At 45.5% G+C, this 243,793-nt stretch overlaps 3 protein-coding genes across 6 annotated transcripts; 2 read left to right on the top strand and 1 right to left on the bottom strand.

The window, feature by feature from the left end:
• Positions 1–2,155: 2,155 nt before the first annotated feature.
• Positions 2,156–11,855, bottom strand: YBEY (ybeY metalloendoribonuclease). 3 transcript variants are annotated; one of them, XM_069733266.1, is made up of 5 exons: positions 11,819–11,855; positions 8,110–8,323; positions 6,654–6,785; positions 5,078–5,146; positions 2,156–3,383 (listed from the first exon to the last, which is right to left on the bottom strand). In XM_069733266.1, the coding sequence occupies exons 2-5, from the start codon at positions 8,317–8,319 to the stop codon at positions 3,288–3,290; spliced, it is 507 nt and encodes a 168-aa protein (XP_069589367.1). In that variant the 5' UTR covers positions 8,320–8,323; positions 11,819–11,855; the 3' UTR covers positions 2,156–3,287. The 3 variants fall into 3 exon arrangements, with proteins under 3 accessions (XP_069589367.1, XP_069589366.1, XP_069589368.1); XM_069733265.1 differs by having other exon boundaries at positions 11,793–11,846; XM_069733267.1 differs by lacking the exon at positions 6,654–6,785 and having other exon boundaries at positions 3,160–3,383; positions 11,793–11,846.
• Positions 11,856–11,858: 3 nt separating this feature from the next.
• Positions 11,859–121,975, top strand: MCM3AP (minichromosome maintenance complex component 3 associated protein). Of its 2 annotated transcripts, XM_069733264.1 has the most exons (29): positions 11,918–11,993; positions 15,830–17,567; positions 17,658–18,302; positions 25,098–25,321; positions 40,912–40,990; positions 41,223–41,337; positions 41,421–41,611; positions 41,752–41,891; positions 42,072–42,269; positions 54,280–54,548; positions 56,085–56,247; positions 56,338–56,498; positions 56,572–56,789; positions 67,973–68,124; positions 68,465–68,565; positions 75,222–75,356; positions 75,453–75,566; positions 92,087–92,239; positions 92,322–92,516; positions 92,723–92,791; positions 101,473–101,601; positions 101,687–101,834; positions 103,445–103,682; positions 106,978–107,075; positions 112,239–112,629; positions 112,806–113,057; positions 120,693–120,813; positions 120,944–121,117; positions 121,256–121,975. In XM_069733264.1, exons 2-29 carry the CDS (start codon positions 15,866–15,868, stop codon positions 121,596–121,598), a joined length of 6,918 nt encoding a protein of 2,305 aa, XP_069589365.1. In that variant the 5' UTR covers positions 11,918–11,993; positions 15,830–15,865; the 3' UTR covers positions 121,599–121,975. The 2 variants fall into 2 exon arrangements, with proteins under 2 accessions (XP_069589364.1, XP_069589365.1); XM_069733263.1 differs by having other exon boundaries at positions 11,859–11,993; positions 15,830–18,302.
• Positions 121,976–159,872: 37,897 nt separating this feature from the next.
• On the top strand, positions 159,873–184,230 carry FTCD (formimidoyltransferase cyclodeaminase). Its single transcript, XM_069735360.1, has 15 exons — positions 159,873–159,894; positions 160,353–160,483; positions 161,424–161,607; positions 162,426–162,554; positions 166,662–166,750; positions 167,634–167,813; positions 168,448–168,585; positions 168,666–168,797; positions 169,271–169,332; positions 169,430–169,556; positions 171,000–171,161; positions 171,275–171,318; positions 172,251–172,389; positions 172,632–172,727; positions 184,116–184,230. Exons 2-15 carry the CDS (start codon positions 160,430–160,432, stop codon positions 184,197–184,199), a joined length of 1,620 nt encoding a protein of 539 aa, XP_069591461.1. The 5' UTR covers positions 159,873–159,894; positions 160,353–160,429; the 3' UTR covers positions 184,200–184,230.
• Positions 184,231–243,793: the final 59,563 nt, after the last annotated feature.

Genomic DNA, 243,793 nt, shown 5'->3' with positions numbered 1-243,793 from the left:
TGTAACTCTCTACTAATCGGTCTCCCTCTTGCAAAACTCTCCCCGCTCCAATCTGTCCTGAATGCTGCAGCCAGGATCATATTCCTCACCAACCGTTACACCGATGCCTCTACCCTGTGCCAGTCATTACACTGGCTACCCATCCACTCCAGAATCCAGTACAAAACTACTACCCTCATCCACAAAGCACTCCATGGCTCAGCACCACCCTACATCTCCTCCCTGGTATCAGTCTACCACCCTACCCGTGCCCTCCGCTCCGCTAATGACCTCAGGTTAGCATCCTCAATAATCAGAACCTCCCACTCCCGTCTCCAAGACTTTACACGTGCTGCGCCGATTCTTTGGAATGCACTACCTAGGTTAATACGATTAATCCCCAATCCCCACAGTTTTAAGCGTGCCCTAAAAACTCATTTGTTCAGACTGGCCTACCGCCTCAATGCATTAACCTAACGATCCCTGTGTGGCCTATTTATAATAAAAAAAAAAAAAAAAAGGTTCCTCGCATCATGTTCTCATACACTTTATGCAGTATTAGCCCTCTGTGTCTGTACTGCTACATACTTAGGCAGTGAACTGGTTCATGCAGCTTTACATGAACACCTGAGCCTTACACTATGGCTGGTCCGAATAACTAAAGCAATTGTTACCATCCACCTCTCGTGTCTCCCCTTTTCCCCATAGTTTGTAAGCTTGCGAGCAGGGCCCTCACTCCTCCTGGTATCTGTTTTGAACTGTATTTCTGTTATGCTGTAATGTCTATTGTCTGTACAAGTCCCCTCTATAATTTGTAAAGCGCTGCGGAATATGTTGGCGCTATATAAATAAAATTATTATTATTATTATTATAAATAGGCTGGGACATTCTCCAGAACACCTGGAGAAAGTCCCGCACCTCCTAATCACAGATTGGACAGCTGACCTGTCAATCAATACACTGACACTTCAGCAATAATAATCTTTATTTTTATATAGCGCTAACATATTCCGTGGCGCTTTACAGTTTTGACACAGTATCCATCAGACAGCATAGAAATCACTCACTGAGTGGAGGAATTGTGACAGCTTTTTGAAGATTGATCACAGATTCTCAATTTCTGCAGTTTCCTGGCCATTGGCACAAAATTTCAATGTTTTGTTCCCCGAGTCTCTTAGTTTCTCTTTGTGAAATGCTGGGAAAAGCATTGTTCATCACCTAAATGCCACCTGGATCATTGGGAAAACTTGCTCTTGGAGGATGTCTACCATTCATTATTCATAGCAGTGTTCTAAGGCAAAACTCCTGTTCGCTCGCCTTTTCTTCTCCAATCATTCTTCTAGATGTCCCAAACAGTCTGAAGGGGGCTTCATCAGAGAAAATAACTTTACCCCAGTCTTCTGCAGTCCAACCACTGTACTTCCTGCAAAGTTACTTTCTCTGATGAAGGCCTTTTTGGATTATTTAAATGGAATCTGTCACCCCCAAAATCGCGGGTGAGGTAAGCCCACCGGCATCAGGGGCTTATCTACAGCATTCTGGAATGCTGTAGTTAAGCCCACGATGTATCCTAAAAGATGAGAAAAAGACGTTAGATTATACTCACCCAGGGGCAGTCCCGCTGTTGGTCCGGGTCCGGCGCCTCCCATCTTCATCAGATGACGTCCTCTTCTGGTCTTCACGCTGCGGCTCCAGCGCAGGCGTACTTTGTCTGCCCTGTTGAGGGCAGAGCAAAGTACTGCAGTGCGCAGGCGCCGGGAAAGGTCAGAAAGGCCGGCTCCTGCGCACTGCAGTACTTTGCTCTGCCCTCAACAGGGCAGACAAAGTACACCTGCGCTGGAGCCGCAGCGTGAAGACCAGAAGAGGACGTCATCTGATGAAGATGGGAGGTGCCGGACCCGGACCAACAGCGGGAACACCCCTGGGCGAGTATAATCTAACCTCTTTTTCTCATCTTTTATGATACATCGGGAGCTTATCTACAGCATTTCAGAATGCTGTAGATAAGCCCCTGATGCCGGTGGACTTAGCTCATCTTCGATTTTGGGGGTGACAGGTTCCCTTTAAGAAATCTACAAGAATGATTGTCCTGTAAAAGTAAAAAAGTGCAACATTTTGTATGAAGCCGAATTGAAAAAGTGATTTTTAACCTCAAATAAAAAAAACAACAACATTGACCACAGAGGTGAACAACCCCATTAAATTATTTTTTTATCAAGTTATCAAGGTGATGAGTTATTTGTCAAGTTAGACTTGGATACATCTCTAGTCTGATGCTGATTGAAGAATAATTTTAGCAGGTAGAGAGACTTTTCTGCCCAGTAAGTCAAAGACCTCCATACCCAAAAGATATGATCAGTAATGTCATTGTTGTCACAAATTTGGGGCTATTCAGGTGATAGAGTGTCCGTGTGAAAAACAAATTAAAGAATTAACTATTTTCTTCCAAGACTCCATTTGTCTCCTATGTAAGTCTATGGGTGTGTAAAAAAATTGGATCCTATACAAAACATCCGTATTTCACCTGACTTTTTTTAACCTAGGAAACGGTATCTGATCATATACATTTTTGAATGTAAATGTCTGAAAAAAGATCGCACATGGATGTAAAAATGGGACACAAGGAAAATCATCTGCGTTTTCTGGATGAAAACCGAACGATTATTCATACACTTGTGACACTCCTGCCTAAGTCTTATTGCTCCCAGGACAATATTTTGTATTTTTACTATTCTTTCTCTTCCTTTCTGATTTTCATAAACTCTGGTCCAAGTTTACTTAGAGCCTGTATCTCATTTTTGCCTGTGTCGTATCTCAGGACAACAAGCTACCACAGTGCGTAGAATTGTTTTTCAATGTAAAGTAAGGCCTCCATAAGATTTGCAAAGATGATAACTTACAGTCAGGACATTATCAAAATCCGCCTTTGTTGTTCGTACTGTTAATAAAGGAACACATCTCAAGGGTAATGCTTCCAGTATTGCATTCAACTAGTAGTGATGGATTAGGCAATCATCTGGGACACAAATTGTGGAAGTATACAAGTACAGGATCAGCGAGTTAGCTCATACCATCATGTCCTATAATTACACAGCCGATTAATTATCACAGCACTTTACAGACATTATCATCGCTGTCCCCATTGGGGCTCACAATCTATATTCCCTATCAGGATGTCTTTGGAGTGTGGGAGGAAACCGGAGAAAAAGGAGAAAACTCCGGGAGGACATATAAACAAATATAATTGCAAATATTCCATTTCAGCTTTCTCTGCCATCCGTGCACCTCATGACATGGAAGTGATAGATTATTCTCGGTCATAATGCTCTGAAGTCAGTGGCGTAAGTGCAGATCCAGTAACTCGGTTTATCTCCATTAGAACTTCACTTTCCTTCTCAAACATCTGTTAAAGTCAACAAATGATATGAAAACATTTAGCATTTATTAACATAGATTAATCCTAAATATCTGAATCATTGGGTCAACTTTTATATTAGTGTTCCTTTATAAAAACAAACAAACCATAATATACAGGTCACAGAGACTACAGGTATCCCCAATGGCCAGAAGACCTTGCTACTACAGTTCAACAATAAAAGCAGCATTATAACGGCCACGTATATGTGGATCAGCTGCAAACATTTTCTTTAGTGGACAGGATGGAATGGGAAATATATAATATAACAGGCCATATGAAAACCTGCTGCATGACCTCAAATCTAGAGCAGAAATATCAAATACTACTACTAGCAAAAAAATCAATTACCATACTTATGAAGACATTATTTGTGGCTGCAATGCTAGTGATCGCCTAAATGTGCGAGCGCATCTTCTGCCTGCCGGGGCGCACCGCTTCTCTGCCTCCTGCTTGCCTTGTGTAATGGTGTGCTCACGAAGGCTGACAGTTCACTGGCATGTTTGCATCACTGGTCTGAACTTTGCTCTCTCCCGTGCTGTTAGTAAAGGCAGGTTTGCCTCTGCAGCATGGTATGGCAGGGACACCAAAGCTGCCCAGATCCAGCAATCCTGCCAACTTCAGAGTGGTGCTTGCTAGCAAGTTGTATAACTAAATATTCACCCGTTCTTGATATCGGAGAATAAGACTTACATTGCAAAGTTTCTTGTTTTTACAAGCACTTTGCAGTTTTGACCATTATCAAACATGAGACGTCTTTAAAGGTCCATTCTCTTTATTAATGGGTAAAGTTGTAAAAACCATCAACATTGCAAAGAGGATTTTTCATTTTTTTGTTTACTGCTTGTTGCCTAGTTTACTGACCACCGACGCAATCTAGCAACGGTGGCCGAGCATGTGCAGTGGTTACAACCTCTTTCTAATGGCTCCGGGTCCCAGAAGTTTCAGTGTAACTACGTCCTTCAAATGGTACGGCGGCAAAGCTGCTTCTGCTTGCAGCATTGGAGCACACAGTTTGGGCCAATTACAGGACTATACCACTAGTCTGTACTGTCAATCATGCAGTAGCACACTGCCCCTATCAAGCAGGAAGCCAGGGGCCAAGGGAGCGGTGCGCTCCCCCAAAACGCACATGAAACAACACCTTATGTCTGGAGCCACTGGAGATCTGTAAAAAGAGTTCAAGCCAGTGGTTTTCCTTTACAGAAGAACTGACACTAGATTCATACTGCTTGAACTACGAGCAGTAAGAATCAGATGCTGGCTGCACATGTATCTTTAACTGTGAAATGCTGGGACGTTTTAGTGAAAACATAGTTTTAAAAGCTGGCCGGGGAGTATAGAGAGAAAGCTAGCTGATCAGGTGCTGTTCCTGTTCTGTTCTTGTTGATTTTCAGGTCTCTCCATGTATGTCTATTAGGAACAGACCTGGCAGTAGATGACTCACGTTTCTACAGCCTTTTAAACTATGTTTTCTCTGAAACGGAGGAGTGTCTCAAAATAAAAACAAACCTGGCTGTAATTGCACAGCAGGAACTAATTTATCCTGATTGTAGCAGATTTCCTATAATAAAATAACACTGCCTGCAAATATAAGCAATTACTATATACTCAGGTAAAGCTAAAAGCCTTGTAATATCAGCACACTCTTAATTTAAAAAGAAAAATCGCACAAAACTAACCTTTCTCCAGTCTTCTGGGCTATGATGAGTATAACCAAGCAGGTGACATAAGCCATGCACTGCCGTCACCTGCGAGAAAAGTAATTTATATTTGAGTTTCCGTCAGTAGAAACACATTATAAATATTCACTGGAAGGAACAAGAACATAAAATGTGACCAACCAGACTTAGGGCAGATTCACTTACTACACGTACTCACTTGTGGAGCAGATACTAGCAAGGGTAGTTATGTTTCACCAGTAGATCTACCCCTGAATGTTAGGTGCTACTCTCAGTGAGGACACAACTCTTAACACATTCCTGAAGTATCAGTACAAGTAATAAATCCTTTGCTTCTCTACTTTTTTTTACTTTTTACCAAATCTTCTACAAGTCCTTATCCAACTCAGCTCAGATCCATTTTCCTGTCGTACCTCGCAGCAACCAACGTTTGAGCTACAAAGAATTTGTCATGGGTTTACCGTGACAGATAAGAGCCAGAAGATCGCATTGTCTGATTTCTCCTACTCCTGCACTGTTTAGAAGCACTTCACCTTCATATTAAGCGGTACAAGTTTCTTTTAGCAGTGCAGAGGATAGTCTGCTCAGTTGAGAGTTCTTAGGGTATGTGTCCACTTTCAGGATGGCAGGCGGTATCGTCGGAGCGGCTTTGCCGCTCTGCGCTAAGCCCCGCCCCCTTCTGGGACGCGATGATGCCGGATGTGTTCATAGCACACATCCGGCATCATCGCACCCATCGCATAGGGCCATGTGCTATATCTTGCGGCGCCGCAGCATCGTCGCAAGATATACGGACATGCTGAAAAGACGCGCAGCATGTCCGGAGTCGCAGGGCCGCCGCGTGCGTGTTACCACGCATAGTGGAGACGGGATTTCATTCAATCCCCTCCACTATGCTGTAACATCTGGACGCTGCGTGTCTGACGCTGCGGCTCTATGCAGCGTCAGACACGCAGCGTTTCCTGCACGTGGAAACATACCCTTAGAAGGTTTCCTGCATTAAGGCTCTCAGCTGTTCACTGGTAGCCACTCCCCTCTCCAATATATTCTGGGCCCTGTCAAGCACTCATTGCCAGAGATAGCTTATGCTGCATGGTTAGGAGATGGTGGTTTCTTGGGGTTGTTTGAGAAGTTTAGTGGATTTAACCGGACACTGTTGCTAGGTTTTGGTTGTGTGATAATTCCCTTCCTTCCCTTACTTTGTTTTTTTCCCCCATCCTCTATTCCCCGGTGTTTACCTCTGTTGTTTGTGTGAGTATATTTGTATGACTGGTATGTTCCTTTACCCCTGTTTTTATTACCTACCTTGTTAGATTGGTTGGTGTATTATGGTACACTACTACTCTCCTCTTCCCTGGGTGGGGAAATGGTACAGACTGAGAGCGGATTCAGGAAATAAAGCAAAGTATGTGGTGCCGGCATCTTCACCATAAGAAGTAATTCGGTGAATAGGGCGAGATAAGGCGCTCCTAGCATTAGGGACAGGAAAGGAGCCCCTGGTCCCGGGACACCCGACAACAGAGTCATGACAAAATTGTTGTTGATAGCATGATAACACCATTACTCCAAAACTTACAGTCAAGACACTGTTAAAATCCTCCTGCTTTTCCTCACACTGGTGATATATAAACTCTACTCCAAGGTAAACGTCTCCTAAATTGTATTCATCTGGGAATGCTGGATCGGGCAATAATCCGGGACACAAATTCTGGAAGTATACATGGAATACACACTGTCAGATGCAGCTAACACATATCTAATATATAATTGCCTAGAATACTACTTCCTGCAATTTGTGCCAACTTCTGTGGCTTTGTCCGGAGCTAATGTCCGGAGCTAATGTCCGGAGCTAATGTCCGGAGATAAGTGACGTCAACAGTGTCCAGTGTCTGATTGGTTGCCGCCTGCTGCGAGCGACCAATCAGAAACGTGCCGTACTGTGACACACTCCGCCCGCCATTTTGGTGTGATTTTTGAATTTTTACCTCACAGCAAGTTTCTACTGCGTGGAGGCGGGCCCAGTGACGTTGCTCTTCAAGCTCCTGCCGAATTTCGTCAAAAAAATGATACCATTTACCAAAACTATATACAGTATATTTAGTTGTGAAGTGGTTCAGTGACATTTTCACACCAATTTTGAACTTTTGTTTGGTGTTTTCTCCATATACTGCCTATTATTCACTGACTGTTATACTGAGAGCCTGCCGTTTATTAACCTCTTCTTTGCCACATTGGGTATATTGCTCTATTATTTGCCACATAAGGACATTGTCCATTATTGCCCAGCAATTTCTCTGCAATATAAACTGCCTATTTATTAATATCTGCATTCCTGCAAAGAACTATTGCCTATTATTAACTGGCTATTTTACCTGACACTGCCTCTTATTAACCTGTTGTTTGCCACCACCACGCTTAAAGCGGTTTAGCTTAGCCAACATGAGCTCTAATAGTAAGGATACTAATGACACAGAGCTAACAAGAATTGTCAAGAGCTGATGAGTGCAGCCATTTTTTGTTCTTTCTTACTATTATTTATTAATTGTATTATTCTTACATTTGAATAAATAAAGTATATATGGATTCTAGACTCCCGATTCTTTAGAATCGGGCTGCCATCTAGTTGTATATAAGTGCAATTACTTAAAGAGGAGCTATCACCAGGGCAAAAGTTGCTTGTATTTAGTTTTTTTTTAAAAATCTGCCATATGATTCCAAATATATTTGGTCATTTTTTTTATCTAATATTAATTTTAATGTTTACAAGGGTGCATGGCTCACAAGAGAGGATCCTCAGGGGCGTGTCTTTAGGCTGCTCTGAATTATTACTTTGAGCCACACCCCCTTGTAAAGACTATAAAAATTAGCACTGAATAAAGAAGCCCATTTCTCTGGAACGGTATAGCAATTTAAAAAAAGCAAAAAACAGAGTACTCAGGGGAGTGACAGGAATGAAACCAGAGCCAAAAGTGGTGACTTTTTACATGGTGACAGGTTCCCTTTAAAAACAACCTGCTCTACTATTTGTGTACCTCATGAAATGGAAATGATAACACGTCTGTAGCTTTGTCTTGTCGTCTATAAAGTTTGTTCAGTTGTCGGATCTTGGTATCATTTATACATATTACTCCAACATCAAACCTCTTCACACCGAGACAGCTTCTGGTAATTTCTAGATTCTTGCGTAAATGGGCTCTGCGAAGAGGGATCACATGCTGCAGGTTCCGTATAAGAAGAGACATTACCCTGCAGGGACAAATAATACATAGAGACTTGGGGTACAGGTGTTGTCTGCTTTGGACGATGTCTGCATGTTAGAAGGGCTCTTGAACATTAAGATGACCACAAAGTTTTCCATCTCCAGGACCGTCAACTGTATTCAGAGGGATAACCAGGCAGCAAATGATTTGTTTCCCTAGAGCTCTACCACAAGGAAAATTAAAGGGGTTCTGTGAGACAAAACTGATGACCTGCTGTATCTGTAGGATAGGGCATGGTCATGAGATCGGGGGTGGTCCAACACTTGGCACCTGGGACAATCAGCTGAAATCAGCCCCAACAGTTACCAGATACCAGCAATGTGCAAGGTGAAGCACAGCAGCCCGTACTATGCTAGTGAGTATGACACGCCGCTGGCATTTTCCTGAAGAATCTTCGGCTTCAAAAAGTATGCAGATATGCTGGCCTTTATAATATGCTGCTTTGGGTGACTTTTTTGATGTTGGATATTTTTCCTGAGTCCCAAATGCAGTATCTTACAGGACCATTAGTGATGACCGACCGTGCTTGGATAAGGTGTTATCTGAGCATGGTCGGGTGCTAAAAGTGTATTCGGAGAGCTGGAATAATATGTTTGAGTTCCTGCATGTCTCACAGCTGTTCAACAACTGCAACACATGCAGTCAGGCAATCCCCACAGGTGTTGCAGCTGTCTAATAGCGAGACATGCAGGAGCTGGGACATATTTTTTCGAGCACGCCAGAGTAAGGCCGGGTTCACATTTGCAGTCAGGGGCTTTGCGGAGGGCTGCGTACATCCTCGGTTAAGCCTCGCCTACTTCTGCATGCGTCCTGCGTACCTATCTTTAACATTGGGGTACACAGGACATGCGGATGTATCGTTTTGACGCACCCACCATCCGCACAAAACACAACTTGTTGCGTTCCCGTGCGGTCAGTGGGTGCATCAAAACAATGCATCCGCATGTCCTGCGTATCCCAATGTTAAAGATAGGTACGCAGGACGCATGTAGAAATATGTGAAAGTAGGCGGAGCTTAACGGAGGAAGTACGCAGTCCTCCGCAACACCCTCGAACGCTAATGTAAACTTAGCCTAACTCAGCACACTAGCACGTTCCCTCAACACTAGGTACCAGCAAAGTGGATAGGATTTATAGAAATCTCATGCCTACCGGGACACGCACTAAAAACGCAGGTAATCTCCACATGACTGTATCAGTAAAGTTTTGTCAAAGCCAAATACCAGGAATTATCAAGAACAAAGCAGCTTTATTTAAAGCACGACACAGTGTATACAGCAAGGAGAAAATAAAACTTAATAATAAACAGATAAAAAGGAACATTCATTAAAATGCACCTTCCCACTTGTTAGATTGAACGTGGCCGAAGGATAACTCCCAGAATCACAAGTTATTCCCTGTCAGATGACCCGCTGATCGGTGGCGGTCTGAGCAGCAGGACCACAGACCAGGCAGAGCAGAGATTGACCACATGCACTTCTGCGCCACTGAAGACAGCTACATCTTGGGTTGCAGAGCCAGGTTCCTGTGATCATTTGGGGTCTCAGCAGCCGGACCCCAGTGATCAGCAAGTTTTCCCCATTCTTATAGGGAATAGGATAACTTCCAGTTCTGGGATCACCCTTCTAAAAAGTCATGTAAAAGTAACTAATATGTGATGTGAGGTCAGACTGGACAGGCTGCACATGGATGACATCTATCCTCCTCAGTATGAGCCACTGCTGCTACATGACACAGCCTCAGCCATACTGGTGGGTTGGGGCGCAGGCTCAGCCATACAGGTGGGTTGGGGAGAGGCAGCCTCAGCCATACTGGTGGGTTGGGGAGAGGCACCTCAGCCATACTGGTGGGTTGGGGAGAGGCAGCCTCAGCCATACTGGTGGGTTGGGGAGGTGCAGCCTCAGCCATACTGGTGGGTTGTGGTGCAGCCTCAGACAATACTGGTGGGTTGGGGTGCAGCCTCAGACAATACTGGTGGGTTGTGGTGCAGCCTTAGACAATACTGGTGGGCTGGGGTGCAGCCTCAGCCATACTGGTGCAGCCTCAGCCATAGTGGTGGGTTGGGGTGCAGCCTCAGCCATAGTGGTGGGTTGGGGTGCAGCCTCAGCCATACTGGTGCAGCCTCAGCCATAGTGGTGGGTTGGGGAGCAGCCTCAGCCATAGTGGTGGGTTGGGGTGCAGCCTCAGCCATAGTGGTGGGTTGGGGTGCAGCCTCAGCCATACTGGTGCAGCCTCAGCCATAGTGGTGGGTTGGGGAGCAGCCTCAGCCATAGTGGTGGGTTGGGGTGCAGCCTCAGCCATAGTGGTGGGTTGTGGTGCAGCCTCAGCCATACTGGTGCAGCCTCAGCCATAGTGGTGGGTTGGGGAGCAGCCTCAGCCATAGTGGTGGGTTGGGGAGCAGCCTCAGCCATAGTAGTGTGTGGTGGTGCAGCCTCAGCCATAGTAATGGGTTGGGGTGCAGCCTCAGCCATACTGGTGCAGCCTCAGCCATAGTGGTGGGTTGGGGTGCAGCCTCAGCCATACTGGTGCAGCCTCAGCCATAGTGGTGGGTTGGGGTGCAGCCTCAGCCATACTGGTGCAGCCTCAGCCATAGTAGTGGGTTGGGGTGCAGCCTCAGACAATCCTGGTGGGTTGGGGTGCAGCCTCAGCCATACTGGTGCAGCCTCAGCCATAGTGGTGGGTTGGGGTGCAGCCTCAGCCATAGTGGTGGGTTGGGGTGCAGCCTCAGCCATACTGGTGCAGCCTCAGCCATAGTGGTGGGTTGGGGAGCAGCCTCAGCCATAGTGGTGGGTTGTGGTGCAGCCTCAGCCATACTGGTGCAGCCTCAGCCATAGTGGTGGGTTGGGGAGCAGCCTCAGCCATAGTGGTGGGTTGGGGAGCAGCCTCAGCCATAGTGGTGGGTTGGGGAGCAGCCTCAGCCATAGTAGTGTGTGGTGGTGCAGCCTCAGCCATAGTAATGGGTTGGGGTGCAGCCTCAGCCATACTGGTGCAGCCTCAGCCATAGTGGTGGGTTGGGGTGCAGCCTCAGCCATACTGGTGCAGCCTCAGCCATAGTGGTGGGTTGGGGTGCAGCCTCAGCCATACTGGTGCAGCCTCAGCCATAGTGGTGGGTTGGGGTGCAGCCTCAGACAATCCTGGTGGGTTGGGGAGCAGCCTCAGCCATACTGGTGCAGCCTCAGCCATAGTAGTGGGTTGGGGTGCAGCCTCAGACAATCCTGGTGGGTTGGGGAGCAGCCTCAGCCATACTGGTGCAGCCTCAGCCATAGTGGTGGGTTGGGGTGCAGCCTCAGCCATAGTGGTGGGTTGGGGTGCAGCCTCAGACAATCCTGGTGGGTTGGGGAGCAGCCTCAGCTCTATAGTGTGCACTGAGTGTCACAGCCCAAGTGCTGCCAGCCATGGACTTTATGCGTTAAAATTAAACTATCACGTGATGAGAGCCGAGTCCAATCACCTACCGCATGTACGAGCTTGGGAACCTCACCTGGACTCTGCTCGAAAGCGGAACTTTCATTGCTGGATAAGGGGGGATAATATTTCTGATGAACCGAGAATGCACACACCGGAAGTAATCCAGTTTACACCGGAAGTTGGCGATTCTTTTTTCTGGTGTATGTTTCTCTCGTAGAAGTGGCGCGCCCGCTCGTCCTGCAGTGAATGTGAGTACCGGTGTGTGCTGCCCGGGCTCCGCCGCTTTGTAGGTCTCCTGTGTCAGCTTAGCTCACCTCTGGCTCATGGTCACCCATTTGTTGTGATATCACACAAGTAGTATATGTAGCTCTCACTCACAGGGAATGCTGAAGCTTGTAGTTCCTCTGGTCACATGACTTGTCAGCGATCTTCCTCTGTTACATTGTAAGTGAAGTATGGAGCGCTGAGTGTCGCTTTCTGCTTTGGGGTGATCTATATAGCAGCAGCTTCAGCAGCAGGAGAGTCTTTAACCCCTTAACCCCCAGAGCTTTTTTCGGTTTTGCGTTTTCGTTTTTCGCTCCCCTCTTTACCAGAGTCATAACTTTTTATTTTTCCATCAATTTGGCCATGCGAGGGCTTATTTTTTGCGGGACGAGTTGTACTTTTGAACGACATCATTGGTTTTACCATGTCTTGTACTCGAAAATGGGAAAAAAATTCTAAGTGCAGTGAAATTGCAAAAAACATGCAATCCCACACTGGTTTTTTGTTTGGCTTTTTTGCTAGGTTCACTAAATGCTAAAACTGACCTGCCATTATGATTCTCCAGGTCATTACGAGTTCATATTTTTCAAAAACCTGACCGGCACATCCAAACATAGACTAAGTGTGAACAGGTGCTGAACCTAGAGTCGCCAACTCGTACATAGTAAAGTAAATAAGGCAGCACACTGCAGCGCTGAAACATGCAAACTTGAAACACGAAATTTGAACTGCATTACTGCACTAGAAATATGAAAAATGATAGCGTTTAGCGCATAAAAATGGCCAATTTTATATGTACCTGGTAGCCCCTTTACGGCATCTCTCTTATACCAGGTCCTACACTTGCCTAACCTCGCTGAGAATAAACGTCTCCATCTGAATGGGTACATGTGAAAACCTCTTACTAGACTAAAATTCTCTCTCTCTGTGGAGGGGTATTGGACCTGCTGTAATTAAAACACCTGTGGCTAGGAGGCGGAGTGCACGATCAGAAGGCTAAAGAATACATTTCAAAAACCTGACCGGCACATCCAAACATAGACTAAGTGTGAACAGGTGCTGAACCTAGAGTCGCCAACTCGTACATAGTAAAGTAAATAAGGCAGCACACTGCAGCGCTGAAACATGCAAACTTGAAACACGAAATTTGAACTGCATTACTGCACTAGAAATATGAAAAATGAGAGCGTTTAGCGCATAAAAATGGCCAATTTTATGTGTACCTGGTAGCCCCTTTACGGCATCTCTCTTATACCAGGTCCTACACTTGCCTAACCTCGCTGAGAATAAACGTCTCCATCTGAATGGGTACATGTGAAACCTCTTCTTAGACTAAAACAGAGAGAGAGAATTTTAGTCTAAGAAGAGGTTTCACATGTACCTATTCAGATGGAGACATTTATTCTCAGCGAGGTTAGGCAAGTGTAGGACCTGGTATAAGAGAGATGCCGTAAAGGGGCTACCAGGTACACATAAAATTGGCCATTTTTATGCACTAAACGCTCTCATTTTTCATATTTCTAGTGCAGTAATGCAGTTCAAATTTCGTGTTTCAAGTTTGCATGTTTCAGCGCTGCAGTGTGCTGCCTTATTGACTTTACTAATTACGAGTTCATAGACACCAAACATGTCTAGGTTCTTTTTTTGTCTAAGTGGTGAAAATAAAAATCCAAAGTTTGCTTTAAAAAAAGAATTGTTACATTTTCCGATACCATAGCGTCTCCATTTTTCGTGATCTCGGGTCTGGTGAGGGCTTATTTTTCGCTTGCCAAGCAGATGTTTTTAATGATACCACCTTTGTGCAGATACGTTCTTTTGATCGCCCGTTATTGTATTTTAATGCAATGTTGCGCCCACCAAAAAAATGAAATTCTGGTGTTTTGATTTTATTTCTTGCCACGCCGTTTAGCAATCTGGTTAATCCTTTTTTTTTATTGATAGAGCAGGCGATTCTGAACGCGGTGATACCAAATATGTGTAATTTGATTTTTTTTTTTTTTTATTTTGAATGGGGCGAAAGGGAGTGATTTAAACTTATTTTTTTTTATATTTTTAAAACTATTTTTCTTTAAGTTTTGGCATGCTTCAATAGCCTCCATAGGAGGCTAGAAGCTGGCATAGCCTGATCGGCTCTGCTGCATAGAGGCGATGCTCAATCACTCCTATGTAGCAAAATTACTGCATTGCTATGAGCGCCGACTACAGGGTGGCTCTCATAGCAATCCGGCATCAACAACCATAGAGGTCTCAAGGAGACCCCTGGTTATGCCAACGAACTGATGACCCCTTATCACGTCACGGGGTCAGCGGTGCGCGTATTTCCAGCCTGATGGATGGAAGCTTGTGTTAAATGCCGCTGTCAGAGTTTGATAGTAGCATTTAACTAGTTAATAGGTGCGGGCGGATCGCGATTCCGCCCACGCCTATTGCGGGCACATGTCAACTGTTCAAAAGAGCTGACATGTCCCAGCTTTGATGCAGGCTCACCGCCGGAGCCCACATCAAAGCGGGGGTTCTGCCATCGGACGTACTATTCAGTCCAATTGCAGTAAGGGGTTAATCTCTGAGATTTACCCATCTCACTTTTTAAACCAAGGTGGAGGGAACTACTTAAAGGCAATATGTCATCAGGTTTTTTTCTCTCCTATCTGAGAGCAGCGTAATGTGGGGACAGAGACCCTGATTCCAGCAGTTTCACTTACTCCGCTGCTTGCTGTAGTTTTGATTAAATCCCTGTTTTATGTGATGCACGTTTATCAGAGCTCTGAATGCTGAGCTTTGTATGACCCCCGCCCCCACCACTGATTGGCAGCTTTCTGCCTATGCACAGTGTACACAGAGCTGATGAACATGGAGGACTATCTGGTAGCAGGCTTACTAGTCCTCTAGTGATAAACCCTTGCTGATAGACCAGTAAGTGACACATCTCAGAAATCAGGGTCTCTTTCGTTATTTTATTCTGACAGATTCTGTCTTTGGCCTCTTTCACACTTCAGTTGTTTGGCGTCAGTCTAAAACCGCCATTTTCCTCAAATAACGGATCCGTCAATTTTTTTTGACGGATCCGTTATTTTCCCATAGACTTGCATTAGCGACGGATGGTCGTCCGTTCCATCCGCCATGCGACGGATCCGTCAAAATTTGGCGGACGTTTTCTGAAAATAGACGGACATTGAAACGTTTTTTGTCAACGCCGAAATGGCGGATCGCGACAGATCCGTCGCGTCCGCCATTCCATAGAATGGCCGCCTGTGGGCGACGGATCCGCGCAACCTTTTTTTCGGCGGATCCGTCGCCCCAATCCGTTTTTTCAATTGCGCATGCTCCAAAAAGTAGATACTTTTCCCAGACAACCCCCAAGTAACAGATCCGTCAAAAAAACGGATCCGTTACAATTGTTGAGAAAACGGTTCTGACGGATCCGTCAATCTGTCACTATGTCGGTAGTGACTGACGCAAAACAACTGAAGTGTGAAAGAGGCCTTTGGTGACAGATTCCCTTTAAAGAGTTTATCCAAGAATTAAAGATTGCATATCTTTGAGGCCAATGTGATTATTTTATTTTTACTTAAATGCATACATTTTTAGCTAAAAACCACTTGAAGTTTATCACTCCTAAAGTTCCAGTATGCCTGGCAGACGTGATTTTAATGCTCTTTATCTGCAGGTTACCAATATATCTGCAGTGATAAATGGAGTTTTAGTAGGCAATAAGTTCCCTTTAATGCTGTTAAATTGATAACTGTCGGACTACAATATTGTATAGCTAAAATCATCATTTTTTGTGATTTTAATCTTGCTTTTCTATGTGTTTCAATAGGTTTTGAAGGCACGAGTTTTGTGACACCACCAAACGATGAATAGTAACAATTATTTTAGTGGACAGCAAACCTCAAACCCCAATTCACAAAATCAGAATGCAATTATGTTTGGGCAGACAACGTTATTTGGCCAAAATGCAACTGTACAGCCTGCCCCTGCATTTGGACAGCAATCTAGTGGCCAGTCAGCCCCTGTGTTTGGACAACTCGGTAACAGCCAATCTTCCACAGTTTTTGGGCAGAATACTTTAAACCAATCTTCTATCTTTGGACAACCTAATTCAGCACAAACCACTCCAGCATTTGGTCAGACAAGTGGTGGACTGTTGGCTCCTACATTTGGACAGCATTCTTCTTCAGGGCCACTCTTTGGTCAAGCTTCTTCTGGCCAGTCTAGTTCTATATTTGGGCAGTCCACCTCTGGGCAGGCGGCTCCTACGTTTGGACAAGCAGCTAATACTTCAGTGTTTGGACTACCCACATCTGGACAGACTGCTCCGCTGTTTGGACAGTCCAATTCAGGGCAGTCTGTGCCTTCATTTGGGCAGGCCACTGGTCAGTCAGCACCTGCTTTTGGACAAGGCACTTCTTCACAGTTTACCCCAGTATTTGGACAGGGCACTTCTAGTCAGTCTACACTCTTATTTGGACAGGCCACATCTGCTCCTGCATTTGGGCAGGTTTCTTCTCCGTCTTCTCCAGCCTTTGGACAGGCTACAACAGGACACTCTGGCTTTGCCTTTGGACAGGCTGCTAATAATCAGTCTGCTACTGCTTTTGCACAACAATCTTTGGGACAAACTGGTTCTGCCTTTGGGCTGACAACTACCGGGCAGCCCTCTTCCATATTTGGAAATCCAACCAATACAAATTCAGTACCTGCATTTGGACAGACTTCTACTGGGCAAACCGGTCCAACATTCGGACAAAGCGGTACCAGTCAATCCTCTATGTTTGGACAAACTGCTCCCAGCAAAAATGCATCTCCTTTTGCTCAAGTACCAACTAGCCAATCTACATCTGTCTTTGCCCAGGCGACTACCAACCAGTCTGCATCTTTCTTTACACAGCCTACAACTAGCCAGTCAACCCCAGCCTTTGGAAGCAATACTTCGATATTTGCCCAGGCAACATCTGAGTCATCTCAGGCATCCAGACCATCCGAAGATGGCTCAAATCAGGGTCCACAATTTGGACAACAATCCCCTAACAGATTTTTGTTTGGCCAGACACCCTCAAACCAGACAGCTATGTTTGCGCAGAACGTGACTGGGCAAGGTTTTAGTCAGACAAGCTCCACCCAATCTGGGGCAAATGGTAATAGTCAAATGTCTGCATTTGGACAGGTAAACAGTGGGCAAAGTAATATTTTTGGTCAGTCACCTGGCTTCCAGCCTTCATTTAGTAAGCAGGAATCTGGTACTGTCAGTGCACAACCTGCACAAGCATCTTCTGCATTTGGAATCGCTCAATCAACACAAATTAGCAAGGTGGCATCAACTGAGAAAATGTCAGTTTTTGGTCAGTCATCAAATATTTCCACTGGGCAGACTGGAAGTGTGTTTGGTGCCACCACACAGATAAGTACCAGTTCTAGTGCCGTGGACTCCACATTTACACAGGTGGCATCTAATTCTGAGCACAGTTTCAAACCTCCCGCTTATACAACTTTCAAGCCCATCCTAACAGGAGCAACTAAATCGGATGAAACTTCTGCACCTTCTTTTAGCATGTCAGGTAAAAACGAGTCAAAAGATCAACCCCTCTTTGGAGCTTCTACGTCGTCCTCTACATCTGGGAACCTCAACTTATTTTCTATGTCTTCAGATAAGAAAAGCAAAGGAGAAGCAGGAACACCCAGACCTTCCTTTGCAAGTGCGAATAGTAGTTTCACTAGTTTTACTGAAGAGCCAAGAAGAGAAGAGGGACAAAAAGGAGTAAAAAGAAAAGAAGAGTATGATCGCTCACCACGTAGAAATGATGCAGCTATCTCAGGTGAAGCTTCTTCAGATCCCCATAGCGAACATCTACCCATTAAGAGGTCTAGTCGGTTGAACCGGGATTTAAAAGGAGGTGCTAACATCTATGTTAGGAGCTTGTTTGATGTTGTGAAAAGTCAAATGAAAACGCAGCGTGGAAGAGAAATTAAAAAAGGCGATAACGTTTCTCCACAGCCCAAAGTGACAGATGCCAATTCTCCATCCAAAAATCAACCAACTATCAGACCTCTTTTAGGTCCCAGTCAAACTGAATCTGTTAAAACAATCTCAGCCGGTTTATCAAGTCAAGTAAATTTTAATAAGTCCCAAATGACAAGTGTAGGTCATGCAACACCTACCAGAATGGTTTCATTTCTGGGGCCAAACCAGCAAGGATCTCCTAGAGAAAATTCTTCAGGTGGACCTAGTGAATTGAAATCTGGAAGAATTCGACCCTTGCTGGAAGAAGGAGAGCTACTGCCTGAAATTGAACGTAAGAGCACTTTTTTCCCTAAGTTTACTTTACCGTTCTACAATGTCCGTAAAGATGTGTGTATGTATATATGTGTATATGTATGTGTGTGTGTGTGTATGTGTATATATATATATATATATATATATATATATATATATATATATATACACGCACACGCACACTGTATATAATATTATATATATGTATGTGATATATAATATATATCTGTTCTGTAGATTTGTTTGATAAGGCTGCGTGTTCTCTGACACTGTACACCGCTTAGTCATGTAAAATGTTAGTGGTTTATCAGGAATTTCCGTTTTAACATTTTTTTTCTCCTATGCCTCGTTGGGGGATACAGGACCATGGGTGTATGCTGCTGCCACTAGGACACAAAGTAATGCAGAAAGAATGGCTCCTTCCCTGCAGTATACACCCTCCTGCTGGCTCCAAGTGAACCAGTTCTTGCTTAGTGTCTGTAGGAGGCACTTGGGTCTGCTTTCAGACCCCACCGTTTCTATTTTAATTTTTTACTTTTTATTCTATTTTTTCCCTTAACGGAGCGAATGGCAGCGACGGATCCTTTCTAGGTTCTGATCTCCCCCGAATCATCAACAGGCAAGTACGTGGAGCGTTCCTCCCGGATCCTTTCCTGCAACGTTGGATGCAAGCCCTGAGCTCACCTTGCGAGCGACGGTTCCTTCGCGTTCCGATCCCTCCCCCCCACCCCCCATAGCAGACGACCACATGGAGTAGCCCTCCATCTACCACTCCTGGAGCCAGGTGCATAGCCGGACATGATATATATGGCGTCCGTGCAGCCCCCCACTGCATCACCACTGTTATAGAGGATGACGCAAGGCGGCAGAAGCTCTCCACCCCCTCCCTGACTATGGCGACAGTGGATTGAGCACCGGCCCACCGCATCTCCCGTGAGTACACTGCGGGGGCCGAGGCGCTGGGGGGTCCTGGTCCCCCGGAGTATGGGAGGTCCACACCTTAAAGCCCGGGTCCGTGGGTGGTCCGCAGTGCGGAAATTCATTCAGGGAGTGTGGCTTAAGAATGGTGCTAATAGCAGTCGCGGCGCTGCAGGCCGCAACCAAAGGTTTAAAATTTAGGCCCCAGCTTTTCCCCTTCATACAGGCCGGAGTTTTGACACACCCACCAGCAGTTGCCACCACCCACTCTTTCTGGCGCTTCTCGTTCCCTGAGAGACACTCTCACTTCCTGATCTCGGCGGACATCTTGGTTCACCCACTGGGCTGATGCTGCAGCGCTGCTCCAGACTTTTCAAGCACAGCCTTCAGGACTAGCGATTCCTGTTCATAACTCCCGTGGCATCACACTGTGGACCTCCCCTGGGGACTCAAGACACAGGACCTGGGTAAACTCCAGAAACATGTCTTAACCCTTCCCCTGTTACTAAGCTCTCTCCTCAAGGCTATGCTATGCCTCAATCAAAGCCTCAAAAAGTCTGGCAAAACCCACACTGTTTTTTGCGGCATGTACCGCTCGTAAGGTGTCATTACCCCGGGGTCACAATACTGCATTATGCACAGCTTGTGAACCGGTGACTGCTCAGGAACCACCTGTTACTGATACCGAACCCAGTGAGCCTAGTCCCCCTGAGTGGGCTACCTCCCTTATCCGGTCTATGGCATCTTTGGCAAAAGCGTTAGAATCGTTCCGAGACCCTTCCTCTAACCAGGGCACTTTTTTGGACGACGCTTCCGATGATCAGAACCCCTTGTACTCCAGGGGTCATACCTTGCCAAGGAGCTCTCGCTCTTCCAGGAACAGGACTCATGCCATATCCTCAGACCATCACCGCGATTCGGGTCCTGAGAGCTCCATTTCTCGCTCCCCTTCCATTGGGGCTAATAGAGAACCTGTTTCAGAGGATGATTCTGATACGTCCCTAGATCAGGAATTTCATCACGATCAGGAGACTCTCGACTCTCTCATTGAGTCAGTGAATAAGGCTTTGAAGCTTGAGGAGGAACCTTTATCTAAAACGGATCATGCCGTGTCCTTTAAGAGGACCAGTCGAGCTCACAGAGTATTCGCCACTCATCCCGAATTTAAGGGAATTGTTGAATCTCACAAGATCCGTCCAGATAAACGATTCACAGGGCAGAAGCCCATGGAGTCAAAATCCAAGAAAAGATTGGTCGCAGTCTTCCCCGATTGCGCCTGGCTACTAAATCTGTTTTATCCTCTTCGGAGGTGCCTGTATTAAAAAAAACTCAACCAATCGTCAGATTGACAATATGGCGCGTTCAGCCTTTGAAGCCTCAGCAGCCGCACTTTTCTCATCTTTTGACGCTACATGGGTGGCTAAGGCTATGACCCACTGGACTGAGTGAGGTCTTGTCTTCAGCGGTGCTGGATACCAATCTACCCTTCCGGGATACCAGGCCTTGCTACTCAGCCAGAGTTGGAGATTTCGTAGTAACCGCGTCCCTGGATGCCGCTAACTGCGCTTCTCAAGCAGCAAACGCCATCACCATCCGGAGGTCCTTATGGCTCAGGGACTGGCGTGCGGATTTTGCTTCCAAAAAGTCACTGACTTCTCTACCATATCAGAGTGGTCGCCTTTTTTGGCGAAAAGCTCGACCAATTGATTACCGACGCCACTGGAGGGAAGAGTAAATTTCCACAACCACGGGCTCGGTCCCGATTTTTTTCGTTACAGCTCAAACTGGTCCTCTACTTCCACATCTCCCGGTCCCGGCCGGGCACAACGTGCAGACAGAGGTTCCCAGGCCTCTTATACACCTTTCCCTTGATGGAATGGCAGGGTTAGGCAGTCGGGATCCAGAGGCTCCAGAACGGGCAGATCTTCCACACAATGAGCCCTGTGGTATCCGGGGGACACCCTCATAGTAGGAGGCTGCCTGCTCTCCTTCAGTGCCGCGTGGCTCTCGGTCGTTCACGACGAGTGGATCCGCGACTTAGTGTTCTCCGTATACAAGATAGACTTCTTACCTCGTCCTCCCAGGGCAAAAGCTTCAGAAAAAGAAAAAGATTGTTCCAGCTTTTGATAAAATATGAAACTTTAATCCATCATGATTAAAATCAAAATTACTCCTGGGACATCACCATGGCACTAGTGAGGAAAGCGACGCGTTTCGACCGACACAGCGGTCTTTGTCACAGCTGTGACAAAGACCGCTGTGTCGGTCGAAACGCGTCGCTTTCCTCACTAGTGCCATAGTGATGTCCCAGGATTAATTTTGATTTTAATCATGATGGATTAAAGTTTCATATTTTATCAGAAGCTGGAACAATCTTTTTCTGTTCGCAGAGTCTTCACTATGTCTCATCAGGACGGAGTTTCGGGCTTCTCCTATTAATCGGTGAGCTGGCTTTTTCGCCTTTTTGTGTATTCAAAAGCTTCAGAGTTCTTCCAAGCTATATGCTCTCTGAGTAAAGACGGACTTATTATTCCGGTCCCTCAAAGCGAACGGTTTTAAGGTTTTTATTCAAACCTCTTCATGGTTCCAAAGAAGGACACTACAGTACGGCCCATACTGGATCTAAGACTGCTGAACACGTTCGTCAGGGTGCGACGGTTCCAGATGGAATCGCTTCATTCTGTCATCGCCACCATGGGAAAAGGCGAGTTCCTGGCGTTTATAGACATCCAGGACGCGTACCTCCACATTCCTATTTTACCTTCCCACTAAAGGTTTCTTCGCTTCGCAGTTCATTAACAACAGCTTTGCCCTTCGGCCTCGCCATCAACCCCAGGGTACTCACAAAGGTCATGGCGGCTGCCGTGGCCATTCTCCGCTCTCGAGGAGTGGTAGTGCTACCGTATCTTGACCTATATCCTCATCAAAGGCCCCTCTTTCCGCACCTTCAAGGAGGCCATGAACATCACAAAACTTCAAAAAATCTTCCCCAGTACCGGCTCAGCGAATTTCCTTTCTAGGAATGATACTGGACTCGTCCCAGGGGTTGGTGCTTCTTCCCCCGGAAAAGATCTCAGCCTTACAGCGGGGAGCTCTCTCAACCTTGCACTCACTCTCTGCACTCAGTATGAGCGTCCTCGGCAGGATGGTAGCAGCCTTGGAGGCGGTTTCATTTGCCCAAATACACCTCCGTCCCTTACAGCATTCCCTCCTGGCCGTTTGGGACAGGAACCCGTTCTCCCTCGACCATCGGTTCTTCTTTCCCGAGTGAGTCAGACAGTTTCTCAGGTGGTGGACATTAAAGTCCTCCCTGAATCAGGGGAAGTTTTTTTCTTCCAGTACATTGGCCAGTTGTGACAACAGATGCCAGTCTTCTGGGCTGGGGAGCCGTGTTCTTACATCACACTGCTCCGGGGAGCCGGTCACTTCAGGAATCATGCCTTCTGATCAACATCTTAGAAATTCGGGCACTCAGGTTAGCTCTTCTCCAATTCCATCCCTTCCTGGCGAGTCGTCCCATCAGGATTCAGTCCGACAATGCCACTGCAGTGGCATACATCAACCGACAAGGGGGAGCCTGCAGCATGGCAGCCATGAACGAGGTAGGCTACATTCTCAGTTGGGCTGAGGAAAACCGCTCAATGATTTCAGCGGTTCACATCCCGGGAGTGGACAATTGGGAGGCAGATTTCCTAAGTCTTCAAGGCCTCGACTCCAGGCAGTGGTCTCTCCATCCGGAGATTTTCCACCAGATCTGCTGTCATTGGGGCTCCCCCGACGTGGATCTGATGGCATCACGGCTAAATTCCAATGTTCCCGGTTTCATAGCTCGGTCCCACGATCCAGCAGCAATCGGGGTAGATGCACTCGTGCGCCCGTGGCATCATTTTTGGCTTCCGTACGTATATCCCCCGCTCCGCTTACTGCCGAGAGTCATCAGGAAGATCAGAGCGGAGGGAGTACCGGTAATCCTGATTGCGCCAGATTGGCGTGCCGGGCGTGGTACGCGGAACTAATTCAACTAGTCGCCGATGTTCCCTGGCAATTACCGAATCGCGCAGACCTGCTATCATAGGGCCCCATTTACTACCAGAACTCCGAGGCCCTGTGTTTGACGGCATGGCCGTTGAGTCCTGGGTTCCAACCCAGGCAGGTTTCTCTCCGGAAGTCATCTCTACCATGATCAGCGCTAGACAACCTAGTCTATGCACGTTTATCATCGCACTTGGAAAACCTTCTTTTCCTGGTGCAATGACCGGGGACGTTCTCCTCCTCGAATTTTCCATTCCTTCCATCCTCAAATTTTTACAAACGGTTTGGACTTGGGTCTCGCCCTTAGTTCTCTCAAGGGGCAGTTTTCAGCCCTGTCCGTTCTGTTCCAACGCAGGATTGCTAACAGATTACAAGACGAAGATGTTTCATTCAGGGAGTCTCCCATAGTGTGCCGCCCTATAAGATGCCGTTGAAACCATGGGACCTTAATCTGGTCCTCGGAGTCTTGCAAGAAGCTCTTTTTGAACCTCTGCAGGAGGATTCCCTGTTTTTTCTGTCAAGGAAGGTTGCCTTCTTGGTTGCATTAGACGAGTCTCAGAGCTGGCGACTCTGTCTTGTCAAGTTTCCGTTCCTGAATTTTCATCAGGATAGGGTGGTTTTGAGAACCTCCCCGTCCTTTTTGCCAAAGGTTGTCTCATCCTTTCATCTCAATCAGGAGATTGTGTTACCGTCTCTCTGTCCGGCACCAGTACATCGCATCAAGAAGGCCCTCCACACACTGGATTTAGTGAGAGTTCTCAAGAGATATGTCTCGCGGATGACGTCCTTCCGCAGGTCGTATGCCCTGTTTGTGCTCCAGGAAGGGCCAAGGAAAGGGTTTCCCGCTTCCAAGGTGACAATAGCAAAATGGATTCTTTCAGCTATTCAGGAATCCTACCGAGTCAGAGGTCATTCTGTCCCAGCAGGGATTAAGGCTCGTTCCACTCGTCAGTGGATGCGTCTGGGGCCATCCGGCACCAAGCTTCGGTAGCACATGTTTGCAGAGCTGCGACCTGGTCCAGTCTGCATACGTTTACAAAACATTGCAATATTCATTCTCAGGCCTCGGCAGATGTGACCGTCGGCAGTTGAATTTTGCAGGCTGCTGTGACGCATCTGTAACCTGTGGGTACAAGGAGCAATTACAGTTAATTGTTCCCCACCCAGGGACTGCTTTAGGATGTCCCACGGTCCTGTGTCCCCCAATGAGGTGTAGGAGAAATAGGGATTTTTGTGTACTCACCGTAAAATCCTTTTCTCCGAGCCAATCATTGGGGGACACAGCACCCACCCTGTTAGCCTAACGGCTTTGGTTTTCTGTGTTGCCTTGGTTTTGACATAGTTCATCCTGGCTAATTGTTAAGCTCCTACTGCTTTGTTACTGAACTGGTTCACTTGGAGTCAGCAGGAGGGTGTATACTGCAGGGGTGGAGCTATTCTTTCTGTATTACTTAGTGTCCTCCTAGTGGCAGCAGCATAACACCCATGGTCCTGTGTCCCCCAATGATTGGCTCGGAGAAAAGAATTTTACGGTGAGTACACAAAAATCCCTACTTTTTTTTTTGTGTCCATAGGCATGCATTAGTAAAAAATAAAATGTATTGCTCACTGTCCACCTGTCCAGATGATCTTTTTTTGATAGGCAGCAGCGCTGATGTCATAACTACAGCGAATATGATGGCTACAGCCAATCACTGGGCTCGGCAGCTTTTTACGTGTTTATGAGCATCACCGCTGAACGCAGTGATTGGCAGCATCGGTCCCGTATGGTGTTGTGATGTCACGGTTGTAGATTGGGGCAGAGGGGAATGACTTTTATAAATCTTTTTTTTTTTTTTCTCTAACTTCTCACTTTTTTATCCAGCTCCTTCCTCAAACTTAGCAGCAAGTAGAGGAGAACGTTCTGATGGTGGTGAACACTTGGTCCCGGTCTCCCCCAGTGATCTAGCTACTTTTTTAATAAGGAATGTGCCTAATAATTTGAACAAAAAAAACATCATGGAGGATCACTTTAAGAAGTATGGCAAAATTCTGCGTATAAACTGCAGGGTAAAGCAAAAAATGGCCATCATTCAGTTTAATAACCATGTGAGTAAAAAAAAAAATAGTAATGTGCTTATACTTTTGATTTCGGGATCATTGGTAAAAGGGGTAATCTGGTTTCATATTGGGATGTTGGTGAAGCTGGTGACGTCACTTCAAAATATCTCACAGCTTGAGAGTGAAGGATGGGTATCGTGTGCCCTTTTTGTTCATTTGGTGTAGAGCAGGTACACAATACCATGATAGTCGTGCAGAATTGTGATTTGATTGGCACCTATGAGTACATTTACTTACCAAACTATGGTAGTTTCTTCCTCTTCAGCAGGTAAAATATATGTATACATCTTTATAAATAAGGGTATGTTCACATCTTGTTTTTTTCTCCTTCGCCTAATTGGGGGACACAGGACCATGGGTGTTATACTGCTGCCACTAGGAGGACACTAAGCAAATAGACAAAAAGAGTTAACTCCTCCTCCGCAGTATACACCCTCTGCTGCCTCTGTCATGAACCAGTTCTTGCTTAGTCTCTGTAGGAGGCACTAGGGTCTGGTTTGAGACCCTGATTTTGTTATTTTATTTTTTATTCCTTTTTTTTTTATTCGGATTCCAGGAGCGACTGGGCTTTGTAAGTTCTTTATCTCCCAATATCATCAACAGGCGGGAACGCGGAGTGTTGCCTCCCCGTACCCCCTCCGGCAACCTCTGCGCCTGCCTGGGCTCTCATAGGGCGACAAATCCTTTAATGGGTCTGCTCTCCCCACACTAACAACGGACGGGAACATGAGGTGTCGCCCTCACGTACCCCCTTCCGGAGCCAGGCCTTCCCCCTGAAAAGCTGACCGCGGCCCCTCATGCCCGGCTTCCTATGAAGTTACTTCAGCGGAGGCTCCCTTGCAGCATCTATGTGCCACTGCACCACCACTGTCAGAAAGCGGCTGGTGCCAGGAGGCAAGCGGGCCCTCTCCACCTCCCTATCAATGGGATGGTGGATTGAGGAAGAATGGAGTGGCACAGACCTTTCCCTTGTGGACAGCAGCCGACTCTGCTATACCGTGAGTACCTGGAGGCGGGGGATTGCACCTCCGCTGCCATCACCGCCGCCTCTGCTGTGCTCGTTTCCGCTGCCACGGCCGTCACTGTTGGCCGTGGCAACTAGTTTTGTCCCCGGCTTCGGTAGGCCCAACAACGCCTATGGTCTCCGCCAGCTCCGCCCCCTCACGATGACTCTGCCCCCTTTCCGAGTGCTTCTGGCCGGGTCTGTACAGTGTGGACGGGGACTCGCTCTGCATATTCTTCCTGGCCTCCCCTGCCTTTTCTCAGCCCACTGTCTCTGGCGCTTCTTGCAGTTCACGAGGAGCCCTAATTCTCCTATCGGACCTTACTTCCTGGTGCATCCTAGGCAGGAAGCTTGTGGGGGACGCCATTACCCTCTTCAGATCCGCGGCACAAGCACTTCTCTGGGGGCACTCAGGACCTGGGAAAGATAGCCACACACCGCTGCAGGTGCACGCTGCTTAACCCCTCCGCTGCAGGCATTAACCCCTCCGCTGCAGGTTCACATAATCCATATGCTACAGGCACATCCCTGCAGCCTTTCAACAGCCTTTTGCAGCTTCCTTCTGAACTTTCAGTATGTCTCAGTCAACAACCTTTTCAAATCACTGCTCTGCCCTTTGGGCTTGCCACCGCCCCCAGAATATTCACAAAAGTCATGGCAGCCGTCATGTGTAGTCTACACTCCCGGGGCGTGGTGATTCTACCCTAGCTGGACGATCTTCTCATCAAAGGTCCGTCCTATTGGGCTTGCGCAGAGAGCGTTACTCTCGCCATCGACACTCTGTCTCGTCTAGGTTGGCTAGTGAGCATGGAGAACCATCTTTCTTGCCTGAAGTCGTCTCGGCTTTTCATCTTAATGAAGACATAATCCTGCCCTCATTCTGTACGGCTCCAGTCCATAGTACTGAGAAAGCTCTTCACACTTTAGACCTGGTGAGGGCTCTCAGAAAGTACATTTCTAGAACAGGGTCTTTCCGCAAATCTGATGCTCTTTTTGTGCTTCCAGACCTGGTGAGGGCTCTCAGAAAGTACATTTCTAGAACAGCGTCTTTCCGCAAATCTGATGCTCTTTTTGTGCTTCCAGAGAGACACAGAAAAGGTTTGCCTGCCTCTAAGGCCACGATAGCCAGATGGATTCGTTCGGCAGTCCAAGAAGCTTACCGTGTCAAAGGTCAGCCTATCCCCTTGGGGATTAAGGCACACTCCACTCAGTCATTCGGCACCAGGCATCCGCACAGCAAGTGCGTAAGGCTGCGATTTGGTCCAGTCTTTACACGTTCGCTAAACATTACAACATTCATTCTCAAGCCTCTTCAGATGCGGCCCTCGGCAGACAGATTCTGCAATCGGCAGTTTCCCATCTGTAGGCTTTATTTAATCACTTAATCCTTTAAGCATTGGGTGCGCGAGGTTTCACCTGTTATGTTTTCTCACCCAGGGATTGTTTTAGGATGTCTGTTATGGCTGGCAATCAGGCAACACAGCGTGCAGTAATCAGCGCACATACAGAGATCTGGCAATAACCAAAAACAATAGGACGAGCTCTGAGACGTGGAATCTCTGTAGACTGCAGTACCTGATCTATTCTCACACAACTATAAGCAGCAGTGGATTGCGCCTATCACTACCTATGCAACTCGGCACTGCCTGAGGAGCTGACTAGCCTGAAGATAGAAATACAAGCCTGACTTACCTCAGAGAAATACCCCAAAGGAATAGGCAGCCCCCCACATATAATGACTGTTAGCAAGATGAAAAGACAAACGTAGGAATGAAATAGATTCAGCAAAGTGAGGCCCGATATTCTAGACAGAGCGAGGATAGCAAAGAGAACTATGCAGTCTACAAAAAACCCTAAAACGAAAACCACGCAAAGGGGCAAAAAGACCCACCGTGCCGAACTAACAGCACGGCGGTGCACCCCTTTGCTTCTCAGAGCTTCCAGCAAAAGTTAATAGCAAGCTGGACAGAAAAAACAGAAAACAAACTAGAAGCACTTATCTAGCAGAGCAGCAGGCCCAAGGAAAGATGCAGTAGCTCAGATCCAACACTGGAACATTGACAAGGAGCAAGGAAGACAGACTCAGGTGGAGCTAAATAGCAAGGCAGCCAACGAGCTCACCAAAACACCTGAGGGAGGAAGCCCAGAGACTGCAATACCACTTGTGACCACAGAAGTGAACTCAGCCACAGAATTCACAACAGTACCCCCCCCTTGAGGAGGGGTCACCGAACCCTCACCAGAACCCCCAGGCCGACCAGGATGAGCCACATGAAAGGCACGAACAAGATCTGGGGCATGGACATCAGAGGCAAAAACCCAGGAATTATCTTCCTGAGCATAACCCTTCCATTTGACCAGATACTGGAGTTTCCGTCTAGAGACACGAGAATCCAAAATCTTCTCCACAATATACTCCAATTCCCCCTCCACCAAAACAGGGGCAGAAGGCTCCACAGATGGAACCATAGGTGCCACGTATCTCCTCAACAACGACCTATGGAATACATTATGTATGGAAAAGGAGTCTGGGAGGGTCAGACGAAAAGACACCGGATTGAGAATCTCAGAAATCCTATACGGACCAATAAAACGAGGTTTAAATTTAGGAGAGGAAACCTTCATAGGAATATGACGAGAAGATAACCAAACCAGATCCCCAACACGAAGTCGGGGTCCAACACGGCGTCTGCGATTAGCGAAAAGCTGAGCCTTCTCCTGGGACAAGGTCAAATTGTCCACTACCTGAGTCCAGATCTGCTGCAACCTGTCCACCACAGAATCCACACCAGGACAGTCCGAAGACTCAACCTGTCCTGAAGAGAAACGAGGATGGAACCCAGAATTGCAGAAAAATGGAGAGACCAAGGTAGCCGAGCTGGCCCGATTATTAAGGGCGAACTCAGCCAACGGCAAAAATGACACCCAATCATCCTGGTCAGCGGAAACAAAACATCTCAGATATGTTTCCAAGGTCTGATTGGTTTGTTCGGTCTGGCCATTAGTCTGAGGATGGAAGGCCGAGGAGAAAGATAGGTCAATGCCCATCCTACCACAAAAGGCTCGCCAGAACCTCGAGACAAACTGGGAACCTCTGTCAGAAACAATATTCTCAGGAATGCCATGTAAACGAACCACATGCTGGAAGAACAAAGGCACCAAATCAAAGGAGGAAGGCAATTTAACCAAGGGCACCAGATGGACCATTTTAGAAAAGCGATCACAGACCACCCAAATGACCGACATTTTTTGAGAAACGGGAAGGTCAGAAATGAAATCCATCGAAATATGTGTCCAAGGCCTCTTCGGGATCGGCAAGGGCAAAAGCAAACCACTGGCACGTGAACAGCAGGGCTTAGCCCTAGCACAAATTCCACAGGACTGCACAAAAGCACGCACATCCCGTGACAGAGATGGCCACCAGAAGGATCTAGCAACCAACTCCCTGATACCAAAGATTCCTGGATGACCGGCCAGCACCGAACAATGAAGTTCAGAGATAACTTTACTAGTCCACCTATCAGGGACGAACAGTTTCTCGGCCGGACAACGATCAGGTTTATTAGCCTGAAATTTCTGCAACACTCTCCGCAAATCAGGGGAGATGGCAGACACAATGACTCCTTCCTTGAGGATACTCGCCGGCTCAGATAACCCCGGAGAGTCGGGCACAAAACTCCTAGACAGAGCATCCGCCTTCACATTTTTAGAGCCCGGAAGGTATGAAATCACAAAATCAAAACGAGCAAAAAATAACGACCAACGGGCCTGTCTAGGATTCAAGCGCTTGGCAGACTCAAGATAAGTAAGGTTCTTATGATCAGTCAAAACCACCACGCGATGCTTAGCACCCTCAAGCCAATGACGCCACTCCTCGAATGCCCACTTCATGGCCAGCAACTCTCGGTTGCCCACATCATAATTACGCTCAGCAGCAGAAAATTTCCTGGAAAAGAAAGCACATGGTTTGAACACTGAGCAACCAGAACCTCTCTGTGACAAAACCGCCCCTGCACCAATCTCAGAAGCATCAACCTCGACCTGGAACGGAAGAGAAACATCAGGTTGACACAACACAGGGGCACAGCAAAAACGACGCTTCAACTCCTGAAAAGCTTCCACGGCAGCAGAAGACCAATTAACCAAATCAGCACCCTTCTTGGTCAAATCGGTCAATGGTCTGGCAATGCTAGAAAAATTACAGATGAAGCGACGATAAAAATTAGCAAAGCCCAGGAATTTCTGCAGACTTTTTAGAGATGTCGGCTGAGTCCAATCCTGGATGGCCTGAACCTTAACCGGATCCATCTCGATAGTAGAAGGGGAAAAGATGAACCCCAAAAATGAAACTTTCTGCACACCGAAGAGACACTTTGATCCCTTCACGAACAAGGAATTAGCACGCAGTACCTGGAAAACCATTCTGACTTGCTTCACATGAGACTCCCAATCATCTGAGAAGATCAAAATGTCATCCAAGTAAACAATCAAGAATTTATCCAGATACTCACGGAAAATGTCATGCATAAAAGACTGAAAAACAGATGGAGCATTGGCAAGTCCGAACGGCATCACCAGATACTCAAAATGACCCTCGGGCGTATTAAATGCCGTTTTCCATTCATCTCCCTGCCTGATTCTCACCAGATTATACGCACCACGAAGATCAATCTTAGTAAACCAACTAGCCCCCTTAATCCGAGCAAACAAGTCAGAAATCAATGGCAAGGGATACTGAAACTTAACAGTGATCTTATTAAGAAGGCGGTAATCAATACACGGTCTTAGCGAACCATCCTTCTTGGCTACAAAAAAGAACCCTGCTCCCAATGGTGACGACGATGGGCGAATATGTCCCTTCTCCAGGGACTCCTTCACATAACTGCGCATAGCGGTGTGTTCAGGTACGGACCAATTAAATAAACGACCCTTAGGGAATTTACTACCAGGAATCAAATCGATAGCACAATCACAATTCCTATGCGGAGGTAGGGCATCAGACTTGGACTCTTCAAATACATCCTGAAAGTCCGACAAGAACTCTGGGATGTCAGAAGGAATGGATGACGAAATAGACAAAAATGGAACATCACCATGTACTCCCTGACAACCCCAGCTGGTTACCGACATAGAGTTCCAATCCAATACTGGATTATGGGTTTGTAGCCATGGCAACCCCAACACGACCACATCATGCAAATTATGCAGTACCAGAAAGCGAATAACTTCCTGATGTGCAGGAGCCATGCACATGGTCAGCTGGGCCCAGTACTGAGGCTTATTCTTGGCCAAAGGTGTAGCATCAATTCCTCTCAACGGAATAGGACACCGCAAAGGCTCCAAGAAAAATCCACAACGTTTAGCATAATCCAAATCCATCAGATTCAGGGCAGCGCCTGAATCCACAAACGCCATGACAGAATACGATGACAAAGAGCACATTAAGGTAATGGACAAAAGGAATTTGGACTGTACAGTACCAATAACGGCAGAGCTATCGAACCGCCTAGTGCGTTTAGGACAATTAGAAATAGCATGAGTAGAATCACCACAATAGAAACACAGTCTGTTCAGACGTCTGTGTTCTTGCCGTTCTACTTTAGTCATAGTCCTGTCGCACTGCATAGGCTCAGGTTTACTCTCAGACAATACCGCCAGATGGTGCACAGATTTACGCTCGCGCAAGCGACGACCGATCTGAATGGCCAAGGACATAGACTCATTCAAACCAGCAGGCATAGGAAATCCCACCATTACATCCTTAAGAGCTTCAGAGAGACCCTTTCTGAACAAAGCCGCTAGTGCAGATTCATTCCACAGAGTGAGTACTGACCACTTCCTAAATTTCTGACAATATACTTCTACATCATCCTGACCCTGGCATAAAGCCAGCAGATTTTTCTCAGCCTGATCCACTGAATTAGGCTCATCGTAAAGCAATCCCAGCGCCTGGAAAAATGCATCAACATTACTCAATGCAGAATCTCCTGGTGCAAGAGAAAACGCCCAGTCCTGTGGGTCGCCGCGCAAAAAAGAAATAATAATCAAAACCTGTTGAATAGGATTACCAGAAGAATGAGGTTTCAAGGCCAAAAATAGCTTACAATTATTTCTGAAGCTCAGGAACTTAGTTCTGTCACCAAAAAACAAATCCGGAATCGGAATTCTTGGTTCTAGCATCGATTTCTGATCAATAGTATCTTGAATCTTTTGTACATTTACAACGAGATTATCCATTGAGGAGCACAGAGCCTGAATATCCATGTCCACAGCTGTGTCCTGAAGCACTCTAATGTCTAGGGGAAAAAAAAGACTGAAGACAGAGCTAAGAAAAAAAAATGATGTCAGGATTTCTTTTTTCCCTCTATTGGGAATCATTGGTGAGGCTCCTTGTACTGTTATGGCTGGCAATCAGGCAACACAGCGTGCAGTAATCAGCGCACATACAGAGATCTGGCAATAACCAAAAACAATAGGACGAGCTCTGAGACGTGGAATCTCTGTAGACTGCAGTACCTGATCTATCCTCACACAACTATAAGCAGCAGTGGATTGCGCCTATCACTACCTATGCAACTCGGCACTGCCTGAGGAGCTGACTAGCCTGAAGATAGAAATACAAGCCTGACTTACCTCAGAGAAATACCCCAAAGGAATAGGCAGCCCCCCACATATAATGACTGTTAGCAAGATGAAAAGACAAACGTAGGAATGAAATAGATTCAGCAAAGTGAGGCCCGATATTCTAGACAGAGCGAGGATAGCAAAGAGAACTATGCAGTCTACAAAAAACCCTAAAACGAAAACCACGCAAAGGGGCAAAAAGACCCACCGTGCCAAACTAACAGCACGGCGGTGCACCCCTTTGCTTCTCAGAGCTTCCAGCAAAAGTTAATAGCAAGCTGGACAGAAAAAACAGAAAACAAACTAGAAGCACTTATCTAGCAGAGCAGCAGGCCCAAGGAAAGATGCAGTAGCTCAGATCCAACACTGGAACATTGACAAGGAGCAAGGAAGACAGACTCAGGTGGAGCTAAAATAGCAAGGCAGCCAACGAGCTCACCAAAACACCTGAGGGAGGAAGCCCAGAGACTGCAATACCACTTGTGACCACAGAAGTGAACTCAGCCACAGAATTCACAACAGATGTCCCATGGTCCTGTGTCCCCCAATGAGGCGAAGGAGAAACAGGGATTTGTGTGTACTCACCGTAAAATCCTTTTCTCCAAGCCAATAATTGGAGGACACAGCACCCGCCCTCTTAGCCCGTTGGCTTGTTGTCTGTGTTGGTTTTGACATATTGCAATTCTGTTTGTGAGCTCCTACTGCTTTGGCATTGAACTGGTTCATGAGAGAGCCAGCAGAGGGTGTATACTGCGGAGGAGGAGTTAACTTTTTTGTGTATTTGCTTAGTGTCTTCCTAGTGGCAACCGCATAACACCCATGGTCCTGTGTCTCCCAATGATTGACTCGGAGAAAAGGATTTTACGGTGAGTACACACAAAAATCCCTGTTTTTCCCGTGGTTTTTGATCAGATTCTTTAAAAAAAAAATGCATGAAAAGGTGCTCCAAAGAATCTTCCTATTAATTTCTGTGTAAAAACGACACTTTTCATGTGTCTGGAGTTTTGAGCCTCTTCTAAAAACACCAAGTGGTTAAAATAAGTGAGCTTGACCGTTCTTCAGGCATTTTCTACTAGATAGTCACTCCATACTTGTCAATAGGAAGGCTTAAAAACACTTGGAAGAAGCCTGGGTGTTTTTTTTTTTTTTTGTTCTCTTCCAAAATTCTGAGTGTTTTTCTCCTTCGCCACATTGGGGGACACAAACCCATGGGGTGTTATGCTGCTGTTGCTAGGAGGCTGACACTAAGTTGAAACAAAAAAAAGCTAGCTCCTCCCCTGCAGTATACACCCTCGTGCTGGCTTCCAGAGACCCTTTTCAAGCTTAGTGTCCGTAGAAGGCACACAGGTCTTCTTTTTAGACCAGAACTTTTACCCTTTGGATTTAACCTTTCTACCGGGACGAAGGGGTGACAGAACCTTTCAAGGCTCCGATCTCCCCGAACCTACAACAGGCGAACACAGAAGTGTTACCTCTCCGTATCCTCTCCTGCGACGTGGGATGCCACTGCCTGAGCTGATTCTAGGGGCGACGGGCCCCTTCAAGGGCTCCGATCTCCCCTCCTCCCTTAACAGATGAGCACTGGAGTGTCACCTCCACGTATCCTCTTCTGCAGCCAGGTCTATTGCCGGGCATCTTGCTCTGCCCACCAGGTCTGACCCTTGGATGTTCCAAGGCACTCTACATTGTGGTGTCCGTGCAGCCCCCACTGCATCACCACTGAAAAGAGCGGATGATGGAAGGAAGCAGACGGTTCCTCTCCACCCCCATTTCTAGGGGATGGTGGATGGAGGCTCCCCCAACCCTGCACCGTCCTATCCACCCCGGGCACAGCTCTGACCTGCGGCGTCTGCCATCCTCTTCATATCATGATAAGTGCCACCCGGGAGGGGTCGTTTTCCGGCAGGCTTAGGAGGGCTCCATAGCGGCAGGGTCCCCGCAGGGCTCCGCGGCTTTTTCTCAGCGGTCCGTGGGTGCGCGCCGGTCGTAGCCAGAAATTTAGTCCCCGGCTTAGGCTTTTGTGTAGACCGCATCCCGATAGGCTCCCCCCCACCGATCACATCATTCCAGTGGCTCCGCCCACAGACCTGGCGCTTCCTGCTCTATGCGAGACCAACCCCCAAATCTCGGCAGCTATCTTCCCTGCAACACCACTGTTCTGGCTGCCCTTAAGGTACCGTCACACTAAGCGACGCTGCAGCGATACCGACAACGATGTCGATTGCTGCAGCGTCGCTGTTTGGTCGCTGGAGAGCTGTCACACAGACAGCTCTCCAGCGACCAACGATCCCGAAGTCCCCTGGTAACCAGGGTAAACATCGGGTTACTAAGCGCAGGGCCGCGCTTAGTAACCCGATGTTTACCCTGGTTACCAGCGTAAACGTAAAAAAAAAAAAAACACTACACACTTACATTCCGTGTCTGTCCCCCGGCGCTGTGCTTCTCTGCACTGACAGTGAGCGCCAGCCGGAAAGCACAGCGGTGACATCACCGCTGTGCTCTGCTTTCCTGCCGGCGTTTACACAGTGCAGAGAAGCACAGCGCCGGGGGACACACAGAATGTAAGTATGTAGTTTTTTTTTTTTTTTATGTTTACGCTGGTAACCAGGGTAAACATTGGGTTACTAAGTGCGGCCCTGCGCTTAGTAACCCGATGTTTACCCTGGTTACCAGTGAAGACATCGCTGAATCTGCGTCACACATGCCGTTTCAGCGATGTCTGCGGGAGTCCAGCGACGAAATAAAGTTCTGGACTTTCTGCGCCGACCAACGATGGCACAGCAGGATCCTGATCGCTGCTGCCTGTCAAACTCAACGATATCGCTAGCCAGGACGCTGCAACGTCACGGATCGCTAGCGATATCTTTAAGTGTGACGGTACCTTTAGTCTGCACGTGTCAAGCCCTGGAAGCAGGTCGTCTCCCCTACTCAGTGTGCCGCCTCATCTGATTGCGGTAAACTCAGCACACACCAATTAGTTGCAGTGAAATAAAGGGGGGGTTTATTAAATGAGGTTGAGTACATACAGTAGACGTTTTGGTCTAATCAATAGACCTTCATCAATGTACTGAAACAGAATATGACAAAATATAAGTAAACAAAGTATATACAAAAAATTGGAGGGTCACTTCATAATCGTAGATATAGAACAATGTTTTACAACTAGAATTGCCGGTATATAAGCAAGGTAGAAAACATCAAAATATTGCAGCAGCAAGGAATAAGGCCATGAGGACATACAACAGAATGGCCCAGATAGATATATTAATAATCAATTTATACAATATGTCAACTTATGTTTGCTTAAGAGAAAATTGAACCGCACCTACCCTCACTCAGTTTGTAAATAGGGTGCCCCAATGCATGTGGTGGACAAGAAGTCCTAAAAGAGAGGAGGAGGGAAGATGTGGTATGTGTTCCCTGCATGGACTAAAGTGAAAAGTACTTCCGTGGGATCGTAGACATAGGGGAAGTTTACACATACCCTGTTATGGAGGAATAGCTCCTGAAGGTTGAGAGGGAGCAGACCGCTGTAAGATTAAAGAGAGCGTTATGGTAAATAAAGCATCTGTCAGTGCCGACTAAGTGACGTGGGAGCTGGACGTGAGCTCAGGTGGACTTACCAAAGTGGGAGGAGACCTGTGTCTTCGGACCGTGGACGCAGTATCCACCGCTTGTCCTGTCTACGTTTACACTTAATATTATCATCTAATTGCAGGACACAGGCCCTGGGTAAGGAGACTGCACTAGGTGCTTCCCTGCAGCTTTACCCCTCATAGCTTCCACTAGCAGCATTTTTACTTATATTGGGGTACATCATGTTGCAGTCAAGGGCTAAAAAGGCTACAAAGGTACATACCACCTGCAAGGCTCCTCTCCCTCGGCCTCAAAGCTCTCCTCTCTGTCCATCCTGTGATTTCCAATGTGCCCAGGAGCCCTCCGTCGCTTTCGACCCCAGTGTATCTAGCCCCCCTGAGTGGGCCGCGTCACTGTCACAATCCATGGCTTCGCTGGCCAACGCGATTGAATCCCTTCATGATCCCTCTGAGGAGCAGGGCACTCGTTTACCTGGGTTAAGAGACCCCTCCCTTACAGGGGAATCATCAGCCAGCAGGGGCCGCTCTCACCTGAAGGAGGTACGGTCATCCAAAAAATGGATCCGCACTACCTCTGCTGAGCATTCACCTCTCCAGGGTTTCGCAGCGATCATGACTCTGAGTATGAGTCTGAGGCGTTCTTGGACCCGGATTCTCCGGAGTTTCAATCGACTGTGGATTCCCTCATTGAAGCTGTCAATCATGCGCTAAAGGTTGATGATGACCCTAATTCGGCTCCGGATCATACGGTATCTTTTACAAGAACCAAGCCATCCCATAAGGTGTTCGCCTCTCATCCGGATTTCTTAGATATAGTCCGGCGACACAGGGAGCGACCGGATAAACTCTTTACGGGTAAAAAGGCCCTGGGATTGAAGGATCCCTTTTCCGCAGATCTTGTCATTGGACGGATGTTGCCATACTTAGGACGGACCTTTGATCAGGAGGTCGTCTATCACGCCTGCGAAGCAAGTGTCCGCATTACCTTGGATACCCTTTCACGCCTGGGCTGACTGATCAACTTGGACAAGTCCTCCCCCGTTCCAGCCCGACGGATCTCCTTCCTAGGCATGATCCTGGACACGTCCAAGGGGCTGGTCCTGCTTCCTCGGTCCAGGGCCTAAGCACTTCAGCGGCGAGCCCGGACGCTTTGTCGTCCCTTTCCTCATTCCATTCGATTTGCCATGAGGATCCTGGGAAAAAGTGGTGGCCGCAGTGGAAGCGGTTCCCTTCGCTAAACTCCATCTCCGCCCCTTACAACAGGCCCTGCTGGACAACTGGGACAGGAGACCCTTATCCTTCGAACGGCCATGTTCTCTGCCCCGCGGATCAGGCAAGCGCTCAAATGGTGGACTTTGGAATCATCCCTCAGCCAGGGGAGGTCCTTTCTCCCAACCTACTGGCTGGTCTTGACTACCAACGCCAGCCTCCTCTGTTGTGGAGCGGTATTTCGCCACCACACTGCCCAGGGGCGTTGGACCATTCGGGAGTCGAGACTTCCGATAAACATCTTGGAGATTTGAGCGATCAGATTTGCCCTGAGACGTTTCCACTTCCTCCTCGCGGGTCACCCAATTTGGATTCAATCAGACAACGTCACAGCTGTGGCATACATAAACCATCAGAGGGGGACACGCAGCACTGCGGCGATGCGGTAGGTCTCCAACATTCTCCGTTGGGCCGAGAACAACCGCTCCATCATTTCCGCAGTGCACATTCCAGGTGTCGAAAACTGGGCGGCGGACTTTCTCAGCCGCCAGGGTCTCTCCTCGGGAGAGTGGGAACTCCATCCGGAGGTCTTCCAGCAGATTTGCCTTCGCTGGGGGACTCCGGACGTGGATCTGATGGTGTCCAGACTGAACGCAAAAGTTCCCAACTTCATAGCACGTTCTCGGGGTCCCCAGGCCATTGGAGTGGACGCGCTGATATCCCCATGGCACCGGTTCCACTTCCCAGGCGTGTTTCCTCCGCTTCCCTTACTACCGAAGGTAATCCGAAAAATCAAGATGGAAGGGGTTCCTTTGATTCTAGTCGCCCCGGATTGGCCTCGTTGCGCGTGGTACGCGGAGTTCGTTCAACTCGTGGCCGACGTTCCCTGGCGGTTACGATACCGCCAGTTCTGCTTTGCCAAGGGCCGATCTACCACCAGAGCTCAGGGGCCCTACGTTTAACGGCTTGGCTGTTGAAACCTGGATTCTAACTCAAGCTGGTTTCTCCCAGCAAGTCATTGCCACCATAAGCGCTCGCAAGACGTCTTGCACTCGCATCTTTCACCGCACTTGGAAAGCCTTCTTCTCATGGTGCAGGCTCTGTGGACATCCTCCTCTTGTTTTTTTTCAATTCCCTCCATTTTGGAATTTCTCCAGTCCGGCTTGGATTCTGGTCTGGCGCTCAGTTCTCTCAATGGTCAGATCTCGGCATTATCCGTGTTGTTCCAATGCAAGATTGCTACTGACTTGCAAGTCAGGACTTTTGTTCAGGGGGTTTCCCATGTCGTACCCCCCCTATAGAATGCCCTTAGAGACTTGGGATCTCAATTTGGTCCTGGGTGTCCTTCAGGAGCCCCCTTTTGAACCTCTGCAGGATGTCTCGCTGATTGTTCTCTCCTGGAAGGTCGCCTTCCTTGTGGCTATAACCTCTATCCGGCGAGTCTCAGAGTTGGCCGCCCTGTCCTGCCGGGCGCCCTTCCTTTCCTTCCACTAGGACAATGTAGTCCAACGTCCACCTCCAGCTTTTCTTCCCACGGTGGTTTCATCCTTCCACTTTAATGAAGATATCGTTCTTCCCTCCTTCTGCCCGCAGCCTAGACATCGGGTTGAAAAGGCCCTTCACACCTTGCACGTGGTGAGGGCCCTCAGGAGGTACATTTCTGGGACTGCCCCCCTTCCCCAAATCGGACTCCCTCTTTGTGCTCCCGGAGGGTCACAAAAAGGGTTTAGCCGCTTCTAAAGCCACCATAGCCAGATGGATCCGATCAGCTATTCAAGAATCTTATCGGGTCAGAGGCAGACCTATCCCGGCGGGGATTAGGGCACACTGAACTCTGTCAGTGGGTGCTTCCTGGGCCATTCGGCACCAGGCCTCAGCAGAGCAGGTTTGCAAGGCCGCAACATGGTCCAGCCTGCATACTTTCACGAAGGACTACAACGTTCACACTCCATCTTCTGCGGAAGCGGCCCTTGGCAGGCGTATTCTGCAGGCGGCCGTTGCGCATTTATAGTCAGTTGGTACACGGATTTATTTGGTTGTATTGTTCCCCACCAAGGGACTGCTTTGGGACGTCCCATGGTTCTGTGTCCCCCAATGTGGCAAAGGAGAAATAGGGATTTTTGTGTACTCACCGTAAAATCCTTTTCTCCGAGCCACTCACTTTTCTCTCGAGTCCCCCAACACAGCACCCACCCTGTTAGCCTTATGGCTCGTTCCTTTTTTGGTTCTTGACTTACTCTATGTTGTACTCTAATATTATGTAAGATGTTGTTACTGATCTCCTACTGCTTTTACACTGAACTGGGCCTCTGGAAGCCAGCACAAGGGTGTATACTGCAGGGGAGGAGCTAACTTTTTTGTCTCAACTTAAGGTACCGTCACACTCAGCAACTGTGCAACGAGAACGACAACAATCCGTGACGTTGCAGCGTCCTGGATAGCGATCTCGTTGTGTTTGACACGCAGCAGCGATCTGGATCCCGCTGTGCCATCGCTGGTCAGAGCTAGAATTCCAGAACTTTATTTCGTCGCCAGGTCGGCGTGTATCGTCATGTTTGACATCAAAAGCAACGATGCCAGCAACGTTTTACATGGAGCTAACAACCAGCGAGAACGATAAGTGAGTCGCCGTTACGTCACTGGATCGCTCCTGCATCGTTCTGGAGTTGCTGTGTTTGACGTTTCTACAGCGACCTAAACAGCGACGCTCCAGCGATCTAGTTTAGGTCGGCTCGTTGTCTATATCGCGGCAGCGTCGCTGAGTGTGACGGTACCTTTAGTGTCAGCCTTCTATTGACAGCATCATAACACCCCATGGTTCTGTGTCCCCTAATGAGTGGCTCGGAGAAAAGGATTTTACGGTGAGTACACAAAAATCCCTATATTCATTCCTTAATAGATTTTAAAATCTGCTTAAAAAAAATAAAACAGTAATAAACATTTAAAGAAAATGGCAACAATAACCATCAACAAGTTGCTTTAAAAAATAAAATGGTAATGAAAACTTTTTTTTCTTTTCTTGATGTGTTATCTACTAGAAAATCTTGTCTTTTTCGCGTTCCTGAAACAAATGTATGAACATACCCCTACTGTATTGATTTGGGAAAAATAGACTCACAATTGGGATACTGTTTTTGCTTTTACAGAACTCTGCGGCAGCGGCAAAGAAATCAGTAAAAAAACTGCACAAAGACATTATTGCTTTTTGGCAACGGAAAAAAACAAGTAAGTGATTTATGTCTCATTTTGCATTACAAGCCCCTCTTTACTGAGCCACATTATTAAGATGTTCTCTTAGAAAAGCAATGCTTGCTTTGGAGAATGTCTTAAATAAAATGGCATCCGATTGGGCAGATTTGATTGCATGATATTGGAGACATACATATGGGTGCCATATTGTAGCTCCAGTGTTCTCCGAGCCTTGATACACCTGTGTGTGGGCTCTTGTCTTTTTCAGGTCCTGCAAAGAAGAAAGAGGCTCAAATAGCAGAGAGAGAAATCAGACAAAATGAGCAGAAAGGCATTTCGCCCATCACGCCTGTATGCAAACCTCTTCTCCGAGGACTAAAGGGGTAATTGTAAAACACTCATGGTAGTTTAGAATTATTTATTTATTTTTCTTAAACACTAGAATATTTTTTTTCTCTCTTTTTAGATCTTCTCTTAAAAAGACCACATTTCCCAAAAATCTTCAATTTAGTGTTCAAAATACTGACAGCTCATCACCTTCTTCTGACACCTCATTGTCTTTACCTCCTTCACTGTCTCATCTTGTGGGAACAGTAGCTGAGACCTCAGAGGAGAAGTATCGTCTTCTAGACCAGAGGGACAAGCTAATGAGACAAGGTATTCAAAGAATCTGTCAATGTTTTGCAATTATTTAGGTAGCTAGAAAAGTAAATGTGTCATTTTGGGAAACTAACCAAAAAAGAAATGGATAAGTCTCCTAATACATTTTCCAATCACTTTCTTCCTTTTTTTTGTAGCTAGAGTTAAACGAACAGGGTTAGATCAAGCCAAAGTTTTTGCTGGAAACTGTCCTGACATGTGCCCTGAAAAGGAGAGATACATGAGAGATACTCGCAATCAACTTAGCCTCTATGAGTTCCTTCCAGGAACAGACAAGGTAATAGAATCCATTACATTCTTACCTCCAAATGTTTTGAGCATGTCTGGTATATCCCCCCCTCCCCAAAAAAAAATCAAAAAAAAAAATCTGTAATTTGTAGCATTTTTCATGTTCTGTTTACCTTGACTTTCTACATTTTGGTCTGATCATGACTTGCATAATCCTTTCCTTTCAAAGTTGGACCATGCAGCTGCAATAAAGGAGTACAGTCGCTCTTCAGCAGATCAAGAAGAGCCCCTGCCACACGAATTGCGCCCATTACCAGTGCTGTGTATGACAATGGATTACATGGTGACCAACATCATGGATCAGGGAGAGGAGAATTACAGAGAATGGTATGACTTTGTTTGGAACCGAACACGTGGAATTCGGAAGGTGAGATCTGCCTGAGATGCTCTACTGAAAGATATGTCTATATTGAAATATCGAATAGTTTTTTTCTACAATTTGCAGAATTCAATAAACTTTTATGTCTCCAGAAAAAAAAACATTATATTAAAATTAGTGATGAGCTAACATGCTCAAATAAGGTGTTATCTGAGCATGCTCATGTGCTAAGTATCTTTGGCGTGTTCAAATAATATGTTTGAGGTCCCGCAGCTGCATGTCTCTCAGCTGTTTGACAGCTGCAACACATGCAGGTATAGCCTAACAAACTGGCAATCCCCTGCATGTGTTGCAGCTGTCGAAAAGCCGCGAGACATGCAAGTGTGGGGACTTGAACGTAATTTGCGAGCACGCCGGAGACTCTCTGAAAGCACCCGAGCATTCTCAGATAACACCTTAACTGAGCACGTTCGCTCATCACTAATCAAAATGTTTGAGCTGAAATGATTTGTGGTTCAAATTACAGGGATTGTAAGAGATTGTTCTAAATGTACTTAATTCCATAAAATACACATTTTTTACCTGTTGAAGATTTTGCTGCTCTAGCGCCATCTCTCCACTGCTCCCTGCCGCTGCTTGTTTGCACAGCTGCAGTGGTGACGTCCTGTCTAAACTACTCGATTGTTACATTACAGGTACTGTTGTTGCCATGTGCCTCACTATTACTGCTGAAGGAGGCAGTGATTGTCTACAGTGGTTACATTTTGTAAACCGTATATTGCCTAGTTGAACTGCACAATATTGCTGAAGACAGTGATTGACTGCAGTGGTCTTGTGTTGTAGACTGGATCCATATAAACAAATATCAGTAAGGAGTAGTTAAGAGGTGGCGTTGGAAAAGCAGGTGCATGAACAGGTAATAATGCTCTTTTTTTTTAATTATTTTTAACCCCCACCCTACATCTACCATACATATGCGTAACCAGTTGAGCCTCAGGTGTGTTCTATATACCTGTTGCTACTGTCTAGCCTCTTAGATGCTGCTGTCAATCACTGATAGCTGCATTTAAGTGGAGCAGTGTGAAAGGGTGGGGGGTTGTGCCTTAACTCATTTCTTGCCCCCTTTTCCAACGGCTCCTGAAGACCCTGGCACTTCCATGTTTGTATTGTGCACTTGAAATAGATCAGTAATTTGATTGACAGTGTATTGTGTGTAGTGTATTATATAAGTGATCAAGCGATTGCCGGTTCTCTTGCATAAAAGAAGAATGAGTATATGGTTTAAATCATTCCCATCCTTCTTACTGCAAAAAAACAAAACAAAAAAACTGTTCTTTGGATAAATAATTTTATATTTCTCCTTCGCCTCATTGAGGGACGCAGGACCTTGGGTGTTATGCTGCTGCCACTAGGAAGCTCACACTAAGTGAATATAACAAAACTAGCGCCTCCTCTAAAGTATACACCTACCACTGGCTCCAGCCCGAACCAGTTCTTGCTTGGTGTCTGTAGGAGGCACATGGGTCTGCTATTCAGACCATTATTTATTGCTTTCAGTTTTTTTAATTTTTACTTTTCAATCTTTATTCCTTTTAATGGATTACGGGGCGACCGAGCCCTTCAGGGTTCCGATCTCCCCAAACCAAGAACAGGCAGGGGCAGGAACGTGGAGTGTTGCCTCCATGTACCCCCTCCTGCACCGTGAAAAGTTATGCCTGAGCTTTTTCAGGGGCGACTGTTCCCTTCAGGGCTCCGATCTCCCCACACATCAACGGACTAAAACATGGTGTTGCCTCCATGTACCCTCTTCAGAGCCAGGCTTAATTCTGCCGGACCAACAGCCCTGCTCCATTCTAAGGCAGTCAACCCCGAGGATGTCCTAAGGCACGTATGGTGTCCGTGCGGCCCCCACTGTATCACCACTGACGAACAGCGGCGATGGGAGGTGGTGGACGGTCAATCTCCACCTTGCGGACAATGGGATGTTGGATGGAGGGTTCCTGCCACCGTCCCCATTGTAACAACGCTGAAGCCCACTCATCAGCGGCGGCGCCATGCCGAGATGCACACCGCTGGTAAGAGAATCCAGGTCGACAGTGAGATTAAAGATTTTTCTGTGGGGCGTGGCTTGAGTCCATGTGAGCGGACGTGCGGCTGTGAGCTCCCGCCGCTGTACATTCTAAAATCCTGCAGAGCCGCTGCTGTTTGGTCCCTGCGGGGGCTTACCGGCTGCGGGGAGACTTGGAGGGTCCGGCGGTGCTGAGCGGTGGTGCTGGAGCTGGCGAACATGACCAGGAGACAGCAGAAGGACGCGGGAGCCGGGGATGCAGGCGCAATCCAAGATGGCGCAGACAAGGAGAACGCCGCATGTAGAAAGCGCATGGAGGTAGCGGCAAAGCTCCAGCAGTTTGCGAGAGCGGAGGCCGCAGAGGAGAGAGCCGGAGCTGATACCGAAGAAGAGGAGGAGGAGGAGGAGAGCCCAGCAGGAGAACATGAGGTACAACAGGGGAGAAAGGAGAGTAAAATGGCGGTGGCAGAAGGGGGACCCGAGGAAATGGCGCCAGAAGCTGAGCCTACCCTAAGAGACGTTTTTGCGCTAGTCTCTTCATGTAAACAGTCTCTGACCTTACAGATACAGGAGGTTAAGGGAGACACAGCCCAGATAAACGCAGCCATGTAGAAGATTGACAAACGTGTGGGGGAGGTAGAGGAGAGAGTGAGCACTGTAGAAGACCATATAGTGCAGCTGCAAAAAGCAGAGAAAAAGTTCACTCAAGCAATAGCTGAATTGGCTGCGAAAAATGAGGACCTTGAGAACAGGTCCAGAAGAAACAATATTCGCATAGTGGGCATCCCTGAAAAAGCTGAAGGGAGGAATCCAACGCAATATATTGAAAAATGGCTGTTAGAAACATTTGGAGATATGGCGCTAACAAAAGTGTTCGCGGTAGAAAGAGCGCATAGGGTCCCGCCGAAACCACCTGTCCCTGGAGCGAATCCCCGTACCATGCTCGCCAAAATTCTAAATTATAGAGACAGAGACATTATCCTGAGGAAGGCCAGAGACATGACGGATCTGACAGTTAAAGGCCAAAAGATTGCTATATACCCAGACTATTCTACTTTGGTGCAGAGACAACGGATGATGTTCACGGGTATCAAGAGACGGCTGAGGGAGTTGGGAGTACAGTACTCCATGATGTTTCCAGCAAGACTGAGGGTGGTGGCGTTTGATAAAATTCATTTTTTTCAGAAGCCGGAGGACGCTACCCAGTGGATCGATATTAATGCTAAAAAGCTTAAAGGAAAAGGAGACTGAAACTGTGGGAAGAGTCTGATCTTGTTTACTTATCTGTCAGTTGGCAAAGAGTCATGTGATTGACAAACTAGGGGGTATGGGGGGTGAAGAAGGGAGCTGGATTGTATTCAGTTAAAGTTAAAGGGATGGTGTAATGGTTGCTGGGAAAGGGGGAGGAAGGGTATGCGGCATATTTTAAGTGTATGCAGGTTTCTTGCGTGTGTAAATAATTCTACGTTAAAATGTTTTGAGATACGTTATTTTTCAAAATGTCTGAAATCCTGTTATGTACAGTGGTGGGAGGAGGGTTGGGAAGGTAATGCCAAACGGAGTGTTCGCTATGGGCGATGATGCCCCACTCTTGAAAAGAGGTGGAATGGTTAGATGTGAGGGGGGAAGGGTGGGAGGGGGAGTTGGGAGGGGGGGGGGGAGGGCAGTTAGACAGCTTGGGCTCAAAATTGACGAAACTTATAGTGAAGATGAGCCAAGTGATGGGGACCCGTTTTAAGATTTTGTGCTGGAATGTGAGAGGCCTAGGGGAGAAATCTAGACGTGCCGCGTGTTTGCAATATGCAAGAGACCAACGGGCCTCAATGATATGCTTGCTGGAGACGCATTTGGTAAGGGAAAAGGTGGATGTTCTGAATAGAAGGTGGATCCAGAAGGGTTATCATTCTACCTTCTCCACGTATGCAAGAGGAGTCTCAATCTTGGTTCCAGCGGGAGTTCAGTATGAGGAGGTGAAGGTATGTGTGGATGTGGATGGGCAGTACGTACTAATACGGTGTATACTGTATGGAGTGATGTTGTGTGTTGCAGCGATGTATATTCCGCCTCCCTACTCTAGCAGGAAAATTAGAGAAGTAATGGAGCGAGTGGAAAGATGGGGGCCGGCACCGTTAATAATTATCGGGGATCTAAACAATATCTGTGATGAATATTGGGATAAAAATAAAAATACTCAGAATAGGTCGGAGGGACACATAACAACATTTGGCACCTATATACAGGAGATAGGTTTGATTGATCTTTGGAGGGTTAGACATATTGGGGAGAGAGGGTACTCATGTTATTCACCGGCGCATGCCACGCTCTCTAGGATTGATATGGCTCTGGGTAACAGGATTTTGGACACATTGGTTGGGGAGGTGAGATATCTGCCAAGGGCCTTGTCGGACCATAGTCCAATTGAAGTAGAGATTAGATTGGAGGGGGCTCACTCGCTAAGTGGGAGAGAATGGAAGATTCATCCTAATTGGTTACAGAGTATTGAGTTGGAAAGTATAGAACGGGAGGTAGCGGAATTCGTTCTCTTAAATGATGGAAGTACTGACGCTCTTACGATTTGGGATGCAATGAAGGCGTATCTGAGGGGACTACTGTTTAGGGACATTAGTAGGTGTAAGCGGAGGACGAGAGAGGCAGAAAAAGTGGCAGTTGAGGAGTTGAAGGATGCAGAAGACGGGATGGCTACACTGGGAACCCCTGAGGCAGAGAGAAGGATGAAAAATGCACAAAATTATTTGGAAAAAATTCTGTTAGGCAAAGCCGAGAGGAAGCGGGATTTCCAAAGGGTATTGTTCTATCAGGAGGGAGAAACAGTGGGACATATGCTGTCGGTAGTGGCTGCTGCTCAGAGAGGTTCTTCATATATACATTCTTTGGACTCTGCTAGTGGAGGTAAAATAACGGAAATGCCTGAAATCTTGAGAGCCTTCGCGGACTTCTATGCAGATTTGTATTCCTCTCGGGTTGGTGAATCGGTCGAGGACACACTGACTTTCTTGGAAGGTCTGGATCTGCCGAGACTGAGTGAGGCAGATAGGGAGAGCCTTGAGGCCCCTATCACTGAGGAGGAATTGAGTCGGGCATTGATGTCTATGGCTAATGGGAAGGCGCCTGGGGTTGATGGGCTACCCGCTGAGATCTATAAAGGGTTGGCAGAAGTGTTGATTCCTAGATTAAAAATGGTATTGGAGGAAGCTAGGTCCTGTGGGCGCTTGCCAGCCTCTATGAGAGAGGCCATAATAGTGGTCATTCCAAAGGAGGATAAGGACTTGGGGAAACCGGAGTCGTACCGCCCAATTTCTTTACTAACTATTGATGTCAAGCTTCTGGCCAAGGTGTCGGCTCTCCGCCTCTCTAGTGTTATTGCGAGTCTGGTGCATTCGGACCAATCTGGCTTTATGCCGGATAGATCAACGGCGATCAATTTGTGGAGGTTATATGTAAATTTGCAGGTAGAGTCTGACAACTGTGGTCGAAGAGTGATTGTATCGCTAGATGCACATAAGGCGTTTGACAGTGTCGAATGGGGATACCTCTGGCAGGTGCTGGAACGTATGGGGTTTGGTCCGCAGTTTGTGGCCTGGATACAGTTGTTGTACTCATTACCGTCCGCTAGAATTAGAGTAAACGGGGAGCTATCTCGACCTATAGGGCTGGCTAGGGGTACTAGGCAGGGATGCCCGCTTTCACCCCTCCTGTTCGCGTTGGCTGTAGAACCTCTTGCTGCTAAGATTCGCCAGTCGGATGGGGTCCCTGGGTTTAGGTATGGGAAAGTAGAGGAAAAAATAGCGTTATACGCGGATGATGTTTTGCTGTTCCTGGCGGATCCAGACAATTCACTAAGAGGGGCCGTTGAAATTGTTGAGAGATTTGGTACTGTGTCGGGACTAACAATTAATTGGGATAAGACGGTTCTTTTTAGAGTGGATGACGTAGGAGAGAATGTGAGTGAGGATGTTGGGGATGAGAGGCTGAAGGTGGTTTCCCAATTTAAATACCTTGGAATATGGATTTCGGTGCCAATTGCGGAGTTCCTGCAAAGAAATTTGACTCCTGTTATGGGGGTACTCAAGGCAAAGGTAGATGCCTGGAATAAGCTACATCTATCGGTCGTCGGTAGGGTAAACCTTATTAAAATGGTCCTGATGCCTAAAATTCTTTATGTTCTACATAACGCACCAATTTGGATCCCGCGGGGGAAGTTCAGGCAGATTAACGCCCTTTTTAGAAGTTTGATATGGGGAAGACAATATCCACGTATTAGCCTGGAGACGCTTCAGCGACCCAAGGAAGATGGTGGTTTGGCTTTGCCCAACCCGGAAATATACTTCCTTGCGGCCCAGAGCCAGCATTTGAAGGGCTGGGTGCGAGGGGCGACATCCAGTGCAGTACAACAGCTAATGGAAGAGGTGACGGACCGACAACCGATGGCCAGGTGTTTGGAAGATGGCTCTTTGAGCGCTCTGGGGAAAGTATACCCAACCCTGTTCCTGATTCGTAAATTGTGGAATAGACTAAGGCAGATTCGTGGGGTTAAAGGGTTGACTAAATTCACACCGATATGGTCTAACCACGATTTAAAGGAATTTGAGGCCTTGGGAGGACTATTGGAATGGCAGAATAAGGGAATTTGCTTTGTTCACCAGATAATCCAGCGACAGGAGCTGAAGTCCTTCTCCCAATTGCAGGAAGAATTTGGTTTGCGATCCACAGGGGAATATCAGTATGCGCAGATGAGACATGCCTTTAGAGCTCAGCATAAGAAGGCTGATATCAGGGTTCAAGATGATATAGTGTTGGAGTATGTGTGTGGTGACGGAACTACAAGGGGAGTTATTTCCACTCTGTATAAGGACCTTATGCACACGTTCCTGCTAGATTTCCCTATAAAGGCGAGAGCTAAGTGGGAGAGAGAAGTGGGACCGATGGAAAATGAAACCTGGGAATCGGTGATGGAGTGGGTTCCGCGACTATCCTTGAGTGGACCATATAGGCTCTCGCAGCTATACATTCTGCATAGGGTATATAAATCTCCGGAAGTGCTATACAAAGCGGGATTGCGTGCCAATTCTGAGTGTCCGAGGTGTGCGAGTGAGAATGCAGGAATATATCACATGATGTGGACGTGTCCGAGACTGGCTGCCTTTTGGGTGGTGGTTTTGAGCCGAGTTGAAGCAGCGTATAAGTGCAGAGTTCTTAGAGACCCGATAGTATGCGTGCTGGGATATGTGGAAGAAATTGGAGTTGACAATACTTGGAAGATTGCAATCGCTAGGCTACTCTACATGGCCAGGAAAGTAATAGCACGAAATTGGATAAATGCGGAACCACCTGTGAGAAGGGAATTTCTCCAATATGTTCAACATGGTCTAAAATTGGAAAAGGGGGTGTACAAAAAAAGGGGGAAAATAGAAATGTTTAATAAAATATGGTCTCCTTGGCTTGACTTGGATTGAGGAGTATAGTCGTCGAGTTTCCTAAGACCTGGATGAGGATAAATTACACGAGGCAGAGAAGGCCTCAGTGGGGTGAAGATTGAGACTGAGCTGTCGTAAGGGGGAGGGGGGTAGTTGGGGTAATGTTGGGGTTTATTAAAATAAGAAAATGTGTATGTGATATAATGCAATGTAAATGGCATTCTGATGTTCCTCTTTATATTGTTAATAAAAATCTATTTAAATCAAAAAAAAAAAAAAAAAAAAAAAAAAAAGATTTTTCTGTATTTTTATGACTATGAAAATTGTACATTCACACTGAAGGCATCAAAACTATGAATTAACACATATGGAATTATATACTTAACAAAAAAGTGTGAAACAACTGAAATTATGTCTTATGTTCTAGGTTCTTCAAAGTAGCCACCTTTTGCTTTGATGACTGCTTTGCACACTCTTGGCATTCTCTTGATGAGATTCAAGAGGTAGTCACCCGGAATGGTTTTCACTTCACAGGTGTGCCCTGTCAGGTTTAATAAGTGGTATTTCTTGCCTTATAAATGGGGTTGGGACCATCAGTTGTGTTGTGCAGAAGTCTGGTGGATACACAGCTGATAGTCCGACTGAATAGACTGTTAGAATTTGTATTATGGCAAGAAAAAAACAGCTAAGTAAAGAAAAGCAATGACTTCCTCTTCCTTGCTTCCTGTCGTGGCTCCTGCGCAGGCGTACTATATTTGCCCTTGAGGGCAGCGTAAAGTACTGCAGTGCGCATACGCTTTGCTTCTCGGACCTTTCCCGCCACCTGCGTACTGCAGTACTTTGCTCTGCCCTCAACAGGGCAGATAAAGTACACCTGCGCATGAGCCGAGACAGAAACAAGGAAATGGATGTCATCGCATGAATGCTGTAGATAAGCCCCTGATTGACGGTGGCTAAAGCTTATATACGAAAAAGTAGGTGACAGATTCCCTTTAACCTCCTTGGATGTCCAGAGGTTTTTACGTCCGTGCAACCTCCTTTCCATCGGTGCCGATAAACAGCGGTGGTGGCAGGGAGATGGTGGTCCTTCTACCCTCTTCTGACTCGGAGTGGGTAGATGGAAGGCTAGGATATACCGTAGCTTGCTGGCACGGAGAGCAACTGGACATACGATTCACAAGTCAGAAGCTTACAGAGGCAAGATACTCTTTTCCCAGATTGCGAAAGAAATGGAATGAATCCCCTCCGGTTGATCCGCCTGTCACCGCTTGACCTCAAAATCCCTTTGGTCTTTGCCAGATGGTTTCTCAATGAAAGCCCCCACAGACCGGCAGATAGACAACCCGGGCTGTTCGTATTTTTTCCTGGCTTCGGGTTCTACACTCCCCCCTTTTTGCCATGGTATGGGTATCTAATGCTAAGATCTCTTGGGCCAATACCCTGAGCAGGGCCATGCAGGACACTGATCTTCCTCTGGAAGCAGCAGAACTATCCAATCAGGTTTCCTTGACCAGGGAATATCTCTTGTATGCGTCCCTGCACTCTGCCCTATGCTGTGCTTACAGCCACAACTGCCATCACCTTCCAACGGACACTGTGATTCAGGGATGGCGAAGGGACACTGCATCCAAAAAAACAAAGTCCCTCAAGTCTCTGCCCTGCCAGATCGGGTGCTTATTCGGCAAGAAGCCGTATTAGCTTATCTAGGACACTACAGGAGAAAACAAAATTCCCTCCGTAGCAAAAGTCTAGGCGTCCTTTATCGTCAACAGGAACATTTCCGGTCCTTTTGTAGGCGGACGTCTATTTCTGTCTTGTCATATCTGGCTCTCCGTCTTTCATGACGAATGAGCCAGTCTCCTGGTGTCTTTCATTCAAGACAGTGTTTCCTTCCGGTCTACAGCACGGTTTGTCCCTAGAGAAAGAAGGACGGAGCGGTATGGCCCATCCTGGACCTGAAGCTATTCAACGTAGAAGAGGGAGTTTACTAGCATCCATCGACATACGGGATGCTTACCTTCATATATTTTTGACTCAAAGGTTTCTGCATTTCGCCGTCTGAGAAGATCACTTCCAATTTAAAGTTTAGCCCTTCGTCCTCACTGCCGATCCCAGGGCGTTCACAAAGGTCATGACGGTTGTCGTATTCATTCTGCATGCTCAGGGTGGGGTCGTCCTGTCATACCTAGCATCCTCCTGATCAAGGGGCAGTCTTTCCATGCCTACGAGTAGGCGCCCATACCCCTTTGGACACTCTTTTCCCGCCTGGGCTAGTGGATAGACTTACACAAATCTTTACCTGTCCTGGCTCAGCAGGTATTCCTTTTAGGTATGACCCTACACACCTCCCGAGGATTGATGATTTTTCTGCGAGACAGGGTAATAGCCCTTCAACAGGGGACTCGGGCTCCTTGTCGCCCTTTGCCTCACTATCGGCTGGGACAGGAATCCATTCTCTTTCCACTGTCTATGCCGCTTGTCTCCGAACTCACGGCCCAGGGGCTCTAGTCACATCAAGAATCGCCCCTTTCGATCATCGGCTTGGAGACCTGGGCGACCCAGTTGTCACTTAGGCGGTTCCATCACCCCTGGTGGGTCGCCCCATCTGAATATATCATTTATCACGGAATCATCCGCAGCAGGGCAGCAAGGCGTGAGGTAGAACGCATTCTCCGCTGGGTCAAGATGTCACACTCGGTCATCTCAGCAGTTCACATCCTTAGAGTGGGAAGCTGGGCACCAGACTTCCTCAGCCATCAGGGTCTTGTCTCGGGAGAGTGATCACTTACACTGGAGGTGTTCCATCGTATTTGTTAACGCTGGGGGATTCCGGATAGGGACCTGAGTGCATCATGGCTAAACGCCACAGTACCCGGGCTCATAGCCAGCTCCGGGATCCAGAGGACATGGGGGTGGATACACCTTCCATTCGTGGCGTCAGATTCATCCTCCGTTACTTCCAATGGCCATCGGGACAATCAAGGCGACAGGGATTCCGGCTATCCTTGTCTCTCTGGAATGGCCTCGCAGGGCCTGTTACGCGGAGTTGGCTCAGCTCGTCGTCAATGCCCCCTGGCGGCCACTGGATTGTCCAGAATTGCTCTTTCGGGGCCCACTCTGCCACCAGGGCCCTGCATCTCTCGGAAACCTGTATCAGGGCACATTTATCGGAGTACATTTTTCATCATCCCAGGAAAGCGTTTTTTCGCAGGGTGCAAGGATTGCCGTCGTTCTTCCCCTGCTTTCCCAGTTCTGACCTGATCGGTTTTGCTTCAGCGCGCGATTGTTTCTAAACTACAGGTGTAGACTTTCAGGGGGCCTCACGCATGGTGCCGCCCTACAGAGAGCCGTTGGACGTCGGGGACCCCATCTTGATCCTGGATGTTCCGCAGGAGGCTTCGTTTTAGCCGCTGCAGGATGTCTCTCTGACTCTCCTTTCCTGGAAGGTCTTTGTCCTGGTTGGAACTTCGATCAGGCGGAGATCGTAGCTAGCCGCTCTTCTGGTCGAGTTCCTTATTCTTTTTTTTTCCACCAGAACAGGGTGGTTCTCCATCCGTTCCCTTCCTTTTTTACCCAAGGTGGTCTCTTTTTCCTTAACGAGGACATTGTCCTGCCCCCGTTTTTGACCGGCATCAATATGCCGTCTTGAGAAGGCTCTCGATTCTCTAGATCTCATGAGGGCTCTCAGTAGATGCTTCTCCCGAACGGAGTTCTTCCGCAAGACGGACGCCTGGCATTCATTCTTCCTGAGGGTCACAGAAAGAGACTAGCCGTGCCCAAATCCACAATAGCCAGGTGGATATGCTCAACTATTCAGGAGTCTTACTGCGTCAGAGGCAAGTCTAATCCAGTGGGATTAGGGCACACTTCATTTTTTTTGGTGGTAGGTGTATACTGCAGAGGAGGAGGAGCTAATTTAGTTACATTCACTTAGTGTTAGCCTCCTAGCAGCAGCAGCATACACCCATGGTCCTGTGTCCCCCAATGAGTGGCTCGGAGAAAAGAATTTTACTGTGAGTACACAAAAATCCCTGTTTCTACCTTTGCTTCAGATTGTTAAAGGGTTGTCCAGGTTTGAGAAGAAAGTCTGCAGTTACCCCAAGTAACTGCAGACTTCAGAGTTTTTATAGCGAACGCATCGCGCTGTCAGGATTCTTCGGTGCTATAAGCAAGAGCGGGCAGTCACGTGACTGCAAATTTGCATTTTGCCCATTTAGGTTTCTCTGATACATGCAGAAAAATCTTCACAGTGCGCAGTGTGTGTGATGTGAGGATTCACAAGTTTGCTGTCACATAGCGTGACTGCGGAGTTGTACCGTAAGGTCGGACAACCCCTTTAAGAAAGTAAACACGTAAAAAACTACATAGATTGAGATATTGTGCAAGGAATGACAGATGGAGGGTAACCGTGAAAGATGTTTTTTGTTTGTTTAGTTTTTTTTCTCCTCCAGCCTAAAAGGGGAGGATTGGGGACGGAAATGCAGGGTAACGTAGGTTACTAATGCCCTATGTTTTATAATAAGTTTCTAGCATTTTTTTCTTTTTTTTTTCTTAGGATATTACACAGCAGGACTTGTGTGATAAGTTTACTGTGTCTTTGATGGAGAAGTGCGCTCGTTTTCACATTCACTGTGCGTATCAGCTCTGTGAGGAGCCAATGTCCTCATTTGATCCAAAAATAAATAATGAGAATTTGACAAAGTGTTTGCAGAGCCTAAAGGAAATGTACCAGGACCTACAAAATCGTGGCGAGACCTGTCCTTGTGAGCCCGAGTTTAGGGGCTACAGTGTTCTACTCAGCCTCAACAAGGGAGATATTCTCAGGTACAATCTTATTTCCCTTTTAAAGATAGACCATTTTGGATTGTTTCTTTTCATTACACGTCATCTGGAGGCGGCGCTGTGGTCACTTACTACAGTTGCTGTCACCACCGCCTCCTGATGACTGCCTGTTTCTGGGAGGGTGTTAGAGAAGTGACAGCAATTTCAGTCACCGGCTGCATCATCAGTGGCTGACACCACAATTCCTTCACAACCATCTTCGGTCAACGCAGCTTCTGACACTGCCATCTATTTCCCTAAAATGAGACATCATCAGGGAGCGGTGATAGAAGCAGGGTGAGTGACACCAACGCTGCTCCATAATGATGCTGTCACTCGCCTTGCTTCTATCACCGCCCTCAGATGACGTCCCTTTTCGGAGAAAGAGGTGCTGGTGTCAGAACCAGACATTGTGGCGGCGGAGACTGAAGATTCAGATGGCAGGGACAAAAGTCTGGCAACTACTGAAACTGCAGTCACTTCTCCGTCACAGCCCTCCTGAAACAGAACATCATCAAGGAACAGCGGTGACAGAAGCTGTGGTAACTGATAGCAGTGCTGCCTCCTGATAATGTCCTGCTTCATTTTCCCAAAAATGAAATGTCACAAGTCGTAAAGAAATAAAAAAAAAATAGAAGGATTAGCAGGATAGGGAGAAAAGTGGGGAATTTTATACTGATGCAAATGACAAAAGTGGTTAGGGCATAAATGGATGTTTATTAAGAATTATAGGTATCGAATAGACAACTCCTTTAAATGGAAAAAAAGTCATATGTGTATTATTACACATGAGACTTCTGCACTATGGGCGGTCTGGGTTACCACCCAGCCTGTGAACTAGTCATCTGGCTGAAATTTGAAATGGAAGGTAATTCGGCTAGCTCCTGTTTATGCACGAGGAAAACCTCTTCTGCTTATACAGGGAACCGGTGTCACTGCCATTATTGTGGGTTTTTCATGGGTCTGCAGCTGTCTTTGTTGTTTATAGAAGGGGTAGGGGTTGTAAGGGTGTGTGGAGTCACTGTTATTATGGGGAAGTTGCATTTGGGGGATTTTAAAAAGTTTTCAGATGTCACTGTAAAGTTTAACACTTCCGCCAAACACGGACAGTATTTGGATCACAACCTGGCTCGACCGGTAGATCAGGGCAAAAGATCCATCAGCCTAATGTATGGGGATTGCGGATTTGCCAGCATTGGCTGTTTTCATGCTGATAGCTGTAATCTATAGGAATACAATGGGTAGAGCATAGCCCTTGGGGCCAAACAAAGTGGTGCTAAGGCTCATTGCGATGTGCGAAACTGAACAATGTCTGTTGCTTATTATAATGCACTGGATGGGGGCGCCATAGCTGTGGCTTGCAGGAAAGCGCTGGCTGGAGCCACAGTGGTGGTCCTTAGAAAAACATGGTGGAGTGAAAGTTAAAGCTCATTGGAAATCATGTTCCAAAATTGATTACCGTACCTTTTGTGGATCACATCTTATTTAGAAATACTGTGACAAGGCCCAAAGTGAATACATTTATTTTATTTTCTTCAGAGAAGTGCAACAGTTTCCGGAGTCTGTTCGTAACACAGAAGAAGTGAAGTATGCCATCCAAGTGTTTGCTGCACTAAATAGCACCAACTTTGTCCGATTCTTCAAGCTTGTCCGTTCTGCATCTTACCTTAACAGTTGCATACTACATTGCTATTTCCCCCAGGTAATAGATGTTTTCTGGATTTGATCAAGGCTTTGCATTTTTATTTAATTTCTTGGTGCAGTTTAATGCCTTACCCTGTGTCTCTCGCAGGTACGAAGAGATGCTTTGCGTGCCTTGAATGTAGCGTACACAATCAGCTATCAGAGACCCACCTTATTTCCTCTAGAAAACATGGTTCGTCTTCTCTTTTTCCACGATACTGAGGAAGCAACAGATTTTCTTACATCCTATGGCTTAAGTGTTAGTGAAGGGTAAGTGGACCTTAGAGTGGCAATCTTTGGAATGTACAGTCTTAATTGTCTTTTTTTTTTTTTTTCCTCAAAGTTTTGTAGAGCTGAATCGCGCTGCATTTGTTGAGCCGTTGATTCCTTTTCATCCAAAGAGGAGCTCATATATCAGTTCTAAGAGGCAAAAGTCTGTAGGGGAAGTTGTGAATGGAGCTCCACTCCCACAGTTTTCTCTGCATATGCCTGTTTGCAGCTTTGATGCCCAGAATAAATATACTGGAAGTTGTAGCACTTACGAACCAGGAATACCAACAGGTAAGTAAAAAAGAACTTCAGAATACATGAAACTTTGTTTCCTGCTTCTCAGTCTGCGTTAACAAGTTGGTTTATCCCATTAATAGCATTGGGGACACTGCACATGCCACTAGAAGGGTGACACTAGGCAGAACAAAAAATGTTGACTCTGACAGGTGTGCTATAAAACTAGGCGCCCCCGTTTTAGCCCAGTGTCCGTAGGAGGCTGACATGGCCTGCATTGTGCTTGCTGGTTTTTTTTTGTCTTTCTATTTTTTCTTTTTTTTCTTCTTTGCAAGTGGTATGAATGACGCCCACAATTTTCTAACGTGACAGTGAAAATCATTTACAATGTAGTTAGCCAAGCCCCCTCTTGTTGTGGTGCCTATAGCCTAGCCTTTTTCAGAGCCTTTATAGCCCCTCTTGAGAATTGAGACCCACTGACTTGGTCGTATCTATAGCTCAAACCTCAAGTACCAGTATTAGACTTCCATACTGGGTTGAGTCTCTGGAGCGCTTGCCATCCAAGAGAGCTGCCCATATAGACACTATGAGTATTCTGTAAAAAAAAAAAAAAAACATTAAGCTGGCTTCTACGAGAACAGGTAATCAGTTAGGAACATGCAGTCCTCCAAAGGGTCTGATGGCATCTTTCTTCTCAGGAACTGGTACCTCAGTAGTCCTCTAGAGCCACCATTTTGCCTCTATCTGAAGTTGGGTCCCTCAGTGACACACTATGTAAGTTGCTTTGATGCTATCTCCAATATAATCTTTATGGTGAGGGATTCCTGTTACTTGCATTTGGTTCAGCAAGGTTTCTGCGGTCCAGTCTAGTCAGGAGCACCATGGCCTGACTACTGCAGCTCCTTGCAGTAGGACCTTCTGTACCTCTCCATTCACTGACTTCTGACCTAAAGATGTCTCCGAGGATTCCCTCAGGTCTACATGCCTGATGGCAAGAAAAATAACTAATTGCTTTTCGCTGATACGTTTGTCTCATATCTTGAACCAAATATACAATAAGACCTTTTTTCAACCTCTCATAGGAGGTACGGTAACTTTTTTTTTTCCTTTGGCTGGTGATTGGACAAAATCTTCTCGGGTTTCTCAGGGAAAGTGTGGTTTCAGCTGCTTGCTGAAATGCGTTGGTTTGCCCATCCATATGTTGGGGGAGCATTGTGCTCTCTCACTGTGAGCACTTTTTTGTAGCGCTCTCCCTCTGGTTCCCTTCTACCTCAGGGTAAGCCAGCTCAGGTACCCACTGTATACTTAACAACAGTACTTTACTGTTACTCAGGGAGGTCACTGGGAACGCCTTTTTTTATGTTGGTAGCCTTAGAGGTTATCCAAAAGGAGACGGCTCCAAGTTCATTCTTTTCGCACTTCACAGCTGGGAGTATATTGTTTCATCTGAGAATCTCTTGATCCAGGGGGACTGGTCCCATCTGGAGACATTACACCACTTCTGTTTTTGTAAGAAGACTCCTGACTCAAGTCTCTTCTTGTCCTGGCTCTATCCCTGCTTCTCCACCAGTTCTCTGGACACCCTTGTCTTCATTGTGAACGCACTGGTCATCCGTTGTGGAGAGTTCTGTCTCCTCTGTCTTTTCCTTAAAACCCCAATTCTTGTTCTCCAGCTGGCCAATGCATATCTAGTTCCAGTTATCCATAGTGCTCGGGAATAGCCTCATCAAGCCTAGTATTCTGACCTGGTCACTGTCTCTCCTTGACCTCTTTTAGTGTGCCTGAACTGGCTTCCCAGGACCCCATATTTCATCCTTCCTAGGTTCTTTGGCTTGGTTGTGAGTCTGGAGATTCTGAATTTTAGGCACCTTAACTTCAGTTTGTAAAGGTTTTATCCACTTAAAATTCTTACTTCCCTTCGTAGGAGAAACCAGGTTTTGATTTCTTAAAATGTTTCACTCTCAATATCTTGGCTTTGAAGTGAGCTGGAGAAGACAACGCCTCCTATTTTTTGTAGGAGATGTTTATGCTCTTTACACACTCTTTCAGAGCTCTAGACCAGAGGTCCCCAACTCCAGTCCTCAAGGCCCACCAACAGGTCATGTTTTCAGGATTTCCTTTGCATTGCACAGGTGATGCAATTATTACCTGGGCAAGACTAAGGAAATCCTGAAAACATGACATGTTGGTGGGCCTTGAGGACTGGAGTTGGGGACCCCTGCTCTAGACCACCTGCGAGCTCTTCTAGACTTGCTCAGGGGATTGTGCCGCGCTACTTGTGTAGTCTGGAACTCCTTTTCTCCTTCGCCTCATTGGGGGACACAGACCGTGGGTGTTATGCTGCTGCCACTAGGAGGCTGACACTAAGTGATACAAAAAAAGTTAGCTCCTCCCCTGCAGTATACACCCTCCTGCTGGCTCTCAGCTCCTCCCCTGCAGTATACACCCTCCTGCTGGCTCTCAGCTCCTCCCCTGCAGTATACACCCTCCTGCTGGCTCTCAGCTCCTCCCCTGCAGTATACACCCTCCTGCTGGCTCTCAGCTAACCAGTTCTTGCTTAGTTTCTGTAGGAGGCACATGGGTCTGTTTCAGACCCCAACGTTTTTATTTTATTGTTTACTTATCTGTAAATTTTTATTTTTTAATTAACGCAGTGAAGGGGGCGACGGTTCCTTTCAAGGTTCCGATCTCCCCCGAACCATCAACAGGCGAGCACGGCGAGTATACCTCCCCGTACCCTCTCCTGTGACGTGGGAAGCCATGCCTGAGTTCACTTCAGGGGCGACGGTTCCTTCACGGTCCCGATCTCCCCACACCAGCAACGGGCGACCACATGGAGTGTCGCCTCCATGTATCCTCTCCTGGAGCCAGGCTTATAGCTGGACAACTGGCCCTGTCCACCCGGACTTAACTCCATGGATGTACAGAGGCCCCTCTCTATGGCGTCCGAGCAGCCCCCACTGTCCCACCACTGTGAAAGCGGATGGCACAAGGAGGCGGACGGGTCCTCTCCACCTCCCTAACAAACGGATGATGGATTGAGGCTTATCCCTGCACCGTCCACGCTGCACAGAACAGCGCTGAAACCCACATCCGCTGCGGCTCCATGATGGGACGCGCATCAATGGTGAGTGGATCCATCTTCAGTGGGATATCCACATGCTGACAGGCAGCCTCAGCCACTTCCCTGTGGCCCACCTCTCTGAGGTAACGCTCTGGATGGCTGCAAAAATTTAGTCCCCGGCTTCGGCCGATTTGTAGGCCGCATCCTGGAAGTCTTGCCTGGAACGACCCACTGGTGATGTCCGCCGACTACAGAAATTTAGGCCCCGGCTTAGGCCTATTCAACATCGTGTCTGTGGCTCCGCCCCCCCAAATTGGCGCTTCTCGCTCTCTGCGAGATTTTATCAACTCTGCAGCTCCCGGTGGCCATCTTGGTCCACCCGGCCAGCTCACACTGGGGTGACAGTATTTTTGCATTAAAGGGGCACATCGACTCTACATCAGTACCCGGGTAAGGAAGTACCTGGTCTTAAAGGCACATGACCAGTATTTCCTGGTCTTAAAAGCACATGACCAGTATTCCCTGGTCTTAAAGGCATGTAGCCAGGATTCCCAGTCTTAAAGGCGCATGACCAGTATTCTGTGGTCTTAAAGCTGCTTGACCAGTATTCTCTGGTCTTAAAGGTGCATGACCAGTTTTCTCTGGTCTTAAAGGTGCATGACCAGTATTCTCTGGTCTTAAAGGTGCATGACCAGTATTCTCTGGTCTTAAAGGTGCATGACCAGTATTCTGTGGTTTTAAAGCTGCTTGACCAGTATTCTCTGGTCTTAAAGGTGCATGACCAGTTTTCTCTGGTCTTAAAGGTGCATGACCAGTATTCTCTGGTCTTAAAGGTGCATGACCAGTATTCTCCGGTCTTAAAGGTGCATGACCAGTATTCTCTGGTCTTAAAGGCGCATGACCAGTATTCTCTGGTCTTAAAGGCGCATGGCCAGTATTCCCTGGTCTTAAAGGTGCATGACCAGTATTCTCTGGTCTTAAAGGTGCATGACCAGTATTCTCTGGTCTTAAAGGTGCATGACCAGTATTCTGTGGTTTTAAAGCTGCTTGACCAGTATTCTCTGGTCTTAAAGGTGCATGACCAGTTTTCTCTGGTCTTAAAGGTGCATGACCAGTATTCTCTGGTCTTAAAGGTGCATGACCAGTATTCTCCGGTCTTAAAGGTGCATGACCAGTATTCTCTGGTCTTAAAGGCGCATGACCAGTATTCTCTGGTCTTAAAGGCGCATGGCCAGTATTCCCTGGTCTTAAAGGTGCATGACCAGTATTCTCTGGTCTTAAAGGCGCATGACCAGTATTCTCTGGTCTTAAAGGCGCATGACCAGTATTCCCTGGTCTTAAAGGCGCATGACCAGTATTCTCTGGTCTTAAAGGCGCATGGCCAGTATTCCCTGGTCTTAAAGGCGCATGACCAGTATTCTCTGGTCTTAAAGGCGCATGACCAGTATTCCCTGGTCTTAAAGGCGCATGACCAGTATTCTCTGTTCTTAAAGGTGCATGACCAGTATTCCCTGGTCTTAAAGGCGCTTGATCAGTCCGAGGAGCCCTCCGCCGCCGACCCCAGCTTTATCCTCTAGTTCCCCTCAGTGGACTTCTTCACTGACCAATCCATGGTTCTCGGACCAAGAGATTGAATCCCTCTGTGTACCCTCTGTGTTTGGAGTGCTCGCAGGACCAATATACATGGTCCCTATCCTACATGGGAGCCGTCGGCTAGCAGGGGCCGCAAGTATTCTAGAAACGTGCAGGCGTCTAGAAACATACAGGCATCTAGAAAACGGAAGTTTTTCGTTTCCTGCTACCTCACCAATGATTTGATGACAACAAGGCTCTGAATATGGATTGGATATTGCCTGAGCTTGCCAGAGCTTCAGAGACTAAACTCCCTCGAGAGCAGTTGCCATTCAATTCAGATAAGCGATTCACTGGACAGAAGCCTCTACGTGGGATGCCATGCCTGGCCTGTTTTTTAAGGGCGACGGGTCCTTTAAAGGGCACCGATCTCCCCACACCATCAACAGACGAGCACACGGAGTGTCGTCTCCATGTTTCCTCTTCTGTATCCAGGCCTAACGCCAGACAACCTGTCCTGTCCACCTGGAGACCTGAACTCTGTGGACATATAGAGGCACCCTTTTTGGCGTACGAGCTCCCCCCTCTCCATCACCACTATTTAGTGGATGATGCAAGAGGGCGGACAGTTCCTCTCCACTTCCCTGTTAAGAGGTTGATGGATCGAGGGTTCCTAATTTTTATCTCTGCACTGTGAAAAGAGGAGATGGCAAGAGACTATGACCTGCTGGATGCAGCCGCACATTCTGCCATGGGGCAGTTTAACCGGGTAGAATCTCCTGTGGTATACCTACCAGTATCCCTACCAGATGGGTCATCAATTAAAAATACCACGGACTGTCAGATAGCAAATCTGGTTCGTTCCGTCTTGCGGCTTCGGGTCCAGCGCTCTATCCTCCCTAGCGGCCGCATGGATTGCTAGAGCAATGGTCTCCTGGCTGGAGACCTTAACTACCTTGATTCACACCAGCAACAACTGGCCAATCAAATCTTTTGAGTGGGAGACTGACAAAGGATTGTATAAGGATTGTCCAGCACAGTCTAGATCTAAGGGATCTTGGTTCCAAACAGGGGAACGAAAAGTAAGATCGACCCTGGACCTCAAACTTCTAACAACCTTTGACATGGTCCTCCTTCTTTGGATGGAGTCCCTCCGCTCAGCCTTTACTTCAACAGAAAAAGGTGCAGTTTCCGGCATCCATCGACATTCGGGTTGCTTGCCCTCTGCAAAAATTCCTTCGCCTTTCCATTCGTCAACAGCATTTTCAAGTCACAACCTTGTCCTTCGGCCTTGCTTCTGCACCCAGAGTGTTCGCTCGGGTCATGGCGGATGTCATGTTTCTCTTGCACTCTAGAGGCGTGCTCGTCCTGCCCTGTTTGGTCTGTCTAGCCGCCCTTCCAGGACTACGCTGAGTCGTCTATATCTCTTGCGATACCTTCTCTCCTGGGCTGGCAGCTACACTTAGACAAGTTCTCCTCATTTCCAGCCCAGCAGATATCCTTTTTGAGGATGATCCTGCACACTTCTAGAAGGATGGTAATTCTTCCTCGAGACAAGGTCATGGCCCTTCAACAGGGAGCTCGCGCAAGGAGAGTTCTGAGGACTTGATTACTCATCCCCTCATTTCATTCGATTTGCTAAGAGAGTTCTGAGCAAAAATGGTGACGACAATGGAAGCGGTTTCCTTCGCTCCGCTCGTTTTCAGCAAGTCAAGCAGACTTTCAGACAATAGTCTCTGAGCTCCTTCTTCATCCAGGGCCTTTCTCCCGGTTCAATGGTTATTAGTAACTTCCAATGCCAGTCTTCTTCTCCCCATCATTGTTCTGGAGATCCGAACGGTAGTCTTACAGCAGGTCCACTGCCTTCTGGCGGGTCTCCCTATCCGAATTCAATTGGATAATGCCACGGCGGTGCCTTACGTCAGTCATCTAGCAGGTACCCACGGTCAGGCGCCATGACCGAGGTACCTCACTTTCTCTGATGGGCCGAAGTCTATTATTCGGTGATCTCGGCAGTATATATCCCAGAAGTAGAACTCTGAACGGCAAACAAATTCAGCCGTCAGGGTTCCGCCTCAAGTCAGTGGGAACTTCACCCCGAAGTCTTCCATCAGATCTGTCCTTACTGGAGCTCTCCAGTTGTAGGTGGGATGACATCCAGACTGAAGGCCAATGTACTCCTCCTGTCAAACCAATCTAATCAGTTTTTATGAAGAGGTAAGCTATAGGCTGGACCACGGTGAGTCATTGGACGTGGTATATCTCGATTTTTCCAAAGCGTTTGATACCGTGCCGCACAAGAGGGTTGGTACACAAAATGAGAATGCTTGGTCTGGGGGAAAATGTGTGTAAATGGGTTAGTAACTGGCTTAGTGATAGAAAGCAGAGGGTGGTTATAAATGGTATAGTCTCTAACTGGGTCGCTGTGACCAGTGGGGTACCGCAGGGGTCGGTATTGGGACCTGTTCTCTTCAACATATTCATTAATGACCTGGTAGAAGGTTTACACAGTAAAATATCGATATTTGCAGATGATACAAAACTATGTAAAGCAGTTAATACAAGAGAAGATAGTATTCTGCTACAGATGGATCTGGATAAGTTGGAAACTTGGGCTGAAAGGTGGCAGATGAGGTTTAACAATGATAAATGTAAGGTTATACACATGGGAAGAAGGAATCAATATCACCATTACACACTGAATGGGAAACCACTGGGTAAATCTGACAGGGAGAAGGACTTGGGGATCCTAGTTAATGATAAACTTACCTGGAGCAGCCAGTGCCAGGCAGCAGCTGCCAAGGCAAACAGGATCATGGGGTGCATTAAGAGAGGTCTGGATACACATGATGAGAGCATTATACTGCCTCTGTACAAATCCCTAGTTAGACCGCACATGGAGTACTGTGTCCAGTTTTGGGCACCGGTGCTCAGGAAGGATATAATGGAACTAGAGAGAGTACAAAGGAGGGCAACAAAATTAATAAAGGGGATGGGAGAACTACAATACCCAGATAGATTAGCGAAATTAGGATTATTTAGTCTAGAAAAAAGACGACTGAGGGGCGATCTAATAACCATATATAAGTATATAAGGGGACAATACAAATATCTCGCTGAGGATCTGTTTATACCAAGGAAGGTGACGGGCACAAGGGGGCATTCTTTGCGTCTGGAGGAGAGAAGGTTTTTCCACCAACATAGAAGAGGATTCTTTACTGTTAGGGCAGTGAGAATCTGGAATTGCTTGCCTGAGGAGGTGGTGATGGCGAACTCAGTCGAGGGGTTCAAGAGAGGCCTGGATGTCTTCCTGGAGCAGAACAATATTGTATCATACAATTAGGTTCTGTAGAAGGACGTAGATCTGGGGATTTATTATGATGGAATATAGGCTGAACTGGATGGACAAATGTCTTTTTTCGGCCTTACTAACTATGTTACTATGTACTCGAGTTCGTGGTTCGGCCTCGAGATCCAAGAGCCATCGCTCTCCATGCTCTGGTTCTGCCGTGGTACCAGTTTCCATAACTCCCCTTCCACTGCTTCCGAAAGCCTTTCGGAAGCAGAAAGGGGCCCCAGTGATCCTCAGAGATCCGCACTGACCACGTCCGTTTTTTTGTTTGCGGAGCTAGTATCTTCTCGCCTTATCGCAGCACAACCTCAAGTAGGGACTTTCTCACAGGGAGTTTTCACACGTAGTTCTTCCCTATCGCATACCGTTAGATCATTGGGACCTTATTATTCCTAGGAGCCTTACAGTAGACTCCTTTTTCATCCGGGCAGACTTTACTATCAGGGAAAGTCGTCCCGTTCTCCTCTGCGATATTCTCACTCTGACGAGTCTTCGGAGCTAGCTTCTCTGCTCTTTCAGACTTTTTTCCCTTATTTCCTTCGAGGCAAGGTTGTCCTCAGGCCATCTCCATCCCTTGTTACCAAGGTGGTACTGTATTACCACTGTTATGAGGGCATAGTTCTTCCCTCATCTCTTTTGGCTCCAGTCCACAAAATGGAATAAGCTCCCCCATATTCTGGACGAAGTGAGTGCTCTGAGTAGGTACGTCTTGAGGACGGCGTCCTTCTGAAGGTTGGACGTTTTATTTGGGCTTCCTGACGGTAGAGGTAGGCTTCCTGACATTTTCAGGAAGGGTTTAGCCTTTTCATCGACCGTGATAACATGGTGAATTCTTTTCACCATCCAGGAGTCCTTCTGTGCTAGATGTCAGCCTATCTCCCTGTCTATCAAGGGTTCTAGGCACCAGGCGTCAGCAAGGCACGCCTGCAAGCTTGCGGATTCGTCCAGTCCGCATGCATTCTTGAAGCACTATAATTCCCACACTTCCACAGATGTGAGTCTGGGCAGGCGGACTCTGGAGGCCGCGGTGGTGCACTTGTAAGTAGCGGTTACACAGGGCTTGATCTGATGTTGTCCCCACCCAGGGACTGCTTTGGGACGTCCCACGGTCTGTGTCCCCCAATGAGGCGAAGGAGAAATAGGGATATTTGTGTACTCACCGTAAAATCCTTTTCTCCGAGCCATTCATTGGGGGACACAGCTCCCACCCTGTTATTAGCTTATGATTGTTTTTTATAATCTGACATGCTATACTCTCATATATAATATGACATGTTATACGCTCATATATTGTTATTGATCTCTTACTGCTTTTGCACCGAACTGGTTAGCTGAGAGCCAGCAGGAGGATGTATACTGCAGGGGAGGAGCTAACTTTTTTTGTATCACTTAGTGTCAGCCTCCTATTGGCAGCAGCATACACCCACGGTCTGTGTCCCCCAATGAATGGCTCGGAGAAAAGGATTTTACGGTGAGTACACAAAAATCCCTATTTCTGATTGTGTTAAGAAATTTTCTTTCCAGCTCTTATGCTGTGTTTTTTCACACACTACTTTCCAGGAGGATCATCTGTTGATCATCACCACTATTCCCAGATCTTTTAGCTGCCCGCTCTCTAGATCTATCTTCATTTTTTCCCATCAGGACAGGATGGGCCACTGCTCTTATTCTTCCATTCACTATGTTCAGTACATTATCCTTTGATCCTTGGCCCTTTCTCCTCTCCGTTTCACGAGCGTTCCTTGCATTGTTTGGTTTTATCATGACTTCTAGTATTTTCCTAACCGTTCCAGAAATCCTCCATAGTTCTGACTCTCCTTTCGTCATCTCTTTCGGTTCCTGCCTATGTCAAAGATTTATTCTAGGGGTTTTGGTCTGTGATTTTGGAACCTTACAGCTCCATGGGTGGGGCAGCTTCCTTTCACATTTTTCTCATCTGACAAGAGTGGTCAGTAGATATGTGCTAATAAAATCACAGGTTTCTGGTACAGTGCCCAGGTTAGTATTCTGTGACTGTTGGACAAGAGCCCTGCAAAACACCACAGCTCCTCTTCTAATTAGGCGTACATAATGCCGCAACAACGATGCCAGGCCAGCTAATCAAAAGAGCAATCGGGAAGCAGGTAGGTAGGAGGCAGTTTTGCAGGGTTCCTGCATGGTAACCATCAGGGTCCCATAAATTAATTTGCTCATCTCTAGTGGTCAGGCTTCTGGGCTTCCATTCCCTAGGTCGGCAATGCAGCTACCTAGGATGCAGTTTACACCTTCACACAGTTCTTTCTAGGCTCTTATCATGACCTTGGGCTGTAAGATGCTGCTAGTCACCCTGCACTTGTTAATCCGCATGGTCAGTTGTTTTGTATTGCCCACCCTATGGGGCTGCTATAGGATGTCCCATGGTGCTGTGCCCTCCAGTGCTATTAATAAGAAAATCTTATTTTTATATTTCATGTAAAATTCCTTTATCCTACAAGGGGATATCTTGGACATAACAACTACGTGCCTTTTTTTCTCAATTTGTTTTTTTTTAGAGGCGCCAGTCATTGATTGCTTCTGACAGAGCTTCAGATACTCCCTGTCAACAGAGCAGCAGCTTCTCTTCCTGTTGACAGGTCGGGACTAGTGGTGTCGTGCTGATTGACAGCAGACTTCTGTGCCTAATTGGGGGAAGCCGGCTGTCAATCTGCAGGACACAACTAGTCCTGTCCTATCTACAGGAAGAGAAGCTGCTGCTCTGACAGGGAGTATCTGAATCTCTGGCAATGACCGGTGCAAGGTACAACAGACAGGTAGTTGGTTCTGTTAGCAAACACATGTCTTTTTTTGTTTTGTTTAATTTAAAGTCCCAGATATCCCCTTTTAAATACTTTGGAGGACACCAATCCTGCATAATATATTTTTGTTTCTATTTTTCCCTTGTCAATTTTAGTTACCCATGGGAATTGTCCTATTTCCTGGGTTCAGGCCATGTTGGTTCCTGGTTGCTAGATTTCTTTGATGCTTTCCTCTCCTAATGCTTTTGGAACAAAAATGAGCTTCCTAGTGTCTGAGGAGAGTGTATAGCCCATCATGCAGAGCCAGCACTTTTTTTTTTATACCTAGTAATGGCCTTCTAGTGGCAGGGCCTATACCATTAGATCTTTTGGTACGTGCAGAAATCCAATTATTTATATGTGTTATTACATCTAGATTTTCCTTGATCTGTAGATTTTAGTTTAGATTTTCTGTAACTTTATTTTTCTATATCAACAGAACAACCTGCTCTTGAAGAAATTAAACATACTACTGTACTTCCATTGCCTGATGCTAAGGAGCCTAGTTCTGTGCCTGCTCAGGCAGTGTTTCAGCCCATCTTGCCACCTGAGCCACCTCCATCTCCTCCCAAGCCAAAATTCAGCGATGAGGTACTAAAAAAAGATAAATGCCATCCTATACTGGTGTTTAAAACAATTTCACACTTGTAGCATTGCAGACCAGACAAAAAATTTGGTCTTTCATAGGCAGCTCTGTTTTCAGAAGAAATCTGCTTGCTTCAAACATACATTTAAAGCCAAGTTCACACAAACCTAAGATTTTTTGGGTCTCTCATGACCACTAATTGCAGACATCAGTCCATCCGGGTGAAACTCCATGCACTTGCAACCAATGAATTTTGGTCGAAATAACACATTTTCATCAACTTTGGCTAATGTGTATAGGTAATTTAACAGACGTTTGTAGCATTGTCTTTTGATGTTTGTGCAGGATGTGGCTCATGTCCTAGAAGAGATTTTGGAGGATGCTTTGAAAGAATTGAGTGCTCCTGTCATCCAAAGTGTGTCAGAATACATCTCAAATGCACTTAGGTATAACCTTATTTTCTCTTTAATGCTTAATAGCATATCTAAGGGTTACAAGTAAAGGAAAATTTAGCAAATTTATTTAGTTGAATAAATTCTTGAAATACATTCTAAATAGAATATAAAATGGTTAAATGTCTGAATGACTGACAAAATATGATCAATAAGAATGTAACTTTTATTTTAGGTGATAGGGCATGCCTTATTATAAGAAGTGCTCTAGAAATACACACCACTCTGCTGTATGATTACACACACGCACAGCTCTGCTGCATACACGCACCTCTGCTGTAGGCATCCTAAACAGATTTTAGTGTATTGCCAGGTATAAAAAAATGTTTTTCTTGAAGCCTTCATTGAGGACACAGGTAACCATGGGTGTATGCTGCTGTTGCTAGGAAGCTGACACTCAACAGCAAAAAATGTAGCTTCTCCTCAGCAGGGTACACCCACCAGCTGGCATAAAGCTGGTCAGTTAGGGAAAAAGCAGTTGGAGAAGCAACAACAAAAAACTATACACAGGCCCAACATAGGCACAAACCATGAAGGGTGCTGTGTCCCCCAATGAAGGCTCCAAGAAAGAGACTTTATGGTGAGTACATTAAATCCTTCTTTATTGGTTCATTGGGGGACACAGGTAACCATGGGATGTCCTAAAGCAGTCCCAAGGGAGGGAACAGAATATCGTGCGCAAACCAGGTCAAGCGACGGACTACTGCCGCTTGCAGCAAATTTCTACCTAGACCAGCATCAGCCGAGGCGTAGGTATGTACCCTGTAGAATTTTGCGAATGTATGAATGGATTACCAGATAGTGGATTTGCAAATCTGGCTTGCAGAGGCCTGGTGGCGAACTACCGAGGAAGTCCCCATCGCGTGGGTAGAGTGACCTCTCATTCCCGGTGGTGGTCGTCTATCCTTAACTCGATATGCCTCCAGTATAGCCCAACTGATCCAGCAGACAATAGCAGACTTGGAGGCAGGGAGTCCTATACGACAACTCTCAGGAATGACAAACAAGGCAGTCGAACGTCGGAAGGATGCTGTCCTTGAGAGGTAGAAGTTTATGGCTCTAAGTAGGTCCAGCTTGTGGAAAGACCTTTCCAAAGGACGGTCAGATAGAATAAGGACACTATCCTTGTTGATATGGAACAGAGAGACTACAATTGGAAGGAATGAAGAAACTGGTCGCAGTACCGTCTTGTCCTTGTGGAGGACGAGGAAAGGAGAGCTGCAAGAAAGAGCTGCTAATTCTGAGACCCATCTAATGGAAGTGATTGCAACCAAGAATTCAACTTTCCAGGAGAGAAGGGAAGACGCAATTTTCTGAATGTGTTCGTAGGAGGGTCCCCGAAGAACGTTCAAAACTTGCTTAAGGTGCCACTCATGCACAAGAGGACGATATGTAGACGCTAGGCAAGAAACTCTCTGAAGGAAGATATTGACGTGGGACGAGAGGCAAAATACCGTTGAAACATTTGAAAGAGTATAGACCTGACCCTTTAAGGTACTAAGATACAAACTGTACTCTAGCGCTGATTGTAAGAACGCCAGGATGGATGGAAGGGAAAAATACAATGGGAGCTGTGTGGCTGTCTTCAAGCCAGTGAAAGAAGGCCTTCTGGTCTGATGATAAATGCATGGCCACAAAACAAGGGACTTTGTGATTCATCCGAGAAGCCATCACATCAACATCGGGAGTGTCTTACCTCTGACAGATCTGTTCAAATATAGAGGGGATGAGGGATTATTCGCCGGAGGAGAGGCCCTGAAAACTTAAGAAGTTGGAGGCCTAGTTGTTCATGCCTGAAATGTGCACCGCTGATACTGCTGCTATGTGCCGCTTGACCCACTCCCAAATCTGAGACCTCTACCATGAAGGCCTCGCTGCATATCCTTCCCTGGTGGTTTATGTATGCCACGGCCGTGGTATTGTCAGATTGAATGCGAGCTTGTCGGCCCGCTAGAAGGTCCTGCCAGTGGAGTAGTTGGATGTAGATGGCTCTGATCTTCATGAGATTATTTGGAAGAGTGACCCTGGACTGTGTGTCGAAGGAAGTCCGCCCCCCCATCCAAGGAGACTGGTGTTTGTTGTGACAACCTGTTAGTGGAGGAATGATCTCCCATGCCGAATGGAGGAGGATATACTCCACCATGCCAATGACCGCCTCACTCGGAGAGGCAGAAGTATGGGGCAATCCAGGGAAGAGATCCTTTTGTCCAAAGCTGACAAGAGCGTCAATTATAGTGGACTTGTATGAAACTGTGCAAAGGGACGGCTTCCATCGTGGCAATCCTCTTCACTAGTACTGTCCTACAAAGTCAAAGAGCGCGTGAAGATGGGCGTCTTGATGGAGTGACTTCCCAGGCCAAGTGCCAAGATCTTCTCTGGGAGAAGGACTCTGGTGCGGGCGGTACCGAACAACATGCCTATTAAAACTAGCTGCTTGGCCTAGATCATAGATGACTTCGTCATGTTGAGTACCCAGCCTATAAGTATTTAGGGTGATGTGAACACTAACACTTTTGCAATATTCTCTGAAGGAGGGGCCCTTGATCAGTAGGTCGTCGAGGTAGATTTCTATCCGTTTAGTGCGAAGAATGGCCCTGACAGCCACTATGAGATTCGTAAACACTCTGGAAGCAGAGGCCAGTCCAAAAGTGAGAGCTGTGAACTGGTCGTGGGCCCGCTGGACCGCAAAGTGGAGAAACCTCTGATGCCCCATGCAAATCGTAATGTGGAGATTGGCATATTGGATGTCGACAGAACAAAAGAATTCCTCTGGTTCAATAGAGGCAATGACCGAGTGGAGGAATTCCATCCTGTAATGATGGAGGCACACCCCCGCCGGTTTAGTAGTTTGTGATCCAGGATCGGGTGGAGTTGAGCCATCCTTCTTCTTTTGGACCACGAAGAGGTTGGAATAGAAACATGAGAAACATTTTTTGAGAGGGAACGGGTACAATGACCCCAGCTTGGAGAAGAGCGGAGATGGCCTGAAAGAATCCGGGGACTTGGGCTAGGGCCTTTGAAAGATGGGACATGAAGAAATGTCTGCACGGGAGAAAAGAAAATTCTATCTTTTAGCCGGTGGTTACTAATGGCTGTCTTCTTCTCATCCGGGACACGTGGCTCTCCATAGTCGACGATGCCTGGGTTGAATCAGAAGACCGAGGCCTGACCTGTGAGCCACTTCTTTTTGCGTAGTGAATGATAGTGGGCGTAGTGAATGATAGTGGGGAAGGGGCGGGTGCGAGACTCCCTGGGTCTCTGCATAAATAGTAACATAGTTACATGTAGGCCCCTTAAAAAATAGTGAGGAAAGAATGGTTGTAGATGACGAGGAAAAAGCTAACATATTAAACACCTTCTTCTCCACGGTATTCACGGTGGAAAATGAAATGCTAGGTGAAATCCCAAGAAACAATGAAAACCCTATATTAAGGGTCACCAATCTAACCCAAGAAGAGGTGCGAAACCGGCTAAATAAGATTAAAATAGATAAATCTCCGGGTCCGGATGGCATACACCCACGAGTACTAAGAGAACTAAGTAATGTAATAGATAAACCATTATTTCTTATTTTTAGGGACTCTATAGCGACAGGGTCTGTTCCGCAGGATTGGCGCATAGCAAATGTGGTGCCAATATTCAAAAAGGGCTCTAAAAGTGAACCTGGAAATTATAGGCCAGTAAGTCTAACCTCTATTGTTGGTAAAATATTTGAAGGGTTTCTGAGGGATGTTATTCTGGATTATCTCAATGAGAATAACTGTTTAACTCCATATCAGCATGGGTTTATGAGAAATCGCTCCTGTCAAACCAATCTAATCAGTTTTTATGAAGAGGTAAGCTATAGGCTGGACCACGGTGAGTCATTGGACGTGGTATATCTCGATTTTTCCAAAGCGTTTGATACCGTGCCGCACAAGAGGTTGGTACACAAAATGAGAATGCTTGGTCTGGGGGAAATTGTGTGTAAATGGGTTAGTAACTGGCTTAGTGATAGAAAGCAGAGGGTGGTTATAAATGGTATAGTCTCTAACTGGGTCGCTGTGACCAGTGGGGTACCGCAGGGGTCAGTATTGGGACCTGTTCTCTTCAACATATTCATTAATGATCTGGTAGAAGGTTTACACAGTAAAATATCGATATTTGCAGATGATACAAAACTATGTAAAGCAGTTAATACAAGAGAAGATAGTATTCTGCTACAGATGGATCTGGATAAGTTGGAAACTTGGGCTGAAAGGTGGCAGATGAGGTTTAACAATGATAAATGTAAGGTTATACACATGGGAAGAAGGAATCAATGTCACCATTACACACTGAATGGGAAACCACTGGGTAAATCTGACAGGGAGAAGGACTTGGGGATCCTAGTTAATGATAAACTTACCTGGAGCAGCCAGTGCCAGGCAGCAGCTGCCAAGGCAAACAGGATCATGGGGTGCATTAAGAGAGGTCTGGATACACATGATGAGAGCATTATACTGCCTCTGTACAAATCCCTAGTTAGACCGCACATGGAGTACTGTGTCCAGTTTTGGGCACCGGTGCTCAGGAAGGATATAATGGAACTAGAGAGAGTACAAAGGAGGGCAACAAAATTAATAAAGGGGATGGGAGAACTACAATACCCAGATAGATTAGCGAAATTAGGATTATTTAGTCTAGAAAAAAGACGACTGAGGGGCGATCTAATAACCATGTATAAGTATATAAGGGGACAATACAAATATCTCGCTGAGGATCTGTTTATACCAAGGAAGGTGACGGGCACAAGGGGGCATTCTTTGCGTCTGGAGGAGAGAAGGTTTTTCCACCAACATAGAAGAGGATTCTTTACTGTTAGGGCAGTGAGAATCTGGAATTGCTTGCCTGAGGAGGTGGTGATGGCGAACTCAGTCGAGGGGTTCAAGAGAGGCCTGGATGTCTTCCTGGAGCAGAACAATATTGTATCATACAATTAGGTTCTGTAGAAGGACGTAGATCTGGGGATTTATTATGATGGAATATAGGCTGAACTGGATGGACAAATGTCTTTTTTCGGCCTTACTAACTATGTTACTATGTTACTATGTTACTATGAACTGTGGCTGGAGCCAGAAACAGAGTGAAGGAGAAGGGGGCAGGGCTAGAAAAAAAGCACAATGAAAGCCCGCTCAGTGAAACCACAATAAGAGCTACCATAGGAGGAGTAAAAGTGCACACGGGAGCGCTCGCGTGCTGATTGGATGGCACGCACGAGAGGGGCCTGTTCCAGTGAAGTGGAGGCCCAGCAAGCCAGGAGTTAAATTTAAACTAGATGGCGGTGCGCCGAAAAGTGTGTGCTGAGGAGATTTGGAGAGCTTTTAGTCTTAATTACATCCACCACCTTGAATGATGGACTGCGAAGAAAAGAGGACCAGGGTCCTGACTAACTCATCAATCCATAGGACAGCATCAGGAGCCCCCAGATGAGGAGGGGGTTCACTGGAATAGGAGTCCTCCTTTCCATATCGTTATGGTGCAGAAGACTGTGTCAACCGAGGGGGGTGGGGTCACTGAAGAGTGACAATGGTCTTCCTCCTGGCACCACTCCGAGGAGAGGGCAGGGGCTGGGGACAGGCAATGACCTACTGCCGCGAACCACCCTGAGACACTCTCGTAAGTGTCAGGGGGTTAGGTCCTGCTTCGCGGACCGGAGAGGGTAAGAGGTGGATGGCATCACACTGTTCTCTCATTTGTTTAGCTGGTAAGTCAGGGTGAGAAATTGCGCCCTATCACCCTGAAGAGAAGAATCTGAAAAACAAAGGGAAAAGATAATAACACACAACAAGGTGATCTAAGGAACAAAATGGATCTGGGATCAGATTCAGGTCTGCCTCCTGCTGACACTAAGCTATAACTGATATGCTTTGTGCCCGTCGGTGAGTGTACCCTGCTGAGGAGGAGCTAGCTTTTTCTTTTTCTTTTTTGCCTAGTGTCAGCCTCCTAGTGACAGCAGCATTACACCCCATTACCTGTCTTCCCAATGAAGCGATAAATGGGTTATTCATGAAAGTATCCTTATTGGTTTAGCATGGCCTTTATTACCTTTACTTTACGCTGATAAATCTGTGCAACTGCCGTCACTAGCTTATCTTCATGCATAATGTAGAAGCTCTATATTAAAGGGGTGTCATAAGATTTTATTCATGAGTAAAGTTGTTTACATGCATTCCTTAGAGGATGGGTCACTTGCCATAAATATGCAAAAAAGCCATATTATTACCTGGTGTAAATGCTGCTGTTCATGAATCTTAATTGTTTTTCATTCCTGTGCCCCTCTGTTCCTGAGATATGGCCTCTATTTCCCCGCTTAGTCAACTGGGCATGGTTCTCATTAGACTTTCATACAGGAAAGTTAATGACCACTCCCACTTGCCTAACAAGAATAGATTTACATACAGATAAGGGGACCAAAGCTCAAAACACACAGATGCAGAAATAAAAGAAAAAACACCATTTTCAGGAGAACAGCGGCATTTCCAGCAGGTAAAAAATATATATATTTATTCAAAGTTATGGATCCTGGTTAATTTCAGATAGTACTACAATGGATATATTGAATTCCTTTCCATTGGCAGGGTTTCTAATAATTATTTGAATAGATATTTTTTTCTCTTACGTTTCTTAAGCGAGTCGTCTATAGTTTCTGATCAGCTGCTGGCAGATCTCGTACTGAATTTTTCTAGAAATGTCGCAGAAGAAGAGATAAAGGCTGAGATAGAAAGAGTGAAAGAGGAAAAACGAAGGAAGGCAGAGGAAGCCAGGTAAGACGTGTTTTTTTTCACGTTGTCCTTATACGATGTGACAGTATTTGAACATTTAAGAAATGACAATATCTGATCTTACAAATTTTACAACAGGAAGATTCAAGAAAGAGAGCGACTCCTTTCTTTGGAGACCCAGTCTCAATGTGTTCGCCTCATAAATGACGTCGTCAGAGAGAATGTCCAGAAAGTATGCAAAAGAGAGCTCCAGTAAGTGCTTTCAGAAATTGTTTTGCCAGAAACCATGCTAAAACTCTTAATTAGTGATGAGCGAATATACTTGTTACTCGAAATTTCCCGAGCACGCTCGGGGGTTCTCCGAGTATTTTTTAGTGCTCGGAGATTTAGTTTTCATCACCGCAACTGAATGATTTACATCTGTTAGCCAGCATAAGTACATGTGGGGGTTTGTTGTGAATTCTGTGGCAGAGCTCCCTCCTATGGTCACAAGTGGTACTTCGGCTGATTCTCTCTGAGCTTCTGTTGGTGGAGGGAAGTGGTACTGCTGCTTCTGAGTTTCCTCCCTCAGGTGATCTGGTGAGGTCGTTAGGTGCTTCTCTACTTAACTCCACCTAATTGTTATGACCCCAATGGCGAGGGTCTCAGAGGAACGTGGAAGTCTGCAAGATACAAAAATCCAGCTCATAGGGCAGTGGTAACTGGGTTGACCATATATCTACTCCTAACGCCAACACTAGAAGTAGCCGGGGGTCATACCTACGTTGATCCTAGATGACTCGCGCCAGCCGGAGAATCTAAATACCCCTAGTAGAGGAAAACAAAGACCTCTCTTGCCTCCAGAGAAAGGGACCCCAAAGCAGGATAGAAGCCCCCCACAAATAATAACGGTGAGGTAAGAGGAAATGACAAACACAGAAATGAACCAGGTTTAGCACAGAGAGGCCCGCTAACTAATAGCAGAATATAGAAAGGTAACTTATATGGTCAACAAAAAACCCTATCAAAAATCCACACTGGAAATTCAAGAACCCCCGAACCGTCTAACGGTCCGGGGGGAGAACACCAGCGCCCTAGAGCTTCCAGCAAAAGTCAGGATACAGATTAGGAACAAGCTGGACAAAAATACAAAACCAAAAACAAATAGCAAAAAGCAAAGTAAATGACTTAGCTGAATAACCGGACCAGGATCAGTAGACAAGAGCACAGCAGATTAGCTCTGATAACTACGTTGCCAGGCATAGAACTGAGTGTCCAGGGAGCTTATAAAGCAACGCCCCTAACTAACGACCCAGGTGCGGATAAAAGGAAAGACAGAAAAACCGGAGTCAAAAAACTAGTAACCACTAGAGGGAGCCAAAAAGCAAATTCACAACAGTACCCCCCCCTTAGTGAGGGGTCACCGAACCCTCACCACGACCACCAGGGCGATCAGGATGAGCGGCATGAAAGGCACGAACTAAATCGGCCGCATGAACATCAGAGGCGACCACCCAGGAATTATCCTCCTGACCATAGCCCTTCCACTTGACCAGGTACTGAAGTCTTCGCCTGGAGAGGCGAGAATCCAAGATCTTCTCCACCACGTACTCCAACTCGCCCTCAACCAACACCGGAGCAGGAGGCTCAGCAGAAGGAACTACAGGCACAACGTACCGCCGCAACAAGGACCTATGAAATACATTGTGAATAGCAAACGACACAGGAAGATCCAGACGAAAAGATACAGGATTAAGGATTTCCAATATCTTGTAAGGACCAATAAAACGAGGTTTAAATTTGGGAGAGGAGACCTTCATAGGAACAAAGCGGGAAGAAAGCCATACCAAATCCCCAACGCGTAGTCGGGGACCCACACCGCGGCGGCGGTTGGCAAAGCGCTGAGCCCTCTCCTGTGACAACTTCAAGTTGTCCACCACATGATTCCAGATCCGCTGCAACCTATCCACCACAGAATCCACCCCAGGACAGTCAGAAGACTCCACATGACCTGAAGAAAAGCGAGGATGGAAACCAGAGTTGCAGAAAAAAGGCGAAACCAAGGTGGCGGAACTAGCCCGATTATTAAGGGCAAACTCAGCCAACGGCAAGAATGTCACCCAATCGTCCTGATCAGCAGAGACAAAACACCTCAAATAAGCCTCCAAAGTCTGATTGGTTCGCTCCGTCTGTCCATTAGTCTGAGGATGGAAAGCAGAGGAAAACGACAAATCAATGCCCATCCTACTACAAAAGGATCGCCAGAACCTGGAAACGAACTGGGATCCTCTATCTGACACAATATTCTCAGGGATGCCGTGCAAACGAACCACGTTCTGGAAAAACACAGGAACCAGATCGGAAGAGGAAGGCAGCTTAGGCAAAGGAACCAAATGGACCATCTTGGAGAAGCGATCACATATCACCCAGATAACAGACATGCCCTGAGATAGCGGAAGATCAGAAATGAAATCCATGGAGATATGTGTCCAAGGTCTCTTCGGGACAGGCAAGGGCAAGAGCAACCCGCTGGCACGAGAACAGCAAGGCTTAGCTCTAGCACAAGTCCCACAGGACTGCACAAATGACCGCACATCCCTTGACAAAGAAGGCCACCAAAAGGACCTGGCCACCAGATCTCTGGTGCCAAAAATTCCCGGGTGACCTGCCAACACCGAGGAATGAACCTCGGAAATGACTCTGCTGGTCCACTTATCCGGAACAAACAGTCTGTCAGGTGGACAAGACTCAGGCCTATCAGCTTGAAATCTCTGCAACACACGTCGCAGATCCGGAGAAATAGCTGATAAGATAACTCCATCCTTAAGAATACCAACAGGATCAGCGACTCCAGGAGCATCAGGCACAAAGCTCCTAGAAAGAGCATCGGCCTTCACATTCTTTGAACCTGGTAAATACGAGACAACAAAATCAAAGCGGGAGAAAAACAATGACCAGCGGGCCTGTCTCGGATTAAGGCGTTTAGCAGACTCGAGATACATCAGATTTTTGTGATCAGTCAAGACCACCACACGATGCTTAGCACCCTCGAGCCAATGACGCCACTCCTCAAATGCCCACTTCATGGCCAACAACTCCCGATTGCCCACATCATAATTTCGCTCGGCAGGCGAAAACTTCCTAGAGAAAAAGGCACAAGGTTTCATAACAGAGCAACCAGGGCCTCTCTGCGACAAAACGGCCCCTGCTCCAATCTCCGAAGCATCCACCTCAACCTGAAAGGGAAGTGAGACATCGGGCTGGCACAAAACAGGCGCCGAAGTAAACCGGCGTTTCAACTCCTGGAAAGCCTCCACGGCAGCAGGAGCCCAGTTAGCTACATCGGAGCCCTTCTTGGTCATATCCGTCAAAGGTTTCACAACGCTAGAAAAATTAGCGATAAAACGACGGTAGAAGTTAGCGAAACCCAAGAACTTCTGAAGACTCTTAACTGACGAGGGCTGAGTCCAATCAAGAATAGCTCGGACCTTGACCGGGTCCATCTCCACAGCAGAAGGGGAAAAAATAAACCCCAAAAAGGGAACCTTCTGTACACCAAAGAGACACTTTGAGCCTTTGACAAACAAAGAATTTTCACGCAAAATTTTAAAGACCAACCTGACCTGCTCCACATGCGAGTCCCAATCATCAGAAAAAACCAAAATATCATCCAGATAAACGATCAAAAATTTATCCAGATACTTCCGGAAAATGTCATGCATAAAGGACTGAAAAACTGAAGGTGCATTGGAGAGCCCAAAAGGCATCACCAAGTACTCAAAATGACCTTCGGGCGTATTGAATGCGGTTTTCCATTCATCACCTTGCTTAATGCGCACAAGGTTGTACGCACCACGAAGGTCTATCTTGGTGAACCACTTGGCACCTTTAATTCGGGCAAACAAGTCAGACAACAGCGGCAGAGGATACTGAAATTTGACAGTGATCTTATTTAAAAGCCGATAATCAATACAAGGCCTCAAAGATCCGTCCTTTTTAGCCACAAAAAAGAATCCTGCACCAAGAGGGGAAGAAGACGGACGAATATGTCCTTTCTCCAAAGACTCCTTGATATACGAACGCATAGCGGTATGTTCAGGTACCGACAGATTAAAGAGTCTTCCCTTAGGAAATTTACTGCCTGGAATCAAATCTATAGCACAGTCACAGTCCCTATGAGGAGGCAATGCACTGGACCTGGACTCGCTAAAGACATCCTGATAATCAGACAAATACTCCGGAACTTCCGAAGGCGTAGAAGAAGCAATAGACACAGGCAGGATATCCCCATGAATACCACGACAGCCCCAACTAGAAACTGACATAGCCTTCCAGTCCAGGACGGGATTATGGGTCTGTAACCATGGCAGCCCTAAAACAACCAAATCATGCATTTTATGTAAAACAAGAAAACGTATCACCTCGCGGTGTTCAGGAGTCATGCACATGGTAACCTGTGTCCAATACTGCGGTTTATTTGCTGCCAATGGCGTAGCATCAATACCCCTAAGAGGAATAGGATTTTCTAATGGTTCAAGAGTAAAACCACAGCGCTTAGCAAATGACAGATCCATAAGACTCAGGGCAGCACCTGAATCTACAAACGCCATGACAGGATAAGACGACAGTGAGCAAATCAAAGTTACAGACAGAATAAATTTAGGTTGCAAATTTCCAGCGGTGACCGGACCAACAACCTTAGCTATACGTTTAGAGCATGCTGAGATAACATGTGTAGAATCACCACAGTAGTAGCACAAGCCATTCCGGCGTCTATGAATTTTCCGCTCATTTCTGGTCAGGATTCTATCACATTGCATTAAATCAGGTGTCTGTTCAGACAACACCATGAGGGAATTTGCGGTCTTGCGCTCCCGCAATCGCCGGTCAATTTGAATAGCCAGTGCCATAGCATCATTCAGACCTGTGGGAATGGGAAAACCCACCATAACATCTTTAATGGCATCAGAAAGACCATTTCTAAAATTAGCGGCCAGTGCACACTCGTTCCAATGTGTCAGCACGGACCATTTCCGAAATTTTTGGCAATACACTTCAGCCTCGTCCTGCCCCTGAGACATAGCCAGCAGGGCCTTTTCTGCCTGAATCTCAAGATTGGGTTCCTCATAAAGTAAACCGAGCGCCAGAAAAAACGCATCAATATCAGCCAATGCCGGATCTCCTGGCGCCAGCGAAAAAGCCCAATCTTGAGGGTCACCCCGTAAGAACGAAATAACAATTTTTACTTGCTGAGCGGAGTCTCCAGATGAACAGGGTCTCAGGGACAAAAACAATTTACAATTATTCTTGAAATTCCTAAACTTAAACCTGTCTCCGGAAAACAGTTCAGGAATCGGTATCTTAGGTTCTGACCCAGGACTTCTGATAACATAATCTTGTATGCCCTGCACACGAGTAGCCAGCTGGTCCACACTTGTAATCAAGGTCTGGACATTCATGTCTGCAGCAAGCATAAGCCACTCTGAGGTAAAGGGGATGAAGAAAAAAAAAAAAAAAATGAGAGAGGAGAAAAAAAAAAACTCAGAATCTTCTTTCTTATAATCCCTCTTTTGCAATGCATTAATAAACATTTAATATAGGCCTGGCAAACTGTTATGACCCCAATGGCGAGGGTCTCAGAGGAACGTGGAAGTCTGCAAGATACAAAAATCCAGCTCATAGGGCAGTGGTAACTGGGTTGACCATATATCTACTCCTAACGCCAACACTAGAAGTAGCCGGGGGTCATACCTACGTTGATCCTAGATGACTCGCGCCAGCCGGAGAATCTAAATACCCCTAGTAGAGGAAAACAAAGACCTCTCTTGCCTCCAGAGAAAGGGACCCCAAAGCAGGATAGAAGCCCCCCACAAATAATAACGGTGAGGTAAGAGGAAATGACAAACACAGAAATGAACCAGGTTTAGCACAGAGAGGCCCGCTAACTAATAGCAGAATATAGAAAGGTAACTTATATGGTCAACAAAAAACCCTATCAAAAATCCACACTGGAAATTCAAGAACCCCCGAACCGTCTAACGGTCCGGGGGGAGAACACCAGCGCCCTAGAGCTTCCAGCAAAAGTCAGGATACAGATTAGGAACAAGCTGGACAAAAATACAAAACCAAAAACAAATAGCAAAAAGCAAAGTAAATGACTTAGCTGAATAACCGGACCAGGATCAGTAGACAAGAGCACAGCAGATTAGCTCTGATAACTACGTTGCCAGGCATAGAACTGAGTGTCCAGGGAGCTTATAAAGCAACGCCCCTAACTAACGACCCAGGTGCGGATAAAAGGAAAGACAGAAAAACCGGAGTCAAAAAACTAGTAACCACTAGAGGGAGCCAAAAAGCAAATTCACAACACTAATGCTTTGATCCTGGCTTCCTGTCAATGTTCCAGTGTTGGACTTGCTTTTCCCTGGATCATTCCTGTGGCCTGCTGCTCTGCATAGCTAAGTTCTTCTTTGCTATTTGTTTGCTATTTTTTCTGTCCAGCTTGTCTAATTTTTTGCTGGAAGCTCTGGGACGCAAAGGGTGTACCTCCGTGCAGTTAGTTCGGTACGGAGGGTCTTTTTGCCCCCTTTGCATGGTTTTCTTTAGGGTTTTGTGTAGACCGCAAAGTTACCTTTTCTATCCTCGCTCTGTTAAGAAAGTCAGGCCTCACTTTGCTGAATCTATTTCATCTCTACGTTTGTCTTTTCATCTTAACTCACAGTCATTATATGTGGGGGGCTGCCTTTTCCTTTGGGGTATTTCTCTGAGGCAAGGTAGGCTTATTTTCTATCTTCAGGCTAGTTAGTTTCTCAGGCTGTGCCGAGTTGCATAGGCAGAGTTAGGCGCAATCCACGGCTGCCTCTAGTGTTGTTTGGAGAGGATTAGGGATTGCGGTCTGCAGAGTTCCCACGTCTCAGAGCTCGTTCTATGATTTTGGGTTATTGTCAGATCACTGTATGTGCTCTGACCGCTATGTCCATTGTGGTACTGAATTGCCTTTCATAACAGTACAGGAAGCCGAAAGTACTAATGATTCTCAATAGAGGGAAAAAAGAAGTTCTGAGACCATTTTTTTTTCTTTGCACTGTGTTTTGCCTTTTTTTTCCCCTAGACATTTGGGTGGTTCAGTACACAGGTGTAGCGATGGACATTAGAAGTCTGTCTTCATCTGTGGATCAGCTCTCGGCAAGAGTACAAAAGATTCAAGACACTATTGATCAGAAATCTATGTTAGAACCAAGAATTCCTATTCCTGATTTGTTTTTTGGAGATAGAACTAAGTTTCTGAGTTTCAAAAGTAATTGTAAATTATTTCTGGCCTTGAAACCTCGCTCCTCTGGTGATCCAGTTCAACAGGTTTTGATTGTTATTTCTTTTTTGCGCGGCGACCCTCAGGACTAGGCATTTTCTCTTGCGCCAGGAGATCCTGCATTGAGTAATATCGATGCGTTTTTCCTGGCGCTCGGATTGCTGTACGATGAACCTAATTCAGTGGATCAGGCAGAGAAAAATTTGCTGGCTCTTTGTCAGGGTCAGGATGAGATAGAGGTATATTGTCAGAAATTTAGAAAGTGGTCCGTGCTCACTCAATGGAATGAATCTGCGCTGGCAGCTATGTTCAGAAAGGGTCTCTCTGAAGCCCTTAAGGATGTCATGGTGGGATTTCCTATGCCTGCTGGTTTGAATGAGTCTATGTCTTTGGCCATTCAGATCGGTCGACGCTTGCGTGAGCGTAAATCTGTGCACCATTTGGCGGTATTACCTGAGCTTAAACCTGAGCCTATGCAGTGCGATAGGACTTTGACCAGAGTTGAACGGCAAGAACACAAACGTCTGAATGGGCTGTGTTTCTACTGTGGTGATTCCACTCATGCTATCTCTGATTGTCCTAAGCGCACTAAGCGGTTCGCTAGGTCTGCCACCATTGGTACGGTACAGTCAAAATTTCTTCTGTCTGTTACCTTGATCTGCTCTTTGTCATCGTATTCTGTCATGGCATTTGTGGATTCAGGCGCTGCCCTGAATTTGATGGACTTGGAGTATGCTAAGCGTTGTGGGTTTCTCTTAGAGCCCTTGCAGTGTCCTATACCATTGAGAGGAATTGATGCTACGCCTTTGGCCAAGAATAAGCCTCAATACTGGACCCAGCTGACCATGTGCATGGCTCATGCACATCAGGAGGTTATTCGCTTTCTGGTGTTGCATAATCTGCATGATGTGGTCGTGTTGGGGTTGCCATGGCTACAAGCCCATAATCCAGTATTAGATTGGAAATCCATGTCGGTGTCCAGCTGGGGTTGTCAGGGGGTACATGGTGATGTTCCATTTCTGTCAATTTCGTTATCCACCCCTTCTGAGGTTCCAGAGTTCTTGTCTGATTACCGGGATGTATTTGATGAGCCCAAGTCCGATGCCCTACCTCCGCATAGGGATTGTGATTGTGCTATCAATTTGATTCCTGGTAGTAAATTCCCAAAAGGTCGACTGTTTAATTTATCCATGCCTGAGCACACCGCTATGCGCAGTTATGTGAAGGAATCCCTGGAGAAGGGGCATATTCACCCGTCATCGTCACCATTAGGAGCAGGGTTCTTTTTTGTAGCCAAGAAGGATGGTTAGCTGAGACCTTGTATAATAGATTACCGCCTTCTAAATAAGATCACGGTTAAATTTCAGTACCCCTTGCCATTGTTATCTGATTTGTTTGCTCGGATTAAGGGGGCTAGTTGGTTCACCAAGATAGATCTTCGTGGTGCGTATAATCTGGTGCGTATCAGGCGAGGAGATGAATGGAAAACTGCATTTAATACGCCCGAGGGTCATTTTGAGTATCTAGTGATGCCATTCGGACTTGCCAATGCTCCATCAGTGTTTCAGTCCTTTATGCATGACATCTTCCGAGAGTACCTGGATAAATTCCTGATTGTGTACTTGGATGACATTTTGATCTTCTCGGATGATTGGGAGTCTCATGTGAAGCAGGTCAGAACAGTTTTTCAGGTCCTGCGTGCTAAGTCTTTGTTTGTGAAGGGATCAAAGTGTCTCTTTGGTGTGCAGAAGGTTTCATTTTTGGGGTTCATCTTTTCCCCTTCTACTATCGAGATGGATCCTGTTAAGGTCCAAGCCATCCATGATTGGACTCAGCCGACATCTCTGAAAAGTCTGCAAAAGTTCCTGGGCTTTGCTAATTTTTATCGTCGCTTCATCTGCAATTTTTCTAGTATTGCCAAACCATTGACCGATTTGACCAAGAAGGGTGCTGATTTGGTCAATTGGTCTTCTGCTGCTGTGGAAGCTTTTCAAGAGTTGAAGCGTCGTTTTTCTTCTGCCCCTGTGTTGTGTCAACCAGATGTTTCTCTTCCGTTCCAGGTCGAGGTTGATGCTTTTGAGATTGGAGCAGGGGCTGTTTTGTCGCAGAGAGGTTCTGATTGTTCAGTGATGAAACCATGCGCTTTTTTTTCCAGGAAGTTTTCGCCTGCTGAGCGAAATTATGATGTGGGCAACAGAGAGTTGCTGGCCATGAAGTGGGCATTCGAGGAGTGGCGTCATTGGCTTGAAGGAGCTAAGCATCGCGTGGTGGTATTGACTGATCATAAGAACTTGACTTATCTTGAGTCTGCTAAGCAGTTGAATCCTAGACAGGCTCGTTGGTCGCTGTTTTTTTCCCCTTTTTGACTTTGTGATTTCGTACCTTCCGGGCTCTAAAAATGTGAAGGCGGATGCTCTGTCTAGGAGTTTTGTGCCCGACTCTCCGGGTTTGTCTGAGCCGGCGGGTATCCTCAAGGAAGGAGTAATTGTGTCTGCCATCTCCCCTGATTTGCGGCGGGTGCTGCAAAAATTTCAGGCTAATAAACCTGATCGTTGTCCAGCGGAGAGACTGTTTGTCCCTGATAAGTGGACCAATAAAGTTATCTCTGAGGTTCATTGTTCGGTGTTGGCTGGTCATCCTGGAATCTTTGGTACCAGAGAGTTAGTGGCTACATCCTTTTGGTGGCCGTCTCTGTCGCGGGATGTGCGTACTTTTGTGCAGTCCTGTGGGATTTGTGCTCGGGCTAAGCCCTGCTGTTCTCGTGCCAGTGGGTTGCTTTTGCCCTTGCCGGTCCCGAAGAGGCCTTGGACACATATCTCTATGGATTTTATTTCTGATCTTCCCGTTTCTCAAAAGATGTCAGTCATTTGGGTGGTCTGTGATCGCTTTTCTAAGATGGTCCATCTGGTACCCTTGTCTAAATTGCCTTCCTCCTCTGATTTGGTGCCATTGTTCTTCCAGCATGTGGTTCGTTTACATGGCATTCCAGAGAATATCGTTTCTGACAGAGGTTCCCAGTTTGTTTCAAGGTTTTGGCGAGCCTTTTGTGGTAGGATGGGCATTGACTTGTCTTTTTCCTCGGCTTTCCATCCTCAGACTAATGGCCAGACCGAACGAACCAATCAGACCTTGGAAACATATCTGAGATGCTTTGTTTCTGCCGATCAGGATGACTGGGTGTCCTTTTTGCCTTTGGCTGAGTTCGCCCTTAATTAATAATCGGGCCAGCTCGGCTACCTTGGTTTCGCCATTTTTCTGCAATTCTGGGTTCCATCCTCGTTTCTCTTCAGGACAGGTTGAGTCTTCGGACTGTCCTGGTGTGGATACTGTGGTGAACAGGTTGCAGCAGATTTGGACTTATGTAGTGGACAATTTGACCTTGTCCCAGGAGAAGGCTCAACGTTTCGCTAATCGCAGACGCCGTGTGTGTCCCCGACTTCGTGTTGGGGATCTGGTTTGGTTATCTTCTCGTCATATTCCTATGAAGGTTTCCTCTCCTAAATTTAAACCTCGTTTTATTGGTCCGTATAGGATTTCTGAGGTTCTTAACCCCTTAGTGACAGAGCCAATTTGGTATTTAATGACCAGGCCAATTTTTGCAATTCTGACCACTGTCACTTTATGAGGTTATAACTCTGGAACGCTTCAACGGATCCCGCTGATTCTGAGATTGTTTTTTCGTGACATATTGTACTTCATGTTAGTGGTAACATTTCTTCGATATTACTTGCGATTATTTATGAAAAAAACGGAAATATGGCGAAAATTTTTAAAATTTTGCAATTTTCAAACTTTGTATTTTTATGCCCTTAAATCAGAGAGATATGTCATAAAAAATAGTTAATAAATAACATTTCCCACATGTCTACTTTACATCAGCACAATTTTGGAAACAAAATTTTTTTTTGTTAGGGAGTTATAAGGGTTAAAAGTTGACCAGCAATTTCTCATTTTTACAACACCATTTTTTTTTAGGGACCACATCACATTTGAAGTCATTTTGAGGGGTCTATATGATAGAAAATAATGAAGTGTGACACCATTCTAAAAACTACACCCCTCAAGGTTCTCAAAACCACATTCAAGAAGTTTATTAACCCTTTACGTGCTTCACAGGAACTGAAACAATGTGGAAGGAAAAAATGAACATTTAACTTTTTTTTGCAAACATCTTAATTCAGAACCATTTTTTTTATTTTCACAAGTGTAAAAACAGAAATGTAACCATAAATTTTGTTATGCAATTTCTCCTGAATACGCCAATACCCCATATGTGGGGGTAAACCACTGTTAGGGCGCACCGCAGAACTTAGAAGTGAAGGATTGCCGTTTGACTTTTTCAATGCAGAATTGGCTGGAATTGAGATCGGACACCATGTCACATTTAGAGAGCCCCTGATTTACCTAAACAGTGGAAACTCCCCACAAGTGACACCATTTTGGAAACTAGACCCCTTAAGGAACTTATCTAGATGTGTGGTGAGCACTTTGAACCCCCAAGTGCTTCACAGAAGTTTATAACGTAGAGCCGTGAAAATAAAAAATCGCTTTTGTTTACACAAAAATGATCTTTTTGCCCACAAATTTTTATTTTCACAAGGGTAACAGGAGAAATTAGACCACAAAAGTTGTTGTGCAATTTCTCCTGAGTACGTCGATACCCAATATGTGGGGGTAAACCACTGTTTGGGCGCACCGCAGAGCTTGGAAGAGAAAGAGTGCCGTTTTACTTTTTCAATGTAGAATTGGCTGGAATTGAGATCGGACGCCATGTCGCGTTTGGAGAGCCCCTGATGTGCCTAAACAGTAGAAATCCCCCACAAGTGACCCCATTTTGGAAACTAGACCCCCCATGGAACTTATCTAGATGTCTCGTGAGAACCTTGAATGCCCAAGTGCTTCACAGAAGTTTATAATGCAGAGCCGTGAAAATAAAAAATATTTTTTTTTTCCACAAAAAAGATTTTTTAGCCACCAAATTTTTATTTTCACAAGGGTAACAGGAGAAATTGGACTGCAATAGTTGTTGTCCAATTTATCCCGAGTACGCTGATGCGCCATATGTGGCGGTAAACCACTGTTTGGGCGCACGGCAGAGCTCGGAAGGGAAGGAGCGCCTTTTTGGAATGCAGACTTTGATAGAATGGTCTGTGGGCATTATGTTGCGATTGCAGAGCCCCTGATGTACCTAAACTGTAGTAACCCCCAACAAGTGACCCCATTTTGGAAACTAGACCCCCCAAGGAACTTATCTAGATGTGTGGTGAGAACTTTGAATGCCCAAGTGCTTCACAGAAGTTTAGAATGCAGAGTCGTGAAAATAAAAAATATTTTTTTTTTCACAAAAAAGATTTTGTAGCCCCCAAGTTTTTATTTTCACAAGGGTAACAAGAGAAATTGGACCCCAGAAGTTGTTGTCCAATTTATCCCGAGTACGCTGATGCCCCATATGTGGGGGTAACCCACTGTTTGGGCGCACGGCAGAGCTCAGAAGGGAGGGAGCACCATTTGACTTTTTGAGCGCAAAATTGGCTGTCGTGTTTGGAGACCCCCTGATGTACCTAAACAGTGGAAACCCCCCAATTCTAGCTCCAACCCTAACCCCAACACACCCCTAACCCTAATCCCAACCTCATCCATAATCCTAATCACTAACCTTAACCATAATCACAACCCTTACCCCAAAACAACCCTAATGTCAACCCTAACCATAACCCTAATCAAAACCCTAAATCCAACACACCCCTAATCCTAATCTCAACCCTAACCTCAAACCTAACCCTAATCCCAATACACCCCTAATCACAACCCTAACCTTAACCCTAATCCCAAACCTAACCCTAATCCCAAGCGTAACCCTAATGCCAACCCTAACCCTAATACGAACCCTAATCCAAACCCTAACCCTAATCCCAGCTCTAACCCTAACTTTAGCCCCAACCCTAGCCCTAACTTTAGCCCCAACCCTAACCGTAGCCCTAGGGCTACTTTCACACTTGCGTCGTTTGGCATTCCGTCGCAATCCGTCGTTTTGGACAAGAAACGGATCCTGCAAATGTGCCCGCAGGATGCGTTTTTTGCCCATAGACTTGTATTGCCGACGGATCGTGACGGATGGCCACACGTCGCGTCCGTCGTGCACTGGATCAGTTGTGTTTTGGCGGAGCGTCAGCACAAAAAAACGTTCAATGAAACGTTTTTTGTACGTCGCATCCGCCATTTCTGACCGCGCATGCGTGGCCGTAACTCCGCCCCCTCCTCCCCAGGACATAGATTGGGCAGCGGATGTGTTGAAAAACTACAGCTGCTGCCCACGTTGTGCACAATTTTCACAACGTGCGTCGGTATGTCGGGCCGACGCATTGCGACGGCCCCGTACCGACGTAAGTGTGAAAGAAGCCTAACCCTAAGTTTAGCCCCAACCCTAACCCTAAATTTAGCCCCAACCCTAACCCTAAATTTAGCCCCAACCCTAGCCCTACCCCTAACCTAACCCTACCCCTAACCTAACCCTACCCCTAACCCTACCCCTAACCCTACCCCTAACCCTAACCTAACCCTACCCCTACCCCTAACCTAACCCTACCCCTAACCTAACCCTAACCTAACCCTACCCCTAACCCTACCCCTAATTTTAGCCCCAACTGCTGTTCTCCTGCCGGCCGGCAGATGGAGACAGATGGCGGGCGCACTGGGCATGCGTCCGCCATGTTCTGCTGCCGGCGGCCAGGAGGAGCAGCAAGAGGATCCAGGGACCTAGGTGAGTATGCTAGGGTCCCCGAATCCCCCTATTTCTCTGTCCTCTGATGTGCGATCACATCAGAGGACAGAGAATTACACTTTACTTTTTTTTTTTTTTTTGCGGTCGCCGGTAAACAGTTTATTACCGGCGATCGCAAAACAGGGGTCGGTAATACCGACCCCGATCGTGCTCTTTGGGGTCTCGGCTACCCCCGGCAGCCGAGACCCCAAAGATTCTCCCGGTGCTGGCCGGCGGGCGCACTGCGCATGCGCCCGCCATTTTGAAGATGGCGGCGCCCACCGGGAGACACGAGGAGCATCGGGGGAGCTAGGTGAGTATTGGGGGGCCACCTGGGACCCCTTTTCTCTGTCCTCCGATGTGCGATCACATCGGAGGACAGAGAAATTAAAAAGAGATCGCTTTTTTTTTTTTTTTTGCGATCGCCGGTAAACGGTTAATTACCGGCGATCGCAAATGCGGAGTGGGTTAAAAAACCCCCGAATCATGTTCTCTGGGGTCTCGGCTACCCTCGGCAGCCGAGACCCCGGAGAAAATCGGCCTCTGGGGGGCGCTATGGACTTTTTCCACAGCGCCGTTAATTAACGGCGCTGTGGTTTAAGTACCCTTAGCGGCCGCCGTTCAAAGGCGTATCGGCGGTCGCTAAGGTGTTAATCCTGTGTCTTTTCGTCTGACCCTTCCAGATTCTTTTTCCATACATAACGTATTCCATAGGTCATTGTTGCGGAGATACGTGGCACCTATGGTTCCATCTGTTGATCCTCCTGCCCCGGTTTTGGTGGAGGGGGAATTGGAGTATATTGTGGAGAAGATTTTGGATTCTCGTGTTTCTAGACGGAAACTCCAGTATCTGGTTAAATGGAAGGGTTATGCTCAGGAAGATAATTCCTGGGTTTTTGCCTCTGATGTCCATGCTCCCGATCTTGTTCGTGCCTTTCATGTGGCTCATCCTGGTCGGCCTGGGGGCTCTGGTGAGGGTTCGGTGACCCCTCCTCAAGGGGGGGGGTACTGATGTGAATTCTGTGGCAGAGCTCCCTCCTGTGGTCACAAGTGGTACTTCGGCTGATTCTCTCTGTGAGCTTCTGTTGGTGGAGGGAAGTGGTACTGCTGCTTCTGAGTTTCCTTCCTCAGGTGATCTGGTGAGGTCGTTAGGTGCTTCTCTACTTAACTCCACCTAATGCTTTGATCCTGGCTTCCTGTCAATGTTCCAGTGTTGGACTTGCTTTTCCCTGGATCATTCCTATGGCCTGCTGCTCTGCATAGCTAAGTTCTTCTTTGCTATTTGTTTGCTATTTTTTCTGTCCAGCTTGTCTAATTTTTTGCTGGAAGCTCTGGGACGCAAAGGGTGTACCTCCGTGCCGTTAGTTCGGTACGGAGGGTCTTTTTGCCCCCTTTGCGTGGTTTTCTTTAGGGTTTTGTGTAGACCGCAAAGTTACCTTTTCTATCCTCGATCTGTTAAGAAAGTCGGGCCTCACTTTGCTGAATCTATTTCATCTCTACGTTTGTCTTTTCATCTTAACTCACAGTCATTATATGTGGGGGGCTGCCTTTTCCTTTGGGGTATTTCTCTGAGGCAAGGTAGGCTTATTTTCTATCTTCAGGCTAGTTAGTTTCTCAGGCTGTGCCGAGTTGCATAGGCAGAGTTAGGCGCAATCCACGGCTGCCTCTAGTGTTGTTTGGAGAGGATTAGGGATTGCGGTCTGCAGAGTTCCCACGTCTCAGAGCTCGTTCTATGATTTTGGGTTATTGTCAGATCACTGTATGTGCTCTGACCGCTATGTCCATTGTGGTACTGAATTGCCTTTCATAACAGGGGTTGCCTGGTTGCTAGGGAATCCCCACATGTACTTATGCTGGCTAACAGATGTAAATCATTCAGCTGCGGTGAGGAAAACTAAATCTCCGAGCACTAAAACAGTACTCGGAGGACCCCCAAGTGTGCTCGGGAAATCTCGAGTAACGAGTATATTCGCTCATCACTACTCTTAATACATGCCCCTGATACAAATTGTGTGCTTGCTAATGTTTAAAAACCCTAATTTTAGACTAACAAAAAGAAAAAAGCGAGTTTAAATGCAGGATGAAAAGTATCTCTGTGGGGTATTTTTTTTGTTTATGATCCTTTATTTCTACCTTTAGTTTACATCACTTAAAGGGGTTGTCTTATGCTCCTAAATGGGTATAATTGTTTGAAAAAAAAACAAGAAACTCTGCCGTTTACCCCTCATTAAAAAAAAATCAGTCCTTCTGAAAAACAGAGATTTTTAATTTTATAGTGTACAGCTGGTTGCATAGGTTCCTGCCACCTTGCAGTTTTTGATTGGTTATCTAGGCAAGGAGTGTGTGGCACAAGCTGGCTCTATGCTTTACAGCTTGCAAGATGTTCTCTGAAGCTGTTGAGATCTGTGGATCTAACCAGGCTCTGTCCCCCTGCACTTCTCTGCTGCAGATGCAAAGCTGCCTCTAATTACAGCCTGGACGACGGCAAAAATCAAACCATCAGCGTGACCATGTCGCTGGTCCACACGATCAGTCTTCAGGGGCGTGCATGCTCCCATCAAAGTAGGAGTGATGCACTCCGGAAATTTTTTTTAGACAACCCATTTAAGGCCCTATACACACATTTATTATTGTTACTATTATTATTAGCCAAACTAACCATTATCAGCAGGGTCGGTCAATCTAAATCTTCTTCCCTCTTTGACTATATTTTCTTTGCTTCAGGAAAGCTGTCCAACTCGATCACAACGATCGCATTGTACGCTGCTCTCAGCTTGTCTGTGACCAGCATGTTCGGCAATTTGTGGATGAGGAGATCTTCCACACAGCTGGAGAAACCCTTTATGAGATGCAATGTTGCAGCAAATATATTCAGAGGTTAGTTGGGTCTTTTTCATTTGCAAAGCTAATTTGCATACTTTTGTAATATCTCACTAGTAATGTCATCCTGTGTTTCCAGATGGCGGGAAGTTTTAGCTGCACGCAAGAAATTAAGACGACAAATGCGCGCTTTTCCAGCAGCACCTGGGTCTGTGGGCCGTGATGGTAATCTGAAAGCTTTGATTCCCAGTGCGGATACCCACGATGTACAGAATTTGTCTAAAGGAATTGTTAACTTGGGTCATGCTGGAAGATTAAGCGTTTCCTTTACAAGGTGGGCTCGTTGGTCTTTTAGTGCTCCCCCCCCACACACACACATTTTGACATAACCATTAGACTTTGTGCATAATGATCAGTGAAATTGTAGAAAACTCCTTCTGGTTACACATTCGATTACAGTATATACAGATGCTTAATTTATTTTATATATCTTTTATTTTACATTTTTATAAAACTATTGAATTTTCTTCTTCACTCCAGGTGTCAACAAGTCAGGGAACAGATATTTCATCAGATGAAGGTCCAGCACTATTTCCAAGAACTACAACGGTTGGTATATAACTTCAACAAACTAAGAGTAACCGTCGTTTCAGTTAAAATAATTGTGCACCATGTGATGAAAGTTTTTAATAATGTGTCTTACTGTGGAAAAAAATTGTTCCATAGAAAACTAAGAAATTGGAAAAAATAATTCGATCTATTATGCCGTGTTCAATGCACATGTTTTGCTGCAGCCTGCCGGAGTGAACAGGCTATTACACGACCATTGGTACATTTTTACCAAATGGTGGTCGTTTATTGCCACCAGTCCGTCCATGTAAACAGGCCCTCAGACTGCAGGGGAACTGATGGGCGCCCGTACTAATGCCTGGGTCGGGAATTTAATAGCCGCTTTCAGTGATTGACAGCAGCATTTGAGAAGTTAATGGTTGCGTTTGGCGGTAGTGCTGATTGCAGCTGTCAAACCGATGCCAGCCATGTAACATAGCCGGCGTCTGCATTGGGTGGAGCAGACTCCCCTCCTTGATATAATAGTATGTCCTAAAGCATTAAGGAGGTTGAGACCTTTTTCTGGAGTATGGTGTGTGAAATAGCTGAAAAAATAAAAAAAGTATAGAAAAGAAAAAAAAATCCTTGCTTCTAGCTCGCTCGCTCCTGTCAAAATGAAAGATGTCCAATATCTAATAATAATTTCTTAGGAAACTTAGTTTCAAATATTTTGTAGCGGTCCTTTATGGTTGTAAAATTGTAAAAAAAAAAAAAAATAAATTAGACATGTATCTCCTATTTTTCTTTTTCTTTATATTTCCCCTCTGTATCCACAAAAGAAAAATAAATAAGAAATATAAAAATAACATAAAAATTAAGCAAAGCTCCATGTATTGCATAAAAAGCAAACATTTTAGAGTCGTTAAAAGCACATATACAAAAAGAAAAAAAACGAAAATGTGTCTGGTCATGAACGGGAGCAAATGGCCCAGTCCTGAACTAATTAACAATGCTTCTTCTCATAGTACATAATGTAATCCTGCATGATATAATCTGTATGATGCAAAATACCGTGCCTGCATGAAATGAGATCCCGTTAGTCCTGTAAGTGCAAACGTGTCTCATGGAGAGAACGGCAAGTCAGGGCTCTGTCATAGCTGGTGACGGTGCGACCCACAAGATGGCTTAGGCTTTTTTCACACTTCCGTCTTCCAAATCTGCACAGGATCCGTCAAGACGTTGAAATGACGGATCCTGTGCAGATTGTGGAAAACGTGTGCACTTGGCCCGTCTTTCTGATGGACCCATCGAGGTTTTCTGCACCTGTTGTGTATGCGTCTTCTCAAAAATCGACGGATTGTGACGGGAGCTGAAAGACGGAAGTGTGAAGGAGGCCTTAGGGGAAGCTTGTCAAAAACAAAGGTATATGGTGGGACAGCGATGTGCGAGCTTCTCGGTGATGTTGGGAATGAAGTAATACAATCCTAGCTGTAGCAATCACAGGATCTCTGCCCCTTGAGATTTAGATCAGACCAAACGTGTCAGGGGAGGAAAGTTTTGAGTTAACGAGATGCTAAATGTCTCCGTGCTTCCACTCTGGATAGTGTGCATTGCGCCATTAATTACATTTCTTATAACTGTTTTAGGCTGTGTGCACACGTTGTGGATTTTTCGAGTTTTTTTCGCGTTATTTCGCTATAAAAACGCATACATTATGCATCCCATCATTTAGAATGCATTCCGCAATTTTTGTGCACACGATGCGTTTTCCGCAAAAAAAAACGCATCGCGGTAAAAAACGCATCATGTTCATTAATTTTGCAGATTTTTTTTTTTCATTTTTCCCACTATTTAATGCATTCGGAAGCTCCGGAAAAAAAACGAGACAAAACCGCAAGAAAAACGCATGCGGATTTCTTGCAGAAAATGTCCGGTTTTGCTCAGGAAATTTCTGGAAGAAATCCTGAACGTGTGCACCTAGCCTTAATGTCACTAATAAAAGTAAAGTTTTATTTGTAAATAGCTGACTAAAAAAATGGTCTAGAATGGGTATAAGGCTATATGCACATGTTGCGGATTTAGTGCGGATCCGCAGCTGATTTTTCCGCGCAGAAACGCTGCAGATCCGCACTGTGATTTACAGTACAATGTAAATCAATGTAAAAAAAAAAGCTGTGCACATGGTGCAGAAAAATCCGCACGGAAATGCTGCGGATTTAAAATAAGTGCATGCCAATTCTTATGTGCGAATCTGCAGCGTTTCTGCACCATTCCATTATAGAAATCCGCAGTGGTAAAAACCGCACAAAATCCCCATTAACCCCTTCACCCCAAAGCCTGTTTTCACCTAAGTGACAGGGCCAATTTTTACAATTCTGACCACTGTCACTTTATGAGGTCATAACTCTGAAACGCTTCAACGGATCCTGGTGATTCTGACATTGTTTTCTCGTGACATATTGTACTTCATGATAGTGGTAAAACTTCTTCGATATGACTTGCATTTATTTGTGAAAAAAACAAAAATTTGTTGGAAATTATGAAAATTTAGCAATTTTCAAACTCTTAGTTTTTATGCCCTTAAATTAGAGAGTTATATCACATAATATAGTTAATAAACAACATTTCCCACATGTCTGCTTTACATCAGCACAATTTTGGAAACATAATTTTTTTTTGTTAGGACGTTATAAGGGTTAAAAGTTGACCAGCGATTTCTCATTTTTGCAACAAAATTTGCAAAACCATTTTTTTACGGACCACCTCACACTTGAAGTGACTTTGAGGGGTCTATATGACAGAAAATGCCCAAAAGTGACACCATTCTAAAAACTGCACCCCTCAAGGTACTCAAAACCACATTCAAAAAGTTTATTAACCCTTCAGGTGCTTCACAGGAATTTTTTGAATGTTTAAAAAAATTGAACATTTAACTTTTTTTTCACACAATTTTTACTTCAGGTCCAATTTGTTTCATTTTACCAAGGGTAACAGGAGAAATTGGACCACAAAAGTCGTTGTACAATTTGTCCTGAGTACGCTGATACCCCATATATGGGGGTAAACCACTGTTTGGGCACATTGCAGAGCTCGGAAGGGAAGGAGCGCCATTTGAATTTTCAATGCAAGATTTGCTGGAATTGAGATCGGAGCCCATGTCACGATTGGAGAGCCCCTGATGTGCCTAAACAATGGAAACCCCCCACAAGTGACACCATTTTGGAAAGTAGACCCCCTAAGGAACTAATCTAGATGTGTGGTGAGCACTTTGAACCTCCAAGTGCTTCACAGAAGTTTATAATGTAGAGCCGTAAAAAAAAATTTATATTAATTTTCACAAAAAATGATCTTTTTGCCCCAAATTTTTTATTTTCCTAAGGGTAACAGGATAAATTGGACCCCAAAAGTTGTTGTGCAATTTGTCCTGAGTACGCCGATACTTCATATATGGGGATAAACCACTGTTTGAGCGCATGGCAGAGCTCGGAAGGGAAGGAGTGCCATTTGACTTTTCAATGCAAAATTGGCTGGAATTGAGATCGGACGCCATGTCGCATTTGGAGAGCGCCTGACGTGCCTTAACAGTGGAAACCCCCCACAAGTGACCCCATTTTGGAAAGAAGACCCCCTAAGGAACTTATCTAGATGTGTGGTGAGCACTTTTAACCCCCAATTGTTTCACTAAAGTTTAGAATGTAGCATTGTGAAAATTAAAAAATCATTTTTTCTTTCCACAAAATGAGGTTTAAGCCCACAATTTTTTTTTTCCCAAGGGTAACAGGAGAAATTGGACCACAAATGTTATTGTCCAATTTGTCCTGAGTACGCTGATACCCCACATGTGGGGGGGAACCACCGTTTAAGTGCATGGCAGAGCTCGGAAGGGAAGGAGCACCGTTTGAAATGCAGACTTAGATGGAATGGACTGCAGGTGTCATGTTGCATTTGCAGAGCCCCTGATGTACCTAAACAGTAGAAACCCACCACAAGTGACCCCATATTGGAAACTAGACCCCCCAAGGAACTTATCTAGATGTGTTGTGAGAGCTTTGAACCAACAAGTGTTTCACTACAGTTTATAACGCAGAGCCGTGAAAATAAAAAATATTTTTTTTCCACGAAAATGATATTTTAGCCCCCACGTTTTTATTTTCCCAAGGGTAACAGGACAAATTAGACCCCAAAAATTGTTGTCCAACTTGTCCTGAGAACGCTGATACCCCATATGTTGGGGGGAACCACTGTTTGGGTGCACGGCAGAGCTCGGAAGGGAAGGAGCGCCATTTGAAATGCAGACTTAGATGGATTGGTCTGCAGGCGTCACGTTGCATTTGCAGAGCCCCTGATGTACCTAAACAGTAGAAACCCCCCACAAGTGACCCCATATTGGAAACTAGACCCCCAAAGGAACTTATCTAGATGTGTTGTGAGAGCTTTGAACCAACAAGTGTTTCACTACAGTTTATAACGCAGAGCCGTGAAAATAAAAAATATTTTTTTTTCCACGAAAATGATATTTTATCACCTATGTTTTTATTTTCCCAAGGGTAACAGGAAAATTGGACCTCAAAAGTTGTTGTCCAACTTGTCCTGAGAACGCTGATACCCCATATGTTGGGGGGAACCACTGTTTGGGCACACAGGAGAACGCGGAAGGGAAGTAGCACTGTTTTACTTTTTCAAAGCAGAATTGGCTGGAATTGAGATCGGACGCCATGTCGCGTTTGGAGAGCCCCTGATGTGCCTAAACAGTGGAAACCCCCAATTATAACTGAAACCCTAACCCCAACCCCAACCCTAGCCCTAACCCTAGCCCTAATGGGAAAATGGAAATAAATACATTTTTTTACATTTTATTATTTTTCCCTAAGTAAGGGGGTGATGAAGGGGGGTTTGATTTACTTTTATAGCGTTTTTTTGGCGGATTTTTATGATTGGCAGCTGTCACACACTAAAAGACGCTTTTTATTGCAAAAAATAGTTTTTGCATCACCACATTTTGAGAGCTATAATTTATCCATATTTTGGTCCACAGAGTCATGTGAGATCTTGTTTTTTGCGGGACGAGTTGACATTTTTATTGGTAACATTTTCGGGCAGATGACATTTTTTGATCGCTTTTTATTCCGATTTTTGGGAGGCGGAATGAACAAAAACCAGCAATTCCTGAATTTCTTTTAGGGGGGGGCGTTTATACCGTTCCACGTGTGGTAAAATGGATAAAGCAGTTTTATTCTTCAGGTCAGTACGATTACAGCGACACCTCATTTATGTAATTTTTTTTATGTTTTGGCGCTTTTACACAATAAAAACTATTTTATATAAAAAAATAATTGTTTTTGCATCGCATTATTCTGAGAGCTATAACTTTTTTATTTTTCTGCTGATGATGCTGTATGGCGGCTTTTTTTTTGCGGGACAAGATGACGTTTTCAGCGGTACCATGGTTATTTATATCCGTCGTTTTGATCGCGTGTTATTCCACTTTTTGTTCGCCTGTATGATAATAAAGCAATGTTTTTTGCCTTGTTTTTTATTTATTTTTTTTGCGGTGTTCACTGAAGGGGTTAACTAGTGGGATAGTTTTATAGAGCGGGTCGTTACGGACGCGGCGATACCAAATATGTGTACATTTATTGTTTTTTTTTAATTTACATAAATAAATGGATTTATTGGGAAATGTTTTTTTTTTTTTTATTTGGGGATTTTTTTATTTTTTTTTTTACACATTCTATTTTTTTTTTTTTTTTTAACTTTCTAACATTGTCCCAGGGTGGGACATCTCTGTATTAGATAAGATCGTTGATCTGACACTGTGCATAGCACACTGTCAGATCAACGATCTGACAGGGAGCTTAGCTGGCTTTCCAGCGCCTGCTCTCAGCAGGCGCCGGCTAGCTAGGTCACTTCATGACCCGGAAGGAGTCCGGCGGCCATCTTGGATCCGGGGACTCCTTCCAGGTCACCGGAGCAACGCGATCTCATTGCGTTGCGATCTCATTGCGTTGCTCCGGTGGGAGAGCGCAGGGAGCCCCCATCCCTGCGCGATCCTCCTCTATGCCGCTGTCACTACTGACAGCGGCATCAGAGGGGTTAAATGCCCGCGATCGGCGATAGCGCCGATCGTGGGCATTGCTGCGGGGTGTCAGCTGTCATATACAGCTGACACCCGCACCCGATCACCGCGGCGCTCAGCGCGAGACCGCGGTGATCGGTGCGCCGTACTAGTACTGCTGCTGGCACAAATGCAGTGCCTGCAGCGCCGTACTAGTACGGCGCGTGGCGCGAAGGGGTTAATGCCGCATAAAAACCGCACAAAAGCCGCATAAAATCTGCACCTGCGGATTCTGCCAGGAGATGCGGATTTTATGCAGAAAATTCTGCACCCCATTCCCCAAGTGTGCACATAGCCTAAGACTGTGTGCACACGTTCCGGATTTTTTTGCTTTTTTCGTTATAAAAACGCAATAAAAATGCATGCATATGCATCCCATCCTTTATAATACATTCCTCAATTTTTGTGCATATGTTGCTTTTTCTTCCACAAAAAAACGCATCGCAACGCAGCATGTTCATTAATTTTGCGGATTTTTTGCGGATTTCACACTATATTATTGCATTGGGAACCTCCAGAAAAATCCGCAAAAGACGCGAATAAAACACATGTGGATTTCTTGCAGAAAATGTCCGGTTTTGTTCAGGAAATTTCTGCAAGAAATCCTGACGTGTGCACATAGCCTGAAGAGTATATTTTGGCCATTGGGAATGGTTACCTTGTCGGTAACGGCTCCTTTAGAGAGGTCACAACATGTTCCCTATACAGCATTTCTAAGCATTGTTGGTGAAAAATGCAGAGAACAAGTGAGATAATTAATAGTATTTTCTCTCTCGCTTCATTGCGCGACACAGGAAACCAGAGGTGTGTGCTGCCAATAGGAGGCTGACACTAGGCAATGAAAAATGTTAGCTCCTCCTCAGTAGGATACACCCACCGACCAGCCGATCAGTTTCAGCAGTGTCAGTAGGTGCACTCGTTTCTACCTTAGGTTTTGTTGTGTTTTATTAATGATTTCCCTTTTTCCTTAGGATACAGCTTGTGAAGCAGCCCTCTAAGCTAGTACGGGCGACAGGGTGGAATTGTGTCACTCTGATCCCCCCCCTAAAGTCTGAGAGCACAGTGTGGGATTGCGTCACTATGGTTGTCTCCCTTGTCCATCCGGCTGGACCCTATCCCCATAACATATCAAGAGTGTTCAGGGCATCTCCACGGAGGGACAGTAGGATTGGTCCTTGCTTCCATCCCCCTGCTCATGCTCCCTCCAGAGCCAGACTGCAGGGTTGGAAGACGGTACCAGTACCTCCCAGCTACCCGGGCGACAGCCTCCGGTACCAGGTACCCTCCAGTCGCCCAACATTGTTCGGGACACCTTATGATCGTCTTCCCATTATGCTGTGAAGATGAATGCTGGGGCTTTTAGGACAGGTATCCTCCCCCTATGTCCCAGGAAGATAAGGTGAGGGAGTGGTTGTTAAAAAAAAAAATAAAAAAATGCTAATGGATCAGTAAAGCCACAGTTTTTCATTTTGATTTTTGGAGTGCTGCCTGTTTTTTTTTTTTTTTTCTACTTTGGAGGTTTGGACATCACCTTTACAGGTTTATTACACCCATTTTTTTTATTTTTTTTTTGGTAGTGCTGCCAAATTTTCTTAAATTATATATACAGGGTGGGCCACTTATATGGACACACCTTGGTAGGCCATGTATACGATTACACCTAAATAAAACTGGAATGGTTGGTGATAGCAACTTCCTGTTTGTGGCACATTAGTATATGGGAGGGGGAAAACTTTTCTTGAAGTTGGCCATTTTGTTCTCCTATTGCTTTCACACTAATTTATAGGTTTAGCTCCGGTTGGAAGGTGTATACTACTGAGGAGGAACTAACTTTTTTATTGCCTAGTAGCATACACACATGGCTTCCTGTGTCCTCTAATGCAGGGGTCCCCAACTCCAGTCCTCAAGGCCCACCAACATGTCATGTTTTCAGGATTTCCTTAGTCTTGCCCAGGTAATAATTGCATCACCGTTGAAATGCAAAGGAAATCCTGAAAACATGACCTGTTGGTGGGCCTTGAGGACTGGAGTTGGGGACCTCTGTTCTAGAATACCCGATGCGTTAGACAGGCGGCCTCGACCAATCAGAGACCGGCACAGCATCGACGTAGAAATCCCGCGGCTCTGATTGGTCGAGGCCGCTAGGCCTCGACCAATCAGCAACGGGCACAGCGACGATGATGTCATAAAGGACGTAGAAATCCCGCGTCTGATTGGTCGAGGCCTAGCGGCCTCGACCAATCAGCAACGGGCACAGTGACGATGATGTCATAATGGTTGCCATGGCGACGATGATGTCATAAAGGTTGCCTCGACCAATCAGCAACGGGCACAGCGACGATGATGTCATAATGGTTGCCATGGCGACGATGTCATAAAGGTTGCCTCGACCAATCAGCGACGGGCACAGTCTGCCGCAAATTCTGGAATCATCATTGTCCATATACTACGGGGACATGCATATTCTAATGAAGGCTCTGAGAGAGTTTTACGGTGAGTACCCAAAATCTTCATATTCTTCACATGTGAGAGCTTATTCTGTAGTCAGCGGAAACAGCTTCTTTATGAAATTATTAAATTGTATACTTTTTCTTAATATACGAATGCATCTGTTCTTGCCATACAGTGAAGCTGCGTGGACACCCCTGGAACTTCCTCCTCTGATTGTTGAGCACCTTCCTACATGGAAGCAATGCATCTTTTGGAAAGTTGTTCTTGCCCTCCCTGAAATGAATGATCATGATGATCCTACAAAGTAAGTACCGTAAATAGCTATTACTTGCTGTGTAACACAACTGATGGAACACTCATATTACTACAGTTTATTCTCTGTATTTCAGTGCTCTGTCAGAATGGTTAAAGGCCAAGTTCAGTTGGGCAGGTGTCAGGCCTGAGGTTGAACACAAGCAGAAAGTTCAGACACTTGCACTGTACAGCTCCTTAGAGTCTCAAGGAGGATGCCCAGTTCGAGTAAATGTTTGTGTAAAGGTGAGGTAATCAGATGTATATTGGAAAGTTACTTGTTTGCCAAGGAAATTGAAAAAAATATATTATTAATTAGGTCAATGAATTAAATTGTTACTTAAAGGGTTTCTCCATGAATATTAAGAAAAATATATGAATCAATTCCTAAACACCAGCCTAAATTAGCAAGTCCCACCTTTGTTGTTTAGGGACATGAGGTAATAATTATAGTACATTAAAATATCTGCCATTGCATTACAACGACGGAAACCAGTTATTAGTACTGGGGCGTGTGAGCATGTGCAGTAGGAAGCTCTACCCCTCCCTTTATATGTAGGCAGATGTGCTCTTATTGGATATTCTGCCCTAATACTGATTATAGGATGGAAAGGTGGTAGAGAGCAGTGTGAGCAGCCTCTTCTTCCTTCAGCACCCCTTATATCTCCAGTATTAGATCAGACAGACAGGGTGGACAGCAGCATGAGCAGCCTCTTCTTCCTTCAGCACCCCTGATATCTCCAGTATTAGCTTAGATAGGCAGGGTGGACAGCAGCATGAGCAGCCTCTTCTTCCTTCAGCACCCCTGATATCTCCAGTATTAGAGCAAATATACAGTGCGAGCAGCCTCTTCTTACCTTAGCACACCTGGTATCTCCAGTATTAGATCAGCTAGGGTGGACAGCAGTGTGAGCAGCCTCTTCTTACCTCAGCCCTCTGGCATCTCTAGTATTAGATCAGATAGACTTACTGGACAGCAGTGTGAGCAGCCTATTCTTACCTCACGACCCATAATATATCCAGTATTAGATCAAATGGACAGCAGTGTGAGCAGTCTCTTCTTACCCCAGCACCCCTGGTATCTCCAGTATTAGATTAGACAGACAGGGTGGACAGCAGTGTGAGCAGCCTCTTCTTACCCCAGCACCCCTGGTATCTCCAGTATTAGATCAGATAGACAGGGTGGATAGCAGTGTGAGCAGCCTCTTCTTAACCCCAGCACCCCTGGTATCGCCAGTATTAGATCAGATAGACAGGGTGGACAGCAGTGTGAGCAGCCTCTTCTTAACCCCAGCACCCCTGGTATCTCCAGTATTAGATTAGATAGACAGGGTGGACAGCAGTGTGAGCAGCCTCTTCTTAACCCCAGCACCCCTGGTATCTCCAGTATTAGATTAGATAGACAGGGTGGACAGCAATGTGAGCAGCCTCTTCTTACCCCAGCACCCCTGGTATCTCCAGTATTAGATCAGATAGACAGGGTGGACAGCAATGTGAGCACCCGTGGTATCTTCAGTATTACATCCAAATATCCTCTGAGAACACATCTTCTTACACAAGTGAGGGGTGTAACACGTGGTCAGTCACCTGTCCTATTTATATTGTGGGACAGGTTTCTGGCAGTGTAACTAGACATATCAATATAATGTACTATAATGACAATCCAAGTGTGATTTGCTAATTATGTGTACAGTATATAGGAATTTATTAATAATCTCATTCTTTATTACTAGCTTTCTTTTCTTTTCCAGAAAACCTTTTTAAGAAATGTGAACTCTTCACCATAGTTTCCCAAGTAATTTTTCATAGCTCTACATTTTATTACGTGCATATCTTGATATGTTTTTCTTCTGAAGGCGGTACATGGCCCTCTGACTGAGAATGAATTGGAGCAAGTTGAAACTCAAAAGCAGTTTCTGGGAACAAGTGGTATTGTCCTCCTGTTACCAGTGCAGTCAGATGCCGATGTATATCGGATCGCAGCTCTGCTGCAGCTGAAGCAGCTACTTCAAGCTAAACCTTTTATGCCTTCCCCGGCTCTTGCAGTTCTGGTACCTTCAACTTACACAGATCCAGACACCGTTCTAGAAAAAGGTGGGTCTAGACTAGTATGAATCATATTGATGAGTTTGAATACTCACTTTCAGCAAACTTTGCATATATCAAAAGTATAGCCAAATTTAAGAAATCTTTGTAATTAGAGTTGAGCAAATAAATTTGCAGGATCCTGTTATAGTGGCCACATGTGTAGTTTGTAGCCACCAGACCAGAGAACTGCAAATCTTCTTCCTGCGACATTCCTGGGGCATTTTTTGATTAGCAGGCTTTTGTAACGTCATTACATTGCCACACACAATGACACAACAGTTTACTAATCAGATGGGACACAGGGGATCTCACAGGTAGTAGAAAGTTCACGATTCTTTAAGGCCCCTTCACATTAAGCGACGCTGCAGCGATACCGACAACGATCCGGATCGCTGCAGCGTCGTTGTTTGGTCGCTGGAGAGCTGTCACACAGACAGCTCTCCAGCGACCAACGATGCCGGTAACCAGGGTAAACATCATAGTAACATAGTAACATAGTTAGTAAGGCCGAAAAAAGACATTTGTCCATCCAGTTCAGCCTATATTCCATCATAATAAATACCCAGATCTACGTCCTTCTACAGAACCTAATAATTGTATGATACAATATTGTTCTGCTCCAGGAAGACATCCAGGCCTCTCTTGAACCCCTCGACTGAGTTCGCCATCACCACCTCCTCAGGCAAGCAATTCCAGATTCTCACTGCCCTAACAGTATAGAATCCTCTTCTATGTTGGTGGAAAAACCTTCTCTTCTCCAGACGCAAAGAATGCCCCCTTGTGCCCGTCACCTTCCTTGGTATAAACAGATCCTCAGCGAGATATTTGTATTGTCCCCTTATATACTTATACATGGTTATTAGATCGCCCCTCAGTCGTCTTTTTTCTAGACTAAATAATCCTAATTTCGCTAATCTATCTGGGTATTGTAGTTCTCCCATCCCCTTTATTAATTTTGTTGCCCTCCTTTGTACTCTCTCTAGTTCCATTATATCCTTCCTGAGCACCGGTGCCCAAAACTGGACACAGTACTCCATGTGCGGTCTAACTAGGGATTTGTACAGAGGCAGTATAATGCTCTCATCATGTGTATCCAGACCTCTTTTAATGCACCCCATGATCCTGTTTGCCTTGGCAGCTGCTGCCTGGCACTGGCTGCTCCAGGTAAGTTTATCATTAACTAGGATCCCCAAGTCCTTCTCCCTGTCAGATTTACCCAGTGGTTTCCCGTTCAGTGTGTAATGGTGATATTGATTCCCTCTTCCCATGTGTATAACCTTACATTTATCATTGTTAAACCTCATCTGCCACCTTTCAGCCCAAGTTTCCAACTTATCCAGATCCATCTGTAGCAGAATACTATCTTCTCTTGTATTAACTGCTTTACATAGTTTTGTATCATCTGCAAATATCGATATTTTACTGTGTAAACCTTCTACCAGATCATTAATGAATATGTTGAAGAGAACAGGTCCCAATACTGACCCCTGCGGTACCCCACTGGTCACAGCGACCCAGTTAGAGACTATACCATTTATAACCACCCTCTGCTTTCTATCACTAAGCCAGTTACTAACCCATTTACACACATTTTCCCCCAGACGAAGCATTCTCATTTTGTGTACCAACCTCTTGTGCGGCACGGTATCAAACGCTTTGGAAAAATCGAGATATACCACGTCCAATGACTCACCGTGGTCCAGCCTATAGCTTACCTCTTCATAAAAACTGATTAGATTGGTTTGACAGGAGCGATTTCTCATAAACCCATGCTGATATGGAGTTAAACAGTTATTCTCATTGAGATAATCCAGAATAACATCCCTCAGAAACCCTTCAAATATTTTACCAACAATAGAGGTTAGACTTACTGGCCTATAATTTCCAGGTTCACTTTTAGAGCCCTTTTTAAATATTGGCACCACATTTGCTATGCGCCAGTCCTGCGGAACAGACCCTGTCGCTATAGAGTCACTAAAAATAAGAAATAATGGTTTATCTATTACATTACTTAGTTCTCTTAGTACTCGTGGGTGTATGCCATCCGGACCCGGAGATTTATCTATTTTAATCTTATTTAGCCGGTTTCGCACCTCTTCTTGGGTTAGATTGGTGACCCTTAGTATAGGGTTTTCATTGTTTCTTGGGATTTCACCTAGCATTTCATTTTCCACCGTGAATACCGTGGAGAAGAAGGTGTTTAATATGTTAGCTTTTTCCTCGTCATCTACAACCATTCTTTCCTCACTATTTTTTAAGGGGCCTACATTTTCAGTTTTTATTCTTTTACTATTGATATAGTTGAAGAACAGTTTGGGATTAGTTTTACTCTCCTTAGCAATGTGCTTCTCTGTTTCCTTTTTGGCTGCTTTAATTAGTTTTTTAGATAAAGTATTTTTCTCCCTATAGTTTTTTAGAGCTTCAATGGTGCCATCCTGCTTTAGTAGTGCAAATGCTTTCTTTTTACTGTTAATTGCCTGTCTTACTTCTTTGTTTAGCCACATTGGGTTTTTCCTATTTCTAGTCCTTTTATTCCCACAAGGTATAAACCGCTTACACTGCCTATTTAGGATGTTCTTAAACATTTCCCATTTATTATCTGTATTCTCATTTCTGAGGATATTGTCCCAGTCTACCAGATTAAGGGCATCTCTAAGCTGTTCAAACTTTGCCTTCCTAAAGTTCAATGTTTTTGTGACTCCCTGACAAGTCCCCCTAGTGAAAGACAGGTGAAACTGCACAATATTGTGGTCGCTATTTCCTAAATGCCCAACCACCTGCAGATTTGTTATTCTGTCAGGTCTATTAGATAGTATTAGGTCTAAAAAAGCTGCTCCTCTGGTTGGATTCTGCACCAATTGTGAAAGATAATTTTGCGCAGGGCCGCACTTAGTAACCCGATGTTTACCCTGGATACCATGCTAAAAGTTAAAAAAAACAAACACTAGATACTTACCTACCGCTGTCTGTCCTCCTGTTCGACACTGCAGTATACGGTCCTCCATACAGCTGTACCTTTGTGTGCATCAGAAAGAAAAGGAATGCAGGGACCTCACAAGTCTTTATGTGCTGTATATGGGAGACATAGCTGCTAGTCTCTCCTCACTAGCTAAGAGTCAACTGAAAATTAGAGAAAATTAGAGAGAGCCCGAACATAAAGCTAAAAAACTGTAATGTACCCACATGACTGCTTATTCTGAGTAATGTGAAACTGGTTTGCTACTTCATTGTTCATAAATAAACACTTGTAGGACTTTTTTTTTATCACAGTCATATCTTCATGTCTTTTGTTTTATTTCAGAACTGCATATTTCAGATTTGGTGTCATGCGGACTAATATCAGATTATAAAGTTTTCTCCATACCTGATGCCGTGAATGACCTGAATGGAACAAACACAGTAAGATTTGTAATATTAAAGGGCATCTGTCACCCCCTCCACCCCTCCAGCCGTTATAAACTAAAAGAGCCACCTTGTGCAGCAGTAATGCTGCATTCTAACAAGATGGCTCTTTTAGTTCTTGGTGCAGTTATTGCCAAAATAAAGCGTTTTATAATTTTGCCAAAATACCTTTCTTTAGCCAGGGAGGCGGGTCTTAACCCCCCTGCTGTTCAAAAAATTCCGGCACTCATGAAAGTCTGCAAATAAGATTTATTCCAATGCAATCCACAATATATAACGTTTCGGTCTGAAACTTAGACCTTCATCAGACGGATTGCTGCAGCGTGGAAGGAATCAGGTGAAGTCAGCGCATAGAAAAGGATAAACTTCCTGTGAGAAATAGCAGACTTTCATGAGTGCCGGAATTTTTTGAACTGTACTTATTAAGGGTGTGGTATCCCTTTCCGAGCACCTTCCAGTTACAGAGTGACGTGCTTTATATATTTTTAACCCCCCTGCTGCAAACGCCACACTGCCGTCACTCAAATCTTCAGGGGCGCCGGGCGCCGCCCCCTCCGCGCTGTTTTCCCATGAAATCCAACGTCTGCGCTGTTTAGTTCTGGCTGGTGCAGGCGCAGTGAGCTTTGGCCGTCTGACCTCACATGCAGTCCTGCAGACTGCGCCTGTGCGGCCAGTACTTAACAGCGCAGGTGCCGGATTTCATGGGAAAACAGCGCGGAGGGGGAAGTTCAAGCTTAGTGTCTGTAGGAGGCACACAGGGTCTGCTATTCAGACCAGAATTTCTCTTATTTTTTTTTTTTTTTTTTTTTTTACTATTTAACTTTTTTACCCAGATGAAGGGGCATCGGAACCTTTCAAGGTTCCGATCTCCCCGAACCAACAACAGGAGAGCACAGAGAGTGTCGCCTCTCCGTATCCTCTCCTGCGACGTGGGATGTCACTGCCTGTGCTGATTCTAGGGGCGACGGGCCCCTTCAAGGGCACCGATCTCCCTCCTCCCTTAACAGACGAGCACATGGAGTGTCACCTCCACGTATCCTCTTCTGCAGCCAGGCCTATTGCCGGACATTTTGCCCTGCCCCCCAGGTTATACCCTCTGATGCTCTGAAGCACCCTACATCGTGGCGTCTGTGCAGCCCCCACTGTATCACCACTGAAAAAAAGAGGATGATGGAAGGAGGCGGATGGTTCCTCTCCATCCCCCTTTTAAGGGGATGGTGGATGGAGGCCCCCCCAACCCTGCACCGTCCTGGTTACCCCGGACACAGGTCTGTCCTGCAGCATCTGCCATCCCCTTCATATCGTGGTAAGTGCCACCCGGGAGGGGTCGTTTTCCGGCGGTGATAGGAGGGCTCCATAGCGACAGGGACTCCACAGGGCTCCGCGGCATCTTTCCCAGTGGTCCGCGGGTGCGCGTCGGCCGAAGCCATAAATTTAGTCCCCGCCTTCGGCCTAGTGTGGGCCTCATCCCGATAGGCCCGCCCACCGCTTGCATCACTCTTGCGGCTCTGCCCCCAGACCTGGCGCTTCTTGCTCCTTGCGAGACTACCTCCCAGCTCTCGGCAGCCATCTTTCCCCACTGCACAGCAGCCCTGCCGCCTTCTGCACGTGTCTCTCTTGGCCTTGATACCGGTCTTCCCCCTACTCAGCGCCATCATAGATTGCGGGACACAGGACCTGGGGAGGAAGGCTGCACTAGGTAATTCTCTGTAGCTTTAACCCACATCGCTTCCACTAGCAGTGTTTTTTTACTCATATTGGGGTACATCATGTCGCAGTAAAGGGCTAAAAAGGCTACTAAGGTGCATACCACCTTTTTCACTGCGTGTACCACCTGCCAGGCTCCTCTCCCTCGGCCTCAAAGCTCCCCTCTCTGCTCAGCCTGTGATGCCCAATGTGCCCAGGAGCCCCCACCGCTACCGACCCCAGTGTATCTACCCGCCCCCCCCCCCGAATCATCAATAAACATCAAAGATGCTTACCTCCATATCCCAGTCTTCCTGCCACATCAAAGGTTCCTGCGTTTTGCCATCTACGAGGACCATTTTCAATTCACGGCCTTACCCTTCAGCCTTACCACTGCGCCCAGGGTATTCACAAAGGTCATGGCGGCGGTCATGGCCATTCTTCATTCCCGAGGAGTTGTTGTGTTGCCATACATAGACGACCTCTTGATCAAAGGTCCGTCCTATCATGCCTGCGACGCATGCGTCCGCATTACCTTGGATACTCTTTCACGCCTGGGCTGGCTGATCAACTTGGACAAGTCCTCCCCCGTTCTAGCCCAACGGACCTCCTTCCTAGGCATGATCCTGGACACGTCCAAGGGGCTGGTCCTGCTTACTCGGTCCAAGCGCTTCAGAAGGGAACCCGGACGCTTTGTCGTCCCTTTCCTCAGTCCATTCGGTTTGCCATGAGGATCCCGGGGAAAATGGTGGCCGCAATGGAACGGTTCCCTTTGCCCAACTGCATCTCCGCCCCTTACAACAGGCTCTGCTGGACAATTGGGACTGGAGTCCCTTATTCCTCGATCGGCCATGTCCTCTGCCCCGCGGATCAGGCAAGCGCTCAAATGGTGGACTTTGGAATCATCCCTCAGCCAGGGAGGTCTTTTCTCCCAATTCACTGGCTGGTGGTGACTACCGACGCCAGTCTCCTCGGTTGGGGAGCAGTATTTCGCCACCACACTGCCCAGGGGCGTTGGACCATTCGGGAGTCGAGACTTCCGATAAACATCTTGGAGATTCAAGTGATCAGATTTGCCCGGAGACGTTTCCACTTCCTCCTCGCGGGTCACCCAATTCGAATTCAATCAGACAACGTCACAGCTGTGGCGTACATAAACCATCAGGGGGGATACTGCAGCAGGGCGGCTATGCGGGAGGTCTCCCACATTCTCCGTTGGGCCGAGAACAACCGCTCCACCATTTCTGCAGTGCACATTCCAGGCGTCGAGAACTGAGCGGCGGATTTTCTCAGCCGTCAGGGTCTCGCCTCGAGGGAGTGGGAACTCCATCAGGAGGTCTTCCAGCAGATTTGCCTTTGCTGGGGGACTCCAGACGTGGATCTGATGGCGTCAGACTGAACGCAAAAGTTCCTAATTTCATAGCACGTTCTCGGGATCCCCAGGCCATCGGCGTGGACGCACTGATATCCCCATGGCATCGGTTCCACTTCCCGTACGTGTTTCCTCCGCTTCCCTTACTACCGAAAGTAATCCGAAAAATTAAGATGGAGGGGGTTCCTTTGATCCTAGTCGCCCCAGATTGGCCACGTCGCACGTGGTACGCGGAGCTCGTTCAACTTGTATCTGACGTTCCCTGGCGGCTACCAGATCACCCAGATCTGCTTCGCCAAGGGCCGATCTACCACCAGAGCCCAGGGGCCCTACGTTTAACGGCTTGGCTGTTGAAACCTGGATCCTATCTCAAGCTGGTTTCTCCCAGCAAGTCATTGCCACCATGATAAGCGCTCGCAAGATGTCTTCCGCTCACATCTATCACCGCACTTGGAAAGCCTTCTTCTCATGGTGCAGGCTCCGTGGATGTCGTCCTCCTCGTTTTTTCAATTCCCCCATTCTGGAATTTCTCCAGTCCGGCTTGGTTTCCGGTCTGGCGCTCAGTTCTCTCAAGGGTCAGATCTCGGCATATCCGTGTTGTTCCAACGTAAGATTGCTGCTAACTTGCAAGTCAGGACTTTTGTTCAGGGGGTCTCCCACTTAGTACCCCCCTATAGAATGCCGTTAGAGACCTGGGATCTCAATTTGGACCTGAGTCTTCTTCAGGAGTCCCCTTTTGAACCTCTGCAAGATGTCTCGCTGATTATTCTCTCCTGGAAGGTCGCCTTCCTTGTGGCAGTAACCTCAATCAAGCGAGTCTCAGAGTTGGCCGCCCTGTCCTGCCGGGCGCCCTTCCTTTCCTTCCACCAGGACAAAGTGGTCCTATGTCCATATCCGTCTTTTCTTCCCAAGGTGGTTTCATCCTTCCACCTTTAATGAAGATATTGTTCTTCCCTCCTTCTGCCCACAGCCAAGACATAGGGTTGAAAAGGCCCTTCACACCTTGGACGTGGTAAGGGCTCTCAGGAGGTACATTTCTAGGACTGCCCCCTTCCGCAAATCGGACTCCCTCTTTGTGCTCCCGGAGGGTCACAGAAAGGGTTTAGCCGCTTCTAAAGCCACGATAGCCAGATGGATCCGATCAGCTATTCAAGAATCTTATCGGATCAGGGGCAGACCTATCCCGGCGGGGATTAGGGCACACTCAACTCGGTCGGTGGGTGCTTCCTGGGCCATTCGGCACCAGGCCTCAGCAGAGCAGGTTTGCAAGGCCACAACATGGTCCAGCCTGCATACTTTCACAAAGCACTATAATGTCCACACTCGATCTTCTGCGGATGCGGCCCTTGGTAGACGTATTCTGCAATAGGCCGTTGCACATTTATAGTCAGTTGGTACACGGAGTTATTTGGTTGTATTGTTCCCCACCCAAAGACTGCTTTGGGACGTCCCATGGTTATAGGGATTTTTGTGTACTCACCGTAAAATCCTTTTTTTCCGAGCCACTCATTGGGGGACACAGCACTCACCCTGTTAGCCCTATGGCTCTTTCCTTTTTTGGCTTTTGACTTACACTGACATGTTATACTCTAATATTATGTTATATGTTGTTAATGATCTCCTACTTTTACACTGAACTGGGTCTCTGGAAGCCAGCATGAGGGTGTATACTGCAGGGGAGGAGCTAACTTTTTTGTCTAAACTTAATGTCAGCCTCCTAGCGACAGCAGCATAACACCCATGGTTCTGTGTCCCCCAATGAGTGGCTCGGAGAAAAGGATTTTACAGTGAGTACACAAAAATCCCTATTTTTATTCCATTAAAAAATAAAATATGCCCCAAAATGATACCAATAAAAACTACAGATCGCCTCAAAAAAACAAACGTTGCACAAAACAATATTTTTATATTTACAGTATGTGATGATTGCTGGGCGTGTGAAAAAGAGCGTTACACTCCATCTCTAGGGTCATACATGGCCTGGGCATCCCCTTTAAGTGAAAATATTTTTATGTAAAGCTTTAGAAAATATTTACAAACTTGAAAACCATTCTGTATTAAACTATCGACTATTTTCTTGGCTTTGTATTTCCTTCTCTCAGGTTTTCTCTGCTGTAGAGTTCTTGCTGACCCACTGGCCACACTCCTTGGAACTTCGCAGCCTCCCTTTCCGACAATACATAGAGGACGGCGTATGCAGTGCGTTCAGCAATACCTTCTGTCTCGATCAGTTGGAAAGGAAGAAATCTGGACTTCCCTCACAAGATCCTGCTGCCATCATTGACTTGTACAATGATACCATTGCCTTTCTCGCAGAGGCAGTTTCTTCAGAGCAACTCACCGAACTGTCCTGGCCAGTAACGGAGTTCACATCACCTGGTGGCAGCTCTCTAATGCCTCCTACAGACTGGAACAATCCCAGCCATCTTTCCTGGCTAAAGAAGACAGTACTTTCTTTCCAGCTTCCACAGATGGACAGGCCTCCACATGGAGGTGAGCAAATGGATATATAGATAGTATATCTGTAGAAATGGGGTCGCTGAAGTTGAAGCAAACAAGCATTTTTAGCATTTGCTAATTTAATGTAACGTTTTCAGCTTGGCTTTGCTTCTGTAATCATTTGCGCAATTGAATTTATCTGAAATATTATGGTCATCTCTTCCTGGCAGCTCCTTGGGTCCCAGTTTGCTCCATGATTATGGACTACGTGTCACAGATTACGCGGTCACCAGCAGGTCTTCCTTTATTGTTCTCTGAAGTTCAGCTCCTCCTGGGTCGCATAAAGAAACAATGTTTTGCACAGGAATGCATTGCCGGCAACGCTCCATTGGTGCAAGATATTCCATGGGATGAGATTATTGCTCTTTGCATCAACCACAAATTGAGAGCCTGGGACCCGTCTTTAATTCCTGAATCCAAAGGTAAACTTATTTTCTACATAAGAAGATAATTTTTTTTTGCATTATGTAAAACAGTCAATAATCTTTAATCTCTTTAAATTATATTTTTTTACATGGATTTTTGCAAATATAGGGTTAATATGGTGGGAAGAGATGGAACGATAGCCACAAGTCCCCCATTCCTTTTATTAATAATAATGTATATTAAGACCAACTTACTGTCCCCTGTGTGCAGATGTTTGACACAAAGAAGGATCATGGTGGATGGGACTAATAATATGTAATTTGTATGCTGGCCTGCAATCCTTGTAAAGCATATCCGTGTGACATGTACTGGCGACTGGGAAAAAGTGGTACAGTTTGCGCTGATCTCAGGGAAACCAGGCGACAATGATGAGAGCTGCCTTAATGACCGCCGATACGCCTTTTAACGACGGTAGTTTAGGGTACTTAAACCACACTGTGGTCACTGTGATAGATCCTATCACAGTGATCAAAATAAAAAAAATAGTAAATAACTACCCCCCCCCCTCCCCCCTTAGTTAGGAAAAAAATAATAAAATAAAAACAATGTATGCATTTCCATTTTCCAATTAGGGTTACAGTTGGGCTAGACTGAGTTGGGCTAAAGTTAAGGTTGGGGCTAGGGTTAGGGTTGGGGCTATAGTTAGGGTTAGGGTTGGAGCTAAAGTTAGGGTTGGGGATAAAATTAAGGTTAGAGTTGGGATTAGGGTTAGGGTTGGGATTAGGGCTTAGATTAGGGCTTGGGTTGGCATTAGGGGTAGGGTTGGCATTAAGGTTAGGGTTGGCATTAAGGTTAGGTTTGGGATTAGGGTTAGGTTTGGGATTAAGGTTAAGGGTGTATTGGGATTGTGGCTGGGATTAGGGTTAGGTTTGAGGTTAGGGTTGTGATTAGGATTAGGGGTGTGTTGGGCTTAGGGTTGTGATTAGGGTTATGGTTAGGGTTGTGATTATGGATCAGGTTGGGATTAGGGTTAGGGGGATTGGGGTTGGAGTTAGAATTGGGGGGTTTCCACTGTTTAGGTACATCAGGGGGTCTCCAAATGCGACAGCCAATTTTGCGCTCAAAAAGTCAAATGGTGCTCTCTCCCTTCTGAGCTCTGCCGTGCGCCCAAACAGTGGTTTACCCCCACATACGGGGCATCAGCGTACTCCGGACTAATTGAACAACAACTTTTGGGGTCCAATTTCTCCTGTTACCCTTGCGAAAATAAAAAAATTGGGGGCTAAAAAATAATTTTTGTGGGAAAAAAAAAGGATTTTTTGTTTTCACGGCTCTGCGTCAAACTTCTGTGAAGCACTTGGGCATTCAAAATGCTCACCACATATCTATACAGGTCCTTCTCAAAAAATTAGCATATAGTGTTAAATTTCATTATTTACCATAATGTAATGATTACAATTAAACTTTCATATATTATAGATTCATTATCCACCAACTGAAATTTGTCAGGTCTTTTATTGTTTTAATACTGATGATTTTGGCATACAACTCCTGATAACCCAAAAAACCTGTCTCAATAAATTAGCATATTTCACCCATCCAATCAAATAAAAGTGTTTTTTAATAACAAACAAAAAAACCAACAAATAATAATGTTCAGTTATGCACTCAATACTTGGTCGGGAATCCTTTGGCAGAAATGACTGCTTCAATGCGGCGTGGCATGGAGGCAATCAGCCTGTGACACTGCTGAGATGTTATGGAGGCCCAGGATGCTTCAATAGTGGCCTTAAGCTCATCCAGAGTGTTGGGTCTTGCGTCTCTCAACTTTCTCTTCACAATATCCCACAGATTCTCTATGGGGTTCAGGTCAGGAGAGTTGGCAGGCCAATTGAGCACAGTAATACCTTGGTCAGTAAACCATTTACCAGTGGTTTTGGCACTGTGAGCAGGTGCCAGGTCGTGCTGAAAAATGAAATCTTCATCTCCATAAAGCATTTCAGCCGATGGAAGCATGAAGTGCTCCAAAATCTCCTGATAGCTAGCTGCATTGACCCTGCCCTTGATGAAACACAGTGGACCAACACCAGCAGCTGACATGGCACCCCACACCATCACTGACTTTGGGTACTTGACACTGGACTTCAGGCATTTTGGCATTTCCTTCTCCCCAGTCTTCCTCCAGACTCTGGCTCCTTGATTTCCGAATGACATGCAAAATTTGCTTTCATCAGAAAAAAGTACTTTGGACCACTTAGCAACAGTCCAGTGCTGCTTCTCTGTAGCTCAAAAGTGGCTTTACCTGGGGAATGCGGCACCTGTAGCCCATTTCCTGCACACGCCTGTGCACGGTGGCTCTGGATGTTTCCACACCAGACTCAGTCCACTGCTTCCTCAGGTTCCCCAAGGTCTGGAATCGGTCCTTCTCCACAATCTTCCTCAGGGTCCGGTCTCCTCTTCTCGTTGTACAGCGTTTTCTGCCACATTGTTTCCTTCCAACAGACTTACCATTGAGGTGCCTTGATACAGCACTCTGGGAACAGCCTATTTGTTGAGAAATTTCTTTCTGGGTCTTACCCTCTTGCTTGAGGGTGTCAATGATGGCCTTCTTGACATCTGTCAGGTCGCTAGTCTTACCCATGATGGGGGTTTTGAGTAATGAACCAGGCAGGGAGTTTATAAAAGCCTCAGGTATCTTTTGCATGTGTTTAGAGTTAATTAGTTGATTCAGAAGATTAGGGTAATAGGTCGTTTAGAGAACCTTTTCTTGATATGCTAATTTATTGAGACAGGTTTTTTGGGTTATCAGGAGTTGTATGCCAAAATCATCAGTATTAAAACAATAAAAGACCTGACAAATTTCAGTTGGTGGATAATGAATCTATAATATATAAAAGTTTAATTGTAATCATTACATTATGGTAAATAATGAAATTTAACACTATATGCTAATTTTTTGAGAAGGACCTGTATAAGTTCCTTGGGGGATATAGTTTCCAAAATGGGGTCACTTGGGGGTTTCTACTGTTTAGGTACATCAGAGGCTCTGAAAATGCAACATGACACCCGCAGACCATTCCAGTCTGCATTTTAAAATATCAATACTTCCCTTCCGAGCCCTGATGTGTGCCCAAACAGCGGTCCCCCCACACATGGGGTATCGGCGTACTCAGGATAAATTGGACAACAACTCGTTATTTCTTACATCTTTCCGCCTTTTCCCCTGATCTCAAGGCTCTTCTGGAAAATCAAAGCGGAAGGCGTTCCGGTGATCGTTGCCGCTCCGGACTGGCCACGCCGAGCTCGGTACACGGAGCTAATACATCTTGTTGCCGACGTTCCCTTGAGGTTTCCGGATCGTCTGGACCTTCTCTCCCAGGGACCCATTTGCCACCAGAACTCGAGAGTTCTGAATTTAACGGCCTGTCCATTGAATTCTGGATCCTAGCCCTGGCCGAATTCTCCCGTCAAGTGGCATCTACCATGATCAACGCTAGGAAGCCTGTTGTGTGCAAAAACTGTAAAGCGCTGCGGAATATGTTAGCGCTATATAAAAATAAAGATTATTATTATTATTATTGTTCCATGCGTATTTACCATCGCGTTTGGAAAACGTTTTTCTCATGGTGTAAAGTTAAGGGTCTTTCCCTGTTAGTGTTTTCTATCCCCTCCATTCTGGAGTTTCTCCAAGCGGGTCTGGATTCAGGCCTAGCGCTGACCTCTCTCAAAGGCCAGATCTCAGCCCTCTCCGTCCTTTTCCAGCGTTGGATAGCTTCCAAGCCTCAGGTTAAGACCTTCATGCAGGGAGTTTCACATCTCATCCCTCCGTACAAGATGCCTTTAGAACCTCAGGACCTTAACTTGGTCCTCAGTGCTTTAGCCATTACAGGATGTTTCTCTCTCTTTCCTTTCATGGAAAGTTGCCTTTTTGGTGGCAATCACATCTATCAGACGGGTCTCGGAACTGGCAACTTTGTCGTGCAAACCTCCATTTTTGATTTTACACCAGGACAAGGTGGTGCTTAGGACGTTCCCTTTTTTCTTACCTACAGTCGTCTCGGCTTTTCATCTGAATTAAGACATTGTCCTGCCCTCGTTCTGTTCAGCTCCAGTCCATCGTACTGAGAAAGCCCTTCACACTCTGGACTTGGTGAGGGCTCTCAGAAAGTACATTTCCAGAACTGCGTCTTTTCGCAAAGCTGATGCCCTTTTTGTGCTTCCGGAGGGTCACAGAAAGGGTTTGCCTGCCTCGAAGGCCACAATAGCCAGATGGCTTTGTTCAGCGATCCAAGAAGCTTACTGTGTCAAAGGCCAGCCTATTCCCGCGGGGATTAAGGCACACTCCACTCGGTCAGTGGGCGCCTCCTTGGCCATTCGGCACCAGGCATCCGCACAGCAAGTATGTAAGGCTGTGACTTGGTCCAGTCTTCACACGTTCTCTAAACATTACAACATTCATGTTCAAGCCTCCTCAGATGCGACCGTCGGCAGACAGATTCTGCAATCGGCAGTTTCTCATCTCTAAGCTGCATTTAATCACATTCTTTAAGCATTGGGTGCGTGAGGTTTCACCTGTTGTGACGTTTTCCCACCCAGGGACTGCTTTAGGACGTCCCATGGTCCTGTGTCTCCCAATGAGGCAAAGGAGAACAAGGATTTTTATATACTCACCGTAAAATCCTTTTCTCCGAGCCAATCATTGGGGGACACAGCACCCACCCTGTAAGCCCGTTGGCTTGTAGTCTTTGTTGGTTTTGACATATTGCAATTCTTTTTGTGAGCTCCTGGCACCGAACTGGTTCACGAGAGAGTCAGCAGAGGGTGTATACTGCGGAGGAGGAGTTATCTTTTTTGTGTATTTGCTTAGTGTCCTCCTAGTGGCAGCAGCATAACACCCATGGTCCTGTGTCCCCCAATGATTGGCTCGGAGAAAAGGATTTTACGGTGAGTACACAAACATCCCTGTTTTGTGGGGAAAAAAATATATATATTTTCACGACTCTGCATTATAAACTTCTTTGAAGCACTTGGGCGTTAAAAGTGCTCACCACACATCTAGGATAAGTTCCTTGGGGGGGTCTAGTTTCCTAAATGGGGACACTTGTGGGGGGGTTCTACTGTTTAGGCACATCTGGGGCTCTGCAAACGCAACATAACGCCCGTAGACCATTCTATTAAAGTCTGCATTCCAAAACGGCGCTCCTTCTCTTCCGAGCGCTGCCATGCGCCTAAACAGTGTCCCCCCCCCCCCCCCCACATATGGGGTATCAGCGTACTCAGGATAAATTACACAAATTTTGGGGTACAATTTCTCCTGTTACCCTTGTGAAAGTAAAAATTTGGGGGTGAAAATATAATTTTTGTGGAAAAAATATGATTTATTTTTTTCATGACTCTACATTATAAGCTTCTGTGAAGCAGTTGGGGGTTCATAGTGCTCACCACACATCTAGATAAGCTCTTTGGGGGGGGGTCTAGTTTACAAAATGGGGTCACTTGTGGGGGGTTTCTACTGTTTAAGTACATCAGGACCTCTGCAAATGCAACATGACGCCCGCAGACCATTTCATCAAAGTCTGCATTTTAAAACGTCACTACTTCCCTTCCGAGCCCCGATGTGTGCCCAAACAGTGGTTCACCCCCACATATGGGGTATCAGCGCACTCAGGACAAACTGGACAACAAATTCCTGTTACCCTTGACAAAATAAAAAATTGTGGGCTAAACAATCATTTTTGAGGGAAAAAGAAGGATTTTTTATTTTCACGGCTCTACATTATAAATTTCTGTGAAGCACTTGGGGGTTCAAAGTTCTCACCACACATCTAGATAAGTTCCTTAATGGGTCTAGTTTCCAAAATGGGGTCACTTGTGGGGGGTTTCCACTGTTTAGGCACATTAGGGGCTCTGCAAACGCGACATGGCGTCTGATCTCAATTCCAGCCAATTCTGCATTGAAAAAGTCAAACGGTGCTCCTTCTCTTCCAAGCCCTGCCGTGCGCCCAAACAGTGGTTTACCCCCTCGGCGTATTCAGGAGAAATTGCACAACATTTTCTCTTTTTACACTTGTGAAAATAAAAAAAATTGGTTCTGAAGTAAAATGTTTGCAAAAAAGCTAAATGTTCATTTTTTCCTTCCACATTGTTTCAGTTCCTGTGAATCTCGTAAAGGGTTAATAAACTTCTTGAATGTGGTTTTGAGCACCTTGAGGGGTGTAGTTTTTAGAATGGTGTCAAGTTTGGGTATTTTCTGTCATGTACACCCCTCAAAGTGACTTCAAATGTGAGATGGTCCCTTAAAAAAAAAAGGTTTTGTAAAATTTGTTGTAAAAATTAGAAATTGCTGGTCAACTTTTAACCCTTATAACTTCCTAACAAAAAAAAAAATTTTGTTTCCAAAATTGTGCTGATGTAAAGTAGACATGTGGGAAACGTTATTTATTCATTTTGTGACATATCTCTCTGATTTAAGGGCATAAAAATTCAAAGTTTGAAAATTGCAAAATTTTTAAAATTTTCGCCATATTTCTGGTTTTTTTTAAATAAATAATCGCACGTAATATCGGAATGTTACCACTAACACGAAGTACAATATGTCACAAAAAAACAATCTCAAAATCAGCGGGATCCGTTAAAGCGTTCCAGAGTTATAACATAAAGTGACAGTGGTCAGAATTGTAAAAATCATCTCGATCATTAAGTACGAAATTGGCTCTGTCACTAAGGGGTTAAGCACCCAGCACTTGGGATCAGCATGAACTGTATCACTTTTCCCAGGAGCTGGTACCTGTCACATGGATTCCACACATATGTAACACATGCATAGCTCCTTTATTAGTTTTTCCAGTACTGGAAATATAAGGATAAGTGAAGGGGGCCTGACTCATTGGACCACGGAGATACGTGTGCTTATAATACTGGTCTTCTGTCAGTTGAGACATGCGCCTGTCTTGGAGCTTTGATTCTTCATATTGATTGCAGAGTGTCCTGATACATGATTGTGATGGGTGTCATTTGACTTACGTGATATGAGCTGTATATTACAATTTTGCAAAACCCCTTTAACTAGGATATTATAAACGACAGGCTGCATTTAGAGGGAAGCTGTCAGCAGATTATTTTAGACCTCAAACTAGTGTCTTGTATGTAAAGTACATGTAATGTTGATGATGTCTGCACCTTTGTTTTAGAGGTCTGCACCTCTGTGTTCTAGAAATCTGTTGGCTAATTTGTATGCAGATGAGCCACAAGTACGGGGTACTGGGCACTTTTCTCTGTGATGTGCTCTCCCGTCCAAGATCTTGCACATGCGCTGTCATTCCTGGGGGCAGCATCTGCAAAAAATCAATAGTCTGGCTCTAGCAACGTGAGCAGGACCTTACTACTTATGCGCCACCTTCCGAGAATGATTGTGCCGTCTCAAGATCTTATTTGGGGGTCCGGGTCATATAGAAAAGTGACTTGTCAGTCACTGACAGGAGGACGCAGGCGGGCAGAGAAAGAGATGCATGAGAACGGTAAGTGCAGGGGGCTTATAAAACAAAGGTATGGATGCCATTAACATGACGGGGACTTTACTGAGATGATGATAATTTTAGGTTTAAAGGGAGCCTGCTGCTGGGCTCCCTTTAACTCCAAATATGCATATCGTATTGGTATTAAATACACCATTGCTGTTTATTTCTTTACAGTTTCCCAAGAAGATTTTTATGTTTATTTCTTTGAGGAAGGTTTGAGAGACTTCACATATCCGGACACATGGGAAAACGCTCGTCTGTCCACTCATCAGAACGGACTGGAAACGTCTAACATGTAATCGTGTTTTTTTTTTTTTTTATTTGCCTTTTCAAAATCTGGAATAGACTGAAGCCAGGAGAATTGTTGTATTCTGTTTCATTATTGCAGTGCTACAAGTGATCCCATGTGTTTCCTTACATTGCAGCCCTCAAAGTAACAGGAAGCCTTCCGTACAGACATCCCAGACTCTACACACGGTCTTTGTATCCAGTGAAGATGATACGGAGAAAGTCATGATAAATCCTGAGCTGTCTGATCTCAAGTCTCTTCCGTCACAGCTAAACCGCTCACTTTTAGCCGAGAAAGAGGAGGATGAAAGGTATTGGCGCTCTTCTTATACCGATGCTTCGTCATTTCAGCTTTTGGGGAGGTCACAACGATCAGCACATTTGTTATAATTTACTGCTTAAATATTTGTATAATTATCATTTTAATAATGTGAATTTATAATTAACAGATTCAATGAAAAACTGCAGCAGCTTCTGGCGGAAGAACCTCTGGATGCATCTCTTCGCCTGCCCTTGTACCTACCCATCCCTACACTGCCAGATTCTCTAGAAAATTCAGTTATAGTTCCGGCCTTGCAAAAGTCATCAACACGAGGCGCTAAATATTCTCCACCCAAGCCAGACCATATTGTGCGCTGCTCCTCCCTAAAACCATCCGTGAAAGACAGAATAAATGAGTTGTGTGTGAATTTGAGAGGGAATCAACAAGAGGATATCGCCTTCAGCTTACACCTTAGCACCCTGCTTAGTATGGCCAAAATTGATGAAGGGAGCAGTTCTCCAAATAAATAAGACCCTATTTACATCCAGCGGTGCTGGACTTGGCAGATTAATATCTAGGATTAGAGGAAATGATCCACATCTGCTATAGTCTGTCATGGATTATTACAATGTTATTAAGGTGTTCAGTTCTTTCATTTGGCATGTTACAATTTCCAATAAATATATCTTCTGGTATTTTTTCCTATTAGAACATTAAGTGAAAAATGTTCAGTTTACCGAACTATGTTAGATTTTGAAAATGAAATGTAAAATATACGCCCAATTATTTAACTAGCAATGTGTACATATAAAATGGAATAGAAAATGTTTAGAGTTTTCAGCATATTATGACTATATTTTCTGTGTATTTTATGAAATTGTGAATCACAATAAATTTTAAGCTTGTACGATTCTTATTGAGGTTACAATATCTGAAAGCTAGATTTATATTTTCTGCTTGTGTTTTTTAAATTCAGAATTAGAACTAATCGTAGCCTGAAGTGTGTTCTATGGAGCGGCAGGGCTGCCACTAGGAATTTCGGGGCCTCCTTAAGACTCCGCCCAGGCTCCACCCCAGCTCTGCCTCCACCCCTTGAACTGTCCACAGCCCCACTGCTGTCTCTTGGAAAAACTCCACTTCTCACCAGTCACACATTAACAGTTCTCATCACCAGATCACACACATAGACAGCAGATTTTGTTTTGGCCAAAAGGTTTTTTAATCTGCCACGACAACAAGGTAGACTCTTTTGGCTGGGCCCTATTCTACTCTATCTTATTAAACATTTGTTAAAATATGCAATACAATTTTGGTATATTTTTATTTTTTCAATTTTTCAGATGAACAATAATACCACATACAAGGGACAAATACCACAACACCATGACCAGACACCATATTATCACCACATAGTGTCCTATAATACTATCTACAAGGAACATATACAGCCACACCATGTACAGCCACATATTACCACCACAGTGACCGAACAATATCACATACAAGGGACAAATACCACCGCAGCATGTACAGACCACATATTACCACCACACAGTGATCGAATAATAGCATATACAAGGACCAAATAACACCACACCGTGACCAGACCACATATTACCACCACATAGTGACCAAATAATAGCACATACAAGGAACAAATACCGCCACACCATGACCAGACAACATATTACCACCACATTGTGACTGAATAGTACAATACTGATCATTAATAGAAAATTAAAAAAATACTATCACTATAAGTGCCATTATACACAGGAGATCTGTACTTAGTATGCAGTGTCTGTGTACAGGTAATACAGTGGTGGTCACAGGTGCCATTATACACAGGAGCTCTATATATACAGGTCCTTCTCAAAAAATTAGCATATAGTGTTAAATTTCATTATTTACCATAATGTAATGATTACAATTAAACTTTCATATATTATAGATTCATTATCCACCAACTGAAATTTGTCAGGTCTTTTATTGTTTTAATACTGATGATTTTGGCATACAACTCCTGATAACCCCAAAAACCTGTCTCAATAAATTAGCATATCAAGAAAAGGTTCTCTAAACGACCTATTACCCTAATCTTCTGAATCAACTAATTAACTCTAAACACATGCAAAAGATACCTGAGGCTTTTATAAACTCCCTGCCTGGTTCATTACTCAAAACCCCCATCATGGGTAAGACTAGCGACCTGACAGATGTCAAGAAGGCCATCATTGACACCCTCAAGCAAGAGGGTAAGACCCAGAAAGAAATTTCTCAACAAATAGGCTGTTCCCAGAGTGCTGTATCAAGGCACCTCAATGGTAAGTCTGTTGGAAGTAAACAATGTGGCAGAAAACGCTGTACAACGAGAAGAGGAGACCGGACCCTGAGGAAGATTGTGGAGAAGGACCGATTCCAGACCTTGGGGAACCTGAGGAAGCAGTGGACTGAGTCTGGTGTGGAAACATCCAGAGCCACCGTGCACAGGCGTGTGCAGGAAATGGGCTACAGGTGCCGCATTCCCCAGGTAAAGCCACTTTTGAGCTACAGAGAAGCAGCACTGGACTGTTGCTAAGTGGTCCCAAGTACTTTTTTCTGATGAAAGCAAATTTTGCATGTCATTCGGAAATCAAGGTGCCAGAGTCTGGAGGAAGACTGGGGAGAAGGAAATGCCAAAATGCCTGAAGTCCAGTGTCAAGTACCCACAGTCAGTGATGGTGTGGGGTGCCATGTCAGCTGCTGGTGTTGGTCCACTGTGTTTCATCAAGGGCAGGGTCAATGCAGCTAGCTATCAGGAGATTTTGGAGCACTTCATGCTTCCATCGGCTGAAATGCTTTATGGAGATGAAGATTTCATTTTTCAGCACGACCTGGCACCTGCTCACAGTGCCAAAACCACTGGTAAATGGTTTACTGACCATGGTATTACTGTGCTCAATTGGCCTGCCAACTCTCCTGACCTGAACCCCATAGAGACTCTGTGGGATATTGTGAAGAGAAAGTTGAGAGACGCAAGACCCAACACTCTGGATGAGCTTAAGGCCGCTATTGAAGCATCCTGGGCCTCCATAACATCTCAGCAGTGTCACAGGCTGATTGCCTCCATGCCACGCCGCATTGAAGCAGTCATTTCTGCCAAAGGATTCCCGACCAAGTATTGAGTGCATAACTGAACATTATTATTTGTTGTTTTTTTTGTTTGTTATTAAAAAACACTTTTATTTGATTGGATGGGTGAAATATGCTAATTTATTGAGACAGGTTTTTTGGGTTATCAGGAGTTGTATGCCAAAATCATCAGTATTAAAACAATAAAAGACCTGACAAATTTCAGTTGGTGGATAATGAATCTATAATATATGAAAGTTTAATTGTAATCATTACATTATGGTAAATAATGAAATTTAACACTATATGCTAATTTTTTGAGAAGGACCTGTAGTGTCAGTGTACAGGTAATACAGGAATCACCAGTGACATTATACACAGGAGCTCTGTATATAGGGTACAGTGTACATGTAACACAGTGATCACTAGTGACATTATACACAGGAGCTCTGTATACAGTGTATGGTGTCAGTGTACAGGTAACACACTGACTAACCAGTGACGTCTCTAGCTGAAGTCCTTCATCTTTGCCTTTCTTTTAATCCAGTGCAGACCGCCATCACTTCTTTCAGCCAGGACTCGTCTCTGCATAAAATAACACAGTTATCTAGAGCACCGCTTCCAGAGCACTTTCCCCACTTTTTCCCTTTCTCCTACACATCTGAATACAGACGTTCACCCACCATTAATATATACGGTAATTGGTAATTATGCAACCCACCATTCCAAATATAAATTATAATCCGCCACTGTGCCCCAACTATCTGTACATAACCACTTTCCCTATTTGAAGGGAACCTGTCACCTGAATTTGGCGGGACTGGTTTTGGGTCATATGGGCGGAGTTTTCGGGTGTTTGATTCACCCTTTCCTTACCCGCTGGCTGCATGCTGGCTGCAATATTGGATTGAAGTTCATTCTCTGTCCTCCATAGTACACGCCTGCACAAGGCAAGATTGCTTTGCGCAGGCGTGTACTATGGAGGACAGAGAATGAACTTCAATCCAATATTGCAGCCAGCATGCAGCCAGCGGGTAAGGAAAGGGTGAATCAAACACCTGAAAACTCCGCCCATATGACGCAAAACCAGTCCCGCCAAATTCAGGTGACAGAGTCCCTTTAATATATAAATTAATTAGCACCTGTACTCTTTCCCCAATTTATTACCAGTAATAATAATAATAATCTTTATTTTTATATAGCGCTAACATATTACGCAGCGCTTTACAGTTTTGCACACATTATCATCGCTGTCCCCGATTGGGCTCACAATCTAGAATTCCTATCAGTATGTCTTTGGAATGTGGGAGGAAACCGGAGTGCCCGGAGGAAACGCACGCAAACACGGAGAGAACATACAAACTCTTTGCAGATGTTGTCCTGGGTGGGATTAGAACCCAGGACCCCAGCGCTGCAAGGCTGCTGTGCTAACCACTGCGCCACCGTGCTGCCCTACCAGTCACTTTATCCTCAACGACCCCACTATGTACCTCCCGCTCTAACCCTTACCCCGATTCATTATAGTTACATGCCCCTTCTGCCTCAATTCATTGTCATGTCTTCTCTCTCTCCCAATCTTTATTCATTATCAACTGCTCTTCCCCACCCTCAAAATTCATTATTTGCTCTCCCCACCTTCAATACACCATTTGCTCTCCCCACCCCCACCTTCAATTCAATTGCCGTCCCCCATCCCTCAGTCACTTGATGTGCAGTCCCCATCACCCCCACTTCATCACTTGCAGTCCACCTTCATCATTTAGTCCCCTATCCCCCTTCACTACATCTGCAGTCCCCCTTACTTTATCATTTGCAGCCCCCTATCATTTCATCATGTGCAGTACCCCCTCAAACACAATTCATCATCTGCAGTCTCCATCACTCCCACATCATAATTTGCAGTCCCCATCATTTGCAATCCCCATCACCCCCACATCATCATTTGCAGTCCCCATCACCCCCACTTCATCATTTGCAGTACCCATCATCATTTGCAGTTGACATCACCCCCACATCATCATTTGCAGTTGATATCACCCCCACTTCATCATTTGCAGTTGACATCACCCCCACTTTATCATTTGCAGTCCCCATCATCCCCACATCATTTGCAGTTGACATCACCCCCACATCATCATTTGCAATCCCCATCACCCCCACATCATTTGCAGTACCCCCTTAAACACACTTCATGTGCAGCCCCCTATCATTTCATCATGCGCAGTGACCGCTCAAACACACTTCATCATCTGCAGCCCCCCATCATTTCATCATCTGCAGCCCCCTATCATTTCATCATGCGCAGTGCCCCCTCAAACACACGTCATCTGCAGCCCGCTATCATTTCATCATGTGCAGTACCCCCTCAAACACACTTCATCTGCAGCCCCCTATCATTTCATCATCTGCAGCCCCCTATCATTTCATCATCTGCAGCCCCCTATCATTTCACCATGTGCAGTACCCCCTCCATCATCTGCAGTCTCACTCCCTCCCACCTGTAAACCTATGGAAAACAAAATCCGCAGTGCATATGCTGCGGAAAAAAACACGCGGAAACACAGCTTTTTTATTCCGCAGCATGTCAATTCTTTGCGCAGATTCCGCAGCGGTTTACACTTGCTCCATAATAGGAATCTGCAGGTGTAAAACTGCAGGTGGAATCCGCACAAAATCTGCAAAACAATTGCGGTAATTCCGCAGGTAATCCGCAGAGTGGTTTACCTGCTGATTTACCAAAATCAGTCCTGAAATCCGCAACACTTTCCGCAACATGTGCACGTGGCCTTAAAAGGGTTGTCCACTACTAGGATAACTCCTTCTTGAGCTAAGTGTTAGGCCCCTATAAAATAAAAAAAAAAGCCTATACTCTCCTTCTGTGCGGTCGCCATTCCCTCGGTGTCTGCACTCGTGCGATTGTTGTGACACATGAGCCTGGCGCCCAATCATCGCTGAAGTCACTGTCCCCACTTTCTGTCGAATTGAACATGATGACGAAGTCCAGGCTGCTGCTGATCTCAGACTTCCTCTTTATGTTCAATTTGTACGAAGGCAGAGGCAGTGACGCCAGTGCATACTGGGCACTAGCGTCATGTGTCATACAGCCACACGAGGGCCCGGGACTGCGAGTTCCGAAACCGCTGGAATTACGCCGGCACGGAAGGTGAGTATAGGTTTTTTTAATTTATCAGGGTCAAACATTTAGATCAAGAAGGGGTTGTCCTAGTATTGGACAACCTCTTTAACATGCTGCCATGTAGTTTATCCTTGCGCCCCACTGCTGCTTGGCAGTTTTCTGCCTATGCACAGTAAGCTGCCACTCAGTAGTGTGGACAGGGTTATACAGAGCTCAGCATTCAGAGCACTGCTAGATCTGCAGCAACCAGTAAAGTACGATGACCCATCACTGAATTCCTGTACTCTGCCCCTATTATCATTCTGCTCTCAGATGAGGTTAAAAAAAAAACCGGTGACAGATTATCTTTAAATCCACAATGTGTCAATTATTTCTGCATAGGGTAGAATCGGCTGCAAACCCATGATGAAATTCGTTTGTAAAACTTTTGTTGTTTTGCCTGAAAGTCTGGAAAATAGCCATCTTCTAAGGCCTCGCTCACACTGTCGTATAACATGGCCGAGTGCTAGCCGGTATTTTATTGGATAGCACTCAGCCGAATATTCTACTATGGGGCAGTGCAGATCAGTGATTTTTTTTTTCTTGTGCCAATTCGACATGAGAAAAGTCGCCACGTGCATCCGATAATCGGACCATGTGCACCCATCCAAATATATGGGTATGGGTGCGTGGCCTAGCACCTGATGTGAGCAGACGGCTTCTGGAGCTCCTCCGCTGTGACCTTTCATTAATCCTTCTATAAGTCCCTCCTGAGAGCAAGTAACGTTTTGTGCTGGTGGAGGAGGATACCTGAGGTCGGTTACGTGCGGTGCTGCAGCAGGACGCCAAGGCAGGAGCGAAGAGACGGACCCAAGATGGTGCCGATAGCGTGGCGGCGGCTGCTGAAAGGGTAGACGCTGCAAATGCCTCCTATGCAAAGAGGCTGGAAGTTGCTGCCAAGTTGGAGAAATATGCCTGGGTGGACGGAGCAGAGAAAGAGATGGCTGACGAGGGACAGGAAAAGACCGGAGTGAAAGCGCAAGGAGAAGGCTCAGATGATGACACGATACATGGGAGGACAGAAGAATGGCGGGAAAAAGACGGTGTGGAGCAAGAGACAGTGGAGGAGCCTATAATAGGGGAGCCCACATTGTGGGACATATATGATTTGATCAGATCCTGCAAAACTGCAATAACAACCCTTATACAAAAAGTGGATGGTGTTAAGGAAGAAGTGGCTAAAATAAAGGCAGACATGACTTAAATTGGATAATAGAGTGGGTGCGGTAGAGGAAAGAGTATGTGGGCTAGAGGATCAACTTTCTAAAATGCAGAAGTCTCATCAATGTCTGCAAAAATGTGCTGCTCTGGCTAATAAGAATGATGATCTGGAAAATCGATCAAGGAGGAATAATGTGAGACTTGTGAGCATCCCTGAGAAGACTGAAGGGACTGACCCTACAAAGTTTATTGTGGAATAGCTCCACAATAAGATAGGTGCTGATAACCTGTCTAAGTTATTTGCGGTGGAAAGGGCACACCTCGTTCCTATGAGACCCCTCCCGTACTATCCTTGCTAGGATCCTTAATTACAGAGACACTATATTGAGGAGCGCCCAAATAGCTGAGGACATGTGTATTAATGGCCAAAAGATCTCTATTTACTCGGATTACTCGGCTGAGGTGCAAAAGCAGAGGATGAGTTATGGATCGGTTAAAAGGAGTCTGAGGGACCTGAATTTGATTTACTCTACTCTGTACCTGGCAAAGCTTAGGGCTGTAGACCTGGGAGCAGTTCACTTTTTTCCAACACCAGAAGAAGCCACTAAATGGCTGGACTTAAATAAAAAGAAGCTTATAGCTGACAAGGAAAGAGGGAAGTGAAAGGAAGATGCTGGAAATGGAGATATAGCCTTATAGAAGTCTCTGGACCCTGTTTTAATAGTTGATGAGAACCACAGAGGGACATATTGTAATAATGATGTTATTTATATGCGGAGGAGTTGGGGAGGTGTTGTAGTTAGAGCAGTTTAAAGTCACTGTGGAAAGGTTAGCTAGACGTTGGACTACCCACTCTCTGATAAGAGGAGAAATATACCAACGGAATGGTTATGGTTTATTGTGTTAATGATTATTGGGGAGAGAGGGGAGGGTTGGGGTTTGTTGTTGGAAAGTGGGATTTACTGAAAAAGTGGAGCAGCATTCTATTTTAAGGGGTCAGGAGTTTGTATATATGAGGTTATATGATGGGGGGATAAAATTAAAGTTCTTAGTTGGAATATAAGAGGACTGTGAGAGGGAACTCGAAGAACGATGATTATGGAATATGTTAGAAAACTGAGTCCGGATGCCATTTGTCTCCAAGAAACGCATCTACTTGGGGAAAAGGTGGAAGTGTTGAAGAGGAGGTGGATCGGGAAGTCATTTCATTCTAAGTATTCTTCGTATGCTAGGGGGGTCTCGATTTTGATAGGGGCACCCACACCGTTTGAAGAAATCGAGAGTCATGTAGATAGGGATGGGCAATATGTTTTGCAAAATTTATGGGCACCCATTATGTATAGTGGCTGTGTATTTCCCACCCCCATATTCTGGGAAAAAGGTCCAAGAAATATTTGAATTGTATAAACAGGGTATAGGATTACCATTGTTAATTATCAGGGATTTCAATAATGTGGCGGATGAAGGGTGGGATAGGCACAAGCAAGGCATGAGCGAGGGCACTAAAAAACGATCATTATTTGGGAACTATACGAAAGGGTTGGGGATGGTGTATCTCTGGAGAGTGAGGAATGAGAACGAAGCCTGTTACTCCTGCTACTCTGCAACTCATGGGTCTCTCTCCAGGATTGATCTAGCATTGGGTAATGATCACACATGATCTGTGGGGTAGAATACCTCCCGAGAGTGATTTCAGATCACAAGCCTATAGAGTTGTTAGACGGACAGGAGGGATGATTGGACGGGGAGGTGGGTGGAAGTTGCACCCATTATGGCTTGAACATATTAATATGGACAACATTAAGAGGGAGATTAAAGAATATTGGCAGTTTAACTAGGATAGTGCTGATAGTTTGGGACACAAAGCTTTTTTGAGGGGCCTTTTTTTTAGGGAGATTTGTAAATGCAAATCCAAAACTAGGCTAGAAGATAGGGAAGTCAGAGACACTAGAAAGGGACATGGTGTCAAACCCATCGGTGGAAAATCAAGGTAGATTTAGGGAAGCCTAGGAAGCGGTCAATAAGCTTTATATGAAGAAAGCGGAGAGAAGACGAGCATTCCAGTAACTACAGTTTTTTGAGGAACAGAGAAGATGTGGGAACCACAAAAGAAAACGACCAACAAGGGTAACTATAATCAAAATACAAAACTCTTTATTCAAAATACATATTTAAAATCACTATGACAAGAATAGGACACAGATGGGGAAACGGTACAGGTCACAATACAGGTACTCCCCTATAGAAAACGTGTAGGCCTTGCACTAGCTCCCTATCGAATATGAGACCAGAGTGTGGAAAATGGGAAAAACCCCATAAGTAATGGGATGGCTAAAAAAGGTGTAAAATATACTACATACCCCTGAACACTATACCATGGAACCAACGGATGTATATTATCCAAATCTCCATCACGCCTATAAAACTATGAGGCACATGTGAAAAAATCAGGCACGGAGAACTAAGCTACTCTTATTATCCAAAATAACCGCTGGAACCAGGAAAGTGACATATGAAAAATGAAAAAAAGAGGAAGAAAGCCATCCCTGAACACCTTAACCACGACCCCAGGAACTTAACCAAGAGGGTGCACTTGCACCCATAAACATAACGCAGAAAAAATGGTGTGATCTTGATTACCTGGTCATGGACGGTGTTAGCAGGAGAGAGCCAGATGCGCAGCCGACACGTCACCCGACGCGCGTTTCGGAGCCGGAGCTCCTTCGTCAGGGGTGCGTGTCAGACTGTCACTAAGCCGGGGTTTAAATACATGACCGCCAGTATCTGCAGCGGCGTCCGCCGGAGGTGACGCAGGCGTTGCCAGTACACGCCCACTCAACGCGGCGGCGACGTCACGCAGGGGCGCCGCCAGAGTCATGGCAACCGCCCGAGCGTCAAGACGCCGCAAGCCGCGGGGAGCAGCGACACCCAGCGCGCATGCGTACAGGCGGCGCGGCTGCAGATGCGAGGCACAGGATGGACTTGGGAAACCCACAAAGGTACATGCAAGTAACTGGTGGCAAACCACCACTGGGCCAATTAAGGAACTTGTATCTATATATATATATGTGTACCCCTCAAATACTCCTATGATGCCCACTAATATGTGGTATAATCCCCTCTAATACTCGCATGAGAACCGGCATGATGACACTAATACACAAAAATACCCATACATGGCATACGCCATGATACCATAAATCAAACAGAAACAAGGATATAATAACAAGTACACATATACCAACCAAGGGAAATACAAAAAAGCATAAAAACATATACAAGAAAACCATGAAAATATATATATATATATGTATCTCTGTAGCTGTCCACCGACAGGATGAAGCCCCACAAAAGGAAATGAGATGGTGTTTCCACAGGACACACATGGTCCACAGCATCACACGATGGACAGGTAATGGCTCGGGTCCAAAAGAGTCGTCTGACATATCCACATTACAAACAACGAATCTAAAAGATAAAAACAGTGTTTAAAAACAAAATAAAGGTGCACCCGATCGCGCACCCAACCATCTCCCAAATACCGGCCGCGATCACAGAAATGACGCAAAACTAATGGTCTCATTCAGACCATGGGGGTGGACGCTATTCAGCGTCCATATCCACCGAGTCTCAAGCTGTGCCAAACGTTGTGAGATGTTCCCGCCCCTAATATTCGTTTCAATCAAATCAATACCCCTAACTTGTAGAGCACTACTGTCGCAATTGTGATGTTGTTTAAAATGTCGGGGTATCGTTTTCAATAGCTGAATATCTGTTTCCGAAGCAGCCGCCTCGATCCCCCTAACGTGTTCTCTTACTCTGATCTTTAATTGACGCGTAGTAAGCCCCACGTAAATTAAGGGGCACGGGCAGGATGCATAATATACAACATTCCTAGACGTACATGTTATATACTTATTGATATCAAAAGACTTCTGTCCTGTAGAGTCCACAAATGTATCTGTTCTTAAGATATTTTTACAAGCTATACACTTACCACAAGTACGACAGCCACTTCTCGGTCTATTATTAGGATCATTTAAAAATGTCCTAGGAGACATGTTAGTATAGTGGCTGCGCACTAAGTGGTCCCGTAAATTCTTAGCCCTACGGTACGCAATTGTAGGTCGATTAGGCACCAGTTTAGCTAACGTCGGGTCGGTCTTAAGAATAGGCCATGCCCGTTCAAGGGCAGCACGGATGGCACCCGCACGTGAGCTAAAATTAGTAACAAACCTAATGGTACCAGACCCATCACCCCTTCCTTCATTATTATAGAGAAGTGTGTCTCTATTGCTATGCTTAGCGCGTAGATATGCCTTCTTTATAGCGCGATTGCTGTACCCTCGTTCTTTAAAACGGGATTTCAGGGCGTCCGCTTGTGCTTCAAACTCAGCATTAGTGGAACAGATGCGGCGTATCCGCAAAAATTGTCCAATTGGGACGGAACGGACCATATGCGCTGGATGGAAGGAGGAAGCGTGAAGAAGGCGTCCACATCCTCAGCTGTTACACGGTCGGGGGCGAGTTATAACAGATCTAGGAATCATAATTATCATCCATACAAGAGGCAGAAACCTCGCCATTTTGATATGCCAAGTGATACGAGTAAGGTAATTAACCTAAGTAAATATGTATTGTCGGAGACCGACTGTTCGCTCCTGTATAAAGGTTTATCCTTCTCGCCCACAGCTGGTTTTGACGGCTTTACGGCGGTAAAGGATCTGCATTTGTTTGCCCGTTCACTTTTATTTAAGAGATTCTTTTATGATGATAACTTACATCAATTATTCCCTACAGAGAGCGAACAGTCGGCCTTGAGGATACTAGAAGAACTATCCAGGGAGCAACACGTTGAGGAAGGAGGTAGGATTCCACAGTCCATCCGTTTAAAATCAAAGAGATTTCCGCCACTGTCCAGTTGTGGAGCCATCGATATGTTTGTGAGGGTGGTTAGTGAAGAACTTACACGCATCCCTCAATACATACTCAATGATAATCTTACGGCCAGGGAGCGAGTTAGACTTAAAACTCTGAAGGATCTCCCTGGGGTCGTGATTAAGCCGGCGGACAAGGGGGGTAATATCGTTTTGTGGCCAACCGATATGTATGAAAAAGAGGCCCTGCGTCAATTGCTAAATACAACTTGCTATAAGAAGTTGACGTTTAACCCCTTGTCCGCCTATTGTGTGGAGCTCAGGGAGATCCTTCAGAAAGCTATGGATAAAGGCACTATAACGAAAGAACTTGGCACAGCGTTGACCATAATGGAGCCTACCATTCCAACGTTCTACCTCCTTCCGAAGACTCACAAAAATATCTCTGTGCCGCCTGGCCGCCCGATCGTGTCAGGGCGAGGGAACTATCTCGAGGCAGTTAACAAATGGATAGACTCGGTATTACAGCCATTAGTAGAGGAGCTGCCGTCTTATTTGAAAGATACTAATCAGCTCCTTCGGCGGGTCGATGACCTGAAGCTGGGTACAGATACAGTTATGGGGACAATGGACGTAGAATCATTGTATACGAGCATTCGGCATAATGATGGTCTAACAGCGACTGATTTTTTTCTATCTGCGTCCAATTGTTCCCCTGATTTTCGGGACTTTCTTCTGGAAATCCTAAGATTTACACTTACGCATAATTTCTTTACGTTTAGGGGGTCCTTTTTCCTGCAGCTCCAGGGAACAGCCATGGGAGCGGCCTTTGCGCCCTCCTATGCTAATCTGTTCCTGGGGCTGTGGGAAAGGGACCTCCTACGGTCAGACAGTCTGTTATCTATGGAGCGCGTCCTTTTATGGACGCGCTACATAGATGACATTCTTGTGGTCTGGCAGGGTGACCAGAGGACCTTTTCTGAGTTTGTGGTTGCCTTGAATGCAAATGATAGAAACATTAAATTGACAGCAATATCCAGTGATTCTAGTGTCGATTTCCTTGATGTTAGACTTATTAAAGATAGGGCCGATACTGTTCAAACTACAGTATATAGGAAACCGACTGCCACGAACATGCTTCTTCACGCTTCCTCCTTCCATCCAGCGCATATGGTCCGTTCCGTCCCAATTGGACAATTTTTGCGGATACGCCGCATCTGTTCCACTAATGCTGAGTTTGAAGCACAAGCGGACGCCCTGAAATCCCGTTTTAAAGAACGAGGGTACAGCAATCGCGCTATAAAGAAGGCATATCTACGCGCTAAGCATAGCAATAGAGACACACTTCTCTATAATAATGAAGGAAGGGGTGATGGGTCTGGTACCATTAGGTTTGTTACTAATTTTAGCTCACGTGCGGGTGCCATCCGTGCTGCCCTTGAACGGGCATGGCCTATTCTTAAGACCGACCCGACGTTAGCTAAACTGGTGCCTAATCGACCTACAATTGCGTACCGTAGGGCTAAGAATTTACGGGACCACTTAGTGCGCAGCCACTATACTAACATGTCTCCTAGGACATTTTTAAATGATCCTAATAATAGACCGAGAAGTGGCTGTCGTACTTGTGGTAAGTGTATAGCTTGTAAAAATATCTTAAGAACAGATACATTTGTGGACTCTACAGGACAGAAGTCTTTTGATATCAATAAGTATATAACATGTACGTCTAGGAATGTTGTATATTATGCATCCTGCCCGTGCCCCTTAATTTACGTGGGGCTTACTACGCGTCAATTAAAGATCAGAGTAAGAGAACACGTTAGGGGGATCGAGGCGGCTGCTTCGGAAACAGATATTCAGCTATTGAAAACGATACCCCGACATTTTAAACAACATCACAATTGCGACAGTAGTGCTCTACAAGTTAGGGGTATTGATTTGATTGAAACGAATATTAGGGGCGGGAACATCTCACAACGTTTGGCACAGCTTGAGACTCGGTGGATATGGACGCTGAATAGCGTCCACCCCCATGGTCTGAATGAGACCATTAGTTTTGCGTCATTTCTGTGATCACGGCCGGTATTTGGGAGATGGTTGGGTGCGCGATCGGGTGCACCTTTATTTTGTTTTTAAACACTGTTTTTATCTTTTAGATTCGTTGTTTGTAATGTGGATATGTCAGACGACTCTTTTGGACCCGAGCCATTACCTGTCCATCGTGTGATGCTGTGGACCATGTGTGTCCTGTGGAAACACCATCTCATTTCCTTTTGTGGGGCTTCATCCTGTCGGTGGACAGCTACAGAGATACATATATATATATATATTTTCATGGTTTTCTTGTATATGTTTTTATGCTTTTTTGTATTTCCCTTGGTTGGTATATGTGTACTTGTTATTATATCCTTGTTTCTGTTTGATTTATGGTATCATGGCGTATGCCATGTATGGGTATTTTTGTGTATTAGTGTCATCATGCCGGTTCTCATGCGAGTATTAGAGGGGATTATACCACATATTAGTGGGCATCATAGGAGTATTTGAGGGGTACACATATATATATATAGATACAAGTTCCTTAATTGGCCCAGTGGTGGTTTGCCACCAGTTACTTGCATGTACCTTTGTGGGTTTCCCAAGTCCATCCTGTGCCTCGCATCTGCAGCCGCGCCGCCTGTACGCATGCGCGCTGGGTGTCGCTGCTCCCCGCGGCTTGCGGCGTCTTGACGCTCGGGCGGTTGCCATGACTCTGGCGGCGCCCCTGCGTGACGTCGCCGCCGCGTTGAGTGGGCGTGTACTGGCAACGCCTGCGTCACCTCCGGCGGACGCCGCTGCAGATACTGGCGGTCATGTATTTAAACCCCGGCTTAGTGACAGTCTGACACGCACCCCTGACGAAGGAGCTCCGGCTCCGAAACGCGCGTCGGGTGACGTGTCGGCTGCGCATCTGGCTCTCTCCTGCTAACACCGTCCATGACCAGGTAATCAAGATCACACCATTTTTTCTGCGTTATGTTTATGGGTGCAAGTGCACCCTCTTGGTTAAGTTCCTGGGGTCGTGGTTAAGGTGTTCAGGGATGGCTTTCTTCCTCTTTTTTTCATTTTTCATATGTCACTTTCCTGGTTCCAGCGGTTATTTTGGATAATAAGAGTAGCTTAGTTCTCCGTGCCTGATTTTTTCACATGTGCCTCATAGTTTTATAGGCGTGATGGAGATTTGGATAATATACATCCGTTGGTTCCATGGTATAGTGTTCAGGGGTATGTAGTATATTTTACACCTTTTTTAGCCATCCCATTACTTATGGGGTTTTTCCCATTTTCCACACTCTGGTCTCATATTCGATAGGGAGCTAGTGCAAGGCCTACACGTTTTCTATAGGGGAGTACCTGTATTGTGACCTGTACCGTTTCCCCATCTGTGTCCTATTCTTGTCATAGTGATTTTAAATATGTATTTTGAATAAAGAGTTTTGTATTTTGATTATAGTTACCCTTGTTGGTCGTTTTCTTTTGTGGTTCCCACATCTTCTCTGTACTATACAGCTACGACTGGTACGGTTAATAGTCCGGCAAGTGAGCAGCAGTGAGTGTTTTAAATCCATCTTACTCACGCTATGTTGCCCTTGAGCACCGCCATTTGGATACTAGTTTTTTGAGGAAGGGGAAAGAGTGGGGCACTTTCTCTCGGTCATGACTGCAGCACAGAAGGACTCGTCATATGTATACAAATTAAGGACAGACGAGGGGACTGAGATGGTGGATACAGAGGGCATTCTGGGGGAGTTTAGCAGGTTTTATGAACAATTGTATGCATCTGAACTGAGGGCCACATTAGGGGATATTAGAAGGTTTCCTTGGAGCGGTGGGACTTCTCAGGATTATGGATTGTGATAGGAGGAGGTTGGATTAACCTATAACGGAAGAGGAGATTAAAATTACTATCATGTCAATGACAAATAATAGGGCCCCTGGAGCTGATGGACTCCCGGTTGAGATATATAAAAACTTGATGGATGTATCAGTGGCTAAATTAAAGGTAGTCTTTGAAGAGGCGTTAAAGGAAGGGGAGTTGCCGGCGTCCATGAGAGAGGCAATAGTGGTGGTTATTCTGAAGGAAGGTAAGGACCCATGGTTGGCAAAATCTTATAGGCCCATTTAGTTGCTGATGGCAGATGTTAAGATATTTGCCAAGGTAGTGGCTACCCGCTTGGCAAGCATGGTCCAGAATCTGATCCAGGGGTGTCAAACTGCATTCCTCAAGGGCTGCAAACAGGTCATGTTTTCAGGATTTCCTTGTACTGCACAGGTGATAATTTAATCATCTAAACACATAATGATTACAGCACCTTGTGCAAAGCTAAGGAAATCTTGAAAACACGCATGGTTTGCGGCCCTCGAGGAATGCAGTTTGACACCCCTGATCTGATCCATCCTGATCAATCCGGTTTTATGCCAAATAAGACTTCAGCGATAAATTTGTGTTGACTATTTTTGATCTTGTAGCTTCCGTCGGCTAATGGGGTTAGAAGCGTTGTGGTATCGCTAGATGCGCGTAAAACGTTTGATTGTGTTGAATGGTGTTATCTTTGGGAGGTATTAAGAGGTTTTGGATTTGGGACGACCTTTATTTCATGGGTGCGACTATAATATACATCCCCGACTGCTAGGGTTAGAGTTAATGGACAGTTGTCTGGAAGTTTTAATCTTTATAGGGGGAGTAGGCAAGGGTGTCCACTGTCTCCGCTACTTTTTGCATTGGCAGTGGAGCCCCTGGCACATACAATTAGAAATGCGGTCTCAGTTAATTGGCTTAGGTATGGCCTAGTAGAGGAAAAAATAGCCCTGTATGCGGATGATTGCTGGGAGCGATGAATATCCTTAGGACATTTGGGAATGTATCAATCCTTGAAATTAACTTGGAGAAATCTAATATTCTGGTTGTGGATGGAGGTTGCGATGATATACTGAAAACGGGGGAGGGTAGTAAGTTAGCAGTGGTCCAACAGTTCAAATATTTGGGCATCCAGGTGTTATTTCCCCTCTCGAGCTATGTGGACCTGAATCTGTCCGCATTGCTGGATAAATTTACAGTCATGACCAAAAGTGTTGACACCCCTGCAATTCTGTCAGATAATACTCATTTTCTTCCTGAAAATGATTGCCAACACAAATTATTTGGTATTATTATCTTCATTTAATTTGTCTTAAATGAAAAAACACAAAAAGAATTGTCCTAAAGCCAAATTGGATATAATTCCACACCAAACATAAAAATGGGGGTGGACAAAAGTATTGGCACTGTTCGAAAAATCATGTGATGCTTCTCTAATTTGTGTGTTTAACAGCACCTGTAACTTACCTGTGGCACCTATCAGGTGTTGGCAATAACTAAATCACACTTGCAGCCAGTTGACATGGATTAAAGTTGACTCAACCTCTGTCCTGTGTCCTTGTGTGTACCACATTGAGCATGGAGTAAAGAAAGAAGACCAAAGCACTGCCTGAGGACTTGAGAAACCAAATTGTGAGGAAGCATGAGCAATCTCAAGGCTACAAGTCCATCTCCAAAGGCCTGAATGTTCCTGTGTCTACTGTGCGCAGTGTCATCAAGAAGTTTAAAGCCCATGGCACTGTGGCTAACCTCCCTAGATGTGGACGGAAAAGAAAAATTGACGAGATTTCAACGCAAGATTGTGCAGATGTTGGATAAAGAACCTCGACTAAAGGTACCGTCACATTTAGCGACGCTGCAGCGATCTAGACAACGATGCCGATCGCTGCAGCGTCGCTGTGTGGTCGCTGGAGAGCTGTCACACAGACAGCTCTCCAGCGACCAACGATGCCGAAGTCTCCGGGTAACCAGGGTAAACATCGGGTTACTAAGCGCAGGGCCGCGCTTAGTAACCCGATGTTTACCCTGGTTACCAGTGTAAATGTAAAAAAAACAAACACTACATACTTACATTCCGGTGTCTGTTGCGTCCCCCGGCGTTCTGCTTCCCTGCACTGTGTAAGCGCCAGCCGTAAAGCAGAGCGGTGACGTCACCGCTGTGCTTTACGGCCAGCCGGCGCTCACAGTCAGTGCAGGGAAGCAGAACGCCGGGGGACGCGACAGACACCGGAATGTAAGTATGTAGTGTTTGTTTTTTTTACATTTACACTGGTAACCAGGGTAAACATCGGGTGACTAAGCGCGGCCCTGTGCTTAGTAACCCGATGTTTACCCTGGTTACCAGTGAAGACATCGCTGAATCGGCGTCACGCCGATTCAGCGATGTCTGCGGGAGATCCAGCGACAAAATAAAGTTCTGACCTCTCTGCTCCGACCAACGATGTCACAGCAGGATCCAGATTGCTGCTGCGTGTCAAACACAACGATATCGCTATCCAGGACGCTGCAACGTCACGGATCGCTAGCAATATCGTTGTTAAGTTGTTCTGTGTGAAGGTACCTTAACATCCAAACAAGTTCAAGCTGCCCTGCAATCCGAGGGTACAACAGTGTCAACCCGTACTATCCGTCGGCATCTGAATGAAAAGGGACTGTATGGCTAGGAGACCCAGGAAGACTCCACTTCTTACCCCGAGACATAAAAAAGCCAGGCTGGAGTTTGCCAAAACTTACCTGAAAAAGCCTAAAACGTTTTGGAAGAATGTTCTCTGGTCAGATGAGACAAAAGTAGAGCTTTTTGGGCAAAGGCATCAACATAGAGTTTACAGGAGAAAAAAGAGGCATTCAAAGAAAAGAACACGGTCCCTACAGTCAAACATGGCGGAGGTTCCCTGATGTTTTGGGGTTGCTTTGCTGCCTCTGGCACTGGACTGCTTAACCGTGTGCATGGCATTATGAAGTCTTAAGACTACCAACAAATTTTGCAGCATAATGTAGGGCCCAGTGTGAGAAAGCTGGGTCTCCCTCAGAGGTCATGGGTCTTCCAGCAGGACAATGACCCAAAACACACTTCAAAAAGCACTAGAATATGGTTTGAGAGAAAGCACTGGAGACTTCTAAGGTGTCCAGCAATGAGTCCAGACCTGAATCCCATAGAACACCTGTGGAGAGATCTAAAAATGGCAGTTTGGAGAAGGCACCTGTTGTGAGTTCTGTTTTTGGGCTCCCTCTGGTGGTTACTGATGGTACTGGGTGATTTGTGTTCTGCTGTCTCTGGTGTCCACCTGTTCTATTAGGATTTGGGAGTTTCCTATTTAACCGGGCTTTCTTGTCATTTCCCCGCCGGCTATCAAGGTTATCAGAGTCTTTTGTTACCTCAGCTTCTGGCTTCAGTAATCTTCAGGACAAGCTAAGTTTTGATTTTCTTGTTCCACGTTTTGCTTTATTTTTGTCTTGTCCAGCTTGCATATAATTGTCTCTTTGCTGCTGGTTGCTTAAGTGGGCTGTAATTGCTCCTCATGTTCCATGAGTTGGAACATGAGTTCAAGTAATTACAGGATGGTTTTTTGAAGGGTTTTTTGCTGACCGCGCAGTTTACTTTTGTATCCTCTGCTATCTAGTTTTAGCGGGCCTCATTTTGCTGAATCTGTTTTCATACTGTGTATGTGCCTTCCTCTCATTTCACCGTCATTATATGTGGGGAGCTGCTATTTCTGTGGGGTATTTCTCTGGAGGCAAGAGAGGTCTGTGTTTCTTCTAATAGGGGAAGTTAGATCTTCGGCTGGTGCGAGACGTCTAGGATCAACGTAGGCACGTTCCCCGGCTATTGTTATTTGTGTGTTCAGGTTTAGGGTCGCGGTCAGCTCAGGTTCCATCACCCTAGAGCTCTTTGGTGCTTGTCCTTTTGTGATTCCCTGCCATTGGAATCATGACAGTATAGCCGGCCCAAAATGTTTGGGCTGAAGTAGGAGGAAAAGTAGTCTGAGGAAGTTTTTTTTTTTTTTCTCTCCTCTGAGGTTGCTGCCTAGCCTTAATTGCAGCCAGGCTGATTTTTTTTTTTCCTCCTCTTAATCCTTGAATGGCTCTGACCTTAGCTGTTTATCATGGACGTCCAGAGTTTAGCTTCCTGCTTGAATAATCTTGCTGCTAAGGTTCAAAATATACAAGATTTTGTTGTACATGCTCCTATGTCTGAACCTAGAATTCCTATGCCAGAGTTCTTTGCTGGAGATAGATCTAGTTTTCTGAATTTTAGGAACAATTGCAAGCTGTTCCTTTCTTTGAAATCTCGCTCTTCTGGAGACCCTGCTCAGCAGGTTAAGATTATTATATCTTTCCTGCGGGGTGACCCTCAAAATTGGGCATTTGCATTGGCACCAGGGGATCCTGCGTTGCTTAATGTGGATGCGTTTTTTCTGGCATTGGGTTTGCTCTATGAGGAACCTAACCAGGAGATTCAGGCTGAAAAAGCTTTATTAGCTCTCTCTCAGGGGCAAGATGAAGCAGAAATATATTGTCAAAAATTTCGGAAATGGTCAGTGCTTACTCAGTGGAATGAGTGCGCCCTGGCTGCAAAGTTCAGAGATGGCCTTTCTGAGACCATTAAGGATGTTATGGTGGGGTTCCCTGCGCCTACGGGTCTGAATGAGTCTATGACTATGGCTATTCAGATTGATCGGCGTTTACGGGAGCGCAAACCTGTGCACCATTTGGCGGTGTCTTCTGAACAGGCACTTGAGACAATGCAATGTGATAGAGTTCAGTCTAGAAGTGAACGGCAAAACTATAGGCGGAAAAATGGGTTGTGCTTTTATTGTGGTGATTCAGCTCATGTTATATCAGCATGCTCTAAACGCACAAAAAAGGTTGATAAGTCTGTTGCCATTAGTACGTTACAGTCTAAGTTCATTCTGTCTGTGACTCTGATTTGCTCATTATCATCCATTTCCGTCGATGCCTATGGAGATTCAGGCGCTGCCCTGAGTCTTATGGATTGGTCATTTGCCAAGCGATGTGGGTTTAGTCTTGAGCCTCTGGAAGTCCCTATTCCTTTGAAGGGAATTGACTCTACACCTTTAGCTATGAATAAACCTCAGTACTGGACACAAGTGACCATGCGTATGACTCCCGTTCATCAGGAGGTGATTCGCTTCCTGGTATTGTATAATTTACATGATGTTCTAGTACTTGGTCTGCCATGGTTACAAACTCATAATCCAGTCCTTGACTGGAAAACAATGTCTGTGTTAAGCTGGGGATGTCAGGGGGTTCATGATGATGCACCTCCGATTTCTATCGCTTCATCTACTCCTTCTGAGGTTCCTGTATTTTTGTCTGATTATCGGGATGTTTTTGAGGAGCCTAAGCTCAGTTCGCTTCCTCCTCACAGGGATTGCGATTGTGCTATAGATTTAATTCCTGGTAGTAAATTTCCTAAAGGTCGTTTGTTCAATCTGTCAGTGCCAGAGCATACTGCTATGCGGGATTATGTTAAGGAGTCCTTGGAAAAGGGACATATCCGTCCATCTTCGTACCCTTTGGGAGCAGGTTTTTTTTTCGTGGCCAAAAAAGATGGGTCCTTGAGGCCTTGTATAGATTATCGTCTTTTGAATAATATTACCGTAAAATATCAGTATCCTTTGCCTTTGTTGACTGATTTGTTTGCTCGCATTAAGGGGGCTAAATGGTTCACTAAGATTGATCTTCGGGGTGCGTATAATCTTATACGAATAAAGCAAGGTGATGAGTGGAAAACCGCATTTAATACGCCTGAGGGCCATTTTGAGTATTTGGTAATGCCTTTCGGACTTTCTAATGCTCCTTCAGTTTTCCAGTCCTTTATGCACGATATTTTCCGTGAATATCTGGATAAATTTATGATTGTGTATTTGGATGATATTTTGTTTTTTTCTGATGACTGGGAGTCTCATGTTCAGCAGGTCAGGAAGGTGTTTCAGGTCCTGCGGGCTAATTCCTTGTTTGTAAAGGGCTCAAAGTGTCTCTTTGGAGTCCAGAAGATTTCTTTCTTGGGGTATATTTTTTCCCCTTCTACTATTGAGATAGCCCGAACCTTGACGGGATCCATTTGTGACTGGACGCAGCCTGCATCTCTTAAGAGTCTGCAGAAGTTCTTAGGCTTTGCTAATTTCTATCGTCGTTTTATAACTAATTTTTCTAGTGTTGTTAAGCCTTTGACGGATTTGACTAAGAAGGGTGCTGATGTTGCTGATTGGTCTCCTGCGGCTGTGGAGGCCTTTCGGGAACTTAAACGCCGGTTTTCTTCTGCTCCTGTGTTGCGTCAGCCTGATGTTTCGCTTCCTTTCCAAGTTGAGGTTGATGCTTCCGAGATTGGAGCGGGGGCGGTTTTGTCACAGAGAAGCTCCGATTGCTCGGTGATGAAGCCATGTGCGTTCTTTTCTAGAAAATTTTCGCCCGCTGAGCGGAATTATGATGTGGGTAATCGGGAACTTTTGGCCATGAAGTGGGCATTTGAGGAGTGGCGTCATTGGCTGGAGGGTGCTAGACATCGTGTGGTGGTCTTGACTGATCACAAAAATCTGATTTACCTTGAGTCTGCCAGGCGTCTGAATCCTAGACAGGCTCGTTGGTCACTGTTTTTCTCTCGTTTCAATTTTGTGGTTTCATACCTGCCAGGTTCAAAGAATGTGAAGGCGGATGCTCTTTCTAGGAGTTTTGTGCCTGACTCCCCTGGAAATTCTGAGCCCACTGGTATCCTTAGGGATGGGGTGATTTTGTCGGCCGTCTTCCCAGACTTGCGACGTGCTTTGCAGGAGTTTCAGGCGGGTAAACCTGATCGTTGTCCGCCTGAGAGACTGTTTGTTCCGGATAGTTAGACCAGTAGAGTCATCTCCGAGGTCCATTCTTCTGCGTTGGCAGGTCATCCTGGAATATTTGCTACTAGAGACTTGGTGGCCAGGTCTTTTTGGTGGCCTTCCTTGTCAAGGGATGTGCGTTCTTTTGTGCAGTCTTGTGAGGTTTGTGCTCGGGCTAAGCCTTGCTGTTCTCGAGCCAGTGGATTGTTGTCACCTTTGCCTATCCCGAAGAGGCCTTGGACGCACATTTCCATGGACTTTATTTCGGATCTCCCTGTCTCTCAAAAAATGTCTGTCATCTGGGTTGTGTGTGACCGCTTTTCTAAAATGGTTCATCTTGTACCCTTGCCTAAGTTGCCTTCCTCCTCTGAGTTGGTCCCTCTGTTTTTCCAGAACGTGGTTCGTTTGCATGGGATTCCGGAGAACATCGTTTCTGACAGGGGATCCCAGTTTGTGTCTAGATTTTGGCGGACGTTCTGTGCTAAGATGGGCATTGATTTGTCCTTTTCGTCTGCATTCCATCCTCAGACGAATGGCGAGACGGAGCGAACTAATCAGACCTTGGAAACTTATTTGAGGTGTTTTGTTTCTGCTGATCAGGATGACTGGGTTACCTTTTTGCCGCTGGCCGAGTTTGCCCTTAATAATCGGGCTAGTTCTGCTACCTTGGTTTCTCCTTTCTTTTGTAATTCGGGGTTTCATCTTCGTTTTTCCTCTGGTCAGGTGGAGCCTTCTGATTATCCTGGAGTGGACATGGTGGTGGATGGGTTGCATCGGATTTGGAGTCATGTGGTGGAGAATTTGAAGTTGTCCCAGGAGAAGGCTCAGCAGTTTGCTAATCGCCGTCGCCGCGTGGGTCCTCGACTTCGTGTTGGGGACTTGGTGTGGTTGTCTTCTCGTTTTGTTCCTATGAAGGTCTCTTCTCCTAAGTTCAAGCCTCGGTTCATCGGTCCTTATAGGATCTTGGAAATTCTTAACCCTGTGTCGTTTCGTTTGGATCTCCCGGCATCGTTTGCTATTCATAATGTGTTCCATCGGTCGTTGTTGCGGAGGTATGAGGTACCTGTTGTTCCTTCGCTTGAGCCTCCTGCTCCGGTGCTGGTGGAGGGAGAATTGGAGTATGTTGTGGAGAAGATCTTGGATTCTCGTGTTTCCAGACGGAAACTCCAATATTTGGTCAAGTGGAAGGGTTATGGTCAGGAGGATAATTCTTGGGTGGTTGCCTCTGATGTTCATGCTGATGATTTGGTCCGCGCTTTTCATAGGGCTCATCCTGGTCGCCCTGGTGGTTCTCGTGAGGGTTCGGTGACCCCTCCTCAAGGGGGGGGTACTGTTGTGAGTTCTGTTTTTGGGCTCCCTCTGGTGGTTACTGATGGTACTGGGTGATTTGTGTTCTGCTGTCTCTGGTGTCCACCTGTTCTATTAGGATTTGGGAGTTTCCTATTTAACCGGGCTTTCTTGTCATTTCCCCGCCGGCTATCAAGGTTATCAGAGTCTTTTGTTACCTCAGCTTCTGGCTTCAGTAATCTTCAGGACAAGCTAAGTTTTGATTTTCTTGTTCCACGTTTTGCTTTATTTTTGTCTTGTCCAGCTTGCATATAATTGTCTCTTTGCTGCTGGTTGCTTAAGTGGGCTGTAATTGCTCCTCATGTTCCATGAGTTGGAACATGAGTTCAAGTAATTACAGGATGGATTTTTGAAGGGTTTTTTGCTGACCGCGCAGTTTACTTTTGTATCCTCTGCTATCTAGTTTTAGCGGGCCTCATTTTGCTGAATCTGTTTTCATACTGTGTATGTGCCTTCCTCTCATTTCACCGTCATTATATGTGGGGAGCTGCTATTTCTGTGGGGTATTTCTCTGGAGGCAAGAGAGGTCTGTGTTTCTTCTAATAGGGGAAGTTAGATCTTCGGCTGGTGCGAGACGTCTAGGATCAACGTAGGCACGTTCCCCGGCTATTGTTATTTGTGTGTTCAGGTTTAAGGTCGCGGTCAGCTCAGGTTCCATCACCCTAGAGCTCGTTGGTGCTTGTCCTTTTGTGATTCCCTGCCATTGGAATCATGACAGGCAACCTTCAAATATCAGGGACCTGGAGCAGTTTGCCAAAGACAAATGGTCTCAAATTCCAGCTGAGCATTGTAAGAAACTCATTGATGGTTACCGTAAGCGGTTGGTCGCAGTTATTTTGGCTAAAGGTTGTGCAACCAAGTATTAGGCTGAGGGTGCCAATACTTTAGTCTAGCCCATTTTTGGAGTTTTGTGTGAAATGATCAATGTTTTGCTTTTTGCTTCATTCTCTTTTGTGTTTTTTCATTTAAAACAAATTAAATGAAGATAATAATACCAAAGAATTTGTGATTGCAATAATTTTCAGAAAGAAACTGAGTATTATCTGACAGAATTGCAGGGCTGTCAATACTTTTGGCCCAGTGGCGTAGGAAGGGGGATGCGGGGGGGGGGGGGCGGTCCGCCCCGGGCGGCACAATGCAGGGGGCGGCCGGCGCTGCAGGAGGAGAAAGAAGAAGAAAAAAAAAACAAGACGCCCCTTTAAATCTTCGGGCGGCGCCGTCCGCCGCCACGACCAGGCTCCCTCCACCCCCGGGCCCCCGCTCTAATATTCACCTCTCCTGGTTCCTGCGGCAGCTACAGCGTCCTCTGACTCTGCGACGTCTCAGAGCAGAGGGCGCGATGACGTCATCACTGTGCGCGCCGCTCAGCCTCTCTGTCCTGAGCGTCGCAGAGCCGGAGAGACGCTGACTGGCTGCACCGGACCTGCGCTAGGAACGGGAGAGGTGAGGATTTTACTTTATTTTTTTTTCTTTATGTCTGACTCTGGGGGCAATGCTGGACACACTGGGGCAATACTGGAGACCATGGGGCAGATTGCTGGACACACCGGGGCAATACTGGAGACCATAGAGCAGATTGCTGGACACACCGGGGCAATACTGGAGACCATGGGGCAAAGCAGTCATCAAAGCAAAAGGTGGCTACTTTGAAGAACCTAGAATACAAGACATATTCTCTGTTGTTTCACACTTTTTTGTTAAGTATATAATTCCACATGTGTTAATTCATAGTTTTAATGCCTTCAGTGTGAATTTACAATTTTCATAGTCATGAAAATACAGAAAAATCTTTAAATGAGAAGGTGTGTCCAAACTTTTGGTCTGTACTGTATATAATGAAGGGGGAGTAACTTGAAATATGTAAACATGTCTGTTTTGACACAATTGCACTTGCCTGTTAATTTGAATTCTGTTAATATAAATTTATCTGATTTAAAAGAAAAAAAACAAATATATGGGTGAAACGTCGGACATCATCCAAGAACAGTCCAATGTATGCGAACAGAGACCATGAAGAAAAAGAAGAAATTAAGTTCTCCATCTTCTCCACACCTGTCATGCAAGAATCTGATCACAGTAGGATGACACTTGGATCACTCTCTGACAGTTTGAGTCGAGTGTGATAAACATAATCAGCCCGATTCTTTAAAGGGAACCTGTCACCTAAATTTGGCGGGACTGGTTTTGGGTCATATGGGCGGAGTTTTCGGGCAAGGCAATTTTGCCTTGCGCAGGCGTGTACTACGGAGGACAGAGAATGAACTTCAATCCAATATTTCAGCCAGCATGCAGCCAGCAGGTAAGGAAAGGGTGAATCAAACACCCGAAAACTGCGCCCATATGACCCAAAACCAGTCCCGCCAAATTCAGGTGACAGGTTCCCTTTAACTTTCCCTTGATGCCACACACTCCTCAACATTTAAATTGCAACACCAAGCAGGAAAAATTGTAGGATTTTGGAAGTCACAGTATGGATAGACATGTGTATGATATGCAAATGATTAAAAAAATTTGAAACTAGATTTTCAAAATAACAATTTATTCACTATTTTGTGTTGGTGTTAGGTGCAGAGCTCTGCACACTTGGCCTGGCATGAAGTCAATGAGGTTGTTGGTTATCTGAAAAATGTTCTGCTACACTGCATGTATTTAAGCAAATCATCAAGATCCGCTGCTGGCAGCTCCATGCAAAATCTCCCACAAATGACATCCCAGATGTGCTTGATGGTATTCCAAGTCTAGAGGCGCTGTAGGCCATGGTAACTCATTTACGCCAGACAGGTTCCTTACAGTAGCACAAGCATCATGCAACCTGGCATTGTCATGTAGAAAACCGCCTGGGATACCGGAAAGATAGCCACACCACTGCTTCACGATTAATCTGTTCTTACTGTAAGTGAAGTTGGTTGTCACATACCAAGCCTAAGGCATTAACTCTGCACAAACCATTTGAAGGCATGACCTTGGGCTATGAACCTGATGTCCAGGCCATCACGGTGCAGCGGAACAGGGCAATAGTGGGTGAAATAGAAGTCTACGCTCCCAAGACAATGAGTCCAGCTTTTGTCTTGGACAGAATGATAGAGATTGGTTTGGAGACTGTGTACACTCCATTCAGAAATTATTGCAGGGAACTCTCGCACCAGTCCTTCTTCCGGAATTATAATGTAGAGTGATATAGTATATGGTCACCGGACTCTGGTCTTCATTCTAGATATATCAATATCTTGGTATTCTAGTGATTTGGTGGTGAAAGTCAATTTCTCCAAAGTGCTGCAGGAACTCTTTTTCAAGCCAACAATGCCAGGCCACATGTTGCTTATGATGCCCTGAGCTGCCTGCATGGCCTAAACATGCTACTATGGCCTGCATCTTCTCCTGTCTTGTCTTCCATCAAGGACATCATTGATGATTTATATATCCAAAAACTCGGCATTCAACTTACGGTAAGTTAACAAGTGGTGGTTTATTTATTGTTGTCTACTGTAGTAGCAAAACGTTTCGGTCTTACTTCAGATCTTCTTCAGTTACCGTTAACAGTGCATCTATTGGGTTGAATCAACCGATGGGTTTAATGTGGTAAAAGCTTGATCAGTATATCTATCCATCAAACTCTAGGTAGGTAGAGGAATGGTGCCTGCGCTTTAGGTGGAGACAGGTGTGGAGTGCCCCAGTGCTGTGTCTGGACACGGCGTCCACGGCTCGTCCATGTGGATTCTTGCACTGTTAACGGTAACTGAAGAAGGTCTGATGTAAGACCGAAACATTTTGCTACTACAGTGGACAACAATAAACCACCACTTGTTAACTTAAGTTGAGTGCCGAGTTTTTGGATATATATTTATGGTTTGGGAACCTACTCGAGCACCTCTTCTGGTTGTGCGCACAATTAATCTATTTCATCATTGATGATTTGTCCAAGTGCATTCATTGTGGCAGAACATTCCTCAGACAACCATTAATACGCCCACCGATGGCAGCCAAGGTGTGTAAGTATGTGGATTTCTGTATGTTAAAGGGACTCTGTCACCTGAATTTGGCGGGACTGGTTTTGGGTCATATGGGCGGAGTTTTCGGGTGTTTGATTCACCCTTTCCTTACCCGCTGGCTGCATGCTGGCTGCAATATTGGATTGAAGTTCATTCTCTGTCCTCCGTAGTACATGCCTGCGCAAAGCAATCTTGCCTTGCGCAGGTGTGTACTATGGAGGACAGAGAATGAACTTCAATCCAATATTGCAGCCAGCATGCAGCCAGCGGGTAAGGAAAGGGTGAATCAAACACCCGAAAACTCCACCCATATGACCCAAAACCAGTCCCGCCAAATTCAGGTGACAGGTTCCCTTTAAGCTCATATTCAATACTGAGTAAATCGAGATGTTTGAAAAATTTTGTTTCCATTTATGTCATCCTTTTGCATCTCATTATATGTGTATCCATCATGTGATTTCTATAATTTCACAACTCTTCCATCTCTGTTGCAATTTCAGTGTTGAGTAAATACGGTAAATAGCTTCCTGGTTATTCAATATCTGACAGATGAGGAAGTCTAGAAGCATGGCTAGGGATTCTAGTTGAATTAGAGGTGTTTCCACTTGTAGACGGCTGTGTCAGGGTAACTGTCACTAATTACCATAGACATAGTGCAGCTTGGTTGGGTGAAAGACCTTGAGATGTACCTCTAGGGTGGATTGTAGATACAGCCGGCATTGGGAGTGTTACAGACAGTTCTCCTTAGGATGTCTTTTCTCAATGTGCAATAGCTAGGTGTATAAGGATCTTCTCATTGACAGTAAGTGACAGCTAGCTCTTTAATAGGTAGCTTTCCCCACCACAATCAACTTTGTAATGTGTTGTGCGCCTACTGCTCTACAGCGGTAATGTGGAGCTGATCTGGCTATGATTACAGAATGGTGTACTGACACCAGATACCAGCCGTATTGTTTGAACTTTCTCTTTTGCCTCATTGAGGGACACAGACCGTGGGTGTATGCTGCTGCCACTAGGAGGCTGACACTAAGTGAAACAAAGAAAGTTCTCTCCTCCCCTGCAGTATACACCTTCTTTCTGGCTCTCAGCTAACCAGTTCTTGCTTAGTGTCCGTAGGAGACACACGGACGGGTCTGCTATTCAGACCCAAAACTCTTTCTTATTTTATTTTTACCTTTTACATTTTTTATTTTAGTTTTTCCACGGAGGAATGGGGCGACGGATCCTTTCAAGGTTCCGATCTCCCCGCACCATCAACAGAGGAGCACTTGGAGTGTCACCTCCATGTATCCTATTCTGCAGCCAGGCCTAATGCCGGACAGCAAATCTAATAGAAAGTAGATACTCCAGCTCCGATAAAAAAATGAAGTCTTTATTGATCCAAAATGGTTAAAACACAATCCTTACAGTCGGTGGACCAGACAGGTGTTTGTAATAGTTATGGCAACGCGTTTCGACCTAGATCGGTCTTACTCATGCCTGTCTCACAATACAAATGAGAGCTACATATATACTGAAGGATCCGCCCTCTTAACATCACATGATTTCATACGGAAGGTCCTGCAAGCATACTGTATATATACATTTAACATACAAATTAAAAAAATAACATTAAACAATTAGCAATAGTGATACAATATTAAGAGACGCCTACTCACGAGAGGCGTTTTGGATTTATAATTTAAATACTCGCTTTCCCAAAGGCTTAAACAAACAATACGAAATATTGTATGTCCACCCGAGGACCTGAACTCTGTGGATGTACAGAGGCTCCCTTTTTGGCGTTCGAGCACCCCCTCTGCATCTCCACTATTTAGCAGATGATTCAAGAAGGCGGACAAACCCTCTCCACTTCCCTGTTTTGAGGATGGTGGATCGAGGGTTCCTCATTTTAACCCTGCACATTGAAGAGAGCGGCGATAGCAAGAGGCGGCTTTTTCCTGACCTGCTGGATGCAGCCGCGCATTCTGCCAGTTGGCAGATTAACCGGGTAGAATCTCCTGTGGTATACCTACCAGTATCCCTGCCCAATGGGTCACCAATTACAAAAAAAGAAAAAATACCACGGACTGTCAGATAGCAAATCTGGTTTGTTCCATCTTGCGGCCTCGGGTTCAGCGCTCTACCCTTCCTTAGCCGCCACATGGGTTGCTAGAGCAATGGTCTCCTAGTCGGAGACCTTAACTACTTTGATTCACACCAGTAACCTTTTCCCAAAGACAGTACAGCTGGCCAATCAAATCTCTTGAGTGGGAGACTAACAAAGGATCGAATGTTTCCTACAGACCCACCCAGCAGTGGAAGGGTTGTCCAGGACAGTCTAGATCTAAGGCATCTTGGTTCTTAAAAGGGGAACGAAAAGTAAGACCGATCCAGGACCTCAAACTGCTAACAACCTTTGACAAGGTCCTCCTTCCGATGGAGTTCCCACGTTCAGCCATTACTTCAACAGAAAAGGGAGGAGTTTTTGGCATCCATCGACATTCGGGATGCTTACCCTCACATTCCTATTTTTCCCCTCTTCAAAAATTCCTTCGCTTTTCCATTCGCGAACATCATTTTCATGTCACAACCTTGCCCTTCGGCCTTACTACCGCAGCCAAAGTGTTCGCAACAGTCATGGCGGCTGTCATGTTCCTCTTGCACCCTAAAGGCGTGGTCGTCCTGCCCTATCTGGTTGACTTTCTAGCTGCCCTTCCAGGACTGCGCTGAGTCATCTATATCACTTGTCATACCCTCTCTCACCTGGGCTGGGAGCTAAACTTAGACAAGTTTTCCTCATTTCCAACCCAGCATGTATCCTTCTTGAGGATGATCCTGCTCAATTCCAGAAGGATGGTAATTCTCCCTTGAGACAAGGCCATGGCCCTTCAACAGGGAGCTCACGCACTTGATCACTCATCCCCCTCATTCAATTCGATTTGCTAGGAGGGTTTTGAGGAAAAATAGTGACGGCAATGGAAGCAGTTTCCTTCGCTCCGCTTGTCTTCAGCAAGTCAAACAGGCCTTCAGAGGGTAGTCTCTGAGCTCCTTCCTCCTCCAGGGGAGATCCTTTCTCCCAGTTCAATGGTTATTAGTGACTACCAATGCCAGTTTTCTTCTCCCGATCATTGCTCTGGGGATCCGAACGGTACAGCTAGTCCTACAGCAGGTCCACTGCCTTCTGGCGGGTCACCCCATCCGATTTCAATTGGATAATGCTACGGCTGTGCCATACGTCAATCATCTAGCAGGTACCCATGGCCAGGCGCCATGGCCGAGGTACCTCACATTCTCTGATGGGCCAAGATCTATCATTTGGTGATCTCGGCAGAACATATCCCAGGACTAGAACTCTGGGCGGCAGACATATTCAGCCGCCAGGGTTCTGCCTCAAGTGAGTGGGAACTTCACCTGGAAGTCTTTCATCACATCTGCTTTCACTGGAGCTCTCCAGATGTAGATTGGATGGCGTCCAGACTGAACGCCAATGTACTCGACTTCATGGTTCGGCCTCGAGATCCATAAGCCATCGCAGTGCATGCTCTGGTTCTTCCGTGGTACCAGTTTCCATAACCCCCTTCCACTATTTCCAAAAGCCTTTCGGAAGCAGGAAGGGCCCCAGTGATCCTCGGAGATCTGCACTGACCACGTCAGTTCTTTGTTTGCTGAGCTAGTATCTTTCCGTCTTATTGCAACAAAACTGTAAATAGGGACTTTCTCGCAGGGAGTTTTCACATGTGGTTCTTTCCTATCACATACCGTTAGATGTTTGGGACCTTATTGGTCCTGGGAGTCTTACAGTAGACTCCTTTTGATCCGGACAGACTTTACTATCAGGGAAGGTCGCTCTTTTTCTCTGTGATCTCATCATCCTGACGACTCTTCGGAGCTTGCTGCTCTGTTCTTTCAGACTTTTTTCCTTATTATTAAGGCAAGGTTGTATTCAGGCCATCCCCTTCCCTTGTTACCAAGGTGGTATTGTGTTCCCACTGTTTCAAGCGCATCGTTCTTCCCTTATCTCTTTTGGCATCAGTCCATAAAATGGAATGGATTCCCCATATTCTGGACAAAGTGAGTGCTCTGAGTGGGTATGTCTCGAGAACGGGTCCTTCCGAAGTTGGACGCTTTATTTGCGCTTCCTGACGGTAAGAAGAAGGCTTCCTGACTGTTACAGGAAGGGTTTAGCCGTCTCATCGGCCATATCAGCCTGGTGGATTCGTTACACCATCCAGGAGTCCTTCTGTGTTAGATGTCAGCCTATCTCACTGTCTATCAGGGTTTCTTGGGTTCTAGGCACCAGGCGTCGGCAAAGCATACCTGCAAGCTTGCGGGATCATTCAGTCTGCATGCATTCTTAAAGCACTATAATTCCCAGACTTCCACAGATGTGAGTCTGGGCAGGCAGACTCTGCAGGCCGCAGTGGTGCACTTGTAAGTAGCAGGTACACAGGGCCTGATCTGATGTTGTTCCCACCCAGGGACTGCTTTGGGATGTCCCACGGTCTGTGTCCCCCAATGAGGTGAAGGAGAAATAGGGATTTTTGTGTACTCAGCGTAAAATCCTTTTCTCCGAGCCATTCATTGGGGGACACAGCTCCCACCCTGTTATTAGCTTGTGCTTATGTGCTTGTTTTATAGTTTGACATGCTATACTCTCATATATAATGTGACATGTTATATGCTCATATGTTGTTATTGATCTACTGCTTTTTGCACCGAACTGGTTAGCTTAGAGCCAGCAGGAGGATGTATACTGCAGAGGAGGAGCTAACTTTTTTTGTATCACTTAATGTCAGCCTCCTAGTGGCAGCAGCACATGAACTTCATGGTAGTACAGGGAGGCTGTTCTGCACCACTCGATCCATGTACAGTAGATGAGCCCTTAGGGCTCATTCTTTGAGACATCTGTATTTTTCACTTACGTGAAAAACAGTTCTGGTATCGACAGTTTTTGTGTAGAGTTTTATCAGGTTTTCTTCAGTTTAAAGAGTTTGTCCACTACTAAAACAACCCCTTCTTGAACTAAATGTTTGGCCCCCATAAAATAAAAAAGCCTATACTCACCTTCCGTGCTGATGCCGTTCCATCAGTGTCAGCACTTGTGGTCCCAGGGCTGTGATGTGCTGTCTGTTGTAGCGCCATTTATTCCATGGCACTTTGCATGTGAAAAGGGGCAAATATAGACAAATACAATAAACATGAACAAAAACAAAGCACTAACAGGTACAGAAGGAGAGAGGACCCTGCCTGCGAGGGCTCACAGTCAGCAGGGGATGGGTTAAGATACACTAGGAGAGGGTAGAGCTGGTTGTGGATGGGTTGAGGATCACCGTGGGCTTGAAGGAAGAGGTGAGTCTTCAGGTTCTTTTTGAAGGTTGTAGGCGAGAGTCTGATGTGTTGGGGTAGAAAGTTCCAGAGTATGGGGGAAGCACGGAAGAAGTCTAGTAGTGAAGAACCCCTTTTTTAATCTGAGTTTGATCTGCGTTTCATACATTTTTCTAAGCTGAGAGAAAAAAAAAAGTTATTCTAAATTGTATCTAACAGTCTGTGAAAAACGGCTGTGTCGTCTGACTTTTTCAAGGACCCATAAATTACATTGCCGATTTGACACTCGGATGAATATCAGACATGTCTCTGCGATTTTGCGCTGATCACCAGGTCTGTAAAAAAAAAATTGGACATACAAACAGCCCCATAGAATATATACAAGGTACGAGTTCTATCCATTAAAAACACAGAACTCAAATGCTAAAAACCGTTGTCTGAATGAGCCCTTATATAAAATGAGCGGCCTGTACAAACAACCATCCCCCATCTGTAAGTGAACATGAGGTTATACATGAGGTTATAGGCTGCTTTTTGCCCTAGTTGCTTTTAAAAAGAATTTCCGTAGAAACTTGTTTGATTAAAAAGAAAAGTAAATAATAGAAAGCTGAGCGTCTGGTATATTTCACACGTTTAGGATCAGACGTTTTCTTGCCCCATTCCGACAAGTTCAAAATTCTTCTCAAGTCACATAAAGCCGCTCATAGTTGCAGATACAGGTGGGAAGGTGAATAAAACCGTCTCCGCAGAACGATAGATAAGCATTGTATAAGAATTGTCACAAAACTTCCACAAATACAAATTATAAACAGATGGTCCAAATATGTCCTCATGTAATATTCGTTACAGAATTTCAAACAAAACACGAGAATGGATACAAAATATGAAGAAATACAAACCCTTCCATAAAGGGAACCAGACAGCGACTTCATGCTCTACTGAATCGTATGGCCCCAATTCATCAAAGTATTTACGCCAGAAAACTGGTATAAAACACATTAAAAAGGTGCAATTTTTTTTTTTGCACAATGCAGAGTTTTGCAAAAAGTTTTGTGAATTTTGGCATATTCATTTTCTTTGTCAAGATAGAAAGAGCTGTGATGAGCCCGTCAAATTCATCAAGAGTGGCGGCATGTTTTACCCCAGAAGTGTTACCCCAGTAGAGTAGCATTTCTTAGAGTCGCAAGGAGGCCCACGCCACTGAAAAGATGCACCAAATTTATTAAGTGGCATGCACCTCTCAATGAATTTGGCGCATTTGACTCCAAAACGGCCCTTCATCAAGCCTGGAGTGTACAACACCATCGGACCCCATGTATGTAATTTATGGTGTAGCCAAAAACTCAATGGATTTCTATCAGTGAACTAATAGATGAAACACGGGAAGTTAATAAATTAATTAATTGGCTAAAGGCAAGAAAATAATAGTCGATGTAGAGAAAATGTGGTGAAAAAAAAGAGGCAAAAAAAAAATGGAAAAAAGCAACGTGCCCTAGGCAGCTTTTCTCTTTATAATAAATGGATAACTTGTTGAAAGCAGATTTATGAGGCTATGTGCCCACCTTGCAGAGTGTAAACAGAATTTTCCTGATCAAAACCAGACTCCCTTGGCAGGAAATCCGCTTGTGTTTTTCTCTCGTTTTTTTTTCCATGTGTCTCAATACAATTATATAGCAGCAAAATCGCCGAAATTTCGCAAAATTAATGAACATGCTGCGTTTTTTTCCGCGATGCGTTTCCGCTGTGGAAAAAAAACGCAGCATGGGCACAACAATGAGGAATTCCATTTAAAATAATGTGATGCGTTCTGTAAGCGGTTTTTAAGCATTTCCGCAGCGGAAAAAGCTCAATGTGGGCACATAGCCTGAAAGTGTTTTTTTATGTGGATTTTGTTGTGTAATTTTAACAGCTTTTTGTGTCTGTCTCTTTTCCCACTACACAAAAATACAGAATAGGCTTCCTTGACACATAGGGTCTGATTCATCATTTTAATTTTTTTTAAAGGGAATTTGTCACCCCAAAAATTGTATCTGAGCTAAGGCCCCAATGTAACCTGAAAGATGAGAAATAAAGGTTAGATTATACTCACCCAGGGGCGGTCCCGCTGAGGTCCGGGTACGATGGGTCTCGCGGTCCGGTCCAGCGCCTCCTATCTTCATACGATGACGTCCTCTTCTTGTCTTCTTGCTGCGGCTCCGGCGCAGACTTACTTTGTCAAGAGCAAAGTACTGCAGTGCGTAGGCGCCGGGAAAGGTCAGAGAGGCCCTGGCACCTGCGCACTGCAGTACTTTGCTCTTCCCTCAGCAGGGCAGACAAAGTACGCCTGCGCCGGAGCAGCAGCAAGAAGACAAGAAGAAGCTGTCATTGTAAGAAGATAAGAGGCCCTGGACCGGGCCGCGACGCCCATTGGACCAGAACCGCAGCGGGACCGCCCCTGGGTATAGCCTAACCTTTATTTCTCATCTTTCAGGATATATCTGGGGCTTCAAGATACCAGATATCTACAGTATAACAGAATGCTGTAGATAGGCCCTTGATGCCGGTGGGCTTAGCTCAGATACGATTTTTGGGGTGACAGGTTCCCTTTAAGTCAATTTTCTTTTTTTGTCTTGAGGTATTCGTTATTTTTTTTTTTTAGCCAAATTCTTCAAAATAGCCCTTGTGATTCACGAATTTTATGCAAAATGAAAAATTCTCTTTATTTTTGTCTTGAACCTGTTGTGCCACTTGTTAGCACAAAAAGTCACCCGTTACACTAAAATTCACAAAGCTGCATATAAATTATAGGCGAACATAAAATCCCTCCAAAGAATTCCAGATTTGTGGAAAAAAATGTCAACTTTTTTTAAAAGTCATACATTATTATTCAGCCAAAAATATCTGGAAAGCCCAAACTCCACCCACAAACATAAAAAAACAAGCAAAGACATAGATAAAGACTTAAAATAAGACAAGAATTAAAAGGAAGAATTTGACGACATTAAGGAAAACAGGCTAAAGACACCAGAAACTATAGAAAAAAGGCACAAATGCAATAATGAATCAGGCCTGTTGTGTTATAGCTTTTTTGGCTGTAAAAAGCATCAAGACTGGCATGCGAACCAACAATATCTTAGGCTGCTTTCACACATCAGTTTTTTGCCGTCACGCTCAATCCGGCAGAGCGACGGATCTGGCGTAAATTGTGAAAAACTGATGCGACGGATCCGTTTTTCATCCGTTTCTTTTACGATGGATTGCGATGGATCTGTTTTTTAAAAACACCCATGGGAGGCTCCGAAATTGTATCTGAGCATGCGCAGTTAAAAAAACAGAATCCGGCGCCGGATTCCGTCATGTGACAGATCCAGCGCCCATAGGCTTCCATTGTAGCAAACACCGGATCTGGCGCTGTCCGGTTTTTCGCCGGAGACAAAAAACTTAACTTTGTCCGTTGTCTCCGGCTGCCGGATCAACAATTTTCGCCGGATCTGGTGTACGACGGATGAAACATGAGGCCATCCGTCGCTAATACAAGTCAATGGGAAAAAAAAAACGGACCCGGCGGCATCATTCGCCGGATCCATTTTTTTCAAAATTCACCGGATTGAGCCTGACAGCAAAAAACTGATGTGTGAAAGCATCCTTAAAGTGGTTACTATTTCAGAAAGATCCACGGCACCAGAGAATTCTCATAGGGATAAAACGCAGCTTTTATTCCATTTTTAAAACCACATGGCAAAACTAAAAAAATGAGGCAGATGGTGTAACGTTTCAGCCATAATAGGCCTTTTTCAGGCATTGTCTGGCTTGAAAAAGGCCTATTATGGCCGAAACGTGGTATCGTCTATCTCATTTTTTTATTTTTGCCATATGTTTTTAAAAATGGAATAAAAGCTACGTTTTATCCCTATGAGAATTCGCTGGTGCTGCTGATCTTTCTGAAATCTTGTTGCCTTGGACCTTGTGGGGGGTCACCCTGAGTCTGCACAGAGCGGCCATTAGTGCATGAGAAATATCCTATGGATTCCTTAAAGGGAACCTGTCACCTGAATTTGGCGGGACCGGTTTTGCCTTGCTTTGCGCAGGCGTGTACTACGGAGGACAGAGAATGAACTTCAATCCAATATTGCGGCCAGCATGAGGCCAGCGGGTAAGGAAAGGGTGAATCAAACACCCAAAAACTCCGCCCATTTGACCCAAAACCGGTCCCGCCAAATTCAGGTGACAGGTTCCCTTTAAGAGGTTTTCCGGGCAAGGCCAAGTTTTTGATAAGCACTGTAGCATGCCGAATGTGGAACATTAAATTCACAAACTTATGGTGATGTGACAACCACTCAGGCAAGCAGAGCCAAATCTTAACAGTACGTATATTACACGCTTTTAGCGCAGGTGCAGACGAGTGTACTTTTGATCTGAGTGCGATATGAGAACACATTAGATCACACTTTTGACCAATGTTTTGCTTATGGACCGTGCACATGTCCGATTTAGAATCTGAGGGAAAAAAATCACTTTATGGCGGAGTTTAATCCAATATTTGGGTCGCACTCGGCCATGCAAGTCAATGAGTGTGTGGAAAACATCAGATTGCACTTGGATGACATCTGAATGCAGTCCAATTTCCATACACTGACAGAATGGAGAAGAAGATGGAGACTTTTTTTTCTCCATATTCTCTTCTTCCGACAGAATTGGATCACACTTTGATCAAACTTTGATTGATCCAATTTTCACCGATGACAAAAAAAAATCTGCTTGTCTGCGCCTGTCATTAGGATTAGGCATTGTACAGTACTTACTGAAAATTTATCCCAACCTTGAAAACCCCTTTAAGCTTTAATGATGCTGTTATTTCAGGTCAGGAGGCGCATTGATTATGGACAAGAAATATGTCCGCTATTTGGTCATGTGAACTAGCCCTTGTATTCGGTCATTCTTGGAGGGAATTCCTTCTCCTTGTCCTTTCGCACTATATGAGCCTGGGTATAGGTATCGCCCATTAGCCTTATTTGCTTAGAGTGCTTGCACAACAACTGGTTAAACATTAAATGGGACCAGTTACCTTTGTCTGTCTGTACAGGACTCTTACTCCCAAATATTACTGTATTCTCTGACAAACGAATTAGACCTCTGCAGTGATCTGGTATACGCCGCTCTCTGAGCTACAACTTGTCAGGCCATATTGAGAGTTGTAATATTAAAGGGGTCGTCCAGGCACAAAATACTGATGCGCTATCCGAAGAAAAAATCCTGACGTGTGCACATACCCTGAGACACATTTCCTTTTTTTTCACATACGTTAAAACATTGCCTAATATGTAGCGGCTGCTGCCAGGTCCTGCAGAACAGCTTCTCGTCTTTTGCCAGTGTTGTGGTGATCAAATCATTTCAATAAATTTTAATAAATGAAATGTGACAAAGTTAAATTTTGCCAATATCATAAAAGTTGCAAAAATAGTTTTATTGGCATACCGTTACTATTGCATTTTACTGATTCCAAAATATTCATTAAATGATAACATAGACCTCTGTGAGGCGTCTGAAGTTTTTTCTCATCACGTGACTCCAATTGATTAGTTAATTTGTAACTGCTGCGTGTAGGACAACAAACAGCTCCTGAATCGCTCCGCAGACAGACAGACTGACAGCTCTCAGGGGAAGGACGGGTGAACGGAACTATGGCCAAACTTGTGGAATGTGTCCCGAATTTCTCAGAAGGGACAAGAAAAGAGGTAAGTGTTACTATTACCGCAATGTTTGTGACAGTCGGCACGTGGCCTGCAAATCTTGGGCCATCTGTACAACTCACTTTTTATCATAGTAGTCAGCGTGCCTTTTTATAGAGTGGACAGACAAAAGATGTTTTTTTTTGTTTGTTTGTTTTTTGCTGGAATTGGATGTAATTCTGATGCTATTGCTTTATATTAATTTTAGTAATATACTTTGTAGGAAAGAGGAAGCCCAGATAGTGTCTAATCTCACAAATTAAGAGAAGATTCGCCAGTAATGTAACTGCTCACCTGATGTAAAATGTTCACAAGCCTATAGTGCCGGCTGCTGCAGATCCACCGGTCAACATGCGACCGTAGGTGAATCGCTGTGGATCATAACCCACAAATTCTCCTATTCAGCGTTTATATTTTGTTAAAAAGATGTAACAAATGTCATTCACTATTAACAAACTTGTACATGAAATGGCTCTAAATATAAAAGGCTCTGCTCACATGTGGGTTAGGGCTCAGTTAGATGCCTGTTTTTTGCATGTGAGATCTATTTGTTTTTTTTAACTAATTTGAACTACTACTGTAGTATAGTCTATGGGGTTGTTCGCATACATATTTATTTATTTTTACAGACTGAATGATACATGTGAAATTGTGGATACTTGTTCAATATTGATTTGTTAGACTTGAATTGATGATTTTCATCTATGAAAAAAAAAATTGGACTACACTTGGATGCCATCCAAGTGCACACTGTTTTTTCATGGGCTACTAGATACCCTTTTTATTTTTTTTTTCCCTATCGAAGCAAGGCACACCCAGCTGAGACCAGTTTTCTTGTATATGTGGGGGGAAAAAAACTGATGTGTGAATGAGCCTTTGCTTTCGTTCCATGGGGAAAGAGTATCCTGATTATTAAGTCCGCCCTTACAATATTCCTGTTATACAGACTGTTGATGCGCTGGCAGCAGCTATTTTTGCGACTGAAGGATGTCGATTGTTGGATGTGGACCCTGGAGCATCCACCAACAGAACGGTGTACACCTTTGTGGGTTCCCCAGAGGCAGTTGTTGAAGGGGCGCTGAATGCAGCACGCATTGCTTTTAAGATGATTGATATGAGCAAACACAAAGGTAAGTGTCTGCCTCCCTCATATTAACCTGTCATCTTTGGAAATGTAGCAGGAGAGCATTATATTCTTCTACTTTTTGAGGACTGGCCACTGATTCTCAACTGGATTGAGATCTGGAGAGCTTCCTGCTCATTGACTTAAAAAAAAAAAAAAAAAAAAAAAAAAAAAAATATATATATACTCTCTCACTCTCTCACTCTCTCACTCTCTCACTCTCTCACTCTCTCACTCTCTCACTCTCTCACTCTCTCTCACTCTCTCTCTCACTCTCTCTCACTCTCTCTCACTCTCTCACTCTCTCACTCTCTCACTCTCTCACTCTCTCACTCTCTCACTCTCTCACTCTCTCACTCTCTCACTCTCTCACTCTCTCACCTTTGCCTTGTAACATGGTGCTTCATCATGCTGAAAAAAAACCTTGTTCTTCACCAAGTTGCTCCTGGATTGTTGGGAGAACTTTCTTTTGGAGGATGCTTGGATACATTTTCCATCCCTGATTCATTATGGTATTTGTTAGTGATTTGCATATAGACAGGTAATCCCTGCAGCCGCGAGACATGCAGCCACAGGGACAAGAACATATTTTTTTATTTATTTTTTTTAGACCACGGAAAACCAAAATTTCCTCTGGGTGAAAAAACTTAACTTCCCAAAGCACTATAAAATATTTGTAGACCACGCCGAAGTCGTTCTGTTGGCATCCGAGCATGCTCAGATAACTCCTTATCTCAGCATGTTCGCTCAACTACCATCCTACAAATCTGCTAATTAATGTATACATAACTACATATTCCACACTGTTATGTCATTGCCCTTCAGGGGAGCATCCTCGTATGGGCGCTCTGGATGTGTGTCCATTTATTCCTGTCCGAAATGTGACCATGGCTGAATGTGTTTCCTGCGCAAACAACTTTGCTGAAAGACTAGCAAATGAGCTGCATGTCCCAGGTAAGAAATGTGCATTTATAGCCCTTATATCAGTGAAACTTTTGATTCCTATAAATAATCATACGAAGTTTAGTGAAACCTAGTTCAGGAGGCCAACTTGGTAAAATAACAATCCTTTGCGCTATTTAGATATATATCTGGTGATCGCCCTTAAACCAAAGTATTAGTGGCAACTCTCACTCTCCACCGCTACAGGGCAAAGTGCCAGAATTGCAGGCTGTTATCTTTAGGCTGGGGGGGTCAATATATAGCCCCCAGCTGACTGCTTTGGTAAGGCTGGATGTCAAAAATGGGGGAGGGTTAATATTACTTTATCCAATAGATTAAATAATCCTCAGGATGCCCCACAGTAAGGGCTACTGCACGCTGTGACATGCCTTAACTGCATTCAGTGAGGGGATGGAGTAAGGCAAATTCTTCCACGTTGTGGAGTTTTATAAACAAAATCTCTAATAGATTCAGGTGACCTTTTAAAGGGAACCTGTCACCCCGAAAATCGCGGGTGAGGTAAAGGCCCCTTCACATTAAGCGACGCTGCAGCGATACCGACAACGATCCGGATCGCTGCAGCGTCGCTGTTTGGTCGCTGGAGAGCTGTCACACAGACCGCTCTCCAGCGACCAACGATGCCGGTAACCAGGGTAAACATCGGGTAACTAAGCGCGGCCCTGCGCTTAGTTACCCGATGTTTACCCTGGTTACCAGTGAAGACATCGCTGGATCGGTGTCACACACGCCGATCCAGCGATGTCCACGGGAGATCCAGCGACGAAATAAAGTTCTGGACTTTATTCAGCGACCAACGATCTCCCAGCAGGGGCCTGATCGTTGGTCGCTGTCACACGTAACGATTTCATTAACGATATCGTTGCTACGTCACAAAAAGCAACGATATCGTTAACAATATCGTTATGTGTGAAGGTACCTTAAGCCCACCGGCATCAGGGGCTTATCTGCAGCATTCTGTAATGCTGTAGATAAGCCCCCGATGTTACCTGAAAGATGAGAAAAAGAGGTTAGATTATACTCACCCAGGGGCGGTCCCGCTGCTGGTCAGGTCGGATGGGCGTCTCCGGTCCGCTGCGGCGCCTCCTATCTTCTTTCCATGACGTCCTCTTCTGATCTTCAGCTCCGGCGCAGACGTACTTTGCTCTGCCCTGTTGAGGGCAGACAAAGTACTGCAGTGCGCAGGCGCCGGGCCTCTGACCTTTCCGGCGCCTGCGCACTGCAGTACTATCCTCTGCCCTCAAGAGGGCAGAGCAAAGTACGCCTGCGCCGGAGCCGTGGCTGAAGATCAGAAGAGGACGTCATGGAAAGAAGATCGGAGACGCCCATCCGACCTGACCAGCAGCGGGACCGCCCCTGGGTGAGTATAATCTAACGTCTTTTTCTCCTTTTTCAGGTAACATCGGGGACTTATCTACAGCATTACAGAATGCTGTAGATAAGCCCCTGATGCTGGTGGGCTTACCTCACCCGCGATTTTCGGGGTGACAGGTGCCCTTTAAGGCACCATCCCCATTTGCTTCTCGTCAGTCTTTCAACCAATACTTTCGCCTCCAACTTAACATCGCAAAACTGGTCAACCAAAATTTTGATCTTTTTAAAAAGAAGAAAAATTACTCTCGGACACATGTATTACCATGGTTATTTGGCAGGTATAACCCAGATTTACCAGCAGAAATATGTTCGCAACAAAATGTGTGGTGCCCCTGAAGGTCCAGTCACCAGAGGTACTGCACCTCAGCCAGAGGTGTGGTACTCCGCTCTCGGGTAAGGAAGGGGCACTACCCGAGACCCACACTAGCATCCAACACCACTCCCGGCCAGGGGATGAGGGTGGACCCCATTGAGGGAGGGCCCCATCTCAGGCTGGACGGTGAACTAGGTAGAGGGTGTGGGTGGAGAGAGAGTTAGAAGGTGGAGCGAGTCAGTAAGGAGTGGAGGAGAGCAGATGTGGAGCGAGAAGCTCCTGAGAGAAGGAAGGAAGGGGTCCTAGGGGCCAGGGAAGTGAGGAATCCATCCTGGGTGCCCGAATCCATGCTGACCGTAGTCGGGTGGAAGGACCAGGTCGCAGTGGGGGTACCAGCCCCCAGACTAGTGGAGGAACTACAAGACTCGGCTAGCAAGCCGGAGGCTGTGGTATCTGTTTGTGCCACATCCACACACATTCACTGAAAAGGCAGCCATATAGGATCAAGGGGACCAGGAGGACGTCGCCCGACAGGATCCGAGGCTGCTGGCTTGATTGAAACATTGTATGAGGTGCAGGGCAAGAGGGCGAAGCCAGCTCAAAGAGACGGCCAGGGAAGGAGCATAAGAAAGGGAGTCTCGGGGAAAGTGAACCCCAAATTACTTGAGAGCTGGCTGGATCACTGACCCGGAGGACACAGCACCCTGCTGGGGACTGTATCTAAGAACTGTGAAGACTCAACCCTGCTGTGTCCTCAAATTATTTACTGCGTCACCTGCCCTGCACTACAACATTCACCATCATTGACTTCAACTGCCCTGGGGCCTAGCTCTACCCGTGGAGAGCTGTAACATCTCTGCTGCCTCACCAATTGCCCCAGTGGACCTGAACTGCAGTGTCGGCCATTTCCTTATTGCTGAACACCACGGGTGGCATCACAAACTATTCCCCTATAAACGTTATTCCCCCTTCATTCCCATTTTATTGGATGCCCAGGGCCACTGACCTGGTCACTGCTGCCGTGACAACAACCCCTGAAGAACTGTCCAACCCGGTCCGAGTACCCCACGGCCCTGGTGGGCACTCCAAATGTAGATAGGAAATGGATAATTAAATTTCAGCCAAGAGTGGCAAGCTCAGCAGTTGAGGCGACCATTGGGCCATAGTAGAATCCTTTTGGGAGACGGGACCTGATGCCTATTAGAGGGGTAAGAATGGCAAATCGTATCATTCAAAGAAGGGGAAACTGGAGACGTTCTGGATAAGAGCATGTGTGGATTACATGTGACGGCATATAGGGACTAGTGAAGACATTTTAGTAGGAAATGCTTACTGTATTTTTCGGACTATAAGATGCACCGGACCATAAGACGCACCCCAAATTTTCAGAAGGAAAATGATGGAGGAAGAATGTGTCAAATGGGGGTCCGTCTTACAGTCTGAATTCAGCTTACCAGTGAGGGGATGGGCACAGGTGGAGGAGTGGTCACAGGGATCATTCGGTGGTCCAGGCTGGTGCGGTGGCCTCTGGGAAATCCCATCCCAGGCTGGTTCTGTTCTGAGTCAGGGGTGGTGGCTCTGCGTGCTCGGGGGCTGTGGCTCTCTGTGGTCCGCCGGCATTTTGTCAAAGCCCGGAGGCCCCTGCTCATCCATTAATGTCATGTTGCGGTGGCCTCCGGGAACATGGCCTCCAGGAACATGGCCGGCGCACGCTCAGATTCAGATCTCTGGATGAGATCTCGTTGCCAAAATTTGAATCTGAGCGTGCGCCGGCTCGGCGGCCATCTTCCTGGCACCCATGTTCCCGGAGTCCACAACAACATGGCATTATCGGATGAGCGAGGGCCTCCGGGCTTTGACGAAATGCCAGCGGAGCCCCCCCACGGAGCAAAGAGCCGCAGCCACTGCCCTGGAGCACAGCCCATCACACCACAGAGCCCAGCCGCACCGCCATAGCCGCACCAGCCTGGGAAGGGAGGCTGCATCGGGACCACTGCCACAGGATTTGTAAGTATATTGTGACCATACGACCGCACCCCCATTTTCCCCAAAAAAATTTTGGGAAAAAAGTGCATCTTATAGTTCAAAAAATACTGTAACTTGCAAGAGAATGTTAATGGAATATTTGGTTTCAGCACTAAATTCTAATATACTGATCTTAGCTTAGCTTCATTAATTCAATCTCCCTTTACATTTTCAGACAATTTCCCTGTCCCCATTGGGGCCCACAATCCCGATCAGTATGTGTTTGTATGTTCTCCCCGGTTTCTTTCCAAACTTCTCGCAGATGGTTTTTGTATTTCTTCCCCCATGTCTACAGCCTCTTGCTACAGTATATTAATGAGTAATTTCAGTGCACTTGTCTACTAAACTATCAATTTTTTTTTTGTTTTTTTCTTCTCCTTTTATTTTAGTGTATCTTTATGCAGAGGCTGCACGCACTGAGAATCGAAGGACTCTCCCCGCTGTGAGAGCTGGAGAGTATGAAGCTCTTCCCACCAAGGTATATTATATGGTTACAAATCTTTAATTTTCTAACTCTTTACCATGTAGCATATTTATAATTTATTTAGGTAGCTGTTTATGTACAATAGGAAGTTATTTTAGATAAATGTGTTCACTACAATAAGTCATGACAAATGTTTTATCAGTCGTCTTGTATCTTCAATTGCGGGTCAATTTTAATGGGGGCCTTTACAGTAATAGGTGATTTGCCATCAGATTTTTGTCACTTCTGATTCCAGCAATGACACTTACTGGGCTGCTTGCTGTAGATTTGATAAAATCACTATTTTATCAGCAGGAGATTATCACTAGAGGACTAGTAAACCTGCTGCCATGTAGTACTCCATATTCATGAGCTCTGTATAACCTCATCCACACCACTGATTGGCAGCTTTCTTTCTGTGGACACTGGCTGCTTTCTGCCTATGCACAATCAGTGGAGAGGGTGGGGTTTTACAGAGCTCATGAATATGAAGTAATACATTGCAGCAGGTTTACTAGTCCTCTTGTGATCTCCTGCTGATTAAAATAGCTGTAGTTTTTTTTTAAAAAACAACTCACTATCAGCTCAGTAAGTGATTATAGCGCTAGAATAGGGGTCTGACTGTACATTATGTTGATTTACAGGTTGTGTGAATAACAAAATCTGTCTTTGGTAGTTTAAAAAGCAACACTGACCAACCTGGATTCAGATGTGCACAGTACGCTCACTAATGGATGATTGTGTGCATAGGCTGCCAATGTTTTAAGGAACGCAGGTCCTGTTTACACAGGACTATGTGCTGCCATTGGTGATCTTTTATGTAATTCAGACTGATCTTGAGTTTACTTTACCTCCCTTTTTTTTTTTTTTTTTTTCTTTTTTTTCTTTTCTCCTCTAGTTGCAAAATACAGAATGGAAACCAGATTATGGGGAGCCAGTTTTTGTTCCAAGTTGGGGGGCAACTGTGACAGGAGCCCGGAAATTTCTCATAGCGTACAATATAAACCTATTAACTACAAAGGAGCTTGCTCATCGTGTAGCGCTTAACATCAGAGAAGGTGGTCGCGGGAAAGGTCAGGTGAGCAGAAATGTTCTATACACGGTAAAGTATGACTATACAGAATGCAAACAATTCCATTGGATTTAGAGGGTCCAGCTTTAGAAATTAGATGCAAAATGCTCATTATATGACCTTTTTTTGATCTCTGGTGATATCGGGACCACCCGTGGGTTTTCTGACCACTCGTATATGAGGCTGTTGTCTAGCTCAGGAGACCACTGGCCGGCCTGGATAACTCTGCCCATATTCTGACCCCAGATGTTGGTCTTGCACGTACTTCTGCATACTTATTCACCTTGACTTCAGTTTTGGAGAATCTGTAGCCAGGTGTGCACTACAAGTACAGTGCGAGAGACCCTGATGGGATGTCTTTGTAGTACTCTCCTGTATCTGCTGCAGTATGTTCTCAATTACTGGTGACCGAATGCTGAAGTCGGAGTCTCTCAAATAGGGCTGCCTAAATCTAGTGCCAGATTTCATGAGACTTGCAGCTAAAATGTTTTTCATTGACACTGCCATTTGATTGGTATTACTGGTGGTTACTCGAATACTTGTCATGATCAGAGCACTTTCAAAAAAGCTCTTCTTCTTGACTTGCTCATTGCAAAGCCTTTCCAATGCAATTTTTTTTTTTCCCCCCTTTTTATTTCAGCCTGGACGTCTCAAAAAAGTGCAGGCGATTGGCTGGTATCTGCAAGAGGAGAATCTGGCTCAAGTGTCTGCAAACATATTAGATTATGAAATGACTCCTCTTCACGTGGTGTATGAAGAAACGCGCAAAGATGCCAAGGTGCCTGATTTTCATTTTTGTGCCTGTTAGCCGTGTAGGTTACTTTTTTGGTTTGGCTAAACTACTTTGTCTCGTTTTAGGAGTTGAGTCTTCCGATTCTCGGCTCGCAGTTGGTGGGTTTAGTGCCTCTTCAAGCCTTGTTGACTTCTGCAGAATATTATATCAAAGAAGAAAACTTGTTTATATTGGAAGAAGAACACAAAATTCGACTGGTAATCTTTGTCTTCTTTCAATATAGGACCAGTTATTCATACGCTCCTGTTCCGACAGATTACCATTCCCATATTGTGGCCTTTCTAGGGCAGATTATACAATGTGCTAATCACAAATTTTATCTTGTTCAACAAAATCTTGATTTATGCATAATTTTAAATCTGTCAGCAGGAAGGGGCTGAGACACTGATTTCAGTGTGTGGCTTACTAAGATGTGTTGTAGTTTCGATACATACAGCGTACATTGAAAGCTGCTAATCAGTGGTGGTACATATAAAACTTATATCACAACGGCTGCACTCCGTAAAGTGACCACTGGAATCGGGGTCTCTTTCCCTACATCATGCTCTCAGATGGGGTAGCGAATACCTGTTGACAGATTCCCTGTGAATTATATTAAATATTATTTAGGATGAGAACCCAACAGATTTGTATTATATACTGAACTGCTTTATGTTTCCTACTTGTCAAGGTTATTAACAGACTTGGACTTGATTCATTGGCTCCTTTCGAACCTCAGAAAAGAATTATAGAGTAAGTTGAATCTTCCCTCCTACCGACCGGTATTCTGCCGATTCTACCCCAAACTTCTTAGCTGTAATTGATAATGAATGCACATTATGTATCGCAGGTATCTTGTTCAAGACGACTTGTCTGCATCACTTATCACACAGACGTTGAAAGGGTTTGTGCAGAGTGTGGGGGCGCGGACGGCCACCCCCGGAGGTGGCTCTGTGTCTGCGGCCGTGTCGGCTATGGTAAGAACAGGGGTAGGAACATTTTAGATGATACAATATGTTTGTATGCAATTATTGTGTAGGACTAAAGCGACGCACAACCAGGTGACCAAAAAAAAATGTATCGCTTCTTTATTTTGTGTATGTTTGGCACTTAACAAACTTTTTTTTCTTTAATCAGATAAAATTTTTATTTAAATCTTTCCAAATACAACAAACACAAATTCCAATTTTACAAAACCTTTTTTTTAAAAGTTTACTCCACCACTTTTTATACTGATGACCTATCCGAAGGCCACGTTCAGTATCTGGTCAATGAGTGATAAATACAGAAGAGGTGACTTGTTTATACTGTACTTTTCTCTGATTTGTTCCACTCCTGATTTTGGTTTACAAATCCGGATGTAAAATGGTGAACGTAGCCCCCCCCCCCCCATCCCCGGATAAGACATCAATATCAGATCGGTGTTGGGCTGGACCCCCACTGTTCAGCTTTTCTAGGTGACAGTCGGATGTTGGCAGTAGTGTAGCTGAATAGCTCGGTTCCATCAATGGTGTAGCGGCCGTCGCTGTGCCCTGCATGACCCCATTCTTAATCAAGGGGGAGATGTGCAGTAGCCACTATACGGTTGATGGAGCGATGCTAACCAGTGTAGATGGCATGTAAAGCATCAACTGGGAAAACTCCTTAAAAATAAAAAAAATACATGGTTTTTTAATAAATCTGTCTAGTATTAATTCTTTAACGAGCCCAAAGATGGGTTATTTGTCTGGATTCACCATGGTACTTTGTTCCCTGTACCACTCAATGAACCCATATTCAAGAACAAAATCCATTGATGCGTGTGTCCCTTCGCAACATTCTGAATCGTGCACTAATTAATCTATTGTATGTGTTTTTTTTTTTTTTTGAACACTGATAGTCTACCTCTCCATGATTACTTAACGTTTCATTTTGTTCATACCCTTATTTCCAGCATACTGTAGAACTTGGCACATAGATGCACCCTATACCACGGTCATCTTTGTGGGTTAGAAATACACCTATATTTTAGCTGTTTGTGGTAGTGAAGGTATTAACCAAGTTGGTGTCCATCTAAGGGCAAGTTCACACAAGTGTATTTAAAAATAAATAAATCCAAGTTTCACCCAGAAAACACTGGATGAATTTTCGCGTTTCAGTCGTAATGAAGAGCTTGCTGGAGTACAGTGCGCCAAATTCATTAAGTGGCATACGTCACATAATGAATCTGACACGTCTTAGTGGTTTGCACCTCTGTGGCAATGACTTTTACATAGTAGAATTAAAAAAACGCTTCGTTCTTGAGGCATTTAACTAGGAGGTAAGTTGCATAATAACTTTGAAAGGAGACCACTTTTTTTTTTTTTTTTTTTCTTGTTAATGAAATCATTCTTGTTTGCTGGATAATTGTAACTGCAGTTTGGGTCACATTCTCATTTTAGGGCGCAGCGCTAGGATGTATGGTGGGGCAGATGACTTTCGGGAAACGTCAATTTGAATCTTTGGATGGAACGATGAGGGAGTTGATTCCCTCTTTTCATCATGCAGTCGGTCAGTTGCTGGCTCTCGTAGACTCGGACTCCAACGCATTTGGAAGCTATATGGTAATTTTTATTTTTAAATAGATTTTGACTTTATCTCTGTTTTTACCTCTTACTTTTATTATCTTCTCTTACTTCCTAATTTCCACTTTCCCTCTTGGTGCCCCCCTCTGCAGGCTGCACTAAAACTTCCCAAAGACACCGAAGAACAACAACAGAAGTGAGTGTAAATGATTACTACTGTAGCACAAAACCTGTCTATGTACTGACCGCACAGTATAGTAAAGGGTTAATAACTGGGGGTGCATAAAGTGTGTATACATACATGCATTTTTTTTTTTTTTTTTTTTTTTTAATATATACTTTTCAGACCCAATACCTCCTGTACTGGTTCCTTTCTTAGGGGGTTATGCTTTGTATTAGATTATTTTCATATTTTGGATCTAACTGCATGTAGGGTGCATTTTTGGATATTTACTTGCAGAAATTTCAGTTTTCATGACCTGTTCTTCAAGGCTGGAAAATTAAAAGGATATTAATGTGGTATTTTGTCTTGTCTAGTCTGCATGGTGATCCTTAATGCAGTTGTGTTATGTCCAATAAATAATCCCTGTTGCACAACTATTAAAATACAACACAGGACTACTGATTTTTTTTTTTTTTTTTTGTCAGCAGCCAATGGCATAGATGCCTCCGTAGGTTGCATGCAACTACAACCCTCATATCATATTATTTTCTATTTTATTTTTTTCAGTCTGACTTCTTTTGGTTGCAGCTGTGAAATAGAATTGTGGTGACAATTTGCTTTCAAGCTGCATTTTTTTTTTTTTTTCTTTGAATATTGCTGCCATATAATTCATGTCGCTGTGTAGCCCCGGACTAAACTGTGTAAGAAGAGAAGAAAAAAAAATCCTAATCGGCAGAACTTGCTGGCGTTTTGTTACTTGATTTTCATTTGGATAGCTGTAAAAAGTAAAAAAAAAAAACAAAGCCATTTGGAGGATAAGACTAGTGCAGGAGAGACCTTTTCTAGCCAACATTTTATATGGACTTCAAGTATTCGTATCCGGCCTCTGTACCTCTGACTTGTAATCTGGATATTTAACAAAGGCATCAATCTCATCCCTTTTTTTTTTTTTTTTTTTTCTCCAGACGCTTCCAGGCTCTTCAGAATGGCCTTAAGGAGGCAGTTGGTGTGCCCCTAAGTCTTGCTGAAAAAATAAGTACCCTGTGGAAGCCACTGTTGGAGCTGTCAAAATATGGCAATGCGTCATGTATATCTGATCTGCAGGTACTGACATGAAATGTAATACACTTCAATTTTTGTGTAAGTCTCATAGATGACATGAAATGTAATACACTTCAATTTTTGTGTAAGTCTCATAGAATCCATTGGGCTAATGCTAATAAAAGCCTTATTCTTGTGCCAAGAAGAGGAGACGTCCTTAGAATATTCCACATGTGGATTTTTTTATTTTTTGTGCTTTTATTTTATTGCATTTACATCTGTGACTGGATTATTCTTTTAATTAGGTGGCAGCTAAAGCTTTAGAGACCGGAGTCTTTGGAGCTTATTTCAATGTTCTCATAAACCTCCGAGAAATCAAGGATGATGAATTTAAAAGTCAGGTAATGCATTAAAAGGATTGTTCACGTTATTTCACCAAATGTGTTTTGGGCATAATTTTGTGGTACTCCTATACATGTATTTCTGGATCCCATTATTATTATTTTGTGAAGTATTGCCCGTTAGTGTAGAATTTAGTTTACAAAATTCAAATATGCGATAATGTATGGATTCATAGAAAATGGCTTGGTGGAATAGTTCAGGTGACTCAAAAGCTAATGAAAAATGCATGCAGTATATAAAGCAACCAAAAGCTACATGCAGTATACCAATATAAAGGGTGTGGACTGGACTGTCGGGTTCATACCCTCTGAGGACACCAATCGTGGTGTGTCTGTATAGTGTTGTGCATCTCTTGTACATATTGTGTCAAGTGGCATTTTTTTTGCCTAAGTAATGTATAATGTTGGTAGTGTATAGGATAAGACACAGGTTAGTAGATAAGGTAGGTAGCATAGATGGTGACTGAAGTTAATGTTTGGTACAAACCCATAGTGGGAGAGTGTGTTGGGGAAGTGACTGCTTCCTGTAGTTATGCAGATAGACAAGTTAGAATAGGAAATGGCTGTAAGCAGTGCTGCTATTGGGTGAACTATCAAAAGGAGACTAAGGAACAAGGGAGTAGTGCAACCTACAACTGACCTAAACAGGGCTAAGTTTGTGGGACTAGTGGGTGGTTCCGAGCCGAAGAAATAGGATGTGGGACCTTTGAGCAGAGAAGAACCTGCTGATACGGATTGTAGGGTGAAACCTTGTGCTTCACAGGCCCTGGAGTTGACTACAGTGGAACAAAACACACTGTGGTAATGACTTTCACTGTGTAGGGAATATCCATAAGACATTGTACCCATTACCCTTACCAAGTTACTGTTCAGTAAAGACTGTTTTAGAATGGGAGTCTCCCTTATTAAACTCTGGAACCTATGATCCTGGCTGGCCCACACCATCGGCTACAGACCACTTAGACGGGTGCAAGGCCCTCACCGCACCAACACTCAGCCAGGACCCACTTCTTTCATGTAGCACGCTGGGGCATCACAGGAGAAGACCAGTACCTAGCCCGCGATTACTGCCCATGCCACGCTACACCGACAATAAACATGCGTTGTAGCCCCTAAAATAAACCCAGATTTTTACCCGAGAGTAAACTTAAAGGGAAGCGGTCATTAGATTAATGACTTGAGAGGTGGCTGCACGTGTTCGACTGTCTCTATTCAACGCCATGAGAGCACAGCGCACAGCTGTATGAGGAACCTTAAATAGGGGGCCATGTGACCAGACTTGGCCATCAGCCTCCGCTAGTTAGAAGAACCCTACAAATGAGAAAACTGGTTATTTTGAAAAGGGGCTGCTGGGCTAGTCTGGTTACATGTTCCTCCATTAATTGCCATTTTGAGAACTGTTGCTTTATGCAGTGTCAATGAAGTGCTGTCTGCTTGGTAATATAGCTTTCCTTAAGCGAGGAGATCAGAGCCACATAAACTGGACAGCAGAGTAACTATGGACACTCGCACTTGTCCAAGCGTCAAAGGACCATGTGAAAAGCTGCAGGAGGCAATATACACAGTTGGTGGTGTGATTGGCTCATACAGAGCACAAATTGGTAAATAAGGGATAGTATGGCCCCTCCAGATCTCCGTACACGAGCAACACACGCGGTTCTTCACTACATTGGGTGGGTCACTGGCCAGGATTCCCTGAATTTAGTTTGCTGCGACTGATTCCTGGACTTTCCTGCCTACCGAAGATATGCAGCGCTGACCACTACTTTGCACTTTGAGATACTAATCCGACCTATATATTGGTTCATGTCACACAGTGGCAACATAAATAAGGACTGGTTACAGCAGATTTGCTTACATGTTTGGTTTGAGTGGCAGAAGTCCAAATCTAATTACTTGGACACCATTTATGCATGATCTATGTTGCCAACAGGTTATAAAATTTTATATATATATATATATATATATATATATATATATATATATATATATATATATATATATATATATATATATATATTCTCCTTCGCCTCATTGGGGGACACAGGACTGTGGGTGTATGCTTCTGCCGCCAGGAGGCTGACACTAAGTAAACTTAAAAAAAAAAAAAGTTAGCTCCTCCTCCATCGTATACACCCTGACACTGGCTACCAGAGACTCCAGTTTATGCTTAGTGTCTCAAGGAGGCACATCTCTGGGTCCGGGATTTTTTTTTTTTTTTGGACCCGACTTTCAACTTTTGGATTGAGGGGGCGACGGACCTTTTTGAGGGTCCGATCTCCCCAAATCATCAACGGGCAAGCACGTGTGATACTGCTCCACATTTCCTTTCCCGCTACGTGGGATTTTTCTCTGGACTTGGCCCTGACCACCCTGAGGTATCTAGACTCCAGGCTGTACAGGTGCTCCTAGACGTCCGTATGTTCCCCCCTGTTTTCTACACCCCTGCCGGGGGTGTTAGCTGGGGTGGAGGACGGTCCCTCTCCTTATCCTGGGATAATGGAGTTTGGGTGCCTGCACCGTCATTTTTTCCACCCCTCGCTGAGTGTGGTGTGTCAGGGGGGGCTCCTGAGTACCTGTTGCGCTGGCCCTGGGTAGTGCGGTGGTCCGGCTCCGGGTGAGGCTGGTGTCCTTTTTTTGTGGATCGGCGGTGGTCCAGCGCTGAGGCGCCTGCGGCTCTCTGGAGCGGCGCCGCGGCATTCGGTCGGCGGCGCCGCAGCGCTCCGGAGCGGCGCCGCGGTAAGATCGGTGCCGCTGTTCCTCCGGAGGCTGCGGCTTTGCCTGGCTCATGGCAGGCGTGGGGCTGTTCCTGGAGCCCGGGACTTCCGGGCGGCAGACCGCGCTGCGGGGCTCCGCCCCTTCCGGCGCGTCACGTCCGGTTCCGGTTTCTCCGGCCTCTGAGGGGGAAATTTAGGCCGCGGCTTCGGGCCTGCTCTAGGCTGAGGCTTAGTTTGGCGATCCCTCCCCCACTATAGCCTGCTGGACATATAAGGCAGCACGTTTGGAGATAGTGCTGTCAGGATCCATTTCGGTATTCGTGGGGACACAGGACTGGGGTAAGTGCTTCTCTCTCCAGCTGGACTGAAGCATTCCTTTTTTTCCCAGTCTCTGGCCCTGGGTATAGCATTACGGATCATTATGTCTAGAAAGGTTAAGACTCACACGGTTCTTTTTACCGGTTGTGTATCTTGTAATGCCCTTTTTCCGCACGCCCAAAGTAATCGCCTCTGTGAGGCCTGTGACCCTGAACATGTCCAGGAGCCCCCCCCCTGCCAGTCCTCCAGTAGTCTCTCCAGCCCCGGTCCCTCAGCCAGATGCTGTGGTAGCTCCACCGGAATGGGTCACGTCTTTGTCACAATCCATGGCGTCCCTTACTGAAGCGATCAAATCACTGCAGACCCCGGCGGTCGGGACCGGTAATCCACCTGTCTCAGAGAGGGCCTCGGGGTCTCAGGAATCTGCGGCCTGCAGGGGGCGCGCTCTCACTCGACAGACGCATGGAAAGCGGATTCGCAAAGCGTCTCCCAGGCACTCGGGTGCTTCCGCATCCTGGAGTTCCGTATCTCGCTCTCCTTCCCCTGCAGAAAGCGGTGAAGTTGAGACTGACTACGAGTCAGAAGGGTCTCTTAATTTTGATAAACCTGGGTTTCAGGAGTCAGTAGACAGCCTAATTGAAGCTGTCAATCAGTCTTTGGGGATAGAAGACGAGCTCGTCTCTTCCTCTGATCATAAGGTCTCATTTAAGCGGTCTAAACGGGCCCATAGGGTTTTTTCCTCTCATCCTGAGTTCGAGGACCTGATTCGACGCAATAGGGAGCACCCGGACAAACGCTTTTCAGGGCAAAGAGCTCTGAAGGCTAGGTATCCTTTTGCTTCGAAACTTTGTAGTGATTGGGCAGAAAATCCCTCTGTAGATCCTCCAGTGTCCCGTTTAGCCTCTAACACGTTACTATCTCTCCCTAATGGCTCATCGATTAAGGATCCTACGGATCGTCTTATAGAGAGCTTGGCTCGTTCCGTCTTTGAGGCCTCAAGCTCAGCACTTTTTCCTTCTTTTGCGGCAACCTGGGTTGCCAGGGCTATGATATCTTGGTCTGACTCGTTATCTAAGGCTCTCCAGGAAGGTAATGTGTCAGCAGAATTGGCTGAAATGTCTTCTCAGGTAGCTATGGCCGGTAGCTATCTGATTAACGCATCTCTGGATGCGGCAGATTGTGCTTCCTCGGCTGCATCTAATGCTATTGCCATCAGAAGGGCCCTTTGGTTAAGGTCCTGGCGGGCTGATTCTACCTCTAAGAAATCCCTTACATCCCTGCCGTATCAGAGTGGTCGTTTGTTCAGAGAAAAGCTGGATCAGCTCATTTCTGACTCCACAGGAGGGAAAAGTAAGTTCCTTCCTCAGCAGAGGGCCAGACAGCCTTTTCGGCGCCATTTTTCGGCTCGCTTTAGAACCTTTCGCTATGTCAGATGGGCCCCAGCATCAAGTTCTCCTGCGCAGGGTCGGCCCAATCAGGACCGAGACGTTCGGACCCCTTATACGGCCAGCCAGGGGGGAAGAATGCGTCCCCAGTCTTCTAGATCTAGGACGCAAAGATTTTCGGCCAAGTGACTGGAGGCCTCTTCCGGGCATCTCCAAAAGGGTAGGCGGACGTCTACTTTTATTTCGCCAGGTCTGGCTTCAGGTAATCCACGACCAGTGGGTGGCAGAGCTCATATCTTCAGGTTACAAAATAGAGCTGGTCGGTCTTCCTCATTCCCGGTTCTTCCCATCCCGTCTTCCCAAGTGCAAATCTCTTCGTCTCTTCGTTCAATTCCAGAGTCTCTCCGTATCAGCGGTGTCATTTCTCCGGTTCCAGAGGAAGAAAGATTCCATGGCTTTTATTCCAATCTTTTTGTAGTGCCCAAAAAGGATGGAGCAGTGAGGCCTATCCTAGATCTCAAACTCTTAAACAAGTTTGTCCGCGTTCGACACTTTCGGATGGAGTCTCTGCGGTCGGTCATCGCCTCTCTGGAAAAGGGAGAATTTTTGGCCTCAGTAGACATTCAGGATGCTTATCTTCATATTCCCATCTTTCCGCTCCATCAAAGATTTCTCCGGTTTGCCGTAAACAATCTACACTTCCAGTTCACGGCATTACCTTTCGGTCTAGCTTCCGCTCCCAGGGTGTTCACAAAAGTCATGTCGACTGTGGTGTCCATTCTGCACTCCCGAGGTATTGTCGTCTTGCCATACCTAGACGATCTGCTGATCAAGGGACCAACATTTCAGTCTTGCAGGGAAAATGTCGACATCACTCTGGACACTCTTTCCCGTCTAGGTTGGTTGGTAAATTTAAGGAAGTCATCTCTACGGCCGTCTCGAAAAATCTCTTTTTTAGGCATGATTTTCAACACCTCTCAAGCCTTAACTATCCTTCCCCCAGGACAAGGTCCTAGCCCTTCGGCGGGAAGTGAGGAACCTTCTACAACCATACCCTCATACGATTCTCCAACGTGCAATCCTATCAGCATGGAACAAAAATCCTCTCTCTCAACCGCAAATTTCAGTTGTCTTTCCAGACCAAACAGGCTCTCGCTTGGTGGCTAAATAGCTCATCTCTTCTCAGGGGGAAACCCTTTCCCCCAACCAATTGGCTAGTGGTCACAACAGATGCCAGTCTCCTGGGTTGGGGAGCAGTTTTCTTCCATCACACAGCTAAGGGACGCTGGTCTCCTCGGGAATCAGAACTCCCCATCAATATCTTAGAGATTCAGGCGGTCCGGCTAGCCTTGTTACGTTTTCACCATCTTCTGGCGGGTCGCCTGATTCAGTCGGACAACGCCACAGCGGTAGCTTATATAAATCACCAGGGGGGCTCCCGCAGCAAGGCAGCCATGCAGGAGGTAAAACAGATCCTACTCTGGGCGGAGAGAAATCACTCTGTGATCTCAGCGGTCCACATTCCGGGCGAAGAAAACTGGGCGGCAGATTTCCTAAGCCGTCAGGGTCTAGCCTCCGGGGAATGGTCTCTCCACTCCGAGGTATTTTTGCAGATTTGCCATCTTTGGGGAACTCCAGACGTGGATCTAATGGCGTCCAAGGTGAATGCCAAGGTGCCCAGTTTTGTCTCTCGGTACCGTGACCCCCGGGCGATCGCCGTGGATGCGCTGGTACTGTCTTGGAACCAATTTCATCTCTCCTATCTGTTCCCTCCTCTGGCACTGCTCCCGAGAGTAATCAAGATGATCAAATCAGAGAGAGTGCCGGCCATCCTGATCGCTCCGGATTGGCCACATCGGACCTGGTATGCAGACCTGGTACAACTTCTAGCCGGGGTTCCTTGGCGGCTCCCCGATCGGCCAGATCTTCTATCTCAAGGGCCGATCTACCACCAGAACTCAGAGGTCCTACGTTTGACGGCCTGGCCGTTGAATCTTGGGTTTTAACTCAGGCTGGTTTTTCTCAAGAAGTTGCTGATACCATGATCCGTGCTCGTAAGTCCGTTTCGGCCAGGATTTATTATCACACTTGGAAGGTGTTTCTTTCCTGGTGTAGAGAACGCGGGCTGCCCCCTCTGCGCTTCTCCGTTCCAAACATTCTAGCCTTCCTTCAAGCAGGCCTGGATTCTGGGCTTGCTCCGAGTACCCTTAAAAGGCAGGTTTCGGCTTTATCAGTACTTTTTCAACGCAGGATTGCTCCTAATCGTCAAGTCAGGACTTTTTTCCAGGGAGTCGCTCATAAGGTTCCTCCTTATAAGACTCCTTTGGAAGCTTGGGACCTTAATCTGGTCTTAAGGGCTTTACAGGATGCTCCTTTTGAGCCTCTTCAAGAGGTTTCTTTGATGTTTCTCTCTTGGAAAGTTGTATTTTTAGTGGCCATAACGTCCATAAGACGGGTATCGGAGCTGGCAGCTCTTTCTTGTCGTCCTCCTTTTTTGCGATTTCATCAGGACAAGGTGGTGCTCAGACCAGCACCGTCCTTTTTGCCGAAGGTTGTTTCATCATTTAACATTAATGAAGATATTGTTCTGCCCTCTTTTTGTCCGGCACCTACGCACCGTGTAGAAAAAGCTCTCCATACGTTGGATCTGGTGAGGGCTCTGAGGAGGTACGTTTCCCGTACGGCCCCCTTTCGCCAGACGGATGCTCTGTTTGTCCTTCCGCAGGGTCGCAGGAAGGGATGCGCGGCTTCAAAATCTACCCTGGCCAGATGGATAAGGGCGACCATTCAGGAGGCTTATCGCTCCATGGGCATGACGGTTCCGGCCGGAATCAAGGCTCATTCGACTAGAGCAGTGGGGGCTTCCTGGGCCGTTCGGCACCAGGCCTCAGCAGAACAGGTTTGCAAGGCTGCGACCTGGTCTAGTCTGCATACATTTGTCAAACATTATAATGTCCATTCCCAAACCTCTGCAGATGCAAGTCTGGGTAGAAGAATTCTTCAAGCGGCAGTGGCGCATTTATAGACAAACATTATCTGGATGTCTTTTTCTGGTGAGTGATTTTTCCCACCCAGGGACTGCTTTAGGACATCCCACAGTCCTGTGACCCCCAATGAGGCGAAGGAGAAATAGGGATTTTTGGTTACTCACCGTAAAATCCTTTTCTCCAAGACGCTCATTGGGGGACACAGCTCCCTCCCTGGTAGCCTTATGGCTGCTTTGTTTATATCTGATTACATTAGTCAGTAGGATCTTTTCTAGACATAAAGTTTCTGTATTTATGCTGTTATATTATTTTTTGTGTTTTTTGTTCTCCTACTGCTTTTTGCACCAAACTGGAGTCTCTGGTAGCCAGTGTCAGGGTGTATACAATGGAGGAGGAGCTAACTTTTTTTTTTTTAAGTTTACTTAGTGTCAGCCTCCTGGCGGCAGAAGTATACACCCACAGTCCTGTGTCCCCCAATGAGCGTCTTGGAGAAAAGGATTTTACGGTGAGTAACCAAAAATCCCTATTTTTTTTTTTTTTTTTTTTTTATTACACCATTGCCTCTTAAGCGATGCTTAGAAATACTTTTAGTTAAATATAATCGGAATTACACGCTTTTTGGCTCTATAGACATTGAGTGAATTGTCTTGCACCACCGTAGGTAGATGGATGTGTGTATATACATAACCTGTCTGGCTGTATCTGACTATTATATGTATGACCCAGTGTGGGTCTGTTTTTACCTGTTTGGTTTTGGTCTAATAAATTTTCAGTTGGTGACAAAACACGCATTACTTTTATAGTGCACTAGTACAAATCATTTGTGCAGATTAGTTGCTACTACTTTCTTTTTTTTTTTTTTTTCACGAAGGCCAATGTTTAATACATAATAAATATTAAATAAAAAAAATAAAAAAAAAAAAAATATATATATATATATATATATATATATATATATATATATATATATATATAGGTCCTTCTCAAAAAATTAGCATATAGTGTTAAATTTCATTATTTACCATAATGTAATGATTACAATTAAACTTTCATATATTATAGATTCATTATCCACCAACTGAAATTTGTCAGGTCTTTTATTGTTTTAATACTGATGATTTTGGCATACAACTCCTGATAACCCAAAAAACCTGTCTCAATAAATTAGCATATTTCACCCATCCAATCAAATAAAAGTGTTTTTTAATAACAAACAAAAAAAACATCAAATAATAATGTTCAGTTATGCACTCAATACTTGGTCGGGAATCCTTTGGCAGAAATGACTGCTTCAATGCGGCGTGGCATGGAGGCAATCAGCCTGTGACACTGCTGAGATGTTATGGAGGCCCAGGATGCTTCAATAGCGGCCTTAAGCTCATCCAGAGTGTTGGGTCTTGCGTCTCTCAACTTTCTCTTCACAATATCCCACAGATTCTCTATGGGGTTCAGGTCAGGAGAGTTGGCAGGCCAATTGAGCACAGTAATACCATGGTCAGTAAACCATTTACCAGTGGTTTTGGCACTGTGAGCAGGTGCCAGGTCGTGCTGAAAAATGAAATCTTCATCTCCATAAAGCATTTCAGCCGATGGAAGCATGAAGTGCTCCAAAATCTCCTGATAGCTAGCTGCATTGACCCTGCCCTTGATGAAACACAGTGGACCAACACCAGCAGCTGACATGGCACCCCACACCATCACTGACTGTGGGTACTTGACACTGGACTTCAGGCATTTTGGCATTTCCTTCTCCCCAGTCTTCCTCCAGACTCTGGCACCTTGATTTCCGAATGACATGCAAAATTTGCTTTCATCAGAAAAAAGTACTTGGGACCACTTAGCAACAGTCCAGTGCTGCTTCTCTGTAGCCCAGGTCAGGCGCCTCTGCCGCTGTTTATGGTTCAAAAGTGGCTTTACCTGGGGAATGCGGCACCTGTAGCCCATTTCCTGCACATGCCTGTGCACGGTGGCTCTGGATGTTTCCACACCAGACTCAGTCCACTGCTTCCTCAGGTTCCCCAAGGTCTGGAATCGGTCCTTCTCCACAATCTTCCTCAGGGTCCGGTCTCCTCTTCTCGTTGTACAGCGTTTTCTGCCACATTGTTTCCTTCCAACAGACTTACCATTGAGGTGCCTTGATACAGCACTCTGGGAACAGCCTATTTGTTGAGAAATTTCTTTCTGGGTCTTACCCTCTTGCTTGAGGGTGTCAATGATGGCCTTCTTGACATCTGTCAGGTCGCTAGTCTTAAGGCCCCTTCACATTTAGCGACGCTGCAGCGATACCGACAACGATCCGGATCGCTGCAGCGTCGCTGTTTGGTCGCTGGAGAGCTGTCACACAGACCGCTCTCCAGCGACCAACGATGCCGGTAACCAGGGTAAACATCGGGTAACTAAGCGCAGGGCCGCGCTTAGTAACCCGATGTTTACCCTGGTTACCATGCTAAAAGTAAAAAAAAACAAACACTACATACTTACCTACCGCTGTCTGTCCTCCAGCGCTGTGCTCTGCTTCTCTGCTCTCCTCCTGTACTGTCTGGGAGCCGGAAAGCAGAGCGGTGACGTCACCGCTCTGCTTTCCGGCTCACAGACAGTACAGGAGGAGTGCAGAGCGCAGCGCTGGAGGACAGACAGCGGTAGGTAAGTATCTAGTGTTTGTTTTTTTTTACTTTTAGCATGGTAACCAGGGTAAACATCGGGTTACTAAGCGCGGCCCTGCGCTTAGTTACCCGATGTTTACCCTGGTTACCAGTGAAGACATCGCTGGATCGGTGTCACACACGCCGATCCAGCGATGTCCACGGGAGATCCAGCGACGAAATAAAGTTCTGGACTTTGTTCAGCGACCAACGATCTCCCAGCAGGGGCCTGATCGTTGGTCGCTGTCACACATAGCGATTTTATTAACGATATCGTTGCTACGTCACAAAAAGCAACGATATCGTTAACAATATCGTTATGTGTGAAGGTACCTTTACCCATGATGGGGGTTTTGAGTAATGAACCAGGCAGGGAGTTTATAAAAGCCTCAGGTATCTTTTGCATGTGTTTAGAGTTAATTAGTTGATTCAGAAGATTAGGGTAATAGGTCGTTTAGAGAACCTTTTCTTGATATGCTAATTTATTGAGACAGGTTTTTTGGGTTATCAGGAGTTGTATGCCAAAATCATCAGTATTAAAACAATAAAAGACCTGACAAATTTCAGTTGGTGGATAATGAATCTATAATATATGAAAGTTTAATTGTAATCATTACATTATGGTAAATAATGAAATTTAACACTATATGCTAATTTTTTGAGAAGGACCTGTATACATATACATACATACACGCACACTATATATATATATTTTAAACTATGGTACTTTGATTGAAATGCCTTCCTCCCAGGAATTTGAAGCAAAGTTATTTAAAATATATCCTTCAATCCAAGAAACATTACTTTTTATGAAGTTATGCGTCAGTGGAGCATCCACCAGAAAGACATGGTACAGTTAATAATCTTTTATGGTGATTTGTGAGCCTGACGCTATGGGAGCTAAATGCATACAGACTTCTACAGCTTCTAATGTGTTCAAGCATAGGGAGGAGATCCTGCCACATAAATGTTTTGAAAATGATCAGCAAAGAATTTTGAACCTCAATATGGAATAATAACAGTAACGTTGTCTCAAGAATGTTCCCTCAGGTGCATACGATGTTGGGAACACATCAAGGTAGTTACATTAGTTTTCTGGCATAAAAGTAGCAGATAATTGCACAACCCTGAACAATTCTCTATAATTTATTTCAGAAATTGGCAGAAATCTATTTTAGCTTGTGCTTGGTGACTATTTCAGTTTGGCGCCCAAAGATGCTCTAAAGTTCCTAACGCTGGCATACGAAACCGGACTCTTGATGAATTCCCACCTAAGTGGTATTTTTGTATGCCCTTGTCTACAGACACTGATATCTATTTTTATGTCTATTTCCCTTAGACTCAGAAGAAGATTTTCCAGCTGCTGGATGAGGCAAAGAAGTCTACTGAATCTGTGCTGCTGCTTTGTGAGGGGCGAGAGTGAAATTTAACTGAATAAACACTTATTTGCTGTCACTCTTGACTGCTGAGTTTTTGGTTTTTACAGTACTTTTTGGTGCAACAGAAATTCAAGTCATAGAAATATTCCTATATTTTAAACGGACTCCATGTGGTGGTATATACTGGTCTTAATCTTTCGAGAGATTCAGATTTTGAGAAGTTTGGAAATATTATACTGGAATTAAGTAAACCTAAGATATTAAATTATAAACATGGGTTGTAATTGGCCTTAAGAATATATAAAAAATCATAAGCTTTAGGGTATGTGCATATGCTCAGAATTTGCAGCCAGGTAAGGTCAAAGAACCCCCACTGCATGCACACTGCAGTACTCTACTCAGCCCTGCTCAGGGCAGAGAAGTACGACTGCACAAGAGCCAGGCGAAGACCCGTGACACCGGATTGCCCCGCAGTTGAGCATAATGGTGTGTCCGCAAAGTCATGGTGCACTTTTAACCAGTGACAAGATCTATTTATAGTTTACATTTTGGTGCCCTTTCTCTGGCCCAATCATCAGACCTGTTCATGTTGAGAGATAACAAGAACCAATGTGTATGGGTCACATAATGAGTCTGGAAACTGTGACATTTGGTTCAACAAGGTAGCAGTGAGTACCAATATTTGGGTTCTTGGAGCGGGAGTGCAAGGGTAGTAGCAGTACCTAATTCTACTAGAAAAATCTTGGTTACCCCTCTTCTGTTGGGTGAGAACCTCCCCTATTCAAAGGGTTCCCCTCCGGCCAGTATACACAAGGATGTTCTTTTGCGGGATTACCCCGCTGGGAGCTCATTTAGATGATAAAACCGTTAAGTTTTGGGCGATTGCTTATATTCACATCTGGTCCTTGGTATTCACTAACAAGCATTCAGTGGATAAAGAACGCCAAGTGGCAGACAGACCTTATGATAGGAAACCAAAGGTTGCTAAAACAATGAACAATTGGCTTCAGGCTTTTTCTGTAATGGGCTGTGTTATGGGTCAAAAGCCTCCTGAGCGAAGCTCTGAGTTGTTCATTTATCTCAATACCTTTTATAAATCCCATGGTGGTAGTGCCTGGTGGCGCTACGATGAGTATTTCAGTAAGGGTTTGGCCAATCGGCCACATTTGGGTTGGGGTGTTAAAGCCACAGACTTGTTTCTTCACCTAATGATGACCCAGAAGGTGTCAAATTCATTTCACTCAACGGCCGTTGGTCCCTCCGCTGGCACTGGGTCAGTGGCTGTCTGCAGACCAGTCTCGTGCTGCCTCTTCAACTTGGGTCACTGACGCTTTTACGGACTTTGTAAGTACAAGCATGAGTGCTCCACTTGTGGAGGCTCCCATGCAGCTGTTAAATGCCGACGTCCCTCCACAAAGTTACCAACAAAGTCTACCAATCAGGTGGAAAGTAAGGACCCCAGTGAGCGTAATCGTGATGGGGCCTTGGCTCGACACGTATCACAATAAAGAAGCAGGTACCCAATTACACTTTGGTTTCGGTTTCTTCCTTTTTATTGTACGTAAACTCCTGCTCTTTGCTTCAAAACTGAAATCTGCCAAGTAATTCCCCCATATCCTGTCCGAGAAGTTGCAGAAGAAAGGATCCTTGGGAATAATTGTGGGAGCTTTTTCATCACCACCCTTTCCTAATTTAAGGGTTTCCCCGCTAGTTATTATTCCAAAGAAGGAATGTGGAAAGTTCCATTTTAATTCACAATCTTTCTCACCCTAAGACTGCCGTCACACTAGCAGTATTTGGTCAGTATTTTACATTAGTATTTGTAAGCCAAAACCAGGAGTGGGTGATGAATGCAGAAAAACTCATCTCTTCAGGAAAGCCTACAGCCTGCACTGACACCGCTGCTGCCTCATCACTATCGAAGCTACCGCCTCACCAACACCGGAGCTACCGCCTCACCAACACCGGAGCTCCTGCAGCCCTCAACCTACTGTCTCCTTCCCCATAATCCTGTAGAATGTAAGCCCGCAAGGGCAGGGTCCTCGCCCCTCTGTATCAGTCCGTCATTGTTAGTTTGTTTACTGTATGTGATATTTGTAACTTGTATGTAACCCCTTCTCATGTACAGCACCATGGAATCAATGGTGCTATATAAATAAATAATAATAATAATAATAAAGTGGTGCATATGTTTCTATTATACTTTTCCTCTATGTGTTCGACTCCTGGTTTTGGCTTACAAATACTGATGTAAAATAATGACCAAATACTGCTAGTGTGACAGCAGCCTTAGGGGTTCTTCAGTAAATTACAGCATTCCCAAAAGTAACACATCCGTCGATGATGTTTCTCTTGATAGAGCGGTTACTCTGATTTAAAGAAGCCGGTCTGGGGGGCCTTAATGGCAAAATCTGACATGGAGTCAGTCAGCTTTTGCCGGTTCAACCGGATTGTCACCACTTATTGGGATGTTTTGTGGATGGTAGATATTACTATGATACCTGTCTTACTGTGGGATGTTCCATTACTAACCATTATCTTGACTTATTCAGTTCCTTTCTTGAATGGGTTATTAAGTATGAGACAAGGACTTTTTTCCATCATTCACTGTCTTGGTCACGGGTGTCAAACTGCATTCCTCGAGGGCTGCAAACAGGTCATGTTTTCAGGATTTCCTTGCATTGCACAGGTGATAATTTAATCACCTGCAGAGAATGATTCCAGCACCTTGTGCAATGCTAAGGAAATCTTGAAAACACGTATGGTTTGAGGCCCTCGAGGACTGCAGTTTGACACCCCTGATCTTGGTGATTTCCTTTTTGTAGGTCCACGGGGTCCATCGTCTTGTTTTTGTTGCACCCCCTTCTGTTCCTTCATGTCACATTTCGGTGTTCCCTTCTCCAGTGAAAAAACGGATGGTCCAGTGGCTACTTTTATCTCTTTTGGGTATCGAAATTGATACTTTGGAAATGTATTTTTTTTTTTTTCATCTCCTTGTGGATAAAATTGCGCAATTGTCGCTCATTGAAGGTGGGTTTTTTATTTATTTTTTTTCACGGTATGAAGCATCTCGTTTTGGCAGATGCAGTCTATATTGGGCCTTCTTGTTCTTGCGTGTTGAGTCGTGCCCATGGGAAGGATTTATTTATTTATTTTTTCCCCACGTGTCTTTCTACTAGAGGTGTACAGCTTCCTTTCCATTGGATCCATATCAACCCTCCGCTACGAGAAGACTTGGCCTTTTTGGAGAGTTCCTCTCTTTTTATAGTGGCCATACTTTTTTTTTTTTTCAGTCATTTAAATATTCTAATGATTTGTCTCTTTTATCTGATACTGTAGGTTCTACCGGTTTTCATGTTTTTGGAGAGCATTGGTGTGCTGAAGAGTGGACAGGAAATTGGTCAAAAATATCGTGGTTAGAGTGGTTTCCCACTGCCGTCGCAATTGCCGTCTGGGGTCCCTGTTTTAGCAACAAGCGTATTTGTTTCTGATCTGATAACATGGGTGTTGATCCAGCCATAAATCATCTGGCTTCCCTGTCCATTCCAGTTATAAAGTTAATTAGGTTTTTGGTATTAAAATGTTTTGGTTTTACGCAAGCCATATTCCAGGTTCCAATAATGTGGTTGCTGACTCTTTCTTGTTTTGAATGGCAGATATTCAGGTAGCTGTGTTCGTACAAGAGCTGCCACTAGGAATTTCAGGGTCCCATACTGGCAAAATGTTTGGGGCACCCTTGAAACTCTGCCCAGGCTCCACCCTAGCCCTGATGACTCTACCCCTCGAACCTTCCACAGTCCCACCACCCTCTCTTGGAAAAACTCCACTTCTGCACCATGTACTCACCAATCACACATTAACAGTTCCCATAACCAGATCACATAGCCAGCAGCTTTTGTTTTGGCCAAAAGATTTTTTTTTTTTTTTTTTTTTTAATCCACCACAACGACTAAGACTCTTTTGGCTATGCTCTACTCTGCTGTAACTTATTAAACATTTTGTTAAAATATCCAATACAATTTTAGGTGTATTTTTTTTAATTTATTTTTCCATTTTTAAAATGACCAATAATACCACATACAAGGGACAAATACCACCACACCATGACCAGATCACATATTACCACCACAGTGACAGAATAATAATAATAAATAATAATCTTTATTTTTATATAGCGCTAACATATTCCGCAGCGCTTTACAGTTTGCACACATTATCATCGCTGTCCCCGTTGGGGCTCACAATCTAAATTCCCTATCAGTATGTCTTTGGAATGTGGGAGGAATAATACCACATACAGGGAATAAATACCGCCACACCATGACCAGACAACATATTACCACCACATGGAGACCAATAATGCCACATACAAGGAACAAATGCCGCCACATCATGACCGGACCACATATTACCACCACATAGCGACCGAATACTACATGATACTAATGCCATTATACATAGATCTGTACTTAGTATACAGTGTCTGTGTACAGGTAATACGTGATCAATGGTGACATTATACACAGGAGCTCTGTATATAGTGTTAGTGTACAGGGATCTCCAATGACATTATGCACAGGAGCTCTGTATATAGTATACACTCTATAGTGTAAGTGTACAGGTAACACACTGACTCACCGGTGACGTCTCTAGTTGAAGTTTTTCATCTTCGCGTTTCTTCTTTTGCCAGTTCAGACTGCCATCACTTCTATCAGCCAGGACTCATCTCTGCAGAAAATAAGTTATCTAGAGCACATTCCCCAATTTTTCCCCAACCTCTATACTACGCCAGATGAAGAAAAAAAAGAGACTATGTCGCCCTGCACAGTAAGAGGACGTCTCCTTCCCCACACTGAAAACAGTATCCTCAGAAATATCCTTTAATCAGCTCCTACAGTAATATTATCCCACATGGACCCCACGTGTCCTCCCGTTCTGGAGCCCATGTGTCCACCCATTCTGCCTCATGTCTCTCCATATTGCCCGCATAGTCATCCATAGTAATATAATGCATCTCATAGTCGTATATAGTAGTATAATGCAGCCCCATAGCGGTATAATGCACCCCATAGTAGTATAATGCACCCCATAAAGGTATAATGCAGGCCAATAATATAATGCTCCCTCATAGGGGTATAATGCAGCTCCATAAAGGGTAGAATGCACCCCCATAATATAATGCTCCCCATAGCGTTATAATGCAGCCCCATATCAGTATAATGCAGCCCCATAACAATATATTGCAGCCCTAGAGCAGTGTAATGCAGCCCCAGAGGGGTATAATGCTCCCCCATAGGGGTACAATACAGCTCCATAGGGGTACAATGCATCCCCTTAATATAATGCTCCCCCATAGGGGTATACTATAGCCCCATAGTGTATAATATCATATGCCTCATACTGCCGCTATACAAAAAATGTTCTTACCTGGCCGAGATCCAGCAATGTCCTCAGCTCGATGCATCTGAGGCGCAGTGTCATTCTGGCGTATGACAGTGACATCATACGCTGGCGACGTGCCCGCTGACGCCAGCTGCTGGCCTGTGATTGGCTGCAGCTGTTAATTATTTCCATACAGGAAGAATCTCCCGCATGGCAACAAATGTTAACTGCCTGTGCGTCTGAGGACACACGGGCAGTTACTGAGTCGGCAGAATCCTGAGGCTGGGGCCTGGTGACCAGATCAGAGGGGGTCCACTGTGGGCCCCCTCTTCTCATCAGGCCCCATACGCCAGTAAGGGCAGTAATGCCCTGATGGTGGCCCGGATCCTGATGGCCACACAGAGGGGCTTTGACATAAATGATGTTTCATTATGTGATGGTGGGTTGCATGTCCGAATACAAAAGTCTAGGACAGACCCATCAGGCATTGGATCCTGGGTCCCCTAACTTTCTATCCCTGGTCCGATATGTCCTCTAGCCTTAGATAATAATTACTTACAGTATAGATGGCTTGGTTTTTCTTTTTTATTCCATGCTGATGGTTCCCTCTTACAAAATTCCAATTAAATTCTCTTCTTCGTATGGCTCTGTTGTTCCTAGGTCTATCCCCAAGGATTTTGGTACTCCTTCTTTTAGGATTGGGGCAGCAATGGAAGCTGCACCTTTCGATTTGTCCAATTCAGAAATTCAACGAATTGTCAGATGGCGTTCTGCTTGCTTTGCTAGATATGCCAGACCAGACTTATTGCTGTACTAATATTGTTTTCTTCCTAGGTGGTTCCAGACCTACAGTGTAGCTTCTCAGTCACTCTTACATTTTTTTGGGTGTCCCAAAAGGTGGAGAACCATCCAGGAGGAAAACGGCAAACACCGCTTTTGTTCAGCAGCGAAATCATCCCCATCATCCAGCTCCCACCATCCGACACCTGCTGCCGCTAATAACAACGAGAGCAGGAGTGGCTGATTGATGTATTCATTAGCCGAGTCCTGCGCTGTAAATAAATAAAAAATATGGTGTGGGGACCCCTCTATTCTCGATAATCAGCCTTGTTGAAGCTGACAGCTGAGGCCCCCAGCTGTGAGTTTTGCCCGTCTGGTTTTCAAATATACAGAGGAACCCAAGCGGGTTTTTTTTTCCCATTATTTATTTACAGTATAGGTGCCGGCTAATGAATACACCCATCAGCCGCTCATGTGCTGGCTGTTCTTAGCGGCAGCAAGTGTCTGATGGGGAGATGTAGTTCCCATCCACTGACACCAGTGACTGGAGTTAAACTTTATACCTCCGATCTCAGGTGAGTGCTCATGCTGTCTTTAGACAGCGTGGGAACTGTGGCGTTTTGACCGACGGGGATGATTTCACAGTCGATCAGAAGCGGTATTTGCCGCACTGTCAAGCACATGACAGCGTGGCAAACACTGAATGTTTGGGCCCCCCATTCAAGTGAATTGGGTCTGAGTTCGGGTCTGGGTACTGTTCCGGTACCAAATCTGAACTTTCTAGGATATCCCTCCTGACAGCACAATCAGGAGGTAGTCCTTCTTATCCTTGATCGGGACAGGAACACCCAAAGGTTAAAAGGCCCCTTCCTCCACCACCCCTCAGTGTTTTTCCTGTCCCGATCAGGGACAGATGCAGAAGAGGATTACCTATTGCTTCCAAGGAGCGGGAGCTCCTGATGTCGGACGTAGGGGGATCGAGTTGAGGTCCTCGTGATCTCTCCTCTTTCTCCTGCCGGAGGTCCAGAGACCGACACCCTGCCAATCAAGGGGTCCCTCAGCCTGGTCCAAGTGAGTGGTGGCTCCTGGAGTGAGCCGCTTTCCCTCAAGAGAGACTCTCGGCTCATGCAACTCATCTCGGCGCGTGTTTCAATGCACGCTGAAGAACTTCCGGTTTCAGGGGATGACTCACTGACCTCTAGTGCTCGGTGTGCTTTCCACTGTGGAATGCACGTCTGGTGAATTCGAAAAAAGGGCGCCGAATCCTAATTTAAAGAGGAACCGCCTTTGACGATTCAGGTAAGACAGGTGAGGCAATACTATTTAAAGTATAGACAGGGGGAAGCTGATGTTCCAGTTCATCAGGTCAGCCAGCTATGGAAGGTCAATCGACTAGCCAGTCTGATACCCCTACTGAGACCCCGGTACAAGTGATATTTTTTTTCTGGGAGTTTGAGCCTCACACTGTCACACTATCTGTGATTGGGGGTATAATTCATAGTATCTTTCTTTATAGGACAAGGAAGCCCCTAAAAGAATCATGACACCATCCGCACCTAAAAAGAATGGGAAGAGATGTGCCATGTGTAATGCTAAACTGCTGGACACATATGGAAAACAGATATGCCTTAAGTGTATAGTCAAAGTAGTTAAAGATGAACACTCCTCATTTATGACTGATATAAGAACCATAATAAGGGAGGAGGTTCAGAATTCCATTACAGAGTTAGTTACCCGACATTGCTCCCGGGTGGCTCCCAGGCAAAAAAAGACCATGATGGGAGATGGAATCTAGTTCAGAAGGAGCGGATTTATCTAACTACACTGACCCAGAACAGGAGGAAAGCGAAGGGTTTGTGACAACTCTCCCAGAGGAAAAGAAGTACCTTTTTCTCTTGGGAAGATACGGATGCCCTATTATCAGCTGTTAAAAATACTATGAGGGTGGGGATGCTTACCAAACCCCTTCCTCAGTACTTGATGAAATGTTTGGCGGGTTGAGATGACGTATGAATAAAGTGTTCCCTGTCAATAACCACATTAAAGCCAGTGGGAAGTGGACACTCACAGTCAGTGCGGGAAGCTGACGGCAAGGGACGTGACAGACACCGGAATGTAAGTATGTAGTGTTTTTTGTTTTTTTTTACATTTACAATGGTAACCAGGGTAAACATCGGGTTACTAAGCGCGGCCCTGCGCTTAGTAACCCGATATTTACCCTGGTTACCAGTGAACACATCGCTGGATCTGCGTCACACACGCCGATCCAGCGATGTCAGCGGGTGATCCAGCGACGAAATAAAGTTCTGGCCTTCTAGCTCCGACCAGCGATGTCACAGCAGGATCCTGATCGCTGGTGCGTGTCAAACACACCGATATCGCTATCCAGGACGCTGCAACGTCACGGATCGCTATTGTTATCGTTGTAATGTTGTTCAGTGTGAAGGTACCTTAACAATCCCAAGAAGCTTTAGATAACATCTACCCTTTGAAGTTGAGGACATAAAATTATGGGAAGAAATACTGAAGGTAGATATCCCTATAGCAAGGGTAGCAAAGAAAACGGCTATTCCCATTGAAGATTTATCATGCCTTAAAGATCCTATGGACAGAAAGGCAGAGGGCCTTCTCAAAAAGACATAGGAGACCTCTGAAGCTGTAATTAAACAAATATAGCTTCTACCTTAGTTACTAGGTCCATGAATATACAGTTATATGAAAAAGTTTGGGCACCCCTATTAATCTTAAGCTTAATGTTTTATAAAAATTGTTTTTTTTTGCAACAGCTATTTCAGTTTCATATATCTAATAACTGTTGGACACAGTAATGTTTCTGCCTTGAAATGAGGTTTATTGTACTAACAGAAAATGTGCAATCTGCATTCAAACAAAATTTGACAGGTGCATATGAAGCGCCCCCAGACACAGGGCCACGATTTCTCGGTACCGGGCCTCTCTGATTCGGTTCTGAGGCTGTCACGGTGGCTAGACCCGGTCCGTGACCCTGCTAAGGGGCGTCCAATAAAAGGTGATGGGAGTCTGTCAAGGTTTCGTGACGCCACCTGTGGTGTTCGGTCAGGGTGACCGACGCTGCTGTGGGGTCCGCTGGGGTGATGGAATGGCAGCTGGATGGTATACCTTCCCACAGGTGAAGTATGTCCCCAGGGCTTCCCAGTAAGGTGAATGGTGATGGTGTGAGGTGCAGACAATAACGAGGACACAAGGTTGCAGTCTCTTTACCTCTTTACTGAAGACTTCAGGATCCTCAATCCAGAGCACTCTTAACAGGGCTATCTGAGACCGGCCGGTCCGATGGGCACTTCCAGAGTTTCCTTTGCAGATGGAAATCGTTGCCTACCACTAGCCTGTGTGTTGTAGTGCTACCCTGCTGAGCATTCGGAATAGTCCTCACAACTGCTGTTCTCGTTCGTTCGTTCTTTCTTTCTAATTCTCTCTTGCTTGTTCCAGATGTTACTAGTTTCTCGTCCCCCAGTATGTTATGGCTAGGACGCACCCGTATGACGGGAAGGCTCGGAGCTCTTCCGGGACCCTAGAGACGCCCCTCTCCACGCGTTGCCCCCTATGTCTTCATAGGAAATTTAAGGTAGACAGCCAACCTATAATTAACTGTCCTGCGGAGTTCGAAGTAAGGCCTAGAGTCAGTTACTCCCGCAGTGTTCCGGCCACCGGCTATGCGCCTCAGTAGGATGTTGCCTCGGTCTCACGGCACGACTCCTACTGGTTCTCCTTTGTGCTTGATCTCGTTTCTCACTGTTCCACAATATCCTTCCCTTCAGTGTCTCTCTCTTAGGATACCGCCGCGGGGTGTACAGGCGCGGTTCCGTTACGGTCTGCTCTGTTCGCTAGGCACCTGCCAGGTTCCCACGCCTGACAGGGACCCCCCTGTGTCTTCTCCCTGCAACACCCCCTGCCACGGGATGTTGCCTGAATCCAACCCAGTCAGCTTCTGACTAACTTCCTATCCAACCCCTAGTTTTACCAATGTGAGGAGTGGCCCAATAAATAAAGCCTTTTTCTCCCCCTAGTGGCCGGAGTGTGAAGTGTAATGTGTGCTGGTGATACCTGGTCAGTAGAATTCCTTCAGTGCCATCAGACGTACCATCACTCCCCTTAGCGGCAGAGTGTCATACTGCAGCGACCAGATCTCTGGGGCGCTGCACATAAGTATGGGCACCCCACCAGAAAAGTGACATTAATATTTAGTAGATCCTCCTTTTGCAAAAATAACAGCCTCTAGTTGCTTCCTGTAGCTTTTAATGAGTTCCTGGTTTCTGGATGAAGGTATTTGTGACCATTCCTCTTTACAAAACAATTCCAGTTCAGTTAAGTTTGATGGTCGCCGAGCATGGACAGCCCTCTTCAAATGATCCCACAGATGTTCAATGATATTCAGGTCTGGGGACTGGGATGACCATTCCAGAACAGTGTAATTGTTCCTCTGCATGAATGTCTGAGTAGATTTGGAACGGTGTTTTGGATCATTGTCTTGCTGAAAGATCCATCCCCTGCGTAACTTCAACTTTGTCACTGATTCATGAACATTATTGTCAAGAATCTGCTGATACTGAGAGGAATCCATGCGTCCCTCAACTTTAACAAGATTCCCGGTGCCGGCATTGGCCACACAGCCCCAAAGCATGATGGAACCTCTACCAAATTATACTGTGGGTAGCAAGTGTTTTTCTTGGAATGCTGTGCTTTTTGGCCGCCATGCATAACGCCTTTTTGTATGACCAAACAACTCAATCTTGGTTTCATCAGTCCACAGGACCTTCTTCCAAAAAGAAATTGGCTTCTTCAAATGTGCTTTTGCATACCTCAGCCGACTCTGTTTGTGGCATGCTTGCAGAAACTGCTTCTTTCGCATCACTCTCCCATACAGCTTCTCCTTGTGCAAAGTGCGTTGTATAGTTGACCGATGCACAGTGACACCATCTGCAGCAAGTTGATGCTGCAGCTCTCTGGAGGTGGTCTGAGGATTGTCCTTGATTGATCTCACCTTTCTTCTTCTCTGCCTTTCTGATGTTTTTCTTGGCCTGCCACTTCTGGCCTTAACAAGAACTGTACCTGTGTTCTTCCATTTCCTTACTATGTTCCTCACAGTGGAAATTGACAGGTTAAATCTCTGAGGCCGGTTTCACACGTCCAGATAATTCCGGTACCGGAAAAAAACGGTACCGGAATTATCCGTGTCCGTGTGCCCCTACGTTTCTGTGGCACATCAGTGTGGCACACGTCCGCATCTTCTCCTGTATGCGGTCACGTGGGGCCGCCGATTACAGTAATGAATATGTGGCTCCACCCCTATGGGAGGTGGAGCTGCATATTCATTACTGTAAATGAGTGGCCCCACGTGACCACATACAGGAGAAGATGCGGCCAGAACAGGAAGCAGCGCCAGCCAACGAGGGAGCTTGGTGAGTATTTTCAGAACATCGGGGGGGAGGGGGGGGGCACATAGATCTTTATTTTAAACACTATTATTCATATCTTCTCTGCAGCAAACGCTGCTACAGGGAAGATATGAATCGCGGCTTCAGCACCAGTGGGGGGGACAGCGCTTAATGTAGCGCTGTCTCCTGCACGGCACATGGACTGCACACGGACAACGTCCGTGTGCGGTACGTGTTTTACACGGACCCATTGACTTTAATGGGTCCGTGTAATACGTGCGCTCCCACGAACACTGACATGTCTCCGTGTTTGGCACACGGAGACACGGTCTGCAAAAAATCAATGACATCTGAACAGATGCATTGATTTTAATGTGTCTACGTGTGTCAGTGTCTCCGGTACATGAGGAAACTGTCACCTCACGTACCGGAGACACTGTTGAGTAATCTTTGTTTTCAGATCATTAGACAGTTGTTTTGAGGAGCCCATGATGCCACTCTTCAGAGGAGATTCAAACAGGAGAACAACTTGCAAGTGGCCACTTTAAGTAGCTTTTCTCATGATTGCATACAACTGGCTATGAAGTTCAAAGCTCAATGAGGTTAGAAAACCAAAAAATGTGCTTTAGTAAGTCAGTAAAAAGTAGGTAGGAGTATTTAAAACAAGAAAATAAGGGTGCCCATACTTATGCACCTGTCAAATTTTGTTTGAATGCAGATTGCACATTTTCTGTTAGTAATGTTTCTGCCTTGAAATGAGGTTTATTGTACTGTGTCCAACAGTTATTACTGTGTGGGCTGTGCTGTATACTACTGTGTGGGCTGTGCTGTATACTACTGTGTGGGCAGAGCTGTATACTACTATGTGGGCTGTGCTATATACTACTATGTGAGGACTGAAGCAAGGCCAGGGGACTGGATGGGTGCAATGTCCTGATTTCTGCCCACATAATGTGCTCAGATTTCTTCTGCCACCCTAATGTCCTGATTTCTGCCCCCATCCCCCCCATATGTTCTTCAGATTTCTCCACTACATGCAACTGCACCCGGGAAGGGAGGGGATGGGGGCAGGAATCAGGACATTATGGGGGAAGAAGAAATCTGAGGACATTATGGGGGCAGAAGAAATCTGAGAACATTATGGGGGCAGAAATCTGAGGACATTATAGGGGCAGAAATCAAAGGGGGGGGGGGAAAAGACCACCAAACTGATCCTTTGCCCTGGGTGCAGGAAGAGCTAGATACACCTTTGACTGTGTGTGTGGGGGGATATTTACTGGGTGAGGTATTTACTGTGTGGGTGAGGTGTTTACTGTGTGGGTGAAGTATTTACTGTGGGGGGAGGTATTTACTATGTGAGGGAGGTACTTACTGCCTGTGGGTATTTACTGTTTATGGGAAGACTAAACTGTAATGGGCCTGGGGAAGATTTACTGTGATGGGGGTATTTAGTGTAATGGGCCAAGTATTTAGTCAAGGGCTCAGAGTAGGGCAGATACTTTCATTCAGAAGCATTATAATGACACTGCTATCTTTGTAGGGGGATGTGCTGCAGGATACAGTAGAAGATGGAAGTCTGCAGAGATGGCTGTGGATGAGAAAACTCATCATGGCGTCTGGACAAGATGAAGACAAAAAGAAAGAGAATGACTCCTGAGACAACATCATCTATAAGGCTGCTTTCACACATCAATTTTTTGCCGTCCGGCACAATCCAGTGAATTTAGAAAAAAACGGATCCGGCAAAAGTTGTCGCCAGATACGTTTTTTTCCTCATAGACTTGTATGAGCGCCGGATTGCGACCGATGGCCTCACGTTTCATCTGTATTTTGCCGGATCCGTCGAAAATCCTTTTTTTCTATCCGTTAAAAAAAACGGACAGCGATGGATCCGGCGGAAAACGTCAGTTTTTCACAATTTCTGACCGATCAGTTTTTTTTTTAATTCGCAGGATTATGCCTAAAAGCAGCCTAAGGTACCTGGATGCACATTTTTTTTGTGATAATTACTAATTCTTATATTTTTATTTGTTAGGAGCATTAAAGGGGTTGTCCAAGTTTGTGCTGAGTCTGCAGTCATTCTATGTGACTGCAGCCTTCTGAATTCTCACAGTGCACACTGCATGCTGTCAGGATTCTCTCATGCCGGCGATTTGCATATATACAGTCACGTGTCGACTGAAAATCGGCCGGACGCGTCTAGATGGAATGTGACCAGAAGTATACAAATCACATGCATGTGCAAGGGAGAATCCTAAAATTGAGAAGTGCATGCGCTGTGAGAATTCAGAAGCTGCAGTCAGTCACTTATAGTGAATGAAGACTTTCATCTCCAACCTGGACGAGCCCTTTAATTATAAAATAAAGCCCTGCAGCATGCCAGTCCTTTCAATGAGTAATATCCTCACTGTCAGGATTCAGCTCTGCAGCTTTCAACACTCATCACATGGCCACGTCACTCTTGCGATTTTCATACTTACGATCATGTGACGAGCCTCTCTTCCTGCTTCTGTTTTTCACTGGACATCGAATTAGGAAGAGCAGCTCGTTGGCACGTGACTAAGTGTACACATCCCATATTTGCTTGCGCGGAGGGGTGGGGGTGGTTGCCGAACTGAGTTCTTGCTCCAGGTACCAGAAAACCTAGATACACCTCTGCTGTCATGCGCCAGCATGCAGATGTCAGCTGCTGGCCTCTGATTGGCTGGCGGCTTGCATTGGTATTACTGCGCTTAGAGTCTCTGCACAGCAATACATTTCTATTGAATGTGCATCCAATGGCACACATCCTGCTGAAATAAAGAGCTGCCAGAGTAAAAATGTCACTTTGTCCTTCAAAAAGTGCAGTTCCCCAAATTCAATTTTTTTTTCGTTATGAGGCCTCATGGCAAGACTCATGGCAAGAAATGGAAATTTATATTCATTCCACCATTGCAACACAACACTCCTACACTGAGCTATTCACATGACATCCCACATGTTGGTCCTGTCCTGTGGGCTTTAAATTAATATAGGCTGTAGCATATAACAGAAGATTTAAGGCATTTTCCTGGCTTGAGGTAAAGTTCTTCAGATACTGTAGATTGGCAAATTCCGAAAGTGTGCATTATTCACACTGTCAGGAATCCCCTCAATTGCAGAGCGAGTTGGTTGTGATTCCCATCCGCTTCTCTCAGTGTTCTGTCTCTCTGTTCTATTGGGAGTAGCAGATGAGAATCTAATCATCATGTGATTGGAAATGAGCAGATCGCGGTGACCACCCGCTAGCTCTGGCAATTGAGGAAAATCCTGACAGTGTGCATAATGCACACAGTGAAGCATCACCAATCTGCAGTCACATAGAGTGAAATTTCCTTGAAGTTTACCACCTCCATCTCTGAAAACCCCTTTAACATTAGGGATTGTGAATTTGCATATTATATACAGAGTGATTGATTAGCGACGGCACTGAGATCAAAGGGCCCCTGTGCACAGTTAGCGTATGGGCCACCTTCCCTTTAATAACAAACAGATCAGACAAAAGCATGTTGTGTACACACGTGAACAATACTGTACATGCTTCTGAAAATCACAGTCCACACGTCACGCAAGCATAGGGCACACAAGTACGGGGAATATGTCTTGCATGCCCACAGCTCTCAGTGCACAAGTCACACACATGTCATGCAGAAAACGTTACACAGCACAAGTCTCATGGCGTACATGCAGCGCACCAGAGACCTGGTCGTTGCAGTAAGGTCGCTCTGCTGCTAAGGAGGGTGATGGTATGTCTGATTGCACTAAAGGAATTCTCCTGACCAGGTATCACAAGCACACATTAAACTTCACACTCTGGCCACTAGGGGGAGCAAAAGGCACTATGTATTAGGCCACTCCTCACACTGGTAAAACCAGGGGTCGGATAGGAAGTTAGGACAGAACGCAGCCTGGGGAGAGTCCAGGGAGGACCTGTCAGGGGTGGGTTCCTGACCGGGGCCTAGCAGAACGATTAGAAAGCAACGGAACCACGCCTGCACTACCTTGCGGCAGTATCCTTAGAAAGGACAAGAAGAGAAGGATATTGTGGACAGTGAGAAACGAGATCAAGCACAAAGGAGAGCCAGTAGGAGTCGTGCCCCGAAAACGGCAACTTCCTACTGAGGCGCGTAGCCGGTGACCGGAACACCGAGGAAGTAACTGACTTTATGCCTTACTTCAAATACCGCAGGACAGTTAATTATAGGTTGGCTGTCTACCATACATCACCTAAGCAGACATAGGGGGCAAGCGTGGAGAGGGGCGTCTCTAGGGTCCCAGAATAGCTCCGAGCCTTCCCGTCAAACGGGTGCGTCCTATCCAGATAAACTTGGGGGACGGAGAGAGAGAGAGAACGAGAAAGAACGAGAACAGAAGATGTGAAGACTATCCCGAATGCTCAGCAGGGAAGAACTACCACACACAGACGCTAGTGGTAGGCACTGATTTCCACCTGCAAAGGGAACTCTGGATGTGCCTTCGGACCGGCCGGTCTCAGACAGCCCAGTTGACAGTGCTCTGGATTGAGGATCCTGAAGCCTTCAGTAAAAGCTAAAGAGACTGCAACCCTGTGTCCTTGTTATTGACTGCGCCTCACACCATCGCCACCTACACTACTGGGAAGCCCTGGGGACATACTTCACCTGTGGGAAGGTATACCATCTAGCTATACCATCACATCACCCCAGTGTGCCCCAAACAGCATCGGTCGACCTCACTGAATACCACAGGTGGCGTCACGAAACCTTAGCCGACTTTCATCACCCCTTTTTTTGGACGCCCCTTAGCAGGGTCACGGACCGGGTCCAGCCACCGTGACAACCCCAGAACCGAGACAGAGAGGACCGGTACCGAGTAACCCGCGGCCCAGCGTCTGGGGGTGCTCCATACACATCTCAGCGCGTGCATTACACATCAAAAACCTCTCCCAGCGCACGTCGCACAATTATTACACCACAAGGCACATTATCAATAGGTCAGCAAAGCGTCAGTCACATTGTATGATTATTACCACATCCAATGCTCCTCTCCAACAAGACTAATCTTGAATGTAGAAAGTGTCTTCCCGATTATTAAGGTCCACCCACTATCAATAATAAGCCCACTCCCATTCAATGTACTTGATGTTTCTTCTTAGGCTGTGTGCCCACGTTGTCCGCAGCATTTCCGCAACTCCCTGCAGTGGGTAAAAAGCATGCGGAATTCACATGCGTTTTCCTGCAAAACACAAGTGTTTTGCAAGTGTTTTTAGCTTGCAGAATGCTTGCGTTTTCCAAGTGATTTGAAGCATCGCTTGGAAAAGTGATTGACAGGTTGATCACACTTGTCAAGCACAGTGCTTGACAAATGTGACCAACTTTTTACTATTGATGCTGATAGCGGCGCTATTTCCCTGGGGATCTGTGGGGGCGGCCATCTTCCTGAGGCCGCGCGTGCGCATATGGACTCCTCTGCTGCCCGGGGCTTCAGAAAAATGGCCGCGGGATGCCGCGCGTGCGCAGATGGAGATGGCGGTGGCCATTTTCCTGAAGTTGAGATGCGAACTCTCCTGCCCAGTGGATTCAGAAGATGGGCATGCGCAAACCACTACGCCACCAACGGAAATATATGCAAGATCTGGGGGAAGAACCAGCGATGTCGCCACGCCCATCTGACCTGACCAGCCTGATTGACAGGCGAAAACGGCGACTTTGGTAAGTTATTTTGGCAGCTTAGGGGTGGAATCAGGGTACACAAAATACACTATAGTAACGCACAGCTCAGGCCCTATTTAACAGTATTTTTATCTCGTACTGAAAAACCGGGGTGACAGGTTCCCTTTAAAGTCATAAAGTTGCTTGTGCAGAATTTTGAAAGGGCTATTTATTGGCGAAGACAGGGGGGAAGTTTATTCATCCAAGTATATAGAACTCCTCTACAGAAGTCAGTTGTGCTCAGAAAAAACTCTTATTATTCCTAAATGACTATTAATCTGCCATCTAGTGGTAAGTTAGGGAATAGTATCCCACTTGAACATGACTGAGCAGTTTCCACCTATGCCTTATAAAAAGTCCTATGTGTGTATTGTACATGGTGCCGAGCACTACAAAATAAAATATCAAATCAAGTGAATGTACCCCTTGGCAGATTTAGTTAAGGTGCATCAAAAAAAGGACATTCAAAAGTGCAAACGTGCATTTAAAGATGCTCCAATAGTGCAGGGTAACCATCACAACAAGGCACACAGAGGACATAGTATTTACCAGTAACTCTGTAACAGTAGACCACGCGCAGAGACCCCTTAACGCACGTTTCGTGATAGCTTCCTTCGAAGGGGTGTGTATTTCTATACAGTATGTATTAGAAGCGTGACAGGGAGTGTCTTGTCACTCCTTCCCAGAACTCAGAAAAACCTGTTCTGCCTCTTCCCACCCACCTCATATTCCACCAGTATTATAAAAGCAGCAGGTTTCCTCTATAGGAAACAGAACCTCTGGACTCCTGTGAGTGGTATGTACTGTATGTATGCCGGCTGTTGGGTGTGAGCGACTGATGTAGACTTTATCAGTAGTGATCAGCGAATTTGTTCGGATTTATGATCCAAAACATGATCAAAATTTTATAAAATCAGAAAAAATTGGTAACATTTGGTAATAGTGTCGGAAAATATTTGCATTGCCACAAAAGTATTTTTAGCACTTTAGCAACGATAATGGAGGTGCATCATGAGCGTTTGGCACATGTTTGTTGAGGGGAGGGGGTTTGCGGAGCTTAAAGGCACGGCGTTCTTGTAAACAGTCTTTTTTTTTTCTAACTTTATGTGTGCACATAGCGGCTAGCAAATCGGGGCGCAGGAAACACCCACAATGTCGTGACACAACTGTGTCATTGGCTGCTGAAATCACATGTCCCTCTACATATAAATTTCGGACATCTTGTTTTAGTGCTATTTTGACACTGTAACAGTGCAGAGAGGCTACTCCTGACGCTGGCACTGTTAGCAGCAAGATTTTAGCTAGTTAGCTAGGCGGTTGTTTATCAGTCAGATAGTGTAGCTAGCTAGTGTCCAGTGTGGCTGTTAAATGTTACCTTCCAGCATTTTTTTGGGGGGCCATTACTGAGGTTGACAGACTAAGCCAGCAGGGCACATTTCATACAAATGTTTTGTGCACTGCTTTTACGAGTTTTGTGCTCCATGTACAAATATAGCAATCTAAATAATATTTTTTCACTTGCTAAATGTGAAACAGCCTGCTGTATTCCACCTTGTCATTTTGTGCTGTGGTGATATGAAACTGTCTGCAGACCTAAGGCACATTAAAAAAAATTATAATTTTTCAGTTGCAAAAATGTAGACAACCCGCCGTATCACACTTTGTCATTTTGTTGGGTTGAAATTAAGCTGCAGAGGCCTGATCCAGAGGCCACAAAAAATTCTTCTGTTCCTACTGTTATATAGTAGAAAACCTGACTTTCAAATAGTTTGTAGCTTCTAGTGACTTATAGAGGCCTGATCCAGAGGCTACCAAAACTCCTTCTGTTCCTAGAGTCATACAGTAGGAGACCTGACTTTCAAATAGATTATAGCATCTAGTGTGTTATAGAGGCCTGATCCAGAGGCCACAAACAAATCTTGTGTTCCTAACATCATCCAGTAGGCTTTCAAATTGTTTGTATCTTCTTTGTCATACAGGCCTCATCCACACTCAAACAATTTTTTTTCTGTGACTTTGTGTGTGACAGCATGCCTTTTTTTTCCTTGGAATTTACTGTCAATGAAATTCAGCGATTGCAGAGGTGGTGCAGAGTTTAAAAATCTAAATTTTTGTTGCTAATACTGCGCTCCTACCACACTATCTGAGCAACATCACTGTGAAAATGCTAGGCCGTGGTTGAAGGGGAATTAGGCTTGGTGTTCAAGGTATACGTGGGGTAGATGGTATTGTTTGTAAAAGCACTAGTGAACCAATATCAAGTCTTATGGAAAGACAACTAACAACTTATGTTACTGGACGGACTACTCCACTACATTTCTTTGGCAGATGCACAGTGGTATGCCTTGTTGATGAGTCCCAGAAAGAGCATGTACTCGGGTGGATGGGGAGTGCAGCTTTAAGTGGCCTCTCTTCCTCCACCTCAACGTCACACCCAGCACAGTCCACAGAGGTAGCACACAAATACCCCTTGCTTCCCCCCGCATCCCAACTCTCCAACCATACAACTGCCTGCACGAACCACAGATGGGTAAGTCTGAAGAGCTGTTTACACATTCTATGCCATGGTCTTCAGACATGTACTTAAAAACTTCACAGAGTCAAAGGGAGGAAATCTGCACCGATGCCCAAAATTTTTTCAGCTTGGATCTGGGGCAGGACGAAGTAGGGTCCAAACAGCGTCCTGACTTCCGTCATCAGACATTAGCTCCTGGGGGGAGGTGATCCTGATGAGACTCAGATATCTGAGGCTCACCCGTACTGCACTGTGCTGTCAGGGCAGGAAGGGGAGGAGAGTGACTCCAAGGGCGAGGAATGTGATAGCACAAAGGATGATGATGATGTGTTAGATCCCAGTTGGGGTGAACATAGAGACACACAGCTGAGTAGGTCATCTGAGGAGGAAGACAAGGTGGTTATGTTTCACCGTACGTTGCAGACACGTAGTGATGCAGTCACAACAAGAAATGCATCCTCAGCCACAACTGTGGCTGAGACCAGCAGCATCCATGTGTCTGCAGCTCATGGGAGTGGCAAGAGTTGCCTAGCCTGGGCCTTTTTTGACACTGCAAAGGATGAGCCAACTGACGTAATCTGTCAACTTTGAAAAAAAAACTGAATCGACGTAAAAAGTGCAATAATTTGACTACTACATGAACCTTCACATGCGCAATCAACATGTGTTACTGTGGGAATCCCACTGCACAAAAATGCAGACCACCGGACCTCAACAACTATCAGCTGCCCAATCAATCACATCTGCTGCTTCTTCCTCCTCCTCTGTTACCGTGCCAACTATTGAGGTGCAGGTCTTCGACCGCAGAACCTCAGGTTCTTTTCCTGCTCCAGTCATTGCTGATTGAGAGTCCAACGTTAGCTGTAATAGAAGCGGACATGCCTGCTGTTTTTGACCGATCTCAGAGAGCGAGCACTCCACAACTTTCTCAATCAACCGTAACATCTTCGCCTCCACCTCTTTCACGATCCAGCAGGTTGTCCAGTTCACTGTACTTCGCCCTCTCTCAGCACTGCAGCCAGCCCATGGTTCTGCAGTTGTGGTTACATAAAAGATATTTTCCTCCTGCACACGACAAAGCTTAGAGGTTGAACTCCACCATCTCCAATATGTTGGTCACGGAAATGCTGCCTTTCTGCCTGGTAGATACAGACGGATTCCGAAAGCTGATGGCCATTGCAGTCCCCCAGTATCAATTGCCAGTTGTCATTATTTTTCTACGAAAGCTGCGCCTGCGCTACACCAGCATGTCGCAGACAACATCACCCATTACTTGACTAAATTTCTGTCTGCCAGGGTGCATTTCACCACACACAATTGCACGAGCAAGCATGGCCAAGGGCGTGATATCTCGTTGACTGGGCACTAGGTGACTCTGGTGGCTGTGGGGGCAGGCGTTGCTTCACAAGTCTTGGAATCCCAAAGGCTTGCAGGACAAACCTCTACATTTAACACTTCCTCCACTGCTTCTGCCTCCTCCTTTATCTCCTCTAGGGCCTCCACATGCCCCCTTAATCTCTGCCTTAATTAGACACATGTTCCAACAGTGTAGAGTGAATCCCCACCACCTCCGTACTGTGCAGCCAGGGCTCACCCCAATCAGGCAGTATTAAAATTGATATGCCATGGAGATCGCAGTCATACAGCTGAAGAGTTGTGGACAGCTCTCCAGGCTGAGTTTGATCAATCGCTGTCTCTACCTGCATCCAGGGAAGGCCGTGTCCGATAACGGTGTGAACCTGGTGGCGGCCCTACAGCAAGGCAAGCTCACACACGTGCCTTGCATGGCTCACGTCCTCAACTTGGTAGTACAGTGAGTCGCCTGCCTGGGCAGAGGGGTACTCGGTACCGGGTCCGGTCGCAATTAATGGGGATGTCACGGTGGCTGAGACCCGGTCCGTGGCACTGGGCACTCAATTAAAAGGGGAATGGTCTTTTAAGGGGATTTGTAATAAAGATTATGTTCGTCACACCACCTGTGGTTCTCGGTCAGTAGGGACCGATGCTGCTTAAAGGGGTCCTCTGGGGTGATGTTACTGCAGCAAAGATGGTAATGCTTCCCACAGGTGAAGCGGGGTCCCCAGGGCTCCCAAAGTTTATAGCAAGGGTGGTGTATGCTGGCAAATAAATGGAGGATACAGAGTTGTAACATCTTTACCTGGTTTACTGGTGGTAGCAGGCCACAGTCCAGGGTACCAGGAACAGGTAGTGATATGGTCCGGCCGGCCTGGAGGCAAAAGGTGATCCCTCTCTCAGGTGAGGTCCGTAAGCCTTCCTACCCATGCTCGTATGTGAGGTTCTTGCTGCCTGTGGCTTCCGTACAAAGTCTTTTCTCTCCGGTCCTGGGACAGTTACCCGTATGGTCGGCAGTGTGAGCCTTTTTATAGGGTCTCTATTACGACCCGGGCTCTTAGTGTACTGCGGCACCTTCAGGTGTGGGTGCCTTCTTGCTACACTATCTGCAACATGATCCTTCCCTTATAGTTATGATTAGGAATACTGTTGACTACTGGGTTGCCACTCTGTTAGATCCATGTTATAAAACCAAATTTTGCCAGATGCTTCCCACCCTGGAAAGGGACCCTCGAATGCTGGAGTATTGAAACACGCTTTTACACCTTTTTAAGAGACCTTTTCCCCAAGGCAGCAGTGAAGCACACAGCTCGTATCGCAGCTCTAGACTTCCAAACTCCAGCACGTCAATTTGTCAACACCAAAACATTAGCAGCAGCAGCGGTGTAAGTGGAAGAAGCAATTTCTGTGAGTCCTTTGACACTTTTTTTTAGACCAGCCCGTGCACCAACACAACAGAGTCCAAGTCTTACGCGTGGTGAACAAATGGAGAGGATGGTGCAGGAGTATCTAGAACTACCATCAGGGAGAGTTTGGACCCTTTCACATTTTGATCTTCCAAAATGGATGAGTGGCCTGAGCTCGCCACACATGCATTGTAGGTTTTATCGTGCCCGAACGTGTCTTCAGTGTTGCTGGTGGTGTCCTGATGGATAAGCGCAGCCTGCTGTCCCCTGAAAGTATAGACCGACTAACGTTCATCAAGATGAACAAGTCTCCAAGGACTTTTGCTCCCCAATCACAGACTGTACAGACTAGGTGATATTGCATTTTTTGTGTGATGCATTAATGTCACGTAACTGCACTCTGTGATATCTTTAGTGTGGCTTCGCTGCCTGTTGTGGCTGCTGCTGCTAACACAAATTTGTGGAAATGTGAACAGTCATGGTTGGTCTACATCTGCTGGTTTAGCTGTAGTGAAAGATGTGTCGTTCCCTATTATACTATTTCTATTCTCGTGACAGTTATTCCACTTCGGTGGTGTCAGGCCCTCATTTTTTAAAATGTGAAAACTCCAGGTTGGGTGTCCATCTGCTGGATTGGGCGTAGTGGAAGACCTGTCGGTCCCTATTATACAATTTCTACTGTGGTGAAATTGATGCCACTTTTGTGGTGCCTGCCAATAATTTTTGGAGATGTGAGCACTCCTGGTTGGATCTCCTTTAGTGATGTATGCTCGTTACTCTGGTTTCTCTGAGCATGCTTGAGTGGTCTCCGAGTATTTCCGTGTGCTCGGAGATTTAGCTTCTGTCGACACAGCTGCATGATTTGCGGCTGCTAGACAGCTTGAATACATGTGGGGATTGCCTGTTTGATAAGCAACCCCCACATGTATTCAGGCTGTCTAGCAGCCGCAAATCATACAACTGCATCAACATAAACTAAATCTCCGAGCACGTTGAAATACTTGGAGATCACCCGAGCACGCTCGGAGAAACCGGAGTAATGAGCATACCCGCTCAGCACTAGTCTCCTTCATGCATGTTGGCTGTAGCAACATGCTCCATATTCGAAAGGAAACATTTAGGAAGATGCGTATCCACTATCTACTGCATATAATTCCCACAAAGTTACTGTTAAGTAAAGAGTTTATTTTCAACTGGTGGTCTCCCTTATTGAAGTCTTCAACATCTGGTCCTGGCCAGCCAAAGATGCCTGTACTATGCAGCCTGCAAGGACGTAGGGTCCCAATGGCACCGTACACACACCCAGCAAGGACCCTCACCTTCATGTAACATGTTGGGCTGTGAGAGATGAACACGTCACCCACAGCTACTACCCTGCATCACGTTATAGATGGACATTAAAAATCATCACTGTGTACTGCATATAGGAATATCCCACCTTATGTGTACAGCTTCAAGATTAATATTACCTCTTTTTTTGTCTTTTTCTGAGAATCTCTAATGGGAATGTACAGTATTATCAGAAAATGATCTTTTGTTCAAATTGAGTATATATATTTATTTTTTGTCAATGTTTATTTTTTTTATTTTGCAATCTGTAGTTACAAAAAATAAAAAATAAATACAGAAATTGCTATTTTCACACTGACCTCTGCAGTTATTTTAGGTTCATACTTCCTGTACTTTCAGGAACAGTTAATATAGGTCTCATTATCATCATAAACAGGATTACAATGAATGGTACTACCTCTAAGCACAACTGGTAACACTGGATCCACCAATCACAATAGGAAATGTGTCAGTTCATCCTCATTAGATGCTTCAATAAAAAAGGGAGGGTTAGAGTCAGCCTATTGCTGCAAATGTACATATGGGTTACCTAAAACTAAAGGAAGTAAGAGTTTAGAAAAGTCCAAAGTAAAAAAAACAAAACAAATGTTTAAAAAAAATCACACAAAATAACAACCAAATTTGAACTTTAGGTTATTCTCTGATGACACATTCCCTTTAAATCTTCCTACATGTGTGTCATATGATACTTTTAATTTTGGTCAAGAGACCAGCAGTAGAGCCTAATAAAGATATGAGCAGCAATATTACCACATTAATTACTCCTTAGGCTATGTTCAGCTTATATTTTTGCTATTTGAGGTAAGCACAAAAGCACAGTCAATCACGCTTTTATGCCTGCCTTAATTAGGTGGCGCTGTCGAAAAATCAGACCGAGCACAAACTGATTGCATCTGCGTCAATAAAGTGAATGGCCCCATCAGCGATTTTGCCTCATCACATTTTTCAGAGCTTTAGATGGAAGATCCACTGACCTGTGGCAAAAATATAATGTGAACCTAGCCTGAAAAAAATAGGTCCTAAAACAGTTATGTGAAGGAGATGAGGAGGTATTGGGTTTGTGTATCTTACAGATATGATGTATCCAGGGCTGGTGTTAGGGGCAGGCAGACCAGGCAGCTGCCTAGGGCCCACGCTCCTCCAGGGACCCCCAGCTGAGCCAGTGGCGTGCCCCTAATAGCGGCACACCACACTGCCGCTAAGGGGCCTGGCGCCGCCCCCCCATCGCTAATTAAACTTATCAGCATCATAGATGCCAATACAGTAGAAAGCAGTGATGGAGGAAAGAGCGTCTGCTGATGCTCCCTCTCACATCACCCCCCCTGCCTGTGATTCAGTAGTAGAGGTGATGAGACTGGAGCAGCGCATGGAGCAAGGAAGGAAGAGGGGTGAGTATCATGCAAGTGTATCTGCACTATACTGTGGGTTGGGGGAGGGAGAGGCTCTGTACTATGTGTTGGGGAGGGAGCTGCACTGCACTGTGTGTTGGGGAGCTGCACTGCACTGTGTTGGGGGAAGCTTCAAAGTACTGTGTGTTGGGGAGCTGCACTGCACTGTGTGTTGGGTGAGCTTCGCAACTGTGTGTTGGGGGAGCTTCGCAACTGTGTGTTGGGGGAGCTGCACTGTACTGTGTGTTGAGGGAGCTGCACTATACTGTGTGTGTGGGGGGGGGGGGAGTTGCACCTGCACTAAACTGTGTGTTGAGGGATCTGCACTGCACTGTGTTGGGGGATCTTCACTGTACTGTGTGTTGAGGAGCTCCACTATACTGTGTGTTGGGGAGCTGCACTATACTGTGTGTTGGGAGCTGCACTATACTGTGTGTTGGGGAGCTGCACTATACTGTGTGTTGGGGAACTGCACTATACTGTGTGTTGGGGAGCTGCACTATACTGTGTGTTGGGGGAGCTGCGCTATACTGTGTCTTGGGGAGCTTCACTATACTGTGTGTGGGAGAGATGCACTATACTGTGTGTGTGTGTGTGTGTGCGGGGCTGCAGTATACTCTGAAGGGGGATGCAGTATACTCTGAGAGCGGCTGCAGTATACTCTGAGGGGGGCTGAAGTATACTATGAGGGGGACTGCAGTATAATCTGAGGGGGACTGCAGTATACTCTGAGGGTGGCTGCAGTATACTCTGAGGGGGCTGCAGTATACTCGGGGGGGCTGAAGTATACTATGAGGGGGTCTGAAGTATACTCTGAGGACGGTTGCATTATACCCACGGGGAGTGCATTATACTGTATGGGAGCTGTATTATACTGTATCGAGGACTATCTGTCCCCATCAGTCTTCTTCACCCCATTTAAAGAATCTCTGGAAGAAGCGTCTAACAACTTTAATGCTTTCGATCACGCTTGTTTAACGGCCTGAACTCTGCATCTGTAAATACAGCTGAAATGTTTGTGTAATGTGAAATATGTGAGCATTTGGGGCCCCACTTTAAACTTTTGCCCATGGCCCTACTTTCTTTTTAAAACTGGCACTGGATGTACCCTTTACCACAATATGAACATATTATAACTAGCTATTGAACCCGTTCTACGCCCGGGTGGCGAGCATTTATATTGGTATATGGTCTCCATCCTGTCATGTGCTGCTCCATCCTGCGTCCCCATCCTGTCATGTGCTGCTCCATCCTGCGTCCCCATCCTGTCATGTGCTGCTCCATCCTGCGCCCCCATTCTGTCATGTGCTGCTCCATCCTGCATCCCCATCCTGTCATGTGCTGCTCCCATCCTGCGCCCCCGTTCTGTCATGTGCTGCTCCCATCCTGCGCCCCCGTTCTGTCATGTGCTGCTCCCATCCTGCGCCTCCATTCTGTCATTTGCTGCTCCCATCCTGTCATGTGCTGCTCCCATCCTGCGCCCCCGTTCTGTCATGTGCCACTCCCATCCTGCACCCCCGTTCTGTCATGTGCTGCTCCCATCCTGCGCCCCCGTTCTGTCATGTGCTGCTCCCATCCTGCTTCCCCGTTCTGTCATGTGCTGCTCCCATCCTGCGCCCCCGTTCTGTCATGTGCTGCTCCCATCCTGCGCCCCCGTTCTGTCATGTGCTGCTCCCATCCTGCGCCCCCGTTCTGTCATGTGCTGCTCCCATCCTGCGCCCCCGTTCTGTCATGTGCTGCTCCCATCCTGCGCCTCCATTCTGTCATTTGCTGCACCCATCCTGTCATGTGCTGCTCCCATCCTGCGCCCCCGTTCTGTCATGTGCTGCTCCCATCCTGCGCCCCCGTTCTGTCATGTGCTGCTCCCATCCTGCGCCCCCGTTCTGTCATGTGCTGCTCCCATCCTGCTCTCCTGTTCTGTCATGTGCTGCTCCCATCCTGCGCCCATTCTGTCATGTGCTGCTGCCATCCTGCGCCCGTTCTGTCATGTGCTGCTCCCATCCTGCGCCCTTTCTGTCATGTGCTGCTGCCATCCTGCGCCCGTTCTGTCATGTGCTGCTGCCATCCTGCGCCCGTTCTGTCATGTGCTGCTCCCATCCTGCTCCCCTGTTCTGTCATGTGCTGCTCCCATCCTGCGCCCGTTCTGTCATGTGCTGCTCCCATCCTGCGCCCATTCTGTCATGTGCTGCTGCCATCCTGCGCCCGTTCTGTCATGTGCTGCTCCCATCCTGCGCCCTTTCTGTCATGTGCTGCTGCCATCCTGCGCCCGTTCTGTCATGTGCTGCTGCCATCCTGCGCCCGTTCTGTCATGTGCTGCTCCCATCCTGCTCCCCTGTTCTGTCATGTGCTGCTCCCATCCTGCGCCCGTTCTGTCATGTGCTGCTCCCATCCTGCTCCCCTGTTCTGTCATGTGCTGCTCCCATCCTGCGCCCGTTCTGTCATGTGCTGCTGCCATCCTGCGCCCGTTCTGTCATGTGCTGCTGCCATCCTGCGCCCGTTCTGTCATGTGCCATCCTGCGCCCGTTCTGTCATGTGCTGCTGCCATCCTGTGCCCATTCTGTCATGTGCTGCTGCCATCCTGCGCCCGTTCTGTCATGTGCTGCTGCCATCCTGCGCCCGTTCTGTCATGTGCTGCTGCCATCCTGCGCCCGTTCTGTCATGTGCTGCTGCCATCCTGCGCGCCTTCTGTCATGTGCTGCTGCCATCCTGCACCTGTTCTGTCATGTGCTGCTGCCATCCTGCGCCCGTTCTGTCATGTGCTGCTGCCATCCTGCGCCCGTTCTGTCATGTGCTGCTGCCATCCTGCCCCCGTTCTGTCATGTGCTGCTCCCATCCTGCGCCACCATTGTATTATATGCCCCCCATAAGACGCTCCAGTGTGTATGCCCCCGTATGCTGCTGCCATATAAAAAAAAAAAATACCATACTCACCTATCATCCGGCTCCACTGCAGGTGTGTCTTCAAGAAAATGGCGCCGGAAAGCGCGGACTGCGCAGGCACCGATTCTGGCAGCAGGAATTGGCGCCTGCGCAATCCGCGCTTTCCGGCGCCATTTTCTTGAAGACACACCTGCAGTGGAGCCGGAGTGTGTCTTCAAGAAAATGTCGCCAGAAAGCGCAGACTGCGCAGGCGCCGATTCCGGCAGCAGGAATCGGCGCCTGCGCAGTCCGCGCTTTCCGGCGCCATTTTCTTGAAGACACACTCCGGCTCCTCTGTCTGAACTGTCACAGCAGAGGAGCCGGGAGACGGAGCCGCACGCAGCGCTGGAACGGGGAAAGGTGAATATACTTACCCTCCTGGCGGTCCCTGACTCTCCGGTGGAGATCGCGGTGTGCGTTCAGTGCTTACGCATACCGCGATCTCCTGGGAGCGTCACTCTGTGGGGGCCAGACTGCGCCGGCGCTTGCGCCTGCGCAGTCTATAAAGGCTTCGGACAGAGTGACGCTCCCAGCGTTATATTATGGATGAGAAACAATTTTTTTGTACTATACTGTAATATAGTGTAAAAGATTGTAAAACTAAATAATGTGTCCTTTCCCATTACCCTGTAGATTATAAGCCCATGAGGACAGGGTCCTCTCCCCCTATGTACCGATCTGTCACTTTTAGTTTGTTCATTGTACCTTATATAGCGGTATGTATTTTGTTTATAAACCCTCTTCACATGTACAGCACTATGGAAGCAATGGTGCTTTAAAAATAAATAATAATACTAATATACTACAATGTGAAATATGCAACATTTTCATTAGTAGTTTGCACTGCTATTGTAACTGTAACAGGTTAATACATTTTTATTTCATTTTATTTCTTCACAGAAACACAATGTGGAACCCAAACCAAGGTAAATGAACAAAAATTATTTTAAAGAGTAATTCAGTAGTACAAGTGGACATAAGATATACATGTATTACAAAGTCTCTTATCAGAAAAATAAATCTTCTTTCTCTTCCCGGATAAAATAAAGCAAACGACAATCGCCTCTTTTCTACAGCAGTAGTCTGGAAAAGAGCGGCTCCCAGTCTTTGTTTACATGTGACTGGCATGAAACTGCTGCAGTCAACCATTATTTTAACACTCACATTCTGTACTAATGGCATCATGGCTCCACATGTTGACTAGTGGTGTTATTAGTTTAGTACACGACCATTAAGGCCGCTGATTGGCTGCAGTAACCACATAAAAAACAGGAGCACTTCATGACTTTCAGCACTGGACAATTAGGGGAAAGAATAGATGAGAATAATTTATTTAACCGCAAATACAGCTTTAAAAAAAATGTTTAAAAAGTTGTGTACTGTAAATTAAAGTTGCAGAATAAAATTCGCATGGCCAAGGTTTTGTGACCACATCAGTATTTTATGGCTGTTGGACCAAAGCCTTGCAAATGTATTCCTACCTGATAGCATCTCTGGTGCCTCATCTGATTAGTTGGCTCAGCGAGAGGCATGCATGTTGTTGTATCAGGCCTGCTAACCAAAAGGGGTGCTGGGGTGGTCAGCAGGTAGGAGGAGGTTTGCAGGCTCTGGTCCTGTGGTCGATGGACCAGGATCCTGCAAAGTTTTGTCTCCAACTGTACTTTAAAGTTACTATAGTTAGTATGCTAACATGCTATCTACATCTGCATATGCCAAAAATCTTCTTTTACTTTTCAACTCTTTCCTATAGACATTGTCTTTGACATTGAAAGAAAATGATTTTAATCGCTTTCTTACAATTCCTTTTTGTATGTTAGGAACACCCTATGGACAGCCGGGATACCCGGCACCAGGATATCCTCCTCAACCGGCACCAGGATATCCTCCTCAACCGGCACCAGGATATCCTCCTCAACCGGCACCAGGTTGTCCTCCTCAACAAGGACCTTATCCAGGCCAGTGTCCTCCAGGCACTAACCCCTACCCAGGATATCCTGGTCCAGCTTACCCTTCTCCTCCAGGCGGTTTTCCTGGTGGATATGTCATTCCACCAGGGCCGCATGGACCCCATGGCCAGCATGGACATCATGGGCATCATGGACATTATGGACAAGGTGTTCCTGGCTGCCCCCCCCAAACACATGGAAGCCATTATAAGAAACACAAGAAGAATAAGCACCATGGACATGGATACGGACATGGACACAGAAAGGTAGTGATCATCATTCATTATATATGAATGTTATATCATCATATAAATGACGCTGGCCAATTCATCAAATGAAATTCACCAGGAAAGTGAAAAGACATTTGCTCATTTCAAGTTGGTTTTGTGTCCCCTATAGTGTATTTGGGAAAAAAGCTTTAAAAATTATGGTTCAGTATTGTTGTATCAAATTTATGAATAAATGTAATAATTACAAAATACTGGTTGTTTCCACCTTAGTCCAAGCAAGTAATAAAACATGCAAAAAAATTAATAGCATCTATATTTGCTTATATGCCTTATAATAAGCCAAATTTGGGGTGATATTTTTGGAAGCGGTGGTATTTTTCTTTAATAAATTATAGAGGCGTTCGCCATCATACACCATAATGAAGCAATCGATTTTTTTGTTGTTGTTTGGATTCTGTATCGATCCAACAAAACATGTCATGTTTCATTATAAGAGGCACCATACAAAGCTACAATGAGCACCAATAGTATGGACTGTCGGCACATTGCTTCTATTCTCATGTAATTGCTTTTACCATTACAATAAGTAAACATCCTCTTTTTTTTTTATTACAGCATGGAAGTGGATCTAGCAGCTCCGACTCAGATTAAATGGGCTTAGAATGAAAAGTATGAATCTGAATCATCAAATTTCCCACCTATGTATGTGGATGATAAGAAGAAATTAGCTAAAAACACCAACACTTCTCTCAAAATTGTCATATTTCAAATTCATAAACATGAATATTCTATTGCCCTGAAACTGCACAGAAACTGCGAATAACACAATATATAAAGCTGGAGTGATTGTTTGCTGTGTAGTTAGTAAATAAAGACTAACTTCTTTCATTTGGAGCATGTTGCCAAGTCTTTCTTTACATGAAGTGTAAACGTGCCCTTGGGCGGTAGCCATAGGCGAGTGCCGTTAGTCCGACACCCCGGAATGTTACAGAAAAGCAGGGTCCTTGGGTGTGTGTGATGCCACTACTGTAGATACCTTCACCTTCTTCCCTGCCACAGTCTGTGTGGCTCCAGACCTCTCCGTTCCCATGACGAAGCAACCAGACAATTTGTGAAAAATAAAGTCCATTTTATGTGTCAAACAACCGGCATACAAAGGATAACAGGAATTACACTTGTTCACTTCTGCTACTTCACAGGAAGGAGCGGAACTCCTCCCTCCTCCTCCCTCAGCAGCTTCCAGAAGCTTTCGCAGAAAACCGGGTTGAGAAAGTGTCATGGAACCAAACTCTTGCACCTTTACACTTTGGACAGTAGATGGCTGTACAGGACAATTTATCGAATAAACCACATAACAGGACACAGGGTTTTGGTAACCATCTGAAAACTTTTGCAGATTTTTGATATTTTTGCAGATATTTTGCAGATATTTTGCAACAGATAGGAGGAGGCACTGGGACACTACAGATGTTCCTCTCTTCTCTCACTGTATTGTCACCCAACTTGCCTGTGCCAGGTAGAACACTGCTGCCAGTGATGTTTTGTTGAGGACACTTTCTTCCTTTGTCACTGATTTACACACACACACACACACACACACACACACACACACACACACACACACACACACACACACACACACACACGCACACACACTTTTGTCGCTGAGCGCACACACACACACACGAAAACAATGATCTTTTACTTTTCTGAGGGTATCCTGTACTTCTTGCCTTGCTAACACACAATTTTTAAAGGCAATCTGTCACCACATTTGACCTATCTAAACTATTAATATGGGCATAGAGGTTATATACTGCTGAGATACCTGTCTGTCTCATATCAGATGTGATGTTGCTGAAAAATAATCTTTTATCACCTTATATAAATGACCTGTTCCAGGCTCTGGGGCGAACACTGCCTGGAAGGTAACTCTGCCTCCAGAGATTATTATGCATGAAGGAGAGTTACCAGTGAGAGGCAAGTAACTAACACATAAAAGTAGACATGAACCTCATCTTCTTGCAAGCACATCTTACTCTCTGTGATCTCTGCTGTATTGCAACAATATCATAATCATGTCTACCTGTCAGATGGAAACTGAGAGGAACCTGCAGATCTATCAGGTATAATCACACACAGCTCTGCAGTGAGATCAGTGAGCAGAATAGCGACCATTACACATTTCACTGGTATCCATTACACGTAACACTTCATGTATAATAAGCTCTGGAGGCAGAGTTATCTTCCAGGGATCACTCTCCTCAGCAGTCTATAACCTCTATGCCCATATTAACCCCTTCCCGACCTGTGACGCCAAGTTGGCGTCATGAAAGTCGGGGCCAATCCGACCTGTAACGCCTATGTGGCGTCATGGCAGGATCGCGTTCCTGCAGATCGGGTGAAAGGGTTAGCTCAAATTTCACCCGACCTGCAGGGACAGGGGGAGTGGTACTTCAGCCCCGGGGGGTGGCTTTGCCCCCCGTGGCTACGATCGCTCTGATTGGCTGTTGAAAGTGAAACAGCCAATCTGAGCAATTTGTAATATTTCACCAATGAAACTTGGTACAATATTACAATCCAGCCATGGCCGATGCTGCAATATCATCGGCCACGGGTGGACACCCTGATCTGACCCCCCCAGCGGCTGACAGCGGTGATCTGCCGCTGGCGCCGCCATCAGTCTTTCCTCCCCTCCGTTATGTCCCCCACCATAATAATCTCCCCTCCTCTCCCCTCCATCCTGTCCGGCGCCCTCCCCCCCGCTGTCCGATCCCACCCCCCATACCTCCGGAGTCCTGGGGTCCCTCCCGGTGTCCGTCCGGCTTCTAGGATGGGCGCCGCCATCTTCCAAAATGTCAGGCGCATGCGCAGTGCGCCCGCCGAATCGGCCGGCCGGCAGATTCGTTCATTCATTTTGATTTTGATCACTGTGATAGATCCTGTCACAGTGATCAAAATTAAAAAAATACTAAATAACCCCCCCTTTATCACCCTCATAGGTAGGGAACATAATGAAATAAAGAAAATATATTTATTTTTCCACTAGGGTTAGAATTAGGGTTAGGGTTGCAATTAGGGTTGGGTTAGAAATAAGGTTAGGGTTAGGGTTGCAATTGGAGTTAGAATTGGGGTTAGGGTTAGGATTAGGGTTAGGGTTAGAATTAGGGTTAGGGTTAGAATTAGGGTTAGGTTTGGAATTAGGGTTAGAATTAGGCTATGTGCACACGGTGCGGATTTGTAGCAGTTTTCCGTCATGTTTACTGTACCACGTAAACCTATGGAAAACCAAATCTGCTGTGCCCATAGTGCGGAAAATACCACTCGATATTTTCCACAGCATTTCAATTCTTTGTGCGGATTCCGCAGCGTTTTACACCTGTTCCTGTATAGGAATTCGCAGGTGAAATCCGCACAAAAAACACTGGAAATCCGTGGTAAATACACAGGTAAATCGCAGTTCATTTTACCTGCGGACTTTTAAAAAACGGTGCTGAAAAATCCGCACACAAATCCGCAACGTGGGCACATAGCCTTAGGGTTAGGGTTGGAATTAAAGTTAGGGTTGGAATTAAGGTTAGGGTTGGAATTAGGGTTAAGATTAGGGTTAGGGTATGTGTTGGGGTTAGGGTTGGGCTTGTGGTTAGGGTTATGGTTAGGGTTGGGATTTGGGTTAAGGGTGTGTTGGGGTTAGGGGTGTGGTTAGGGATGGGATTAGGGTTAAGGGTGTGTTGGGGTTAGGGTTGGGATTAGGGTTAAGGGTGTGTTGGGGTTAGGGTTGTGGTTAGGGTTGGGATTAGAGTTAGGGGTGTGTTGGGGTTAGGGTTGTAATTATGGTCATGGTTAGAGTTGGGATTAGGGTTAGGGGTGTGTTGGGGTTAGTGTTGGAGTTAGAATTGAGGGGTTTCCACTGTTTAGGTACATCATGGGGTCTCCAAACGTGACATGGCGCCACCATTGATTCCAGCCAATCAGGCATTGAAAAAGTCAAATGGTGCTCCCTCCCTTCCGAGCCCCGACGTGTGCCCAAACAGTGGTTTACCCCCACATATGGGGTACCAGCATACTCAGGACAAACTGGACAACAACTTTTGGGGTACAATTTCACCTGTTACCCTTGTGAAAATAAAAAATTGAGGGCTAAAAAAACATTTTTGAGGAAAGAAAAAATATTTTTTATTTTCCCGGCTCTGCGTTATAAACTTCTGTGAAGCACTTGTGAGTTCAAAGTGCTCATGACACATCTAGATTAGTTCCTTGGGAGGTCTAGTTTCCAAAATGGGGTCACTTGTGGGGGAGCTACAATGTTTAGGCACACAGGGGCTCTCCAAACGCGATATATTGTCCCCTAACGATTGGAGATAATATTCCATTCAAAAAGTCAAATGGCGGTCCTTCACTTCCGAGCCCTGCTGTGCGCCCAAACAGTGGTTTACCCCCACATATGAGGTATCGGAGTATGCAGGAGAAATTGCCCAACAATTTTTAGGATCCATTTTATCCTGTTGCCCATGTGAAAATGAAAAACTTAAGGCTAAAAGAACACTTTTGTGAAAAAATAAAAGTACTTTTTCATTATTACGGATCAATTTGTGAAGCACCTGAGGGTTCAAAGTGCTCACTATGCATCTAGATAAGATCCTTGGGGGGTCTAAAAAGTTGCTAAAAGATCATTTTTGCGACTAAAAAGTTAAATGTTAATTTTTTCCTTCCATGTTGCTTTTGCTGCTATGAAACACCTGAAGGGTTAATAAACTTCTTGAATGTGGTATTGAGCACCTTGAGGGGTGCAGTTTTTAGAATGGTGTAACTTTTGGGTATTTTCAGCCATACAGACCCCTGTAAGTGACTCCATTTTACAAACTGCATCACTCAATTAATTCATTTAAGAATTGTATACCAATGGGCAGTAAAGGATAAAGAATTACATTTTTACCACAAACATTTTGTTTTAGCCTCAGCTTTTGCATTTTCTCACTGGCAAAGAGGTCAAAGAATTAGGGTTATATGTGACAAATTAGCGTTAGGGTTACCCTAACCCTAATTTGTCACACAATTTCCGCTGAACATGGAAATACCCAATATGTGGATGTATAGTATAGTACTGTTTAGGCTACTTTCACATTAGCGTCGGTACGGGGCCGTCGCGCTGCGTCGGCCCGACGTACCGACGCTTACTGTGCAAGCACCGCACAACGGGGGCAGCGGATGCATTTTTCCAGCGCATCTGCTGCCCCATTGTGAGTTGCCGGGAGGTGGGGGCGGAGTTCCGGCCGCGCATACGCGGTCGGAAATGGTGGACACAATGCTGTAAAAAACGTTACATGTAACGTTTTTTGCTGCCGACGGTCCGCCACAACACGGCGCAACCATCGCACGACGGTTGCGACGTATGGCAAAGCGTCGCAATGCGTCGCTAATGTTAGTCAATGGAGAAAAAACGCATCCTGCAAACACTTTTGCAGGATGCGTTTTTTCTCCTAAACGACGCATTGCGACGTGCAGTGCACGACGCAAGTGTGAAAATAGCCTTAGCCACACAGCAAGACTCGGAAGGGATGGAGCGCTATCTTTCTCATGGAGCACAGATTTTCCTAGAATAGTTTGTGGACTCCATAAACAGAACCTCTAAGTGCTAAAAGAGCAGAATCCCCCCTCAAGTGACTCCATTTTGGAAATTATACCCCTTTGGGAATTTATCTACAGGTGTAGTGATGATTTGACTCCGTGGGTGTTTTGCAGAAACAAGTAGCAGTGTACGTTGGTGAGTGAAAATGGCAAAACTGCTATTGCAGTGCCCAGCATGTTGTAGTGCTCAGTACGTTATGCTGAGCACGTGTTTCTGGAGACATGCACCCATAAATTAGGCGAGCTCTCATTGCTACAGAAATTCCAAACATGTGGATACTAACTGTTTAGGCACACTGTAGAGCTCAGAAGGGATTTGGGCATTTGGATTTGGGAGCGCAGAATTTGATGAATTTCTTTTTTTTGGGGGGAGGGAGAAGCTATAGCGCTTATCCAGAGTATTTGTGTTACCAGCACCGTGGAAGCCTCCGATATTTCTGTTGACAGATGACAGACATTAGTGGGGAATTGCTTTTTTGTGCATCAATGTGAAGTTTTTGTTTTGAACATATTATACAACATTTGGAAGCATATTTTTTCTGCGCTTTATGCTGAGCACTTACTTTGGGGTTTCCATCTAAATCTTTGAGTGATGTGATTCAGATGAAACCCCCAAGAGATCCATTGACTATAATGAGACAGCAGAGTTACTCTGGACTCCGTCTAGCCTTCTTTTCAGAGGTACACAAAATTGTGGCCGCCAGTGCTTTTATGCACGCCTAAAAAGATGGACACCGCTGGATCACAGGCCATATGGTGTCCACAGTATCTCCATCTGCCTTATAAGGAGTTTTCGCCGGAAGATCCGTCTGAATCCCATATTTCAGAGATTTACATGGACACCCCACTATAAGCGCTCTGCGCAGATCCCAGGATAAATGTGAGCCGAACCTTAGTGAGATCTTTGGCAGGCAGAATAAACAAATCAACAGCAGGTCAAGAATTGGTTTTATTTCTTTTTCCCCCCTTTCATTGTAAGGGACAGCTGAAGAGTAGTGGACAGCTCTCCGGCCTGAGTTTGAGCAATGACTGAACCCGCATCCGGGGAAGGCCACGTCTAATAACAATGCGAACCTGGTGGCAGCCCTACAGTGAGGTAAGCTCAAACATGTTCCTTGCATGGCTTACATCCTCAACCTGGTGGTACACCATTTTTTCTGTCATTATCCTCACCTGAGTGAGCTGCTGCAGAAAGCACGGAAGCTGTGTTGTCACTTCAGCCATTCGCACCCCTCAAGTCATCGACTTGCATTGATACAGAGGTATTTGTCGATGCTAGTTAACAGATTGATATGCGATGTGACGACACGGTGGAATTCCACTCTGCACAAGTTGCAGCTACAGTGGCAGCAGCAACGAGCCCTGGCGCAGTATGTCGTGTCATATAGCCTGGGCCAACGCAGTACAGATGTGGCGCATATCACATTTACGAAGTGGGCACAGAGTAAAGACCTCTGCACCCTTCTGAACAGTTTCAAAATGGCTACTAAGATGGTTAGCACTGACTACGCTGTCTTCAGCATCACTATTCCGGTCATCTATATGCTGGAGCAGACTTTGAATAGCCTGCTGTAGTGACGTCTGAAGAGTTGGCCACTCCACCAGAGGGATAGTATTTGGAAAAATAGAACTTTTTAGGGGTTGTGCAATATTATTATTATTTATTATAGCGCCATTTATTCCATGGCGCTTTACATGTGAGGAGGGGTATACATAATAAAAACAGGTACAATAATCTTGAACAATACAAGTCACAACTGGTACAGGAGGAAATAGGACCCTGCCCGCGAGGACTCACAATCTACAAGAGATGGGATACTTGGTTACGCAAGCATTTGTTACTAAACAAGATATAAGTTGGGGAAGACTTCAGCTAAGACAGAAGCCCTGTTAACCTGTGGACTAAAAAGGGGATGCTCATGATGCCACAGTGTGGATTCCAGGAATTTCTTTGTCTTCGCTGTTCTGCTTCTCACAGATGATGTTCCCGGACAGATGATGTGCTACTCCTGGTGAAGTTTTTCCTGTGTAGTGTGCAATATAAGTACTTTACCTTTGTGATTTATATTATGCAAAAGAGTATGCAATATCATACTATTTCCTATTTTCTGTAATCATTTAATTATTATAATAAAATTAATTGCATTCTTTAAAGCTGTATCCGACCCCTTTGAATACTTGGCAAAAGACCTGTGGGAGGAGGTGGTGGTCCCAGAGGAAGACGAGGATGCGGAAGGGATAACATTGTCTCAAAATCCCAGACTGTCATCACACAAACAGGTGCCAAAGGAGGGTGGATTACTGCGATTGAGAGGGGCTGGTGATAACAGTAATGATTCACAGAAACAAATATATAAAGTGCCACAAAAAATCAAGTCACAGAAAAAAGCACTATGCCAATAAGAATAAATAAAACTTAACTTTTAATTATATATTAGGAAAGAAAACAATATACTATATAACATATAAAAAATCATACAAACAGACATACAGCCAAAACAAGTGTTTTCTGTTCGGCCATAAATATGAAAGTATAGGGTAACCCTAATGTCCAACTATTAATCCCCTACCTTGCTGCGGACGTTGGCACCCTAGGACTTGGGCAGTGGCACCCACGCTCAACATAGATTCTCCCTAATGTGCCCTAGTAGGCCCTAAAGTATGGTAGAGGAAAAGAGTCAGGCAGAAGACACAATGATTGAGAAACACACACACAATAAGATGTCATAAGGGTGCATTCAAAATAAATGTTGTAGATGGGAAGGAGGGGGGCAAAAAGTGCAATGAACAAGCAATAAAGGTGTAAGTATAGGTAAGTAAACACATACAGTATGAATTACACATATTCTCAATTGAAATTTAGGAGCTTAAAGGGAACCTGTCACCCCCAAAATCGAAGATGAGCTAAACCCACCAGCATCAGGGGCTTATCTACAGCATTCTGTAATGCTGTAGATAAGCCCCCGATGTATCCTGAAAGATGAGAAAAAGAGGTTAGATTATACTCACCTGGGGGTGCGGTCCGATCCGATGGGCGTCGCGGTCTTATCCGGGGCCTCCCATCTTCATAGGATGATGTCCTCTTCTTGTATTCACGCTGCGGCTCTGGCGCAAGCGTACTTTATCTGCCCTGTTGAGGGCAGAGCAAAGTACTGCAGAGAGCAGGCGCCAGGCCTCTCTGACCTTTCCCGGCGCCTGCGCACTGCAGTACTTTGCTCTGCCCACAACAAGACAGATAAAGTACGCCTGCGCCGGAGCTGCAGCGTGAAGACAAGAAGAGGACGTCATAGTAAGAAGATGGAAGGCCCCAGACCGGACCATGATGCGCATCAGACCGGACCACAGCAGGACCGCCCCTGGGTGAGTATAATCTAACCTCTTTTTCTCATCTTTCAGGATACATAGGGGGCTTACTTACAGAATGCTGTAGATAACCCCCTGATGCTAGTGGGCTTAGCTCATCTTCGATTTTGGGGATGACAGGATCCCTTTAATGCTTAGAAGGTATAGATGAAAAAATTATGATAAAAAAAATGTCAATTGGAGCTATTCCCAAGTATATTGTACTCATCAGTATTAAAGAGACTAGTATCTTAAATAAAGGGGTGATTTTTTTGGAGAAGAAAAGTAACCACCAATATTAATGGGTACAAAATCTAGGTGCGGGGTTGCTTTTAATGACTAAGGAAATGGTTACTATATGTGATGGTCATTTAAACAATCAAAAGAAATTTTTAATTAGCACAGGCCTAGTGGAAGCCTAGAGCTTGCATATGTATGGCGGAAACAGAGACCTGATATACAACTGATAGTGCCCTACCTTGCTGCAGAGGATGGTGTGGCACCACAGGAGTTCGGGTATCACAGTGGTGCTGCCTTCCTCTCGGGGAGGGTAATGCCATTTCTGGAGACAGGAGGGATCCCTTTGGCAGGTATCTCACATTCAACACATTCTGACTCCAGGCCAGAAGGGGGAGCTCAAAACCCGGTTTAAGGGGAACTTCTCTATATACATCCTGGTCTGGAGGAGTAGTTAGTTAGTCTGGTAGAGACAAGAGACAGTGAATGAGCAGAGAGGAACTGAGGAGCTTGAGGAGGCTACGATTGGGCCCCTCAAAGCTGAGCGCAGAAACCGGGCACCGGGAGCACGAGGCTGTGTGGAACTGCAAGTCCCAGCAGAACCGGAGGGCAGAGAGCTGAAAGTAACCTGCCCACATAAAACCTGAGGTACAGCAACATTCCAGAGCCTGGACCAACCGTATAAAGAGACTTCAGAGAAACGGCTCAAGTTGCCTACCGTGCAGGTACTGTCCCAGGACAGGAGAGAACGAGGACCTTGTTAGGACACTACAGGCAACAAGGGACTAATAATCAGCAGAAAGTGGAAGGCTCCCAAACTGACCTGTCAAAGGGGTTTCCACCTGTCTTCAGGATGCCTGGACTCCATCTACACGTGTTGCCGGTACCCTGGACTGAGGCTGACTACAACAACAGTAAACCAGGTAAAGACTTCAACCCTGTGTCCTCCTTTTATTTACCGGCAACCCACCATCCTTGCCTACTACACTGGGAGCCCTGGGGACCTGATTCACCTGTGGGAAGCGTCACCATCTATGCTGCAGTAACATCACCCCAGAGGACCCCTTTGAGCAGCGTAGGTCCCCTCTGACCGAGTACCACAGATGGCATCTCGTACACAAACTTTATTACTACTCCCTTTAAAAGACCTTTCCCCTTTACTTGAGTGCCCAGGGCCACGGACCGGGTCGCTGCCACCATGACCACCCCTTTAACTGCGACCGGACCCAGTACCGAGTATCCCCACTGCCCTGGCGGGTTACTCACTGGTACCCTAGGACCTGCGCAAATGGCGCCCATGGCTGGTAGAAATCGGCATGTCGGATGGACTCTGTTCCACACTGCATACAAGGGAGCACCTGACTCTTTTAATTCATGGAGTTTATTCCCCTTTTTCTGGTTCATTTGATTCAGATAATTTTTCCATCTCTAACTTGTTATTAAGTATATCTCCTGATGAACCGATTGTAGGAAAAACGCGTTGAGATTAGCATACTTAATAGCTATAGGTTTATACACTATGGCTCTTGTGGCTAACCTATTATTCTCTATTAGGTATATCTGTTTTTCTGAGCTGTCATACTTTTATAGTGCATTATAGGATTGATGGGGGAGTTGCTCTCTACTTATAACTGAGAGTTTCATGCCTATACTATATGGGTGCTCAGGCCTGTGTTTGTCTATTAAAACTACATGAAGCAAAATAAACATGAACCCTGCTGTAACTAAATAAGTAAAAAGCAAAAATGTATTTAAATAGCACAGGGTTTTTATACTACCATAAAAGCCATCCCACCGTGGACAAGGTGACCCTGATCGGGACGGTCCTATGCTGTCTAATATTAAAAACCTTACCAACTATCAGAGTTCACCTCAATGTGTGAATAAGAGCAGACAATAGGACAGGGTGCCGACCTGTGGACACCCAGCCTAAGGGAAGCTTTTAAGTGGAATTTCCAGCTCAAGGGAGGGAGGACGCACCCCGGCTTGCACAGAATGCAAAAATACAAAGAAAAAAAAACAAACGATTGAGCTCGGGTTAAATTGGTATACATGCAGCACATAAACACATGTTCACTTTGGCCATAAAGTTTATGCATTAATATACTTTGCTGCATGTGGAACGTGATTACATTTTAAGAGTGCACACACTGCCCACTGAGCCTCTTGGGACTCTTTTACCCCCTTCTACCATAGAGCAAAATAGGGCATATTAGGGAGAATCGACGCCAAGCCGGGGCGCCATTGGCGCAGGTCCTAGGGTGCCAACCTCTGCAGCAAGGTAGGTTATTATCAGTTGTATAACAAGTCTGTTTAGGTGCCTTCTATTTCCGCCATACACAAGCAGGCTCTAGGCTTCCACTAGGCCTCTAATAATTAAACATTTCTTTTGATTTTTTAAATGGCCATCACATATAGTAACCAATTTCTTTGTCATTAAAAGCAACCTCGTATCTAGATTTTGTGCCCAATAATATTGGTGGTTACTTTTCTTCTCCAAAAAAATCACCCCTTTATTTAAGAGATACTAGTTTATTACTGATGTGTGCAATATACTTGGGAATAGGTGTAGTTGAAACTGTTAAACTGTAAAGCGCTGCGGAATATGTTGGCGGTATATAAATAAAGATTATTATTATTATTATTGATATTTTTTATTATCATTTTTTCATCTATACCTTCTTACCATTAGGCTCCCAAATTACAATTGAGAATACAGTGGGGAAAAAAAGTATTTAGTCAGCCACCAATTGTGCAAGTTCTCCCACTAAAAAGATGAGAGATGCCTGTAATTGACATCATAGTTAGACCACAACTATTAGAGTCAAAATGAGAAAACAAATCCAGAAAATCACCTTGTCTGATTTGGCAAGATTTATTTTGCAAATTATGTTGGAAAATAAGTATTTGGTCACCTAAAAACATGCAATATTTCTGGCTCTCACAGACCTGTAACTTCTTCTTTAAGAGGCTCCTCTGTCCTTCACTCATTATTTGTAGTAATGGCACCTGTTGAACTTCAGCAATCGTAATCCGAACCGAAGATTGAAATATTCGCTCATCTCTATGCATTATCCTACTATGGGGGTGCATTATCCTACCATAGGGATACACTATACTACCAAGGGGGTGCATTATTCTACTATGGGGGTGCATTATCCTACCATAGGGGTGCATTATACTACCAAGGGGGTGCATTATCAAACTATGGGGTGCATTATCCTACCATGGAGGTGCATTATCCTACTATGGGGGCACATTACAAATAGGTCAGTAAAGCGTCAGTCACATTGTATGATTATTACCACATCGAATGCATCTCTCGAACAAGACTAATCTTGGAAGTAGAAAGCACCTTCCCCATTATTAAGGTCTACCCACTATCACTGATAAGCCCTCTCTCATTCAGCATACTTGATGTTTATTCTTAAAATGTCTTTTTGTAGTGCTCCTTTGGCCCTCTGGGCCCCCATTTATTGCAAAGGCTGAGCAGCAGTAATAGATATGGCTAGGGGCACTGCCTACAATGACGACACCAGAAACCCCAGGCATAGCCAACTAGATCGGCCCCCACCGTACATGACCCTGGTATAGTCGAAGGTGAAGTATATCCAACGGTAAAAACTACCCCCACCCCATCATTTTTCAATACCCCGTAGCCCGCCAACTATAACATATATTCCCCCCAATAAACACATGACTAAGTTATTTCTTTGGAATAATATGGGCCACAGTAGCCTTTATTTAACATATAACAACAAATACAATGATACAAATACAATAACTTTTTAAGGCTAGAAGGAGTCCTTGGAGCACCAAGAATCTGATGATTGACAACCCATACCGTGAACATAAAATAACACCAATTTACTCCCAGCCGTTCTAACCCTGGCTCGGGAGCACCCAAAACCCAAAAGAGGGTTCACTGTTCACGGTAAAATTCCAGGAGATCCGACCACCCCTGCCGGAACTCCCCAACCACCATTCACCAGATCCAAAAGATATTAAACTCCAAAAACAGAAGAGCCATATGCCAAAATGGATCCCCCAAACCAATTTCCACCAACTCCCAGGACTCCCCCCAGCCGCCACAACGTGAGGCCATTGAACACCTCAAAGGCCCGAAACCCCACCACACCGAAAAACTATGGCCCATTCAATGCCTTCCTGAATGCCAAGCGCCCAAAAATCCATCCCCACCGCATTCAAATGAACTCCGTCGGCCAGCCAAAACGCCCCTTTCCCTCTTTCCAACTCAAAATGTCTCACCGCTACACCTCCATTCCTGGCGACAAACGCGGACACAGCCCTATTAACCTTTATCCGGGCCTTGTTCAACTTATCCAATGACCGCATGTTCCACCAACATTTACGCGGCACAATTTCAGACCAAACAATGGTCAAACCCGGGTACAAGACCCGTAAATGCAAAAAATCTTGTTTTATATCTTTTATTAATTCCTTAAAAGGCCGAACCCCTAAACCATTACCCCCAATGTGCAAAACTAAGATATTAGGAACCTTATCCAACTTGACTCTGTTATGGATTTCCTGTAGAACTCTATTCCAGGCCATCCCCCTAAAACCGAGCCAAGGAATTACCGCCTCTCGCCGTTCAAAACCCAGCTGTCTACCCTTGATCTGCACATCGGCGCGCAGCGTTCGCCAGTGGACATACGAGTGTCCGAAAATCCACACCAATAAAGGCAGGGGACCTGAAAAAACACAAAACAAAGACTCAAAATGTAAAAATAAACAGCCGACATGACAACACTACTGTCCCCCACCTGCTAAAACACAACCGGACGCGCTTTGCGGACGGACATAGCTGCGATATCTATCCGACTGCCACCTACCAATACGCCGAATGGCAGCAGCCCCAAGTCCCCCCAGCGCTGCATCCGTCACAGCCCCAATTCTAAATGAGTGAGGAGCAAAACAAGAATCGTCCAAACCCAGCAACGCAATAGCCTTCTTGAAAACCGCCGTAAATTGATAATGGGATAAAAAGGAACCATCCTCATGGCATAACAACGACCGATCCCGACTAGGCCGAAGCCCCCAGAAATTTGCCAGACAGGCAACTGGACACATAACCGATCCAGCAACCGAACCCAAAACAATGCTACTACCCCTATCTTCCTGATCGGACTTCGATCGCCGCAACCACAACTCGACTCGACCAGCTGACAAAAACACATCTCGAGCCAACAGCCCTCCTATAACTTTTTTGCTAGGTGATACCAACTCGCCAACTCGCAGAGCCCCGAAAAAGATTGCCTTGCACAGGTGTGTACTATGGAGCACATAGAATGAACTTCAATCCAATATTGCGGCCAGCATGCAGCCAGCGGGTAAGGAAAGGGTGAATCAAACATCCAAAAAACTCTGCCCATATGACCGAAAACCGATCCCGCCAAATTCAGGTGACAGGTTCCCTTTAAATAAAGGGGTGATTTTTTTGGAGAAGAAAAGTAACCACCAATATTAATGGGTACGAAATCTATGTACAAGGTTGCTTTTAATGACAAAGAAAATGGTTACTACATGTGATGGTCATTTAAACAATCAAAATAAATTTTTAATTAGCACAGGCCTAGTGGAAGCCTAGAGCTTGCATATGTATGGCGGAAACAGAGGGTACCTATAGAGACCTGATATACAACTGATAGTGCCCTACCTTGCTGCAGAGGTTGGTGTGGCACCACAGGAGTTCGGGTATCACAGTGGTGCTGCCTTCCTCTCGGGGAGGGTAATGCCATTTCTGGAGACAGGAGGGATCCCTTTGGCAGGTATCTCACATTCAACACATTCTGACTCCAGGCCAGAAGGGGGAGCTCAAAACCCGGTTTAAGGGGAACTTCTCTATATACATCCTGGTCTGGAGGAGTAGTTAGTTAGTCTGGTAGAGACAAGAGACAGTGAATGAGCAGAGAGGAACTGAGGAGCTGGAGGAGGCTACGATTGGGCCCCTCAAAGCTGAGCGCAGAAACTGGGCACCGGGAGCACGAGGCTGTGTGGAACTGCAAGTCCCAGCAGAACCAGAGGGCAGAGAGCTGAAAGTAACCTACCCAATAAAGCCTGAGGTACAGCAACATTCCAGAGCCTGGAGTCACCATATAAAGAGACCCCAGAGAAACGGCTCAAGTTGCCTACTGTGCAGGTACTGTCCCGGGACAGGAGAGAACGAGGACCTTGTTAGGACACTACAGGCAACAAGGGACTAATAATCAGCAGAAAGTGGAAGGCTCCCAAACTGACCTGTCAAAGGGATTTCCACCTGTCTTCAGGCTGCCTGGACTCCATCTACATGTGTTGCCGGTACCCTGGACTGAGGCTGACTACAACAACAGTAAACCAGGTAAAGAATTCAACCCTGTGTCCTCCTTTTATTTACTGGCAACCCACCATCCTTGCCTACTACATTGGGAGCCCTGGGGACCCGCTTCACCTGTGGGAAGCGTCACCATCTATGCTGCAGTAACATCACCCCAGAGGATCCCTTTGAGCAGCGTCGGTCCCCTCTGGCCGAGAACCACAGATGGCATCTCGTACACAAACTTTATTACTACTCCCTTTAAAAGACCTTTCCCCTTTACTTGAGCGCCCAGGGCCACGGATCAAGTCGCTGCCACCATGACCACCCCTTTAACTGCGACCGGACCCGGTACCGAGTATCCCCACTGCCCTGGCGGGTTACTCACTGGTACCCTAGGACCTGCGCAAATGGCGCCCATGGCTGATAGAAACTGGCATGTCGGATGGACTCTGTTCCACACTGCATACAAGGGATCACCTGACTCTTTTAATCCATGGAGTTTATTCCCCTTTTTCTGGTTCATTTGATTCAGATAATTTTTCCATCTCTAACTTGTTATTAAGTATATCTCCTGATGAACCGATTGTAGGAGAAACGCGTTGAGATTAGCATACTTAATAGCTATAGGTTTATACACTATGGCTCTTGTGGCTAACCTATTATTCTCTATTAGGTATATCTGTTTTTCTGAGCTGTCATACTTTTATAGTGCATTATAGGATTGATGGGGGAGTTGCTCTCTACTTATAACTGAGAGTTTCATGCCTATACTATATGGGTGCTTAGGCCTGTGTTTGTCTATAAAAACTACATGAAGCAAAATAAACATGAACCCTGCTGTAACTAAATAAGTAAAAAGCAAAAATGCATTTAAATAGCACAGGGTTTTTATACTACCATAAAAGCCATCCCACCGTGGACAAGGTGACCCTGATCGGGACGGTCCTATGCTGTCTAATATTAAAAACCTTACCAACTATCAGAGTTCACCTCAATGTGTGAATAAGAGCAGACAATAGGACAGGGTGCCGACCTATGGACACCCAGCCTAAGGGAAGCTTTTAAGTGTAATTTCCAGCTCAAGGGAGGGAGGCCGCACCCCGGCTTGCACAGAATGCAAAAATACAAAGAAAAAAAAACCTAAAGATTGAACTTGGTTTAAATTGGATTACATTTTAAGGGTGCACACACAGCCCACTAAGCCTCTTGGGACTCTTTTACCCCCTTCTACCATAGAGCAAAATAGGGCATATTAGGGGGAATCGACGCCAAGCCGGGGCGCCATTTGCTCAGGTCCTAGGGTGCCAACCTCTGCAGCAAGGTAGGTTATTATCAGTTGTATAACAGGTCTCTTTAGGTACCTTCTGTTTCCGCCATACACAAGCAAGCTCTAGGCTTCCACTAGGCCTTTGATAATTAAATATTTCTTTTGATTATTTAAATGGCCATCACATATAGTAACCATTTTCTTTGTCATCAAAAGCCACCTCGTACCTAGATTTTGTGTCCAATAATATTGGTGGTTACTTTTCTTCTCCAAAAAAATCACCCCTTTATTTAAGGGATACTAGTTTTATTACTGATGTATGCAATATACTTGAGAATAGGTGCAGTTGATGTTTTTTATCATAATTTTTTCATCTATACCTTCTTACCATTAGGCTCCCAAATTACAATTGAGAATACAGTGGGGAAAAAAAGTATTTAAACAGCGACCAATTGTGCAAGTTCTCAAGATTTATTTTGCAAGTTATGTTGGAAAATAAGTATTTGGTCACCTAAAAACATGCAATATTTCTGGCTCTCACAGACCTGTAACTTCTTCTTTAAGAGGCTCCTCTGTCCTTCACTCATTATTTGTAGTAATGACACCTGTTTGAAATTCAGCAATCGTAATCCGAACCGAAGATTGAAATATTCGCTCATCTCTATGCATATCCTACTATGGGGGTGCATTATCCTACCATAGGGATGCACTATACTACCAAGGGGGTGCATTATCCTATTATGGGGGTGCATTATCCTACCATAGGGGTGCATTATACTACCAAGGGGGTGCATTATCAAACTATGGGGTGCATTATCCTACCATGGAGTTGCATTATCCTACCATTGGGGTGCATATCAAACTATGGGGTGCATTATCCTACTATGGAGGTGCATTATCCTACTATGGGGGCACATTACAAATAGGTCAGTAAAGTGTCAGTCACATTGTATGATTATTACCACATCGAATGCTTCTCTCGAACAAGACTAATCTTGGAAGTAGAAAGCATCTTCCCCATTATTAAGGTCTACCCACTATCACTGATAAGCCCTCTCTCATTCTGCATACTTGATGTTTATTCTTAAAATGTATTTTTGTAGTGCTCCTTTGGCCCTCTGGGCCCCCATTTATTGCAAAGGCTGAGCAGCAGTAATAGATATGGCTAGAGTCACTGACTACAATGACGACACCAGAAACCCCAGGCATAGCCAACTAGATCGGCCCCCACCGTACATCCTGCCGACCAGAAGTCATTCTCCACAGCAGAGCTTTTGGTTCACTGCTTGAGGCATAGCAAAGGGCCAGGAAAGGTGGGAACAGGAGCAGCCGGCCAAGTGTGAATTCGAAATGTGCAACCCACAAGGAATCTGCCCAAGCAGGCAGCTGGCCAATTAGGGCATCATATTATATTATATTAGTATAACTTTGCTTTCTGGTATTGATTCCAAGGGATTGTCTTACAGTAGTCAGAAGTGAGGAATTAGACTCACCAGGAATAAAGTTTCTCGGACCTCTTCATGACAGTACAGAGGGATTTTGGAATATAAAAGTTATAAACTCTTTTTTACTGAAAAGTCAAACAATTAATTCCGGTAACTCATCCTTAATGTGTCGACTGGATCTGCTTCTCTTTGGTGCAGCTGTGATGTTAGATGATACTGATCATGTTGCTTCTCACAGCTGCTTTTCCAGGTTTGTGTCGGCCAGGAGAGCAGTCAACTTTTTGTTATAATAAGTTTTGTAAATCATATACATCACATAGGAGTCGCTGGGACTACTGTATGTACATCACATAGGAGAAGCTGAGACAGCTGTATATACACCACATAGGAGATGCTGGGACTGCTGTATATGCATCACACAGGAGACGCTGAGACTGCTGTATCTATATCACATAGAGGATGCTGAGACAGCTGTACATACATCACATAGAAGACACATAGATGGTTGTATATACATAACATAGGAGATGCAGGTACAGCTGTACATACATCACACAGGAGTCACAGGGACTGCTGTATATACATCACACAGGAGACGCTGGAACTGCTGTATATACAGTACATCACACAGGAGACGCTGGGACTGCTGTATATACAGTACATCACACAGGAGACGCTGGGACTGCTGTATATACATCACACAGGAGATGCTGGGACTGTTGTATATACATCACATAGGAGAAGCTGGGACAGCTGTACATACATAACATAGGAAACATTGAGACTGCTATATATGTATCACAGGAGACTCTGGGGTCATATAAATTACAGGAGGGACTGGGGGCATAGACATCACAGGAGATGCTGGGACATATTCATCACCGGGGAGGCTGGGGGGAATAGACATCACTGAGGGGCTATACACATCACTAGGAAGCACAGACAGCACTGGGGGGATATATCCCTGGGGGGATATAAATCACTGGTGGGGTCACATACATCACTGGGGGCTATATATATCACAGGTGGGGGATATACAGTACCCGGGGGAATATACAGCACTTTTGGGATAAATGCAGCACTGGGGAATATACACATCACTTGAGGGTACATACAGCCGTGGGGGAGATATACAGCACTGGGAGGGGTGATATACAGTACAAGTGGGGACAGACATCGCCGGTGAGGCACATAGATCACCGTGGTGGGGGGCTCATAGATCTCCGAGGGGCACATAGCTGGAGGGGACAGAGATCACAAGGGGCACAGAGATCACATGGGAGCACAAATATCACAGGGGTACATAGCAGGGGGCACAGGGATAACAAGGGACACATAGATCACAGGGGCCACAAAGCTGGGAGCCACAGATATCACAGGGGTACACAATGCTTGGGGGCACAGATCACAGTGGGCATATAGCTGGTGGTACAGAGATCACAGGGGAGCACAAAGCTGGAAGGCACAGAGGTCACAGTGGAGCATATAGCTGGGGGGCACAGAAATCACAGGAGGCATATAGTTGGGGGGCACAGAAATCACAAGGGGCAGATAGATGGGGAAGAGGGATTACAGGAGGACATATAGCTATGGGGCACAGAGATCAGAGAGGGGCATAGATCACATGGGGCACATAGCTGGCAGGCACAAAGATCACAGGGTGGCATATAGTTGGGGGCACAGATTACAGAGGGTAAAAGATCATATGGGGCACACAGCTGGGGGGCACAGAGATAATAGGGGGACACATAGCTGCATAGCTGGGGGGCTCATTGATCACAGGGGGCTCATATCATCAGTAGAAAAGCACAGAGCTGCCAGAACAGAGATCGCTCTGGACTCAGCAGCAGCTTGTCTTCCGGGACAGGAGGACGGGAGAGCATTGGGTGCTAACCCCGCCTACCCTGGCGCTAACCCTGCCCACCCAGACGACATCATCATTCATGTGCAGGGCAGGCAGCGTTGTATAATGAACGCTGCGTGCTATGCACTTGGGGTTTAAAGGGCCGGCATCCGGCAGGCATTGGGGACTCTGGGAACCTGTCCGTGGGCCGCATGAAAAGTCACCATGGGTCGCATGCGGCCCGCGGGCCGGAGGTTCCCCACCATTGCTGTACTTGATATCTGAACTGCTCTTATAGCAAGAAATACAAGTGCTTCTCACAAAATTAGAATATCATCAAAAAGTTAATTTATTTCAGTTCTTCAATACAAAAAGTGAAACTCATCTATTATATACAGTAGAGTCATTACAAATATAGTGATCTATTTCAAGTGTTTATTTCTGTTAATGTTGATGATTATGGCTTACAGCCAATGAAAACCCAAAAGTCATTATCCCAGTAAATTAGAATACTTTATAACACCAGCATGAAAAATTATTTGAAAATCCGAAATGTTGGTCTACTGAAATGTGTGTTCAGTAAATGCACTCAATACTTGAACGGGGCTCCTTTTGCATCAATTGCTGCAATTAATGCAGCGTGGCATGGAGGCAATCAGCCACTTGGCATTGCTGAGGTGCTAGGTGTTATGGAAGTCCAGGTTTGATAGCAGCCTTCAGCTCATCTGCATTGTTGGGTCTGGTGTCTCTCATCTTCCTCTAGACAATACCCCATAGATTCTCTATGGAGTTGCTGGCCAATCAAGCACAGTGATACTGTTCTTTTTAAACCAGGTATTGGTACTTTTGGCAGTGTGGACAGGTGCCAAGTCCTGCTGGAGAATGAAAATTCTATCTCCAGAAAGCTTGTCGGCAGAGGGAAGCATGAAGTGCTCTAAAATGTCCTGGTAGATGGCTGTGCTGATTCTGGCCTTGATAAAACACAGTTGACCTACACTGATTGTGGAATCTTCACACTAGACCTCAAGCAGCTTGGATTGTGGCCTCTCCACTCTTCCTCCAGACTCTGGGACCTTGATTTCCAAATGAAATGCAAAATTTACTTTCATCTGAAAACAACACTGAACAACAGTCCAGTTCTTTTTCTCCTTGGCACAAAGAATGCGATACTTGTAGCCCAGGTCCTGCATTTGTCTGTGTGTGGTGGCTCTTGAAGCAATGACTCTAGAGGTAGTCCACACCGTGTGAATCTTTTTGAATGGCCTTTTCTTAATACTCCTTTTAAGGCTCACCAAGCATCAAGTTATCCCAGTTGCTTGTGCACCTTTTTCTACCACACTTTTTCCTTCCACTCAACTTTCCATTAATATGCTTGGATACAGCTCTCTGTGAACAGCCAGCTTCTTTAGTGATGACCTTTTGTGGCTTACTTTTCTTGTGGAGTGTGTCAATGACTGTCTTCTGGACATCTGTGAAGTCAGCAGTCTTCCCCATGATTGTGGAGCTTATTGAAACAGACTAAGCGACCTTTTCAAACGCTTAGGAGGCCTTTGCAGGTGTTTTTTGTTAATTATTCTAATTTACTCAGATAATGACTTTTGGGTTTTCATTGGCTGTAAGCCACAATCATCAACATTAAACAGAAATAAACACTTGAAATAGATCACTCTGTTTGTAATGACTATATAATAGATGAGTTTCACTTTTTGTATTGAAGAACTGAAATAAAATACCTCTTTGATGATGGTCTAATTTTGTGAGATGCATTTGTATATAATAGTTGCAAAACATTCACTATTAATATTGCAGGTTTTCTTGTGATTTATAAATGCTGTCCTATGTGGATATACTTCTATATGTATTAGATTCCGTGACAAGGAGTGTCTTGTCACTCGTACCCAGAACTCAGAAAAACCTGTTCTGCCTCTTCCCCCCCCACCTCATATTCCATCAGTATTATAAAAGCGGCAGGTTTCCTCTATAGGAAACAGAATCTCTCGACTCCTGTCAGTGGTACGTATTGTATGTATGCCGGCTGTTGGGTGTGAGCAACTGATGCAGACTTTATCAGTAACATACATTTTTTATGGTATGCAAAAAGCAGACCGAATTCTTACTTTCTTGAGAAGGGAAAATATTTGAATGCGGAGAGTGAATGTCTAGAATATTTAGCTCAATTATGTTGCGTGTTTTCCTTATAATTATATATATTTTTTTGTAAAAGCCTTTGGAAGGCATGTCTTTGTGTGATAACCCTATATCGTAGCTATGTATGATTGACTCTCCTCAAGCGCTGCCAACGACTGACAGGTATCTCCCTATACACGCATGCAGGAAGAGACCTGTCACTCAGAGGGAGCGAGTGGAGAGAAACCGCCGGGGACAAACCCGTCCAGCAAGTATCCCATGCGGTTTGATCCCCAGCTGGCTTTTAACATATGTTTTTCTCTGAAATGCAGCAGCACACATGGCTGTAATCATGCATCCAGAGTCTGATAGATACTGCTCATGGTTCCGGCAGCATATATCGAATGTCCTGTTCCTTTTAAAGCTTCTGAATGCTAAAAGTCGGAATTTTATACGACATCACAAAAGCTTATGACTAATATTTTTTAGGCTTATAATTTGCCTTCGGCAATTTGCAATCTTCATTAGAAATGAAAACGTGCCCAAGAGAATTATATAAAATAGACCGGACATATGCAATTGTTTAAAATAACTGCAGAAATAATTTACCAATTGCAGCGTCTAAGTAGTTGGAGACGTAGAACATTTACTGTAGTGATCCTCCAAAAAAACCTTCTGCATGTGGCAATTTTACAGATACCTAATACGACCCCCATATCCCTCCATGGTCTCATTGTGTACTGATGTAACTTTTCTTATCATGACCAAGATATCACATTGACATTACAGAAAAATATTCTGATGTTGAAATTTATGCTCAATACCTAACCATATGAATTTATCAAGTATTTTTGTTTTAAAGTGGACCTGCCACCAGGTCAAAGTTGTCCAGTTATTGCTCATATTATATTCTCGCTGCTCGCCTGAGTATCTCAGTCTTTCTCTTTTTAAAATCCGCCATACGGTTCCAGAGATATGGACCTTTTTACTCAGTGATAATTTTTATGGTCATTAGCATGGGGGCGTGGCTCAAGAGATAATTATGGAGAGCAGCATAAAGACACGCCCCAGAGGATCCGGTCAGCCATGCCTCTTTGTAAAGACCGTAAAAACTAGCCCTGAATGAAAGACTCATATCTCTGGAACCGTATGGCGGATTTTAAAAAATAAAAAAGCAGAATACTCAGGGGAATAGAGGGGGAAAAAAAACGAGCACAAATTGGACACTTCAGACCTGGTGACAGGTTCTCTTTATGTATTAAGAGTTCATTTTCTCCATTGTGAAACCTATCTTCCATGTCAATGTGAGAAATACCACACCTGAACTTCACATTTTACACTTGGTCATCCTTAGATTTTTTATGTGGTTGGAAAAGCTCAAATCTATGCGACGTTATGAGCACACAATGCTGTTAGAGGGAAAATACAGTGGTAGACAGTGTCTAGTGGACTATAATACACCTGATTGAACCCGATGTGCCACTGTGCAGTGTCAACAATGTCTTGTGTACTGCCCATAAATTGCTCTTTCAGCCAAATAGACATCTTTGTTTAGGAAAATCCATCCTGTTTCATCTTCACTTCCACTGAAAGCAGTTCCCAGCCAAATCTGATGTCTGTGACCAACCAGCATTTACAGAAGTTCTGGTTTTTGTCAGAAATGTATATGCCCCATCTTTGCTCTCGATCTGTGAAACCATTACTGATAAGGCTACGTTCACATTTGCGTTGTTGGGCGCAGCGTCGTCGACGCAACCAACAACGCATATACACAACGCTGCATTTTTTGACTCATGCGTTGACATAGACTAGTATTGTTCATGAATTTTGGCGCAGGGAAAACGCTACAAGTAGGGTCGTCCGCGCCCTGTCTGGTGCCTCAAATGGACGCATGCGTCGTAGAACGCAATACAACGCATACTGGCGCATGTCCATGCGCCCCCCATGTTAAAGATAGGGGCGTATGACTCATGCGTCGGTATGCGTCGACGACGCTGCGCCCAACAACGCAAATGTGAACGTAGCCTCACATGGTATGTGAAGCCCATCCCTGTTCTCCACCTGTCCATTGACATTATAGAGCTGGGGGATTCCTTACACCTTATGCTAAAGGAATGAAGAATGAACTCCTTGTGCTAGAGGGGGGGTTGTATACAAATATATTACATTCCAAGGGTGTGGGTTAGACAGAAAAACTGGTTTGCCCGGGGATCCTTAAATGTAGAGACTCTAAAGTAAGAAAGGAAGGTATGATCAGCCACCTAGTGCACACAATGGATAAAGGGATAACATCAGCTGGCAATATCTCGGCATTTTCCACTTACTTGCCAAATATTTATACTAATAAATTCTATTAATGTTTTCTTAATGTCTTATATAGCAAATGTTAACAAGTGTTTCTGTGAAAATACCTGTCCCAAGCTGCAAATCATAAGTTACAGCATAGCATGTCTGAGTACAGGAGCCGGAGGGCAGCTATTGTATGTCACAATCGGTCATGCAGTGGAAAATAATCTCTTACACACCCACTGCTTCAGGCGGGTTTCTGTTATTTGAAGAGCAGTGAGTAAGGAAGAGGGTATGTGCACACATCAGGATTTCTTGCAGAAATTTTCCTGACAAAAACCGGACATTTCTGCCAGAAATCCGCTTGTGTTTTTTTCCGCATTTTTGATGCGTTTTTTGTGCGTTTTTTCCCAAATGCATAGAATTGCGGTAAAAACTCAGAAAATCCGCAAAAATAATGAACATGCTCATTTTTTTACCGCAATGCGTTTTTTTTCGCGGAAAAAAACGCTTCCATGTGCACAAAACATGCAGAATGCATTCTAAAATGATAGACTGCATAATGTATGCATTTTTAATGAGTTTTTATAGCGTTTTTAGCGCAAAAAACGCGAAAAAACCTGTACGTGTGCACATAGCCTGAATGTATGTTACAAGTAATTTCTCAATATTTATTTCATCTCTGATATATAATAATATATGGCATATAATGTATATGGGATTGTCCAGTATTGGACAACTTTTTTTTTTTTTTACATATTACAGTGCTCTATATTAAAAAAAATTAAATAAGTGTCACATGAGTACAAGGAATTGGGTATCTTTTGTTTATTATTATTATTATTATTATTATCTTTTTATTTTATATGGGGTACTACAGCATTTAAAGGGACCCTGTCATCTGAATTTGGAGGGAACAATCTTCAGCCATGGAGGCGGGGTTTTGGGGTTTTTGATTCACCCTTTCCTTACCCGCTGGCTGCATGCTGGCTGCAATATTGGATTGAAGTTCATTCTCTGTCCTCCGTAGTACATGCCTGCTCAAGGCAATCTTGCCTTGCGCAGGCGTGTACTACGGAAGACAGAGAATGAACTTCAATCCAGTATTGCAGCCAGCATGCAGCCAGCGGGTAAGGAAAGGGTGAATCAAAAACCCCAAAACCCCGCCTCCATGGCTGAAGATTGTTCCCTCCAAATTCAGGTGACAGTGTCCCTTTAAATTAGGGTTGCCCAGTAGTGGAGAACCCGTTTAAATATGACATTTATTTGAGGAATGTTCACTTACCAGTATCACACCATTGATTGTACCATATTTTTTTATGTAATAAAAGCATAATTATGCTATGAGCACATAACTAGGAGACCATTCTCCATGACTGATTTGGGGAACATTATGAAGCTGAAAACTTTTTGGGGGGTCTGTATTATTCCTGCTATTCTCAGACCCGTTGCTTTAGCAGTAGAATTGGTGAATTAATTTAATCGGAATTGAATTTGACAAAAATCCATATTCTCCAGAATTATTTTTTTTCTAATTCCCTTAACATGAATTCAGAATGGTAGTGACCAGCTGGCTACCATTGTGCTGAATCTTACAGGGTTGATGTTGACAAAGGGTTAAAAGAAAAATAAAACCTAACACTCCCCTCACCGCTCACCTCTCTGGCCATCGCTGTTGAGTGTTGTCCCTCGAAGGTTTTTGGCCTATTTTCTCACCGCCACTGCAAGCTGCGTACTAACACATACTAATTCACTGTGTTTTATAGATTCCGTATTGTGGGTGAGTTATGGGTTATTGCAAAATCTCATGCATGCACTGTACAGGTATTCTGCAGCGTAAACTAAACAGCATTGCAGATTCACAATGAGCAGCGTGTCAATTTATTATGCAGATGTTGCTGGAAAGCAACAGCTTTTTTTGCAGTGAAATACAAAGCCATTTTTGCCATTACAGATTTTACAGCAGATTTCCTGCTATGGGAAGTTTGCCTCGGAAAAGTCCAATAAGAATCTACACAGTGTGCAGAATTATTAGGCAAGTTGTATTTTAGAGGATTATTTTTATTATTGATCAACAACTATGTTCTCAATCAACCCAAAAGACTCATAAGTATCAAAGCTTAATATTTTTGGAAGTTGGAGTGTTTTTTTTTTTAGATTTGGCTATCTTATGAGGATATCTGTTTGTACAGGTAACTATTACTGTGCAGAATTATTAGGCAACTTAATAAAAACCAAATATATTCCCATCTCACTTGCTTATTTTCACCAGGTAAACCAATATAACTGCACAAAATTTAGAAATAAACATTTCTGACATGCAAAAACAAAATCCCCTAAAATGAGTGACCAATATAGCCACCTTTCTTTATGATGACACTCAACAGCCTTCCATCCATAGATTCTGTCAGTTGCTTGATCTGTTTACGATCCACATTGTGTGCAGAAGCCTGTTATGATAAGGTAATTCAGTACCACAATGGACATAGAGGTCAGAGCACATACAGTGACCTGACAATAACCCAAAAACATAGAACGAGCTCTGAGACGTGGGAACTCTGCTGACCGCAATCCCTAATCCTCTCCAACAACACTAGAGGCAGCCGTGGATTGCGCCTAACGCTCCCTATGCAACTCGGCACAGCCTGAGAAACTAGCTAGCCTGAAGATAGAAAATAAGCCTATCTCGCCTCAGAGAAATACCCCAAAGGAAAAGGCAGCCCCCACATATAATGACTGTGAGTTAAGATGAAAAGACAAACGTAGAGATGAAATAGATTTAGCAAAGTGAGGCCCGACTTTCTGAACAGAGCGAGGATAGGAAAGGTAACTTTGCAGTCAACACAAAACCCTACAAAAACCACGCAAAGGGGGCAAAAAGACCCTCCGTACCGAACTAACGGCACGGAGTTACACCCTCTGCGTCCCAGAGCTTCCAGCAAACAAATAGACAAGCTGGGCAGAAAAAACAGCAAACAAAATAGCAAAGCAGAACTTAGCTATGCAGAGCAGCAGGCCACAGGAACGATCCAGGAGGAAACAGGTCCAATACTAGAACATTGACTGGAGGCCAGGATCAAGGCACTAGGTGGAGTTAAATAGAGCAGCACCTAACGACTTCACCACATCACCTGAGGAAGGAAACTCAGAAGCCGCAGTACCACTTTCCTCCACCAACGGAAGCTCACAGAGAGAATCAGCTGAAGTACCACTTGTGACCACAGGAGGGAGCTCTGCCACAGAATTCACAACAGAAGCCACCACAGCCTCCCAGACACTGTTCCGAGAGGTGTACTGTTTCCCCCCCTGTAGATCTCACATTTTATGAGGGACCACAGGTTCTCTGTGGGGTTCAGATCAGGTGTACAAGGGGACCATATCATTATTTTTTCTTCTTTGAGACCTTTACTAGCCAGCCACGCTGTGGAGTAGTTGGAGGCATGTGATGGAGCATTGTCCTCCATGAAAATCATGTTTTTCTTGAACGATACCGACTTCTTCCTGTACCACTGCTTGAAGAAGTTGTCTTCCAGAAACTGGCAGTAGGTCTGGGAGTTGAGTTTCACTCCATCCTCAGCCCGAAAAGGTCCCACAAGTTCATCTTTGATGATACCAGCCCATGCCAGAACCCCACCTCTACCTTGCTGGCGTCTGAGCCGGAGTGGAGCTCTCTGCCCTTTACTGATCCAGCCTCTGGCCCATCAAGAGTCACTCTCATTTCATCAGTCCATAAAACCTTTGAAAAGTCAGTCTTAAGATATTTCTTGGCCCAGAATGTTAGGTGTCGAGTTCCTGCCTCTGCACAGGGGGAATCTCAAACAATCTCTGCTGCGGTCTCCCATTCTTCTCCAGCCGCAGTGGAGCCTGCTCAGCAGGGACATCAGTCCCAGCATCTGACTCAGGCTGATACTGGGCGACTGGTTACTACTGTTCTTCCAGGCTCTGCCTTTGCAGTCAGCGCTGATCAGCAGCGAGCAGATTTTCTGGGACTAAGTCCTGCTTTTCCCATACTGGGCATGCCCACGGGACCACCTCCCATTGGAGGTCGGGGGTCACATGCGTAGGTCCTGAAGTGGTTCCTGTTGGACCACTAGGAAGGTCCTTGAGTGCTGAAACTATAAAAGGTTCGCATGGCCTCACGGCCATGCGCAAGTATCTAACCAATGTTAAAGAGCTCAGCGCCAGTGTGGTCATGATTGTATGTGGTCAGGGTTTGGCTGAAATAAGGACCTAGAATACCGGCACCTCCGGTGAGGAGTTTGTATGTTTGGATTCGGGGCCTTGGCTGAAATAAGCCCCTAGAATACCGGCACCTCCGGTGAAGAGTTGTTTGTCGGCTATTCTAACTGCATGACCACAGTTTTGCTCTGTTTGGTAGCTGTGTTCCTCTGTGAGGTTAACAGGGCACAGCATCTTGTTATTCTAGCAAATCTGTGAAGTAACAGAGTTCGCTAATACCGCCATATAGTACCGCCTATTACTAGCAGCAGGTTTCTCTCCTGCACAGTGTACTCCAGGTTGCGAACGCACCAACTGTCTCATATATATATATTCGGTGCGTTGCGCCAACCCTAACACAGTCTTGACGTTTTATCTCATGTTTCTTGTTCAAAGGTGGTCGTTTTTCAGCCTTCCTTACCTTGACCATGTCCCAGAGTATCGCACACCTTGTGCTTTTAGTTACTCCAGTAAAGTTGTAGCTCTGAAATATGGCAAAACTGGTGGCAAATGGCATCTTGGCAGCTTCACGCTT

The sequence above is a fragment of the Ranitomeya imitator genome, chromosome 7, assembly GCF_032444005.1.
Source record: "Ranitomeya imitator isolate aRanImi1 chromosome 7, aRanImi1.pri, whole genome shotgun sequence".
Lineage (NCBI taxonomy): Eukaryota > Metazoa > Chordata > Amphibia > Anura > Dendrobatidae > Ranitomeya > Ranitomeya imitator.
This window is presented reverse-complemented; position numbering and strand designations above follow the sequence as displayed.

Bases quoted from the DNA above. Each gene is read 5' to 3' on its own strand.
- YBEY (XM_069733265.1), bottom strand. The intron at 6,786-8,109 runs GTACACAAATAG...GTATACTTCCAG, and splicing joins TATCATTTCCATTTCATGAG to AATTTGTGTCCCGGATTATT. The intron at 3,384-5,077 runs GTTAGTTTTGTG...TGACTTTAACAG, and splicing joins GCCCAGAAGACTGGAGAAAG to ATGTTTGAGAAGGAAAGTGA.
- MCM3AP (XM_069733263.1), top strand. From the start codon at position 15,866: ATGAATAGTAACAATTATTTTAGTGGACAGCAAACCTCAAACCCCAAT. The intron at 112,630-112,805 runs GTGAGCAAATGG...TCTTCCTGGCAG, and splicing joins GGACAGGCCTCCACATGGAG to CTCCTTGGGTCCCAGTTTGC. The intron at 121,118-121,255 runs GTATTGGCGCTC...TATAATTAACAG, and splicing joins GAGAAAGAGGAGGATGAAAG to ATTCAATGAAAAACTGCAGC.
- FTCD (XM_069735360.1), top strand. From the start codon at position 160,430: ATGGCCAAACTTGTGGAATGTGTCCCGAATTTCTCAGAAGGGACAAGA. The intron at 171,319-172,250 runs GTGAGTGTAAAT...TTTTTTCTCCAG, and splicing joins ACCGAAGAACAACAACAGAA to ACGCTTCCAGGCTCTTCAGA. The intron at 172,728-184,115 runs GTAATGCATTAA...TATTTCCCTTAG, and splicing joins ATGATGAATTTAAAAGTCAG to ACTCAGAAGAAGATTTTCCA.